At 47.9% G+C, this 277044-nt stretch overlaps 2 protein-coding genes across 4 annotated transcripts; both read right to left on the reverse strand.

Moving 5' to 3' along the window:
- Nucleotides 1–9081: 9081 nt before the first annotated feature.
- On the reverse strand, nucleotides 9082–11075 carry FEZF2 (FEZ family zinc finger 2; the record flags this gene model as incomplete). Its single annotated transcript, XM_084292968.1, has 4 exons — nucleotides 9082–9344; nucleotides 9791–9923; nucleotides 10030–10164; nucleotides 10290–11075. 4 exons carry the CDS (start codon nucleotides 11073–11075, stop codon nucleotides 9082–9084), a joined length of 1317 nt encoding a protein of 438 aa, XP_084149094.1.
- Nucleotides 11076–22595: 11520 nt separating this feature from the next.
- CADPS (calcium dependent secretion activator) lies at nucleotides 22596–216903 on the reverse strand (the record flags this gene model as incomplete). 3 transcript variants are annotated; one of them, XM_084292520.1, is made up of 29 exons in its annotated part: nucleotides 22596–22775; nucleotides 24417–24521; nucleotides 41040–41147; nucleotides 43939–43971; nucleotides 48107–48190; nucleotides 49233–49307; nucleotides 54361–54508; nucleotides 57409–57564; nucleotides 60687–60833; nucleotides 67195–67336; nucleotides 68375–68531; nucleotides 74052–74158; nucleotides 82032–82049; nucleotides 85382–85505; nucleotides 86149–86212; nucleotides 87103–87204; nucleotides 97424–97611; nucleotides 102877–103013; nucleotides 113489–113701; nucleotides 114545–114653; nucleotides 122829–122895; nucleotides 125140–125279; nucleotides 129695–129806; nucleotides 145505–145626; nucleotides 147492–147728; nucleotides 151645–151725; nucleotides 179674–180006; nucleotides 183188–183301; nucleotides 216445–216903. In XM_084292520.1, the coding sequence occupies 29 exons, from the start codon at nucleotides 216901–216903 to the stop codon at nucleotides 22596–22598; spliced, it is 4062 nt and encodes a 1353-aa protein (XP_084148646.1). The 3 variants fall into 3 exon arrangements, with proteins under 3 accessions (XP_084148646.1, XP_084148647.1, XP_084148648.1); XM_084292521.1 differs by lacking the exons at nucleotides 60687–60833; nucleotides 82032–82049 and adding an exon at nucleotides 82908–82976; XM_084292522.1 differs by lacking the exons at nucleotides 60687–60833; nucleotides 82032–82049 and having other exon boundaries at nucleotides 102928–103013.
- Between the last annotated feature and the right edge of the window lie 60141 nt (nucleotides 216904–277044).

The following is a 277044-nucleotide window of genomic DNA, read 5'->3' on the forward strand; positions in this document are numbered from 1 at the left end:
ACGCACTGAAGTGATTACTTCTCAGTGTAAGAAAAGTCTTAGGTTATTTGTAACCCTCTGTTTTTCCGCATAAGTGTGAGAAGTAAAGACAAATTCATACATTATCTTTCCTCACTCTAGTCATCTGTGCTGTGTGCCTCTTTGTGGATCAAGGAGAAGGGAGGAATTCACTGTTAACAGGGGAGGCAGGCTCTTTGCGTCAGAATAGTCCCAGTTTAGCACTAGAAATCTGTGTAAAAACCTTCATGGCAGCAGATGTAGAAAGAACACCTTGAATTTGTGCTTTTTGCTTTCCCTGATTTTTTTTGCAATTGCTACTTTCGTTGCTTCTACAGCTTGCTCCAGTAACCGTTTCTGCTTTTCCCAGCCTCTTGCTGCCTACTTTATATTTCCTGTCTAATGGGTTGTTAAAGACAAGAAAAAGTAAACAAATATCTAGGCTATTTTTTGCTACTCCTAGGCTGCTCTTAGTGCTATTTTCTTTATGTTGACAATCTATAAGTGAGATCTCTTACTTAGGCATGAAAAGTTTGAAAGAAGCAAGCAGAAAGGTAGTCTGCAGCAAGTGTCAAAAAACCCAAGCGTATAGAAGTCTCGGAGATAACACTTTCTTTCTCAGCCACTGAACCGCTCCTCAGCATCCTCCTACAGAGGTGCAGTATTGGTGAGTTCTGACTGTACAGTCAGCTAACTCTATGCAGCTTTCACTATTCATGCATGTGTGCTTTTTAAAGTACCAGTTCAGTGGAAGATTCTTCTGGGTGTGTGACTTGGCCTGAAGGAACTGCACCCTTCTGAAGCAAAGGATGTCTAGGGAAAAAAAAAAATCTTTTGCATTAAGAACCTCAGCTGGAGTCTGTTAAATTTTAATCTTACACACAACATTCTCCTACCTCCTGACCTGGAAAAGGAAGGAGGGGGAAAAAAAGACCTTTGTCAGTGTCTGAGGGTATCAATGTATAGTAATTACTAATTTTACTAGGCTCAGAGATGCAGATTATTTTTATACTAGGGATGTTTGAAGGACTTCTTGAAACTGAGGTAGTTTTTAGCAACATTAATAAGTGTCCAGATTGCTTCAGATCTATGCACTAAAAACTGTGTTCACTTAATTACACATAATTGAATTATTCACTGATTAGCAGGTGGTGGGGAGTTCATGGTCCAGTCAGAGCTGGAGAACAGACTTCCAGCCGGAAACTATAGGAAGTCTGGGTAGCCTCGAAGGACCAACATCTGCAGCCAGTGGTCTTCCTGAAAGTAGGCACTCAGTTTTGTCTGAATTTAAATTAGCTGAAGTATCACTCACACGAAAATAAATAAATAAAAACTTCATCTCTGATATAAAAATGATTTTACATTTTCAACGGGAATATTAAGAGTTCATTTAAAACTTTTCTATTGAAGTGTCCATTAAACTGATAAGTTTTTACAGAAACTGCCATCTTAGAAATATCCTGTTGAGTGGGTGTTGGTGTTTGTAACAATAACGTTGTTTTCATAATATGTGATGGCAGATTAGCACGCTTCTCTGCAGTGTTGTTAACAGTTGTAATTAAGGAATAAACAGTAAAGGGTGTCAGTCCGATGACAATTTCATCTATAGTGTCACAATACAAAATGTCACAAAATATTAGAACTGTTATATAACTACAAAAATATCAAATTAGGCTTTCATCTTACAAGCAGAGAGCTTAAAAAAACCTGGCAGAGAGACCATTGCAATTTTATACCTACTCAGTGTTCTGTCACAAAGACAACTTGGTAATATTTTCTTCTGTAAGATCACAATGTGGTACTCGGTCTGATTTAGCGGGAATGTGTATGTATCTCAGACTTACAGAGCTCAAATTTAAAAAGGAAATAATTGGAGCCAGTTGAGCAGACAAGAAGGATAAAACACACGCAGTGCCCCCCTCCCAGAAAAGGGATGGGTGAGCAGTTACTTGCTGACAAAGACTGGGACTCATCCTGGTCTTCGCATCCAAAGGGAAATCACTTAAACTAAAATCTGGGCCCCTAAGTACTTTCTACGTGTGAATAATCTGGGTCTTTATCTCTTTGGGCTCCGCCTAAACACTGGGACACAATGCAGATGCTTGCATCTCCTTGCTGCTTTTGATTTTCCCATGGAAGGAAAGCAAAGTGTGGGCTGTGAGGGCATGGCAGCTGGGTGCAGGAGGATTTTATGGTGTGCAGTGGAAGGCACCTGCAGGCAGAGTTGGTCTGGCTGCTGTGCCTCTGTTTAACTGCTGTGAAAGTGAAGACAAACACTTTCCTTAGTCACAAGTGTGCTTTGAAGGTAATTGTATCAAACGTTATTAGATAATCAATACTGTATTTCTGATATTTTTTGTTGTATTGGGCTGAGAGGTGAAGATGAAAATCAAATTGTCTTCTGTTCAAAGAAGGAAATTATTTTTTCCTCTGTGCTATAGTTGTAGAAGCAATAGGACAGGTAGTGCAATGAAAATTATATAGGAACATGCCCAGAAAAGCGAAATGCTGCTGAGTGAAATAAATGCAATTGCATATGACTAAAGCAGCAACGTAGTAGGGCATGGAGGCATACAGCAGAGCCGCTAAGGTAGAAGCTTGTGTCCTGATTAGTCACAGACCTTGGGGCAAGCAGCAGCAGGGTGCATAATTATGTGGTGTCTCCCATTACATCTGTCAAGTGCACAACTTCTACTACAACTTCTACTGTGACTGAGCTAGCTTGCCACCTGCCTTTTGTATAGATACAAAAATTGAGAAAGCACCTTAATGTTAGCTTAAGCGTGTTTAAACCCAAAGCAACAGAACAAAAAACTGATTGATACCAATATGGTTTAATACTGGCATTAAACGAGATCTTGAATGGGTATCCTTCACTGAGTCAAAGCTGTTACTTCAAAAATACAAATTCAGTGCAGTTATCCCCCACCTCGTCCCAGTTTGTTTGTTTTTAATCATATGTAGTTTCCTACCCATTCCTGGGTGAATGTTTTTTCCTTTATAACATAACCCGTTACTCCGTATTCTTGACTTGCTGCTTGCCCTTTTGTGCTAAAGTGTGTATGTGTGCATAAGCTGCAGTGGTCCTGCCTCTTGCTTGTCGTGCTCTCCTGGTGGGTGGGGGAAAGCAATTGAGAGAGGAGCAGTGGGGGAAATAAATGGCTTTGCCTTTATGTAAGTTAATGCTCGAGTATCTTAGAAGAAGAGCTAATTAATCACCCTTTTTTAGGTTTATGCGCAGATGAGTAACCACCGTACTAGCCTAGGAGCACAGCCTGTTCACCCATCTTGTCACCTCTACCATCACATTCCCCAGCTTTTGCTTTCTCAGTTATTCTGGCTGTGGGGGCAGTAGCAGAAGGCATGTTAGTTTTCCCTAGGATAAGAAATTTCTTACTCCACAGAATCTTTCTGAAGCCTATTAATTTCATTTGAGAGTATATGTGAAATAGAAGGGCTTAGAGACACGATATTTGACACTTACTGGAGTATCCTCTTGAATGCATTTATTCGAGGTCATGTTTTCACAGGAGTTGGGAGCTAGATTAAAGATGAGTTTATGGTTCCTCCTTCCTTTTTCATTCACATTGTGTAGTCAGGGATGTAGGTGCTCAATTTGAGCTTGTTGATACTGAAAAATAAGACAAAATATTAAATGGGATGTAGTTTGAGAGGTTATGTCTGAAAGAAAACATTATTTACTCCATAATGGTAAGTTTCATAATATTTTAATAGTTGTGTTCAGATACAACTTGACCTTAAATACCACCCCAAATGCAAGCTGTTTTAACATATTTGTAATGCTAAGATCTTCATTACTGTAATACTCTGTTTGCTCAAGGATTATTATCCATTGCTATAATGTGTTACGGCTGAAATAAAGCTTTGATCTTGTATTCACCGACTCCTGGATTTTGGTGTTAGATTGCACGGACAAGTTGTGTGTGAATTGGTGCTCGCTGGAGCCAAGTGTGTGAACAGCGAGTCCGCCGGTGGTAGCTGCATTGCTTAGGTGTGCTGTTTATTTTCCGTCATTTTCCCGTGACACTGATCTGAAATATTAATCTGCTGAGTGAAGATTAGAATCCCAGAAGTTTATCGCTTAAAATTGAAACGTAATAAATCCTCGGTGGATTATTTGCGCTCTTCCTATTGTTTCACAATAACCGTGTGCTAAATTGCTCCAAATACGTGATTACTAGCAAGATATGGATAGAGAGAAATTTTAAGCCCTTGCAAAGGAAATATAGGTAGGGAGAAAGGGGGGAAGAAAGGTTATTTGGGGAATTCTCCTGCTGGGTGAGCTCTTTGTCTTTGCAGTAAATAGGGTGATTTAATTTGGGAATTTGCTACTTCTTTGAAACATGGTTGAAATAGCTCTTTAAAATGCCCTAAACTGCATCTGCGGTGTATGTTTCCTCCCAACTGCATCTTTTTCGTTTGAGTTACTTTGCATACGTTTGTCATTACTGCATACAAATAGGACGTATGATCGTTTCTTCCCATAAGTTTTATCACTAGTGATGATGATCTTAAAAATAAATGTGTGGTGTTCTTTCTCCTCTCAGTCGTATCACCTACCAGAAAGCCCTAATAGGCTACAGAACAGTGTGAGACGGTATTTACATCACACTTTTGAAACAGATTCAAGCAGAGCCAGCTGCCGTAAGATTATTTTACAAATATATTGCAAATTAATAAAAAGAAAATTTCACCGTCCTGTAAGTAAATTACAGTCTCCTTGACTAATACCTAGCTTGAAGCCCCGGTAAATTAGCACCTGCCTCACGGCGGTGCTGGGAAACGTAATTTCGGTTTCCAGCTTAGCATTTCTTTACCCATTTATGTTGCAGGTGTCCCCCGTGCTCCGAGCGGTGCCCGGCGGGAGCTGCCGGAGGCCGGGATGCTGCGGGGACAGATCTGCTGCAGGTCGGGCTCTCGGCGTGAGGACAGCCCCAGGCTGTGTGGCAGGGAGGAAGGAGGGGGAAGAGCAACCCTCTGTCGTTTTCTGGTTTTGGGATGGGGTCGCTCTGGAGGCACAGAGCCTCATGCGGCAATAGGGGGACGCGGGGGTCGTTTTGGGGCGCTCGGGCTGGCGGCGTGAGCTGCAAACCCCACGGACTCGCAAGCGAAGTTGGGTTCCTGGGAAACATTCCTTGTAGTAACCGGGAAGGTGGAAAACCTACCCGTAAATCCGCAGGGGAAAGGGGCGGTGTGTGAACGAGACGGTCGCGTCCCCCCCCATCAGTTGGGAACAGGGCTTGGGGTGAGCTGAACCGGCTTGAGGTGCTTTGCCCTATTTCTCGGACGTTTCTTTTTGTTAAGTTTCTGGGTACGGTTGGCGTTTTCCTCTGTAATCAGCTTGCTTTTGCTGGATTCATTCAGTTACGCGATAATCCAATGTTGGTAATATCTCAATTCATTACCATAATGAATCAGAAGGAAGAGGCTGATTATAAACCAGAAAGCTTCTATTTCTGTGAAATAGCTTGGCAACTGGCGCCGGGGAGGGAGGCGGCAGGAGGGTGCCGGGCACCTCGCGGGACTTGGGGATGGGGCTCGGCTGCTCGGTGCGCATCCCCAAACCGAAACCTGGAGGGACAAACGGGCGAGATTTGGGGCCGTAGCCCTGCTCTCTGCCCTTCGCCTCAGCCTGACAAAACTTGGCAAGAGAGAAGTCAAGTTTTGTGGCGGCTCGGGTTTGTCGTCCCCATGCTGGTCTCTGGGACCTGCCCTCCCTTTCTCCGCGCTTTGACGGCGTTTTGGTCCCGGCCCTGCCGAGGGGGAGAGCTGGAGGTGCGGGAGGGAGCAGAGAGGTGCCAGGGGCTGGGGGTGCAATGTAAAGGGCCGGGGGGCGACACGGGGGCGTGACAGGCCCCAGGGGACCCCGGTGGGCGACCCACGGGGCTGACAAGCCCGGGGAGCGCGGCTGGAAGCAGGAGAAGGAGGGCACCTGGGCTGGGGCAGGCATGTGTCAATTCAGCCGGCGTGTTGACTTAAGCGAAAGTGCTAAGCCATTCCTAAGGCTAAGTCAATACAGACTTAAGCCAAAATTGTTATTAACGAGCTCTAAGCTGATTTAAGAGCCCCCGGGCCAGCCGTGTCTACACGGGAGGGTCGGGGGCGCGGTGCCCCGGCAGGAGCCGGCCCCGCTGCGCTTCCTCCACGGGAAAACTCCCCCAAAACCCGGCCCGGCTCGGCCGCCTCGGTGTCCCCAAGCCGGGCCGGGGCCGGGACAGCCCCGGACTGTGCAAACAGCCCCGGGGGGCCGCGGGGCCGGGCAGCCCCGCTCGGCGTCAGGGGAACACGGGCACACCGCAGCGCCTGTCCCGGCCCGGCGGGGCAGTTGAGCCCCTGCGCTCCGCTCCCTCTCTCCCCTCCACCCCCCCGGCGGGGGCCTTTCTTTTCTTCCCCACCAGCTTTGAGCAGCCCTGTTTCAGATTGGCCTTTTTATGTTTGATATAAAGAATAGTTGTTGGCCAATTCCATCTTTTCAGCGCTGCTCTCCAGGCCCGGGTCCAAGCGGCTTGTCAGATGCTCATTAACTCCCCCTTTGGCTCTTTCCAGTGTGTCTCCTAAGCTCATTGTGCCAAGAACTAGCGCTTCTTTCTCTTTACACGGCTCCCTTTCTCTGCTCCATCAGGGAGACAAATTACTTTCCAAAAGGGATCGCCAGGGATGGTTTAATGAGAATTTCTCTAGGGCTGGCCGTGGAAATCAATGTAGTTAACATTCGGTGCACTTAATTGGACTTTTCTCTTCTGCCTCCTTCAAAAAAACTCTGAAGCTATCCTGTTAATCTCTCATTTGTAATCAATTGTGTTGACTAAACAAAAGTCTAGGTCGTCCTTTCTTCCTGTCCCAGACAATCCTTTGTTGCCTCTAAATGCCTCATTCTTGAGTGCTCCTGGTCGTGTAGATGGGTTCGATTGTTGACAGTTCATTATTGCGCTTTTGTCCATTTAATCTCCCTCGCTGTGTTTTGCATGTGCATGCCTTAATGAGCTCCGTTGGCAATTAACATGTTTCTAGCAGCAAACTGGTTGCTCAGACGTTTGGAGAGCGGAGTGCAGGGAAAAGGGCAACGCAGCTGCCTTTGGCTTGGTCGCTTCCCAGTGCCCGGCGCCGTGCCTGGCCCCGCCGGGACGCACCTGGGCGAGCCGGGCCGAGCCGTGCCGGGCTGAGCCGAGCCGTGCCGAGCCCCCCGTCCCCCCCGAGCCCCCCCCGAGGCACCGGCACGGCTCAATCTGTCGTGTGCGCGGCTGCGGCGCCGGGAGAGGGGCTGCGTGCGGGTTTTGTGCTCGCAGTGAGGCTTGCTGGCAAGAGTGCTGAAGTGTGAGCAGTCGTGGACAGCAGAAACATCTTGTGAGGGAGAGGATAATTGGAGTCTCTGGCGTGTGTGTGTGTGTGTGTCTGACAGAGCCACCCTCCCCCGCCATCCGCCGCCTGGGTGTGTGCGGGGAGCCGGGGGGCGGGCAGGGCTCCCCCCTCCCCTCCCGGCCGGCCCGGGGAGCTCTGCCCGCCGCCCCCGGGAGGGCCGAGGGGACAAAAAACCCCCTCCAGGACCGGCCGGGGCTGCCCTTTGGAGCGCGCCGAGCTGCGCAGAGGCTCCCGCCGCCCCTCCGACAGCTCCGCAAACACCAGCGAAAACCCCGAAAAAAAAAAAAAACCGCATTCTTCCTCGGCTTTCGGCCCCGTCCCGCAGCCCCGGGGGTGGGGGACACCCCGCTGTCCCCGGGACCCTCCCGCACCCCCCGGGGGTCCCTGGCGCTGCTGCCGCCCCCCGCACGCCCCGCTCCGTCCCGGCGGCCGCTTTTTGCTTGGGGTCGAGCTGCAGCCCCTTTCCTCGGGGACGGATCAGCCCCCTCCCAGGTCCCCAACCGCGGTGACTTACGGCGACGGGGCTTGCTTATTTTTTTTAATTCCTTTTTAACCCGAAACTCTCTCCAAATCTCTTTTTTTTTTTTTTTTTTTCCCCCCAACAAACGGTACCACGGTGCCGGGCTCGCTGCGCATCGCTTCCCGCGCCTCACCCGGCCCCCGAAGCGTCAAAACTCTAACTTTTGGCACCGCCAAAATCCCAAAGCCGAGCAAGGACGAAAGCCCCGCGGTGGTCTGTGGGGCCAGCCAAGCCCTCTGGGCTCCAGCGTCGCCGCCCGGTAACGAATCCCAAAAGGCGGTGCGAGGGGTCGGCTCCCGTCCGTGCGCTCGGCGGCGAGCTGCGCTTGTCCTCGCCTCCTGCCGCGGAACGAAGCGGGGAGAGGTGAGCTCCCGGCACGGCGTCCCCGGGCACTTGGGGCTCGCTCCTTCCCCTCTTCATTGGCAAGCCCGGCCCCAGCAGCACGCACGCTCCCGGCCACCCCGGTCTCGTTTCTCCGCTAGGATAATATTGTTCCTAACGACGTGGCCGGAATAGACACTTGCATATTAAAGGTAGGGGAAGGGGGGAGCCGAGAAGGGGATATTTAGTGTAATCCAAGTGCTTGATTATCCATATTCTGATCAAAAAGAGTTTCTGAGGCCTGCTGGGAGTGATTAGATTAATGTAATGCGCTTTGAAGGGTCTGTGTTTTCTCTCTTAATTTGGGTCATTACTCGGAAAGCAAGCGTGAGATCGTTTCATCTGCATGCAGGGAAGGACGGGCACTCGGGAGCGGCCGAAACACGCCGGAGCGAGCCGGGCCCTTCGGGGGGGCTCCGGGCCCTTCGGGGGGCGCCCCGGCCCTCCCCGCCGCTCCTGGGGGGCCCGGGCAGCGCCGTGCCGCCCGCTCCCGGCTCGGAGCCGGGGCCGAGGAGGGAAATGAGACACCTACGAAGGGCCGGTTTATTGTCCCGGGCTAGGTTAGATATATAGATATATTCCTCACTTATTCGAGCGTACATTTAAAGTGGAGATTTACAGACACGTATAAAGAGCGCTGTCCTGGCGCCGGCCCCTCCTGCAGCTCGGGGGGCTCCTCGTATGTACAGCTGCGGCCCGGGGCCGATGGCTGCCGGCGGCTGAGCTCGCTGGGGAAGAGACAGAAGCAAAAGGCTGGCTCGGATAAATAGTGCTGGCCCGGGGAGCGGGGCCGAGAGGGGCCCTTAGCTCTGCCCGCTGCGCGCAGGGTCCCGGGGCGGCGGCGGCGGCGCGCTGGAGACGCTGTCGTGCAACTTTCGGACGTGCTTCTTTAAATCAAAGTTTCTGCAAAATCCTTTCCCGCAAGTGACGCACGTGAAGGGCTTCTTGTCGTTGTGGGTGTGCATGTGGAAAGTCAAGTTATAGATCTGGTGGAAGGCTTTGTTGCAAATCGTGCACTTGTACTGCTTCTCGCCGCTGTGGGTCAGCTTGTGGTTCTTGTAGTTGCCTGCGGGAGAGGAGAGAGGGGGACGAGGGGGTTACCCGAGGGTGCCCGGGCGCACAGGTGAGGGGGGGGCGGCAGGAAGCGGCCCCCAGCCCCCCCCCGGCCCCCTGTCAAAGCCGCTCCGCATCACCGCGGGGCAGCGCGCAACCGGCACGGCACAAATGAGGGGCAGGGGCGGCGCGGTGACCCGCGGCAAATGGAGGGCCCGGGATTAGGACCGGGGCCCGGCACCTCTCATTTAAAAAGCATTTATAGGGCCGAGCCGCCGGCGGGCCCTGGCGATGCGGCCCGGGGCTCGGGGAGAAAGTAATTGGGAACGGCGGCGGCGGCGGCTCGGCCCGCGCCCCTCGCATCCCCCGGCCGGGCAGGGCTCGCCCCGCTTCGTCCCCATAAGGATGGGCGAGGGGACCCGACCCCGGCCCGGCCCGGCCCGGCTCGGCCCGGCTCACCTTTCTGGTGGAAGCCCTTGCCGCAGAACTCGCAGACGAAGGGCTTGTAGCCGGCGTGGATGCGGATGTGGGTGTTGAGCGTGGAGCTCCTGTTGAACGCCTTCCCGCACTGGTTGCACTTGTGGGGTTTCTCCTGCACCGGGGGGCGAGAAGCCCGTTAGGGGGCTGCGGGGAGGGGTGCAGGGGGTTGGGAGGGAGGGGTAACCGCCCCCCCCGAGGCCCGGCTGCCCCCCACCTACCTGCGTGTGGATGATTTTGTGCCGGCACAGGGTGCTGGCCTGGCGGAAGCCCTTCCCGCACACCTTGCAGACGAACGGCCTGGCCCCCGTGTGCACCGGCATGTGGCGGGTGAGGTTGTAGTGCGCGTTGAACACCTGCGGGAAGCGCCGGCACGGCCAGGTTAGGACCTGAAGGGGGGGACACACCTTTCCCACCTCCCCGTATCCCTCTCCTCAGAGCCTCGTCTCCCCCCGGGAACCCTTTTCAACCCCCTTTTTACCTTGCCGCAGACCTCGCAGGTGAAGTTCTTGGGCTTGCCCTCCGCCGCCCCGCCGCCTCCCAGCTTGGCGTGGCCTTTGGGGGGGCCCCCGCGCTCCGCCGCCTCCTTCATCACCTGGTCCAGGTGGCCGGGCAGCCTCTCCTTGTGCGCCAGGGGGGGAGGCGGCGGCGGCAGCTTCTCGGCCGCCAGCCCCGCCAGCTTGGCGTTTTCCAGCAGGAAAAGCTTCTGGTGAGCGGAGAGCCCCCCCGGCGGCGGGGCGCCCAGCAGGCCGGCGGGGAAGAGCTGTCCGTGCAGCAGGTCGGCCGGGTGGTACGCGGCGTCCAGGTAATTGAAGTAGTAAAGGGAGCGGGGGGCGGCCGGCACGGCCCCCGCCTGGTGGATGACCTGCGGCTTGATGAGCCGGCCGCTGGGCTGGCCCAGGGCGAGCTCTGCCTTGCAGCACACGCCGCAGTTGGCTTTGCAGAGCCCCCCGCCGCCCCGCAGGCTGCTCTTCCACAGCTCCGAGTAGTTGAGGAGAGTCTTGGAGGGCACCTCGTAGCCCAGCGGCGGGATGGGGATCACGCAGGGCAGGGGCGAGCACAGGCTCAGCGGCTTCTTGCCCGGCTCCGGCTCCGGCCCCGGGCCGCCTTGCCTCTGCTCGAAGGCCGGCTTGGGTTCCGACGTCTTGGCCATGATCCGCTCGATGGAGAAGGCCAGGCTCTTGGAGGGGTTAGCGGCGGCGGCCCTGCCGTCGTGCCGGGGGCAGGAGGAAGGCATGACCGTCTCCAGCGACCCCGAGCTCGCCATGGCGCTGCGCCGCCCGGGGACTCGGGGTGAGCAGCCGCTCGCTCCTGCGCTCGGCTCTGCATTCCAGAAAAGCCAGGAGACAAATCAATTTAATAAGCACCTTGTTCTTCCCCCCCCTTCCTCTCCCGCCCCCCCCCCCCCCACCGGCACCCCCTCCCTATTTACATTCAAATGAACATATCCCAGAACAATGGCACGTAGGGTACCAGATTACTGCTCATTAAGCGGAACGCGCTAAAGTAACATGCGAGCTAGACCTTGTTAGTATTTAAAAGAAAAAAAAAAAAAGGGGGGGGGGGGGGAAGGAAAGGAAAAGGGAAAGAAAAAAAAAAAAAAGAAAAGAAAACCCTCCCCCAGGCATTGCCACCCTGCCCAGCCCCGCCGATGGCTGCGGGAGACGCCGGGGCGGGGGGCACGGCGAGGGGCAAGGGGTCGCCGCGGGACCGGTGGCCACTCACCTACCTAGCCGTGGCTAGCGCCGGCGAGACGCATCCGAGCAGCGCGCTGCAGCCACAGTCACATTTTGACGGCAAACATCTTCCCGAGCGCCAGCTCCCCGTCTCGTACATTTAAGGCTGACATCACATGAAGTCACTCGGAGCAGAATGACACGGGGATGCCACCATGGAGCTTCCCCGAGCCCCGGCGCCGGGCTGGAGCGCGGTGGGCTGGGGCAGGGAGAGGAAGAGGAGCCCCCCCCCGCCCCCTCCACGCACAATTTCCTTCCAGTTTAAGACGCACAAATCGCTCGTGTGCGAGCTGTTTTTTTTTCTTTCTTTTTTTTTTTTTCCCCTCTCTCTCTCCCTTCTTAAAAAGCAACTTGCAAAGCAGAGGAATCGTTTTGCATGTGGCAAATTAGAAGGCAAGTGCGATTCACAAGTTGGGTGGAAAAGAGTGCTCCAGTTCTTGCTGGGGTTAGAAGAGCCACTCGGAGTGAGCGTGAGGATTTTTTATTTTTTTTTTTTAAGAAGGGGGAGAATGATTTTTTTTTTTCCTAAAGCAACTACCACGCAACCATGCTCGAGTTATTTTGGCAACCCATCTGCAATCAGCTCCGTTGCAACCGAGCTGGAAGATAATTAATAAATTGTCACTTATCTGCGAGCCTCCCCAGCATGTATAAATTAATAGCCAACCCATTAATTAGGACAGTGTATTAATGTTAATTAAACTAAGTTTAATTCCACCCCCCTCCCCTCGCAGGGTAGCTGGTGATTAGCCTTAAATAAACGCGGAGGGAGTCGAGTCCGGGGCTGGGTTTTCTTGGAAAAAAAAAAAAAAAAAAAAAAAGAGGAAAGAAAATGGGGAGGAAAAAAAAAAAAAAAGGCAGCCGAGCGCTGCGATCGGGAGTTTTGCGGCTTGTCACCCCGCGAGCTGCCCGCTCCTCCGGCCGTGCGGGCGGGCGGCTCTCCCCATCTCCCGTCCCCTTTTCATCCTTTTCGTGCCCCCCTCCGGCTCCCCCCCCCCCTTCTCCAAACAGGAGGCTCCGCATTATCGCGCCCGGGTGCCGGGGTTTCTCCCCTGCCTGCCTCTAATTAAAACGACTTGGTGCGGGAGGGGAGGCTTCGCAGGCAGCTCAGCTGCGGGGACGCGGTAATTGGGGGAGCCCCGTGCCCACCTGGGTTTTGGGGGGGCCCGGCCGCCGCCCCTCTCCTGGCCCCATTCACCCCGAGCAATTTTCCCCGGCGATTCAGGGCGCTCGCTCCTTTCACTCGGAGCCACTATAGCGCTGCGTGAACCTGGTTTTGTGCGTCCCTAAAATAAAGGGGAGGATTAGCCGGGGGAGGCGGGGGAGCGGAGGGTTTAAGATTGAGCCTGGCCAGAGGTAAAGCAAGCAATGAAAAGGCCCCGATATATTATTATTTTATTTTTTTTTTTCCGCCTCCCTAGCACGCCTAAGAAAAGTTTGGAGGAATTCGGCGGTTTTGTGCGGCGCTGACAAAGCCGCGCCTCCTCTCCCCGCCGGGGCAGCTCGCCGGCGGCTGTTTGCAGGCAGGCTTTGTCACCTGCGAACCACAACACGCTGCCGAAACTAATTTGGGAATTTGGGGGAGCCACGGAGGAGGAGGAGGGAGCAGCCTCCCCCCCCCTTTCTGCGCCGCGCTCCCACCGCAGGTGGGCTCCGGGGAGGGGGACCCCCGGCCCTCGCCATCCTCCCGGCGGGGCAGCGAGGGAACCCCCCCCGCTTTTGGGGAGCTGGAGGGGAGGCGATGCCGAGCGCACCGGCACGAAGCACACCCGGGGTTTGGCTGCCGGAGAGCCCGGCCGAGCCGTGCCGAGCCGAGCCGTGCCGAGCCGGGCAGCGGGCAGGCGGCGGCTGGGCTCCCCGCTCGCTCCCGGGGCTCGCCGGCTTTAGCAAAGTATTTAATTAGCCTCCACAAACTTCTTTTTCCTCGCCTGCAGATTATACTGAGTGGAGGGTTGGGAACTATTTTACACCTTGCCACTCACATGTTAATTAATCTCTATCTAACCCTAATTGCAGTTTATTCAAGCACCGCTCAACAGCTCACCCACACAATAAACACTGGGGCTGCTTTTATCCATATTACTCCCCGCTCACACGTTGAGTAATTAACTCCAGTACCAACTAATAGTGCAAACAAATATTTTCTGTAAACGAGATGATTTCGGGCGGGATAAAAGAGGGCTGCGGAGCCGGGGCCGGGAGCTCGCTGCCAGCATCCCCGCGCCGCCCTCGCCCTGCCCGGGCTGCCGATGCTTGGCCCGGCTGCTTTCTGGCCCGGACCAGGGGGGTCTTGCAGACCCCCGGGAGGGGCGAGGATCCTCGGGGGGGACCCCCCAGCAGCAGCCCCAGGGCCTCCTCCTTCCCACGGCCCCGCAGGGAGCCCCCCCGTGCCCGGGTGCATCCGTGCTTTGGGCTGGCGGCTCCGAGCCGCCCGGCGGAGCTCAGGTTTTAATTGAAATCGCAGGTTTGGGCACAGCTGGGGGCTGTCTCTAGCGATCCCGCTTGTGCTGTGCCGGCAAGCGTGGTGGAAATGACTGGGTTTGGGACGGCTGCCCCAGCCGCAGCACTGCTCTGGGAGCTTCGGGATGGGGCTCTGGGAGGTTTTGGGGGGATTGGGCTGGAAGCCTTCACCCCCCAGCTTCGCCCCCCGGCACTTGCGGCAGGGAGAGGCTCCCAGGGCCGCTTTTCCCTGGCAGCACCGTGCCGCAGAGCCGCTCGCAGCGCACCCGTAATCACTTCTGCAGGTTTTTCTTCATTTTTTTCCCCCCAAAAAACGAGTCCGGGTGCCTGTCCCGACAGGACTCCCCGATACCTTGTGCCCCCCGCGTTTCCTCCCCCCATTTTTTTACCCCAGCGCCCACCTCCACCTTGGGCACAAGGCGCACCCGGCGACCCCAGCCCCAAATCCTCCCGGGGTGCTGATATCGAAAACCGGCCGGGATTCCCCTTCCGGGCCCCGACAACCGGACCCCCGAGCCGGAGGGCTCCCGAGGGCCGTGCCGCAGCCCGGGGTGGGGGTTTGGGGCTGTGGGGAGGGCGTCCAGACCCTCTGCCACCAGCCCCGACGGGGCGGCCGGGAGCTGGGCATCCCCCCGGTGCTCAACGAAATCCCCGTCCCGCACGGGTCCCCCCATCCCCGGGTCCCCCCGGCCCGTGTAGGGGGCTCTGGGCGGCTGTGGGCCGCCGGGAGATAACTTTGGGCTCCTCCTGGTTATTTAACGTGGCAGCTGCTTAAACTCCCCAGTGGAAGCTGCCGAAAGTTGTTAGCGTTACGCTGCGGTCTCCCTCCCTCCGAAATGGTGGCTTTGATTTCTGTGCTGCTTTCTTTTGCATATCCATGTGTGTATATAAAATGCATTTTTTTTTTTTTTTTAATAGCAGAAGTTGAGGGGCAAGCGGGCGAGCCCAGGCAGTCAGGATGGGGCTGCCTCTACAAGCCAGGGGCGGCTTCAGGAGTGGGGTCGTGGTGCTTCCTGATCTCTGGCCCCATGACCAAGGGCTCAGGGCTGGCTTGGAGCAAGGCAGCGACTGGGGCAGCCCGAGATGTGTCTCTGCAGCTCAGTTTGCAGCCCTCAGAAACGCTCTTTTTGGACAAAACGGTGAGCAACGAAAAGGGAAACTGTGAGAGGAAGATCTGGGGTAAGGCAGGCTGTCACCTCTTTGCCTGCTTCCTCTTGGAAGCCGCGGTACCTTGTGTAGCAGGGGCAGCACACAGCCTTCCCGGGCTGTCCTCCCATCCCATAGGGCCCTGAGGTCGGTGGGGTGACCCCGTAGGATCCTTGGGTCACTGGGGTGGCCCTGCTGCCACCACCGTGCCCCTGCAGGCTGAGGCCACCTGGGCTGGAGCAGAGGCGCCGAGTCCCTGCAGACTGTTGTTTCAGCCCGTTCACTGACTCATGCACACATCACTGCGTATACGTAGGCAGATAATTTTTTTTAATTATTTTTTTAAGAAAAATAAAAATTGGCGTATTGAAGCACTGTTCTGTGGAGCTAGGTTTTGGAGCACTGAATGGGGCCCGGAGCAAACACAGCGGGATTTTGGGCACGCAGTGGCCCAGTGTCCCTGCACGGCTCTGCTGTGTGACTCTGTCAGTGATGGCGGGGGCAGCACTGACATTTTTAACCCGTGTCTCATTTTAAGAGCCTGAAATGTTTGAAATGTAGCCGCACTGCAGAGCAACTGGTAAGGCTCCGTGGCATGAGCTGCCCGAGGAGTGCCTCGATGGCAAGCAGGCTGGTTTATGTAAGTCTAAAAACGGCACCTCCTTGCTTGCCACGTCCCTTTCTGTGCACGCAGAGTCCTGCAGAGCTGCCAAACAGAAGCAATTGAATGAACTCTTTTCTCTGCTCATTCTTCCTTCCGCAGCTCGGAGAAAGTGAGCCAGAGCCTATTCTGGTTTGCCTGTCAACAGGAATGGCAGCGGATGGCTCCGTCCCCACCGGGCTTTGTGCCCCCAAGGCGCTGCCTGCCTGCGAGGCATGGCAACCTCACCAGAGAGACCAGGTCCTGCTGCTGGACCGCTCTGGTTTGGGAGTATTCAAGAGTCAGCAGGGTCCTCATCTTACCCAAAGCCCCTCGGCCACCAAGGCAAGTGAGAAAATGCTGAAGGGGCGGCTGCTGTTCTCCCGCCTCGCTGTTGGAAGCAGCCGGTCTTCGCGTCGCAGCGATGGAGCGATGCGGTGTTTCGTTGCTGAAAACCAAACCCGAGAGATGTCCCTTCTTCCTGGTTTGAGGTGGTGTACTTCTTCGTTTTGAAAGAGTGGGAGCTCTCAAGTTTTTCTGGTTTTGTTGTGTGTTTTTTCTTTTTTTTTTTTTCTTTTCCCCCTTATTTTCTATTTAGGAGAAAAGGTGGGAGGAAGTAGAGAAGGAGAATATAATGGGGGGATGGCCTTGTTCTCACTTTCCTACTGAAAACATTTCAGAAAAAGGAGCAAAAAGCAGTGAAAATGGGTAGAAGCCCACTTCAGTTTTGCGTTCCCATTCCTTCCCTTTTTTGCTTGAAAGAAGGATGGCCAAAAAAAAAAAGTGGGACAAACCCCACGTGTTTTGAATTATTCTCTTCTTAATGAGTTAGAAAAACATCTCATTTTCAAAAGTATGTGCTTTTTCCGTGAAAAAAATCAAATGGAGGAAGAACCTTTCCAAAGCCAATAACATTTGCCATTCCCAGTCATTTTACAACTCCCCACTCAGTGTTTTGCCATTTTTCTGGCTATGCCATGGCTCATATTGTTCGATGTTTGCATTTATCTTTGCTTGAAGGACATCATTTTTGTAGACATCCTTGTTCTCTGCAGAGCAGGACTCCGCGGCGGTCTGCAAGGTACCGGGGGAGCAGTGGACGGCAGCACGTCACCTCCTTCCGTCAGGACAAACCAGAGCCCCTCAATGCAAGAATCCCTTTTTAATTTTTTCATTTTATTTTGTATTTTTATCATTTCAGCCCCAGAAGATGCGATCTGAAAGAACCACTAAAAAATCCTCCCAACGATCAGAGCCCAAACTAAAAAGCCAGACCTAGTTCTTGCAGGAAAAAAACTTCCATGCGCGACCCAAGTATTCCCTGAATGTTCAAGAACACCCACAAATTCTATAAAAATAGCTGATAATTTATTTATTTGATTTAATTATGAGCCTAGCTTGTGATTTTGGGGTGGGGACGGGGGTGGGGCTGGAGTTAGTGATGCTGAAAAAACACTTTAGAGAGAAACCCAGGCGAGTCGTCAGCTCTGCGGTGCCGGGGAGCTGCCCGGGCTCCTCCCGAAGGCACGCAGAGCTTTGTGGTGCCCACCGAGGGCCCTCAGACCCCTTGGGTGAGGAGGTGGCCACTTCTGGGTAAAGCTACATGTCTTTGGCCCCACTATCTGTGGCAGCATGCTTTTGAGGGACTGCCTCATCTGTTCCTGCTGGTTTTAGTGAGGGTGGATGCATGGCCGCGAGCATTAGCGCACTGGGCTGTGTGTCTGGATGAGCCCTGGCACTGGAAGGGGGCTGTGGGACATGTTCCTGACCCTTATGGGAGGGTCTAGAGAGGGTTGGGGTGCCGTGTGCTCTGCCCCCAGCGTGTCATGGGACCAACCCCTCAGTCCTCGCTGGTTCAGCAGGATAGGAAGAAATACCAGGCTCAATATCTCATCGGCGTTCCCAGCCCTGTTCACTTCAAGCCTCCGAGCTCCTTCTCTCCTCCTTCCTTCCCCCAGGCTCTCCTGTCCAGCTGAAAGCCGGCGACAGGCCCCGACATCAGCTGCTTTCGGAGCCCCCTCTCTGCCGAAAGCGCTCCTAAACGGTGCGGCCTTTGTTCCCCCCAGCTGTCGCATCCTCCGGGATCGGCAACGTCCTCGCTTTGCAGACCCCGTCTTGTCAGTCCCCAGGCTGATCTGACCACCTGGTTTGTTTTTGAAGCGAGCGCTCGAGTCATAACATTTCTGTTTATTTCAACAACTGTATTCCTTGCATAGGAAATGAGCCAAGATGGTCTAAGGCGGGGAGAGCGACGCATGTCGTGGTTGTAATTGCTTTTGCTCTCCCAATATCAAATTTTACGGTATAATCAAAATCTTATTTTTGTACTACTGGACTCTGTTATTGACTTAATCTTCTTAAGTGCTCCTATTATTCCAGTGATTTCATCGTTGCATGTTGATTTTAATCTTTTGATCTCCATATTAGCTACTGCCTGCAACTAATTTGTTGCTCAGTGTTTTTCTTTGTTTTGACCTGTGAGGCATTTTCCTCATGGCACACAACTCTGCTGGCAGATTGCATATAATCTCTGCACTTTTTTTCTCCCATATTTTGCATAGTTACAACAAATGCAGATTTACAACTTGAAACGGAATATGTATCTTCTGGGGAGGCTGAGCAAAATGCCACGTAGCGCCTTCAGCTCGGGAGCCCGAATGCGCTCGACTGGAGGAAATGCCGCCGGACGCAGCTCACCGGAGAGAGGTGTCGCTCAGGCTTCCGAGCCAAACAAGTTCAGAGCTGTTGGCACCTGCAGTATTTGTAGCTTAAATCACACGCAGTCAGGTACCAAACAGTTTCTGGAGGCATTGCAGGGCGAAGAGGAGGAAGGCTGGTTTTTGTGAATGGTTTAGCTGGCCTCAACTTGGCATGGTGGAGGCTCTGTTGCATCCTGACACCACGGAGCATTTTTTACAATAAAAACTGGTGGCGGTGGTGCTGGTGCAGAGTCCTGAACTTCACAGAGTGCAGGGGGTGAGATACGGCTCAGCTGTGTTTCGGTTGGCCGCTATACCGGCCCTTTTCCCTTGGTAGCTGCTGGTTTAACCTGTGCTGGTTTACTGGGGGCTTTGTTTGCTTTAGCTTCTTCTTTTAAAGCTTCGAGGAGTAATTTTTGCCTTAGGTTTGCCGTGACTTTTTTTTTTTTTTTTTTAAAAAGAACACAGACTGAACACTGACAAAATCATCTTTGCTTTGCTGCATGCCTATTTATGCTTCTGAAACCAAATTGTCTCCTAATATTTTTGACGTTTTGGTCACCAGAGAGGCAGAAAAGCAATTTCTAAGATGCCTATGGGCCAGGAGACATGCTTTACAGCAGAGGGGAAAGAATCTGTTAGTTGCTGAGATATAAAACAAATTGGATGAACAGCTGCTGACACTTGTCAGTCAAATAGTTGATAGCATTTTCAGTCTCCATGCCACATGCTTTAAGTAAGTCTGTCAAAAAAAGGATATTTTCGCTGGACTTCCCTGTAAATATGAGAGAAGTTTTGGCCTGATCTATCATTTAAAATTTTGCTGGCAGAGGAATGAAATTTTCCTCTTTTCCCCAAACTGATTGACATAACTGTACTGGCAGATCCTTCATCTAGGTGCAGTTGTACTGGCAGGAAGTCCTTTGACTGTTGGAGCTCGTTCCACTGCAGCAGCGGGTTGAAGTGAAACCGGCAGCAGCTTCAGCGGAGGAGACCTTTGCGTCGCCTCGGCAGGGTTTGCCAGAGTGCTCCCAGCCACCAGCAAACCCTTGCAGAAGCTGCCCGAGGTGTAGCTTTGCCCTATGCGAGCCCGAGCCCCATCCAAAGGATATTACGTGGCTGAGGGGGCTTTAAACCCGGATTTGTGTTGTTCAGGCAGCACCAGACCATTTGGGGTGATTCCTGCAGGATTTAACCAAGAGGGCACTCGGTGCTCCCGGTACAGCACCGGCAGGGGACGGGGTCGGGCTGCCAGCACCACGTAACCATCTGCAGGGGGGCTGGGGGTGCACCAGGCTCCTTCTCTTGCCTTCATGCTGCAGGGCTGGGAGGTTCAATCCTGCCTTGCAGCTTCGCTCGTGCACGAGTTCTTCACACCAAAGTTTGTAACTCGACGCTCATTTGGGTCCAAACTCCCTAAAAGAAACGATCTGCCTCATGCTGCCTCTCTTAGGACACGTGGTCAGGCCTGGCAGAGCCTCAGGGCTGTTACGGAGTCCCTGAGCTGCTTCGCTGGGGTCTGAGGCCACGCGAAAAGCTGTCACGGGCTGCAGGGTCGCTGCTGCTGACGGGGAAACTCCGAGGAGCGCGGCCGTCCCCGCCGCTGCAGGGCGGCACCTCGGCGTGCTGGTGGTGCGCCGCCAGGGCTCAGCTCCCGAAGGCTGCGCCCACACAGCTTCATTCAAAAAACTGAGCAGGGCTCACTATTTTGAAAGGTGGCAGGTGGAAGTGGGCTGTGTTTTCACCCAATAAATATTTCATGTTAAAAAAAAAAAAAAAAAAAAAAAAAAAGGGGAGCCTGTTCCAGAGCGGAGTCAAGCTGTTTCTCTAGCTCTGCTCTGCCTGACGGGGAGCGGAGCTACAAATTTGGGTTTTCCTCGGTGCTTTTTTGCTCCCAGCCTGGTGCCCACCCCAGCTGAGGCTTTCCCGGTGCCCTCCTCTTGGAGGTGTTGCAGGTCGTATCAGTGTCTGGGGCAGGAGAGGAAGACGAGGACGTGAGCGTGCATATGCATAGCTCAGGAGCCTGGCTTCTGGTTGTGGCTGCAGGCTCCAAGCACAGAGATGTCGGGATATAGGAATTCTTTATATATGTCCCACCGACAGGCCTGCAGAGGCACCTCCCCTGATCTCAGAGGACATAAGTCTGCCTAAACCATTCAATTGCTGCCTCCATTCCTCTGGGGCCTTAGGACCGAGCACTTGCACAGCTGTAGGGTGGGGAAGAGCTGTGTCGGTGGCCACATTTCTGCCGAGGTCCCCAGAGGCTCCTCTCCCTGTCAGTGCTTCTGCCTACCAGCACCGTGGGCTGAGACAGGAACCAAGATGTGATCTGCAAGGTTACAGTAAGGGTTCGTAGCTTGCCTGTGCCCGTGCATCAAGTGGCTTACACGATATAAAGGGTGCTAAATGTGCCCACCACCCACGCCTAGAGCACAGCCCACTGATGCCCCCGTCCCCAGAGTGGGCTCGGCTCACCACGGGTACACGGTGGGGCTGCAGGGCACCTCCAGAGCCGGGGGATGAACTATCAGGGAGAGAAGGGTCCCCAAATCCGGCACTGCAGGTGACTGAGCTCCCAGCTCCGCAGCCATCCCGGGACCCAGCACCCCACCCGGGCTGTTCCCAGAGCCCCCCTTCCTTCCATTCCTCCCTTGGCTTCTTTGGGAGAAGAGAAAATAAAACTGAAGCCTTTTTTTTGCAGAAGTCAAGTGTCGGGTAGGGCTAATTGCCGTGTAATAACGGGGCTGTACCGGAGCAGGCCATCAATTAGATGCCCAAGGCCAGCTGACAGGGTGCAGTCCCAGATAGCGGTGGAAACAAGCGGGGCGGTGACAGCCCACGTGCCCTTGTACCTGGGGAATGTAGGGTCCAGGCCCAGCCTGACCTCTGGGAACAAGTCTGGAAACCATCTTCTAAATTAATAAACTGTAAAAACACCCATGAGAAAAGAAAATGCCTTTATTCTGAGAGGTGGGGGCTCTTACATCTCAGCTTGTAATTTCTTTTTTTTTTTTTTTCTAAGGCAGACATAAAAAGACTCCATAATTTATTCTTAGGACATCTGAATAGTTATTTATTGAGAAGCCACAGTTCTCACACTTTTACAACTGTCGGCTTGTATAAGGCAAAAAAAGCAAGATGGATCACTATTTTACACAGAAAGTAAAAGCTCTGGAAGGGGGACTGATGGACATGCAGTTACCGGTCAAAATGCAATGTACATGACATATATAAAAACCATTGTGAAACAGAGGAATTGTAAATTATGGTTACAATCTACCGAAATAAATATTCAATATATTATTATAAACACATTTGTATAGTCTAAGATTGTAATTAAAGTTGTCTTTGTACATACACGGTTATTGGAAATTTGAACAAAAATGTAACATTTAGAGGAGCAAACGTCAACATAAAACAACTGCTTTGGACTTGTAATGTGGCATGATATATCCATAATGATAGGATTAATCTGGTGTGGCAATTAGAATGACTAATCCTCTGGGATGTAGCCTCTATGGAGTTAACTGCATATTGAAGGGAAGAGCCTGATATATTAACAGGGATGCAGAATGATTCAAACGGCTGTCTGGGTTTGTTTGTTTTCTGTTTTTTAAATGAACAGAGAGAACAAAAAAATCATTTGTAATTGCCTCGTTTTTCTTTTAAAAACAAAGCTGTTTTTTTAATTAATTTTAAGCAGTTGGCATCCACAGAAGAGAAACAAAGAAATGAAAGGACTCGATTCACTCATCTTCACAACAATTTACCATCAATGTATATACAGTACATTAATGAAGCATTGTTTAAACTTTAATTATAACAGGGACACACCTAGTATGTTTTCTATGTAGTTCTCCAGTAACAGTATTAAACAACGGTGCTCCATATTGCTTATGAACATATAGATATGAAACCAGGAAACCAATGAATCAAAGAGAGGTGCTAACCTTATTACCACACAGCTAACATGGCATTTGTATTGGTAAACTTCTCATGGGCGTTTAGAGCTGACAGAAAAATTCCTAATGTGGCTAACTGAGTTACAGACGAGGTACATGCACGGACACCAGGCGAGCCCCGGGCGGTCCTGCAGGCCAGCTCCCCTAGTCGTCCTCTTCATCCTCCTCATCGCTGTCCTTCATGGTGATGCCCTGGAGCCCTCCGCCCTCGCTGACCGACGCCGTGGCCTCCTCTACCGTCAGCCGGTTCCGAATGGTCTCGTAGGTTTTGCTGTTCAGGGTGGAGTCCAGCACGCCTTGCAATCGGAAATCCCGGTACGTTTTCTAAAGCAGGGGGAAGGAGGAGACAGCAGAGAGGTCAAGGCTGGTTTGGGAGCCACTCACGGAAGAGGCTGGGGTGCCAAGGAAATCCCAGCCCCACTGGGCACAGCGCAGAGCCTCCGTGCAGTAGCAGGGGTTCCTCTAGGGCGACCATGAGCCCCCTCAGAGCAACAAATTGTGTCTGTCTGACAGCCCTGCCTTTGTGGGACCTGCAGGTGGGCTGGCTGCAGGGCTGCACAGGGGCTTCAGAGCAGTGAGGACCAGAGAGAGCTTTAAAAAACGTATGCTGGGGTCCAAAAGCACATCCAAGCAGCAGGGTGAGGCTCTATTGGACTCACTTTCCTGGCTTTAGATGCATTCATCTGCCTGCAAGCGAAGTTATTTTTCTTCACGCAGCAGAATGCCTATCGCCTGTAGCTGCGGACGTGATTACACGTTCCTGGAACGCTCTGTGTTAAATAATCCTACCTACAGGATTGGGATTAAATACGCTAAGTCCGGGATACGGGAGAAAATTGTTCATGTATAAAGATAAGCACATGGCATGTATTTCTTAAATCTCTTTTTCTTCACCTGATTCTGAAACTGGAGTTGCATTCCCACAGCTAGCTGTACTTCCCTTGTTATCACGGTTAATTTCCTTGCATGTGAATTTATGTTTAAAAACTTCTCGATTCTGTGTGATAAAACTCTGGTCCCGTAGTTCATGTAATTGTGCTGTGCTCTGCATGGGAACTATTTACTGTTCTACTGTTTCAGAGAGTCATTGGATTTGTTGTAGCTGCTTCTGAAAGTAATATTGGTTTAAATAAAGCACAAGGAAGAAAGCTTTCCTCAGCTAGCTGACAAGTAGAAATAATTTGCCTGTGCCTGTTGTTTTCAGTTATGAAAAGCACATTTAATACATTTCAGTTTTAATTTATTCATGCCTTCAATGTGTTCACTGCGCACAAGACCATAAACATTATAAAATACTAGACAAAAAAGCATTAGATAGAACCTAAAATGATCAAAAATATATTTACCCCCTTCTGTGATCTTATTATTTCATGTAAACCACTGTGATTTCACACTGAAATAATTATCATTAGTCCAAGGCACGCACACACACACATATACACATACACGTGCACTCGTGGAAAAAAATGTTACTTTCAGGGTATGTTATCTCACCTTTGGGATCTCTTAGAGTTGATTATACACACCCATTGTAAAGGAAACAACTTCAATTAACTACGAGAACAATCCTCATTTGCATTCTGATGATAATCACAAGCCAGAGCTGGGCTTAAATATTTCTAGTAAAACAGTGCTAAAAAACTTCTGGTTTGATTTAACCCATTTTAACACGAGTTCATGGGTGTGATCGACCATAAAAAGGCTAATTTTGGCGTGTTTATTGTACAGGTAGGGCTGAATAAACAATATTTCCCCTTTTTTTCAGGCAGGTAGTTACTTTCTTATTTACACATGTACTTTGCACCTCTGTGCATTTTAAGTTCCTGTTTACCCATCTGATAAAAATCTTCATTTCGAAGCATCTCGGTGAAGGGCTGAATTTATTTGCCTAGGAGGACACGCCGCACACATGCACTCGCCCCTCTCAGCAGCAAGGCGTTCGCGAAAAACCCGGCGGGCGATTACCTTGACTATCCTAATGAGGGTTTTCAGCTGGTAGATGTGAAGCTGCAGGTCCATGCGGTCCGTCAGCCAGGTGCAGACGACATTCATCGAGCTGGTGTACCATTGCTGCAAGAGAGACAGGACTTCTCCAGCAACCACGTTACGTGCGTGCACCGTGCCCTGCACACGCCGGCATGCGGCGGGACCAAGCTGCCCCCCGGTAATGGGACGTGGCAGGCTTCGGGGGGGAGGCCAGCACCCTCTTTTACGCAGAATTTCCATGCACGAGCCTCTAACTTTTCACAACGACAGCAATCTTACTCGGAGGGGTCCCGGCCACCGGCGGCGCCGCCAGGTTTTTGTAATCCTGTTTTGCCATTGACTTGACTTGGCAGCCGTGGCGGGAGTTTTGGCCCAGTCCAGCTTTTAACCCGTTCCCCGCCCCAGCGAGAGCACAGCCCTGCCTTTAGCACCACACTCCAGCTACTTACCGGCTTGAAATCAAACGCGACCGGCCACGGGGAGAGTCTGCTTCGGGGCAAGGGTTGGCTGCGGGTGAGGATGCGCAGGCGTGAGCACCCATGGGTGCTGCGCTGCGCGGGAAACGCTTTGGTTTCAACCTCGCAGTTAGGAAAAGATGGAAAAGCAGCAAGCGAATGAGCTCGTTGCAAGCTGCCGAATTCGCAGGGCCCCTCCAGGGGCTAGAAATTTTGCTGCTTGCCTGTGAAAAAGGCTTGCAGCTGTGTGGCAGCAGACTGCCAGCCCTGCAGCGCAGGAAGGCTCCGGCGGGCTGCGGATCAGCGCCCTGCTCACGCAGGGCTGGCACTGCACGTCTGACGCCACGGAGCGAGGAGCGAGCCCTCGAGAGAGGCAGAAGCAGGGGCTGCGTGCGGCGGGGGATCACAAAACCTCCCCGCTGCACTCAGCACCACGGCCGAATCCCGAGCGGGTCCAGAACCCCATCGCGGGCTCAGGCTCTGTGCAGAGGCACAGCATCTCCCTTGGTCGCTCTGGTTTACTCTTACACATGCACAGAGCAAAACCCGTGCTGCACAGCTGCGGAAATTTATCTAGAACCAGTTAAAGGGAAAAAACAGCCCACAGATCAATTTATAAAAACGCTGATCGAGCCCCATCCAGGTTAGTTTGCAACACAGCTTCCTCCCAGCAAGACTAAAACATTGCATCTGTCAAACTCAGGTATTTTTCCTCTCTCCACCACTCCTTTTTTTCCTGGGCACCAGCATTTGCCATCCAAGCACACGAGCTGACACGAGGCTGAGCGAGGCAAACCCGCGTGTCCGAGCTAATGGCACACAGCGTAACACCAACGGGGGCTCAGCACAGATTACCCGACCATAAGGCAACACAGCCAGGGGCTGCTGCCCTCCAGCAGGACCCCGCACGCTGTCTGGGGAAGGGTTTAACCCCACTGTGGTACTTCATGGTGTAACAGCAGCATGCCTTATCAGCCTATGGCATTACCAAGGGTATTGCAGTGGTATAGGACCTGGTCATTGTGAATGGTCACGATGATAAATCAGTATTAATCTCTTATTGCTGCAAATGCTGTTCTAACTGTGCCCGGGCATGGCAGGCCAAGTGAAACCTAAATAAAACACGGGACCTGGAGACCCAGAGGAAGCAGCCGCTGCTGTTTGCTGCTTGGTGCTGTCAGGGGGCTGCGTCCCCGGGCACAGCGGGACAGAGCGAGGCCACACATGCCTGGAGGGAGAGCTGCAGGGCTGAGCTTGGCACCGGCAGGGAAGCAATACCGAGGGCTCCAGCGTCCCACAGCCCCTTTCCAGAAGTCCATGGACTTCACTGTGTGGCTGGGGAGGGTGAGGAGGGCAGCTCCTCTTGTCTCCTGGCTGCTGGGAGGATGACAGCAGAAGAGAGGCCAGATTACTGGCCTCTGCCAGTAATCACTGCAGCCAGTTCTAGGCCAAGGGACGATTCAGTGAAGATGCCCCTCTACTGCCAGCTCTAGAGTAAGTTCCAGATCTTAATAAAATGGAGGAAATAAAGGGATGGAAGAGTCACCAAGTAAATGGCAAGTGGTGATCTTGTGCTTGAGGCTTACACCTTGTGCAACTTGTGGCAGAGACTGGCCCCTCACCTCCAGGACGGAGGTCTGGCAAGAGCTAAGAGCGCAAACAAAACTAATTTGGACAGGAAAGGAGCTCTGCCAGTGACAGAAATCAAGCTCGGCTATGGTTAGCTGTCCCCTGGCCAAAAGAGCAGCCAGGAAGGCCCAGTGGGACCCTGTGCTGGGCCGACTGCTCCAGGTGGCCAGCCAGGAGGGTCACAAAGGGACTGCCTGGGGTCTTTAAATCAAAATCCACAGAGGAACAAAGCAAAGGTATGTTGCAGGCCCTCTCCCTTCCACTGCTGCCTCTCATCTTCCATTAAATGACCTGCTTCTGGGTGCCTCTGCCTCCCCCGGCTGAGTGAGATGAGGGCCGGGCCTGCCAGCCCTGTGCCGTGCACACCTGCACTGCTGTACTACAGATACAAAATAGAAATAACACTTTCTGCCCAGAGGTTATCAGCAAGGTGACATTGCAATGGTCACACTGTGGCCTGTGCCCACTTCAGCAGGGCCAAGGGAAGGCACCTGAGGGAGCTGCTCGCACACAGCAGCGCCACAGCAGCACGTCCCGTAACTCCCATCAGCCCTAATAACGTCCAGCTGCCTTTTAATGAGCACACACAATTCTGCCGCTGTGAGACCTTCAGCTTCAGCTAAATTAAACGTTTGGTTGTGTTTCTGGTAGCTGAACTGTGGGGAGATGGGCTCAGCCGCTTCGGGACCGTGGAAGGAGCGCTGCTCCTCCCCAGGGCTAAGTTACTCCAAAGACTTTCTGCTTCATGAAAAAAAGAAAAAAAAAAAAAGACAAAGTGTAATTCATTGATCTTGATACACAAAACCGTCACGTCACTTCATAGAGCACACACCAACTGCTGAATTTCAGCCCTGCATATTCATAAAAATAAGTTAGCCCATAAATTAAATGTTCCCTTTAGCTAGCACTAGTGTTGATGTGCTATAAGACGCACGAGCCCTCTGATTCATGACTAACCCACCAAAGAGGATAACATTTGCATATGATTATATTATTAAAAAAAAACAACAACAAAGCCAAATGCTCCCGAATGGGAACGTGATTGCTTCAGACAAAAGAGCGCGGCGCGGTCCTGGCGTGACACCGGGCGGCTCTGCCCTTCCCAAAAGGGCCAAGGGGTTCCTCGGGGCTTGTCCCCATGCACGAGGTGCAGCAGGCAGGGCCCAAACGTGCCCACAGGCTGTGCCACGGGGCCACAACACATCTCAGGCACATTTCTGGAGTCTGAGCGCCAGCTGAGCTGTGGCACGGGCACACTAAACTAGCTAATAGAGAGGCAAATGTATTTTCTCAAAACTCATCACACCTGGTTATAAAGAACCTCAGCACTGCTCCCAGCTCCACGGACCCCAGCTTCACATATTGCTCCCCGCCACGCACACATTACTGAGGGCACCTCACATCCCTCCCGGCCACCCATGGATAATCTGAACTCACTCAAAGGGCACAGGGCAAGGGATAGCACAGCATGACCTGGGTAACAGCTGGGGAAATGCACACAAAGCTCTTAGGATGGCATCAGAGCCCAGGAACAGTAAGCAGGCACCCTATTTGCACAGCTAGGGATGAAATTTCTCTTTGCTGCTGCTCACCTGGGTGGACGAGGTGGCCATGGGCAGCTGGGATGCTCCTGGACAGGCCTTAGAGGAGCAGAAGCACACCATGGGGCTGGGTTGAGGGCTGCCCATGCCATGCCCCAACCAGAGCCATAGGCTGGCTCATTCTTTTTTTCTTTTCTTTCTTTTTTTTTTTTTTTCCTTTCCCCTTTCTTGAATGCAAATGCATGATCAATAAGTTGCTGAAATAGCAAGTTTATCTCTGAATATATAAATTGCAAAAATTGATATGAATAAATCTGCAAGTAACACACTGAGTGTGGCACATTTCAAAGAAAAAAAAAAAAAACACAAAACACCCAAAACCAAACCCACCAACAAAAAAAAAACCCCGTGCTGGGTTCCTGCGCTTTCCGGGAGGTGGTGTCATTACACATACCCAGGAACATCTGCAAACCCCCGTCTTCTTTGGTGCGAGCTGAATGGAAGCCTGACCTCCTGTTCCTTGCCATGAACCTGGAGTTCACACTCATATTTTCCATGTTACAGGAAGCCGCAGCTCACCCCAGGGGTGCTGCAAACAGAATCTCGTAAGCCAGATGCAACACTGCTTCTTAAGGCACCTGAAGGAGCTGTGCTCTGCATTCAAAAGCTTACATACTAGTAGCTTAAGGTCACTTCAGCTTTTGTAAAGAGCGGGACAAAACCAGGAATGCTTATAGGGCTGGGTTGTCAGCAGGGTAGCAGAGGGATTACAAGGAACCTGTGACTCTGCCTCTTTCTGCCTTTACTGGTAGTTTTTTTGTGTGTGAACAAGTGCCATACAACAGATTGAGGCTGGTATAAAGGCCTGGGACTGTGCAAGAGCACCCCGCTGAGCCTCAGCTGTGCTTGCAATTAGCAATAGGCATGAAATGATTATTGTTGTGGTGGCTGATGGCAATCTGAAGTGACAAGTTTTATGGGGGAAGTTGTAGTAGGGATGTTCAGCAAGTTTCTGCAAACCATTAATCGAAGGCTGCTGCACGGTTTAGTCAAAGCTATTTTATGTCACTGCAAAGGTCTCCCAAGGATGCTGAAAGAATATTTTGCTGTTCTCAGTGCCTCGGAATGGAGTTTTTCTAGGTCAGGGATTCTTTACTGCCCTATTTAGTGTCAAAAATACCCATTTGCCTCAAATTAGCAGAAAGCTTGTAGTTAAGGGCTGGAGATTAGGCATACAAAATTACTCAGCAGGTGACTGCTGGGTGGATTTGGGGGTTGAGAAGTCTTTAAAACTGACTACAAGACATTATATACTTCTGACAAAAGAACATAGTAATCCTACCTGCTTGCTTTAACCACTGTTGTTTGTCTATTATGATGTGCTTTAATGCCCATAAGAGCAAAACTACTGGTGATACTACTCAATTACCATAGTAACTCTCCCCTGTGACCTCTCATTTCAGCCCTCGCTTTCCAACCAGAACCAATCCAAGCAGGGCAAATCTATTTAAAACTGTGACACACACGGCACAAGGGAACTCCGAACGCCGGCTGGCTCCCTCTCTTTGTCTGGGACACTGGCTTGTTTTGAAACGCTGAAAGGGAGCTTTGAAATGAAGCCTCGAATCCAAGGTGTTTCGAGGTACGCGGCTTGGTGCTGGGAGGCCGCCTCTGCCGCAGCCCCAGTCCGGCCAGCATGGGGCAGGGGGAGGAGAGAGCGACCTGTGTGCTCCTACGGGCCTCAATTCCCCAAGGAAAGCTCAGTCTGCTCTCAGGCAAGAGCCCTTTCTCAAAGCGACTTGATGGGAAAGGAAAAAAAATATATTACAAGCCACCAACCCTTGTGCCCCCAGCCCACGGGCCAGCAGCACGGCTGGGACGCATGGTGAGGCTGCACCTACAGCTGCTGGCACACGACAGCTCACCGAGCCGTGTCTGTCCCGAGTCCAGGAGGATCTGGGATCAAATTTGGGATTTGGTGTTGTCCAGGGATCAGCTTAGCTTGCACACACGGTCACCAGCTTTGCAGTGTCCTGTGTGCCTCACAGCGGAGCTGCTCTGGCAAGGTCTGCCCCTGTAGCGTGTCCCCCGCTCACACTCAGCCTCACTGGCACACACGGAGCTGCCCACAGGCCTGACATCCAGAGCTCAGGCTGCTTGACAGCAGCACTGAAGGACCTCTCCTGTCCCTCTGGACTTGTGTGACCACCAGGGCTTTCCTCTCCACCTTCCCTCAATGGCTTTGAGGTAGTTGCAGTCATTGCAATCCTAAAAACCTGGGAATGACAGCAAGGAAGAAGTGCAGAGCCTCCCGGCAAATAGTTTCCTCCTCCTTTCTTTAAAAAAGGAGAGGCCAAATCTCACTATACACTGCAGTGCACACAATCCTGACTTGAGAGCCTCCCAAAAACTTGCTGAGATGCCACAAGAGGATGACAGCAGTGGCCAGCCCCGTGCTAACAAGGTCCGTGATGGCCCCGCAGGCACAGCCCCGCGGCTTGGAGATGGGCACAGCCCTTCTGCCACGCGAGGAAGGAGGGAGAGGCACACTTCTCCCTGGCAAACATATGTTTTCTGGATAGAAAGCTGAGACCTGCCCACACAGCGGTCCCTGCCACACTTGTTCATGAACTTCTCTTTCCACAGCTCAAGGAAAACCACGCTCTGCTCTGGGCATCGCTACACACCGTCTGCGAGGGGACCCCTAAGCCTGCTCCTCCACGAGGCAGGCCAAAATTTTGGCTACAAAACCTGCTCTGGCACAGGGGACTGAACGAGCCCCACAGGCTCAGTGCATCCATCTGAGTCACATCCTGCCCATGTTGGTAACAAACCAGGGACTGTCCTGAGATGGAGGTGCTGAGGATTTGGCCCACTCTGCCACGTCTTGTAGGGCCAAGGCTCAGGGACGCCACCGGGTGCACCCGGCCTTCCCCGAGCGAGGGCATCAGCACGGCCCCGCCGTGCTACGGGCACGAAGTTTGGCGGCACACAGCTAAACAGAAAATACGCCATGAGTTAATATCACGGGCATTGATCAGCTAGTCTTACAATTAATGCTTCCAATAAAAAAAAAAAAAAAGCTCCCCCTTTTTATTCAACAGAATAAGAAATTAAACACTTGTGGGCTCATTCTAAAGAATGAATGAAATTGAATAAGCTACCTAGCACTTGAGATTCCCAGCGAGTGCTTGAATAGAGCAAACCTCCTGAGTTGAATGGATTGCCTTTTGGGACCAATTTGTCTCTTTTCACTCTTTATTCCTCCTTTTTTGCTGACAGATGTACAAAGGCGGAACTGCGCTGTGCAGCTTAGCTACATGCACCCACAGCAGCTGTCACTTTTGTCGAGCAAGTTAATCAAGCAAATGCCACCATATCCCACTTTCTATAAGGAACAACATGTTATAGACAGTAGTCTTGGGAGACGGGGAGGGAGGGAGAGAGACTTTATTTTAACTTTGAGTAGCTGTTTTTTTTTTTTTTTCCCCCTCTGTGTGTAAAAAAAAAAAAAAAAAAAAAAAAAAAAGGCAGCCAAACCTGGTAGCACAAGCTGACACTTTTGTTTTCCCGGAGAACAAATATTTAATATGATTTTAACTCTAATTTGTACTACGGGGAGAGCTGTCCGGTTTTAATTAAATTTAAGGGACTTAGGGAACGCGGTTGAAAAAGAAATGGAAGCTTTTTGTTTGTGTTAACGCTTGTTGATAATAATATATTGATTGTCAATCGCTAAGCCCAAAAGATTAGTGGAGCAAATACTATTATCTGAATGCCACAAGTGAAGTGCGAGCTTCCCTTCCCTGCTTGTCCCTTTGTGCGGCAGTTTGAATCGCGGCTTGTTATTTATACATTTTCTTTGATAAAACCAACTTGTGTGGCTGATTTTTTTTTTTGAAACCCTGCCTCATTAAGTGCATAATGGCATTTACGTGTGGGGCTTTCTGCTTTTTAGCCCGTCAGGCTTAAGCTGATATTCCTCTCTCACGAGCGTGTTTCAAAACTTGGGATGCTCGCAAACAATCGGGGACGCAGCAATATTGCAGCTCTCAGCTGCTCTCCTGCCACTGCCACGGGCTCCAAAAGAGCAGAACATTATCTGCAGGGCGTAAATAAACAAGCAGGTACCTTCCTGCTATGCCTGACCATAATGGGGCTGCTCGCTGGGTAGTTCTTCTGTCGCAGGCAAGGCTTTAAGTGGGCACACTTTGGGAAGTGTGCCTTCCCGTGCCGCTCTGCCGAAGGCACAAAGCGCAGCCCTGAGAGGTCTGCTGGCAGCCCGCTCTGCTCCCTCGAATCCCCAGACTTCAGAAAGCATCTTTTCTTTCAGAAAATAAATCTAAGTTTTGGTAACAGACTGCGTCGTGCTGATTTAACGTCCCCGGAGGGTCTTTGGTGGGGTTTGTTTGGGCGCAGTACGCATAGGGCAGAAGGGTTTGGGGTACGTGAGCTCCCCAACACACTCTGGACCCGAGACCCCCAGGAGCAGATCCTCTCATCAGCACTGCTCTGGCATGGCTCAGTGTACGGGGGGTAAATGGGCCTCACGGGGGCAACATGCCTCCTATTTTCTGCATCAAAGCTCCCTACATTAAACTCCACATTAAATTCTAGAGGTCTAGAAAAGTGCTAAAAATTTAATTAAAATCCCTTGAAACCCCAGGATCTTAAAAAAAACCATATATATATATACACACACATACATTACTTTATTCTATTAAAACCTCATGGATGTGTCTGGAGTGCCCCAGGTCAGGAGCACACTGAGCTGTTACCGAAATAAACGGCTGTACATTTTTTCCACCGTGACAGACTTCCACTCTGGCCCCGGATTTGTCGTGTCCCTGTACTGGTATCAGTACGGGCGCACGCAGCGTACTGAGCATCCGCCCAGCCCTGTGATTTCTGGATGCCTTTTACTCTATACTATATTTGTTAACCGTGAAATTTCATTCACATTGACAACGTAGCTATACGAGGGAGTTACAAAGTCAAAGGGGCTCAATATTAAAATAATCTGTAGTATTATTTAATAGTGTCACAGTCCCAGCGTTGCATAATAGGGTTAAGCTGCTAGCCAGAGCGCCTCATCATCTGTCTAGGATGCAAATGGCATCACCGAATTACATTATCTTTTTTTTTTTTTTTTTTTTTTTTCCCCTTTCTCTTCCCAAAAATAAACCACAAAAAAACTTTGAATCGCGTAAGAGCTCTGCCTTCAAACAGAGAAGAGAATTCAGAATGAAAGCAGACCCGGGCGCGCCGAAGTGCCGCACGCTTTTTGCAGTACATATGGTACCTGCGCTCACCCACTGCTCGGGGATGGCAGCCCCAGGCTGGCGCTTCACCCTCAGCTGGTGCCACGGCGGGTGCGAAGGGGCTCGGGCACGGCCGTGCCACGGGGGCCGGGGTGCGGGTCAGCCCCTCGTGGGTATGGCTTCAGACTGCACACAACTCATCCTGCGCGCTGCTCGCCGCAAATTTCTCCCCGCTCCTAACCCCGAAGCATTTTATTCCTTTCTGGGGAGGAAGAAGGAGGATGGGGCATCTGTGTTGCCAGCGGGACCAGGGTCTCCATCAGAGAAACAAGCCCAGGGACGGCACCTCTCGAGCTCCCTGCACTCAGTGCCGCGCAGCACCAGGTAACCCCAGACGTGCTCTGCCCAGCCACAACCCCACGCACCCGGCTGGCTGAGGGGCTGCTTGCTCTGAACACCAGCACTTCACACAAGGTTCGCCCATGGCAGCTCTGCAGCCAGCCTGAGCTACCAAGGGACCAGCAGACAGCTGCAGCCGGGGATATATTGCCTTGTGCCTGCAGCGCCCAGCCCTTGGGCACCGCATCACCCCCCTGCAGCAAGTGCCGCCTTTTGGGTGCTGCGTGACGCCCGTCCTGGCTACAGATATGAGATGGAGCAGCCTGCCTTCGGGGGTGTGCTCTTCCAGAGCAGCCCCGTGCCTGCATGCATAGGATCGGCTCTAAGGGGACCCACCTCCACCGGCTCCAGGTGTGGGGCTGGCACTGGGGTCCTTGGTTCCCCCTCTGCAGCAGTGTGCCCCGCACTCGCCGCAGAGCTGTCAGCCAAAACCCCAAACCTGCTGCTGTGCAGGACACTGCAGACCTCAGTTTTCCTAAATAAAAGAGCTTCTGCTGAAAAGTGTCAAAAGCAATGCAAAGCCACTTCTGTACGGATGCCTGTGCTCAAATACTTTTTTTAACCTGTAAAATATTCTCTGCTTATTTCCATTTTTCAAAAAAGAAATGAAGTTGACATGCTAAAATCCAGGTTTCTATATAAAGAAGCGCGGTATAACACCGTATCCACACAGTGTGCTGCTTTTTTTCTGTCCTGATTGCAGGGCCTTGGGAGTGCAATGCTATCCCTGTGCCGCTGCGTGCAGGGCTGATCAACAAGGTGCACTCCGGTCCTAAAATGGAGTATTTTAATTACACCTGTTATTAGGTCGAATCAGAAGCCGTCCCAAAGTGGGATGTGGGAAACTTCAGCTTTCTCCTTCACAGCCTGCAAACTCCCCAGAGCAGCAAGTGGCTGCCCGGGTATCTCAGCCCTGGAGGTTTTGTGGGCGCAGGAGGGAGCAGCTCTGCTCCCGATGGAGGGGACCTGCTCCCTCCCTGAGCCTTTTGCTGACAGCATAAGCCCTGGCTGAGGGTGAAACAGCACAGGAAAAGGGAAAAGCTGCAGATCAAGAGCAGCAAAGCGACCTGCAACAGCAACTAATCCCCCAGGCACTGCTGCCTGGTGCAGCAACAGCTGGGGCTGCGTGGGGCCGGGCTGCAGAGCGAGGAAACGGGAGCACGGGGCTGTTCGCGCTCCCCTGTATGCACAGCCGGTCCCTTTAGGCAAACGGATGGAGTATGCCTTCTCCCTGCAACACACCTCTTGCCCTAAATCTGCCTGGGGTACTCACTGCTAGGGGGGAGTAAATGCCCTTGTGCTCCGTGCCTGCCCCAACGCAAACAAGCCGAGCTCTCCGGCGCTCTGAAGTGCCGTGCGGATCATGCCAGCGAGCCTGTGCTGACCTCAGAGCAACGGAGCAATCAGTCTGCCTTCTTAGAATGATTAATGGAAAATCTCCTCTGGAAAAGAAATCAAATTAACTGTCTTCAACCAAATGTCTACTGGAACAGGAAAAGCTGTTCTGATAAAGACATTTAGGAGGAAAAAACCCTTACGAGCATTTAAAATCCAGTGACAGATCTAGGACTTATTTTATTAAGACTCTCCCCACAATAAATTACACAGAGCCTACTTAAAGGAGCACTTCATAAAGGAAATGCAGTGATGGGGATGTAGGAGAGGCCACTCGCAGCATGTGCCTGCTGCCAGGACGCTCTCGGATGGGACCGCACGGGACGAGGGCAATGCAGGCGATGGCCACACTCAGCTCTGCTCCAACAGGGACGGCGGAAGAAAAAGAGGCAGCCAGAGCAAAAGGTGCACGCTGTGCCTCCTCAAGGCAAAGGGAGTTTGTCCCCCTCCCTGAAAATACATGGAAAATCGCCATCACAATTTCAGAGCCTTTTTTCTTCCAGCAGCACAGGTACAGGTCCCTGCCGAGACCCGGGGAGACAAAACGCTGCGCTTCCTCGAGATCCCTCTGCTAATTGTCTTCGTTTCACAACTCACTCGGGGGAAAGAAAAAAAAAAAAGGCAAAAAACAGCGAAGAAGAAGAAATAGCTCAGTGGAGGCCATATCAGGATGGGAGTGGGAGAGAGTTAGTGCCCTAATGAGCAGTCGAGCTGCGTAGGAGGGAAGCGGGTTGTTGTCTGTCTCAGAAAGCGCCGAGCGCGGCTGCAGGCAGCTCTCAGATGAGAGCCGAGCCCAGCGCGCAGCCTGATATCCGTTCTTCCCCTGATCCTGCAACCCGTCCTCCTATGAGTAATCCTAACTCACAGTGAGTAGCTCCGCTGACTCACGGCCAGGCTGTTGGGCTCGAGGACGGGAAGGCGAAGGTGGGGCGAGAAGGGCGCTCTTCTGGCATGTGGCTGTGCAGCGCGAGGCTGATGCGCCGAATAAACGCCACGATCCTGCAAGCACTCCCTGAAGGAGCTGCCAAAATTCGAGCGGGTAACCCCGCTGAAGTCAAAGCTTCGATTTTAAGACCAGGCTAATGCCTGGCTGCCTGCACAGGGCTCGCTGGATTAACTGATGTAGCTGTCAGCCTGTGTTGGGTAATTTTCCTGGATGCTCAGGTGTGATAGCAGCCTCCAAACAGCGGGTACTGAAATGTGCTGAGCTGCTGTGAATCCTCCAGTGAAGCAGCGAGAGGTGCCCAGCCAGCTCCCCGGACATCTGTTTAAGGATGCTGTTGAAGACTGAGACTCACGGGGCTCCCTGCATGCTCACGGCCTCTGACATTCCCAAGTCAGCTACCAGCAGACAGCCTCGAGCAGTGACTGCAGGACCAGTGCTCCTGCTGGGCTCTTGGCTGGGGAAAAGCAACTGAAAAGCACTGGATGTCACCCTGGGAAGTCACCGCTGCCACCTGAACAACCCTGCTGAGCACAGCACCTGCCCGAGCCTCCACCTGAGCCCTAGGGGTGGGACCTGGCCAGCGCCCCGGCTGGATCCCACCGATGCCACCCCGACGCCGAGCTACAAAACCGCCTTCGTCTTGCAGACACAGAGGGACCTGCTTGCTTGTTTCATGCGAACTGCTCCGTCTGCTATCCCGGCTGTGACACAGACCTTCGAGGAAGCAGAACATACACAGTGACAGTGAAGTGGTAAAACCGCCTTCTGCAGAAAGCAGCGCGCTCGGCGCTGCAACTCCTGCCGCCTCCCCGGGCGGTAGCAGTGCTATCAGTGCGTGATTAAGTTCTTACCAGACTTTTTGGTAAAGGCAACCTCCCTGATCTGATAACTGCCAAGGACAAGCCAAATACGCAGGGTCAATCTATGCACGTTTAATCCCCAGCAGGCAGATTAAGTGTATAATTGACCCATATAATCCATGTATCATCTCCAGTGAAATGTTTTCTATGTCCGGTTTAGGCAGACGTGAGGCCCATAAGAAAGCTATCAGAGGCACAGAATTACCATGGCAGTGGATTTCATCAAAGTTGGAGATGGCTTTTTAATCACTGATCTCAGAGACTGCTAGATTTAAGCAGATGAACTGGCACTAAGCACATCTGTTTTAATCCTTATCTTCTACTCAGGCTGGTGTCTTCAAGAAGTACAAGGAGGAAAGAAATAAATTAATTTTTTTTTTTAGGTCCTCGCAATCTTAGGAGCTTCTCTGGGTGTTTTGATCTCTCATATCAAAAGCGTGTTTTTGTTTTTTTTCGGTAAGATATTGAATTAATCATCAGAGAGAAAAATGCCATCTGCGCTATTTCGGGACTGCCTCGGGATGCTGGAATTCACAGGATCTCGGGCAGCTCGCGCAGCGCTCGGTAGCCTTTTGCGTACACGATACTTGCCTGCGACCGGGTAGGAGCTATTCTGCTCTGGTTTACAGTAGTGTTTACCAATTTATCAGGAAGGAAGGTTGGCATTCACACGAGCTACTAGTCAGTCATTCACTCCCTGGATCACATATGTTCTGGCGGGCTGAAATCTATCCTGCGTGCACCTCAGGGCATGTGTAAAGAGACACACACGTACGCACGTATAAATAACTTCTACTAAAGAGAGCCTTTACAAGTGAAACTCCTGCTGCTTTCAGCAAAAATTATGGATGCACAAACTCTGATCCTACCAAACATGAGTGCCCACAGGGAGCTGGATTTTGCAGGATTGGTCTGAAGACTCAAAATCCCTCTGCAGGCATTTTTCCAGGTTTAAAATACACCTGCCTGCCTCTGTCCAATCATCCCTCCGAGCAGCCACATCCCGCATGTCAGCCCCCATCCTTCTGGGGAAAAAGGGATAAAATTGTGCTCTCCATCAGGCACTAAGGAGAGCTTGAGATCCGTCTGTGCCGCATGCAAAGCCTCGCAGTGGTTCAGATCACAAAGCACACAGACATGCACAGAACCACGGGGAAGGGACGCATGCCACGATGCTATTCTTAAACTCTTCTGTTACCAGTGCTCCGTACCAACGGGTCTTATTACAGTGTTTTAGCTTTAAATGTTATCAAATTAGTGAGCCAGGCCAAGTAAATAAGTCATGTTACTCTGCAGTAAACAGCACTGCCAAAAAGCTAGTTAGGTTTTGATTACCAGCAGAACTCCACGATCAATCTGTTCGTTCAATGATCCCAAGAATACAGATTTTTTAAAATTAAGATGATGACTCTATTTTGGGGGGATAAAAAAAAAACAACAAAAACCAACAACCCTGACTAATTTGCAGAATTAAGAGGATTAACACACAGACCACACAAAAATACTACAATAATCTTCCCCAAACACTGTTATCCTCCAAAGGGCACAGTCCTGTATGGCAGGTGCAAAAAGGGGAAAGGGTGTGGGGAACGAGACAGAGCTTCTGAGCTAAGAAATGCTATCAAATGCCAAAAGATATGCATTAACCCAGCTTCTGTTGGGAAATGGCCTGACGAGCACCCTGCAGCCTCTGCTGCGGGGAGGAAACAAAGAGGGGAAATGAATGGAAATGCTGAGCAGGGCTGCGGAGGGACGTGGGGGATCGGGAATAACCCGGGACTGCAAACTCCATTGAGCACACAAGAGGCAACCTCACCCTGCACAACGCTGCCCTTCCACTACTCTAAGCTAAAAAAAAATCCGAAGTCTTTCCTAGAGGGCACAGAAAGGCGATTTAGCCCTATGCTGTGACCAGAGGAGCTGCCTGGAGCTGTTTACCTGCCGCTGGAGCACACCTTGCCAGAGGACATCCCGACAGGACTGACCTCCCAGCTGGGGTAAGCAGCACTGCTGCGCTAAACCAGCTGGGGAGGTGCCCTCTGAAGTGCCAATAATCTCATCGCCTGGAGAAACTCCTCAGCTAAGAGGATTGCTCTGCAGCTACACAGGAAGGAGCGAGAACAACCCCGACACAAGTCTAATTCAGCATCCTAAATAGCATTTTTGGCCATTGCTCTGCTCTTTCTTATTCAAAAGATAGCTGGTGCCTAAAACCCCGTAGGGAAAGGAGACCAACAGAGCTTGAGGGCTCCTTGGCTGCATCCCCCTCCCTCCTACAAGCCAAGGGCCCCCAGCCTGCCCCGCTTGAGGGAGCACACTTTGTGGGCAAAACACCTGCAAAGAGGGAGGCTGGCAGCACCGGGTCCCACCTTGCCTTGTCTCACTCCAGGGAAATTTGTGGGCAGCAGGGAGGGAAGGAAAGATTTTGCACTTTTCGCTTTCCACCAAGGTAGCTGCTCTTTTTTTTTGTTGTTGTCAACCGTTAATTTGCTTAAAACGCGCCTTGGTAAAACTAAGGACTGATCAAACTGAAACCAATATTTGCGCTAATTACAGCTTTTGGAAAATCGGCAATAATGGCCCAAAGGGTATAAACACACCAACTGTGAATCACAGGAAACCGATGAGGGAAAAGGCAGTGTGGGCATTGAAAAGAACAGTCCAGATGAGCTCTGGAAATCGAACTGCTCGCGGAATAAATTTCCCCACAAACGAGCAGTGCACTCGCAGGCCCGCTGCAGATGGAAGCGACAGTCTTTTGTTTTGTGTTTTGTTTTGATTTTTTTTTTTTTTTTTTGGTTTTTGTTCCTCCCCGTGCCTGCTCGATGGGTGATGTGCGGCTGGTGCTCAGCGCTGCGAACTCTCCCGAGAGGGGCCCGGGGAGGCAGCGGCGTGCTCCGTGCATGAATGAGGCGTTCTCAGTGGATATGGGTCATGCTAGTAGATGTACACAGTAAGATTATTTGACTCTAATTCATGCCACTTGATATAATGTGATAAAACATTTGACATGAGAGATAAGTTCCATTTTAATCCGATAGGGTGCGGGGGAAAGAAAGAGTGGGAATTAAGAAGGAGGAAGAGGTTTCCGAGGGAAAGGGGATGCGCAGAAAGAGAGGTTTTGAGTAAAAGAGGAGGTTGATTGGAAGGAAAGCAGCTTTCCCTACACACTGAGGAAGCAAACGAGCGAGTAGAGAAAGCGAGTCAGATTGTTACAGTGCCAGAGCCGGGAGCTGGAGATGGCACTGCCGAGAGATGAAAGGAAGGAGAGTGGGAACAGAAGCTGCTTCGAACAGAAATCGCTGTATGGACAGATACCCTAAGAGAGACTGAGACACTAATGCTACAGGCTGGCCATTAGCAGAAAACCTTGGCTATAGAACAGCTACAAGGACAGAAAGGCTGTAACACAACAAGAGCAGCAGAAACAGATATATTGGTTAACATGCATCCAAATCCAAAACAAACGGGCAACACAGGTCACTGTTCTCCTAGAGTCCAATTCATTTATTTCATGCCAACAAAAATAACTTTGGACCTTTAGGTCAGCCTCCTGCCACGCCATTTTTGCCAAGGAGACCATGTTTGAACTTGACCTTTGGTGTCAGGCACCATCGCATGGACCTCTGGAAATGTGAAAGTCCATTCCTAACCAGCTCTGTTTTGGTTAGTTTTTTAAATTTACTATGCTTTAATTTGCTGTCAGCTTTGGAGTGCTTGTCAGTGACAAACATTGCAAAATGTGCAGAGGAGATGGTCCTCAGCAAATGCATCCGCCAGAAAACTGGCTGAGATTTTAACAACGAGAACAATGACCAAGATGTGTTGTTAACGAGAGATTTTCCACAAGCTTAAACATAGTGAGGGCTCTTTTAGAAGATGCTGTTCCCTTGAAATCCACGCACAGACAGACCAAGACACAGTACACTGGAGTAGAGATTTAAAGCAGGCAGAGAGCAGATACGAGCCTTAGTCAGAAAGAAAGGAAAGATTTATTTATTTTTTAAAGCTAAAACCAATAAATTTTCTCAAAATGTGACTTATCCTCCTGTCTTATTTTGTCACATTTTGGGTCTCTCCTGCTTGGTGTCCAAGGAGGAGAAGGCATTTACTTACATCAAATAACCTTTCTATATACATCTCCTCATTGACCTTATCACGCAGGACATCCTGAGAGTGGCGGACAAATGTCACATAGGCATCAGCAACATCCATCCCCGGCTTCTGCATGGGGGAGAGAAGAAGAAGAGAGAGAGAGAAACGTGAATACGCTGCAGGGGCAGCTCCTCCGTGTACCCTCAGCGCTGCTTCTCCTTTTCCTCTGTCTCTCTCCTGCCGCCCTCGTGCAATTCACCCCTTCCTTACCTGCCGTGGTGAGAACAGACACGGTGTGCCCTGCACAGTCCTGTGCCCAGCACAGGACCACGCAGAGACACTGTCTCCATCTCTTCTTTTGCCTAGAGTGCAGCAGTCAGAGCACAGCTCTCCCTCACCACGCCGATGCCAAGAAGCTCTCCTGCTACGCTCGGTGCCGCTGACCTAATCAGCCAAACAGCCGGGCTGCGGATCTGCTGCTTGCTCGTGGCACCTGCCACATGCGAGCCCTCTGGGTTCTGAAGGCAAAAAGCCCAGAGCTGCCCTCGTGTTTTTTCTGCCGAGGTGTGGGGATGTGAGCAGCAAGCAGCTGGCGCTGCAGGAGGCATGCCAAAATCCCAGCGCTTCGCCTGCTCGGACCCTGCCTTCAGCTCACACTGCTGCTCTTAGGGAGAAATTGGGTAAATGTCAGGGATTTACGTCTACAGGAATGGTCAGGGCACTGCTAAATGCCAGGAATTCAGCTCTGCAAGATCCAGGGGATAGCAGCATTTCTGCACGGAAAGTGGGAACTGAGGCAGGCTGCGGGGAAAACACTTAAAAACAATTCCTGTTCGAGTTCGTATCGCCTGTTACATTGAAATCCAACTTACCTCAAAGGAAACCCATTAAAATACTGTAACAGGAGTCATTACAAGAGCTGCCACAAAATCTTAAATTTCCATGGCACGTTGTAAGTTTGTTAATAACTAGTGTCATTAGTTTCCATTACTGTGATTTACCTCAGATCACAGAGTTATCGTTTCTCTGCAAGATACGATTGTCAGCCGCTGCAAATTGAAGTTAGTTAACACATCTGTGTAATTTCCAGGGTGAAAATGAGGACAGTTTGGAAAGCAGTAGGAAGGGAGTTTTTTAATACAAAGCAAACAATTATCAAGCAAAGGGCCAGTGCTTGGCCCTTGGGAAGCTAGTAACATTTCTTAACACCTACTGAAACAATGACAAGGTATTAATTTGAAAAACAATGAGGACAACACAAATGTGGCAGTAGTCAAGTGTTACACTTTCAAGCAATTTTCAGCACGCTGATCGTGCCCATTGCGAGGTGGCAGTGAAGGGATTGCTTTGTGTCAGGCAATCGCAGGAGTGCCTGGGGAATTAGATTTAGCCGGTGGGCATCTGCTCAGCCACACCGTTTCCCCTCTTTCCTCTAAAACAGGAACCTAAAGCAGTGTGACACAGCTTGCCGGCCGTGGGGTGGCCTCTAGCAAAAGCCTGGGAGTTGTGTGGGGCCAGCTGCTGATTTTGTTAAAAACAGCGTAAAAATTCAGGAGAGCGAGTGGCAGAAAGGCGCTGTCAGTGCGAGAGGGGCCACGTGGATTTGGCATCGTCTCCTGCGATAGCTGCATCAGAGGAGGCCACGTTTGGCACAAAAGTTCCTTAAAATAGCTGTTCTGTGCTCAGGCTTCTGCTGACGAAATATTGAAAAGTCACTCACACAACCAGGAATTTCACCTAAAGGCTCTCCATATTTTTCTAGGGTGAAAAATGGACTCTGAGCCTCCCTCTCTAACGCTCTCAGTAACTTGTTTGTGCTGCTCAGAGATATCTTTGCACTGGGACATTTCAAAGCAAACAACACCCCTCACTTTTCAAGAGTTTGCCTTCCCCAAGCTGGACTAAAGGTATTTTGTGGGAAAAGTCTGTCTTGGGATAAAGGGATGGAAACACTGAGCGCAGATGACGCAGTCCATGATGCCCAATACATTTGCCAGGCTGTCATGTGGGAACATGCCGACCAATTGCATCCACATTAAACGCCTATACATTACACGTACAGGTCACCAGACACAACTCAGCTACTCTTGATTTAAATTGCCCAGACTATCTGAATGCAGGATTCGGTGTGGGATATTAAGGACTACTCTTTTTTATTTGTAATTTATTTGTAATTGCCTCTCTGCCTGTAACTGTAACAGTAACTCCCTATTCCATCCAACACTCACATATTACATTTCAACTCCATTTAACTGTAAATTTCTGGCAAGTTAAGTGCTCTGTCTAAGGACATTAAGGGCTCTTTTCTCTGTGAATCAAGGTCTAATTAGAGGAGACGACGTACAATTTTCCTATACCAATTAGAGAAAAAAAAGGGGAAAAATTTCATTAACAATTTCCCAAACACATGTTGCTAACTCATCGCCATTTCCCGAAAGTAATGAAAAAGTCATTTTTCTGAGAGAGTAAAATAAACCAACAATTAGAAGAACAAAAATAAAATAGATTAGCTAATGTGTTAGATGTGTGTTGGCTCAGTTCTAACATGTCTGGACCTTTTTGTTTGGAAATTATTCTGTATTTGTACAAGTCCAAATGAAGAATTAACAGAATGAACTGCTCCTGTTTTTTTTTTTTTTTTTTTTTTTTTTTTTTGATGTGATTCAAGCCAATTGCATAAATGTGGTACTTTTTTTGACACCATCTGCAAATTATTGCCTTAAGAGCCTCGTAGGTCTCTGCAAGAGGGTAAGTGCTGATTATTAGCGTCATGGAGACATTCTTTCCAGTTCAAATGTTAGAAGTGCGAGGGCCCACGGTTCAATCTTGGCTGTTAATGCATAATGTGGGTTGCTACACATGCCATAAAACAAACCACGAAGCAAATTACTATGACAGAAGTTGTTTAAATTGCGCTTACGGGTACATCCACGTATTTGGAAGCAGCCTTCACCTGTAAAAGGAACAAGAACAGAGTTTCCACCGTCAGTACACTTTCAGGCTTTTCCTTTAAACATCAGCAGTAGCTTCTGCACCCGGACTCAGGGCAACATGGTGCTGAGTGGGGCAGAAAGGGCGACAAAAAGTACGTTTCCCATCTAAAAGAACAAGCAAGGGTGGTATTTTTGTTGTTGTTTTGGAGAGGTAACTTTGCTGCCGCTCAGGCTCTAATAGCAACAGATGATAGTGTGGGAGTTGCGCTTCTCCCTCTTCTCCTTAAGCGAGCGGGGGAAGACGGGGCTCGTCAGGAGACATCGCTGCTTGCTTCGGAGGCCTCCTTCCCCACCTAACGCCACGTGTCGCCCCGGCAGCCCATGTCTGTCCCCTGGGGAGCCACAGGCCAAGGACCGCGGGGACGGCCCTACCAGGCACCCTAAGGACCACGCTTCCCTTTGAGGGCTGGCACCGGTGATGGGCTCAGGGCACCTGTGCTCATCTTGGCTTAAAGATGCTATTTTCGGGAGGGTACCAGGGGGTGGACGCAGCACACCGTGTGTCCTCACAAGCTCGTAATCCCCAAATTTACATGGTCTCTGCTTTGCCCCGGGGCAGGGCCCGCTGCCTGGCACGGAGGCAGGCGGCCCTGCCGCCAGGTCCAACTTTTCCAACTGAGCAGCTCCCAGCTGGCCAGAGAGACCCTTTTACCACTGCAGCATAAGGCACCGTGTCTAGAAAGTGTACGGCTGGGATTTTCCACAACGCTTCTGCTTTTAATTAGGGTAAGCGTTGCCGGCCATCTTTGTTTGGGTGTAAAAGCTCACCTGCTTTTAAATATTTCTAAAGCTACCATTAAAACAGCCTAAATATAACACGCACACAGTTGCATCTTGGGATGAATAAATTATGTGTCCCGAATGAGAGAATGAATGTATGTGTGAGACAGAATGTGAGAGTGGGTGGAAGTACTCATATGGTGTGTGTGGGGGGTGCATAATTAAGCACAATGAGGCGATACAAAAGACCAGACTGGTGGTAATTGCCGAGGTGAACGCTGCGAGCGTTCGCAGCGCCCGGGCTGGAGGAGCAGAGGGGAGGGCAGGAGGGCGGCGTGGTGCTGCCTGTGGGCACAAGGGGCCACAGGGGGACGGGGCAGGTCCCCAGACACACGTTCAAGAAGCAAACGACAAAATCGACGCCGAGCCTCAGCTCCCCGTGAAGAAGCGGTGCTCGTCTCGCCTCCAGGTACCCCTGTGCCCAGCTGGCTGGATGCCTCACCCTGGTGCTGCATTTATCCTCAAAACTCCTCGCCAGGCATTGAAGTGCTGTCCTTGCTCCTGCAAAGTGGGGGCAGAGCAGCCCTGTCCTCCCTGCATGAAGGAGCCCAGCCAGCGGTGCCAGCTCTGCACCCGCTGCCCCCGAAGGAAGGAGCTCCTTCCCTCCTGGAGAGCACTGAGAGCACTGAAGCTCTGCAGCCTCAGCACCTCAAGTCCAGGACCATGATCGGGGCAAGCCACACAGCCCACAGCAGGCGTCCTCAAGCATCAGTGTGCAAACACCACGGCTGGACCCTCACTTGCCCAGTTCCTGCAGGGGAAACCAGGAACCCGAGCGCTTTGGGTCCAGCTCGGTGCCACTGCCTCTTCTTCCCCCAAGCCACCAGGCAACAAGAATAACTCAGGCAACTTCCTGCCATCTCCCCCCACTCCACCCACAAAAAAACTGAGCTTCTTCTCCTGCCCACTCCCCTTTAATCAGAATAATTACTTGTTTTTCTTTAAACTCAGATTTGGCTACATTCAGTGAAATTTCCAAACTGCCGGATGTTGTGTGATTTTTGCTAGGCTGCCGTTTTTCACAAATTATGTGACTTTGCCATGAAACGTCTCAGTTTACCATACAAATTTCGTGCAGAACAAAAATAAGATCTTTTACTTCTGTCTCCCTCGGGTAATATGCAGTCTTTAGTTTTAATTACCGTAGGTGTAATTCTCCGCCTACAGAGGCCATCCAGATTAAAGGGAATTTTAGCAGCTGTCATTCCTGTGACTCAGTGGAGCTTCACATGCAGACACCCATCCAGGGCCTGGGCTGCTGCTGCTGAGATGCACTTAAATGTAGCAACAAACAGAAAAAAAAAAAAAAAAGTCTGGCCAAATTTAGAAGGGTATTTTCCTCCCAAAGTGCTCTGCAAGGAGAAGTGGCTAGTGAGAATTTATTAGGACAACAGATGCATTAATTTTATCTCGAATTTCGAGGCAGGAATTGGAAATGAGGATAGCCTACTAGGTGATAAAACTGTCTGTCACAAGACCCCCGATTACATGTCACTTGCCGAGAGCCTGGAAAACATGCGATGAAAGAAGTCGGTAGAAGGGGGTGGGAGACTAATGCTTTCTAGATCTCGGAGGCTTGGACCATAACACTTTGTTGTATTTGTTCAGACAGGGAAAACGTGGGAGGTGGTGCAAGCATGCTGTAACAAGAGAGAATTTCTCTATTTATCGCTGCAAAGACTAAACACAGCGAGTCGCATTACTCCTGCAGGGAACGGTGCTGCTCAGCAGAGGCTTTCTAAGCCCGGCACTGAATGTTTTTTGGGGCTGTTCCTCAGCCTCCTCCTGCCCAGTGCATCCCAGCTGCCCTCCCAGCAAACACTGGGACCAAGCAAGAGATGTCCCTTGCCTGGCAAGCAGCAGCCCTGCTCCTCTGCAGTGCGCCATGGCCTCTTGCAGGGGTGAGGGCTCAGCACTGTGCAGAGAGGGCAGGGCATCCTACAGCTCACCCAAGCAGGAAAATGTGGTAAATACCGTGCCCAAGAGGGAGGATGAGTGACCCCCATGCACCCACGCCCTGCCTCCTCAGGGGTGCTCAGAGCCTGACACGAGTTTTGCAACTGAAGGGAGCAGCACGGGGCCATGTACACAGCAGGACACAGTGGGAGCAGTGCAGCAGCAGCTGAGGAACAGCTTGGCTTCACCAAGAAGGAAAGGCTGCACATCACTGCCTGCCCGGGCTGATGCTGGTATTTCCGATGCCTGAAAAGCTGCCACCTCCACATCCCCTGCTGCTGGCACTCGGGCACCTCCTAACTCCCCATGGCAGCCACCCCAAGGCCTGCCCCAAACGCCCAGGCGGCAATGCTGGGGTTATCCTGCAGAGGGGCTGTGCTGTGGGTTTGTGTGGGATCCCTCCCCTGCCTCTTGCTCTGGGAACAAAGTGCCTCCAGCACAGCCGAGCATCTGGGGTGCTTAGCTGGAACCCAGCACCCGTGGCAGGGCAGGTACGCAGCCAGAGCCTGTGCGCAAAGTTTCTTGCCTCTGCTGGAAAGTCTTCTGACGTCTATCTTCACCACCCCTGCTTCCAAAAGGATGCTACAGAACTGCCTCACACCCATCAGAAAGCAGCCAAGAGCAGCCCAAGAACAACAGAAAACTACAAGGAGGTATGAGAACTCCTGAGGGTGATTTTGGAAATCCCTTGGAGCTTGCAGAGCAGCGCCTTCTGCCCCCTGCCTGGTCTCTGAATGAGTGAGCACACGACAAGGCTGCACGTGTGAGGCCAGGCCAGTCAACGAGGGTTTTAATGCAGCTTTCCAAGCAACCCCAGACCCATGCATTTGGGTGCTCACCTCTTTGTGAGCCCAGATGAAAGAATTCGGGCCTGCAAACAGGTGCTCTGGTAAATTCTGGGGCATTCATTTTCAGAAGGCCTCTGGAAATCAGCTGCTGCGTGTTTGTCCTAAGAAACTGTCAGAAATACTTTCTGGAATACAGCTCAGATTGCTAAACTAGGGGAATTGGATTTGGAGTTGGAATTGGATGGGAGTGTAGTATTTTTTCTTCACCTTCATATGCTTCCTCAATAGGATAAACTCCACCAGCCTGAGTGATGACTGACCACAGCTTTACACCGTGCTACAATACAATAGCCTATTCTTCTTTGGTGTCTGAGTACTGTGTATCTGTAAGCAGGGTGTTTGCTTGTTTGTGTGGAGGTTACAGTGTCCAAATATCATAGAATAGCAGAATTATTATTATTATATAGCTTCTCTAGTCCTGGGAGAGCAGGAGATTATAACTCAGAAAAAAAAAAAAAAAGAAGAAAAAAAAAAAAAACAACAAAGAAAGGAAGATATGGTCTGTACTTACAGTAAATGACAGGAAAGAAGAAAACAAAGTTCCTTCATCGTATCTAGACAGTTTGGCCAGGACTCCTTCCAAAATGGTGACAAACTATGAACACAAAAAACACTGCAATTATTTTTAGTAATTGAACAAGGGTATAAAAACCAGCCTTGGCTTCAGGGAAGTGGAGCTCTCGGCATTGCCAGAGGAAGGGACAACGTGCACCCAGCAGGCTGGGGAGTGGGGAGAAAGGAGCACTGCCTTTTGGGTGCTATGGGGTGCAGTGCCCTTGGAGTCTGGGGTGATGCTGGGGTAGGGAGGTGGGTGCAGGGGGTGTGGGAGCCAGCACGGCCCCTCCAGTGAGGGAAGCCGGTGGTCCTTGCTCCAGCACGCAGTGTCAAGCACGCAGCTCGCTGGGTATTCTCGCAGAAGAATTGAACTGGCATATGTTGGCAGAGTATGTTTAAAGGTCTCCACTGTATAATAGGGATGACTTGTTCTCAGAAAGTTTGAAACTATAGGAAAAAACACCCCACCATCCTTCTCCCTACCTCCCAGCTCCCCGTGTGTTAGCACAACACACCAGACCTACACAACACCCCTTGGGAAATGCTGGCAGCTGAACGAGAGGAGCTGAGTCTGATAAAAAAAAAAAAACACACACAACAATTTCCAAACAATTAAACCTGACATTTGGGAATGTACTTCCCACTACTGTCGCCTCTAAATTAATTTCTTAAGACGAGCATATGGTGATCTTGAGCAAGACAAGCTATTTTGTCCACGCAACCTTCAGCGTAGGAGGGGTGACCACCTCTGAGCGCCACCCCAACGTCTACACAGCCGCGCTTTGTAGTGCCACCCCACTGCAGCGGGGTGATGCTGGCCACGGGGTTGTACCCCACAAGCATAAACCCCGTTCCTCAGAACCACTTCTGGCCCAGTTTGTCAATCCTGCTAACAGCGTACTGCATCGCATGCAGTTCCTAATCATCAAAGAGTCACCATGAAAGAACGGGGGGATGTATGATCTTTCCTGTGAGAAACAAGAAGCCAATTCACCATCTTAATGTGTCACATTTTAATGGAAACGCACGTATTAAAAAAGCAATGTTAACAGTGAATCACTTCACCTGAAGTTGAAGGTTACCTTTGCCACTAGGAGTGTTATCATTTCTTTGACGGTTTCCTCAATTAGTTCGTCTATTTTTGAATGGTACTGGTGCTAAAGAAAAATAAAAGGAGAGGCGGAGGAAAATATTAGCATTGATCACAGGCGAGAGCTCTACGGTTGTCAGCCTCTTCTCTTGGCAAACTACGCTGTGCAATAGTATTAATCTGAAGAATTACGCAGCTCGTTACTGTGTGCTCCACCACAGTGGCTGGCGATTACTTACACTCACAGGAGAGCCCTCGAATTTGGGAGAATCCTCCATCAGTTGGTGGAGCGTGGGCAAACCCTGCCCTTCTTCTGCGTGCTTGCGGCTCCAGGAGCCACAGCCACACACCGGAGGGGAGGCTTTTGCCATGCCTGAGAGCAAGCCCCAGGATGCTACAGATCCTCAAGTCCACACAGCCTTTTGGAAAGGGAGCAGAGAGCATTTTCTGCACTGGGGGAGTTTGCAGTGGGCTGAACCCCTGGGGAAGGCGCTCTGCACTTCCAGTCTGCTTCAGCAGAGCACCCAGAGGTGCGTTATGCATCGGGTTCGGTGGGCACACGGTTAAAATTAAGCACGTGTTCAAATGCTTTGCTCAGTGGCTATAAAAAAGATCTTAAAGAAACCCAGCAGACTCGGATCGGTCTTTTTCCTTGTGCAGAAGATGGCAGCCAGCACAGCCCCGAGCCCTGCGCGTTAGCAGGCACCACGGCACGCGCTCAGCACCACCAAGCACCGCCGCTGCCTGCAGCAGCAGCATCGCTTCTGTCTGCAACCCAGTCTCTGCACATGACAAACCCTCCTTAGCTTGGGAGCTCTGATGCAATCAGCTGCAATATGGCTAGAATAGGTACTAAAATACAGTCTTCTACTAATTTAGAAAAGACCTGTTTCCAATACAAGATTTAATTAGTGAAAACATACAGTATATTCTTATTTTCAATGGACTGAGAAAATACTGATTATGACTGCTTTCCAACACAAAACATTTGATTTTTCAGTCAAACATTTCAAGCACTGGTGCTAGTCACTATATTCATTACCACTTGGCATTAATATTGTTTTAAAATGTTAACATCAAATCACATTGAAAGAGACAAATCTGCTTTAAATACTAATCAGACTTTGGGAACGAAGACTGTGAGGGCTTTACAAATGCTAGACGTTGGTCTCGGTGTCTGATCAGCAGTCTGAGCTGCTCTCTGGTTTCTTTTTTTTTTTCCTACAACAACAGCACATTAACACAGGAATTAGGAACAAAGAAAAAAAAGTCGGACACACTTACCCACTCTTTAGCAAACTTTTCAGATGATTGGGGACAGAAATAAAGAGGAAAGTGCGAAAGACAGGAAAAAGAAAATATGAAGATAAACAATAAATAAAACAAAATCTTAAAGAAAAGGGGGGACCTTTTAAATGTGGCTATGATAACAACAGCATCACGCACAGAAACAATAAGCAGGGGGAAATGAAACGTGATCAAAACCTCCTCTCACTGTAACGTCAGAGCTGGCTGCCTGTAGTATGTGCAGCAAGGAACATGGGGAAGGGGCAGGATGTTAGCTACCTGCTGGCAGACCCCTGAGGCTTTCTCTCACTCTGAAGGGGAAGGAGCCAGGTGGGTCCTACAGCAGGGCAGGGGCATGTGGTGCTGCCCCCACGTCCCCATGGGGCAGGACAGGAGTCCCTCTGGCCAGGCATGCAAACCAACAATGTTTGCTTTTGGAGATCCCCTTTCCATGTCCTGCTCTGCAGGTCCAGACACATACGAGCGCCTTGCCCAACCCCAGTTGTCTGTGGCTGAGCTCTTTAATGTAGGGTCAGGCCTCATCAGCTTCCAAATTGACCTGGCACAGCGGGAGATGTGGCCCTGAAGTGAAAGGGACGGGTAACTGCTGGATATGGGGGGAGCCACCAACGTCCTCAGCACACAGGGCCAGCACCTCCTAAGGAAGATGATGAAGGAGCTGCATGCATTGGGGTTGTCATCCCCATGGGGTTTTCCTTCTGCAGCTGCATTGCTGTGCATGTGGGAGACCTTGGACTTGGCTAATTCCCTTCCCTGGGAAGCAGGCAGCGGGCAGGCAGATTGGGAAGACAAGGAGGAGAGGAAGAAAAAAGCAGGGCAGCTGAGGGGCTGCTGGGGCTCCGGGATGGAGGAGAGAAATGCAGGAGGGATGGGAGAGGGCTGCGAGGTGGCTGCACAGCCAGGACGGCCTGGCAGCGCATGCACTTTTGGAGATGGTTGCCCATTGTAAAGGACAATTTATAGAATCCAGAGCAAAATTCCCCTGACTCAATATCAAGTTTCATATTTTCCTCCAAAAGAATGCTTAATTCATTAGAGGGCATTGCCAACTGGGGTTTTTACATTGGATAAACCATGAGTTTTAACACAAAAATAGCTAGGTACATGCAAAACAGAGCATGAAACGCCTTCACCAATGCGTTTTCACTTAAAAGCTTGTTTAAAAAGCAAGTAAGGGCACTGATGGAATAAGCAGGCATCTCTGAGAGCAGGAGAGGCCCTGTGCAAGCACCACGGTGGTGTCTGCAGGGCTCTGACCGCACCTTCCCACCAGGGTGCAAAACCCCTGGGGCAGCCCCGGGGCTGGGGACCCTGCAGGGTATGGCCCGGGCGGACCCAGCTCCACGCCCTGGGGAAAAGCAGTCCCTGCCAGGATGGGGTTGGGAGGACAGCGGGATAAAAAATGGTGCCTGGGGAGGCGTTCAGAGCTGGTTGGCTCCGAAACTAGCGGTTTTAGCAGCTCCCTCTGCGTCCCCTCGGAAAACGCCCGGGGTTAAAGATCGCGGAGCCGGGTTGCTTCGCTCGGCGCAGCAACCGCTGCTGGTGGAGTTCATCGCAGCTTTCTATTAGCTCGATTATTACAATCCCTAATCAGTGCACTACAATGATTCAACTTGACTTTATGTGATGAGTATCTTGCCTTGTCATGTAACAGATTGTGTGTACGTTGTATTTCTCTAAGGACCATCTGACCTTAGATATTAAATAGAAACATACTAGACCAACTGAGAAACATTTAATACATACATTTATCCCCTTAGATGTATTAAAAATTCAGAGGAAAAATAAATATTTAAGATGGTAAAGTATGTTTACCAAATGTTTTAACAGCTGCCTTTAGAGACAACGAAATGGAAATGAAATGATGGGTGTTTGTTTCACAGGGTACTGCTCTCAAAATGCATTCAAGTGTCTGCTGAAGTGCATGGAGCCGAAGGTAGGCTTCGGAGAAAGGCCGCGGGGTGGGAGGGAGTCCCCGGGAGCGAGGTCAGATGATGAGCCAAGTTTGTCTTTGCCCACGTACAGCACTGACAGGGAGAAATATCAGGTGCTCGTTTCCCATCCAAATGTCATCCTCGGCACGGTCTGGGCAAACTGTGATGTGGGAACGGCGCCGCGGACAATTTTAGCCCTTTTTGCTGCTTTTGAACTCCCTGCAAAGGGACCTCGCCCTGGGGGAGCGTGGCTGCGGATGGTGCTGGGTGAAGGGGTGCAAGGTGCGCAGCAGCCCTGGGGACACGGGCTGCTGGCTGCGGCTCTGATGGGGCTCCTGATGGTAAGGAGCATCCCTGCCTTACATCCCTGGCTCACAACCCTGTCTCTCATCTGTCTGCTGTTGATCTGTGCCATCGTTTCCACCGGGACTGGAAGAGTTGGGGTGGCATTTTGTCCTTCTGGCTGTAGTGAGAGCTCTGCTCCTGTACCACGACCCCCCAGCCCCCAGCCTGAGCATCTCATGGCATGAGCAAACGGAGGGGGAGGTAGAAACACTCATTAAAACGAAGAAAAGAAAAAGGGAGGGTGTATAAAATGCTGCAGCCCTAAACGGTAACTTATGCACCGATAATTTACATCTGCTTTGCAACTCTGTTAGTTCAGTTATCTGTTAAAAGCCTCGTGCCCCAGCAAGTGCTGCTTGCCACTGGAGCTGCGCTCGCTCAGGGCTGCTGTACCAAACACCTCCTGGAAGCAGCCCAGGCAGATTTGCAAAGACGAGCGCTCAGCCCTGGCACAACTGAGGTGTGCCCGTGCTGCTGCCCGCTCTCCTTGTGCTCGCCACCCAACTGTGTGCAGAGTGACCGATGCTCAAAATTTGGAGGAAGCTATGGGAACCACCGAGCACCACACGTTAGCAAGGGAAGATGCAGCGAGTGCCTGGACACACGATTTATAGAGCTAACATCAGCCTCCTGCCATCCTAATACTTAACCTGGTGATTTTCTGAATGCAACAAGCTTGCTCTGTCACAATACTGCAGTTGGTTTGATCTCCAAAACGCCACCGTAAATAAAGCAAACCAGTAACTTGCAAGGGCTGACTGTAAAACCTGACCACTCAAAGTTGTACGAGAGGGCTTACCTAGGAAATGCTGATAAGCAGCAGGATAGGAGAGCCAGACAGTATTTGTGAATTTATTCTAGGCTGGTTTATGAATATTTAATTTGGCTTTGAGCCACTATAACAAAATGATCATTATGATGCATTTAATCAAATCCAATTTAGCGTGTCTTTCTAATTCACAGAAACTTCAACCTGCAGCTATGGCTTCAGAAGAAAAACTACAGCAGTGGTTAATTAAACCAGGTTTGTTGTGGGGAAACTTGAGTCATTAAGAACCCAGAAAGCCAGGATCAACAGGCTTGCTGATTTTAGCCCATATTCGAGGAAGTCGAATTTCAATCTACTTTTGTAAGTCTTTTCTTTTCCTTACAAGAATCTCAGCAACAACTTGGCACTTCTGTTTTCCGTGTTTGTCTCCAGAAAACAGTCATACACAAGAAGTCTGTTGCCTACACCTGGCTCCAAAATGTGGTTAATGACTTATATGTGGTCAGTACCCATCAAACAAGCTCTAGAGGTACCTTATGCACACCACAGCCCTTGCAAAAAATCTCTCCTTAGTGGCTGGGATTCTGAATGTTCATATTCGTTGGGTTTATTTGAGAGCAACACCCTGCATATTCATCTGCACGCTCTATATGGAAGGCTAAATCCACAAGTGCTAACATGCCTCTTAACTTAGCACAGAGCAAGATAGGAAATTTCATTACATTGCCTTTAAAAGCTGTGAAAGGAAGAACCTGCATTTTTACCTCTTGGCCCATTTCCATGCTGCAAAGCTTTGTTGACTGAGCTTTGGCATCTACCATGACATTAAACATGGTGCATATTGATTGAGGGACTCGGAAATCTGTTGATCGGCTGGTTTTTTGCAGTTTTACTTCAAACGCAATCCTGGTTCTGTTAAGGGAAGTAGAAAAAGATGCTTCAGTTACTTTTTAAAATACTGAAGCTAATAATAATGTGAAACACACGGCTCCGAAGAGTTCAACAAAACAGAAAGCTGAGTGCTACTGGGAGCGTTCCAGTACAATTGTTACAAACGTGCTCTTACTAAAAATGATTCCCCAGTTTAAAAAGAAACGCGCTCCCCAGAGTACACACTATTTATAAAGTGTGCAACGGTTTCAGAGAAACTATGACTTTCTCGTGCTTGATAAACAGTGTGATGATGTTGCAAACAGCAGTGTCAATGTACACCTATAATTTGGTTGCATTAGCTGATCTGTAACCACAGGCAAACAGCAAGGCTGGTGCGTTCAAGGGAGCTCCTATTACTCCCTAATACCCACTACAAAAGCCAGGAACTCCTTCGTTGCTCCACTGAAAGGACACCAGATCATTGTGGGTTTAGGTCTGCACAACTTTCTTTGCTTGCCAAAACTTTCTGATTGTCTCGTAAGCTCTCAGGAGTGGTTTGTCCAAGGCACACACACTCCCCACAGTACATCTGCACCACGTGCACACATGCAATCGTGCATGGGTGAACACACACACTGCACGAGCCCACACAGAGCTTTTTTGGAGCAAAGGCTACAGAATGTGATCCTGTGTAGTATTTATAATACTGAGATGTTTGTAACTCCAGCATTGGGAAGCCTTGCAGATCAGTGGGCACTGCCTTGCCTTTCTCTTGAGCCCCTCTGCAGATTCCTGAGGTACTTCTCTAACCTAACCTAGCACAGAACAATTATCACATCCGACAGAACCCGCCAACAAATTAACATAGGAGCTTCAATTTAGAAATAACAAATAATATCAGCTGCAGCTCAGGAATAACTCTGATCTTGAAAGATCCCCCAAGGGTTATGCAAATGGAAACTAATTTACAAATGTGAAACTCCCGTTCTTGGGCTCAGATCTGGGCTGGTGCAGAGGTCCTCCTGCCTGGATGTATTAGCAGAACAGGCCTGCCTTGCAAGGGCTGCTTTCCTGACAGCCCCGAAATACAACCAAGTGTGGAAGGCGGGGTGGCTCCTCCATGGCATTCAACGGTTCAGAGACAGACGCGAAGAAAAATGTTGTGTCAAACTGAAATTGCTAAAGAAACCTTAGCCAGGCCCTGTTTGCAGGTGATATAAATAGGGAAAGCAGCATATTGGTTTACATCAGCAGTGGCATTTGAACTGATTTAATTACCAGTGCCAGATTTAGCCTGGACTCGGGGACTAGAATCTTGATAATTACTGAAAGGACCAAAAGTGACTGGGATTTTCCATCTCCTCGCAGAGATGAGCATGTTCCTACTTACTTATGCTCAGAACCATTATATATAGTCACACCATCGCAAGCTAGGCCAGGTTTTTGTAGAGGGGCAATATATTTGTAGAAAGGTTGGAGCAGTTGGGAAAAAAAGCCAGCTTTCAGGCACAAAAACCCTTCTTCAGATGTACCTGGAAAATGGCTTATTTTTCCCTGTTATCTCAGCCAACCTAACCCAGTCTCATTTCTGCAGATCATCGCAGCTACAACTGCACCACAGGTGCAGTAACAGTGTCCAGTTTCAAGTGTTTAAAAAAACAGAGAAAAATCAGTATTTTGCTAGTGGTGCTGGGGAAACAGTGGAGAGCAGAGCTCCACTGAACACGCTGCTGGCCTTCAGTGAGGCTGGTGGAGGCAAAGCACTGAGGAACAGAGCCCAAGGACGCCGCCGATCACTTCAGATTGCAAACCAGCACCTATGTTGCTGCAGGAGGATCCCTGCACTGCCTCACCTGGAGCATTTGCAGCTTACAGCACTGAATTTGTTTTTAAAGAATGGCCTGGCAGCTGGAGCTCAGCTGCCGTGCCAGCCAAGGACATCACGGCCATCTCACTGCACTTCCAGTGCTCAGGGTTTTACCTCAGAAGGCTGCAAGAGCAAGCCTCGAGCTGCCCGCTGCCAGCAGGCCAGCCTACTGCCTCCATCTCGGGGACCAAACGTGCCTCCTCGTGCAGTGACGTTGAATATCCAGCCTGCGAGGACGTGTGAATAACAAATCCCAGCTCGTGCTTGCAGAGCGGCCAGGCAACTGCGGTACAGAACAGCCACATCGCACATTGCGGCTATTATTAGCATGTACCAGCTGTATTTGGCACTCATTTTTCCTTTGGTCTGTCTCTTTGTCTATTAATTTTTGCACGATGGAATGCAAAGTTCATTTCTTCCTCCTGCCTGAACAGCTCTGACACCAAATGAACATGGATTGCTGCGGGAAGTTTGACAATTTAACCGTAACATTTTGTTTTCAAAGTGACGGCTGTCTGTATGTTTGCGAGTTTTTAAAGAAACCTCTCTCTTTTGTGATATCTGCAGGTGAGTATCCTGTGATGATACGGTGCCTTTTCTCTTTCAACAGCAGATGTGAAGCCTGTGTGCCAAGCTACACTATCGACCTTTTTGGAATCGCTTTTCTTGCTTGTTTATTTTTTTCCTGGATCTGTGTTTTCTGGTTGCTTGCTGGGATATGCCTTGGGGCTGTGCCTTCAGCACTCGGCCTCGCTAACAAGAAACTGATTTTACAAAGATTCAACCTCAGGTGCAGCACCAACAATAAGCTAACAGTCCATAAAGCTCGAAATAGTGGGTGATTTCCTGCCTCATTGCGAATAGGCACTCCCCAGAGTCTCAACAGACAAACCCTTGGGTGGGGAGCCCACAGTTCACAGCAAGGAGGTGGCTTTCCACCCAGTGTGTGCTGAGCTGGGGCCACGAATAAATGACGCTGGGAGTGATGCTGAAAGGCAAAGCACAGCACTGATACCGAGACAGAGACAAATGCTGCCCCCGCTGAGCTCCTGCCTTGCTCGCGCACACGTACCTCTTCACGCAGGACTCGATCATGTCACTTGCCATCAGCTTCAAGCGCTGCTCCAAGTGTTTCCCAAACTCCTCCTCAGGCCAGTGCAAATCCCGAATGAAAGTCTGTAGGGCGTCCAGCTTCCAGAACAGATCTTCCGAGGTGCCTGATCCATTGCTGGCAGGGCAGAACGAGAACACAAGTCATAAGCGGCATCAGACTCTTTGCCACCTGATGTGGAGACCATTCCTGCAACAAGTGTGGAGCAGACAGTAGTTTCATACACAGGACAACGCTGGCCATCTCCACCATCAGGATTTTGAGTTTTACCATACAGTTGCCTAATCTACCTTGCTGTCATAACCCACGAAACTCTCCAGACCAGATGAGTAAGACAACATTATGAGTTACACATATTAACAGGAAGAACGTGTGTATGGTAAAAATCAGCCTTAGTTAATAACCACATCAACGCATGTGGTTATTAAAAATTAAGGCCAGGAATCGTGGTAGAAAATCCTCGACCAGTAATAACTACCATACTGGAATGTATGCAGTTATTAAGATTTGGTTTCATGCAATCGTCCCCCCTCCGAATTGTATCTTTAGGTGGCCTTGTCCCTCCCGCCGAGGCCCCGGTTCCAGGGAAGGGACAGTGCTAACAAGTGGTGAGCGAGGACACGCGTTAGCTCTTGAACAGCTGGAAAAAAATGGGGGTAAGTCAATTGAGCTAAGGGCACTGGGCATCTCACATCCAGACCTTCTGGCTGGATTGACTGCTGCACCTTTCCGCAGAGCTGCCTCTTGCAAAGGCATCTAGAGGATGACAGATTTCCATTTTCCAAAAAAAAAATTATTTTGCAACTTCTTTGGTCTGTCACAAAACTCTGAATTTCTTTCCAAAGCTTGCGTTCTCGAACCCACACCCTTGCCCAGATGGAAGTCTTTGGTCCTGCAGTGTGTAGCTACACCGGCTCTTTTCACAGTATAATTATATCCCAAACCTCCACTGATGGAATAAAAATACAGAACTCGATTGTGCTCCGCTTGTGCAGAGAAATTTATGCATCCATAACCCTTTTCTCTCCCTCTCTCCTTCTCCCTTTTTTCTTTTTTTTTTTCAGAACAATTACCAAGGGAGCTTCAAGAGTTCCAACCCCCTCCTCGCGTACCACTAATGCTAACACGGTAATTTAGAAGATATTTAACACACCATGCATTACCACTTGTGCCGACATCATCTATAGAAACAGGTGAGGGAGGGTGTTTCTATTGTGACAGATGCCAGCTGCATTGAGTTAATGCTAGAGGAGACCGGAGCTAAATGCATACACGTGGGCTACTGCGAGGTGAAAACCGTGTCCCCAACATGCCAGGGGCCCTGCGGGTCCTGTGCCAACGGGGAGAACGATATCAAGGATGGGTCATCTCCATTGTAAGAGAAACGAGTCTGACACTAAGCGACAGGTAACACGTCCTCGATGGAGTGGGAAGGGTGAGGAAAAGGAAACCAGGGAAGTGAAAAGATAAAGAATCAGGCATTTCCTCTGACCATGGGACAAGTTGGCAGAAGTCTCCAGTGCTGCTCCAGCCACCAGTTTGTAGCTTCTCCTGGTTCAAACCTGTGCTTGGGTATAAGTAAGCTTTAACAGTCTAGACCCAGTTTCAGAAATGCAAGAATTTATGTCTGAAATAATTAAATACGTGCAAATGCAGTAATTGGTATTTACTACAGCAACATTATGACACCCATTTGCTTTCAAAATTTCAGAATTATTATTTTTGGTCTTTTTCTCACTTTTGATTAGGGCTTCAGGCGAGTAAACAATGTATTAGATTTATTTCCAAGTTGCACTGTTAATATTTTGCTTGTGAGCACTGCACTTAACTCTAATCGCCAGGCAGCTTGCAATACACCATTTATGTTCAAGTTTTCAGAGGGATTATCCAATTTTCTGTCATGACATGATTCTTATCTTTTCAAGGGTAATACCACAAAGCATGCACAGAGAAAAAGATTAAAACTTTCAAGTACTCTTTACAGGCAACTGCCTAATCTAGCCTTTAATACAGCTATCTTAGCATGAATATGAGTTGTATACTTTGAAACATAAATGACCGTGATAATAGTTAAAATGTTTTAAAACTCTATTAAAAAATTAAATATTGGTGTTTTCTTTATTTCTGGTTCATTACCATTGCTCTGCAATAAAGTCTGTGCATGGCAGAGGCATTTTGGTGGACCCCAGGTGTAGATGTAATCGAGGGTGTTTCAGTAACAGTGATGGGGAGAAAAAAAATGTGGGAGGCTTCTTCGGTTTTATCTTTTAGGAGAGAGGAGGTGGTAAGGAAAAAGCAACACAAATGTGCAGAACTGGCTGAGACCATCCCAGGATGGTCTTAAATGGCCCAGGGGAACTGGGAAGATCTCAGGTCCTGTGCTAGGACATCTTGTGAGACCTGCTGCCTCCAACGCAGATTGGGATTTAGCCACCTGTACCTCTCTCCGCATTGCTTGGTGGCTGGGACTTGTAGGGGGAATCTGCTCAAAGAGCTGACGGTGCCTGATGTGTGCTCAGCTGGGGATGTGCAGTTCCGCCCTCCTGAGCACACACCTTGGTCTCGCACGGGGAGCCTGAGATAAGAGCCCGAGGCTCCTATGGAGTGACTGTGCTGACACAGTGTCTGATTTCTCCAGCCACAATCAAAAGCTCATGCTGAAAAGATCTTTCTTTAGTTGGTCATGGGATTACCCAGCCTGTAAAGATGGATGTGGAGTTTCAAATGGGCCTCCCACAACCTGAATAAAGATCATTGCAGGGTGTTTCTCTGTGCTAAACTGTTTCATCAAAATCAAGACAAAATTATTATCTGGGGAATGAGGAGCTCACATTAAAGAAAATTTACTTTTAGATCTACATCTGGTCCACAGAAATTGGTTGACTGGTATTGAAATTGGTTCATCTTCTCTTTTGGACAGAACTCTTTGCTGAGACACAACAGCTCACATTAAACGCTCTGCGGTTCGTATGTTGGCCAGGCCGTGTCCCGCTGGTGACGGCTATTTTGTAAAGCAATATACTTGCTCAAATTCTCAGTGGGAGAAAGAAAATTTTTCAAGATTTATACAAGACACCCTCAAAATGCACATGCCAGAAATTCACTAGTGTCTCATTCAGAAAATGTCTAATTAACTGTACCACTCTTTAAAGTTTTATATAATGCAGAAACAAACAATACATATCCATGCCAAGATGACTTTAAATTTAAATGAGATCTAATTTGAACTGAATACACACTCAGAATCATAAATAGCAGCCATCCATGACGGTGCAGAAAAGCTAGGCATTTGTGGGATGCCTAGCGGGATGTTAACTGGTAGATTTGGTACTTTAGGGAGATTCACATTTGGTAGATTCACATTGGGCAGATTACTTGTTAAACTCCTGTGGAAGAAACAGACAGAAAGAAAAAATACCATAACAGTGACAATGCAGATGTAGCAGAAGCACATGACACTCATAAACAAATCTGCAGAGTTCACAGCACGACGACAGTTAAAAAACTAAAGCAAAACATTTCAGAAAGAAGCATGGGTATGGAAGCTTAAGTGTACTGTTTTGCAGTCTGCAATAAAAAGCAAGTTACTTAAAGAAACAGAATGAAAGAAGAATCACAAAGTAGCAAATTAGCAGAGTACTCAAACACCCACACAAAATAAATTAACCTTCAAGTCCTGATACCATTTCAAAGTGCAGAGAGCAGCCTTTGCTTGTAAAGATCTACCTCGTAAGGAAGCGAGTCTCGGTTCAGCATTCTCAGGTTGGAGGGATCCATGAAATCGCTAAGCTAAGCCAGCTACTGGAAAAGTCAGGGAGCTTTTTTTGGAATCAGGACTCAAAATAATACACATGGGTTGAAATTCTAGCTCTGCTCAAGCCCTTAACAGTATTTGCCACCAAATTCAATGGAGTCAGGATTTTACTCCAAAAACTCCGTTTATCTTGTGCTGAACAAATAATAAAAGTGTGCTAACCGGGATCAACTGATGGGTTCTTCCTAAATGAGGACTTGTGTCCTGAGCCTACCCTTGTGTTTCTGTATGGAGACAAAATGTGTCCCTGGTCTACGTATGTGCAGTGAGAGTTGCATTTAGTAAATCCAGGACTGGTGTATGAATGTTGCTTAGCTGGAAATGGGCTGTGGAGTGATTAAGATATTCAAAGATTAATTTATGAAGCAAGTGTACTTGGGCATTGTGACTTTAATAAACATTTTCAGATATGCAACTGTTATGCAGAAAGAGATCTCTTAAAAATGGGCTAGTGTATTAATTTAATGCAAAATCTTGTTTCTCCTGAAACAACGTGTGGTATAGCAACACCGCATGCCTAAAGTTTTCAAAACACCATCTTTACCGGACCATTGTTTGGGCTCAGTAAAACTAGAATCGGGACTTCAGGATTTCAGCTTCATCCTGTACTGCTGAAGTTCCTGGAAGCTTCTCTGCTGATGCGCAAGGACTCAGCTTCAGTGTTCAAACTTCCCTGGTCCTGATGACCGTACCAGAAGATGCCACCTTGAAAGGTCTCCCCCATTCCCCTGGATGAAATTAGAAGGTGCTGTACAGGCAGCTTTACCAGGAGTCTTGGAAGAGTATCAAATTGCACATTTTGTGTTTCAAAATTTTAGCAACTTTTTTGAGTCATATTTTGAGGTGTATTTCTTACTTTAAATTTTATGTATAAAAAATCCAAAGTAATGGAATTGAGCTGGCTATACTGAATAAATGTTTCCTAATGCAATAGAAGATGTGAACTCCATCTCCACAAGAGCTGTTCGTCTTTGGTGGCAACTCTTAGGGAATAGACTGGGACTTAGAACCTCATTCTCCCTTTGTGAATACAATCCCTTGTCTGGGGAAAAAAAAAATCTATATACTTTTACTAGTGAAAAAAATGTATGTTTTTGTTTGCTTTTGTTTCTATGCCTCTTAGTAGATTTGACTTCACTTTATCTGCTTGTTGTCTTTGTTAGGCAGCAAGGAGATAGGAGAATTTACTAATGCAACAAAGCCATCCATTGTTTCCATTCATACGGTGTCTGCCTATTAAGATGGTATGATTGCTGAATGAGACACAGACTCCACAGTGATTGAGAGAGTGTTAAATCTTCAGAAATGGCAGTGCATGTGGTTAAATACTGATATGGAATAAATAAAGAAATAGCAAGAGGTGGACAACATATAAATGTATAAGGGAAAGCAACTTAAATAACTTAGCCAGATGGTAAATACATAAATCAGAGGACCTTTGGTTTTAATATTAAAATTCAAGAAGTGACAGTGTTATATTAATAAAAACACTGTATTAATAAAATATGACTTCTAGAGTAAACAGTATACTATATTCACACGGAAACATATTTCTTTTATACAACACATTATTTTGCTGATGCAAGGATATGTTGCAAGAATAAGTTAGTACTCTTAAAAGAAAACAAAACAGCAAAATAATGGAGTATAATATGTTAACATACAGTAACTAATTTTAAAAATATTCTCCTGAATTGACATGCACAGTTTTGCAGGTTCAACCGATCTAATTATCTGACTAACAGTTGCAGTGAGACCTGTAAAAAATGATTAATATTACCAACAAATGTTCCAGCCTGCAGTTGCTCAGACCATAAAAACTACAGGTCCAAGATGAGAAACTGTTTCTAAAAGCCAGCCGTGCCTATTTAATATAGACAGCTAAATATAACCTCAGCCATCAGGCAGGGAATGTGGGCATTTGGATCAACAAGATGAGGGCTGTCTGATTTAAGAAGCTTTGGGACTGGCTCCTGATACGTTTGATAAAAGACGTACGCCCTGGAGCTGTACTGCTTGGTTTCTTGGTTTCTTCTCATTCACCCCCATTTGTGTCTGATGGCGATGTAAATGGCTCTCACCTGCACTGCCTGCTAGGAAATTCTTGGTGCAAGCAGACTGGCAACATCCCCACGCTCATGCTGTACCATGGTACTGGTCAGAGTTGCCCCAGTACGGGAAGGAGGGCAGAAAAATCACCATGTTTTTACTGGGGAGTCTCCGGTTTCAGGACAGAGTTAACCAAGAGCCTGGTCTGTACTGAAGTGCTTGGTTCCTACGTGATCCCTGAGATGATTTACTGATGGGAGAGGCAGACGCCTGTCTCTTCCATCACTAGAAATGCTCGCTACCTTACTGCCTAGGCTGAACAAATGCTCGAGAGCAAATCTTTTCACAAAAGCCTTGATGGGAAGCAGAGAGCTTGATAGTGAAGTAGGCAGTCAAATCTGTGTTCTTCCTCTGACTGACACCCAGAATAGTAACAAAAATACTCATGTTCACTACACCAGTGCTTCTTGTAAGGGGAAATGTTTTTCACTAGCATCTTATAGCAGTGCAACCTCTTCAAATGGTTAATATAATCACACTGTTCAATTTCTTACATCTTAAATGAATGATACGTTTATAAACAGTTTGCAAAGGGTTAGTGAGCAATCAGTCGATGTTAAAGCCAGGACTACAGTGTGGTAGAGACAGCCATAGGTCAGTGAGTAACTTCCTAGTCAAGCAATTGAGACTGGTTGTCGCTGCACCGGCTTTAGCATTTGCTCAGAAAGATCTTTCAACACAGACACACACAGAGAGACGCACACACACACGTACGTGTCTGCTGGCTGCGAGATAAATCAGCGTTCTCTGAGAAGCTAGCACGAAAAAAAAAAAAAAAAACCACACCACCCATTGCACAACCCTACTTTTCCAAGACCTCTCAACTCACCAGAGAACAGACCTGCTCTGTAGCCTCCGTACTTGGATGACTGTGCGAGGGACAAGTGTTCCACGCTTCTCGGCGTGGATTCATGCGAGCACACCAGCTGCTCTAGCGATAGGGCAAGGACCCCCTGCAAATTCAGCAGCTCTGCAGAGGCAGCTTACAGAGCCCTCATGAGCACATTACCTCGGTGCTTTTTCCCCCATGTTTTCAATACTTAACAGCATCTCCCTCGCTGTTTGTGATTTCTATACCTAACTCCTCGTAGCATAAGGTGCAGAGTATTCAGCAATGAAAATAGAAGAAATACATGCTTGCAAACTGCCATCTGGTCAGGTTATGGAGGGCTACGTATTTCAGCCTTGATTGCAAGCATGAGTGCAGAGAAACCCTTTCAAAAGACTCTGCGCTGTGGAATAATTTCCTGCCTTAGAGGAGATAATGAGACTTCTTCCTTCTTGCAGTTGACTGTAATGATCCACAGTGGGACAGCAGCAGGCTGAGTGGAACAGCCATCCACGACGATCTGCCTTTTCGGGCCAACCCGAAGGCCTTTCTTCAAAGCAGAGGAAAGCCGTGGAGCCACATGCTGCGGTGTGCCCAGTTCCAGAAAAGCTCGGCTGGAGAGCCTGCAGAAGGCCGTGACTTGGATAGGAATTGGCTGGTCCAAGATATTTGAGGGTCAATGGCCTAAAAACTCAACTGTGCTGCAGTCGGACACGTAGGGGAAGAAGGAAGCAGACACAGGAGGGCAGATAAAACCGAATACGCCTCTGACCTGAGTTCTTCTGCAAGTTCACTGTAGATCAGCCAAGGAATAGCAGGTGGTCTGCCCAGGAGGCAAAAGACGAAGACGCCTTAACATTTAGTTCTGAACAGTGCATCAACACCGTCATATGAGCGACTCCCCTCTTCTCCTTCACACAGCATGTGCCACCCTCTGTGCATTCGCCCGTACCTCCCTGTGCTGGGTCTGATCAAGTGAAGCCAGCATTTGCAGCTCGCACTTCTGTGTGCGAGACACAAGAACAAAATACCGACTAGTGAAAAAAAAAACCCAGAGTGCATCTTTTCACCAGATGGACACAAGCTTCTTGTGAAAAGCACCCACTTTCCTGCTGGAACAAATTTTGTAAATTCTCGGGTCTGTACGACATCTAATCATCTAACCGTAACCCACCCCGGGCTTTCGCTTGAATCTGTGATGCTCAAAGTGCTCTGCAACTGAAGCTCCCCAAAGGGCAAAGACACTAGAAGATAACTAAGAAAAGACGTAAAAAGTATCAAAGATAACTTGAAAATGATAGATTTTGGCATACCCTGAAACAAGGCATTTTTACAGGCAAGTACCACAGCCAAGTACTCATGCACGTCTATAGTTATGCCACTGAAGTCAATGAATGCCAAAATAATATCAGCTTCTGAAAAAAGAAAAATCAGAATGAATTGATTATTGACTGCCCGACTAAGGTAGGCAGTTGCACTGAGTTCACTGCCTCTGTTTCATAACAACAAGGAAATACAAACAGATTCATTGCTAAAGCAGAGCTCTGAAACTCGAGTTAATGCTAACTTCGAAGTGCAATTCTGCTTGAAGGAGTGGCTGTAAAAATGGCATTCTCCTACTCGAAAGATCTATTTCTTCTATGTTTTCTGGGTCACATCTGCTTATTTGAAACAAGATTTTTTAGGATTTTTAATCCTGTTAGCCTGCAGACCAAAGACAGCAAATGGAAAGTGAGAGAGACTCCTGAACGCCAGCCACTTAACCCCACTCAGAACAGAGGGGATGATCAGGTGTCAAGAAAAGGCCCGCGATTTGGCAGGCACAATCCTTATGGATGCTGAGGATGCACAAGAAAGAAAGGAGAAAACCTGGGTAATCAGATTCCAGGTTGCATATGGGAGGCTGGCTGCTGAACAAATTCTCCTTTCCTTGTAAATTGAACATATTTGGTGTGAAAAGCCCTGAAAGACCACACGTTCTTTTACACAGCAACCTCAGAGCGCAGTGCCACTTAACTTTGCTTAGAGAATGAGGGAAAAGCAGGGAAAATAACCTCTATAGAAGTCATCTGGTCAAAATCCCTGGTCTGAGACACTGTCAGACTCACTGTGCTTGCACAGAGTCAACCCTTCTAAGTCCTTTATTAGAAGGAAAAGTCAGTTCTTTTCCTTCACAGGAACCGACTTGGGCTTTTACAGCAAGCACAGCAGGGTTCAGCAGTGCTTCAAAACCTGTCAAATAACAACAGCAATCTAAAGCAAATGTCATGTTTTCACCATCCACTCGCTCTTGGGTTTAGTACGGGCTTCTCTCAGGCTCCTTATTTCTCGCTGGCCAACCCCTAGTCCTCCACATCTATACCTGATTCTGCTTCAGTCACCTCCCCTAGGTCTCACTCGGGTTTCTGCATGCTGGTGGCCTGTTGGGTCACCACGTCCTCGCTGGGCTGCTCCCTTCTGCATCTCCTTGAGCTGGTCGGGGCTGGGACCCCTTCGGGCTGCCCGGGGACACAGCCCACAGCCACCAGCCGTGGGGATGATGTGCCATCCTTCCACGGGGTGGGTGGAAAAAAATGAGTACGGGGAAGAATAAATACAGCAATGACTCACTCAGGTTACAGGGCTGGACTGAACGCAGGAAAGCAAGGGTTTTGTTCTGAAAAGGAGCTGTTTGAGTTCAAAAGCAGCATTGGGGAAGGCCTTTTAGGATGGGATCCAAAAAGCCATGCCAGCTAAGAAGGTTTTCACATTTTCATGCTTCCATGTCCAAAGGCACACGGTTTGAACTGAGGCAGCAATGCATTTCAAAAAGCAAATACCATTTCCTTCATTAACTTGAAAACCCTGAAGAGATCAGGCCTTCTATTTTTAGCATTCAACTAGAAAATACAAAGCACTTTCTGCACGTCCAATCTAATGGTTGCTAATTCATCTCTGCATGAATCTCCATCCATTTGCACCCAAATTCCGATTGTATCAAAGGAGGTTTCCTTACTTTACTGGCTCCCATGACTCCCGCTCAAAGCCCCTGTGAATTGACTGTGCAATTGAGGACTCCATCAGATCGACATATCTAACAACAAGTGGAGCAAACAGGTCTTGGAGGTGTTTGTGGAATTTTCCATTGCACAAATTATCTAGAATAGATAAATAAAAGTATAGTAAGAAACTACTGTTACTAAAAGCTCTGTAACAAGCCACAGCGTGGCACTTCATCACACAATGAATTTGTCAGCGCACAGAAAGAAACTCCGAGAACAAAACAGGAGCTGGCATCAGGCACTGATGCTCACGACAAAGACAGGAATGGCTTCTTATTCAAAACAAGTAAACAAACAATGAATCTTCTTTTCCATTAATGTCAAACTTACAGGTTACAAATACATTATTACTTCCTGTGAATAAAATGGGTGTAAGAAATACAGCATGGCAAACATTAGGACTTTGGCAGGTAGGAGGATCATTTCTTATTCAGTTACTCACTACCATGACACTGGAAATTGCTTTTGGAGGATGAGTCCCTGGCTTTTTTATGTGGTGTCAGAAAGCTGGTGGGGCCCTGGCCGAGGATGTAAATCAAGGAAAGAGCCAGCTCAGCCACCAGCTCCCCGGCAGCAGTCACACCACCCTGGGGAGTGCCAAGTCCCCAAGGGTTTTGAAGGTGTGAGCCCATGTGTGCTTTGGAGAAGAGCCTTATTTCACAAAGCACTCAGCTTCTGAATTACTTTATGCTCTCATTGACTTTAATTTAAATCTTTTCCTCCCTTCAATAAAGTCTTTTAAAAGCAGGGACTGGTTTACTCCATGCTAAATAAATGCAGTACACACATATAAAACAACACACACATTTAATGACAGTGAGATAGGGTACAAAATTCCCTGCTTGTCAGGCAGCCATTACCAAGAGACTTGAGAAGATGAAGCCAAATAAAAGTTCAACTTCTCACCTTCAGCTGGGGCATTTGATTTAAGGGGTGTCTGTGTGTGCATCAGAGAATTGCTTTTTTTTTTTTTTATTTTCTAGTGGAAATGGAACAAAATCAAGCCGATGCTACAAGAGGCTGTCCTGTGCATCTCTACCCATCTCAGTTCTCTGTGCAGTGCGGAGAGGCTGAAAGTGTTAGCAGTAACCTGAGCCGCCCACTGAAAAGAAACGAGCAAAATACAATACATACAGTCACTACGGAGGAAATCGTTTAGAAGCTGAAAGAGCGGGAAGCTGTCCCATGTGTCTGGGGGTTGCACCTCTAACGCAGCATCCATATCCACTGCAAACAGTGACAGGAAGGTCTCCGCGTGCTCGACCATTAAGTCTGACCACCAAGCAAAGGCCTTCAGGGTTGGTAGAAAAAGATAACAGAACAGTATGTTAGTTCTAATAAAGCACAGTCAAAGATGCTAGGCCACATACCTTAAACAAATGTGCATCCCCTGGAAACTACCTTTATTGTAAAGAGAACAGTGCTTTGAAGTGCTGGCTGCACGTACAGCGCTAATCACGGGAATTAGGCACTGCTGTTTTCATACAAAGGGTTCTTGCAGAGGATCCATTCAGAGCTCCACCGTGAAGGCAGGCAGTGGTAACATGGCCGAGAAGGTTTTGTCTGTTCAATTTACAATAAATGACTTAACTCGTCTTTAGTTATGCTAATTATCAGAAAGATCAACTAATCATTATTCTGAAGTATAGAAATTGGGGACTTTCTTCACTATTTGTGGGTTTTCTGCTGTGTTTTTCAACAGTTTAATTTTTATTTGGATTCTCTACTTCTATTTGTCTTGAAAAACTAGAAGCCTAAGACATTAGGATCTGTCCTAAATCTTTCACACTCTTATTTGCAAATATTTCAAGCATCACCTGTGCGAGTTATTAGAGCACTGTTCATTTTACATGGCCAGCTACACACACCCATCTAAACACACTACCACCTTCGTTAACTCTACTTATCAGGAAACAAAGCTCTATCATCAACATGCCAAGATAAAAAAAAAATCTACGACAAGCCTGTATTTTCACAGAGGCAGGAAAAAAATATATCTAATCTTGAAAGCCAAAAAATATCAGTGAAGTAACTCATTCTCATGCACACGGGTCCTTAAAATTCACTGGCCGGGCCCTGTGACGTGACATTCACATCGTACACGGCTCAGATGTGAATGTTCCCGACGCATGCATGCGTGTTTAGTAATCACTTCTGGCTGGGCACATGCAGTGTGAGAAGTGCTGCCGTTAGGGCCATGTGCTGTAATTTGTAAGGGAGAGGAAATTACTCAGTGACTTAAAGGATCTGAGAAATGTCTTTCCAGCACTCTGCAAGAGAAGGAAACCTCTAGCATAGGGGCGGGACTAGAGATGGAATAGAAAAGACCGAGAATAAAGAAATCGGTTCAAAGAGGAATTGCTGGTCAGGAGGGGTATTTTTTGCCTCCTGGAAGGAAGCTTTTGGCAGACATGAATAAGCAAAATGGACTTTAGTTTTCTTAGGGTTCAGTTTTGATTCACTGATGTTTTCCTGCTGATGCTGATGACAGCAGCAGGATGCCTTTGATGAATCCTCTTATAGATGGCTGCAGAGAACAACGCCAGCTCTTGGTTCTCCTGGCCATGGAGAGGGATGCTGGCAGGAGGACTCTGGGACTAGTTCCACTCCTTTGCTCCCCCAAAATGCAAAGCAGACTGACATTACCCTGCTACTATTCCATGAGTTGATATAAACTGGTGTTGAGACATGCAGAGGTAGGATGCGACACAGGGCGTTATGCATCCAGAGCACATCCAAGATGTAAAATAACCAAAATTCCCAAATAACCCCTAAAGAGGCACAGCATTGGAGTGCCCAGCCATGGAGGTGCAGGGGTGCCAGGGCAGGCTGGGCCATGCTCTGCCCGGAGAGGCAATGCCACCAGGTTACAGCATCCCTGTGGTCATAGCATGGGGGTGAGGTGGGTAAGTTGGGCTCCTTCATCTGCAAACCATCCCCAGCCCCACACACATGGAGGAAACTGTCAGGCATCACTGCAGCAATGCCTCCCCTGGGATGCTTGGACAGCCCAGGGGCAGCTATGATGGAGAGTTTGTTATTCAGAAAAAGCCAAAATCGAAGCAAGGGAGTCTGACAGGGCTGCGGGCATGGCAATGCTCTTCAGTGCTTCCTTCTGCATCCAGCCCAGCCCATGGACATCTGTGAGTGCTGCGAGAAGAGGTGTGGTGTCCCTGCGAAATCACGCAGGAACCAAAAACATCAAGAATCAGGTCTGCTTCGGATGCCTGCCCAAACCTCCTCCCAAAAAAATGTTGGGAAACGAATGGACGTTGAGAAATGTGGCTGTTGAGGGTCCTCTGAAAATTAGCAGCTCTTGTCCATGCTTTTGAAGGAGGGTGACGAGGCTGTCCTTGTACAGATGTGGTTCTCTGGCTGCTCCTCTGCCTGCCAAGAGCCTGCCACGCTGCCTCCCCACGTCTGTGCCCAAAAAACGATCGCTACAAAGGGGCAGCAGCAGCCAGTATTTGGGGAGATGGGAAAGGGGAGGCCAAAGAGTATCTTCTGCAACAAATCCCATATAATCACTGCAGAGTCCTGCAATAAAAACCTGCTTCCATGAAAAAGGAAAAAAAAAATGCTATTTTAAAAGAATGAGGAAGAAAAGCATACGATCATTTGTGGAAAAAAAAATGCCCAAACCAGTCATAGTTTCCCTTTTGCTGGAAAAGTAAAATTTTAGCTCCACAAGTCTGTAACTTAATGCCAGACTCCTCAACCTCCTCCTCCCTACTCTCAGTGAACAGGACCTTCCTGCAGTGGGAGCATAACACCACGCTTTGAGGAACTCCTTCATGATGGTAACATTTCCTTTATTTACCATCTACTTACCTGCTTCACTCAGAACACGATGTGAAGGCAAAACAAAGTGTTCTTTCTAGCCAAACACACCTATTAGTGTATGTTTTACACATGGATACACATGTATATATGTATGACCTCAAGGAGTTAAAATACATATATACATATACACATACGTATACATAGAGAGAGAACACGGGTTCCAAAAGACTCGAAGGCCACGGTCTCTGGCGTGTGCCATCAGTCATCCAGGGGAAGGAGAGCAGAGCTGGAGACATCTGAGGAGCGAAGTGACGCACGGCAGAGACCTCCTGCTCTACACAGCACCTACCAAGCACCACTGATTCTCCTGCATTTTTGTCTCTGCTGCTTTGCCTCTTTCTGATGGGTGAGGCAAACCCAGCTGACAAGGCACGATGCTCCTGCTCTAATGGTTTTTGACTCCATGCTCTGAGTTTTGGTTTCTGGGTCCCCATTTGTGTGCCTGCCTGGATGGCCATGTTGGGAAAAAAGGGGTGTGTTTTCATCGCAAAAACTGTTGGTTTTCAGAAAATAAGGCATTCCTTCAGGAACCGATGCCATTTAATTCTGCTGAACATCCAAAGCAGACCGGAGAGTCACACCTTGCAGGCTGAACTTTCTCACCCCCAGGTGAATGGACAAGAAGACAAAAAATCTCACCTGGAATAATATATATATAAAAAAAAGTGCAGTACCTCAGCGATTCTCATTGCACAGGAGCAGAATAATGTGGCCATGACGCATAATAAAAACGATGTGATAAATCCGCCAGCCTCTTGCCTCTCTGCTCCTTTGGGTGCAATTCCAAGTGTGCAGAGAGCTGGCCAACTGCCTGAGCACTGCTGAAGTGCCACAGAAACCCTCGGGACAGGAATTCAGTAACGTTCTGACATTATCCGGGGCTTCTGGACAGAGATGAATTTCACCCTTCCAGATCACCCTTCGGAACAAGGGACCAGGAAGCCTCCTATCCCTGTTGGCATTAACCTTCTGTCTCTAATCACAGCCTTGTGACACTGAAGATGCTGAAGAACAGCTTTAACATTCGTCCTTGTGAGGAGCAGCACAGCTGGCTGAACACCACGGTCCTGTAACTGCCTGCTTCAGAAGTCTACTGTTTTCAAAATTACTTGTACTTTAAAATCAGCTCTTTCCAGGCTGGTTGCACAAACAGCCTGTGCTGGTGATGAGTGGAATAAAATACTCGTTAGCCTTGGGCAAGTTATAGCGGTGCACTCAGGCACCTCCTCATTTTTGCAAAACAAAATGAAGTTTATTTCACTCTTCACCACGTTTATTCTCTCTCTACATATAAATACTGTATATCCAGTACAAGGCACATACAGACAAAACCAGAGGAAGAACACTACCATTCTAGTCACTTGTGTAGAACTCAGTCCATCTCCACCACAGTGTACTATAGGTCGGGTGAATGCAAAACAACAGAGGTAACAACAGGCTGAGGAGAGATTCCAGGCAGGTAGGGTTGTGTTGGGATGTAACTGCAGCGCTCGTAAAAGATACCCATTGCTACATGCATGGACTGGACTGCTACGCCACATTGACCCTCCTGTGTAAGGCTACCAGCTCCACAAGCAGCCGACTGGGAGTTGCTGTTACATTCCTCGGTTAAAGTTACGGAAGCGAGGGCAACCCAGGTAAAATCCCGGGAGGAAACATGGCACTGAGAGGGCATGCACGAAATATGACAGGAGTGACTCGTGTCATTCAGTTTAGTCACATACCTCTTTCCCCTGCCAGGATCATCCAAGATTGAATGAACAGTAGAAAAACAGGGAGGAAATTTAAATATGCAAGCAGGCATTAGTTGGGTGTCGTGGATTGTTGTGTATTATCAATAAGTTAAGTTATACTGCAAGTTTAATATACACTGGAATGATTTTTAGGTGATTGTGAAATTAGTTATCAAATGCTTTTAATGCAAAATATAGTGAGTATATATAAAAATGGGAAGGAAAAGAGAAAAGAGTGCATGAGTGTTACAATACCTACAGGCATAAACAATAACTGTTCACTCTGAATTTTAGAAATGATTCATTTTCCAACACTTAGCCAAGAGCACCAGAGTTACAGAGAACACCGGGCTCAATCCTGCAAACACTTACACGGGTGGGCAAGTCCCCATGGGCAGCCCCGTCCAGGCGTGCTGACGGCGGGGCTATACCCAGCACTGCCAGCGGCCTCAGGATCAGTGTTTCCAGGATCAAGCCTCAGGATTTTCTGAAATATACCTGACTCTGACATAGTTTCAGTGTTTTTAAAGCACGATTCTTTCCATTAAAGTGCTTTGAAGAGTTAAGAGTAGTTTATTAGGCATTAGGTACCTCAAATAATTAGTAACAGAGAATAATTCATTCTGATCTCCACGCTAGTAATTGAAGTATTCCCAATAAACCAAGACAGAAGCGGCCAACAGAAAACCAAGCGAGCTAAAACAGCAGTTTATCATGTACCACAGGGGCAAAGGGAAACCCCTGGAAACAACCTGAATGCTCAGGAAGGGACCAAAAATCCTTGTTTTGCTTTGTGATGGTTTTACTTGCCACAGCTCTCAACAGCAGGAGCGGTTTGCTGCTGACAGTGACCGCTGCTAATGCTGTCTGGAGGTACAAACTCAGGACATTTGGGGCAATACAACCTTTCTCAAAAGTGGACGGGCTTGGTCTTGCACGTAGCTGGTGGTGAATATATTGGGCTCTTGCTGGCGCTGCATGAAAGGCTGCAGACTGATGTAGACGACAGCAGGATTTAACTCATTCCTCCTTTAGCCCCCCCTCCCCTCTGAAGAGCAATCTTCCTGACCTGTCCCCGTGCCTTCAGCAACCCTTTTACCACCATTATTGGCTTCTAAAAAAGATAACCCAGCACCTGTTCGGAAGACATCCCATAAGTACACAGAGCCACCAGCAACCGACCAGACCCTGCTCGAGCCCTGCGGGGCACAAGCTCGCAGGGCGCCGCTGCTCACCTCTGCATGGTGTTCTTCGTTTTGTTGGAGGACTTCAATTACCAATTCTGCCAGACGTATTGTGTCTTCTAACTTTTTAGCTGGTGTGACTAACCGGCCTACATTTTCTGTAGTACAAGAACTCGAGTTAAAAGGCAGGCAGAGTGAAAAAGCTAGATGCACAGTAAGTAATTTTAGAGGTTTAAGAAATCCCATAATATTCTACAGCTTTAAAGATCTTTTCATGCATATGTTAAATGCTTATATAATTAGTACTGAGCAAACCAGAAAGCCACATTCGTTATAATACTATGAAAATACAGTGCTCCAGCTCCAAATCTCACAATACTGTCAGAGTTGTTTTGCGTTATGGTGAGGTGGTGGCACTTTATTAGCTCAAATAGGAACATTACATTCCCTAAAGACAGCATCTGGCCACTAATGTATGAACAATATGTGTCCTTCAACGTAGATGATGCATTACAAATCACGTCTGTACGATTTTAACGTTCTTTTAAGATCAATTTAAACAAATCTCTCTGCACTTTTAATAAATCGTCAAACTCGAGCAATTTAAATGTCACCTGCTACTGAAAGCAAAGACTGCAGGTCTGACCTGCTCCAGGATTTAACTTCACAAAGGTCAAGGAGTTACGCATGCTGGAGGGAGTGGAAAGTGGTAAATCCCACTAGGTGTTCATACGTAAGATTTATATGGGAAAAGAGATGCAACTTTACAGCAAAAACCCCGCAAACAAACCAAGGAGTTTAAATCCTGGAGCTTGCTGTTACTTTGCAGCATTTTCTAAAGATTTTTCAAAACAACCAAATCATATTCTTCCAGGTAACATATTTCTATTAGCATATTAAACATCTGAGGTGCAAACAATCTGGACCATTTAGAGTATTTCAATAGAAATAATAGAGAAAAAAAACCAAAATAGACACATTTTCATCGAACGGGAGCTTCCGCAGAGCTGGCTAGGTGCAACCAAGGAGGCTCCTGTGACCTGACCCCGTGGCTCACCTGCACTGGTCACCCTGGGGAGAAGCAGAGCAGCAGCCCTGCTCCCTGGGGACCCACCTGCACTGCAGTGTCCCCACCTGCAACTACAGATGTGTCCCTCTGGCTAACGACTGGGTACCAAACCTGGCTCTAGCGTAGCTAGGGGGAAGGACAGGATCACACTTCGGTGCTACATCGTCTGGTTCATCCCTCTCCACCTATTTACATTTTGGTCTGTCCGTGATATTAAAGCTGGAGACTTTGCAAATAGGTGAAGTACCAAAAAAAAAAAAAACCACAAAAGCCAAATCAGTCTGCTGCAATTATATAGTATACAACAGACTGTTTGAGCTCAACAAAGCAAAATGGGAGACGTGCATGAATTAAAGCTCCTTTACTAGCAAGGTGTTCACCTTGGGATGCCCAAAGCTAAGCCCAACAGCTTGGGTTGTGCTGCAATGCGAGGCAGCTGCGCATCTTGCTCCAGGCTCCTGCATGCATTAGCATTTTGTTAGTGCTTAGATTTTCTTTTCTGGCAGAGCAGAAACTTGGGGTTGCACACAGATGCCACCACTCTGCTCTGCTGGGTCCCACGCTGAGTACCGGGGCAGAAATCCCTGCCTTGCTGAAGGCTCGTGAACTTTGGGGACTCGGCTCTCCACCTCAACACCACGCCTGCTCCCACTTTTCCCTGAATGTACTTCTACAAGCAGTAATTTCCCATGAAAAGGCAAGGCATGTTTTTCAGAACTGCCACACTCGGGTGGCTGTGTGAGGGCACACGGTGCTGTTTTCGGAGGAGCTGAGCAGCCAGGCCAGCTGAAAGCTGGCACTGCAGGTGCTTTTGGCTCAGCGGAGAGATGCAGCATGGCACATTCACTCTACATTTTTCCAGATTGATACCATGGACAGGGGCTGTGAGCTCTCTTCTCTGCTTTCCATCTCTTGTATCACTGGAAACAAAAAGAAATCCAGGTTCCCCTTATCCTACTCTATTGGGCAAATACTGATACTGGTTAACTCGTCCTTCCTTCTGTTGAAACCAGCACCTCGCTGGCTACAACAAAAAGAAACTTGTTCCTTTTACACAAAGAGAGTCCCAAGGAGTGTCCCTCAGTAAGCTCTGGTTGCTTCTGCACCTCCAAAGCCAGGGGGAAGCTTTTCCATTGATCAGAGCAGCATCAGACCCATTCTCATTTGCAACACTGATCTGCTCTCAAATACAACTAAAAGACAAAAGTGTTAATAAGAACAACTGCTCAGAGATGCTGTCTTTAAAGAAAATATTGATGCTTATACAACTTTGGCAGCCAGCAGATGTCAATCTTAATTTTTTTTCTTCTTATTTTAAATATTTCCCTGGTTAAGTTACTATACATCAGAATATTCTGCTAAGATAGCTGGAGCACTGACAGTTACATCAAACGTATACGATATACTTATCAAACATTTCATCCAACATCATGTAAAGCTCATACATATTTATAGTTTTCATGCAAAATGTTATGCAACAACAATGTTATTTTGTGCTGACGTTGATATTTGAAAATGTTGCATATGTCAGACATTGCTAGACAAAAAAATGTGGACATTTTGAAATAAACGCTACCTCTAAATCTCTAAAAACCTACCACGTCGCGCTAGGTGTTTCGTAAAGCTGCACATGAGAACTAGCTCCCTAATGCTAAACAAGCAACTGCTTAATACTAAACAAGCAACTGCTAGACTAGGAAAGCACTGAATAAAAGGAAGGAAGACTATTACAGTACTTGGCGTCTGTTTGGCCATGCCTTTGAGCATATGATTTATCATGTTAGTCTGCGTTTGAGGAGATGACGGTGGCCCAGCCGGTGGCTTAGGCTTGGATGGACGGGCTGCTTGTGCGTGACGGAGAGACGCCAAAAGTAAAGAGACAAGGGACGTCATAAACAGTGACAAAAAGATGAAAACTTTTGACAGGAACATAAGCAGGAATGGTCAAATACACATGGAATAAGCTGCTGGGTTTTTGCTCATTGGTACTCAAGGTATTACACGGGAATGACACCGTTTAACAACAAATATCCTAGAAGTCAGAAGGTTCTTACATCCTACAGCAGTGTGCAATCAGAAAGCTAAAAATTCAACACAAGTGTGGAACTGCCTTTCATGCAGCCACGTGACAAACCTGACTTTGGGCAATCCAGCTAAAGCTCCAGAATTCAGAGCAGGTGACTAAAAACCATCACTTTAAGTCAGCGCTCCAGTGCTTAGGTACATTTAGCAATAGAATAATGAGCCACATGAATTAATTGCTTTACAAATATCAATTACACATTTTAGAATTAAACGTCACTGTTGGTTAAAGGGAGCTATAAAATATTCTTGTGCAATTTAAACATGTAAAAAAATCTGTCACTTAAAAATGTGTGGTTCCTGATCGTTTCCAGCTCATTTAATTATTTTCAACTTGGAATTCTAGTGGCTTTTATATTCTGGGTTGAATCATATATAAAAACTTGCCAGCTCTATCAAATATGTTACTTGCTATTCCAAATGTTAGAATACTGCAATCAGGACTTGACCCATCTGTCATATAGTTTACAATATCAGCATAGGAAAAATTCAAAGAAAATAGCCTTTCCTTTTACATACACTCAGAGAATAAATTACATACTGTGCATATATTAACACAATAGTTTCTATTACATTTAATATCAGTTTTTAGCAGCATTGTGACTATTTTTAATAATGCCATTTGCAAGGATTCTGGCATATTTATCTGGACATTCTATTGCCAAAAGTCCTTGCCATTTTGATTGCATTTTCCAGTGGAAAAAAAAAAATCGGTTGGCTTGTGCAAAGTAGATTTCTGATTGCTTTTAATTCTCAAGAATTACAACACTTATCAGAGTGTAATAAAGAATATTCGAGTAAACCCTATGTTAAAGAGGATGAGTTAGGTTTGTTGCCTCTCTCCATACACAGAGGTACACACGTACACGAACACACACACAATGCACAACTGTGCACACACACGCACACACACACACACATTTTTAGTCTTTTAAGCTGTAATGATTTAATTCAGACTCTTAGATTCAAGCCACTGGCTTCCGGCTTTCTTTTTTCGTTTGTTTTGTTTTGTTTTCTGCTAACAAGAAAAACAAATCTATTTGCTTATCTCTGGAGTCGCCCTGATCCTTGTTCAATGTTTACCCAGGGTGGCTTTGTCCCCAGAAATTGTACCTCTCAGCCTCAAGTGACAAAAACACCAGCTTTTTGGGCATTGGCCTAATGGCTTTCAGTCTCATTTAAAACATAAGCAAGAATTCAATTTGGCTACTCGCTGACGGCTCCTGAGCCCAGCACGTAATGGTTAGGAAGGATTTTTTACTGCTCACCACTAGGACGAGCAGTTTGTGCCACTGTCCCAGCGCGGGCAGGGGTTGTGGCACATCTCCTCCCACCTGCGTTTGGCAGCCAAGTGAGAGGAATGCCTCCCAAAAGGAATGCCAGTCCTGCTGGCTCTGATGTTGGGGAGTCTGAGAGGGAGAGCTTCTCCTAGCAGTGCCAGAGCCAAGGAGATCTGCACCCCATCATGGCTCTGTGTGCTGCGGCCCTAAATCGCCCCTAAATGCGAGCCCAGCCTCCGCATCGCCAACCACTCATGCTAAGGAGGGGGGTGCCCATGCAAACCCCGGCAGAAAGCAGATTTCAGACCTTGCTGACCCCCAGCTCCTGCAGCAGCCTGACCTGTGCAAGTGATTTCTGTCCTGGGTAAAGCCATGAGAGGTGAAGGATGAGGAGGAAGCAGCAAGAGATGCAGCACCTCCTTAACTTCAAAATTCAAACGGGGACAGGGCACCAGGGCAGAGGCGCTCCCCTGAGAGTGATGCTGAGAGCTGTGGGCAGCACACCCTGTCCTGCCCAGCTGCTGTTCCTGATTGAGATTTATGTGTGTCTGGAAGGGATTTCAGTGAGGATAACACTTTTTTCTCCCAAACCAAGATGCATTATCTTCAAACTAAGACAAATTCACGGATTTTTATTTTTTTTTTCAACTCAGGAGACTCGACTCCAGCTCTCAAAAATTCAATATTCTGCAAAGAAATCTGATCTCCTGACTTTTTATTATTTAGCCTCGTGATTATTTAGCCTCGTGAAGAATTTTTGCACATCTGAATTACATCTCACGCCTCAGGCAGCAAGTGGCTTTGCAGTTGGTAAGAGCTCTGTGGAAGGGTAAGGGCACAGTGCAGAGCATCGTGTAACAACCTCAACACTGCTCCAAACACCGGCTTCTAAAGGACAACAGGAAATTTAGGGAGCTGCGTAATGACTCTGCCAAACGCAGCTGAATGCCACTTCAAGGAACGAAGCAAATAAAGCAGCAGTTCAGCAAGCAAACAAACACAGGTTGCATTTACGTCTGAGTTACAGTCATAGTAAAGTAAATGATTTATTAATGACTTCAGTCTCCGTTCCTGCCTCAAAGACTGATGGTTTCATATATTTTGCACCCCTATTTATTTTGGGAATGTCATTTGATTTTCTTGATGAGCTCTGCGCTTTATGGCAGATGCTGGGGGTGATTGCGTAGTGGTGGCTGGGCTAATAAACCCCACGGGACCTCTCCTTGTCTCAGGTTGGGTTAATAAACAAGCAGCTGAGCCCCTACGGCTTCAGTGCGCTCTGTAAAGATGCCGGGTACGCGCACTGAGCTTCCCAGGCTGAGATCCAGAAATAGGCAACGCGAGTGACGTAAAGTGAGCGCGGGGACTGTGACAAGGGGCAGTACGAGCGCCTTGACAAATACCACTGCTTGTCAGCAACCTGCTGCATCGCTCCGCTCAGACACCGACCTCTCCTGCACCCTCTCCCCCAGCCCAGCACGCTTTCTGTGCCTGCCGGGGCGAGCGCTTTGCTCAAGATGCTCGGTGCCAGGGCTGAGAAAAAATCACATTTTTGGTCCCAAAATGGCCCAAGACAAACTGATTTCCCCTAGGGACAGAGCAATGGGATGTCACTGGGTCTATCTCAAGTTGCTTTCTGCCTGCAGAGCTGCCCTGCTGGTGGTCCTTGCCCCATGCACCAAGGCACCAGCTGTCCCCAGCCCTACATCTCCTCCACTTCTCATCTTCATGCAGCAGCTCAGGGGGACCACGGGAAGCCTCTTTTTTACAGAGGACAAAACCAGGTCACTACATGAGATATAATCTAAACCCTAAAGACCAAAAGTCTTACACTAAGCACAATGAATGGCCAAACTGACAGCTATCACTGTGGCTGGCACCAGCTCTGAAGCTGCCTGTACTCAGCTCCAGCAGAGCAAAGCGGCATTTGTGTTCATGGGAATGGGATCCCTTAATGCCACCACCCTCAAACACAGTGCAGTGCATTTCTCAATTCCTGGGCATAAGGGACAGAGAAATTCTTTTCTAAAGGAAGGATGGACTCTCAGCTTACATAAATATGCCTTCAAACCCTTATTAAAAGGTTGCACTTATTAATGTGAGTGTTAGTAGTTTTGTGTGATTAATAATTAAAACAAGCCATTAATCTTTAATTATTGTAATGTTCTGTTTAGCGTTCTATTTTAAGTCCATATTTTTATGAGACTACAAGCTTCTTAGGGGAAAGGAGAACGAGGGGTGACATTTGGGTGTTTAAGAAGTTGTTTTCAATATCTTATTTTTATTCTTGCTTTTGGCAAAATAAATAAAAGGTCAGGCCAAAACCCAGTCACTTTTGACTCCACTTAAGCTGAGGAACTGATTTCAAGTTGAGTCCTGCTGACCTTGCCTGAAAATTTTTCATTTAAGACACTGGTAGGGTTGTGGGCACAAAGCAGGGCAGTCACAGCTTGCTGTGTCCTCTTGCTCGCTCCCAGCATCCAGAAGCAGTTTTATTTTTAAACGAGCTGGGCCAAAGAAACCTTCTGAGTTCCCCAACTTTCAGCACGTGACAAGCCTTTGCCAGCAAGAGCAATGCCCAGCGCTTGTGTTGTGCTTAACATACAATGGCATCATCGGAAATAGCTGCACGTGCCATGGTTATGTCTGCAGTTTGTGTACCTGCACCTCTTGCTGCTATAGGGAAGAATTAATCTCCGTTACCTAAATATTGCTTGTCAAAATTGGTTTTAGTGCCATGCTCTAGATCCTGGCCCAAATTTGAGCTGCGGGAGCCTGGGGAAGCCTGGGCAGAACAAACACGGTCTGCTTTTAAAAAGCCATTTCCCTTTGCAAACAGATTAAATCAACTGAATCCTGTTATTATTATTATTTTTTTTTTCTTCCACAAAACATAACAATCTACTCACAAAAAGAGATGAACAGTTCAGGTTTCAAGGACTTTCAAACCAGGACTCTGGTGTACAACAGAAACGAGAACAGGGGGCTGCAGACCTCCGAAACCCCTTCTGAAGAGACAGGCACTTCGGGCATTTTGGTCTGCGCTGAACCTTTGCCTCATCACATGTCACCACAGGTTATAAACGAGAGACAAACACGACTTCTGTCTGACCGGATTGTTTGTCACACATTAACGAAAAAATTGAAAATAATAATAAAAAAAAATTAAAAAACCAGTCCTCCCAATAGGGCATAAAACAGAAGATATGAAAAACAAAAATGAACAGTAGTTTCGTCATTAATGTGCCTGTTGGGTGTGTTAAATTAATGGCCAGATCACCAACATTTCTGCGCCAAAAACGAGCCGCAGTTCTTTTGGAAAACAAGAAACTTTCTCTTTCCAAAGGCCAGGTTCTCCATTAAAACTGTCTCTTAAGAAGACACTCGATTTCTATGAGGTATTTCTAATCTATACTCTATTCTAAGGAAGGAGGCAAAAGAGGTTATGTAGACAGCACAAATTAACTCCTTAAGTATCAATGCATCTCCATTTTCAGCCTGAAGGAGTACATATCTTAAGGAGCTATGAAAAAAAAAATTAAACAAAATAAATATAACTCAACAGTCCTAGTAATTTATAATGCATATACAATAGTTCACCTGCATCCTTTTGATTCTCTATATGAAAGAGAGAAAGCGACAAGGAGAGAAAAGAGAGAAACAAGAACAGATAGGCAGGATTAATGAGCAAGTGGACCGCACAGCCCCCCAGTTATGCGTGATATATGACATTTGAAAAGAAGAAAAGTTGCCCCGTCTCGCCCCCCCGCCCAGCAGCATGGTGTTACCAAAAGAAGCTCCTTTCAAAGAGGTGAAAGAAAGTGCTGCACAAATAGAAAGTCGGAGAGCGCGAGCTCTGCAAACGTGCAGGGGCTCCCCAAGCGGCACCTGGGCTCGTGTGTCCCCTCCGGAGCTCGGTGGAGAGGAGCAAACCAAAAAATCCAGGAGGAGAGCAAGTACAGCGCTTCCGCTCGAGAGAACGGACAGGAGACATGTAAGATCTGATGTACAGAGGAAGGACAGCCTCACAGGGTCTTATACACAGGATTGGTTACAGATCGTGTACGCAGGAGAAGGGACGGCTTTTCCCCGCGTCCTTTATCTGACCGCTAGCTCGTTTCTCCCCGGTGTAGCTGCTGCCCTTTGATTGTGTACCAGTGACAAGCACTTTACAAATTGGGGTTACACGGAAGCAAAGTAAAAATGCATTCAGGTCACAGACATAAAGAGTAACTGAAAAAACTTACAGACAGTCTGAGTTTATCACAAACAAATGGCTAAATTGTCTAACCTGGTTTAGGCTGATAAAAAGTGACTGGACTTCTCACACTGGGTTTCACAGACAGAAGCAACAGACAAGCCAATGCTAAAAGACTTGAAGCAAGGAGAGTGAGTTGGTTTGGATCTGGACTTTCTTGAGGTAATGAGAACAGAAAGAGTGAGGACAGCATGGAGAGGAGGGTGGTAGGTACTCACGAATGGTTAAATCCATCACTTGAGAGGCCAAGCAGAAGACAGGATGCTCATACATTTCTCTCTTTTTCCCTATAAAAGAGGATTTGGGCATGCAAGAGGCTTAGGTCAGAGGTAAAGAGGTTATAGGTTATAGGTCAGAGGAAAACTTTATATTAGGTTAAAAGGAAAATAGCCGTAGAGTATTTTTGGGATACACACAGGATAAAAGGAAAAAAAAAGGGGGGGAGAGGGAAAGGAGGGTTCAAATCGGAGGTCTACTGGATTAACCATTCAGCATGCCCATGAGTCACAAGAGAGGTTGTGACCATGACTCTAGAGGTTTGTTCGGAACTGTTTGCAAGAATATGGTCAAAACGTCATGAATAGAGGAAAATAGATTTTCATTAGTTTAAGGCTCCGAGATACTAAGGATTTCAGCCTTCAGTATCTAAGGCTCTCGCAGGTATTTCTTCATAAACATAGCCGCAAGCACTGCCGCCACTGATTTTGTTTTGCATCTCTGAGAAAACTCTTTTAAACGTGGCTGTTCAGGTATCAGCATTTGAGAGCAGGATTTCAAAACCATGCACGGCACATAGAGATGCACCTCACCAAGGCAAATTTGTCCTTTGCTCTTCTAAGGAGCTATTTGAACGCGTAGTGGACTATGCTCATGAGAGAAAACCTGATGCATGCAGCTGGCGGATGTTGGGTTGTTTGAACTAACAAGCCCAGCATGCTTCGAAATTGGTGTTACAACCACTTTTACAGAGATAGGATAAAAAAGTGGCTGTGGCCAATCACGGATAAAAGAGGAGAAAAGCAGAAGAGAGCAGGTAGTGTGGAATGAACTATTTCTCTGAAAAGGTAGCTGGAAAAAAAGTTTGTTGCTTCAAAGTATTCCCAGACCTACAAGTCACAGTGCAAAAAGAGGGCAGATAATTAACACAACCAAGAAGAATTGAGGCACAAAAGGAAAAGTACACACTAACTGTTCTACTTTGGAAATGAATGCATTTTTACTTACAGATCATAAAGTTTGTTTTTGCATAGATTTATCTGAAAGAAGAGAGCAAATCTTACCAACGAGTTAGTGATATTTACACAGAGAACCTAAGGGAGCCAGCACTGGGTAGAAGCATCCATCACAGAAAAGCTGCTTTTGATTCTCAGTCCTTCTCCAGCCTTGTCAAGTATATTTAAACATTGCATTTTACAGAATACACCAATTAAAATATCCTGTGAAGTTGAGTACTTCGATAAATTGCCTGATAATACAGTGCTTATGAAACCTTCGTTCCTACTCTATTTTTGTCACTCATTACCAAGTCAAGAGTTGATAAACATCCTTTTAGTGCCCAATTCTTAAGTGTTTCTCACTGGATGCATAACAATGAATTCATTACCACTGGTACACAATTTGCATCGTTAGACAGAAAAAAATGGAAAAAGAGAGGACATGTCATGTACAGAACCTGGACAATTTGTCATATAACAACCCAATTTTTCATGTAAACAAGAACTATGAAAAGATCAGAGGGAGCTGTTTTTTTTTTTCTCCTCTCAATATTGTCCTAGAGGCATATAATGATAATCTCAGCTGTAGGAAAGCTTCACATCACACATGACAGAAACCCAAACTCTGGAGCAGAACATACCATTCATCTGGAACATACGGGTTTAAGCAATTGCAAACTTGGATACAGTTGGGTAGGAGTTTCAAGTTGGGGACAGCAGCCCACAAGGTAGCAACGTAAACTGATCAACATGTAAAGAGCTACTGGATCAGAGAGCTTCAGCTAACACGTATCCTCCAGCAAGCTTTAAAATGTCTTTTTGATGGCTACATGTGTCTCTGGTCACTGGTTATTATTCTCCCATAACTTAAAAGGTCAATAATATCAGCTGTGCCGGATTTAGAGTGACAAGAAAGAAATCTGATGCAAGTATGGGACCGACTGATCGATGCCTGCTATGCAAAGTGCAAAGACAATGAAACACTCCCAGAAAAAGACATTTTAAATTGGCTACAAACGATTAAGCATAGATTAAACAGTTTTTCAGCTTCTTATTTTTCATTTGTTTCCTGAACTCCACTGTCACAAGCAATTAGCTGCGCTATACCTTCAGCTGCAAAGATGACATCCCAAGTATTTTTCAATTTGTTTTTTAAAACCACGACATGAATCTGAATACTACACCACTGGCCAAATGCACTAACGATCAAAGGAAAAAAAAAGAGAGAGAAAAAAAAAAAAAAGAAAAGCTACAGTTCCTTTTAACTGTTTCCTCTCTCCTTTCTAGAAGAAGAAACGTTTTACATAGCTTCCACTCTTTACTGCTTCAAAAGCCAACACTACAAAAATGATTCATAATCACATCAATTTTATTGACAAGTGAATAAATCGTAAATGAATTTCTCTCAAATAGCTCCCAGCCACAGTTGTCACCTAGAAATATAACAAAATTGTAATTTCACAAAGAAAGAGCCTTACCTTCAATTTTGGCATACTCTGATAGTCGAGTATAATTGACTAGAGCTGCTTGCTCCAAGCATTTACGGATGACTGTTTTTACCTCCTCTTGAGGGACTGGAGTAACTATGTCTTTCATCAGGACCTTGACACAAGAAAATCTGATTTGTTGTGGCATCAGGCGCACATAACTGTTTTTTTTTTCTCCAAGCCCAACAAACACAGCCATTCCTACTCTAGCGCTGCATGGCTCTCGGGGTAAGCGTGCAATAGGCAGGATTTGCTACAGGGTCACCTTGGCCAGCCTGAGACGTGGGGACCTACCCCTTCCCTAGTGCTCTCTGTCTGTATCCACAACCTATATGGCATGCCCCAAAATGTGTGCTTCCCATTCCTTAGGGCAAGACACTAAGACCTATTGCAACTTCCCCAGGGCTGGGCAAAGTTATGCCATTCCCAGGCTCTGCTGATGACTTGGGTTTGTGTCCGGGCTGGGCTGTGCTGCAGGTTAGCAGCAAGGTATCACTTTAGGAAGGGTCTGCAGTGCCAATGCTTGTCAGCGAGGTAGCTGGCCCATAACTATCGACAAAGAGATGGGCTGTGCTGCTGTTTGTGCCAGGCTGCACCTGGCCTCCAGGCTGAAGCAGGAGAAATCAACAGCCCCACTTAATATTCCAGTATTAACTACCACTGATTACACGTAAAACAGTAGTTCTGTAAGCTCTTCTGGATGGAAAGACACATGAATGCAGGTAATTTCAACAACTCTTTGTTATTCTTATGCTTACCCTTTCCAGCAGTGAGAGAGTAGCTTTTAGAGCACCTTCTGGACGGCCAAATGGAAAGCAGTACCTAGAAAAAACACATCCTGTTAACATCAGGTGCTTGTCAATATGACTTTCCAGCGCTATAAAGATCCTTTCCTGAACAGGACCAAGCAATTCTCTGTTCCCTCTGCCTGGTATTAGCGTTCTTTCCATGGGGCAATTTTCAGAAAGGCTCTGATGGTGTGGATGCTAAGGCAGCAGAACAGAGTAAAGGGCAGTTGGGAAGGTCAGCCAGTTTTAGCTTACTAAACCTGGGTGTCATCTGGGGAGTTTTTAGGTCTGCTGGGAGAGAATTAACCATCATCTCTTCACAAAAATGAAACAAAGCCCCCTGGAGAGGACAGCACCAGTTACCTCCAGCCAGGGACCTGGCGATGCACAGGGCTGAAGCAGCCACTGTCCCAGGAGGGTACAGGTCTGAGAGCCACAGACCCTCCATACAAACCCATGTCACCCACTCGTGTGCACATGTGCGTGATTCACATAGGGCCAGGCTGGTGTGCTGTGAGCAGCTCATCCCTTTTTACAGGGGCAACATCCAGCATTTTTGTAGTTATGTCACCCCCCCAGAAAATGCTGCCTATCTGTATGCTAGGAAGCATTAAACATAAATGGGTAATAATTGAGCAAAGAAATAATAAGGGATTTTTTTTTTTTTGGGGGGTGGGGGGAGTTACATTTCAGAAAAAATTCACAGCATTAGCGTGCGTATGGAAGCAGGAGTTCTGAAATACCCTTTAAAGGTTGTTTCTTTCAAATCCCTTTTCAGCTACAAACACTGCCCTGCTTAGGTCTGTGCCACTCATGCAGGATTCCCGCATGCATTCAAAACCTGCCTTTTGGCTTTGCTGGTTATAGGAGGGAGTTTGGAGGAAATCAGTCCTCTCCCCTTCAGCCTGGGGTCTCTGCCTTTACCTAAAATGCGTGATCTGATTCTCCAGAAGCAAACGCAGCCGCTCCTTGATCTCTTCGAATCGCTCTTTCTCATCTACGGTTACCGTTCCTATCCCGTCTGGCCTGAAGGAGAAATGCCGTGAATGACTCAGGCTCCACTTCACGACCCTGGGAAATCATCTGCACAGCAAAGCACATGCTGCAGGTTGGGACGCAGATGTCACCAGCCATTAGACCCAGGACAGGGCATGTGCCAAGCCGAGACACGGCGGTCACAGCAGCATGACCGCAAAGGTATCAGAAAGCAAGACAGCAAGAAATAACCCCCCTCTCAGAATGATAATCTGTACGTGGACTCCCCCCCACACCCTCCTCTTTCTTTTATTTTTATTTTTTTTTTTCTGTGACAGGAAAACCTTAAAAAACAGAATCCCCTCTTAAATGTAGGTATATAACAAGGAGCACAATGCCAGCTTCCACCGCAGGATTGGGCCCACTGCTGGCAAAATATGGACTTCATTTCTGCAGAAAAATTCAGCTGCTAATTTAACACAATTCACAGTGTAAAGAATATCGACAACAGCCTTATATACGAACAGACTGTAAAATCCTGCACTCCTTCAGAACCACTGAATCACCTTATTACAATAATTTCCCGAAGCGAACCACCTTCAATACACTCTGCTGAAATGCACCTAGAGAGCGCTGAGTATTTGATACCTGAAAACGCAATGCCTTCTCATTCATTTCAGTGCGAGGGATAAAAATCAACACGCGATACCACCGAATTTCAGGGAGTACGAGTTACTACTCTCTGGCATTTGGTGCGTGCACAGGAGTGCATTGTAAGACCCCAGGCTCCGCTGCCTCGGATGCTCCTCGTCTGTCACCGAGCACAGTGTGCAGAGGGCGCTGCCGGGGCCGTGACGGGTGTCCCCGTGCTCCCGCGCCCATCCCTCCGCCGATGCAGCCCCAGCCGTGAGCTGAAAGCAGCCGTGCCCTCCTTCCCCCCGCAGCCCCACGGCAAAGCTCGCTGCAGAGGAAGGCAGGGAGAGGAGCGCGCCTAATCCAGCCGCCAAAGGGACCGGCGAGCCAGACAATCGGCAGCGCCGCTCCCCATTCCCGACGAGCAAAGTCTACGGATTTGTGTACTCCTGGGCAACTCTGCTGGCACAGGCTCTCCGTAGGTAATGTAAGGCGTCTTAAAATTGAACAAATGTTCTTACTTAAAGGCCTCCTCCAGTGTTCAGCCTAAGCTGCATAAATCCTCAGCACTAGACTGGTTTGGTTATACAAAAGACTTGGCAAGGGATTACAAAGCTTCTAATGAACCTCCTGTCAGGGGTTAATTGGTTGGCTTTATTTTCCTCTTAAAGAATCAAAGGCCCTAAACTTAGGAGGAAAAAAAAAAAACGATAAAAATGAAAAGCAATAAAATCTGTACAATCATTTCTCCTTGACCCTGTATTTAGTAAGCTCTCAATATCATAAATACAAACTCTGGTATTCCAGTACAGGTGAATAAATGATTAAAACATTTCAGGAGAGTAACTAGCAAACGTTACACGATATTCATGGCATATTCTTAAATCTAAATATACATTAAATAAAACTTACAATATGGACATAAAAAATACTTGAATATCAGGGGATGTATTTAAATTTAAATAGCATTTCATCAGAAATTGTTATTTGACTGTTTGCCAAATTCAGTTGTGCATTAAGAAAAAAAAAAAGGAAAAAGATTTAGGCTAAAACTTAGATAAAATGTCTTATCTAGGGAATACATTTCATAAACATTTTTGGAAGTATGGATCTGGTCTCATTAGTACCTAATTAGGACCGGTTATTTTGAAGAAATGAGCAAGCCACAAGAAAAAAAGAAAAGAAAAAAAAAGAAAAAAAAAGAAAAAAAAAGAAAAAAATTAGATATTGAGCAAAATTTAATGTCTGAAGATGCTTAATATATTTTTTTTCCAAAATTCCATAAGATATTTAACACTCAGACAGATACGTCCCTGCCTTTTGTTATGCTGTGCACCTCGTAGTGCCGGGTTTGCTGCCAAGCAGAGGAGCAGGTAATTCGGGACAGACAGCGATAAACGCTGTGCACCAAGGGGCAAGGTTGAAACCCTCATTTGACTTTTGGCACCCAGTTCTCGCCCCGTACCCGTAACAACTCGCGGTGTCACTGGGTTAATTGTGTCAGCGCTGACAAACGAGGCAGTGAAAGCCGCCTGCCCTGGCAGTGATTTGCTGGTGGACTGGAAATGGTCTGAAAGTTGTATTACCCTTTGCAGGGTCAGCAACCTCCGACGGCGAGATTTACTGACAGGCTGGAGGGAGCTGCGGTTACCTACGTGGGTCTGGATGAAGTCTTCTCCCAGAGAGGACAGTAAGCATCCAGGCTGCTTTTAAAATCATCGTCAGCTTTAAAAATATATATTCAAGGGATTTAATTGAAAGCAGCGTGCAGTGGTGTGTGAAAAAAAAAAAAACACAAAACACAAACAGCTCTGTATGCAAAGATCTGGGCGACTCACTGCTGACGCTGATAAAGGCAGGATCAAGCCCGTATCTGACAGCTCAGGTTGGGTCGCAGCCTGTCCACCCAAATCATAGCTTCTCACTGTATTTAAGGGCTTCAGTTTTGTCAGAACTGGCTATTAGCACGTAACGAGTGGTGTGGGGCCCCTGACGCCTGCTGACATACCACCATGGGCTGTGTTGGGGTTGAGCGGTGTGGCTCTGGAAGCCCTGCTTTTAAAGCACTGACCCACACAAAGAAGAAGGAAGGGTTTGGGGAATGAAGTCCTGGCCAAAACAGCTCTGTCACCACGTCCCTCCACCTTCATAGAGATGCAAACCCAGCCCAGGCAGGCGAGAGGCCTGCTCCCCCCATGCTCAGCCCACGGCCGCTGGCTCGCCGTGAGGCAGTGAGATGTCCAGTCCGGTGGCCTTGGCCACCTCTCTGTCACACAGGGCCTGCCGTGCAGTGTAAGTGGCACGCCGCCCTCCCGTATCATGCTCCTGCAAAGTTGAGACAATCTACAGGTCAGCTGTAGCCATTTTTGGAGCAGCGCGGATGTCTGGAAGGGCCTGCCAACCGAGAGCCATCACCACTGCAAGGACTCCCTTTCTCACCCAGCTGTGGACTATATTGCATCTGACATGATGAGCATCTCTTGAATCTACCTTTCAAATTTTTGGCAAACCATTTTCTCACTGTCCTTCACAAAGTTGACATTTTCGGCAGCATGATAGGAAAGATGTCATGTCGGCTGCTTTTCAAGTTGTTGTCACAGTGGTTAGCACCAGTTCTGTCATCTTTGCTTTCCTCACAATCCCCCATCTTGAGCCATGTCACAAATAATAATACTTCCCATGTTTTTGTCAAATTTCAAATACTATAACCCAGCTGCACATCTTCGGATTTACTAGTTATGTTAATCTTTGTTGCTCATCTTCCCAGAAGCTGAAGCATTAGGGACTCATTAATTAGTGACAAATGCAGGATATACATAGAACTGGAAAAACACCACCAAAAGCCTTGCACTTAATTTATTAGCTGGATAATTTTGAAACCTAATTAAATATGCAAGTCAAATATACTTTGAAAATGCAATCTTTTTGAGGGAACATATTTATTTTCCCTTCGCAAGAACACAAAGGGTATATAGCTTAGCATTGCGATAATTTAAGATTCACTTCTGTGCTCTAGACAATTCGAGTACATGGCTGATGGGGCTGAAAAAAATCTGCAAGAGAAGTTTAGGTCTCACCAGCTCGTCCTGATGCTTACTGGTGATTTTCTTTTCAACAAAGATCTCCAGCTCAACTTTTCTATTTGATACTTGATCTGGTGGGCAGCCTCACCAACTCCTCCAGCAGGCAGCATTTCTGCGGCAGGCTGGCTCGAACGCAGCCACGGGAAACAAACGTGCTCACACACAGTGCACAGCCACGTCCTCCTAGCAGTGGGCTAAACAGTGATGGGCAATGAGGTAAGAGCAAAATGGTGAAAAATAGCTCTGCTCTCGTACGTGGTATGTGCAGAGGCACAAATGGGTCTGGGTTTATGAGCTCAGGTCCACATACAGCACAAACGTCCCCATCTGAGTGGAGACACCATTTCGTCTGGTTATCTACAGCTCCTGTTCACGGACACTTGAGGTGCACGGCATAAGTTGTGGGCAGAGAGGAAAGCAGAAGGGCAAAAAAGGCAAGAAAAATAAATAAGGAAAATTTTAATTATAAGTAAACAAGTTTCAGATCACTCCTTCTGCTGCGGATTCATTATGTTGGCTCAAACCTAGTCAACTCAGAACGTAAATATTTCATATGAAAACTTTTAAATGCTGTTTTCCTAATCCCTCCTTGTTTTTAAGTTTTAAGCCACAAAAACAACAACATCAACAAAGCAGGTGGTGAAATTAGAAAAGGGGTTGCAATTTAAACAGCGAAAACGATAGTCCTTGTTTAGCTTGGATGGTTTGTGCAAATTCCAGGGTTAATTATAAATTATAATTAGGACCTGTGATCCTAAGGCCACTGCTTTATTCTACAAGCCCCGCCTCCCCCCATGCCCTTTTCTAATTATACCCAGTGCCCCCAGGGCTAGTTATGCTGCTAAAACAAATATATCAAAATGATTTTTAACAAAGACTAATCTATGAAGCAATAGCACGCATTTGTATGCAATTATAAATATACAGTATAGCTCCAGTGGGTTAATCTCTTTGACATAAGCCTGCATGAAATACCATGGCGGCTTACGACTGAAAAGACAGATCATCTTTTACACCTTTTATGTTTAACTTGTCTACACTTTTTCTACTGGGGAAAATATTGCTTACACGTAGCAAACAGATCTTTGCATGCACTGTGAGCCCTGGCGTTCAGAGCCAACGAAAAAAAAACAATGTCAAAAACTGATGCAAATAATTTGATTTTTTAAGTAACAACTCAAATATAAAACACGTGCTGCCTTCAGCTCCCTTGCCGCTTGCCAGGTGCAGCACATATGAGCTATACAGTAAACATGGATGATTAGTGCCTTGGACGGCGTGTGTCAGGAATGGCTTTCGGAGGCTGCCTCGCGGGAGGACTCGCCCGCGCCAGCCTCACCGGCCGCACGGGGACCAGTCCAGCCGCAGCACTGGGATGCGGGCGGGAGCACCCTGCCTGTCCTGCCCTCCTTCATCACCCCGTGCAAAGCTGATCTGAACAAATCCACCTGGTTAGACCCCTTGAAAACGCTTATTCAGCGAACACCAGTTGTGCCTGACGTCCCTTTCTTCCGGGAATTCACGCCACGCGCCCAACGCCGGTTGAAAGCCCTTTGTTAGGCTCAGCCCTCCGCCTGCTCTCCTCGGGGCTTCCCTCGATGCTGCCCAAGGTGTGAGCCGCTTCGCCCTGCCATCCTTGCCTTCGTCCCGCTCCTGCTCCCCTCCACGCCAGCGCCGAGTCACGGCTCATCGCTCCTCACGTGCCATCCACAGCCCTGACGCCGCGCGGCTGAACCGAATGGCTTCTGAGCACTGCCATCCTACACCTATTGCAACGAATCACGTCAGCCCGAGCCGGTTGTCTGCCGGTCGCGGGCGATGCCGGATTGTATCCGACAGACGGCCGCAACGCATGCCGTGTCATCACGGGTCTGGCTGCGATACGGAGCCGGCACCTAACGAGGGGTTACGGCGCTACGCCCCGCGAGGTCTGCAGTCAGGGCTGCTCATCTGAGCGCAGGGACGTGTTGATGGATTTATCACTTCTTTTATAGGACCAAAAATACCCCCCCTCCTTTTTTTTTTTTGTCTATTTTTTTTAACTAGCTGTATGGAAATCTTGCCGTAATGTGGAATAGCCAGATAGGCAATTAGAATATAAAAGGAAATGTTATAAATACGTTATGCAGACTTTTCAATTCCTCGAGGTCTATGACAATGATATTATTTCTGGTGGCTTACGGCTGATGAAAACTAAGGGGAGCTCATGCTAATGCTCACTAATGAGAGAGCTATTTCTTGAAAAAAAGTTTTATGCTGCAAAGCATAACACAGCTCAGAGGGCAAAGGGCAGGTCACTGACATACCAAGAGACTTAACAGAGAGATGCAGTTGTTCGCACTTTGGGCAAAAGTCACCAAACAACTCACAAAGAATAATGCTATCAGACTTCAGGGGATCCAGGCTGGCATCCTGATTTTGATAAGCTCCATGTCTGCTAATACTGCACATTCCGCACATTCAATATTTTCGAATTATTTTTAAAAGGTTGAAATTAGCAAAGATGGAAAGAGTCTCTTTTGGTGCCAACTTGAACGTTTAAAGAGAAAGCAAAATGGCTAAATCCAAACAAGCCACATGTGGAACCAAGGTCACCCCCAGGTGACATTGCTTCCAAAGGGACAGAAACGGAGGTTGGAGGGCTCAGCACCGACTTGGGCCTGGGAAAGCTGAGCTTGGTTCTCTGCTCTGTAATGCCTCTCGTGCACAGACAGGGAGGAACAAGGCTCCTCCACCACACCAGCTCCCTGCGTGTCAGACGGTGCAGGAGCACTGCCGTCCCCCTTGAAAGCCAGGGAGGAGACGAACATGGAAACAGAAGGCAGAAGACCTGGAGGTCATGTAAACCCTTTCATTATTTTAGCTAAAGCTATGTCTTCTTAAAACCCTGCCTGTTTTTGCCTCCGCTACTTTTTTGAGGACTGTTGATAAAGGCAAGCGACAGCCTCAATACTGTCGTAATGGTACCAGAAGCACACAGACATCAATAAACACACAGCCGGTGCTGTTGGGTGTCTGAATGCTACGTGTTTCTTGCCTTTCGTGTAGGTACAGACATCAGAAATCCTAACAGCATAACAGCAGAACTTTCAAAAAGGCAGCCAGTGATACCTAGTTGAGAAAACCCTTCTATGAAATCGCCGGTGGCCACAATAGCAAAAAACCTCCAGTTCTTCAGCTTTGGTAAATAGCAAGGAACTGGGACCAGCAAATTGTTCAGGTATTTAGCAGTCTTGGCTTGCTCACTGCTTTCCCCTGCCCCTCCAACAGCCTGTGCATAGCACATGCAGGTACCTGCAGGAGGTAAGGCTCAGGAGAAGCAATTTCCATTTAACCACGTGTTTTACTCCAAAAAGGATGAAATTAACAGAAAAAATAAGGGGACTGTGATGCAAATGGCAGTGATTTACAGCCCCCCTTTTTTTTTTGGAGAGATTATGTCAGGCTTTCAGGGCTCTGAATAAGCTACAGGAGCCCAAAGGGAGGGAAAGAAAAATCCTTATATCTAAAGCACCAGGGCTCCACACCAGCCCCAAAATCTTGCTTTGACCGCGTCACCTGCCTCGGCGGCGGGGTCAGCCCGAAGCTGGAGGTGCATTTCCAGCAGCAGCCACCCTGCTGCCGTCCCGGGTGCCGCGGTGCCGGACAGGCGAGGCAGCGTCCCCGTGCTGACGCCTGTCATCCTGTCAGCCCCGACCTCCGGGCTGTCCCCGGTGTCCGAGCGCAGCCTCCCCGCACCTCCCCGCTGACTGCGAGCGACTGGTGTCTGGCCGCCTGACCTTACACAAACGTGATGCAAACAGACAGCCCACCTCAGCTCCATCACTGTCTGCCGCTAATACCGGAGATTGATAGCCACATGGAGTGCTCTCCCTGCTCGACCTTCGTTACTGGGTGGCATATTCTGACTGACAGCCAACCTCCTTCTGGAGAAAGCTGAACTAACCAACATTTGTGTTTTTTGTTTTGTTTTGTTTTTTTTTTTTTTACTGTCGAAAAGTGGAATAACTTCCTCTTACAGAGACAGTCAAATCAACACTTTCTTGGGTTGGACAGAAAAAAAAAAAGAAGCCTTTGTTAAACAGAAAGACATCTCCTGACTTGAATCTGCTGGGAGATGCTGTCGGATGCGGTGCTGGGTGCTGTCCCAAGCACGGGCACGTTCCTGCCTCTACAGAACACATGGGAACTTTTCTGCTCTGCAGTGAGCTACAGGTCTGCGGGGCAGAGGATGGCCCCCAGCTAGCCCTAAAGTGATGAGCAATGCGTGGACGTGGGAGGTGGGAGGGAGGGACGCAGTGAAAGTGAACCCAGCTTTACACACACCCCACAACTGCCCATGAGCACCGCACAGATAAATACTGGCTTCCCTGCGTGCTCTGCCAGCCAGCTCTCCAGTGCATGATGCAAGTGGCCTAAGCAGCTTTCCGAAAAGAAATCACAACATTTCCACTTCGCCATTCAGATTTCTGTTAGTAGAAACGGAAGACACGGAGTCACATTTTCTCCCGCAGACCCCCTGTGGTTCTTTATGACTTCCTGGTGGCAGAGGCCAGGAAATGCAGCACCCCGCTGTCTCCACACCAAACCCTTGCCATGTGCACCCGTGGTCCCGGGGAGAAGCACGATGCTGCAGCCCCGCAGTGCTCAGGTCCTGACTGAGAGGGAGCACGTCCCGTCAGCTTTCTGGCCTGGAGTCAGCCATCGGCTAAAGACAGCTAAGTCAGGGTGAAGCACATCTTTCTTTTTTTGGAATATTTTAACCAAATTTAACAGCCCAGCTGTCCATTTGGAAGCACCTGGCTGTGTCCCAGCACAGGCACAGCACTGGGCTCTGCGCATCCCATGAGGCTGGAAGCAGGATGGATTTGCCAAGCTCTCAGCTCTCCAGCCCCAGTGGGAAGGCATCCCCACGGCACCACCAGATACCTCCTGCCACTGACCCGATGAAGAGGAGGCTGTGGTTGTGCTGGACCCTGTGAAGAGGCACACGGGGTAGCTGTGACCAGCAGCCACCCTCCTCTCCATTACACACTCCCAGAAAGTGGGCTTCGAACCAGGTGGCGTCCCCAACGCAGCTTCCCTCCTGACTATGGATGGGAGCTTTATGGGCGGCCAGGTCTGCACACAGTCCCCTGAACACGCCGGGAACACACTGATCCCTGATGCCTGGGGGACAAGGGCACCCAAAGGTGTCCCAGCAGAGGCCGACCCCGGCTGCTGCAGCCCCGCAGCCTGCCCAGTGTGCTCGGTGACCGAGGAGCCCGGCGCCAGCTACAACACACTGCTGTGCACTGCGCGCTTCGCTTACCTTTTCGGCTCTGGATTCGGCTGGGATTTGGAATCTTTCCTTTTTTTGGACTCCTTTTTGGAATCCTTTTTTGTCTCCACTTCAGCGGCAGAGGCATGAGACACTTTGCCCCCCTCGCCGTCTGCGTTTGGCTGTGACCCGCCAAGCAACTCTGCCATGTGGTGGCTTTGGGGAGTGATTGGGACAGGCGGGGGGAGGCCAGCAGCAAACGTGGAAGAAACAGAAAAAAGCATGAAATAAAAAGCACAAAACAAGACAAAAGGAAACTAAACCAAAGGCAAACAACTGAAATCAAAGAACAATTGGCAAAGAAGGAACAAATGAGCAAAAGAAAGTCATAACTAAAAAAGAAACTAAGGAAGCAAGGACTCGGTTTCCATGACAAGATGTATGAAACTAACTGCAAAGCAAGCGGCAGCCTTGCAACGTGAAACCTGGGCAATGCGTGTCATAAATCAGGGTGCTATTTATCACAGGGCTTATGAAAACACATAATTATTTTATAACACTCCTTTCTTCAGCAGCATTTGCAGGATAGAGAGCAATATCTCCAAGTGTACAGTGCAACTTAGCAGAAAAGACAACAAAACCAAACCAGAAAAAGAAGCTGCAATACATACCACAGCTGTCAACGAAATAAATAGGAAAGGGAAAAGCATAGCTCCGCTCCCTACCACCAAAGATTTGCCACATTTGAGAGAAAGGAATGGGCTGCTTCTGGAACTGGAATTCCTTTGCAACAGCAGCAAGACAAAATTTCCAATTATGCCTAAGCAATTCCAAGGCTGACGTCAGGCCGCCTGCCGAAGAGACAGAGGTGCCCGAGGGCTTCGAGCACTTCTGTGCACTGAAGTTTGATACTGCTGAAAATTTCACTGCTGCAACTTGTCAGCTCCTCTCACGCAGCAATTAAATCAGCGCAGTATATTGTTTACTTCCATTATATTCAACCCATGACAGTCACATGTACGTCAACTCTAGTTTGCCCAGAACTGCATCTAGCAGGTGCCTGGGTAAGAAAGTTAAAAACCCCGATTTCTGGATCCCCTACGTGCATTTTTCTTGCTTACATTAAACAAGTCACGAAACAAACAAACAAACCGACTATGCCACTAGAAGCGCTGCTGCCAAACATCCAATGTGAAAACAAATTGGGGACTGTTGTGCATTATCCAAGGAAACCTATATCTGACAAAGTCATCCCTTGCTGGCAGGGAGCTGCTAGCCAAAAATAATTCCTTACCTGTTGCCATGAACATGTGATGCACAAAAGGCAAAGCTGTAGTGAAGTAAGGTGGGGTCAATCATAGCTCCATTTTCTGCGCGCTCTAGCAAATCTCTGAGGTAGCAGAGATGTCTGTGACAGCCTCTCACTCCATTACGTGCACAATACTCATCTAGCACAAAGACCTGGCCAGGACTAAACCAGCCCTGTTTAGAAATAAAGAGACTTGATTTTAAATATAGGTTATTAAATACAAACGCTATCAGATGTGGAGGTGTAGTGGTCAACTGTTCTAATAAAGAAATACAAACCTAAGGCTACATTAAGGAAAAAGGAGAGAGGTCACTCTTAAACAATACAGTCTGCATATCATCACCTAATCACAGCATATACTCAGTGCAACTGTTAACAGAAATACATTATGCTACCATTAACAGAAAATGTCATTTAAAATGCTGAAAAGTGAGGCCAGTTCATGTCAGTGTCTAGCAAAAAAAAAAAAAAGGAAAAAAGAAAAAAAAAAAAGATTCACACCTTTAAAGAGATGACAAAGATTTGATTATTTAAGCAACATGAAACAGTGATCTCATTCTGGGGAAGGGACTGCACATTTGGCCAGGACGGAGAAGAGTGATCTGGGGGAGAACAGGGAAGATTACACTGAACAACGGCTTCTCTTGCATCTGGCACGTAGGGACATCCTGAAGACGGAGGAAGGCAGCTCCACGGCATCACACGGGGACGTGTCACATCGTCCTTGTTGTGTACCCTCGGCGCTGCGCTCTGAGATCGCCCACCAGCCGGCAGGTCAGCGCTCCTTGGCGTCGCAGCAAACATGAGCTCGGCTCACGGGCACGGTTTCTTTACACATCCTGAAACCTCCAACGACTGCTGTCTGTGAGTCCTAAAGGCCTAGTGACACATGGTGCAACGTCCATGCTCCCGAGGAGGACATGGTGCCCTGCGAGGGGACGGCACGGCGCTCCGGCGAGCGTCCCAGGACAGCCGGGGCCGAGCGCGCCTCTGCCTTCAGCGAAGGCGCTAGTGAGAACGAGAATATTCTTGTAGACCGTAGATTTTCAAAATGCTGCAAAACCGTCAATATTTACATGGAAATTTGGGTGCTAAACAATTGCTAAGACGCAGCTCTGGAATGCATCAAGCTGCAAAATCTTTCATCGTTTAATTGAAAAGTTCCTGCAGCGGGCGGGAGAGTAGTTGAGGCAGAGCACTGCCCCTATAGGCAACTTCTTTGCCACCCCATCTGTTACCCCAAATGCTACATCTTAGAAACAACACTGCTGTGAAAGATTAAAATATATTTTCTACCACTCAGATGACACCAAATCTTTTCTAGATGCCAAAATAGCTGCTTTGAAAAGAGTTGAAGAAATATCAATTAAGAGCTCAAAGACATAGAGAAGGATTTGCTCATCCTTATTGGGCCAACTCCAAAACAGATTGAGAAAAGAATTAAAATAATGAGGGGAAAATGATAGATATAGGGAGTAGCTACAGTTCTGGGATCACTGGAAGTGCACATTTCAAAATGAAGACACAGAACAATGCAGATGGGACAGCACTCTGGAAGGCTATTTTTTGGGAGGGGTATATTTGCTTTCACTGCTTTTAGTGATATTTTTATTTGCTTTTTGGTTAGTGGTATTGTGCTTGATTCTGGACTTCTTTATGTTGCCTGTTTGCTACATCCTTGGACCTCCTCTTCACCTTGTGTCTTTTCACACAAGTCTTTGGTGATTTGGTATGATAAAAATATAGAAATGCTGCAACTGCTCTGAAATAAAAAGATGTGTGCATTTGGTTACTGGGGTAGAAATGAGGTTTAAATTCTTCTATTCACATAATATATACACAAAGGACTTTGTCCTTCCTACAGGGTGAAATCTTGGCACCACTGACATCAGTGGGAAGGCTGGCACTAACTCCCCTGGAGTCAGGCCTGGAGTTTGGGGTGAAGGAAGCAGGAGGCTACACCTGGTGAGCAGGAGTGCATCTCATCGCTCCCCTGCACCAGGGTCTGAGAAGTGCTGCTCCTTGGTCAGACAGAAGGGACTGGGGCAAACACTTAAGATCGCTCCCATGGCTCAGCAAAGGGAAGCCTGAGCAGAAGCTCAGAGGTTCACTAATAAACCTCATACCTTGACACCTCATGAGAGCACACCCAAGGAAACTACAGGTAGATCTGGAGCCCAGGAAGACCAGAAGGTTTCCTTTTGCATGGCAGAGGTATGAAATAAAAATCCTGAACAGAGCTACAAAGGGGCCATAAAAACTGCTCCCCACGGCCCCAGAAAAGAATTTAAGGTTTGAATAAAAGGCTGTATTCAGACAAATCCCCCACATCTTTAGGCAGATCCTGGCTCTTGATTAAGGTTTGCCTGGCACAACCAACTGACAACCAGCCAGTCTGGCAAACGCAACTGATAGTGACGCACGGGGTGTTTCAACCCAACACAGCTAGGTGTAGCTCAGTTTGGGCTCCCAGATGGTCTTCAGTGGCATGGAGAAATGTAGAGGGGACATTGGAAGAAGGCTGTAGAGTGCTAGGAGCTCAGCTGACTGTTTGAGAAGCTGATCATCTCAATGATGCCATGTGCTCCTGGCCCCAGTGGGGAGTGCAGTGGGAGCTTTTCAGCTAGGTAAGGCAAGACTTGGTCAATCACTGGAGATTTTTCCAATGCAAAATGCAGTTTCTGTGAAAACCAGGATTTCTGAGAAAAAAATTTCACTTCTCAATAGCTGTATTTTCTCATTTCCCAGGGGAAGAAACAGACAGTATAATTTTGGTAACCTGCTTTCTGGGCCTTTTCATGTGACCCCTTCACACATCATCTCTGCTAGACCGGGCTCTCCAGAAGACCACCTCTTGGTAAATGCGGTGCGGTGTGATATGAATCCCACAAATACTGACACATCATGGGAAATACTGCTCCAGTAGGCATCTCGTTGCACAAGCCAAATGCTGGCAGTAGGTTGGGATGTCTTGGGAAGAGTTGAAGGGCAGTCTCAGAAATAACACGAATGTCCAAGCAGAAATCCATGCATTTGTGGGGTTGGTATTAAGCTGGAAGAGCTGCACGCTCTTTTCCTATCAGAAAGTCCAGGAAGAGCTGTGAAAGCAATTGTGCATTCAGCTTGAGGATGATGGGCAAGAGCCTCGGAAAGCAATGCCGACGACGCTCTTCCCCTTTCCCAGCACGGTGCTCTCTGCCAGCAAACATCACTTCTGCACTAGCTGAGATTAGTCAGACAGCCTGTTTGTTTTCATAGGGATGCCTGGCTCAGCCAGCGAGTGGGCTCACAATAACATTGTTTAACCTGGTTCCACGGAAAGGAGGCAAAGCTGAGCTATTCTCTGTGTCAGGGTAAGCCACCGTGTCTGGCTAAGTCTTCCCTGGCACTTCCATGTCCGCAGCAGAAAACAAGACGTGTGACAAGACAAAACTCTTCAGGACCTTGCACGTGAACATCCTGTAGGAAGAATAACAATCGCCCAGCAGCACACAGAGGGGACAGGGCAGGCTTACCACAGGCTCCCAGCTCCTACAGGCAAGCCAGCACAAGGGTATCACCAGCTTCCCACAAACACCTCAAGAGCAAAGGGGTTGCACTCAACTTGCAGTTGCACTCAAATTTTGTGATCAGTCTGATTTAGCTTCAAAATTAGGACAAAACCATACTAAAATAGAGTAAAGAAGCAGGTGAGATCCAAGAGGCAGTGAGCACAGCCCATTATTCTCTTCTTCACAACACTCTGCAATGGGTGATTTGAAAGAAGACGGTTAATTGGTGATGCTCTGCTCTGAGGAGGCACAAATCTTGGTACTGAGGGGAGCTCCATCACTCCAGTAGTTTCTAGCAAGGGTCTAAACATCTTGATCACAAGCAGAAGTATGGCTGGTGGGTGTCTTGAAGAGAAACATTATTAATAATTTCCAGTGGCGGCCTCGTGACTCTCCTTCAGCCATGACTTTAATTCAAAGGCCTCAGCTCTCCCACCAGGTCCGAGGCTGCACAGAGACACACCAGCTGCAAGCCAACCTGTCAGGCATGCATGGATGGGGATGGTCTTCCTCGTGCCAGCCATGCGTGCGGAGCAGAAGCTGCATGCCAAACCCACTGCCTGCTGGAGCAAAGACCTCAATGGAACCGGTGAGAAACTCGTGGCAGGTCAGCCGACGCTCGCACCGAGCCTACTTATAGCACCTGGGGATCTGCAGGTCAGGTGCACACTGCAGCCTTCCCCCAGCCCATCCTTACCTCAGGGGACATCCACAACCGCTCCTCCTAGCCCTGCCTCTCACTAGGAAGGTGGTAACTCACTGCTGCTGCTGGCATTTACGGGATCTTTCTGAGATCAACCCTTGTGTGCGGTGCAAGGAGCTGAGCAGATGGGAGGAGCACCCTGATGGAGGGGCACTTGGAGGACAAGGTTGGAGCCTGACAGGCTTACTGGCTCAGCTGCGTTCTCATTTTGCTGCTTTTAATGGAAAGCCACTCAACAGGGCCAGCTCCAGGAACTGCACAGATGGCAAAAGGTGGAGACTACTGGCATGGGGTGGTCCTTCTGCTGAAGAAGCCAGTGATGACACCCCATTATGGGGATTTCTGTGCAGCATGAGGAGGGCAGCAGGTCGGGATCTGTCCCATGCCTTTCAGGCCTCATCCAACCCCTCTATAGAAGTTTCATCCTGTTATTTTCTCAAAGACTAAGAGTTTCTTCATTCTTCTCACCAAAACCACTGGAAATTCAGTGTTCAAGTTGTAGTGGTGAAGGTTATTTGTCATGTAAATCCTCACACTGCCTTGCAGCCCCCAAGCACTGCACCCCAGCCAAAACTACAAGCTGTCCTGGAGCACCTCGGTGCCACCAACATATAGAGCACGTTGTACGGCAGTGGCCTGAGAGCTGCGACCTGTGCTCATGGAATAATCAGGATGGGCATGCGACTGTGTGAGCAAGGACTGACCACTGGATCCCTGCAGTTATCCACCTAGTCCCACCTGTTACCTGCTCGGGATCCCTGCCCATACTCAGACACAAAGCTGGGCCATGGCTATTCCTGTAGTGACTCCACTAACATGGGAGGTGGTACCAGACCTTCATCTTTCCCCTGCAATTTCATCCATAAGACTCTGGAAGGCAGCATGGGAAGCTGCAAAACACTGCTTCTGCTCTCTACTGCACGTCCCCACAGAGGAATTTGTCTTTGCAGAAGGAAACATTTTAAACATTGCAAACAGAAACGATAAAGACAGTGCTACTGGAGAAGAACAGCAGTCAGATCACTGGAGGTAGCCTCTCAAAAAGAAAATACCTCTGGCCCAAATTCAAACCTGGTGTAAACAGAAGTCAATCTTCCAGCAACAGGGGGATTAGCCCCCACTCGCACTAGCTTTGACTTTGCTGCTTGGTGTTTATATCACTAGAGACCAAAGAATATACTTGCCAGACAAGAATAGGAATCATTAAGTCTGTGGTCCAAAGTGAGGCGCTGAACCATCTCAAAGAGTGAAGCGTGGTCAAAGTTACAGGGATTGGAAGAGATAAATTCATCCATGCCATGCTTTTGAGCTCTATCTGCATCTGTTCATTTATACATATAGAGAAAGACACCATTTAGAGAGATATAACATATTTCAGTTGACAAATACAACAGAAAAATATACAGTATGAAGCATGAAAGCTAAATATCTCTTCTTCCCTACATTGCCATTAACATTTCTCTTTGCAGGCTACATAAACGATCTTCACCTCCCATTGTCAACTTGCATCAGTTATGGACGATCTTATTGCATTTAGGCAAAAGATTTTAGAATTAACATCGTGTCAACGGCTCGTTATAGTGCATTTATTCTGTACTTAAAACCAGAACACAAACCAAATAACTTACTCTGTATCTTACAATGCGCTATCAATTAACAGAGTTTTGGCTCACAGAAGTAAATTAGTTCCTATTTAGTTAGTTGTGGTTAATTATAATAGATTCTGCCATTCTAGTGAAGTTATAGCTGTAGCATTTTTTCTCTAAATTTACTAGGTTTTCTAGGTATCAAACCATTTACATTGTTCTTTTTCCAAATGCCAATGTTTGCCTCCCAGGGCAATTTTTTCTAACGGCGACTTTAAATGCTACCTCCAAGAAATAAAAAGACGCTCTTTTAAGCATTGCTAATAAGTTAAATTGATGTGTAGTTTGTTATCACTGAGGAGGTAACCTGATAGCACGCTGGAGCTGCCAGTCATCCTGACAGGGACACGATTTCCTCTGCTTGGATTACGAGCTGCCATTTTTTTTGTGAATTAACAGCCTCACCGTATTCACACATCTCTGCTTTGGGTGACGTTTACAGGCACTAACTCCTAGGGGCTAATTAATTAATCTCAACATGGTTAACTAAAAATACACCAAATTCACCGGTTGAAATGAAGCCGCCGATGCAGCCTGGGTGCGGCCAGCCGGGACCCCGCTGGGAGCAGGCTTTGTTCCACCAGCGACCGGGGAATTAAAAGACACCTTTCACTCGGTTTTGTCCGTGCTCAGCTTCCTACTATATGGGTTCTTGCCAAATCCTCGACAAATAGAATGGGATTTAAATCCTTCCCCTGTTTATAGCCTCCTAGGGGAACTGGGTGGCCTTGAAACAATGTGGCTGAAAGGACACAAAAATGCAGTTTTCTGCAGTAGTACTAAAAGGTAACTGTATTTGTTTTAAAACAAAATCGCTCTTTACCAGAAGAAACAGAAATCCTTAATTAAAAAGAAAAGAATAAAAGGAGCTTTAAATGATAATGAGATAGCATTCTTTTATGTATGTTTTATTTAACTATTTATATTAATCTGTGAAGGATGGCATGGCTTCCTAATACCTCGTTCATGTCTGTGCTCTCACATATTGCTGATCATTGAAAGCAATCTTTGCATTTTCTGTATAGTCTGTCGTTAGCTATATACAAACTATATAAATAACATCACCCACTGGAAGGAAATCAGACAAATTAAAACATGTAACATTTCAATTAGCTGCTAGCAATACTTAATTCAGCAGTGGCTGGCAATTTTCCTCATTAAAACCCTGCTGAATAAACGCTGTGTATTTTATTTTTTTTTTTAAATGGGTTCTACACTTTTTGAGGGTCCTTTCCTCTCTGTCGCTTCATGTAATGGCTCCTGCCTGCCTCCCCTCTGCCTCTCTCCCTCCGGTCCCAAATCCCCCCCTCTGCCTCCGCCGGCGGCTCCGTGCATTCAGCGCAGGGACAGGAAAGCAGCCGGCGGTGCCGAGCGAGATGGCAGCAGCAGGGCTGGCTCTGGGGACGGGGACAAGCTCCCTGGCCACAGCATCACCTCTACGGCACAGACAGTCTCTGGCACCCTTGGGTGGAAGGCATGAAGCCCACCCAGCCCCGGGTCTTGCAGCAGCAGGCCGCAGCCTGCCTGTTTCGACAGCTTTCTGCCTGTTATCTCTGTCCCTTTGGGCCAGGATCGATCTGATGGAGCTCCCAAAGAGTTCGTCTCTGCTGCTCCTGAGTCCATCCCTAGCGCCCATAAAATGCTTTAACAGATATTAAAAATAGCCTGATAATGGATTGTTGCTCTCCCGGGTTCCTCTGAGTTGACTGCAAGCTGACAAATTGGCTGGAGGCCTTAATTTGCCAGCTTCACTCAGAGATTTTATTACTTTTCAATTAGGAGCCCTGATACACTGTCAATCCTCTTGCTCTGCAAGCAAGGCTCTGCGATTTGAGTAAATCAGCTGGAAACGTGAAGAGTCCCCTAGCCCTTTAGCTGGTGAACTTCTCTGAGCAGATGTGTGAGGAAGCATGTTGGAAATGATTTTTTTTTACTCCAAACTAATCAACTTTCCCCACTTTGTGCTCTCAGAAGAAGGCGGACACGGAGCACACCTCTGGGTGTGTGAGTAGGCCGAAGCTCTGTGGTGCTGGTGGAGCAGAGGCTCTGGCCTGTGCTTGTTAAAATCTCTCTGCTCAGGGCAGGAGCATGGAAAATTTCTGGCAATTGCTAAGAACTGGCAGAGCACTTGACTGGCCTTCACAACTGCCCATGCTCAGGGGAAATTTTACTTGTGGGCATCACCGTGTTGGGTGCCTGCTGGAAAACCCATTTCCCCAAACCTCCCCATCTCAGAACAACCACAGAAGAGGGAGGAAGCGGGCATGGCACCGCATGAGCCTGCAAGACCAAAATGCTTTTCAAGGAAATATGAGCAAGAACTCTGCTCAGTTGGTGATTTAAAGTGTGGTTTTCTGACATGAAAAGGAAGACAAACAGCTGCAGTTCCCCCCACACTGACCCAGTGCCACAGATCCCATGTCTCCAAATCAATTGGGATAAAGCAGGCGTGGCTGGAACTAGAGCTGTCTCCGCAGGACAATGACACACACATGTATTTCTCTTAAATGTCACACCTGCACTGGTCTAGAGGCTTAAAATTCTTAAGAATAGCTAGGAGAAGGTTAAAAAAGGACAGCCCTACACTAAACTTAGTTTCCCTTAATTATTAGAAGATAAACACATAATTTGTAATTTATTTTTGCATTTTGATTTTTCTAAGGGACTCACTTTTTAAAATGAAATTTAAATATCAAATAGGTACCAAATTAGGTACCAAAAATAGGTATCAATTTAGGTACCAAAAACATTAAACTTCCTAGAAAACACAAAAAGACAAGGATAGATCTAAATATATTGTTCTTCCACTCCAGACAGCTGATCTATGATTTAAAATAATCCTGACATCTACATATAAAATTTTATATATAATTGTCCTCTTTCAAAGTGGCTTGCCCAGTCTGATGAGATTTTAAATAAAGTACAAAGTGTGAGTGGCTAATATTCATACCCAAACTGTACAGCTAATTTGTAAGTACTTTAAATTAATTGTTTCAGTCAAATACAGCTGCTTTTTTGACCCTGTTCTGTTATTCCAGTCAAAAAGAAAGGAGAGACCAAAGAAAGAAAGTTATATGATGCTCCAGTAACTTACAATCCCTTTCCAAGGTGCCGTGCCAAGCTAGCTGGTGCTTCTTTGTTCAGGCCCCAGACAAAATGCTGCTGCAGGCCTCCAGAAGTTATCTTACATATTTAGACAAGCTGCACACAAGTGCAGCTGAAAGGTGTTCGATGGTGGTCTCAGAAGGGAGGCTGCGAGGAGAGGTAAATTGGCAGCACAGACTCCACAAACCTTTCTTCTTGAAAACTACAGACTCCGGCCTTTTGTGCAACACTCGGGGGCTTACATTATTGTCTGCTCTTAACTACTGCCTTTTTCATTTTGTTCATCTTTATCCAGTTTGCGTTTTCCACTGACTCCATTAACTAGCCCTCCGCCAAACACGCACCCTGTGCAAGTGTTTGAAATCAGACCCTTCAAGGTTTGCCAGTGTCGGGAACACAAAGACTGCAACAACAACAACAACAACAATGAACAACAAAGGACTGTCCCACCATTTTGTCCTATGTTCTCTCTTCCTCTTTATCTAACTGTTGTTTAAAAAGGAAGAGACAAAACAGTCAAATATCTCATTCTTGGTTTTTTGTCTGTTTGTTTGCTAGTTTGTTTTTTAAATGTATTTCACTGCTCTCTGCATTTCTTTGGCTAGAGTAGTAATTTTGGCAGATTTTGCTCTGTGAGTGATGAAGTTAATGTTGGGGGACAAGCTCCATAAAAGAATTCTTGTTATAAAAGGCTGTAGGTAGCCATTTTATTGTAAGAATTTTTTACTCCAGATTTCTTTCTTTTCGTTAATGAATGACTTTTAGTACCAAAGGCAACTTAAAAATCCAGTAAATTTTACGACATGTTTGTTTATTAAAACAAAAAACAAAACCAAAAAAAACTAAAACCAAAACCAAACAAGTGTAAATTAAAAGGTGACTTTGTGTCTTACTCATCTGGAAAATGTGTGCTTGTCATATCTGCTTGACATTACAAGAATGAAGATGTGGTTTGGACAGTAACAAACAATGACACTAGTCAACCTCATCAGGAGACATGAAATAAAGGAATGACAATGATTGATGGCAGCTATTCATTTACAGATATGTCTAGAAAAGTCTTCACTGGCATGGTCGAGCAAGTGGGAGAAGTTCTCCCATCCCAGGGGCGAGGGGCGGCGGCATGCCCACCCTCGACTGGGCGCTCTAAGGGGCGGTGAGGTCCCCTCTTGCTCTGGCTGCCTGCGCAGGGCTAGCTACACGCTCGGGCTGCAACTTGTGAACGACATTCGGAGGGGAAGAGGCTGGAACCTCATTTTGTTTGGCTGTGTGGAGTGAGAGGCTTTACGAGCAGATAGCAGTGTTCTGGGGGAAAGATAATGTGCCGGGCTTCAAAATGCCAAGAGCGTTGCTTACGAGCGAGCTGCTGGCAATGACTGGTGACTTACCCGTCCCCTCCTCGGGTGCACCGTGGCACTGCCACGGCCGAAAGGGGACCGTGTGTGTCCCGGGCTGCGCCCCCTGCACACAGCACGGCGAGCGGCATCGCGGCGAGCAGCATCACGGGGAGCTGCATCGCGGGGAGCTGCATCCCAGCGCCGCCCTGCCAGCAGCCCCGGCTCTCAGCCGGCTCAGCTCGCCCCTCAGCTGGGTGCCTACGGCCTCCTCTTTCATTTTGTTCCGTCTTAGAAGGTAGCTTGAGATTTAATCGGCTGCTTGTTCCTTTGTTTTATTGCTTTTCCCCTGCTGCAAACCAATTCCTTCCTGCTCCAGTTGCACTTTTAAGAAACGGTTAAGAATTTCCCTGTACATCACCAGACACACTGTGCACTGAACTGAAACCTACGTTACCTGACGTTTGGTAGTTAAATGAATAAGAATTTGTACTACGCACTTATATAATTCCTCGTGTAGTAAGTTAAAAGCACATTTTTAGAACAGCTATTTATAATAGAGAGCATTGTTTTGCAGCTTTTTTTATAACTATTTAAAAATATTTTGAATTGGATGACTGTGGAACCCTGCGAATTTATATTTCATAAGTTAGAGCCCCATGCTTCTTACAGCATGTTGATGTGATTTACAGGCTATATTTCAAATTCATGCAAGTTGTGTGAGAACTGAAGTAACATTTTAATTCTGCATTCCTGCATTGAAGCCTCTGCAAGTTGACAATACAGAAGACACAGCAGCGTTCTCATGATATCTCTATCTATCTAACAAAAATAAAGCAATTAAAGCACAAAAACAATAAAAAAATCTAACAGGATAGCAATGCATTGTAGTGCAAATACATGTAATGTTGCCAGACCCAAGTTCATTCATTCGTTCACTCTTTCTTTCTTTCTTTCAAAGTGGCAAAAATCTGTATTTCCATCAAATTAAACTTTTTGCGGTAAAGTCTGGTAAGAATCCTCTTTGGAAATCCAAACATTTAGGAAAAGAAAAAAGAAAGAAAAAAGGAAGTGTCTGCTGAGAAGGAATTCTGCCTGCTACCCAGGGGTATAGTTACACACACGCACATACTCACACACAGAAAAAAAAAAAAAGAAGAAAAAGAAACAAAAGGCGAAAGGAGAAAAAAAGGAGTCTCGATTGATGGCCAGGAGGGATGACACCACCTGTTCCTTCTCATAATTGCATTCAGATACTCTGGATACATATTTGCCAGCTCTCATGACCCACTGATGCTATTCCCTCCTAAGGAAAGCAGGCACTCACCAGGTATTAGAGAAGCAAGCTTTTGGCACCAATAGAGGATTTGTGTATTTAAGTACGTGTTTACGCCTGAACAAAGACTAAAGGGAAGCTCTTTTACAGCACGAGTTTGTGCTTTTAGCTTTTTGAAAGCAGGTGTCCCAGTAGGTAAAGGTAACGATACAGGACAAAATAATATTTCCTCTGCCTTATCCTTTAGCAAACGTTGCTTTGATTGGTGGCTGAGACCCCCACTAAAAGATGTTTTTACAATTATCTGGGGGAGCAGCAGCAGCCCCTCCGTGCCTGACGTATTTCGCTGCCAAAATCATCCCCTGCTGTGTTGACGTGAGAGGAAACTACCAAACCTGGGTGACTCAGGCTTGCTCTCACAAGGCATGCGTGCAGGCGGAGGGGCATTTTTTGGCTTCTGCGGAGTCCTGCACCTTGTCTAGACCTCGTTGGGCCTCCTGCCCTACCTTGCTAGGCTTTGAGGAGTCCGTGGTTAGCCCCGCACGCTGGTGCGCTGCACCAAGCTTGGCATCGGAACGGAAGGAAAGGAAATTGTGAGAGTGCAAAATGATCTGTTTTCAGGCAGTAAGCAGTCAACTAGATGTAAATTCCATGAAACAAAAGAAGGTATTATTTACAGTTTTATTGTGATGTTAATTGATATTTACATCTCGGAATGAAAAATAGAAATGTTAATGATTGGCTTTACTAAGAGGATCACTTGATGCCAATGTGAAAGCCAGGGAGAGAAGGCAATTATGCAAACATCACATGCATCCTAATTTCAGTATGGAAACTTACATTTCAAACCTAAATTCAGGAAAATAACATGGAAAGTTTGTACTACAAAATCTAAACATGAGAAAGATTTAAGAGAAGAAAAAGCACATTGCATATGTCAGATAATCTAGTCTGATTATCTGAGCTGTGCTAGCTACAGGGAAGCACTTACCCTTGAGTCCAGCTAGAAGTTAGCAGGGTAAGAAGGAACAAACCAGAATAACATAAAGACTAGCAACAAGGCTCAGGAAAGCAGACAGGAGCCCTAACCTAGCAGCTAAATATTTGGGTTCAAGCAAAGAATGAAAAAGAAACTTAAAGAAAACCAAACCAACCAAAAATAAAACACAGCTGAAAAATTTCTTATGAAGCTCAATAAACCTAGCTACTTATTATGGGGGAACAAATCATTACAAATTTGCAAAACAACCAACTCTTTGTATATGGTGTATATGGTCATTAAATATAAACAGACATTAAAAATGAAATATAACCACAAGTGATACGTAAGACAATTACTGACCAATCTTCAATGTTAAAAAGAAAACGGTTTCAAAAAAAAAATGAATGTTGAGCATGTTTGGGAATTTTGTTCAATGCATCACTAACACAGAACGAACAAAGATTGGTGCTTTCAGACAAGTGACCACTTTTATGAAGCTTAAATATTGCCAAAAGGTGTAGTATGTATTGGCAGCATTATTGACCATAATACTGTGCATGATTTCAACAGTAAACAAGAACAGTTTGTTTTTTTTTTTCTTTTATAATGCAAATATTGGAGAAAAGCACAACTTTGCGGTAATGGATTTTTTCTTTCAAATTGTAGCAAAATAAAAAAGCAAAACTTCACTCTAACAGGGATTGTTCACCCACATAAAAAGGACTGTAGTCATACAAAAATTAATGAATAGCAGGATCTATTTTTTCAGTACTTCAAATGCAAATAAAATATATTCCACCCTTGTTCGGAGCTGTCTGCTTACTTCCAAGACAAGCGTTGCTATCGGATCCCTGATGAGAATTTCAGCAGTGCTCTGAGTTTGTATTTACTAATTCAAATGAGGCGGGAACCTCATGAATTCACTATTGCTCCCAGGTTTCTCAAACAGCAAAATATGTTCTTCTCAAGTTTGTTTAACAGACAGCTCCATTACAGGAGTGGAAGGCTGGATTTTCTCTGCATGTGCATGCATGCGCATGTGCCATCTCGGACTGCTACAACATGAATGCTAGGACGACGGTTACTCATCAAACTGCTTAACATTTACTTCTTTGCAAATCCTTCATTTACCACAGCCTCTAATAAGCACGAATATATGACACGTATAAAGATAAACGAAATGTCTTGCAAAAGTCCTTACCTTTCTGCAGGTCGAAAAATAAAAATAATTTAAAGAAAACGAAAACAAAAAACAAAAACAACAAAAAACAGTAACAAACCAAGACCCTTTAAAAATGCAATACTTGATAAGATTGAATTTCAAGACTGAAGGAGCTGAGATGTGTATTTGTGTATTTAAGACTCGTGATAAGCCATCATGTGTGGCATGCATGATTCACTTCTGCTGCTTCTTATTAAACTGCTGTGCCCAATGACTTTTTTCAATGAGTATCGCTGCATACATACATTAAAATATGAAAAACGAGCAGGCCTTGCTGTTGAGACGACGGGATACTGCGGCATGCATCCCTCCTTCTCCTGTAGGATGAAGACTTGGTGCACCAAGAGGTTCCACAGGGATCCTGATCCCAGGCAGGAGGAGGAAGGAATACTGAGGAACAAACACACTATTTGCACGGCCTGGGGGATGCTGAAGAAGCAAGTCATGACCAGGGTGAGGAGCTGAGTGGTTTCCACGCTTTGGCACAACACAGCTGGAAGGGCTTCCCAGCAAAAAGGGGAGCCTGAAGCCACCCAGCTTGTGAGGAAGACACATTGCTGATGGAAAGAGGCAATGAAGAGGCTGAATGATCTGGATTTGGAGCTGCTATTGAGTGGGGGAAACAGGTCAGATCCTGACCCCCAGATGTCCTGCAGGTCCAGGGGTGAAATATCCCAGGGAACCTAAGTCTGGGTTTGGCTCTCCTTACTCACACAGCACTTGGCTGTGCAGGGGGACAACACCTCATGGCCCTGAGCACCTCCTTTCCTCCCCCAAAATCCTGGCAGGCTTTTTGCTGTGGGTGCTGCCAGGCAATTACCATGTGTCTGGGAAAGAGGCCTCCCCTCTTTGCCCAGGAGACCCCACGTATGGGTCTGGCAAAATGAAAACTCCATAAACTCCAGCACAAAGTGCCTGCTATTTCCTACAACTTTTTGACTCAACATTTTGGGTAGAGGTAAAGAAAACCCACTTGTAGGAAGCCAATGCCTACCTCCCATCTTGGCTTTCTGAGAGGCGTTCTTCCCCCCAGATCCCAATCCTTTACACCTTTTGCCCCCCCCCCAAACCAGTTACTTAAATGGGATGAACAGGATGAGGGGCACTGAAATGGAAATACTGCCTATGTGTCTACCAAGCTGCATCATGCTACATCCTCATTCACAGCAGCAGCAACGCGGGGCAGACAGGAGTCCAAAATAAGCAGGCATGTGGAGGACACACACACAAAAAGGGCAAACAGCTGTTTTCTGCTGTAAAATTGATTGTACAGATATATGTCTTGCATTGTTATTATAAAAAATATTGACATGAAGAAGTTAAACCCATAAAAAGATGCTTTAATATTTGTAAGTCAGGGGTAGATTTTCTGGGTTCCTTATAACAAGGGATTAAGAATTGTAACAGCCTCATAGCGACTATTTTAACTGTTAAAATCTGATCTAATTAGAATTTACTAATATTTGCACTTTTCCTTATTTTAGTTTTATTTTATCATACTAATTCCTCACTTTTGCTGAAATGAACGAGAACTGCTGTATGTCACACCACAAAGGGATTTGAGATGTGCTATCAAGGTACCATCAAACAAAAAATGAACAAAGAGAACACTACATTTTCAAGACAAAAGAAATTGGTCTAAATTTGAAATTAACAGAACTGGGTATAACTGCACAGGACATGCTGCATAACTACAACTTAAAAGATGATTGCTTTAAATTCACATCTAACTGGCCTGCAAAGCAACCTGTTAAAAATACCATATGTTTTCCTACAGTTGAATATTCAACAGTAGACCTCTTTTTTTTGTGCGCATTTCATACTTGCGAGATTTGCACCTGTAGTTCTGAGCATGTGATACATTTGATAGACAACTAATGGCACTAATGAATTGCTCTGATCTCGGTCTGCAGTTTATTGTGTGGGGTAAAACGGGTGTCTGCAGAAAGCAAGTGGGGTCTTGGGCTCTCAGATCCAAGTCTCTTATTTATCAAGTATTGCACTTTCAAATAATCATTGATAATTTCCCAAGGAATTTTGTTTTATTGGGCTTGGTTTTGTTAAACACACACATTAACTGGTTCTGGATCCACTGATGTAAAAAGCAGCTTAATGATAATGAAAAAGAACTGTTTTGGAATCAAAAACACGTGCGTGAATATTGATTTATATCAATGCAGAAAATCTTTCCATCAAAGACTTCTGCCCTCTAAGAGAACTTAGTTACTTACAAAATTGAGAGATTGGGGCGTCTAGCTGGGGAACATTTCCTCCTTTAGCATTTAGCTTTTGCACTTGGGTAGGCGGCACAGGTTTGTGAGACTGCCCAGTGGCTCGGTACATGGCTTGGACCCACAGGATGCGGTCCTGCTCATCGTCACTTGCAAAAATCACCGTGTCTCCTTCCTTCACAGCGTTGAAGAATGCTCTGCCGCCTTCCAAACCTGTCAGGAGAGGAAGGCAGGTTTTTAAAGTGGCACCAAATTTCCACAGACTTTAGGCTGGCAATGGGCATTCACCAGCCACCCACAGCCCCATCACTCTGGGTGTCCCCCAGCGAACCCAGGGCTTGCCCTGCACAAGAGCTCCTTGGCTGGGTGCTCGTTTCCATTTCAGCCCCAATTAAGCACCCTTCTTCCCATCTCCCCACCATCAGAATAAAGCTGGAATCAAGGTCTTGACTGCAAACCTACTACGTCTATCGTCGTCTCCTCTGGGGGACACCATTATCCAGGACATGGGGAGGATCAACACACTCAGTGTTGCCCCACTGAAATAACAGAAACGTGGTGCTCCTCCACTTGAAGGAGTGTCTCAGCACCACGTACACAAGCAGGCACCTCCAGGTACCAGGGGCCTTCCTGCCCCTTCCCCTCACATGCATCTACCAGAGAGAAAACGGGACAGCCAAAAATGCTGGGTCGGTCCCATAAATATTTTCTACCGTAAGTACAGGCATAGCTGCTAATCTTTTATTTAGGGAATATAATCTGGAGGCAGAGGTTGGGATTATCACTCAATCTGTGCATTCAGTTCCCAGCCAAACTGCACTGGGATGTACGCATCTAATTCACTTGGGCTCCCCAGAAAAGACGAGTCTTCCCCTCCTCTTGTGCAACTCCTTCCATCTATTTATAGGAAAGTCATGCATAGCTAATGATCAGTCTAAACACAAACATATTTACAATAAATGCTGATTGCAGTTCAGCAGCAAGCAGGGAGGGAGGATCCCAGCTGGGGAGCTGCGTTCAGCGCCGCGAGTGGCAGCAAGCGGCCGGCCGCCCTACCTGGCTGCGGGTCGGTGTAGTCCACAGTGTATCCGTCGAGCTGCAGCAGCTCTTGAGGTTCGGCTTTTTTCTCCCGGTAGCTGCACATAGCAAACGTATATTGACTAACCTGAAGGAAATCACAAAGCTAAGATGGCACCGGGTGACCACGGCAAGGCAATCCGAGCTGCTCACGAACGTGGTTTACAGGGACTGGGGGGTGTGGGGTCATTTCAGTGGTCATTGCTGATGAGACACACTAAACTTTTACCGCGCTTTCTCGAAGCACTCTCTTACCATCCCCTGCCGAGGCAGGCACCTAATTCCCCGCATCGGTGCATACAGGGGTTTAATTTCCTCCCGACGAGGGAGCGCCACGCTTTAAAAAACTCTATCACTCATCCCCAGACAAGTGCAAGAGTGACACCCTGTCACAAACAATGCGAGCTAAATTGCTAGGTGCCAGTCATATTAAAGCAATCTTAAGATCCCACTGATCTCGGCAGTTGTTGTCATCAGTGCTGTAAATGGCAGCTCTCACTCCTCTGAGGTACCATCTGCATGACACGACGCATTCAATGTCAAGCTCTTGACGGAAGCCGACTGGGCTGCGGGGTTTCTGCCAGGCCCTCCCATCGCCGTCGGGAGGCCATCAGCCCGCATCAAGGCCCCGCTCGCGCTCCCCGCGATCTGGATGGGCGGCGAGGAGCCCGGCCGGAGAGGAGAGAAGAGGAGAGAGAGGGGAGGAGAGGATTCTCCATGCTCCGGGCTAGGAACTCACGGGGGGAATTTACTGTCAAATGATTTCAAGTGACTTCGGGAAGGTTGTGTCACATCTCGGACGCCTTACGTAATTTTATTAGGATGGACATCTTCTTGACCTCTGGAGGAAACTTTGGCTTCCGAGGGGGGTCTTTAAAACTCTGGTGGGTGGCAGAGGATCGTACTCGTCATTTTTTGGGAGTCGGGAAAGATCCTGAAAGATGGGCTTCACGTGAGCAGCTGCTCCCTCTGCACCAAGCAAGCAGCTGGGGGATTTTGCCTCCAAACTCCAGAGGAACCGTTCTGTTATAAATACACATCCAGCATACATTTTGGTGGCATCTATCGCTAATAAAATGTCATTTATTTAAATCGGGGGAGCCGTCTATTGGCTCAGCATCCCCAGCCGGCGCTCGGTATCTTGCTGCCCTCTACGGGCCTCTGCTAGCTGCCAGCCTGCTCTCGGCAGCCCCTGCCTGCGCCGTGCCTTCCTCCAGGAACAGCTCCAGAAACCACCTAAGAATAAACCCTATCATTAACACGTCTGTGGGAGTAGGACTGAAAGTGATGCTTTCAGCATCTTGCATCTTCCTCAGAGCCACCAGCTCGGCTGAAGGACTGACATGTAACGGACCAACAGCAGGAGCACACCGCTGCACATCGCGTGCTCTGAACCCTGCGTGCGTACCTTCGTGCTCTCAACACGAAAATTAAAAAGATTAACGGGAAGAAATCTAAAAATAACCTAGTGCCCCTCAGCACAACGTTCAGGCGACTCCTGCTCATTCAGTCAGACTTGCAGTGTATTGCTGCCATCTCCTGGACAAACTCCTGAATGAGTTTTATTTACGACAAGATCCTGCTGCTTTCCTCTGAATGGCAGGGGTTTGGTTTCTCTGCGTTAGACAGCCTGAACTACAGGGACTGCAAGATAACTTCAATTCCTGAAATCATTCGCTGCTAATCTAAGATGACATTGATGGAAAACATTGATACAAGTAATGCTTTTTTAATCCTGTAAACTTTTAGCAACAGGTAAAGTCCTTTCAATAGGTCAGTTTCTTCTGCTCTGGCTCTGAAGATGAGGTCTGTATTTCCAGCTCCTCCTCACGTACAAATCTCATCTTCAGACCCAGCAAATACTATTCATCTCTGTCAATAAGGCAGCCAGACCAGCACAACCATAATGGACAGAAACACACACAGGCTTTTCAAAGCTTACACCTCCCATGTTAAAAGTTACAGAAGAGAGATGTTGATGGAAGACTTTGGTGGAGCCATGCTGGGATAGGTGTAAAGCAAGCTGCCCTCTCCTGCTAGCATTCACCTGGTTTCCTTAGAAGAAGCTGGTCTACATCATTACTCCAAGAAATCTCCAACAGAAACCTACAGGCTAATCTACAACATGTGTGGAGTCAGGGCTCCTCTGGGATCACATCCAACTGCTGCTCCACTAACGCAGCTCGAGCCCAAAGCCCAAGCCCCAGGTTGCCCAAGGGGCCACTCATGAGCCTGGCAGTAGGCTTGGATCAGGCTGGAGGGAGGAGACAGCTGTTTGCTGCTGCTGTCCTCTGGAAAAGGAGCCAGTTCTGCCACGCAGAGTGCCCACAACGAAACAACTCGAGCTAGCAGCTTCAAGGGCTGCCATGCCACATCTTGCAACCTAGAGCTTTACTGCTTGGGGTCAGAAACAAACTGATGCCCTGGCTACCAGTGAGATGTGGCTCCGTCCATTTCTGAGTGATGTTAAAGAAAAATCCTACAAAATGAGATCCTAGGAAGTACGTCCCAATCTTGCTTTGCTGCTGAGCAGTGCTGCAGGGTCAAGTGGAGATTTCAGCTTGCCTCTCATCAGTCCCCTAAAATACCGCGCGTTACAGAGCCTGCCTTCGGCAGCAGCTTAGAAGTGGCCAGACAAGTGAAACAGTTAATAGCAGAAATTAATCTTACAGCCTGCTGAGTTCACACTGAACCATAGCTGAGTATGAGAGCGAGCAGATGGGATGGGCGAGATGAATGGTTTGAGTAATTGAAAAAAACACGGGTAGAGAGGAAACCGAAGGAAGACAGAGGAGAAATCTCTGCCCAGGGAGGGACAAACTCTCAAAGCAACTGGGATTTCGTCCAGGGACTAGATGAGGGCCAGGAAAGGAGCATCTAGGGAAGCTGAACTGAGCGAAACTAAGAGAAGGGAAATAATCCAAGGCTGCCCTGGCTGGTTCCTTACAAAAAAAGGGAAAATGCTTTGAAGAATAATTTGAGACAGAAGAACAGAAGGAACAAAGTGGGGGAAAAAAAAAGAAAAAAAAAAAGAGAAAAAGACAAATTGAGAAAAGGGGAAACAGACAGCTGGAGACAAATGTCAAAGTTCACTATTCCCAGACTGCTAAATTAGATCTGACTTCCTTGGCACTTGACCATATTCTGTCACCAGCTATATAACCCGACTGATTAATGCATACAGTAGATATGTATTAACCACTACTGACTTCATCCCCGTTTTTCCACCAACTACTCCTGCCCTAGCCAGCACCACGTGCCCAAGAATCCTGCTCAGACCTGTTAATTGTCATCCCTCGCACTGCGAGCACCACACAGCTCAGTCATTTGCTTCCCCCTTTCCCCGTGTTGACATAACACCGCCCCGCTTGGGTTAAATTCTTAAATGGACCTTTCCTAGATTAACAGCATGCATTTTGTCCCAAGGGAGAGAAACTGTGCTAAGATACTGCCAGTTGTAATACAGCTTTCCTCTTTGATGGGAGGCTCTTGTCCTCTGGTTGCAGCTGTATGTTGCCTCCCGAGCCCTTTACTGACACAAATGAGCAGAGGAAATGATCTGGCTTAAAGAAACAAATGTGAAAACAACAGTTTTCACATCTCAGCACATCCGTTCATCCCTAAACAATTGCACATAGCAGTTGTCCTAGCCTCCAAGCGGGAGGGGTGCGTGTTTTCTCCTCGGGCAGGTCTGTGGGATGGGAAGCCGTGCCCGCTACAGCAGCTCGCCCCGTGCAGACGGGACAGCAGGATCTGCTTCAGCCAGGTGTAACCAGCCGTGTGGCTGTTTAACCAGCAGTTCCCAAATGTTTTGTATCATCAACACCCAAGGGTTTCTCAGGAATCACCACCTACATCCAGTTCTCAGCAAGGGTCTAACTGAAAACATGATTTAATAAGATTATGGGGACCACTATGGGTCATTCACCTTCACCTGAGGACCACCATCTAGGACTGCTGGTGTAGCATACTGCAATTCTGCTGAATTATTTTCCAGTTCTGCTGGTTATTTGGAGTTACTGAGTACTTCATTTCATTTTCTCCCAAGTCAGCTGAGTTTTGCTAAAAGCAGGAGCTGTCACCATTAGTCTAAATTATAATGAGTGCAGGGAGTCTGTCACCAGAACAATAGATCCGGGCGAAGACACTGCAACTGGTTCTAATCTGCAGAGAGCTGATCTGCTTCCAACAGCATTCTGCAAACACCATCAGACACAATCAGCTGAAAACTGCTTCAAGCTACTCAGCAGACATGTCATCCAGGTACCATGGAGTGTTACTTCCCATATGCTGCCAGAGCACAGAAACGGGGTTATGACAAGAGTAAAACAGATTCAGTCTGAAATCTCAATGTAATTAATTCATTTGCCCTTAAGAATCATTAAAGATTTCCTATTGCAAAGCTGGCAAGCCCACCAAAAGCAGCAGTAGTGTTGTTGCCAGCAGAGGACATTAGACCTTGCAAAGAATTAATACAGGCTCTGTCAGCTCCCAGAAATCCCAGCTTTCGTGTGATCAAGGGTCCAATTGACAAACTGGCTGAAAATTGTATCTCGTGCTCAGGCAGCAACTCAGGAAACAATCGTAACATCTGTGCTGGATGCACATTTTCTTTCCTAACCAGTCACAGAGAACGCTGCCCTAAATTGTCCCACTGCTTTCGCTTACCACCGCCACTGGCATGACTGCTGCCTTTACGAAGCATTTTCCTCACTTGCGATGCTGCGGACCATTTCCATCCAAGCTCAGGGCCATATTCTGCCATCGCTTTCACGCTGCATATCTCAGGATTTAAAATTAGGCAAGTAACGAGTCTCTGCCATGTAATTTACATCTAATCAGTATTCTGCTCTTCTGCTGCTCATCTCAAAGGGTGTCTACGAGAAGGGTGGGCAGCGTGCAGAGAGGACTGCGATTCATTCGAAAGAGGAAACTATCCCCTCCGTCGCATGGGTGCAGGCTGGAGGAGCGCATGCACCGGCTCTGCAAGCTGCTCCGTGCTGCCCACCCTCACCGGGGGGCGAATGAAGCCCACCCAGCAAGGCATGTGCTGAAGAGGTAGGGCCCAGCTCCAGCAGTGGCACAAAGGAACTGCTCTCACCCACTACACCCAAACAAACCATCTCCTGTGCTGCCTTCGCAGCTACACAGACACAGAAGGTGCGAGGGATTATTCCACCCAAATTACAAGTGAGTTATTGCTCCTTTCCCCTTCTCTCCAGGGCTTACAGAAGCCAAGTCGCAGCGGGAACGCTCCCCATAGAGCTCCTTTTTCCATGTACGTGTGCAAAGCCCCCGTTCATCCCGGCGAGGCATCGCTGACAGAAAAGAGCCAAACTGCCATCAACACCTTCCTCCACGGTGCCGCCTATGCAGCTTGGCACCTTTGAGCCTTGTTTAGATGGCTAGGAAGAGTCTGAGCATTTATTACTGTGAATCTCTTAACCTCTGGCACAAGACACCACTGCACAGCACTGAAGGAACCGAGGCTGGACCAGCTGCCTCCATCTGAAATGGGGAAAGCGGGGCAGGAGAGGACACGGGACCTGCAGGATGAGGTTACTCCACGAGGGAGCGGAGAGGAGGTGGAGCTGCAGCAGAAGATGCTACAGGTAAGGGACAGAGATAAGGGATGAGAAAGGAAACATTTATTCACCCAGACTTAGGTCCCTGTCCTCTTGGCCGTGTCATGCACAGACCACAACATCCCACGGGGACTCTATGGGATCTAACTCTTGGCTCCGGTGCCAGCAGGAGCCTGGTGTTGATGCCTGAGCTCCTGAAACGCAGGCTGCTCCTCATCCATTCTTTCTGTAAGTAAGCCAGCTCACCTTCCTGCCAGGGTTATTCCCTGTCTGTGCTTCGGCAGAGTTCAGAGCATTCTGGACATCAACACCTTTGCTGCCAATCCCTGTTCATATCAGCACCCATCCTTTGCATTGCATGAAAAGCAAATGACAAACATACGGACAGCAAAGTATTTTTATTCCATCTTTATTGCCTGCTGACATGTTCAATATGCTCAAACTACATCTGAGGGACTGCATAGAGAGTGTTTCTTGTTTATATTTGATGTACGGCAGAACACTTTACATTGCACCAAATGTTGAGCAAACGGTAACATAACAGAGAAGCTGCAGCGGCAGCTGGAATTTCTGAGGTGGGCTACAGAGACTCTCTGGGGGCAAAAGTCTGCTCATCTTATTCAAATGAACTGCTTTCCTGGCCAAATTCTGCTCGTATATGCCAACTGACGAATACAGACCTAGTAACAGGAGAAAACATGGAATAACTGAGCAGTTAAATTTCACTGCAAGCTGAGAACTATATGGCAGCTAAAAATGAGAGCTGTAACTGCAGCCCCACAGAAAGGCTGGACAAAAGGCTCCTGAGTGAGACGTGGGGATTAATGCCCAAACCTGCAAACCCTCGCACACGAGAGTACTGATATATTTATTTATGGGAGAAGCTATTTGAGGAAAGAGGAATTGTCCTGTCACACACAGGCCCTCTCTGAAGAAGGGCCCTGCCCTGGAGAATCCCGCTCACAGAGAAAAGGTCCTGAGAGCCTGGTTTAAAGGAGATGAGTTATCTCCCAGGTACAAGCCATACCAGCTGCTTTACAGGTGATCACACGCTGTCACAGCACTTTTAACTTCAGCACAGACCTTAATAAAGACAAGCAATCCCTCAGCTCCTGCACAAGAACAGGGTCATTGTACAACACTCCCCAAAGGCTCCTCCTAAATTATGGCTTCTGCTGGCTCTTTGGGATCCCCTTCCAGCAGCCTAGCCCTGAGAGATGTTGCGTTCCCCTACGAGGTGCCAAGCACCCACCCAGGACCTAGCTGGTCCCTGCAGGGGGACCATTTAAAAACCAGGTGTCACTGGGAATGGATTACAACAACCCCACACCCACCATTTTTACCTCAATGCAAATATACTTCCTGGACAGATAAAGGCATCTCCTGTGGCTCTTTATCCTAACTCCCTCACTTTTGAGGCCATCCCTAACCCACCTGGAGTACAAAACAAGCACTTCAACTGGCCCTGCTGATTGAACTTGGTTGTTGCACTAGGTACACAGCTGGTCAGTCCAAGCAGGCTTCTGTTTGTGTGGGTCATGCAGTCATAAATCCCTTTTGCCACCCCAGGATGGATTTCCTTATCTGCCACATGGATTAGGGCTACGGAAGCCAGCAGTGATGGAGAAACTGCAATTGAACTTCCTACTGAGACAACTGAACTTGGAGTTAAGACTAACTCCAGCCAAACTCACCAGTTTGCACCAGGTGGTTCAGGACCATCTGGTCCTGCATCTGCTTTGCACCTTCCCTGATCTTATGCATGGATCCTACATTATTCCATCTCAGTGGTACTTGCACCCAGGACCCCGCACAAAGTTTTCATTTCATGTACTTGGAGACAACACACCCTGGGGAACTCAGAGAGAAGGGAGGGAGAAAAGGACCCCAGAGTACCCCGTGGGTTGTTTATCAGGCTGCTGTGAAGATAAAGCCACCCAAACCAGGACCCCACACTTCTGTCATTTATGCAGTGCTTTCAGCTGCCCTTTGGAAGGTGAAGGAAGATCCAACATGCCAAGTACTGACCAGATCCTTTTAGCTTGTATAAGACATCTTCTGCTTGTTTACCTGAAGTTATTAACCAGGGTCAAATATACAGGTATACTAGAACTGGGAGGGAAGAAAGTAAAAAACCAACCAAACAAAAAAAACAAAATCCAAAAAAAATGAGAAGAGAGGAAAAAGGGAGAAAGACATTGCAAAATGATCAATGATAGCCGCAGACAATGAGAGGCAGCAATGAATGTATGAGTATGAGGACAAGATAACCATCAAGAATGAAATAGTGACTTCTGTTGTAGACAATGATGAAACTTCTGTAGACTTCAAGGGACTTGAAATTTTACCTGGAGGCTCAAAAGAGAGCATTCACACCCAAGTACCTCCAGTCAAGACATAGTTTCCTCCTCATGTCACTAAATTTCTCACTAAAATTGATTCTCCATTTCACTGAGTGTTGCGTTACATCAGGAAACTAGCTAGAGACTGCAACTGAGCTATCCTTGAGATGTACATATTTAAAAGAAAAAAGATCTACGAATTAACAAAGAACCTGCGCTGAAACACAGTTCTGCATCAGTTACTCAGCAGTGAAAATGGTCAGGATAAACAAATAACAAATAAGAATTAACTATCTCTTGTTGTAATTTAAGATCACTTCTAGTTAAAGCTGTTACCTGGACCAGGACAAAGAAGCGTTTCTTCCATCTCTTCCAAACGTTTTTACCAATGGCCCATAAATACCTAGGAGAAAAGAATCGGTGAATTCAGTACACAAGTGACAAGATGTTGTTTACGGTATCTTTTCTTTATAGCTCGAAACTGAAGTTAATGCAGAAGCAGGAGTAATTACAAGACTCTCAAGCTTGGCAGCATTACTGAGTGTGTTTACTTCTAGCCTGAACGAATAACCTGTAAAGAAAGAGACATAAAAAACTCCCAGAGTCTTGATGTTACACAGTATTATTTTTCTGTTCTTTTTTGTCTCTTACAGCTTGCTCAGAATTCAGAAGCCCTTTAATGCCAGTGAATAGCCACTATGTGGTCAGATGGGCGCAGAATACATTTGCAACGGAAGAATTGAGTGAAGGAAGCCCAAGTGTTGCTTTAAGCCTTCACAAAACCATTTGGCTGAGGGGAGGTGTCAAACAGAGGGCACCTTACTGCAGCAAAACCAGCGCCAAGGACCCCAGCACACAGCAGACTGACTAAAGCAGGTCACTTCGCTGAACAGCTGAAGATGAATTCCTTGAAATCGCTTGGCTACGAGCAAACTGAATAATTTCTAAGGAGGAGGGAATTTACTGTGTTTTACAAAGGAAGAATTAACTTTTAAAATTAATGTCAAAATTAGCATTTAATCTCTGTGATGAAGCAGCTGCTGTGACACTGTAATACAAACACTGGCAAAAACAGCAGCAGCACCAGAGTAATAGTAATTACAAAGACATTGTTCAACACTAATACGTTTTATGTATCATTATAATTACTTTGGTTCTGGCTCAATAAATAGAAAAACAATTCCTTTTTGGTTATGCTAGTGTTTTTTATGCAGGAAGAGATCCAACATATGTACATAGTCTTAGTGAATGTTCAAGCCACAAAACTCCAAGTATTGTGCTAATGTGGGCACTGAGTCCTTGGCTTAGAGTTCAAGAACAGGGAAATAATTGTCTGTCTTACTATTGCCACTAAACCCAGCAGAAAAATAACTTCAGTTACAAAAGCAAGCTAATAGTACAACCCATGTAGTTTTCAGCACCATCTTGTTAATTAAATGTTAGTTGAAAACAGTATCAGAAAAGTCAGGAGTGCTCAGCCCTATTGCTATTAGATGTGGTCAAAGAAATAGGTATAACAGGTGAACTGTTCTTTTTTGCTTTTGGTGTCTGTGTTCACGGTGGAAAAATTAAACTGGCCAAATCTGGCTCCTGACTCTGGTCTCATTAGCAGAAAAGACAGGAAGATGAGGAAAAGGAACTAAAAGAAAGATGAGTGTTTTAATCCATCTAATAATGGATCGAACCTAACAAAACATTCTGAAAGCAAAAATGAAGTAGTTACTTTTATAGCACCAAAAACACACTGGAGAAAGAGCTAATCAAAGCAGTGACTTTCCTAGATAGTTTCTATTTTTTATCACATCCTCAGCTCTGAAGAGTAAACAGAGAAAAGCCTTGCCAATGGCATTAGCTAGATCTTCCCAAGGATGATCTAATTTGTAATTGCATTACCAGTGAAAAGCGTATATCAGCATTTGCTTTTGGGCACCAGGAAAAGATAGGAATGATTCCCTTTTGGCCAACTCAGGACAAGTTAAAGTGCACAGGAATTACATAATCCTGAATTTAAAAATTTCCTTTCTGTTCTGCAATGTAACAACGTCTTCTGCCCCTGCGTGGAATGAAGGGGGAGGCCAGGGGAGGCAGTTCGGGATCCCCTGGCCCCAAATCCTCTGATATTGACATATGGAGGGGAGAGGTTTCCCTTTTAACATCCCACTTCATTAGTCCTGCTTACACTCTCTTGACCTGCTGCAGGCAACTGCTGTTCAGTTGTACTGTGCATCTCTGTATAAATAATGATGATCACTTTGGAGTTTATTTCAAGTGGAAGGTGCACTGACTTTTTAGTTCTGAGAAGTCAATGCAGGGAAACGCAGAATAATTTAGGAAATTATACCAACCTATCAATAAGGGAGGCAGGCAGTTTGCTTCTTATTTCCTTACAGGAAGAAAACAACCCAGCAATTTCCTGGGGAATGCTGTTTAAAATTTAAATTGTTTGACTGACATGCATTAAAAAGACTAGCTAAGAATACGGAAAATGCATTATAAATGACTGAACTAATGCTGATTCTATATTTAAATTTCTTTCGACCTCCTGCGATCTTGAGAAAAAAATAGAATTCCTCTGGCAGAATCTTAAAAAAAGAGAAATTTTCTAATGCACATGCAAAACAAATTGAGTTCAGATCAAGACACTTACCCAGAGTGCTTCATGTTTTGAGGTTTATCCATTCGTACGGCAAGCTTGATCTTCAGATCCTGATCCGGGCAGTTTTTGGAAACTGTCATTTTGTGCCACTCTGATTGCTTTGGGCTGTTGGGAGTAGGGTGGAGAACAACCTGCAAGCGTCAAAATCAACAACATTAAAAATTGTTCATAAAGTGGGTTTTACTGGGTAACAAAAGCACAGCAGATGAGCTACCTTCCTCCTAGAAGTCAGTGTGGAAATGACTACACACATCACTGAGATTAGCTTTTCTTTATTGTTTTAAAGTTCAGCTTATTATTTTGAGATGAGTTCATATATTCTCTGGCTCCTCTATCTGCTGTGCTGCTGTTCATGGGCTTGTGCAGAACAGAACTGCATTATCAGTTCCCATCTTGCAGTCATTTAAGGAAAGAGAACAATAAACGAGCTTGCAGCTGTGCAGGTAAACCAGCTTAGAAGTGATCTGATGAGCAAACCAGCAACAAGTTTTTGCTGAGGTTACCCCCTACAATACTCCACTGTCAGAGCCATACCATCAGCTGCTAGGCTTCCTGACATTTCCATCTGAAGTGTGTTGTTTCAAGGCTTCACAAAGTTTTACCTAAAATGGTTCATCAATTGCTACCTTCAGGCTGTAGATCAGATGATTGGATTTTTTTTGCTTACTGGTAAGACTGTCTGCAGTAGGCAGCACTGTAGATGGGTCGGTTTGTCTGCACTGCAACAACAGATCAAACGTGCATCACATATCACGACAGTGGTCGTTGCAGGACTTTCTGCTTCCATTTTGTGCCGAGAGGAAATGATGGGGCAGTCTCCAGCTGGGATAAATCAACGTGACAGCAGTGACTTCAGTGGAGCTGTGCAGATGAATACCAATGGAAGTGCCTGGCAAATCAAAGAAACTAAAAGGCTCCAAGAGGCAAGTAATCCCTTCCGATCATGGCTGTGCTTTTCCTCTCACTCATTACCCCCCAAAGCAGGGCATCCCCCTCAGCCAGCGAGCCACAGAATATTCTTCGAGAACTACACGGCATTCCCAGTTTTCTCCTCGTGCTTTCTCATGTGTCCTCTGATGTGGCTTACCCCTGGGACTGTGGGACGTGTGTCCGTGTGTGAAGGAAAGCACAGCAGAGCTTTAACTGCCTTCACACCAGAATGATGCCCTCTTACTCTTATGCCCATTCCTCTTCCAACACCTTCGCTCTCAGAGGTGACTTTGCCTGGAGCAAATTTATTAGTCTCCACTGTTCTGCAGTGAGATGAATCTCCTTTAAATCCATTAACCTTTACGCAAGCACGCTCTTTTACAAATGGCAGCATTCATCCTTGTTATTTGCTGTGCTTCCATTGCTTCGTGCTCCTGCCAAACGCCAGCCAGACTATAATGTCATATCCAGATACCCAACTTCACTGCAGAGTCAACAAAGTAGTTAGTTGTTTTTTTTTCCTACCACCAAAATATTCTTGACACTATTACCCTCTGATTTTAAAAATTATTTCATTGTCTTCTCCAAGGCCTGAGGTTAACATCAGTAGATTTTGGAGTTTGTCCTTACTCCTCAACATTATTTAACACATCTTATTGGAATACATTCATGCTTTCTCTGGCAGGAGCCTGTTACTAGTTACCTAGATTAACTGGGCAATGCTGGCCTCTAACTCCTGGAGAAAAAAACTGTATTTAAGTAAAACCTGAAGAAAAGAAGCAAGTCCTGTACACGGGGTGTTGTTAGAGAAGTGGCAGCTGAAGTTGGATGCCCAGGCTCTGGGCATCATACAGGCATCCCCACTGCAAGGCAGGCCGGGCAAGCACACAGACCATGGCCTTGCATTAAACCTCATCTCTCTGCGAGGCAGCAGCCACTCAGGGTGTTTGGGATACTCTTTACTTTGATTTCTAACTCTTTTTCATCAAAAGGCGCATAAACTTTGTGCGGTGCTGTTGTAATTCATGGCTCTTCCCCTCCTTGCTCTCGGTGGATGAAGCCTTGGCTTGGCTCAAGTCCACGGGCACTTTGCCACTGGCCTCAATAGGGCCAGGATGGATTCCCATGGCTTCAGCTGCCCGTCCAGCAGTTCGGGGCTTGGGAGCGATTTCCAGCTCTGCCTTCGACACAAGTGGTGCAATGAGGAGCGCCGGCCGGCTGCCAGCTCAACACTTGCAATAGAAAGTGAGCATTGTGCGCGCCTGGCAGCGCACAAAGCTGCTTCTCAAAAGGGCGGCTAAGCATGGCTGTTTTTGTGTAGAAACTCTCCTCGGAGCCTTGCTTCTCTCCTCTCTCCACAGACAGGTTTGCATCCATTTGAACAGCTAAATCAGGGGTTTAACACACTCCTGATTTCTTTATCTCGTTAAAAAGGAATCCCGATGCAGCCCGATTGGACACGCGGCATCTCGGCCGCTCCGGGCACCCCGAGCGTCCCTTTGAAGTTCGGCCGCCTCAAAGTGCCGCTGGCAGCCGTCCAGAGGAAATGGTTGCCCCGTGCCCGCTGCTGCTGGCCCGCATTCCTTGGGGTTTCAGGAGCTTACCCTGGGTGATGGCTCCCTGCGGCACCGGGAATCCGAGCGCGTTGGCACGGCCGGCTCTTCGGCATCTCAGGGCCAGGGGGGTTGTGTTGGGGCCTGACATCTTCCTCAGAACAAGGCACGAGGCTAATTGCTTCCCCGGAGCAGCAAAGTCAGCGCTGCTCACGGCTGCCAGCGGGAACAAGGCCTACAAAGCAAGTGGGTCCTCCAGCCAGCGTAAGCACTCGGGGGAAAAAGGCCTGAATGGCATTGAGGACGGCTGGGTGAAAAGCCCCGCTCAGCGTGCTGCGGTGGATAAAGGGAGGTACTGGGCTGTTTGAAGAATGTGGGTTTGAAAATAATCCTGAAAATATTATGATGCTGTGCCGCAAAGCAAAGGGAGGCCTGCGGCTGGAGTGCTGCAGCCTGGTGGGGTCACCCTCCTTTGGAAAAAGAAACGGGACGGGGAGAAAGGCAGGATCGTGCTGTGCATGAGGGAAGTCTGGAGGGGCTGTGACTCTCTTTGAAGAGAAAACTGAGATGAGGAAAGGAGGGGTAGCTCTGCTTTTCTCTCTCTCGAGTGCAAGAACAAAGGATTTACGTGAATGTGAAAAGACAAACAGTCAAAACTAATGCAAATTATATGAGACAAAAACACCTGTGGTGTTCTCCACCATAAAGATATAAATTAGATCAACAACTCAGTAGGACCTAAAAGAATGTTTGGCATTTGCATGAACAACATGAGTTAAAAAATCATGTTAATTAGGACAAACTTTGTTTTACAGAGACAGACCCTTCTGTGTCAAGGCCCAAAAAGCCATGGACTGCAGGGTCAACATGAAACATCCCAACAAGAGGATAGTCCGTAACTGGAAATGTCACGCTTGCACTTCTTGGGGTCTTCACCATGCAGTTCAGAAGGACAGATCTGCTATCTACTCCCTTGCTGATTAAACATCTTTCGCTCTTCATTTTCTTGGTTCCTGGTCTCTTCGATAATGTTATGAAGCCACAAGGTCGCTGTGAAGCCTCCCTCGTGATGCCAGCCCTGGGAAACCCAGATCAGGCTTGGTGTGGTTTCTGCCAGCCATGGGTTCCTTCAGAGCTCCCAGCTTTGCATACCCAGTTTGCGGGATGTCTCTGGACTGGGGCTTTTCTTCCTTGGCGGGATTAAAAGGCTGCACTCTGCATGGGTTGTACAGGCTCCCGGATGCTACTGGGGACACCAGCCCAGGCCACTGAGGGGACCTCCCTTGTTGAGAGAGCTGAGGAAGGCCTGGCAGAGAGCTTGGGGCTAAGACAGCTGCAGGATGCAGAAGTCCACGGAGATGAGCTGAAGTGTCCTAGTGCCCCATAAAACTGCTGCCCACAGATTTGTGGAGCTATGGGCTTCAGTCCTGGAGGGTCACCAGCTCCAGGGCCTGGGATGGGGCAGGAAGGTTGGCTCTGATGCTGGTCCCAGGGCAATCTGAGCTCTTTGCTATTAACACCACTGCTAGGGGCAGTGGAACCCCCCATTTTACTCCCTAGCCCAGCCCCAATGAAGCCATGGCTCAGCCACAGTTCCTGGGGAAGCCAGGATTTCAAGCTTTTTGCCATGAGAACTGCTGTCAGCGCTTTCAAATGCTCAAGCCGTGCACTGGCTGTTCAGCAGATATGAGAGCAGCTTAACACACTCCTGCCAAACTTAAATCCTCTCTTTTTGCTTCAGCATAATCCCCTTTTCTGCCTCAGGAATGTCCATTTCCGTAAGCAACTTCTAAAGCTTTCCGGACTGCCAATATCGCACACAAGATCCTCTGCCTTTGCTCAGTGCAGGCACAGCCAGCTGAAATCCTGCCATTAAAAACTAACAACAAAGACAGCATGCGAGGTGCATTACTTTCCAGCAGTGCAGAGCTTGCTTTCTTTCCCTCCTGAAGCTTGGCAAAAAAGCAGAGCACGTTGTGCTCCAAAGATATTTCCGTACAGGAGAGATTTCTCTAGAAAAGCAGGGCCAGAAGGAAAAATTACTGCACTCCAAATCTCCTTACCCTCCCAAGCTCTTTGTCCTCCAGCGCCAGCACGCCCGTGCTCTCCGTGAACAGCTTCACCTTCACTGCAGGAAGCGCGTGTGTTGTCGTGAAGTCTCCTTGGGTGCCCCAGCTGCAAAGACAGAGACATGCTCAGCTCCAGCAGCAGCCCAGCAGCGCTACTGCTCGGGTGAGCAATGGTTAACAGAAAATGTCGTGCCTGGCACAGGCTGGGCTGAGTGACAAGGGCATTAATTATCTTCTTAGGGAAATGCAGGACAGATGTTTGGAAAAACCATGATGTCTCTTTGGGGAGAAAAGAGGATATTTGGGAGCAGCATGAAACCAAATTTAAGGGAACTTATTTAGAAGGAAAGAACAATACATCTCTGGCAGTGACAGCCTGTGTAGTTACAGCAGAATCCGAGGATCGAGAACACCTGCACCTAGGACATCTGTGATCACTCATGCCTCTGCTCTTCTCCTGTCTGGTTAACCTTTCCTTTACAGGTTTATAGTGAGGCTTGCTTTCTCTAAAGAAACCCCACATTTAACCTGAGTCCTCTTCTGAGTCCCAGTCTGGTGCTCCAGCCCGGGTTGAGGTTCAAGCCATGATGTCTAGAGTAAGCCTGGTTAGGTGGGTCTGCAGAGCAGGACACCAGCTCCTTGGGGGTGGGATGGCAGTGGCCAGGAAATGTCCACCTCTGCAGCCCCGCAATGAACTGGAAATGCCATCCACTATTTGCACTCCACGAGTTACGCCCCTGGCTGGTACTGTGGCTTGGAAAGCAGTGCTATGGAAGCTGAATGACCCACAGGGTAAGGCAAACTAGAGCAACCTAGGACCATTCCTGAAAAGTCTGGTACACTTCAGGCTATTTGCCTCAAGCAGCAGTACGAGAGGAAGATGTTAGCAGCCGGCAGTGCCTTGGGGAGTACAACCCCATGAGCTCCAGCGAGGCTGCAGGCACGGGGTCCAACCCGCAGCCTGCTGACATGGATGGACCAATTTGCCATTTTGAGCCTTACACAGGGAGACTCCCTGCAGCTGACCTTCCTCAAATCCTCAGCAAAGAAGCCTGCACATGCTGTGGGACTGAGGGGTCACTTGTGCTGGGCACACGGAGGGTGCTGGAGGTGCCCTGCTGGAACCACAGCCCTGCACCCAACGGTGCTGCTGCGCTGGGCAAGTGGGAGAGTGGCCGGGGCTCTCCGTGCCGCCCCGTAAGCGCAGCGTGTGGCAGGGAAAGGTCGCCCCTTTCCACCCTGCCTGGATTAGCAGCTTTCCTGCTATGATTTCTAAACAGATCCCTCTAGTTCACTTACTCCCTTTCTTCAGCTAATCAGCAGTGACAACCTGCCGGTCTCTAGGGAGCCTTGCCAGACTCTGGACCCACTGCTAATCCTCCTCGCGACTTCTGGGGTTTCCGTGTGCCCAGCACTCCCCCGGACCTGAAGAACACGAACAGTGAGTGAACTTCAGAGGCCTCATCCCCTCCTCTCACGAAGCAATATATTAATTTAGTCTCGGGTTGCTTCTATTCCTTACCACCCCCAGTTCTGCTCTATTTCAGTTACAAGAGGACTTTTCTTTTAAAGGTACCCAGAACAGCCAGCTTTGATTTAGAAAGATCATAGGCAAAGGAAACCTGTGAAATGCCAAGTCTCTTCAACATCCTAAAGGCCTCAGCTTTTCCAACAGGCTTACTAGTGGTACCACTCACACCAACAAGTCAAATTATTCACCTGTGCTAAGGTTTTTGAGATACAGTAAATCTCCCCTCTGGCAAACAAGAACAGACTGAAGAGGGTCATGGAACAAAAATTAAGTGGAACTTGAACTAATGTCTATTTGCAAGCTTTAGACAAGTTTGAAAGGAGTGGAGAAAAGAAAAAAAATACTTTATAGACTAAGAGGTAAAAAAGCACACGGTGCTTTTATATTTTAGAGTTTGCAGCTATGTTTCAAGATTTGTTTCTACTTCTTAGAGAGTTAGAAACTTATTAAAATAAAGTGAGACACACACTTCCAAGAAAAAGGTGAGCAAAGCACTCCTAAAGTGGCACTTGCTCTCGTTAGCAGACAGCAGCTCAGCTGAACACCAAGGGCATATGGAGGACTGAGGAAGAATGCACGGCTGCAAGGAGGACACTGCTGAACATCTGACCGTGCAGAAGCCTGCTGTGAAGCTAGTAGATAAGATCTGCTTGGTTTTGTTGTTGTGTTTTTTTTTTTTTTTTTAAATTCATTGTGAACTGGATTTCCATGTTGTTTCCAAAGACCCTGAATATTCATCACACTTCAAAGCTCATGCAAAGCGTACAAGCCAGCTTGAAGGATAATCACAGAGAAGGTGCTTTCTACAGACTAAAAGGAACAAACAGCATGCCACGAGCAACACGTCAGGGCGACATGGCAGAATGCACAATACAACCCAAAATATTGCAAGTCAGATGAGACATTATGCTGTATCTTCCTAACCACTGTATTCCTCCTCACCCTATAAATGACTTTCTCTTTCACATTGACCTTGGACTAGATCCTCTCCTGAAGAAGGGCAGTTCTCTTGAATTGACTGGGAAAAGGCTCAGACTACACATGTCCAGAACATACATTTTCCTCAAATATAAATACCAAAGAGCAGCTTTTGTGTTTTGAAGTTTATTGGGAAAAACCCTTTACCCCTTTTTTGCACGAGGATCATGGTTTATGTTTTGCTCTCTGAGCAAATCTAGTCCAACTGAGCTTAGCAGATGAGCACGTTCAGCACGGAGCTGATTAACAAACTGGGTTTCCTCATCAGCTTTGCTCCGATATCCTCTCTTCCCGTGTCCCTATTCCACGTTTCATCTTTTATGGCGATGCATCCAACTGCCACCAGCGCAGGGAGCAGGGGTTTGGCATGAATTACCTACAGCCCTGCAGTTCAGTCAGATGCCCCAACATTACGTCTTTTTTGTGTCTTATCCCTCAGCTTCCTAATAAATGTTTTAAACATGAGAACCAAGAAAGAGCCTTATTTTCTAATTACAGATTCAGGTCACAGATTATGTTTTCTCTCTTAAAAAAACCTGCATTGTCACCAACAGGGAAAATTAGAGAGATAATCTTGCTTTGGATAAGAGGAGAAAGTAAGAAAATATCGAACCTTACGCTGTGTATTTTGACAGCATCTGCTTTATAGAACTCATATCTCTGTTTACTATTAAAAAGCTCTTATTTGCTGAAGCATTCCCAGACCATATGTTATCAACAAATGTTACTAACCAAATACAAACAGTAATTTTCATTAGGTTTCCTTCATGAGAACAACATTAGCCACAAAGGGAATAAATGTTTCAAATGACAGTAAACATACATAGCAAACCCTTGACAACACCGTGGTGCTTGCTTATTTATCCCCCCAAAAGCCACAAAAAGATCCATGCCAACGAGCAGAGACCCTCCGAAGTTGGGTTTTGTGCAGGTTGGAGCCTGCGGTGATGTCATTAGTTGCCATAGAGATGCTCAGCATAAGGCCATAATTCATGGCACCGAAACATCATTGGTATTCAATCTAAGTAGGCAGTTTATCTGTGCCGCGTATTAAATTATCGGCCATAAAATTAGCTCTGGACAGTCGTCAGGTATTCGGATCTTTTGAGGGAATAGCAAGGTAGCGGTTTCATTTCCGCGTTTAATAATTAAGCATGTTATCCCTGCAGGAGCTGCTTTGTTGGGAAAGTGCCCTGGGATCCATCCTGGGCAAATCCTCTCATGAACTACCTACACCGTCTTGTCCCCATGTCACACAGCCCATGCTTACACTTCAAAGCAATAATTCACTTGCAAACCAGGAGAAATAATATCATTATACCCCAAAGGATATATATATATACGTGTATGTATACATAGGTATACACACACCACAGAAAAGAAGTATTACAGGGAGAAAAATCCTGGCAGTACTTTCTCAGTTAGGACCATATTCATTATCCGAATCCCACCTGAAACCCTCAGCCCAGCATTTCTTACTGCTTAATGCATCCCAAAGCCTGAAGCTAGCCAGGAAATCATGCCATGCCTCGGGACTCTGCTAGAATTACAGCCCGATTTATGCCATCTCTGCTGCTCCGGTAATATAATTTGGATCTCCTTGTGTCTCCAGGGTTTCTCGTTAGGCATCAAACTCAGGATCAAACTCTTCTGGCTGCAAAGAGCCAGAGGATGATGCATGCCCCAGGTGCTATCCTGAGAACTTGTTTTACCTTCTATGAGCTTAACTTAACTTGTTTTGCTTTTTACAGGCAAAGTAAGTAGATCAGCACTGTTGGCTGCGTGCAAGTTTTAGGAAACAAAATTTACTGAAAGGCACCATCATGATAGTTAACTGAACAGCCTAGAGCACTGAGAGATATTTATGTGAATGAAACATAAGATTACATATCCAGAAGTGACTGGACTACAAGGGAGGGAGGTTCTCCCTGGTCCCCAAGCCTCTGTGGGCTCATGTAACACGGAGCACTCTCAGGACAGGCTTACCTCAAGGTAAGGAGCAGCCAGAAGCTCTCATGGGTGCTGTCCTGCCTGGCACCCGAAGGGAAAGCGTTGCCATTGCTGACGCAGAAGCCAAGCTGCTCAGACCAAGCTGCTGGGAGGTGTTTCAAGCTACACACTGGCAATCTTCTAGCAAACCCTCAGGGTGATGTTTCCCAGCCCTTCCCAACTTACAGACAGAACAAGTAAGACCACCCGGTCTCCTCACCATGCCCTGCACCATGCTCTTACCCATTCCTGCCATAAACTCCGCAAAAACAACTCTCCCCAACAGACCACTTTACATGGCCTGATCTAGAAATTTCTCAGCTGTTTTTGAGAGACATTGACTTTATCCTTGTACCAAAGGCCTTACAAGTGCTGAACATACATACGAATACCTACGGGTATTCAATTCTTCAGCTGAGAGATATCTAGATTAGGCTGTATAAGTGGTTTGTTGGGAGAGTTGTTTCCCATTCACTTCTTTCATTTGTGTCCTGTTGTATCCAGCAAGCCCACTTAGCCCCTGCCTAATTTAAAACAGAGAGCCTCCCTCCATCCTCGGCCTTGTAACTAGATCTAACAGAACATCGATGCCTGTGATTTCTCTAAACAATGAACAAGTGCAACTGAATTATATCGCCGGGCCATGAATCAGCCCTGCTAAGCAGCTCGGCCTGTCGGCAGGCTAACATGGGAGCAGCTGGAGAGTGATGTGCTTTAGACAGGGCTGACATTTAAATATGATCTATGATCAGTTTTCATGGGCTTCAAAACTGCCGGAGGACACCTTTTCTCTCTCTCCAGATATATTTGCTGAAAGAAGTTTGCCTGGCAGCTTGCATGGAGCAAACATGAAACATATAAAAGAAAATATGTGTCTGAAAGGAGAGCTAAGCTCTCCCCACAGTGTGATTGCTCCAGAGGTGTGTTATGGGCAGAGGGCTCTCTGAAAGGCCTTCCACAGACGTTGTCATGTCTGGGACAAAATTTGCAAGGCCAGCTGTGTGGTGGGGTGATTTTAAGTGGTTTCTCTGCTTACCGCTGTGCCTGGCCAGGAAGCTTGCTGGAGCCCATCTCAATCCGAGGACGGAGGGGTCTGATCACGCATCACTGAAATGCTACAGGCAGTCTTGATTTACTTCTTCCAAAAACCCTGCCTAACAAACAATCCCAATTTCTTGGGAAAACATCAAGAAAGTAAACAGTTTTTATAAGGTTTTAATGGTGTTTAGCTGTTACCTGTATGTGAAGAAGCCTACAGTAAAGCTTTTTGTTATGTTCTCTAACACATTACACATACTGGTGGGTTGAAACCAGCAAGTAGAGGCCAGTGACCAAGGTTATGGCTGTTGGTGATCTCCCTGAGCTCCCCTCCCACATCTCTCCGAAGCAGCAGCTCATTATAGCACAGATTTACTCAGCTCAGCAGGGAAACCTGGCACAGGGACGGCATTAATTCCACCAGGCTGAAAATGCTAATTTCATTTTCAGAAACGAGTCTTTGTGAATTTCTAGGAACGAGGGAGATCAGCCAGCAGTGCCCAGCAATGCCGGGGGAGCAGAGAGCTCGCTCCTCTTCGGGAGAGGTGTCAGTGGGGCAGGGCAGGGGATGTGGCAGCGTGTACGTGTCTGCAACACCTGGCAGAGGCTGGCGCCCACACCTTCAGCAGCTGGCTCACAAAGAGGTGATAAAAAGAAGCAGAGCATTCTGATAGAGCAGCCCTCCAGCCCCCTTGCCATGGAATAAGCTACAAACTCCTGGGTTTTCCTGATGAGGTGAAACCTTCTGCTTCTGCAAGCCAAAAAATGAGCACCCCGGTACGCCCAGAGGCTGGGGCCGTGCCTGCCCTGAGCTGTGCTGTCAGGCCAAGCAGGGCCAGTTCTCTGCCTGGATCACTGTTTGTGTCCCACACTGTTTTATGTCCCACAGACCATGCTCCTGTGCCAGCACCGCATCAGACGGCTGCCGGGGCACCGCAGCCAAGAGGAGCTGACGAGGCTGATGGCATGACTTCAGCAACCCAGGAAAGGATGGTCTTCATCATACAGAAAATAAGGTGCTTGGTTTCAGCACAAAGTGCTTCCTGAGTGCAGCTGATAGGCACAGTTATGGGGAAGCTGTAAGAAGGGATGGGAGCTGGATTGAATCACATAATAGCTATTTACGGCCACGAGATGGCATTCCTGCCCCAGCGATGTCCCTCTGACATGCCTATGCACAGCACAGCATCACCAGGACCTTGCCGTCCTGCAGCCGGCTTCACCCCAGGCCCTGCTTTACTGCAGGAACGCTGTGGCTGGTTGGGAGGAGGATTTACAGCAAGGCTATTCACCACAATCTTCGGGGTATTTACAGGAAAAGTAAGCAGCGTGATTACTTAGCGTGATTTAAATGATGACTGCTTTTAAAATGCCCCGTGCTTTCGCTTAATACTATGATTTTACAATTAGAGGCAAACTGCTCAGCAGGAGGACATGGAAATGTAAGCCCAGCAACCTTTCACTGGGAGGTCTGAACTGAAAGAGTAATTGCTTTACAAGGGCTGCCTAGCGTATGTACTTTACAATACTTCATCAGTGTGTCAGCTACGGATACAGCAGGAATGAAAGCTTCATTCATGAAATCAGCCTGCGTGCATTTACTGCCTGTGGTTACCAGCACTGCCTGTGGAAGTCCATCACAGCGCCGCTCATGGTCTGGCTGCAGCGCCACACACCTGCCAACCAAAGAGTCCTCGTGCCAAACCAGAGCAAAGATGCCCCACTGAATCAGCCACAAAACCACCACCCTTCTCACACAATTATTTAATTGAGATGTGGTTCATCACTTCTAATGAACTCTCACCACCCCAAAGAAAACCAAACTGCAGAGGGGTGAAAAAAGGGGTGAAAAAACAACCTTCAGGCCTGGTGAGGATTTACACTGCCAGCTCTGCAGAAACACCCCCCGTGATGGGGTGAGCTGCCCTTGAAGGTGAGCCCTTTCTCTGCATTGATTACTGAGGAACTTAACTGAGCAACCAGCTTGTCCTTAAGCAGCTCTTTTCCAAGGGATGCTCTGGAGGTGTCTCATTAGGCAGCTGTTAGGTGAGCATTTTCTTTGCTGTGAAACACAAGTGTTGCCCTAGTTTTATGGACAGCAAACTCGAGGTAAGGATACGCAGCCACTGGGAATAGCTGGAGCAAGCATGCTAACACCACATCCTTCATTTCCCTGTGAGATCTGTCCCAAGACAGGCGTTTTGCTTGTCTGGTCAGACAGACAGGAGGGCTCAGCAACCCCTGGCTGCAGGAGTTTGTCCTCCCGCACCTACCACAAGGAGCTGTTGAGCCCTCTTCCCACCTCTGGAGAGGTCCCACAGCTGCTGAGATCCTCTTCTCTTAGCCAGGGAGAGAAAGTTGCTCCAGGTGCTCTCAGCTGTGTTTGTCTACAAGATCTTTTGGTAAAGGTGAGAAATACAGCAAGCCAGGCAAGATGCTCCTGTGTGCTGTGTCCTGCCCTTCAGGGACTTCTTCAATCTGAAACACCTTGGAGTTGCTGTGGAAAGGGTATCAAGAAAATGTTGCTGCATCCTTCTGGCCTCCTTTGCAAGCTCCTCTTTCCATGAGCAGGTCTTGCAGTCTTTGCCCACGTAGCAACAATAGTGCACAGCTCCCCTTGAGTGCTTGCTGTTCATCGGGAAACCTCAGCATGTTCACACAGAGAACAGGACCCTACCTTCATTTCACAGAGAACACAACTAAAATGTTGAGAAATGAAAGCCAAGGTTAGCAGGCCCGTGAAACCATTCCCGCATCGAGAGCTCTGTCCAAGCAAGAGCAGGCCCAGCAGCAAAAATGCTCTGTACCTCCCTACAGTGCTCTGCAACAGCAGTAGCAGTCCCCCTCGTTAAACGATAATGTGCTCTACTTGTACACAGCACCTAATAAATAAACCAACAACCGGGCGCTTCCACATGTCTCATCCCTGCCTTTCGCCTGGTGGGTGACGTGCAGAACTCGGGCGAAGGCATGGCTTGAGTTTTTTATTTTTTTTCCAGAACATCAACCACGGATATTAAGTAAGAAGACTGCATGTACTCCAGGACTTTTGTTATGCAGCCCTCTTCTTAATTTAGCAATTATTTCACCTCACTGGATCGCAGTCTCATTTCAATGTCCTTTTGGTCTTTGCTGGCCCATCTTAAGGTTGGTTGCACACATGGGAGTGATGCAGCAGACGGGTGTAGATGAAAATTGCCTTGGGCATCATCACACCTTCTGGACTACTTAAATTTGAACGTATGTGCTATCACAGGAATACGTAATTCCCCAATGCATAGAACAGTTGAGAATTCAGACAGTTGGCTAGAAAAGGGAGACATTCTGCTGTGAAAGAAAAGGTGAAGGAGCTCAACCCTTCGTAGAGACCCAAGCATCCATGTGAAATCCATGCTATGCAAATCCCAAAGGTCAGGGAAAACAGCCAGAGACTGCATTGACTTGCTACCACAGGTAAGTGAATAGAAATAACTACAAGAGGTAAGTCTGTAGGAACAAGCCTTCATTATTCTTCAACACAGATTCTAGTGTAGCAGCTGCTGCTAGCACACGGGTGGGACCATGAGTGCACTTTGCAGAAAACAGCCATTATGAGCAGTGCCTGCTGTGTGAATGACTTCCCCTTCTTGCCCCAGAATGAACAAAAAAAATAACCAAACCCAAACTGCAACCAGGACTAAATCTTGGAGGCCACCTGCACGCCTGCCACACAGCCAGCTGGTGCTGTGAGGGAGGATGGAGACAGGGCAGGACTAAGCCTTTGAGCTCTTCCCACATAGTGAACACCCCCACGCTCCTCTCAAAAAACCTCTTCAGAGGGAGGAAGCACACGAGAAGGAGCAGTGGTTAACAACATGGGGGCACCAGGAAGGAAAAAAGAGGGAAGGAAAGCTGCCCAGGCCTTACACCTCACCACTGCGTCCATCTGAGCGATGCTCAGTGTAGGGGAATTGCGATGAAGCCTCGTGTTTATTCTGGGGAAAAACTAAAGTGCTTAAACTAAACCAGTTTCTTCCATCCTCCTGTGAGCCATATAAATACCACTGGCTCCTCAAATGCTGCAAACCTAGGAGAGAAAAGGGAATTTCCCCACCCAGAGCTTGTAGGAAGAAGCAGCGCTTCCTGTAGGAGGCTCAGGCAGATGGAAACAATTCCCCAAAACGACAGCTTGGTAAATTTACCTGGCTAATAACCTCTTAGAGCATTTTTTTTTGCTGTGCTTAATGGCTTGTCCACAGCCTCCATTTTCAAAACTGGGAATAGCGTAACAAATCTCAGGAGCACTATGGAAACAGGATCACGCACACGGGTGTTTGAAACGCAGCTCATACAGAACTAACAGCAGGATCCTACAGGAGCAAAGCCACATGTGGTCTCATCGGAAAATAAAAAAAATGGGCTCCTAGGCTTCCTAAATAATTGTATATGAAGAAACCATGTGCAGGGACTTGGATGCCACTCTGTACACTTCAGTCCTAGACGGAGGTGGCTTAAAAACAAACCACCTGATGGCGTTTGTGTCCCTGCCACTGTCACCTCTTAGCCCAGCAGCAGCAGCACAGGCTCGGAGCAGCTGCACTGAGCAAAGCTGAAGATGTCTCCTGGAAGACATTTCCCCCTGGGGCAGACTGACTCTGCTCAGCGCCTCACCCACGGGGCCAGGTGTGCGGCTCAGAAGCGGTGGTGTCTGACGTTAGCAGTACCCAGGGCTCCATCACCTACTTTTACACAGTCGTAAGGCTCCTGGAGGCTTCCTGAGGGAAAAAGAGCTGTAAACATCTGCACAGCTATGAAACAAAACCATGCAAGTGGAAAGGGAAGCCAATCAGTCTGGGTAATTACGGCAGCTTATATTTAATGCTGAAGCAAACTCAGAGAGGGAGGGGAGAAGAAAAATAGCAACGCAGCCTCCTTCTAAATTTTCCTATTGCTTTTTTTTTTTTTTTTTTTCTTTTAACCCAGCATCATGAATTTTGCTTACACAGGGCTTAGCTAGGGATGAAAACCTAAATGTGGATGACTGCTTAAACCCACGTAGCCACACAGGTCCTCCTGAGCACTGGCAATACCTCTGCAACACCGCGATAGATGTGGATGTAGCACGGGCTGGGAGCACACGGGTTATGCAGCCGAGTTTTTCAGCAGCTGCTCCTCCTGCCTGGCTCTGCCATCCCAGCAGCGAGGCAGCAAAGCCATGAGCTGCACAGCCCCTGGGCTGCAGGATTGCACCCGTCTGAGAGCCACCCACTGCATGGGGGATGCACAATGGGAATTAGGGGCTCTGCTCCTGCCCACATTCGTACAAACCCCTTTAGTTTAGCGGAGTTAAATTTGTTCTACAGCACACAGAATGTTTATTTGTCATTTATACATGAGAGCTCATCTCAAAAGGACCGTTCTGATTTCACCACGGGGAAGTGCTCACGGCATCTCCCAGCCAGCTGCGGCGACCAAACACTGACTGCAGCACAATGCTCTTATCACGCTCCTACTCCACGCGAAACCACTGAGCCTCCCTTCAAACTGTGGGGCCTGAGGCAGGGGATTCCTGCAAGAAAAGCCCTGATTTTCCCCTGCTGCAGAGAGAGAGGGCATCCCTGCTCTGCAGTCTCTCTTCCTGCACGACTTCTCATTTGGCTGCCCTGCGCCCATCTCCCAGAAGGGGACCGGCTCCGAATGGCACCGTGGAGACGAGCTGTGGTCCTGCCCCTGCTCACCATCAGACAGCAAACTGCTGGATGCTGCACACCGAGATGAGGCTAAGACACCGATCAAGTGATCGGCTTGGTGTAGGGACCCAAACCAGGGCAGCCTGCTGCAGCAGAGAGAAGCAGCCAAGCCACCGGGGCACCCTGAAAGCAAATCGGGGAGCAGCATCGGGAGCAAGGACAAAGGTAAAGCAGGGCTCCTGTCTCCTGGCACAATAGCCAAGGGAAGGGAAGGGGGCAGAGATGGGGAGGTTTAAAAGTTTACCAAAAACATTGCTTTATTCTGACATGGAGTCAGAAGAGCTGTGTCCTCTCTCCAGCACTGCCCCACAGCACATACATAAGAAAAATGCATGAAATAAAAACAAGGCACTAAAGAGTGACCTTTTTTCCTCCCAAAATACTAAGCTCCACACAAAATAATAAGCTTCTCATGCTCTGAGCACAACACTTGCACTAGTCCTGAAGAGGCCACTCAGCAAGGAGGAAGATTTAAGCTCAGAATGAGACCATGGCCAGAGCCAGGGGAGCAGCGCTGAGTTCCAAGCAGGTGCACCTGATTTTCACCACTGTACACATGGGGAAAACAAGACTTATCTCCATGCTGAAGTATGCCCAGGTGACCACGCAGTGTTTGTTTACAAGGCACGTAGGACCTCCTTGTTGTTTTGGTCTTTGTTTTCTTTTGCTCACGTCAGAGAACTGCGGTACTGTAAGTAGATGAATCACCGGTACAGCCCGTGAGCACTGCTACGGGCACAGGTCAGTGATTAAATATATCCAGCAGCCTTGCTGGATGCTGTAGGACAGGGGTGCTGTCACCAGACCTTGTGTGCAGTTCCCAGCCCCTCGGCCACCTTGCTCTTTGGCTGCAGAAGCAGCAGCATCAAAGTCGCAGCAGCTGGCAGGGCGCTGCTGGAGATGTGCAGGAGCCGCTTCACCCTCTGGGCTTTGCAGAGGGCAGCCATCAAGACAACAGGCAGGGAAGTAAAACCCTCCAATATCTGCAAGAATAAAGATCCAGCACAAAAAGCAATAAAATCCTGCTTGGCCTGGGATTTCGGATATTATGTAGAGGCATTTGCGGGTTAGGGCATAATACAAAGGCTTTTTCTTACACAACTTATTAAAAGCACTACTAATAATACACGGCAAGCCTGATCTGAAATAACCCTTGCTATTTCAGGTCTGGCTCTCTCTAGAACTGTGCCATCCTCAGTACCCGTGCTGAGGCAGATAATCCTTACATGAAGGGATTGTGCTTAAAATGTCAGGAATCCAACGTGGAGTCTGAGAAGGAAAAAGGGACAAGCAGTTAATGCCAGCCCGAGAGCCAAACCCCTCACACACGGCCAATTTGACTGCTTGGTACACTTCACTGCCCACCCTGCCTCTTTCAAGATCTACAAACACCATTCAAGCTCCAAAAGCACTATGATGTTTTTGAACATCTGATTCTCAAAAACTGCTGGTTTTGCAGTAGCAAAGCAAATCTCTCACAGAACTGGGTGGCAGATGAGCTGGACCGGTGCTTTTGGAAATCCTTCCCTGGTTGGGAGATTGTCCTTCTCCACGAGGCGTGCGGGTGCCAGCCCGAGGCATGGAGCCCAGCAGCGAGGTGTGGAGCTGCCCCTGCCTCCCGTGTCTGCAGCCCAAGCGTCTCGGCTGAGGGCTGGCACTTCGAGCACACAGGTGAATACAGGGAACAACTCCAGGAGTCACTCTTAAGCAAAAAGGAGATGTCTGACATGGTTCCCTGGCCCTGCGAGGCTCTCCTTTCCTGCTCCCCAGACACGGGGTTGTCACAAAGAATGGACGTTTTCCAGTGAATCTGGCTATTCAAATGTAATGTGTTTTTTTTCCTTTTTTTTCCCTTGAGAGTAAGTCTGAGAAATTTAGTCTTCTGTACCTCAGGCAGCCTCCAGAATGATGGCAAACCAGAATTTAGAGCAGTTTGAAGAGCTACAATTTAACCTAAGACAATCCTGCCTGTTTTCAGAACTGCTTTCAGCTCTTTCTCACTGACCGCAGACACTCAGAGCTGCAGCTCTATTTTTAGAGCCTCTGAGATACAGAAGTGTTAGGATACACAGGGGTAAACCTCCCTGCTACAACGCTCACACTTTTATAGTGCTGAGGCTCAGCACACCCCAGTTGCTCAGCAGCACCCAGTGCAAAAGCACCCAAAAACTTCAGGTCTGGGGGACACTTCAGGGGGTAATCTTAGCATGCGTTGGCTGACCTAGTTCCTTTACCCATGGCTGTTTCTCTTGCAATAAAAAGAACCTGAGTGGATGTGGTGTGAATGACCTCAGTGAGAGCGACGTTGGCATCTGAGAGACACTTCACAAGCCTGCAACACAGCGCAGCTCTAAAATGCACCACGGACCTTTCTGAGCTGCTTCTATCACTGCCTCACCACCGCAACACCTGAGGGCCTCCAAGTCATGTATTAAGCAACATGACAAACACGTCACATCTCGTTCATTTTCTCTTTTCCTTCTTGTCAGAAGAGGAGAAGGTAAGTGCAGTAAATTGCTTTCACGAGGCCTTGGTGCTCCCCATCTGGGCTGTTGTCTGGCAGAGGAAGCAAGGTGAACAACGTGCTTCTGACTTTTTTCTTGTCTGCATCAAGGTTTTCTGTGATGGTCTCTGGTTTCTGTGGAAGGCTTTTCCAGAGTTTTGGCTTGGGTGGCCTTTAATTTTGGAAGGAAAACGTCCCAAGACCTTTGGGGAATGGAACCGTCAGGCCCTTTCAAGGCTTTTTCTTACATATTGGCCCAAGGGTGGAGCAACCTAGAAGACTTCAAACCCGACTTGCACCTCTGTGGGAAGCCAGCGCAGGGAGGATGAGTGTGATGGACTTACGTAACTCGGACCATGCTGTAGTATGTTGGCTGCATGTTCCTCAGGGCTGATGGCTTTCTGCCCAGGCACTGTACATTTCATTATGGTAAAAAGAGCCATTCAATTAAAGAGCTCACTCCTGCATCCCTTATTTTCCAAGCAACACTTGTACACACATTTATCGCTTACAGCAAGAAGGCTTGAGTATGTAAGGACAGATCCTTTGAGCAGAAGTAGAATGAGCGGGCTAAACAAGTACATGTAACCCAGCAGAAGTACACTATTCAGTATGGGTAGCAGTAATTTCCCCTAAATAGAGCCCAACTTTCCCTGTGAAGCAACAAAAATACCTAAAATAGTGACAACCGCAGGTTCTTATGGAAATTTTCTTCCATGTACAGTTCTCCTACTTCCTTCTCCGAAGCAGATTTTAGAGCAATTTGAAAAGTAAGGCAGGCTGCAGCACTTCCCCTGATTGGGAATATTGTTTTTAAATTGCTTACAGCAGATTCCTATTCTGCCGGTGCCGTGCAGGGTGCAAGGCATCAGCATTTTCTTTGCCTCTGCGGGAGGACAGCAGCTGATGGAAGACGTTAGCTGACACCTCCTCGAGAGCACTGGTCTCGAGCCATTCGCATGCAGCGCTCATGCATTTGCACATGATGCAACTGTGCAGGTTCAGCTGGTTCGCAGCTTCCCTCCCATAAGCTTGGGAAGCTCCTGGGGAAACACCCCTGGGGGCCTGTCCCTCAGAGGAGATGGGACATGGGACCAGAGAGGGAACGTCCCAACAGCAGCCCCTCTACACCACTCAGCATCTCTGGAAGAGGCTTTATTTCACCCCAGGAGTTGTATGCTGTGAGGACGTGCACTGAGAATTTCATTAGGGTGTGAAATCTTTGCAGTGGACCAGAGGAAAATGGTCTCACATCCATGTGAAGAGTGCTGCAAGTCACTAATCTACCAAATCAGAAAGGAAATAAACTGTTCAGGATCTTCTCCTTCCAAACTAACAAAGATTAATGACCACTAGCAGTCTAATGCAACAACAGGAGAAGACAGGAAAAGCAAAGTATTGGGCTGCAGAAAGGCATTTGGGGTCCAGGTCAGAGAGGACAGAACAACACTCTGCCCTTGAACTGAACCCAGACAACATGGCCTCAGATAAAGCTTTGACCAAGCAACTTGGACAAAGTTGCTTGGTCAAAGCAACTCTCTTCTGTCCCCCTCTTCTGTCCCACCTCTGGCTGTGGCTGCCAGAGCATGTCTCCACCAGCCATTCCCCTTCCTTGAAGGACTGCTAAAACCCTGCCAGGGAGGAGGAGATTATGTACCCACACCTGACAGCACCAGTTCAGATGGACACTCAGACGAGTATTTATCTAAGCAGCTGCTTAACTCCATCCCTATTTAGCAAAGCACTTACGTATAGGCACAAATTTATGTCTCTATGGCTACAAGGAGACATAAGCCTGTCATTAACACTTTTTTTCCTTCTCAATCAGGGCTTATGTGCCATTCTTAGTCGTGGGGTGATGCTCTGTGTATGAGGAAGGCGTTTCTCCCCTGCAGAAGGAAGCCCTCGCCACAAGTTCTCACAGACCTCTCTGGCCTCACCAGGCAGGAGCCAGAGTCATCTGTAGCTCCTCAGAGCAGCAGCAACTTGGTTGAGAAGAGCATGGTGGAGAGAGCAAAAGGCAAACTGAGACTTACGTCGGCTTCGAGGCTTCAGCCTGGTCAGTCTGCAGCTTCTCCCCACCTTCCACCTCCATGGTGCAGTACACGATACGGTTGGGGGCCAGCGACTTCAGCCCCTGCACCTCCATGATGACAACCTGTGGGGCAAAGAAAGGTGGTGGGAGAGGAGCAGCCTCCTTCAGACCCTGCTCTGCTGATCCCGAGGGGACACACATCCAGCCACCCACTCTGTGCCAAAAGCCTGCTTTCAAGATTAAGAAATTGCCATCAAAGTTGTTGCAGGAAATTTCTCCTTTACTTTAAAGTTGGCTAACCCTGTTAACCACGTACCTTGAACATTTCTTCAGGAAACACTGTGGGAGTTGCTGCTCATGTTTTATTACATCTACCTATGAAATACATACACAGGATATAAAACTCCTCTCCTCGAGTCTTCTGATGTGCCCTGGCACCGAGGAGCCCTTCTCTCAAACACAGAACTCCGCCAACCCTCTGATGAGCAAAAACTCTCTTGCAGCAAGAGTTTCACGCACAGAGCAGTGAAGAGACCTGCCAGCTCCTGAAGTCAGTGCTTCACTCAGCTCCTGCTTCCCACCAGATGGGGTTCAGCTGGAGCAAAGTGTTTCAGACATCCCATTGCAAGGACAAGTCCCTTTTTGTATGGCTATACGCACTGCACAGGCTTTTTGTACAGAGAGGTCTAGGGCTTTGTGATCGTTCCCTCCGTATGGAGACACTCAGAAGTCAGGCTTTGTTTGATGCTGCCACTGAAGGCACTGTCTCTGGGTCCACAGCTCTATTTTTAGTGAGACTGAGCTGAGTATTAGAGAGATGGTTTCAGACATCTGTTGAGTTAAACTGAATCTGGACAACCAGCATTATAAGTTTGCATTGGCACAAGATACATGCATATAACAAGAGACTTCTTAGGGAGAGAAATAAACAGGAAACCACACAAAAATAGAAGTTTCTGATTTTTCTGCATCCTACATTTTTGACCCCATCCTAATAGCCATTTTTACAACGTAACAAACCCACTCTTTGACAGTCAACAACTCTGTATGGGTGTGTCTGAAACGCTGATGACTCCGTGGAGTAAATGGCTTTCCTAGACTACCAAGATGTTTGCAGAGAACAATTAACCCAGCTGAAGACAGCCACGGCAGCAGCAGTGCTTCCAGAACTGACAGCCTGTTTGGATGTAACGTGGGTCCCTGCAGCACCCTGCTTTCCCCTGGGTGCACGGACAAACCCCTGAATGCAGGAACTCTGTGCTCGACACAAAGCAGACAGCGAGCCAGCAAAGCCCAGCACTTCCCCACAATCTGTTGGGTGCATTCAAAGCCCAGCAATTTTTAACAATTCTCCAAAGAGAAAGCACGGCGTGCAGAGAAATAAAGTGACACCTCTAAGTGGCAATAATTAAACACTGACATTTACAGTGCGTTTCAGTACATCGGGAACTAGGCATGCCAACGAGGAACCTCTGTAATGTTATGCAGGCAAACTTGCCAGCCTGAAGTTCTGGTTTTGTTCCCTTCGTGCTGCAGAAAACTGTGAAGTAGCCAGGCAAGTGTGAGCACATAAAAATTAGAGTCTGGATCAAACCCTGCATTATTGTGATGGTTTCAGAGGCAATACAGGGAGATGGGTTTTGCCCAGGGTTATAGGGTACACTCAGAATCAAGCCTTAAGAAGAGGCTGGTGAAATACACAGATTACCAAGCCATCCAATATACATCAATAGGAAATTCCAGATGGTTTGTCTTACACTGTTTTTTTCCAACAAGATGGTAAGAAAACAGAAAGGATATAGTGCTTGACCTCAGGCAAAGCTCCTGGTAACTCAGAGAGGAGCTGTTCCTCATGGAGATCAGAAAATGACTTCTACTGACCTCTCTCCCTCTAACTGTTACGCTTGAACCCAGCAGAAGCTGCTGCTGAGATTTTTAATCCCAGCTCTGCAGGCTGTCTGCTGGAGCAGAGACAGCAGGAAACTTACCTCCAGGGAGAACGACAACACCACGTCCGACTTGGAAAGCTGGTTCTCGTTTTCTTCTCCCATGTCAATTATTGAGGTGTTGTGGCTACGTTTCAGCTTCTGCAGCTTGAACTCGGAGCCTCCTTTAGACACGGGCATGCTCTCTAAGTTTGCCATCAGGAGATTGACGGACGACTTCAGCTCCTCGATGTACATGTTCTCCATTTCTTTGGACACAAACTTCGGAAACTTGCGCTCCTTGGATTCAAAAACAAAAGCAACAGGATGAGTTGTGGCGAGGAGCAGCAGTCACTTGCTGCACTGGGAGAAATCCCCCAGGAGCATCTGCAGAGAGGTCGGCAGGCAGGGAACAGCCACAAACCAGCCGACAAATTGCAGCTTCCCCCTGTGCAATGCAGAACCATTACTGTCAGCTTCCCAAAGAATTACTGCTTGCTACTCCTCCAACTTTACTGTTTCCTACATGCACCTGCATATTGTTCCTTTTCTGTCTGCACGTGGCCTCCTTCATATAAGTTTATTCACAATTACAAAACCCCAGGCCTGATCTCAGCTGAGCTTTGTGACCGACAGCAATTTACTAACGACTCAAAGGTGTGCTGGCCTTCTGGGACTTGTTTCCCGGTCTCTCAGATGTGCCAGCTCTATGTGAAAACATTGCTGAGCAGTTGTGCCATTGGTTTTCTAGAGGTGAGAGGAGCCTAAGAAGGCAAAACTGACAACGTGTGGGCTGGAAGGCATAGTCCCAACTGCAAGGAGGGGTAAAACACCCTCTGAACTTCACTAATTGGACCACACTGGATGGTTAAAGATTAGAACCAAGCTGACACTTAAAGCAAAATGTGATGTTCCCCCCAAAACATCAGCGTTGAATCGCTTCCCACACTGGTCTAAGCCCTATGTCTGACAGCTCTGCTCATCCCTGAGCCTCCCCAGGCTCTGAACACCTCACAGCGGGTGATGAGGCTGCACCAGGTGCACAACAGCAAAGCAGCATCTGCAGCCTGAGAACTTGATGCTGACATGCGAAGTATCTTCTCAGTGGCAATTCATAAAAAAGCAGTTCGTAAAGTGTATGCTAGAGAAGAAAACAAGGTCATGTTTCTTCCACAAGGCTGTCAAAAGGCTGCTGAAAAAAATACTCCACAGCACTAGTCCTTGCATCAATCCTCAGCAGCTTACCCGTTACAAGCCCCACTCATGGCTGCACTCACACCAAGCAGTTAAAATACAGTCTCATGCTTCCAGCCTCCATCTCAGGAAGCAATTCTCTCATGTAAATTAGACCTTGTGTAAGAAGCTACCTGATGGGTCTGTGTTACTGCATGTGCATTACAAAAGGTGCAAGCCACTTCTAGGAAAAGGAAAAAAAACAAACAACAACAAAACAAAACACAACTGGTTTAGGTTTTGAGGACTACTGCTGAAGCAATGATGTTCAAACATCACTGCTTGCTCACCCTGCTGCTACCGGTCTCTCCAGGGACTCGGTTTTGGCACGGCCCCCACAAACCTCTTCACCAATGCAGCAAGGACTGATGTTTCTCCGCGTGCTACCAGCAGCTTCTCCTACTGAGGCTAAAACCAGGTAGCTTGCAGTGCTGCCTAACAGTTCACCGGGGATTGGGTCTGATGAGGGAAATGAAGAGATGGTACCAAGTTACCCAGCTAATTGGGGGTAGAGCTGAGGGAAGTCTGGAAGAATATAGGATCAAGGAGTGGAGACAACAGCAAAAAAGAACGCCAGTCACCTCCATGCATACTTGGAGAAGGGAGAGGCCTAGAAATGGGGACAAATGTGGGTGAAAGTGTTAGGAGAGTGTAAGGAATAACCAGTCCAGCAGGCTGCAGCGGAGTGGGTCCAGCCCAGAAGAAGGACTTATTGCTCTGGTGCTGTCACAAGGTCCCTTTTAGTTGCCCCAAGATGTGCTCCTTCTTGCCCTCAAGGCCAGGTGTTTGGGTGGGAAAGGCACCACAGGACAGTGGCACACATGTGGCTGCAGAGAAAAACAAACCTCGTCCTTGGCACCACCGAGCTCTCCGCTGCAAGTCTGCTTCTGTTTACCTTCTGGAAAAGTACAAGCAGAGTGAAAAGCCTGTCTGGAGTCAGCTTTACAACATTTGCTTAGCTTTGGGCATGATCCTCAAGGTCTCAGGCTGAAGGCTGTTTGTGTGTGTGTACGAGGGCCACCTCAGTGTCGGTTCCCTGAGCCCTGCAAGTCTCCCTGTGCAGCAAACCTGCAGTAAAAGCTGCGAAGTGGAGATGAAATTGCAAATGCCGTCCTTTCGCAGAGCCGAACTGAGAGCATACCCTTTGCTAGAGAGAAAGCAGCCCAGCCCAGGGAGGAGGATATGGAGAAGGACTCAAAGGTCATTTGGATGCCTCTGAAAGGCAGCGTCCGTGGGTCTGAAAGAAGAAGGATTCTCATAGGCAGGCGCTGGTGGGATCTGACATTCGGGAGAGAGGGCCCGCAGCAGCAATGTGAATGAGAATAAATACCAATACCTGCCAAATGGATGAGAGGTAGGCTGTGTTTACCTCAAGCCTCCCCCCCAGCGGCACTGCTGTATTTCGAAGGTTGAGTTCTGCACTGGGAAATGTCAGGTTGTGTTCAGGACTTTCTCGTGACTGCCTCTCGCAAGGCCAGCAGTGGCACAGTTTGTTCTCAGCATCCTTGGGGGGAGAGTGGAAATGGCAAATCCTTGTTTGCAAAAATAATTCACGAAGCTGCAGCCTTTGCTGGCTGCTGCTGAACCATACGTGCTGTTGTCCCACGTGCCATAAAGAGAAAATCAAACAACAAAATCAGGAGATCTCATTTTGGCACCCGGTGCCTGGCTGCCCACCTCAGAATCAGAGCAGTAGTGCACCACGCGGGGGCTTTACATTTCACTGCAAATAAAAAATCCCATAGATTGTCTTGAAAATAAAATGGCAGGGGGCCAAGTGCCGAACAAAGGAAAGGAGCTGCAGTTATTTGCTTCTTTGCCGTGCCATCGTTTGGCTGCCTGGCTGCATTTATCAGTGAGGTGGGGGAAACCAGAACCTGCCTCCCCAGCAGCTCCCTAAGTGTCAGTGGGGAGTGAGCAAGCAGGTGCCATGGGCATCCTTGCAAACACCTGGCCATAAATGAATGCGCTGTGCTTTTTACACTCGGTGATTTCAGTGAGGTGGCAAACAGCTCTGATATGACTTTGCCCATAAAAGCCTCAGCACTTGGGCTCAGCTCCTCACAGACTGCACAGGGAGGCTGCCTGCTGAAGAGCAGCTCCCCAGCCTTGGGGGACCTTGGGGACCTTTTTTGTTTTCCTTCTGGGAATAGTTTCCTGATTATCAAGAAGCCAGATAGATCATTCCTAATGTCTTCAGCCCCATTAGGGCTTTATTTGTGACTCAGGGCATCTGATTAGAGGCGAGGATAAAATCTTGGCCATGCTGATGTCAACAGGATCCAGGATTTCTCTCTGCATGTGGTCTATCAGAGGCCAGGTAAATCTGCACCATGTGAGGGTGCAATTTGCTACAGGGGAGATGTCTCCTTACAGAAGGGTCCTTGGGCAGTTTGCTGAGTGCTTGGTTACAAAAACTCTTTGGAGCTCCCCCGTCTGCTGCTCTAGGTGGCGGTGATGCCCATAGGGGGGCAATGCTGGCCTCAATGTTCTCATGCAAAACATGAACACGTCTGGGACAGCAAATCTAAAGTACCTTTAGTGAGACAGTGTCTACCTGCAGGCAGGGAACTGTGGCTCCCAGCAGCCCACTGAACAGCACAAACCCCTGCAGTGCAATTCCTGGCTTCCCGTTGCATGCCATCACCCGCCCTGTTACTCAGCATATAAATTTGACAAACAGGGCTCAGCTGTGCACTTGCACATCTAGCTGCCGCAGTTAAGGACATTTTCTTCCCCACTGCTGAGGACTCATCAGGCACCTAAACATTTTGTAGGCACCTGAACTTTCCCAGCTCATCAGGGACGTTCCAGCAAAGTCACAGAACAGCAGCATCTGCAATTGTTCTTTCTTTGCAGTTAAAGAAATGCTCACATTGAACTGGTGATTATTGGGAAAAGAAACATGTGAAGGAACGACAGGACCTGGGAACAGCAACAAACGATTTGTACTCTTCTTAATACAGAAGATTTTTTATTTTACCTTGGCAATTTGCTCTGCCATTTGGAGACGCCCATCTAACTCACGTCTGATCTGTGCCGCCTGCTCGTCTGGGTTGTCCAGCTGTACAAAAACAACAACAAAAAAACAAATCAAGGTTAACAAGTCAACCCCTGCAGCACCTTCAGAAGCTGCACAGTGTCTCCTGTTACTTGTGGTGCTGTGAATGCCTCGAGGTGCCCCTGTGAGCTGGCTCACCAGAGCTGAGACTTACGCAGTGGGGACCGAGGGGTGGAAGCCCTCGACCACGAGACCAGCCCTGCAGCCAGGAGGCCCCCAGCCTACCTGGGTGAGGACCTGCCTTCTTTTCTTCTTCAAGGTTAATTCCCCTCATTTCTTCCCTTTCTTACCAAGGATTAGACGAAGCAGTTGTAATAACGTACCCTGGCTAGGAATTTGGACTGTGGAGCTGTCTTGCAGCGACTCAGCAGCAATGCCCTGGTGCTGGGGCAGTTGTGGACAGGACACACCACAACAAGCAGACACCCTCCTGCCCCTGCCTGGCATCCAGAGAAAGACAGAAGCAGCCAGAAGACTCAGCAGAAATGAACAGCATTTGCTTATTTTTCTTTCCCTTTCCTCCCCATTGCTACAGCCACGTGCCAGCACCCAATTCATGCACCCAGCCTTCAGCAAAGACCTCTGCAACGCCGCCCACAGCCCCGTGGTTTGGTGTGTGGCATCTGCCTGGCCCTGAAACGTCCTCTGAGGGCAAGAAGTAGTTTCTGCCTGCTAAGCTAGCAATGGCAGCACATGGGTAAGGCACAGGTGACTGTGGCAAGCAGCTTGCCACTGGTAGGACTTGGAGATAGATATGTTATTTTTAGGGGGAATGCACAGACGTAAATTACAGAACAACAAAAAAGCACAAAATCAAAACCAGACCCCAAAGAAGCCGAGAGCTGCTGTAATGAAGCAGCAATTTTATAGCAGCTTTCCACTCCAAGCAGTCTCTAGACCCCTTCAGGGTCATTTTGGCCACAGCACAGGGCTAGGAAAGTGCAGCAGCAGCTGGCAGCAGGGCGGTCGTGGCACTGTTCCACCTGGGAGCTGCGAAACCACGCTCAGCCTGGTGCAAAACCTCACCAATTTGGTTCACCTTGTCTTGCAAACACAACTCCACGAGGGAGGGCTGGCTCCCAAACCAAGCACTGCTTCCTGGCTCCTTCTGGAGGAGACAGGCTGCTCACAGACCCAAGCTCAGCGCTCACCAATCACTTTCTGAAAGCTCCAAGTTCATCTTTGCCCCTTTCTAAAATCCTGCCTGCAGACAGCAGCCTCCTGACCTGCGCCTGGAGCAGCCGTGGGCTCTGAGGGGATCCCCCGTGGCTTCACAGGACTGACCCCTTCTGGCTACAGCACACAGAACAGCCACGGGCTGCTGTGTGTCAGCTCTCCAGCAACAGCCACACATCCACGAGGTTTTTACACCAGCCTGGGGTCGCTCTCACCACCTCTCTGCGATTTATCCTCCTCCAGAGACAAACTGCTTGGCAGAACAGACACCAGGCTGCTGCAGTGCAGTCTGCAAAGTTCCAGCCACGGCAATGACAGAAGTTTCTGTTCTCGACCTGGCGAGTCACGAGCTCTTCTGTCCGAGGTTCCCAAGCACGTGCCAAAATACATCGATTCCCCCCAGACCCACAGCTGTCCATGGCACTTCTCGGCTGTCTGTGGAGGACATTCACATATTGCTTCACCACAGCTGATTTTCCAGAGAGCTGACATTCGTTATGGCTGAGAGTGAGGGAAAATATATTTTTGGTTAGTTGTTGAAAGCCTCTGTTACAGGTTTAATTCAAGCTGGAAAGCTGCACAGTTTTAGATCCTGATCCAAATTCCACTGAAGCTTCAATGAGCTCTGGCTTGGCCACCCAGATCTCACTCACTCCAGCTGCACTTCCTAGCCTGCTGTCTTCATCTTTATATTCCTGATCCCAAGAGCAGCACGGAGCCAGGAACTACCAGCACCTTTTGGGATTAATCCCACCAGTAATTCCTCCACGAGCAAAAGCATCACACGACTGACTTCCCCCTGATGTGCGAGCACCTCAGAGCTGCTTAATTGAGGGTAGGAAATGCACGATCCCAGATTTCCATGGCTTTGCAGCTCTGTAAAAGGGGGCACTATTTGAATTCCATCCGAGCTGCAGTAATTGAGGCTAATCACACATTACCCAAAATAACTCCCAGGCTAAATTTAGAAACCGAGGATGCTGCAGGAGGAGAGATGTTGTTGCGGTATGATAACGAGCCAGCACGCTGTCTCACACTTCCCCGCACTATCTCGGTCTTGCAGATGTTTTCTAGCGATGCCACAGGTGTCAAAAACTGTGTCATGGAGAGATCTGACTGCGGAAGATTATTTTTCCTGGGAGGCAACAACCACCCCTGGCACCTGCTCAGCGGTGGTCCAGTGGCGAAGGCGCTCCTCTCCAGAGCTTCTCAGCGCAGTGGTGCGGCCGAGCCTGATAACCCAGTGCTTAAAAGAAACAAAGAGCATCACCAGGCTGTGTTTTCAATGACTCCTCATAACAGCTCCATGGCAAAAACTCGTCAGAGCATCTCCTCCTTGTTACACAACGAGCAGGACTAATGAGACAGCCCCTGCCTGCAGTCGGCGTGTGCGGTCCTGGTGTTTGCAGTCCTGGGCAGTTCGAGCAGAGCTCTCGTGACGAGGAGCAGCAGAGCCAGCAGCTCAGTCACTCGCTGCTCCTGCTGACATCAGAGCAAGCTGAGGAGGTTTTACACAGTCATAACGCTATATAGGGCCATTAAGAGAGCAAGGCTGGTGCCCATAAAACATGCTCTGCTTGCGAAATAAGGCAAGGGACAAATGTAATCCTTGCTATCTAAGCAATGCCAAATGTCCAAGGAGGGCAGCGTAGACCCTAACATCATTAAAACTCAATTTCTTAACTAGAGAATCAGCTATTTATTTTCTGCCGTATGCATGCCCACTTTATATTCAAATACTTGACAGCCAAATATATAAATGATTTACAAAGTCAAGGAGAAATTGAATTAGTTTCGTTCTGCATTATGACTATGTTATGGGTATGCTATGAATAAAGCAAAGATATAAATCATAAGGTTGCCCCAGTCAATTAAATGTGAAAAGTATTATAAATTCCAGTGTATATATGATTTGTCATATGCACCGGGCCTTTCTTCAGCAGCGTGTCACAAATATATGACGTATATAATTTGCAATTCTCAACTGATCATTACCCAACTGCCTGCTGGTAAATTAGATGTTTTCATACGTCTACCCGCACACAATATTATTTCTCTCTGCTTGCCCTGCAGAGATTATCTACGTTGGTGTAACAGTTGTTAAAGTAAAACAATAAAAATAAAATAAAATTATGCAGATTAGATTCTGAGCGGAGCCCAAAACCTCCCAGAATCACAGCGAGTCTGTCACTGAATGCATCGCAGGGCATATGCCTGCTTTTAACCACATGGTGACTGCTCAACTGCAAGGAAAGGATGTTGCACAAGATAATTTCTTACATATAAACTGCTAATTGGGAATAAATTTTAATGGGCACTAGTAACATAAAGGAAGTTGAAGATGCTCATGATGTGATTTTGAATGCATGGCAGTAAAACCAGGCACCCGTATGAGCCCCTTGGCTTCCTCCCCTCTGAAACAAAGACCTTTCCTTGTGGTATCCCAAAGGGGCAGCAGGTAATCCCTGTGCCTTTTAAAGGTGGAGGAGAAGGCAAACAAACCAGCCTAACGAAGCCGTAAGACCTGCAGTAAGATGCACCAGCCCTACCCCACCCCTGCCTAAACCCTGTGCTTCCCCTCACCTCCCTGGAGCACCCAGGCTGAGCCCTGGGAGTTTTAAAGCTGCAGCCCTGGCTCGCCCCAGAAAAGGCCACGGGCACTCCATGGGCATTAACAGTTTAATGGGGACTGATTTTTACACGTGATTTTTAGAAGCGTTAGGGGAGCAGACCAAAATACTGTGCTTTCAGCACCACGAAGCTTCTGAGCTTCAAGCCATCGCAGTGACAGAGCCAACACAAAGAAGTTTGTAAGCTACAAGGACTGATAAGGACGGGACGCAACGCGCAGCGATTAGCCTGGCAGTTACAGCGTGCTGCCCAAGTGACAGGCATTGTCGGCGTCACTGTCACCAGCCACGGGAGAGGATCCAGAAAGCACTGGGACCATGTGAGGGTCTAACCCCTCCCTGCCAGTCACTGCTAATGCCAACACCGCTTCCCGGCACTGGGAGCAAATGTCACCAAGTCCCGATTGCTGGGGCCTGCTGGAAAGCATCTCCCCTCCCGTAGAGGATGGTTATGCTGCCTCTGCAGAGCACAAACCAGTTGCTGATGGAAAACCACACTTTAAATCCACCGGCAACACATACACCATGTTACAGGAACCTCCTTTGTGCCTCATGGGGAACAGAAATAAGCCCACGTCGATTTTCTACGTGCCTGACCTGCCTGTGGCCTGGCCAAGCCCTGCTAGCACCCAGCACTGCCCTGGTGCCGGTGAGGAGCTGGGCTTTGCAGAACCCTGACCAGCTGAAATAAGTGAAGGTTACTGACACAGAGAGCTGAACCTGCAGCTTAAGTCCTCCTAAAATCATTAACTTAAACTGGCTCAGTGGTCGCACTGATTTTCCAATGTGCTGATTTAATAATCCCAAAAATGCTTCCCCTAAGATGCTGAGCTTCTGGGAAGCCTCTGGAGCATTGGTGTGGTCACCCACCTGCCCAAAACACAGCCCAAAAGCTGTGCTGTGCATGGCCACTGGTGCCAAAACCCCCCAGGAGAAAGCTTCAGGGCTCTCGCCCGTTGCCGCGCCGGGAGCCATGTAGCTCAGCAAACGGCAGATTAAATATTTCAAAGCAAACACGCCGGATGTGAAGGCTGAACAAGATCACAATATGGGTGACAATTTTGCAGCTTTGATGTAGGGCTTTAGGAGAGATCTTTGTCTGAGGAAAGATGGTTTCGCTTTGTAATGCACAATCAGGGAAAATACTGAAAAATTCATAAGACCCCTTCAATTAATAATTAATCTCTCAGTCAAGGCGTGCTAGGAACTGTGGTATCCGGCACCACCGAGTGCTCCAGCTGGAAAACACGTGGCCCCCACAGTGATTCACTGCATGGAGGCCCTCCACTTCTTATCAGAAATCCACTGCTCTAGGAGATAAAGCGATGAGCCGTCACGATGGACCCCTGGCATCCTTTTCCCACAAACGATGCTGATGCTTGAGGAAATATTCTGTACGAGCAAGGAAGGGACCTGGTCCTGAAAGCCCCCAGCTCTGGTGATGTCTCTGAACCAGAGCTGAAGGCTCTGTCCCTGCAGGAAGGCAGCACGCTGAGCTCCCTGTTCAATTGGGAACGTGAAGGACATTAAGCTGTCTGCGTAGCTTAAGTCACTAATACCCCAGGCATCATGCTAATCCTCTGTGCAGCAAATTACAACTCGAGGACCGCCAGCTGTCTTGGGATTTGAGATGAGAGAGGAAAAAGAAGCAAGGACAGAGTCCCAGGGGGTACCCACCTCTTGGGGCAGCAACATCGGGGCTGCTTGTAAGGGGCTGGGCAGCATCAGCACGGCCCCAGCGTGGATGGAAGCATGGAGCATGTTTTCCTTCCTGCAATTTTGTTAGTTTTACAGTGCTGTTGGTTTCCAGCTTGTGGTGAGGCAGGGGGGTCATTACAGGGCTGTCTCCTGTTTGGAAGGGCTCTGCAATGGCCGTGCCTCGCTCTGCCCAGCTCACCGCGCGCTCTTACTGCAGGAGGAGGCACTTGATGCGTACAGGCAATCCCTTCTTTCAGGGACTGCAGCCAAAAAACGGATTGCCAGAGAGCAGCTGAGCCTCACTTACCCTCTCCAGGCTGATGGATTAAAATGAAAAGAGAGGTTTTTGTGGTGGGGCCTCTCCGAAACCCTCTGGATGCACCAATCTAACAGCAAAGGAGATGCTGGCCTTCCTCGCAGCTTGCTCGGGCGGGATGCTCAGGGAGGATGCTCAGGGATCAGTGCTCGCTCTGACCTGTCCAAGCCTTTCCTGGCCCACTGGGACAGCTCCAAGGATATCAAATGATCGTCATCCAGAAGGGAAGAAATCATGGGGCAGAGCCAGAACAACCCTTCCCTGCAGCAAACCCCCTCACTGAAAGCAGAGGCCAGGTGCAACACGAACAAGGCTGGTTGGGGCTGGTTGCAAGGAATGCCTGATGAGGGTTTTCTCTTCAAATCAGTCCGTGTGACCCTGACTGTTAAAGGGACAGAAGGAGGAGCTGGACACGGCTGCTGCCAAGGGGGAGAGGCTTTTAACAAAGCAGCAGCCTTCTGCAAGCTGTTCTAAGAAGGATGTGATTAGGTATCAGCACACATCCCAGCAGCAGGGAGCTCCAAGTGCCGCCGTATGACAGAGATGCTCTGGGCTGCCTCTCCTCTGGCTAGGCAGACTTGCTAAAATCAGTCCTTCAGCCTAAGAGTCACGCTGAGTATTTCTAGTACAATGTAAAATTTCTATTAATTCAATGAATTACTCTCTGTACCTATTACTGTGCCAAAATTTTCCTCTTCTAAGACACACAGTATTTTTGATCAGCAGCAGTACCAGAAACAAGATTTCAGGCAGAAAAGCTCAAGTTTCCTGGGTGCTGTACCTTTGCTTTTTTTTTTTTTAAAACACAAAAAGTTTAACAGCTCTGTTAAGAACATACATATTGTCTTATCAGCTAGAAAGCAATTTTCAAAAACTTTGGGAAAGGTGAAAAAAATCCATCAACCCCGTGAAAAAATTCCAATAAACTCGTTGGATATTTGAGAGCAGGAGAGGCTTAACATTGATTTAATTCTTGGCCAGGCTGTGTGGCGATGTAACTGCCAAGTGCCCAACTGGCCTTATGCTGGGCAAAAGCCATTCAGTGTCGGTTTTTCTCTATTTGTAAATGTTATAAAATTCATCAAGTAATCCAGCGTGCAGGCTCCCGAAAGTGACAAACGCCCTTGTCTTTGCTGAAAAGGAGCTCTGCACCATTTTGCTCTTACGTATGCAAAACCCGATCTTCGGCAGGATGCCCATCGCGTCCAAATCTGTGGGCATTTGCTGAGCAGCTGCGGATCAGTGCCTGCTCCCCTCATCCCAGCAAGCTCCTGCTTTACCCAATGAGCCTCCGCTGCCGTAAGACAGCAGTCAGAGTGTCCTGGGGGGGAGTGATTTAAAACTGTACAAAGGACTTGGACAATTCGGTTAGGGCTGGCGCTTCTTTCTCTATGAGAAATCTTATTTCACAGTTCATAAGCTTTGGGGCTGTGCTAGATCTGCCGGCAAAAATATTCCCTGGGATGTACGAGTGGCCCCTCCCTGCCCGAGTGCTGTCTCTCCTAACAGAGCCGTAAATTGCTGTATTTTAACAGCTGCCTGGCTGCTCGGGCTCTCACACTTCACATAAGCACCCAACAGCCAGAGCCAAACGTGCTTTACCTACCGAGGTCAAGAGGTCTGCCCTCCAGCTAACTCCAGCCTAAATGCTTACCCCACGAGCTGAGCAGGTTTCCAACATATTTTGGGGAGCATGGCATCGCTGTGTGCCCAAATGTGAAGAGCTGCTGGCACCCGAGCAGAGATTTCTCATGCCCTTCATCGTGCTGGCGTCAGCACCCATGGGTGCCCACTGCTCTCCTGCAGAGCACTGCGGGATAAATCAGTCCTTGTGGCCATGTAAGGGGAGGTGGCAGCCAGGCTACCCACACAGTGGGCATTTGAAATGTGGAAATCCCCCCCAGCTGTCTCAGCTACTGATCCATGTAGCAGCACACCCTGCTCACAGCTTTGCAAGGATGCACTGAGCTGCAGGGCTGGGGAGAGCTGAGGCAAGCAAACCCATCGTGCAGCTTTCCAGCAGGTCGTGCAGAGATACCTACAGATTTACGACTGGTGATAAATCAACATAAATGAAAAACAGACGAAGCAGAACGGAGAGGGGAAGAAAAAGCGCCGTCTGCCTTTGCAAACGCTTTGCAGGCCATGAAAAGGATGGCAAAACACTTAATTCAAAAGGCACTTTCTTTCAATTTGTCTCCAGAGAACTCCTGAACCCCACAAATCCCTCTGCAAGATCATCCATGAGAGATGTGCGACACCAAAAGGGCTTAAAAACTAAGCTGCCCACAATCTCCTGATCTCTGAGCACGCCTTCACACCCGCTGCTTATGGCATTGCATAAGGATGCTTTGAGGTGTGTGTGCGGCATACACTGAGCTACGGCACCACAAAAAAAAACAGGGCTCTGACTGGTTCGTGCGGCCCCAGGCACAGCACTGCACTTAGCTTGCTCCTGTTTCTTTAGTTTATCACATCCCAATCTTCAATTGGGAAGTAAATCACCTGTATTTCCAACACGACACAGTACTATTGGCTTCCGAATAATTTGTACGGCTAGAATTAGCTGTATTAGCTCATCCCAAACTACATGGAAGAAAGATCTACATATCCTCAAATCCCAATCCCTTGATTAAAAGCTTAATGGTAAATACATTGGTCACATAACTTGAAATGGATTTCAGTCCATATCCAACTGGCATAAGGACCTGCTCCAGCAAAGCCTCAGTATGTTGTCACTCTGTGGGATTACAAGTGACAGAATAAGACACGGGAACATTTCCAGAGGCGTTCACATAACCTGCAAGGCCAGGCCATGGGCCCTGCATAGGAATCCAGGCCTCCTTCAAAAGTTTCTCCCTCCCTGCTGGAATGTGCTTGGGGCCTTGGTTTCAATTCCTATTGATTCAAGCAGAGACCTCCAAGTTTTTCTGCTCCTTCATCGTCGACTGAGAGATTTTAGACTCAGCTGTGGGGCTGAAGCACCTGCAAGCCTTCCACACACAGGAGGAGGCAGTTCCTGACAGGCTTTTTCCAGTCACAGCATATTTACATATTTCAAGGCAAAACCTCCACTTCCTGACGCTTGGCAGAGGTAGGGATGTGGGGACAGAAAGGAGTCCTGGCAGGAGCACTGCTCCTGTGGAAGAAGTCTTTCTGAAGCACAGGTCTCCTGACTGGGCCGTGCAGCCCTCCCCATGGAGATCTTTGCTCCTCTGCTTCCTCTGGCCAAAAAATCCTTCATGCCCAGCTCTGTCAGGCTTCTGGGCTCTGTTGTGATGGCTCAGTGATCAAGCCTGAGCTATGACTTCTAAATTCTCAAGCTGGCCTCCCTGTTGACACGAAATCAGCCATCCTGCAGGGGCTGGGACCAGGCCTCTCCCCGGAGAGTGCAACCAGCACAGAGCTTGCTAGGGGTGATGGTAGGACCAACCAACACATCGATAGCTACAAATCACATCAATGAGGATCATTTTTGGTCTCTGAAAATAATTAAGATAAAATGGAAAGAAAAAACATATTCAGAACAGACAGTTGCCTGCCACAGAGGTGCAGCTTGGAACTGGGCAGCCATTCTTCAAAATAATGCTCGCGGTCTGTGGGTACATGCCTTGGAATGTGAGTTATGACCCTGGCTCCCGAAGCAGCATGACAAGGACTGAGTGCATTTCTCTTCTGCAGAAGCTTGGAGCAAAGCACAGAATTTGTTCATTGAGACCAAGGTTTTGGTTCCCTTTCAGGGCCAAACAGCTGTGTATCAGCAGAAAAGGAAGGAAAGAAACATAAAGGGAAGGTTACATCTCCCACTTTTTCAAGGACTAAGATTAGCGAGAAATGCAGTGCTGCCTGTTACAGTTTGTTTTGGTATCCGTGAAGTTTAAATTATTACAGTCAGAGACTGTCCTGCTGAACAAGCTGCTGTCTTCCACATTGGTTTGCCAGAACAAACCGACTGCTTCACGGGCACTGATGGGGCAGACATCTCTCTGATAACAATTTGCTGGTTGCACCTGTGACTTGGACCACCAGAAACCTGTGTGTGTGTTGCCTTCAGACCCCTTCCTATAGGGATGGGGGATCCCCATGGTTCAGAAAGGAGGTGACTTCCATGGTACTCGCCTATTTTTAGTCCCTCAGGGTTGCATCTAACAGCCCACTAAATTGTGCCAATTCATCAAAGTCCAAAGCCGAAACACCGCATTAGTAAGACCCTTCAGTCAGTGTATAATAATAATGATAACAACAAGGCTAATAGTTATTAATGATTAATATAATAAGCATCACTATGCTAAATTATTATTACCAGGCTAATAAAAAGTTCAGTTTCCTTGCCCTGTCATGCTGTGCTCTGACTCATTCAAGGGTTCCAGGGAGATCTGCATCTGGGGGAATTTCCTCCTCTTAAACAGAAGCTACACTATTAGCCGTGCAATAATCTCTAAATTAGTATTGCATTCCAGAAAAGCCACCTCTTAGAAATAATTAGTACTCAACAACATGATGAAAAACGCCTGTGATACAGATGCTCCCCTTCCACCTCTCTGGAAACACCCTGGTGGGGGTGTTAAGACTGTATTTATGTAGCAAATGCGCTCATCCTTGGGAAGCCAGCACTGAAACAAAAGCAGCGGTTTGGACAAATCGCCTTCTGCTATGCAAACATTGATGTCGAAGCATGTAACATTTAAAAAATAAACACAGAAAAAAAAGAAGCCAATACTTCTTAATAAAGGCAGGGTATATTACTCTTTGTGGGAAAGAAGGATACTGATGAACCATAAAAAAAATAAAAACAGAGAAAACCCCATCTGATCCCAAACCAGGGCTGATCCAAGTCACAAGCCAGGGACAGCAACCAGCCCTCCCCCTGCCTGATCACCTGCAGCAGAGCCAGTTCCAGCCCCGAAGAACCGGTGGATGCACAAAACGGGTGACAGCACCTGTGAGAAGGGCCAAGCAGAGCCCTGAGGGCTGTGGGAGCACCCTAAGGACCAAGCCAAGCAGCTACAGAGCACTTGGCTGGTTAAAGAGCTTGCTGAGACGTTCAGCCTTTATCCTTCACTACATAAACCCTGCAGGAGCCCTGCCAAGACAAATATCCCTACGGCTGGGCACAGCCTGCCCCAGCCCTGCCTGGGCATCCCCCTGTGAGAACAGGAGATGGGTTTCAGGGTCCCGGGCTTCAACAGCCCAGCACAGAAGATTTCAGCATCTCTGAACACAGGCTCCAGCCCCATGCGGCGCTGCACACAGGCGTGGGGCCGACCTTGGTTCCTGACGCCGTCAAAGGCGCCCTGAGATAAGGGGGCGCCGGGGCCTGGGCTTTCTCTATGCCTTGCCTAATAGGAACTATTAACTCCCGTTACAAATGTTTATAAAAAGTGAGATGCCGTGAAGTGATTCGCAATTGAAAATTAACAACCTAAAAATTCAGCCATGTAGACGGCGTTAAATATAACTGCGGTTAATGCGCTCTAATTTAAATTGAGATGGTACAGCAGCACCAGCAAAAAGGCAATGGTTTTCCCCATCATTAGCATCCATCCCCACGGGGACCATCGCCACGTGAAGTCCCTGGGCTGCCCCTCACGGCCCCTGAGCTCACCTCACGGCCACAGGATGGCGGATGGAGTCAGCCTGCAGCACCCAAAGTATTGGGCAGCACTGCGAAATATTGCCTGCGAGCCCCACAGCCCCCTCCGAAGGTCTTTGAGGATGCTGTGTGATCCAACCAGGGAGTAACATGGACCCCGTTGTCCCCTTCTGCAGATGGGAGGACCACGGTGGAAAGGAGACCGGTGCCTCTCCGAGGGACCTGCAGTGCTTGTGATCGCACTGCTAACTCTGCCCTGGCTCCCCATCCAGCTTCCCCCACTGTCAGGAAATTATTTTCCCCTAACTTAGCCATGGACAGAGCCCTCAGGTAAAGCCTTTCCATCCCAGTAGGGTGGAGAGCTGCTTTTTGTACTGTTAAACAAATTATCCTTTTAATGAAAATTAAACCAAAAGGACCCCCTCCTCAACAAAGAGAGCTCCGTGGACAGCAGATTGATTTAAGGATGGGACATGAGCTGGGCGGTGGGTCACCCCTCACTGTAACTCCTCCAGATATCTCATCTGCCAGGAGCACTCATCTCCTGCTTTTTGAGGAAACAACGCTTATTTCAAACTACATTCAGCAAGGCGTGACCTCTTCCCTTTGAAAATGTCACCAGGGCAGGAGGCTTTTTGCTTACGGAGTTAGGGAAAATATATTGGACACCGAGAGTACGGCATGATAGCCCCTGCTGCTGCTGAGGTCTCCTGATGGCTTCTGAATAGCAGTGCAAGGCAAAAAGGAGGAGATAACCTGCTCTCCGATCCCACCTCATCTGTATTCCACCCTTGGTCTTCCCCTCTAAGCTTCCACCGAGGGCAGGGCACTGCACATGCAGTAAGGGCATGCAGGAGGGCAGAAGGTGCAGCTGGAGTCTGGAGGTAGGAGTGCACGGCGTTCGCACCTGCCTGTCTCCAGTGGCAGATGCAGCTCTTCTCAGAAAGGAGAAAAAAAAAAAATCACCAATGAAGAGATTAAAGAGAAATGCTTGGAGCACTCTCAGGGGATTCAGCACTTTTTGCATTCTGCTCCGTAACCGTGTCAAAATTGTGCTGCCAGAGCCAACCTGCTCCTCCAGCTCAAGGTGCCATCGGCTGCTACAGGCTCTGAAGCTATGGGAATGTGCACACACAGAGCCTGCAGCTCAAATCCCTTCCCTCCACGTCTCACTATTAATCAAGTTGTTTGCTACAGCAGATTTATGGAAACCAAGGGACTGCAACCAGTGCCCAGGGCGCTGGAAAAAAATATTGAGTGTGCGCAAGGACCCCGTGGGGTCAGCTTGCTCCCCTTGCCACATAGCCATGCAGAAAATCAGCTCCCTCAGTGTCCTTCTCTCCCTCCAGCTGGAGTTGTGGGGAAAAACAACTGGAAAAAGCAGCCTCAGAGGGGACTGACAGCCCAAATGCTGTGAGCTGCTAAGGGTTGAGGGCAGGGAGAGAACTCTAGCTGAGAGCTGGCACAGCTGGGAAAGGCTCCGGCACCTGCCCCTGCTGCCCCTTGGATGCAAGGGAACAAAGTGAGGCTCACCCCGTGACCCTGCATGAAAGCCAAGGGAAGGACTGAATCATTTGGCTTACAGGCTGAGCAAAATCCAAAACCGTTCCCACCCCCTCAAAACGCATTCGTTTTCAGACAGTTTTCCTTACTATATTTTATGCAATCTAAAAAAAAGCCTAATCTGGCCTGTTCCTAAAATGTTTAGATCAGTCCCTGGTTCACTTTTTTTTTTTTTTTTTTTTTTGTCTTCAGAGTGGCGGTGAAATATTCCTGAAAAAAATTCAACCAGTTCCTTGAGAATCTGCGAAGTGCTTAATTCATCCCAAGTCTGCATGAGCTGCTACAAAGAAACCGTGCCTCCAGGGACCATTCCTCCCAGCTCTGCCCTCTGCATTTTAATGTCTCTGGATGTAACTATTCCCCTATTCTCCTCCTGCTTTCCCTGCTATGCTGCTGAAAGGTCTACATGGGCTGTCCCTGCATGGGCAACCCTCCCTGGGGATGCAGGTGAGCGATGGAGAGCCCACAGGCTTGCGGTGCTGTGGAGATGTCCCTGGGCACCAGCAGTCCCCAGGGGCACAGAAACACCTCGGGGCTGGCAGGGAACAGAGGCTGCCTACCTTAGAAACCACTGCTGTGCCTGCTCTGCAGGAGGTGCTGCTGAAAGCAGAGAGATGCAAGACACTCCTCCAAAACCAGCACGGGGACACACATCACATCATGGATGTGCTTGTAAGCACCTCCTGTCCCCACCCCATGCATCCAGCAGCCCATGTGTGGTCAATACCTTACACTCACCAGACCCCAAAACATCCTCTTCATCCTCATCCCCTCCTTCAGCACACTTCCCCATCTCCAAAGACATTCTCTTCCAACAAGTTGTTCAGTCTTTTCATCCTTGGCTCTGCCTTCCTCCTGGACCCATGCAGAGTTCAAAGCCTGGTGCTTCTTGCCTGCAAAAGCCAAGGCTTCCCGCCTCCTGGGGGCTTGGCAGCAGGGCCTGAGACCCCAGCACACCCACCGTGGCTGTAATACGTGCTCCTTGCTTGCACCAATGCTCTGGGATCACTCGGCTGATGCCCCTCAAGCACCACCCACAAGCACCTTGAAAGCCCTTCACAACTCGGTCACCACCTCCCCTTGCGTCCTGTTGCCCTACTCAAGTCTGACTCTTGCTTTACCAGCATTCAGGACAGGCTGCACATCCCCTCACCCCACCTGCACGTTCTCTCCAGGTTCTGTGATACCTCTTTTGAAGCAGACAAAAAGGAAAAGAAAAGAAAAAAAGAAAAAAAAAGAGGAAAAAAAAGAGTATTTTTCTCTAAAGTTTGTTAGAAATTATCTCGGGGGTTACAGACTTGCATCTGGAGAAAAGCAGGGGTGCCACGGTTGTTTCAGACACAAAGGGGAGCAGGCAAACCGCTGTAGCAGCACAGAACTGGTCCCACCTCCAGCTCACCTGTGCCCACACGTGCCTTCCAGGAGAGGCAGATGGGGTTTGAGGTTTCTTCACATTAAGACATCCAAGAGCAGCTGGAAAAGTTCTCCCCACGAATCAGTGCTATCAGACTGGAGGGAATGGCTTTCGGTCAGTCTCAAGGCAGCAGCGCAGGAAGCATTACACTCTTGGCCAGCTTTCCAGCAGACAGCTCATGCCATTTTTGAAAAGCAATCTTCTCATTTCACGCTGAACCTTCTTTGCTTGGTGAACTTCTCTGAGCCCTGCCTTGCATTTGCTGCTGGCTGCTGCAGGAGCACTGCTGCTGCCTTCTGCAGGGGCCATGCTGGGCACAAGCCAATTCCCATCCAGCAGAGTTTACAATCGCAATCACAGAATGGCTCGGGTTGGAGGGGACCTCAAAGATCACCTAGCTTCAACCCCTTGCTATAGGGTTTGTCCCTGTGGATTCCCAGTTACATCTGATTTAATGCTATCCGCAAGCATTTACTCCTTTTCCAGCAGGACTTTATTCGACCCATTTTTTTCCTCTGCTCACCCTGCTAGCAGCCCTACATAACCCTTCTGAGCAGCCTCCTCGAGCCTGCCCAGGACGTGACCCACACCGACAGTTTTATCATTAACCATTCTTATGAAGTCTCCATCTCTGAACAGCAGCGATTTGCTCCTGATTCATGCCCAGCATCCAACAATTTCATGCAACAATGGAGAGATCCCCTTCTGCTGTGGCAGGCTGGTGCAACACGAAGTCTGTTTGAGACAGTCGTGCCTGCCCAGTTGCTCTTGCACCCTGTGCCACCCTGCCCTGAGCCAGCGGATGCCTCTGTCACCACCCCAGCTCCCCAAGGCCACTATCTGGAGGACTACAGCCTCATTGGGCCTGAACATTACAATTACAGTGTTTTTGCTGGTATATTTGGGAAAAAAATGGTTTTTGTTGTTGGTGCTCATTGATGCTGCTTACGGTTTTTGACATCCAAGGGATGAAACTGCGACTGGCATTACGATAGGGAAGTTTGATGATCCCAATTATCTCCTCGAATGTGTCTTTGGCTCTTTGCAGCCACAGAAATAAAATTTCTACCGGCTGCCAGGCACTCCCGGCTGTTTTGCAATCGCCATACATGGTGGCAGAACAGACCAGGCAGTGACCCTGCACAGCCGCCGATGTCAGGGGTAAGGAAGAGGACCGGGAGGTGCAGGGCTGGCAGCAGGGAAGCCGGGAAGGGGCAGGGCTGCGTGCTGGCAGGCAGCAGCAGGCTCCGGTGGTGCCTCCAGCAGCCAAGCTGCCTCCTCTCCCTTTCGAGGACCACGCTGCCAGCAGGACTTCCCGAGGGAAGCCGTGGTACCCACCTCGATGGAACTGCGCCGGCCTCCTCGTAACGCTGCAGATGTTAACGGGACCAGATGCTGCTGTGTATTTGCAAGCCATCACCATCATCTATTATGGATCTTTGATAGCGTATAACCCCATATTTATAGTGTTTTGCTCTTCTGCTAATCTAACCTGTATTGCCCTCTCCAGCTCCGTTGGCCCCAAGCAGGTCCAAACCATGCTGCTCTCTCTCCCCTGCCCTGACGGCTGCTCTCCTCCACCAAGTTATTCTGGAATCACTCAGGCAGTGGCAGGCACAGCTCCTTCAGCTGATTTACACTCGATTGCTGTTGAACCGTCTGAGCATGACTGTCCCCAGCCCAAATCTAGTGTTAGGAAGAAAAACACCAATGGAAGAGAAAATACACAAGCAGAAAGGTGAATAAAGAACTGAGTTACAAAGTGACAGAAAAGACTGCTTCATTTTTAGCGCTTTCAAGAATCTGGATATGCACAGAGAAGAAACACAGGGAATGAGACTCTGAGCCACAAGGAGACAGCAGGTATGGTGATGAAGAAGCATTGCTGATATGCTCCACGTATCAGAAATAAAGGAGACCAGGTTTTAAACTGAATTAAAAACACATTAAATGCTGTGATTGGCAAATAATATTCTCATCCAACAGCCCTCACCGATTTAATTAACGTGTCAATAATTTCTCTGTGAAACTGCATCCCTGTTTTGCAGCTATTGTTCATCAGTTCAGGTCTCGGCTCTGCATACAGGCACGCAGGACTCCTGGAAATGGAAGTCAAGCTCACTGCCTGCAGTTATTTCACCAATGTTACAAAGTGTGAGCCTGCCAGCAAACCAGCAGAAATGCCAGCAGGATAAATGACTGGTGTCAAGAGCAAAAAAGAGACCATTTCATTGCTCCACTGCTACAACTTTCTATGTTAAACCACGCACGAGACTTTCTCCCTGCCAGCTCTGAACTTAGCGAGGTCACTAACGAAGCTGGGTAGGTTTGAAAAAACTTCCCCAAAAGCCAAGGGCTCACGGTCCTTAGCCTGGGAACGAGGAACCTCTTCACTGATGCTCCCCTGCAGTGGAACAAGAGCCGAGGCGCGCACACAGCCTGCGGTTAATGCCTCCCTCCGGCATCCTGCCGGCAAGCCGCCTCCTGCCGAGATCCCCCAGCCTTGTTCGTGACCCTGTGTTTTGCTTTCTGTGCCCTGTGTTTTACCTTTGTCATGTTGATGCTCTGAGCAAAATACTGAAACCGTAGATCTTGCCTGGTTTCCTTTCCTAAGGACTAACAACGACTGGAGATCACCGGTCTGCAGAGCTGCTGCTGTTCCCAGCACAGCTGCAAGCAAGGTGGAAGTCGGTCAGGATGCAGATAAGAGCATGGGACACGCTCAGCACACGCCAGAACAAGCAGGCACATTTAACCAGACTCAGCAGGGCTTTGGACAAAGTCTGCGTGCTTCTCGATGGGTCACTGTCCTTCCGCTGTTATTGCTTCCTCCCCAGCACCTATCTTAATGGCCAGCCTCACTCAGCTGGCAGCGTGCAGAAAAGGACAGCAAAATTACACATCTGCACCGCGATTCTCTTTGGTGGGGGACTTGCCTCTAACTTGTGCTGGCCCTCTGCAGGTTAAGGTGGGAGCACACACGGGCGAGCACTGCAGCTCGGTGCCCAGGAGCTTGGAAAGCGCCCGAGCATAGCTGTGGTGGGAGCTCGGTCACCCAGAGACACCAGAGTGCCTGACACAAGCCAACTGTAGTGACTTTTGCACAAAGGCTTCCCAGCTGAATGACAAAGAAGATTCTGCCATCACAACAGCCCTCCCCAGTTCCTCATTGCCATCTATTTCTGAGATGGAAGAACTGGACCAAAGGCTACAGCACACGGAAAATCCGCGATCATTCTGGCTAGGAGGCATCACTGCCCTGCATTATGCACCAAAATCTGTGCCACAGAGGCCTGCAGAGTTTTATAGGGCATTATTAGGGCCGCCTTTTCAATGCACGAGAGGCTGCATTTTAATGTCTTGCATCCAATTCCCCACTGAGCTCACACTCTGTTTTCTCACAAAATGAGCAGAATCAGATGTTCCAGAAAAACATAGTATATTGAGTTTGAAAACTCAGCACTGAAAGAGAGGTAAAGAAAAGCTTACATAAGTTGTGTTCCCTGTGGGTAGGGATATTGACTGTGAGCCTTTGAAATGCATGAAATCTAGTTTGTTGATCATTTCCCAATTTGTAGTCAGCTCAGTGGGAACAAATATAAGCCTATTTAGATATCTTTTTGAAGAAATCCTTGGCATCTCATTTCTCTTAAGCAGTATACCTGTCCTCTATTTTTAACTCGCTCCTTTTGTTGGATGCAGAGGGGTAGGTTAACCTCACAGTGCTTTATATTCCTGCAGTTCTTTCTGTGGTTGGATCTGATTTCCAAAGTTTCCCTTGAATTAAAATGACATTGACCATCACATCCCAAGCTGCGTCGTCAAGTGTTTGTCAAGTAGCACGGACACGCTGGTAGTCTGAAGCCTGAAATGCAGAGAGGGGAGGACAGGACTGGTGACTAACTGGTATTTAATATTCCTCTCGTCTGTAATACTGAACACAATACGGATTGCAAAGTGGAAGAGGCAGCTATGGAGAAACTATTTCTCTCAGAAATGAGGATTAGAGAAAACTCAGTAAAATATTAATACAGAACTTTCAAAATATTCACTTAGGAGATGATGTATGTCACAAGAATGATCGCTCTATTTAAGACAATAAAAAGAGAATTAAGAGTAGCGTGCAGCACTAGGCTAGCACAGCTCAGAGAAAACCAGGCTTGAATCTCAGAAAAGCTATTCCTGGTGGAAACAAAGACCCTGCAGCTGTGGTGCCAGCCTCCTGTGCAGCCACGTAGAACCACTGCTACACGCCACTTCTGCTAGAGAGAAAGGCATTGAAAGTTCCCCGTGAAAGGAACAGGATTTTGGTGATAAAATACATGTGTGAGGGCTGAAAGAGCTGCAAAGCACTCAGGTTTTCATGGGGACTTCAAATTAAAGTCCTGCGAGCAAAATTAAATTCCAGCCGCTGCATTGTGCTTCAGTGAAAGGGAAGAGAAGGAGGCATTAACACGGTGCCGGGTCGTGCACCAGTTATGTCTTATTAAGTATTCCTGCCTTCCTCGAGATAAGCATCACATATGGGTTCCTTTGCAGTTAGCAGTTAGTTGCTTGAAGAGAGATAGGTCTGGATAACACCCCTTCTGTCTCCGAGGGCCTCCTGGGCTGATTGACAGCAACATGTACTGCAGGCAACAAATACTGCTAAAATAAAAACGAGATTACTTTCTCTGAAGGGGGCCACTGGGGTCACTTCTTTGTCACGTCTTCTGCTCGCCATCTCTGGTGGAGGGAAAGACAAAGAGGAGGGGTGATGCTTTCCTTTCCTAATAAAACACAGGACTTGCTGAGGCACTGGATTTTATTTCTGATGGCTTGCACTGAATTCAAAGTTAGGGCAACAAGAGATTGCTTGAAATAAATGTGGTATTTTGAGAGTTGAATCCCACCTCCGGGAACCACATGGAAGCCTAGCTCAGAATCTGCCCTACAGCTCCTCTCAGTTAGAGTTTAGGCTGCTTTTGGAGAGATCAGCAATAAAATGCCTACTTTTTATTAGCCACCTTTGGCTACCATACCCCAGCGATGAACAGCATTTGATTTGGCTTCACTGTGGGCAGACCCACCAGATGCTTTGAGGCTGTGCGGTGGCAACGTGTCCCATGAGATCATGGGGGTTTTCAGTGCAAAGAGCCTGCCCTGAATTCAGCAATTGCTCCATTTGCTTCCCCACTTCTCAGCAGTACTTTCCTCTCTGCTTATACAAAGGGAACACCTCTGCAATTTCTATTTTGTGCCATCCCAAATTTCCTCTCCAACGAAATGCTTTCAAGCTATATTTCCCTTACATTGCCACATTTAATGATGCTCAAGAATTTTTCTTATTTCATTAGCTCCTGCAAAACATTCCCCAGTGCTTCAGCATCACTGTCTGCCCGGCTGTGCCAGGGATGTTCTGTCCATCTCCCTGACTGCTGGCGGGCTCTGATCTGCTGCTGTAACAAAGCTGAGGGTGGAAGCAGCCAGGCACCAGCAGAGGCAGAAGACACCAGCATCAGCAGATCAGCACACCGGCAGCTACCGGGCGCTCTCGGTTCAGCCCTTTGGGCTTTTTCCCAGTTGGTCCTACCTGGTGCCAGGAATCTGCCGCTCAGCTTACTCCTGCCCAAGCACGAGGTGGTGGCAGGGACTCAGAATTGTATTAACAAATATCCATGTGAAATGAGGCTCCTGATCCGATGAAATAAATAAATCTGGCTGAGAAGCAGGAAAGTCATGCCAACAACTAGATTTTCCGTGAAAGAAGAGAATTAGCAGTGCCTAAACAGAGGGGTTAAGGTAGATTGAAAATGTCAAGTCATTGATATTTTATAAGGTAACCATGGTTATTTTTTACTCATTCCTTTGCAGCATGAATGCAGATGATGAAAAGTATTCATGGGCCAACTGAAAGAAAATACTGAAGAGAGATCTTGATGGTAATTTAAACCTTAAAATGCAGAAATTAATCAGTCCACAAAGACAATGAAGAGCACTCAGCTGACGCTGCACCACAAAACCCCCCTCACTGAACAGAAGAATAAGAACCATTTCACAAAGGACGAACATCTTGAAAATCATCCTGGCTTTAGCCCTAACGTACCTGCAGGGATCAATATTGCTGAGCAAGATAGATGTGGTCTGATGCGTGAAGTTGCCCGTGCAGGCCTCTGGATAAAGCACACCAGTTTCTAATTTAATTTGTAGAGGCTTCAGGAAAAGCAGAGCAGCACTGGTCGTGGCCTGCTGCAGCCCCTTGGTGGGGGGTACGGGAAATGGCAACGATGCCCAATTAACGAAGTGCTCTATTAAGCAAACCTAAAGAGAACTTGGGCTTGCATGAGTCCCCGTAGGTTTCTTCAGCAAATCAAGAATTAAATTCATCTCCAGAACCCCACGGCGGAGGGGTTCCCAGCAGCCAAAACGTTTTGCATGACAGCAGAGAGCAGAAACGAGAGGCTGTTCCTCCAGCCCAGAACTTGCCTGGATGCTGAAACCTTTCCCTTCCCTTAAGCCACATGCCCCAGCAAGCTGCCCCTGACTGCTGGTGGAACTGGTGACCCCTGGCTAGGCTGCGGAAAGGCATCCTCTCCCCTAAGCCAGAGGGAAGGCTGGCAGGAGGTAGCGTGGGAAGGACGGGGTGCAGGATGAGTCTGGTACACATCTCTGGTCAGTGTTGGAAGCGAGTGACTTACTCCTCGTCTGCGTGTCTTTCTCTGCTGTTGCATGACGTGATAATTTCTCTGCTGAACATCTGCTCTTTGGATGCACACCCTAGTCTGGCTTCTGTAAAGGGGCTGTAAAACCAGAAGTTGTCCGTAGTAGGGCCAGAACTTGAAGTTCCTAGTGCACGAAAACATACATTCCCAACTGGCAGCTAACAGGGTTAAAACACCCTCTGATTAAATGAAAGCATCTTTAATTAGTTTAATTGACCATGCCTCAGCCAAGACCATCTGCTCAGCAGCATTTGCCTGCTCTTTGCAGGAGCGATTGATCAGCCATAGCTACAGAATACAGCACTCGGCTGCATCAGATTTATTTTGTTTAATAGAAGAGCTAATTTGCTTTAAATTTAATTACAGGGGCCAAGATTGCTCTCTAAGTCCATACCAGCACAGCACATAAGCTGTCCTACAGCTAGCGAGCGCACACAAGTGTCCCTACACATCCCGCACAAACCCAACACCCGGTGCAGAAAACTCGGCGGCGCGGTTTCACCCGGACAAAGACCGATTCCTGCATTTTCCTCCCCAAAAGGCAGGGGCAATGTGGCAAACACCAGCGGGCTGGCAGCGTTGCCCCTGCTGGCACCACGTGCCTCCCCAGCCTGCATTACCCCTTCCTCCCAGCATCTTTTTTTTTTTCCCCTCCTGTGCAAACGTAGCTCAAAATAGCGCTGAGCCGATGAAGAAGGGCAATTCCCCTCTCCCTGAATCTCTGCGTGGACCTGCACGGCGTTATTGTGAAGGGGGGAAATAGCACTCACTTCCCAGCCCTTTTTCCCTTCCTCAATTTCCCACCCGGTGCTAAATCACGGCCGTCTTTAGGAGACACTCGAGCGCTGACAGGCATGCTGCGGCTGCCACGGGCTGCTACAAGAGTAATTACAACCCTGCAGAAGGCTCCGGGCTGCCATTTCCGTTTCCATGGAAATAAATACTGAATTACTGAAAACAGAGTATGATGCTTTATGGATTTGGAGGCTTTTGATCATCCTGAAACCACCTCAGCCCGTTTTTGTTGGCGGTGGCTTTGTTCCAGGGGAGGGGCGGGTAACGTTCTCAGCGTGGAAATTGGTGGAGAGCCCAAAAGGTGTTTTGGAGGAGAGAAAAGGGTGGAAATAAAAAAGCAAGGAGCTCCGGATGATGCTCTGGGGCTGGCACAGAGCATAGAGGTGCTGGACAAAGCCTCCCTTCACCCGCAGCAGCCAAGTCCCCAGCCCAGGGAGCCCTCAGGGGCTGGTGGCTGGCAGGGTCCACAGCTGCTGGTGGCCATTTCACTGGCTCGGAGCTTCAGGATTAAGCTAGAATCAAACAGAATCGCTTTTTGTTCATCAAAAATGATACACAGGGAGCAGAGGAGAATGATCTGATTCTAAAAATCCCCGGACTAAAGAAGCAGCAGCACGGGGACAGGTAACTCCATGCTGGGTGTGATGACCCTGGGCTCGGTTCTCATCGCAAGGCGCAGCTGGGAATTTTTCATCAGAGAATAAAAAAACACAGCCTTGGCTTTGGGAGGATCCACACAAACCAAACTTTGATTTTGAGGTCAGCTTAACCTTCATCCCGCTGTCCAAACTGTTACAGTGCCTCACGGGAGTTTCTGTCCTTCCTTGTTCCAGCCCTGGACCAAACCGGACCACGTCCCTCAGGTACCACCAGAGCATCTCTGCAAATAATTACAGCCTCCAGGTCTCAACACACCACAGGGAGTCGGGTTCAGGAAAGCCACCTGAACTGCAGAGATGAAAGAGGGGCAGCAGGTGAGATACCACCGTAGTGAATTACCTCTAATACTGAACTGAGCTACAATCCAGCATTTGATTCAGGACAAAAGTTGTAAATATCTTTTCTATTAGCAGCTCGGAAACCATTTTTATTTATTTATTTTTTTTGGCAAGGGAGCTTTCCCCTTTGTGAGAAATGTCAGCCTTTGGACACAGCATCCAAAGTCGGCTGCAAAAGTAAATGTCAGTACAGTGAATTCCAGTTTTAAACTGGCTCTGCTTGGCGAGATTTGGGTTGCAAAGTTTCCTAGCTAAACCCACAGGTCCTCCAAACTTGCATACATCTTGGATGTGTTACCTACAGCCCAGGTAACAGATGGAATAAATGCTGAATAGATGGAATAGATGCTGAAAAACGTGACCTTCAGCCACGTTACTGCGTCCTATCCAGCAGGTTTGACACGCTTAGATGTACAAACAAGTAGCTAAATCTAAAGGAATTAGATGAAATTGGGAGTCTAGCACAGACATTTTTCACACTTACCAGGAACGCCACAGGATGTGGGACACTTCAGGCCCAGGAAGAGAGAAGGCTGAATTTGCAGGGTGTGAACTGAAACAACCCTGCAGGGCCAGCCCAAGGGGGCTTCCTTCCCTTCACAGTACGCCTAAAAGTGACTTTCAAACACGGTATGAGATAGAAAAGTACATCACTGCCCTACAGATGGGGAATAGCGAGACCACGGGCTGACTTTTAGAGATGCTGCTGCAATTCAGCCATCGGTGGGAGACAGACGGCTGTGCCCAGGGACAGCTGACTGCAAGGACTCAAATCAGGAATTGCCCAGCACCTTATAAAAAATAAATAAATCTCTCCTGCATGACTCTTCCTCATTGCGGAGCAGAAAAGCTAAACCCAAGCCTTGTCAATAGGTTCTGGGACCAGAAACCCAAGACTCAACACCCTTCTCCCTCCAGCACAGCAGAGGGGCCAGCGGGCACAGGCAGGGATGCTCAGCTCCCTCGCTGCCTCCAGCGGAGCAGAAACACCCATCCGCACGGCATCTATTATGCACAAGTCAAAAACACAACAACGAGTGAAACCACGTTAACATCTCTGCATTATTTAAAATGCTCCAGTCATAGAACAGCACTGCAAACTCCCACACCATCCTAGTACAGCACCAGTCCCATCTTTGTTTCCTAAGGGGCTTTCCAGGCACATCAATCCCTTCTGCTATCTCAGATCCTGCTGCATCACCACTATAGCATTAACGATACGCTTATCTCATTCCACCTGAGGATATTGTATTAAAAAAAAAAACAAAATCCCTTTAGGAGTCATCATCCTCTTGCACAAGTAAAATATTATTTCAGAAGAGAATGAGAACGCAGCCCCGGTGATGCAATCGTTATGCAATTACTGGGTGTGATGTAACGGGAAGGAGAAAAGCTCCTTCCTCCAGGCTGCACGAGAAGTTCAAGCAAGTGTTCAGGGCTCCATTCCTGCTTGTGCTTTGCAAGAGCAGTAACTGGGCGAGGTTTTCTTACCCCTTGCCTTCTTGCCCAGCCCCTGGGGTGTCACTGCACACCACGCCAAGGGAGAGGCACCCAGCCAGACTTGTGCACGTGCTGCCGAGGGGGCTCCGGGTCCATCCAGGGCACCCTTTGTATGGGAAAGTCTGGGAAACACTTTTTCATATCCCTTTAAAAGCTGCTCCCCAGCAGCCAGCAATCTGGAGCCCACACCCAAAGGAGCTGCTGGATGCTGCGCGCTGGGGCTCACCCTGCCTGGGAGCAGGACTGCACGGCCCCAAAGCCAGCACCCATCAGCGGGATAACGGCACAGAGCAGGGGTTTGGCTAAGCCTCAAAGCCAACAGCGAGGGGCTCTGGCTGCGGCCCCTCTGCTCCCAGATGGCCAGAGCAACACGAGGATGATGTGCTTTGCTTTCCAGGCCTGGGATTGATAAACTGCACTCACAGTGCCACGCCAACGCCTGTGACAGGCAGCAGCGCTCAGACAGCCTGTCAGGGGAAACACGCCCTCTCCTAATTCTTCCCGTAGACAGCAGACAAGCAGAGGTCAAAAAGAAGCACAGCTTTCGCTGCACTGAACCACTGTGGGAAAGTTCATTATTGCTCCCAGATTCGTCTGCAAAGCTTCCTCAGCCTGGGTGCAAAGCCTGCGGCTGGCGGGAGCTACCAGAGCCCTGCTCAAGGGAGGAAAGCAAATGCATCCATCCCAAGGCGTGCGCAGTGTGCTGCATGGCTGGGGACGTTATAATGCCAGCACGTCCAGGGAAACACCAGCCAATGTCTTCCTTTTACTTACAGCTTATCCACAAACAGAATATACGGCATATTTTGTTCTTCGGGAACAGGTGACGGAAGCATCAGTCAAGTTATTGAGATAAGGATTCAAGTTTTACTTCTAATTAACTCTGATGAGACAAGAGTCAGACCACAGTAATTTCACTCATTAGCCCAACAGTCGTACCCAGCCCGTGTCAGCGTGTCTTCATGGGGTAGCAAACGAACACTGACGGGCTGAAGCAGAACATCACGCTGGAAATCGATGCCGTTTTCAGGTGTTGTGGGCAAAGTGTGGGCTCTGTGCTGCAAGCACCGCTGTACGCTCAGGCTGAGAGGTGTTTGCAAACCCACCTGGAAAGGGAGCTTGCTGCTGATTTGCAGGACAGGCTGACGGGCTGGCAGAGGTGCTTACAAAGGAGTGCTTGTCACACAGATAAGGCAAATGAAAATTTATGAAAATTCAAAGCCGGTGGGGAGACGGAGAGAAACTGGAAGGGAGCCATGCAGAAGCAATTCCCAGTCCTAACACAGCCACAGCACGCACGGTGCAAAACCTGGACCCATTCCTCTGCTCCTGACCAAAGCACAGAGCAGCTGCTGGTGCTCTCCTAAGGCTGTGGCTGCAGATCTCAGAGGTCCTTGTGCTCACAGCAAGGGATGAGCATCGTGGAGACCTGCTGCAGGTAACAGCAGGCTCCAGATTTTGCTGGATGCAAAGCCAGACACACAGATATCATCAGCTTTTTAGCACCAGCTTAGCTGAATAGCAGAGCACAGTGGCGTTGAATAGCAGAGCACAGTGGCCTTATCAGGAGGAAGGGGATCTTAAAACACGAGGATCTTCCCCGGATGGGTATAGTTGGCCCAGACGACATAGCCACAGGTAGCACTGAAATAAGGGTCCCCATGGCACAGTGTGCAGTTTCCCTGGGTGCTCACTGCTCTTGCATTCGCTTTTATTTCACCAAAGCCCCAGTCCTCCCCAGGCTCAACAGCTGTGCAAAGCAGCCTGGCCTCCAAAAAGGCTCTGCGTGAGGTTTTGAAGGACTTTTCTCCCTGGTGATGCACACAGAGAACACGATGAGGTCTGAGCCATGCGAGGGGAGCGAGGCCACGGGGCCCCCATCCCAAAAACTGCCTCCTCCCAAAAAACGCCTCCTCCATCCGCTGGCACTGCCTCCCCTGCAGCCTGATGGAGAGCGAGGGGGAGGTGTGCTGAGCCCTGCCTCGTGCAAAGAGCTTCCCCTTCTGCATAGCTAATCCTGCTAGCCAGGTATTGAAAACAGAGCGACTTCCATGCTAATACTCACTCCCAACAGAAATTATGTCACTCTCCAGAAGCTTAAATTACAGGTTTGCTGCCTCTGAGCATTAGAAAAGCCCCAGAATTAAATCCTTTGCTACCAGAATACAACTAGGACCTACGGCAGGGAACGTGTTGCTTGATGTAACAGGGCAACCTGTGGGGAGCAGCCAGTACAAATTGCCACTGGGTTCAGGGTGGCAGCCAGAAAGGCTTTCATAAGCAGAGATCACCTACAGAGCAGCGCAGCAATGATTAAACACTGGTTTCTGCATCCCTGGGAACCATAAAGCGAGAGGGTAGGATCACACGGGCTCACACAAAACCGCCCGAGTTCCTTAGCTGAGCATAGGTCAAGGGAAGATGAGAGAGCGAGGCCTCGGGTGGCTGTCAGGTAAAAGGAAACAACAACTGCAGAACTGACTCAGCCCTCGATCGACGCTTTGGGTTTTAAAGAAGTCCTCCATTATGGGATGGAGGCACGAAATCTGGTTTGTAAACAGGATTTATGAGGACTGATGCAGTTCTCGCTGCCGCCTTTGCCACGAAGATGCCTTAGTCAGGGATGTTTATTATCCTCTCCCCACTCTGCCATAAAGGACTGCCATGAAGAAGAACAAACACAAGATAATGAAGCTCTTTACAGGATAAAAAACAAATCCAAAATAATTCTGTATCTCTTGAAAAAAAAAATTGGAAATGTCTAGACAGAAGGAAGACAGAATTGGTCTCAAATGTATTAATTCCAAAAAGAAGCTGTACCCCTTAATTCAGGGGAAGAGACTGAAGTCTGCTCCTCCTCAGAAGACTTTCTCCAGCATTACCTCACGCTCCCCATGCCTCCGGCATCCTTTATCCTGCCTGTGATATTTATAACCAAGAGCAGGGGACTGAGATTTGGGTCATGGCCAGAGCTGTGGGCATTGCAAGGTACCCCAGCCCAGTGTCCCTGGGCAACTGGGCCTCACTGGGAGAAACGAAGAAAGGAATGGGAGAGGTTTTCATCAGTCTGGGAGCTCTGCAAACAGAGCAGACCTGAGGCGGTGGAGATTTGGGATGCTCTCTGCTTTGAGAAGTGACAACCATGGGGACAGAGGTGCCGGCCCTCAGGCCCTCTCTGCTTCCCCTCTCCCCTAAATAAGCAAGTTAGCGTAAGACTTTCACTCTCAGGGCATCTGGGCCTCAAACCCATCTCAACAACTCTATGGGATTTCAGGAAAGAAAACTTCCTAAAGACTGTCTGAAATAGCTACAGAGAACCTGAAGCAGCCAACCAAGAGAAAAACACAAGAGAAGGAAGCTCGCTTGGGTAGCCAGAACAGAATCAACAGTGCACAAAAATCCCTCTGTGAACCCAAACCCTCTTCTCCTTGATGGACCCTGGGGAAGTTTCCTCAAAAACCACCTGGTCAGGCCCAGGGTTCCCAGTCTGTAACAGCAGTATTTTCCAGCAGCAACTGCCCCAAGCAGCCCCCTTCCGTGCCCACCCAGCCTAGGGGAGGCCCTTACCTGACAAGCGTTGTAGAGCAGCTGATGCTCGAACTTCTTGATCCCCAGAATGTTCTGGAACATCTCGTAGAGCTGCTCCTTGCTGAGGATGAGCTCGGAGGCCGCGCTCGCCGTCATCCTGGCCTGCTGCTTGCGGGGATCCTCCTCGCCACGGTAAATGGCGTCGAACTTGGCCATCCAGGAGCTGAGCACCGTCTCCTTGCTGAGGCCATCGATTTCGGGCAGGCTGCGCACCCTCTTCTCGATGTGCTTCTTGAAGACCTCTCGGGAGTCGTTCGCCGAGCATCCGCCGCTCTGCACCATCCTCGCCACGCGGTCGCTTTTCAAGAAGACCTGCGGCAAAAGGGGTGACTTGAAATAGTGTCGCTTAAAAAAATAAATCCCACTCCTCACTCCAGAGGCAGCAAAAATTGGGTTTCGCTGCTGGGAAAAGCACTACCTCATCGCCAGGGCGCTTTCCCACTCAGCAACCAGATGTTGCCAGGCTGACAGAGGCTTCATCCGCACTTTGGGAAGCGTAATGAAATCAGGTGAAGCTTCTGCTTTGTGTCTGCTAAAATGGACACGCTGTGATGCAATTAAGACTTCGCACAACGTTACGGTCACACTTTGCCAGATACATAAATGCCCTTTGGGAAAGCAGGATTATATTTTGTTCTAGCAAATGTTTTAATAAGAAAGTTACCGTATAACAACATCCACCTGGCCAAATGCTGCCCTGTCACAGGGAGCCCCGCCAGCCTACTCAAGCTAACAGCATCGCATTGATCCACAGTGCCAGGCACTGGAGAGACCTCTGCCATAAGGACCAGACTTCTATTTAACAACTGAACTGGAGGAGATCTTTGCAGACTGCCCGGCTGTTACAAGATGAGAGGAATAAATTAATTAGTCTAGTGTCAATGTTACCTTCAGTTAAATAATGTGCCCAAAGCTTCTCTCATTCCCTGGTCCTTCCAATCCAGGCAATCAGCACTGGAAGAGCACCAACAAACCCACAGAGGGACAGGGATGAACTGCCCAGTCTCTGCACGCTGCAGGTGAACATCAAGACAACTCAGATCATCACAAGGCACACAGCATGTGGCACGGCCACAGGTGGAGGAGGCCAAATCCATCCCAGCGCTGCTGAAGCAGCACAGGATGGGTCAGGGCAGCTGCAGGCTCCCTGGGGAGGCTGTGCAGAGGGAACTGCCTGCCAGGCACAGGATGCTGACAGCAGGAGGGAGAAGGCATGCGGTGGAGGTGCTCTTTCTGCTGTGAGAGCAGCAGAAGGGTCGAGACATAAAAGGGCCCTGCAGAGCAGGTGATCCCACGGGAACAACGGAGAGCCAAAGGACGAGAGAGGGACAGGGGGATATTGTGTTGGCTCTCCTCTCCCAAGCCCTGAACAGAGAAGAGCAATCAATGCCTAGCAAGAAGCGCTGTTTTATTAATGATGCTGAGAACTGATGAATGCGGCTGGCTGGAAGAAGCCGTGCCAGCACAGGGGTGGATCTGTCGGCTCTTAATAATTAAAGAGTTCAAGGATGACCTAAGGACATGGTAGATTTTTACACCACTCAGCAACATGGCACTCCGTGTTATCAGATGCTTTCTGGGAACTTGTTTAAGACCAACAATCCTATGTTTACCCCTCGATAGGAGACTTAACTGTGGAACATAGCCATGCAAACATGTTCAGGGCAAGAGCTTCAAACACATCCCTGACCTAGCCGGTCATTTTTACCTCTTTCTTTCTCCAACAAAAAAATTAATTCCCTAGGCAATATTTGAAGAGAAGAGATCCTATTCTGCACTGATATCCTGAACAGAGATGTTCAGTTTTAGCTGAGGAAAAAAAAAAAAAAAAACAAAAAAAAAAACAAAACCAAGTTCTAGTATTTTCCAAGCCCGAGGCTCATCGTGCAGCTTTGTAAGTCTGTACCTAAATGCAGATTTCTAGATAGCGTCCATCCAAGGGACAGGTACTTGCACAGAGCTCTGGTGCTGAGGAAGACATACGCAGCCATGCTACAACTGCACGCAAGCTGGAAGTAAACTGTTGTAAATGAAAGAAAACCGAGAGTTAAAAAGAAGTAAAAGTTGCACTAGGGGACAGAGAGATGCATCATGCTTTCTGTGGCCTGCATTAAGTAGGACAATGCCAGTGAAGTGTCCTGTTGAGCTGAAAAGGGACAGGTTGCAGACATCTTGTTCTGATCAGCTGTTCTTTTTAAGTTTGATTACTTGATGTAATTACATAGCATAGGACTTCTGGAGCTGGTCAGGACATGCTTTTAGCCAGGGCCACCAGGGAAATGGAACGTATTTTGTCTGTTTTTAAGCAGTTTCATTTTCCTGCCCAATAACCTTATCTAAACAGATTATGCTGCTCTTATATCCTAAAGTGCAGCTCACGCCATCTTGAAAACTTTCTCTAAGAGCATCTGCTCAGCGAAGCCGTGATAAAATGATGATCCCTTGGCAATTTCTTTTCTGATAAGAGATGTAAATTACTCGCAGCTTCCTTCCTGTACAGAGAATGATGGAGCAGTAACTATTAGGCCAGTTTAATAGAGTTAATCCAGGGATAATTTGTGCTTTCCTAACACAGAAGCAGCTGTTACCATTTTTTGTTGTTGTTTTAGAGTTAAAATTCTCTTCAGTTTCAGTATCTGATTTTGGCTCTCTCTTAGATCCCACTTCCACGGAAATATTTTATGTAGACAATTCAAAATCTTCACCTTTTATGACAGAATAGCTCTAGGGAGAAAGAAAAATGTTTTGCAGAAAGGCTAGCAAAAAAAAAAAAAAATAAGCAGTGCTTCTCATACAAATTACAAGCACTGATTTCCTTCAAAAACAGAAGCTCTTTCCTTCTGAGAAAAGATCTGAAAGGCAGCATTAAGGGCTGCATACAAAGAGGTGAGAAAAGAAAGACAGACATAATTATTCTTTTCCACAATTATGAAGGATGTTTCACATTACTTAGTGCCATCTAGTTTTTGTAGATGTACATCCCTGTTTCTCCCCCTTTGCTTTAGAGCACTTGTACATGCATGCAAAGACTTAATGAAAAGAAAAGACTTTTGCTGAAGATCTCAAAATCTATTAGACACAACACAAAGACTTCAGCAAGAACTGAATATGCTGCCCATTTTTAATTGGTGTTTTTCATAGAGAGCACACGACATTTATTTCATATTGCGCTATCTTTCCTGTTTTTAAGTAGGCTGTTTAAAACATCAGGAAGGTATTTTTCAGCTTAAAAGGGCGATCTTCTCCATAGTCAAGCTATGACAAGCTACAACACAGAGAATGGGGTTGCCACTGTTGCCTTATGGATGACGCATCTCCAAATGCTCATCCTTACAAACCTTGTGATGTATCAGACATCAAACAGGAGAAGCCTTGCGCTTGCCTTTTGTTTGTGCTTTGTTGACAAAGAAACCATCAGTTCAACATTTGACCCAGTCTGTGGGTAGAGGCGAGACCAGTGATTCACATGCATAGTGAAATCATCTCTCCTTACCTCATAGTAGCTCTGGACAGCGTTTATAAAGGCTTCATCTGCCACAATCTGGGTTTCTCCGTTGAGAAAGGCCTGGAAACGATCTTTGATTGTCTGGAGCTGCTGCTTACTTATCTGCAAAACATGCCAAAAGGACAAAATTAGTCAAGAAAGGTTTATGTATGAGGAAAGAACAAATGAGTTCTTCACCAATATCTTATCAGCATGCTTATGGTGTGCATTTTTGCTCTCCTTTGAGGACAGCAGCAATAGTGAAGAGTCACCCATGTGTCCATAAACCTGTGTACTCTTCATCCTGTTCATTTAAGAATCATGAGCACCAAAATCATCCCCAACATCATTTCTAAACAACTCTGCCACCACAAAATGCATGCAAGTTACTACTTCAGTACTCTGAAGTCAAAAGCAGACCACTGTGTGTGTGCTTGGAAAAGCGTAAATATTTCACTGCAGTATTTTCCCCAGTTACCATCTCTCCCCCTTTCAGGAGATGAGGTTTAATCTCTGACCTGGAAGCCCTGTGATTTGGCTGCAAAAGACAGCACTCATCAGCACTCTGGGGTCTTGGCCTTTACTCTTGGTTTTTTTTTTTTTGTTTGCTCATTTCTACTGGCTTCTCACGTAGGAAACCCCACTCAAAACCAACGGTGAAAGAATTTAATGCCATTTAGTGCCAATTCAAGGGCAAACCTGCTCTCCTCATCCAAGTGAGGACTTTCTTTACTGTGTCTTTGCTGCTCAGAACAGTTTCTGTCCAGCACGCAGCTGGTACAACTCACAAGACAGTTCTAATTTTGGCACAACGACACCAACAGAAGGTTTACAGAGGTTTTTTTTTCAGCCTTATAAGATAACATGCTATTATTTTGCCAATTTATCTGCTGGTTTAAAAACAGATACAGTAAAAAAATAAAAAAGGAAAAAAAAAAAGCTTTTTCAGTTTGTTGCACACAAAGCCACAGCAGGTATGTAAGCCATGTACCAGCACTCCCAGCACAACCTCTTGAGATGCAGCTAACGCTCGTGCTGAAGGGCTGCAGGGATTTAGCTGTAGTTGCATCAGCTTTACTACATGGCTACTTCAGGCTTGACAATAAGAATCAACTTAGACAAAAGAGAAGGAACCAAACAAGATGTATATGTGACAACTTCAAACTGAAAGGAAAAAGAGCACAGCTAAAGTCAGAACAATTATTTACTAATGACCAAAAGGTGTAGAAAAGGGTAAAAGGAGTGTTTTTTTCCTCACTTGTATGCCAGCAGAAGAAACAAGCCCATTAAAATGAAAGAAAAAAAATAATAATGGCTTTAATTGTCCAAATGGCTTTGAATAAAGTATTAAAAACTACAGAGCTCTAAATGACTAGAGCATAATGAAGCCTGGTAAACACCACTAGTGATGAAAAGCAGGAGAGGGACCACTTGGCAAACGCACCGATAAATAGCACTAGATCGAGACGATGCGCCATGCGGGGCATTTAGGGACCGTGGCAACGAACACCACGCATGCTGATAATTAATTCTGCAACCCCACGCTGAGGAGGGTTAGTGAGCAATGGCAATTTGATGCGATAATCTGGGATTAGTTTATCCTGGCACTTATGGAGAGGTGTTCATCAAAGTGACATAAAGCAAGACTCAGTATGCTCTGCTGCAGAAAACATGGAACAGCCTTTGCTGCCCTGTAGGAGCTGGTACTAAGGGTCATTCCTACCCACAAAACAGCAGCCCAGGAAGCACCTGGACTAAATAGGGTTTGACACATGCAACGAGGCTCAGCAGCACTAGGGCTTGGGCAAGCATCCTCCCTCTAAGCCAACCCACCTCGGTCTTGGTCACGGTCTGCAACAAGCCCTGCAGAAAAGCACTGCCAAAAGCCTCCGGCTTTAAGGCTGGCAGGATTTAATTTTTGTATATAAGAGCATACCTGCCATGTCAGGCACCTAAAACCCTTTGTGGTATTGCCAGGAGCACGATAGACACCATGAGCTCTTGAGCAATGCACACGGCGTCAGATGTAAAACAGGCTCCAAATCCATCTGAGCTGATGGAATTGAAAAGAAAATCGGGCCAGCAATAAGACAAGCCATAAACAATGTAGTGATCAAGTGGGAGATACCTGTGGGAAGGAGTTAGGTCTGTTTTTATTAAGCATTTAATTATCTGGAAGAGGAGAAAATCAGAATGTTAATTAAATGTATTGACGATATTGCATTAGCAACCCTTGTGAATGTCAAGCAGGAACGATGAAAGAAAAGAGGCCGTAAGAAACTAAGAAAAATAGGAAAAGTGCAGGTAACATTGAAGTCGGTGCATTGAGGCACAAGGGAAGCTGTACTAAGACCAAAGATTTCCTGAGCTAAGGCTTTTCATAAGAGATTTTTTGACGATGTGCATGACATTTTTATTATTTTTTTCCAGGTTATTTCTCAGGACAACCTCCACAAGACCTTGCGTGTTCAGTTTCCATAATAATATGCAGCAGCAATACTTTCTGCTCCTTCCTCAGTATTGAATGGGTACCTTCAAAACAAATGATGCTTCTTGAAATTCCTAGAAGCTCCCAATACTCATCTCGCACATCAACTCCCGGGGGTGGGGAAATGAATCACCGGGTTTTTCTCTATCAGTGTCATTTGCCTCCTCCTCATCCCAAGCTCTAGGCAGATATTTTCCACATCCGTGGCAAAGAAAAGCCTCTCTGAGCACACCTTGCGTGCAGCATGGACTGGTCCATGGCTAACGGGACCCTCGGACGTCCATCCCCGCCAGACTCTGAAACAGCACTCGTGTATCGATCTGTGTCCCGTCACTGTTAGGGATGTTAGCGAGAAAGTCAATTCCAGCCAGAATTAAATTGCTTTCATGCTAAATTTAGTTTCTGCAGCACTTTCTGTTGCAGAAAGTCAGCACAGGAGTGGATGGGGGTAAGACCTGCAGGAAAACGAGCCCTGTCTGACGTGTTCCACATTCAACTTTCTGCCCATGCTCCCCCAATCCTTCTGCGTGGGCTGGCAGATTCCCTGTGCAAGAGGAAACCCTTGAACAGCCCTCCGGAGGTGCCACACGCCAGTGCCACCTTCTTGGACCATGCATCTGGTGCTGGGGGAGCTGCTCCGCGGCTGGAGGCTCCCCGGCACGGGCACAGCCCCAGCACCACACCTCAAAGCCCTCGAGCAGGGCCTTCAGGCACAAGCTGTGCCACCAACCCATCCGCAGACTTACAAGGGCACGTCCCTTGAACACTCACCTTGAGGCTGAAGTGCTTTTAATTCTTTATTATTTTAATTCTTACTACTAGAGGCCAACGACCAGTTAGAAATCCATATACCAGAAGCCAACAGCTTCCACAGATCCAGTAAGACCACGAAGGCGCCAGCACAAAGCCCTTCTCACCTGGCTACCTTCCATACCATGCCTGCAAATAGCAGAAAGCAGCAGAACGACATCTTCATTGAAGAACAGCAAGACAACATCACAGCCACCTGCACTACCTGAGCCAAGAGGTCAAATGCTGCTTGGTTGTAGCCTCAACGTGTGTGAGGCTGATGGGGGCAGAGCCTCCCTGCAGCTGAAACTAATACAAACCCAGGTGCCTTCACCCAGGAGAGACAGCCAGCAGTAAGCAGGAGCGCTGTAGTGGCCAGCAGAGATTTATTCTGATCACCCTCCCTCTCTTTTCCAGCCCTCACTGATTTCCCCACACATTTGCAGTCTGCGACAGCCATCAAAGAAGAAATATCAGTTGTTTCTGCACATGACAGCAACTGCAGGATGCCCTGCTTGCATAGATTGACTCGGACCCAAGCGAACTCCCCCAGGTTACTGCTGCAGCGTGGTTATGCAGTACAGGATCTCACAGCCTTTATCTGTCTGAAGCACACGAGTGCTTAGGTTGCCAGCCACACACGTGCATATTAAAAATGCAACGAGTTGAGCCAGTGATGATGAACTCCTGGCGCTGCTATCCGGCGGGGCACCCACGGAGCTCTGGCATCAGCAGGTAAATGCAGGGCTTTTATGAAAATGCTCAGCTGAGATGTTCCCTGTAACAGCATCCGTTCTTGGGAAGAGCTCATCAGAGACCGGATGATCGTGGCACCCAAATACTTCTGACTGTCTTGGTCTGACTTTAAAGAAAGAGACACCGTGTGCCCAGCACAACCTGCTGACCTCAGACATTGGGTGGAACTAATCTGGCACGTGCCATGTCCCTGCCGTGGTTTTAAGCAAATCACAGAGACAACTTCTTGAATTTGCTTGGTGCAGACCTCAGCAAATGGCACACCAGCCTCCTCAGGACAAGCGCCGAGCAGCAGCTTGCTTTCTCCGTGTTATTTTTGCACGTACTCCATCTGCCTCAGAGCTGAGCACAAACCTGAACGCGGGGAGCCAGGGCACCTTCTCCAGAGCTGTTCCAGCCAGCGAACAGCTGGCATTCAGCACCACGCGTTGTCTCCAGCCTCCTTCGCCTACACCGTGGGAGCACAAGCGTTGCAAAGAGGAGCTGTTTGCAACAGAAAAGTTCCCTGACAAGGAAGTTGCACATGGCAACATGCCCTGCGAATGCACACCCTCCCCAAAAGGCTTTGCTGTCTGAGCACACAGCGGTACAGCTCACCAAAGGTCTACAACACACCGTAACACATTACACCTGGATTTGGGGTTTGAACCTCACACTGTGTCAAGGATGGGTGTGAATCAGTCTGAGAGTTGCACGCCTTTGCGCTTTGAACAGCCTCTGCACTACAACAAGCTCTGCAGATTTTCAGTTTTTTAAAGTGGATTCTCAAATCTGCATGTGCACAGAAACAGTGACTTGCACTCACGGGACAGTTGTCTTGCCAGGCTCTGCATGATAAACAGTATAAAGCATCCAAGAACCGCAGGCAGCACGCCTTGAAAGCTGATGTAAAGGAGAGTTTGATAAGGCTTCATAAAAATCCAGCAGAACTGTACGCTGTGAGCTAGGCACCGACCTGATGAACTCGATGATGGCTTTGTACAAGTGCCTCTGAAACGAGTGTGCCACAGCCCCTGCTGCACAGCAAGGAACCACAGCTCACCACAACACACTGCTGGCTTCAACACTGGTTGGGGTAAGCATCAAACCACACAACACAGCTCCTCGCTAATGTCAGTGAGGTGAGATCTGGCCAGTCCAAATCACCCCGAGGACCTGAACCAGCCCCTGCGGACCCGGGTGTTCCTGCATTTACCCGCTGGGGTTTACAGCCTGGGAGCCCTGCAGGCATCACCCGCGCCTCGCGAGAAGCAGCTCAGCTGAAGCCTGCAGGTAATTCCCTCTGGAAGCATCTCTGCCTTTTGTCTCGGAGAGATCAGCTTGCAGCACACGACCACGAGCAGCAGAAAACTCTTTCTCCTTAGGCCGCCTGCTGTTTGGGTACCACTGCAAGGAGGCATAGTTAGCTGCTCAGCGTGCTGTTGTTCCGGGTTTGGTTTTGTAACATCCAATAAATATTTTATTACTCCTCAGCACCAGGTAATTTAGGAAAGAGCTAAAGCAAGCTTTTGAATGAGCATCCCTCAGCATCACTGTTTCTGCAGTCAGAAAACCGGCCATGGCATGAGCTCCAGGCAGGGCAGGAATGTGTTGGGGGGAAACCATCTGGGGGCAGCCCTGTCCTTCTCACAGCACCCCCTGAAGCTGTCAGACCAACCACTTAACCTGGCCGAGCAGCAGGAAGATGCTCAAGAACACATCTGCCACTGCTCTTTTATCACATTTACACATGCCACTAAGTCTCCAAGCGCCTCCCCCGACACGTTGCCTCCAGCCTCCCCACCTGCCCTGCACCGATGGTGCCAGCACATCCACACAGCCCAGGAGAGCAGCGTGTGAGCCTTGTTTCTGTGCCCTTTTCCTCCTCAGAGGGCCCTTTCCACATGCTGTATCATCACTTCAGTTCTGATCCCTTTATAATTGGTTCACTATCAGGAGCATCACATTCCCTAAATGATTTCTGCTCGCACAGTGACGAGGAGAAGCATCACTCTGAGCTGTAGGTGCTTTACAACATTGCCAAGCTCTGCACAGTCAACTCCGAATCCCACCAGCACCCCAAAAGGCACCCAGGGGCTCAGCAATGGGCACGACAAGGCAGGAACAACCCCAGCGGGCTGCTCTGCAGCAGGAAACCACAGCACGTTCTCCTGGCACTGCTGCTGCTCCCCCTCTGATGGGAGAGGGGACCCCAGGGGGGTGACTCACATCCCCAACATTTGTCTCCTTAATTGCAAACGCTCCTGGGCAGCCGTGGCTGCTCTGCACGCTGCTGAACGTCGCCGGCTTTCTGCTGGCTCCATAAGTGAGCAGCATTAACTGGCAGTCTCGGGGAACTTTTCCCAGCTGCCCAGCGATGTATTTTACTGTTGTTTCAGAGAAGTTTAATATTTGTTACCAGAGAGCTCGTTGTGCTTTGCCTCCTGACAGCCACAATCCGTCTTCCCAGGGATGCCAGGCTGGCACGTCCTCTTCCCTTGCAGGCTGTGTGGAGCGCCGTGCGCGTGCCTGGCTGGCTGTAAAATTCCCTGCTCACAGTTGCTTGATTTATCAGCTCCCCAACACCGTGGTGCAGAGGGGCTCTGCAGCACCGTCCCCAGGTGTCAGCCACTCACTTCTCTGGGCCCTTTCCTTTCTCTGAGATGAATGCCTGGAGATGGGGCTGAGGCGCTATGGGAGGGAACTGCATCAGTCTGCTCCCCTTGGCACCCACGCGATGCCACTCATTGCATCGAACAGCCCCAAACATTCCTCTGCAGGGGCGTTTTCAAGCGCCTGCTCTGATTGCCCTGATATGCCTCTAGGAGCATCCCAGGAGACCACTTTGGCCTCTCAGCAAGCCACAAGTGGGCAGTCTCCAGAGCAGAGAGGGCTCACCCAGCTGCTGTGTCCCTCCTCATCACAGCCTCAGAGGCAGAGGAGCAGGCAGGACCCCAGCAGGCTGCCGTGTGCTTGTGCCCCCTCCTGCCCCAGGAACCCCCCCTGGGTCCATCCATCCTGCCTGGCCCCTCTCCATCCCTCCAGATGGATACACCAGCCAGGGACTGGAGCAACCCCTTACTTAGGCAGCCCAGCAATATAAAAATTACCTCCCAGCCCAACCATAAACGTCCACTTCAGCAACATGAGAAAATCCAGCAGCTGCCCCACGGAGCGCCCACCCAGCCGCTGCCCTAGCGCAGCGCCTCCTTTCATCCTCGCCCTGAACCTCCCACCACCTCCTATGGTGGGCAAACTCCAGCAGCATTTCAGCACAGGCAAAAAGAGCTAACTGATTTCTGCCCCTGCTGGAACATTCTTTTTTGGAAGAGGTATTGCTGGGGAAGCAGGGGGCAGGCAGGAGACCCATTCCTTTCACTGGGACAGCTGCAGACGGAGCCCCCAGGGGCAGCAGCGCACGGCCCCTGTCCCCTTTCCATCACACTGCCCACAGCAGTGCCCCCCCTGCATGGGACAGCCAGGGCTTACAAAGGCTTATCAGAGGAGATAAAGCACGGGCTCTGAGCAGCTCTTTGAAACGTGTGAATGCTTTTTCCTTCTCTCAAAGCCATTTCTTTTCTGTGATTCACCGTGCCAGCTAGGCATGCTCCTCAGACCCGTATGAATGACATCAAAACATTGTTACGGCTGCTCCTGCTTCCTGAAGCACAGCGATGTGCCATGCTGTAAGGGGAAAGCAAAGCTGGGATTTGGGGCTTGCCCCGCTGACCTTCTCCCTGCTATTTCCAAGCTATGCCTTCCATCTGCAGCCTGCTGCCACAGGGAAGGCTGGATGCAGGCAGGCCAGAAGATGCCTGCAGCCCCTTGCCGCCGCCTGCTTCAGCTCCTACCTCTGTTTCCATCAGGTGTGCCCATCCGACACTCACAGCAAACCCTGAAACGACCCCCTAAGGGCTCCCTTTTCCATTAAGGCTCATTGGGAAAAGCAGCTCTGGCTGCTTCGGGAGCTCCTGCCTCCAAGTCTTCTCCTGCTGCCTCCCCCTCTGGCCTACTGTGCTGGTGCCTCCTCTGCCCCCGGTGTGCAAGCAACCCTGAGCTGGAGCCATCCAGAGCACGGAGAACCTGGATCCTCTCCCAGGCCTCAGCAGAAAGCCTGGCTTCATCCTGCTTGTGGTAAAAATGCAGCTGCCCTGTTAATAAATCAGGAAAAATAACAGAAATACAGTTGGCAAATAAAGCCAGGAGGCAAAGAGCACGGAGGCTATCTGAGATAGGCAGAGACGTGCAAAGGGTCCCCACGCTGGTCCCGCTGGGTGACCTAAAGGCAGAAGACAATCCTTTTATTCCCGTGAGGTCTCTTCCAGGTTGGACACTGCAGCCGGCTTCTCTCCTCCCCTCTCCTGCCCCAAGTCCTTCCTCACTCCCTCCCAAGCCCCATTCTCTCTGGTTAACCCCAAGTTTAAGGGATGTTTATGCAGCATCCTCTGGAAACTCCTACCAGCAAGGACCCTGGGCAGAGGTGCCGGGCAAGCCCTGCTTGCTTTGCCTGGTGCAGAAGCTCTCCACAAAGGCAGAGCTGACTCAGTCTGCCCTTGTACTCCTACAGCACAGTGTGGCAGGCACAGCCCACTGCTGCCCCGAGACCTCAGCAAAACAAAACACCTTAGACCAGGAAGGGAAGGAAGATCTTCGCTCTCCTCTGGAGCCTTCCAGGCAGCCTTGCCAAGTAATGTTTTCACTCCTGCTCTTTTTTCTCTGGATGTAGAGCAGCACTTTGTCTTCCACAGCTTATGAGTGCTGACACAACACAGCTCCTGGGACAGTGCATTGCATTTTGTGCCTACAGACCACGGTGTGCTGCACGGCGAACAGGGATGGTGTGGAGCTGGAGAACATCACTGTCACCTCCCCTCAGCCACCCGTGCTGCATCCCTTGGAAAAATCCAGGACAGGCCGAGCTACAGAGCTGCCAGAATTTATACTTCTTTCTGAATACTCTGAGGACAGCTTGCAGGATGTGGATGCTTTACAGCCTTATTGACAAAGAAAGGGAAAAAAGGCAGTTTGGATGGATGCTGCACTTCATTGCCCGGTGGTCGCACAATCCTAGCACTGATGCGCTGAGAAAGGCATTTCATCTTTCAATAGATAGATCCTGTATTTATTTTAAAGAGTTTTGTGCAAAATAACCTACGAGCTCTACAAAGGTACTCACGTATGATGCCCGGATGCCCAGTGAGAATTGTGTAAAAGTCAATGGTTTTACTCAGCAGATGAACACGGATGGAGTCCCTTTGCCCGGGGACACGCTGCCAGCCCCTCCTGATGGGTAACTGACACAGGGCCACCTCTTCCCCCATCTGGGCAGTGTTATATGGACAGCACAGTGTGCAGGAGATCAGTAACCCCTACCACCTGAGCACCTCACTTCTTGGACTGCCTCAGTGACTAGGCGAGGTTTGGTACAACCAATGTTTGGACTGAAGGCCACCACCAGATCCAGGACAACTCAAAACCCAGAAATTAGCAGCTTCCCAAAAACGGGGGGAAGGATGGAGTGGGAACACAGCCTGGTCTGTGCTGGCAGGTCCCTCAGAGCGAGCAGCATCCCAGGACTCAGGTGGATCCTTGCTCTCCAGCAGCTCAACTGCGCCTTTTGTGCCTCGTCTCCCGCTTGTGAAAGGGGCACACAGCAGCACTTCACTTTCCTCCAGAAGTGGCTACACGCAGGAGAAGACTGAAAGCCTCTCGCAGACTAGGTATGGCTATCCGAGAAGAAAAGGCAGCTACTTTTAGAGAGACGCTTTCAGATCACTATTGGAACTATTTTCACCTCAATGTTCCCACTCCAGGCAGACCTCACGCACCGCAGAAGCTGCTCATCCTTCCCGGTTCATGGATACAGCAGCTCATGCTGACTTGAAAACGTTAAACAACGTGAGCTAAAGATCTCCTCCCGGCACTTCAGATCTGCAAACAAAAAACACAGTCTTGCCCCTTAAAAAAAAATGTCCATCCACCATCAGTGGAGTTATTTTCGTACCATTTTCATCATTAGGCTCTGACTCCTCCATGTCACAAGCTATTTTAAACCCACTTCTCGCCGAGCAGAAGGGACGGACAAATGAATGGAAGCTGAAGGGCTCCTGGCGTGTTCCTGCCTCTGTGGAAGTGCCGTTTGCAGCCCGGCACAGCTAGCAGGGGAGGAGATACCTTTGATGCGACTGAACAATAAGGCAAGAAACGGCGAGAAGCTTCCAGGCACACAAGGCTGAAGTGCCAAGAGCTGCCTGCGCTCCCACGGAGAGGTGGGGAAACTGTCAAGCCCCAAATCAGAGCGCTGCCACCTACAGCAGCCCGGGACAGAAGGTGGAAGGGGAAGCCCAAGGCTTCTTTCCCAAAGGCAGCCAGTTTTCAAAGCACATCATCAAGAGACCTGACCTACTACACGCTGCGGCTCCTGCTAAGTACAACTTGTTGTGCTTGAAATTCTCCCTTATTCCGTGCGTGTGCTGTGATTTCCTGGAAGCAAACACAAAGAAAGAAAACATCCCCAGTTTTATGAAAATCTACGAGCCAAACAACATCTCCGATCCAGCAAAAGAAAACTTGTCTCCTTCAGACAACACTTGAAAAAGGTTCAGTCAATCACTCAAGCCAGAACAGAACTTGTTTCTAGATGAAAAAAGAGAAAAGGTGTGAAACTGGAGCGTACCTCCTCCTCCTCCTCACATTTCCTGCTAAAGTGAGTAATCTCAGGCTTTACAAGGGCATGTTGTTTGGAGCTGGAAGAAAAAAAAGTTTGGTAAAAGGTAGTTTGTTCTGAGGCAGCAAGCTGCTGCTCGAAAACAGAGCACTTCAACTTCACGTCCCCGTCGCTGCGCAGAGCCATGGGGCACGGGAACGCATGTTTGCACGGCTGCTGCTGTGTACCCAAACAGCTGAGCAAATGTCTGCGCCTCCAAAGACATCAGGATCCATTATTTGCAATAGAAATCACTTCCACCGGGAAGATTTATTATTATAATTATTTATTTTAAGGAAAGGCACTGTTAAAATTATCCATTTTTACCAAGCCCTAGTCTTTGGCACAGTTTAGAAGAGGAGGCTGGGAAGTGAAAGGAACAAGTTTTGTGACTCTTCCCAGAGACGGGGCAAGAGCCAAACAAGTTCCCAGGTTTCCAGGCTCAGAGATGCTCACCCAAGATGGGAGGCTGGAGGAAGCAGTGGCTGCTCCTCGGTTTTGTGCTGTAAATAAGAATGAAAAAAGGTGGCTATGGCAAATGGCACTGCGGCGCACACCAAGCGTGTGTGCAGCTCATCTGGGGTGCTTGCAAAGAGGGTAATTAGCTGCCTGCATGCAATCAGCCGTGGAGCTCAGTAATGGTCATTAAGATAAGAGAAGGGCCATTTGCTGCCCGACTGGCTTTGCAGTAAGGGTCTGAGCCCTGCTTGAACCACCCCTGGGGGAATCTGGCAAGGACAAGAGGGACGTCACAGCTCCCCAGGTGAGCATCCCTCTTCCTTTGGTGCTTCTAGCTGGCTTCCTTTTGCCTTTCACTTCCTGCCCAGCTCAATCAGAGCTAAGTAACACCCCTCAGCGCTGCTTTCTATGACCCAGAACCAGAAATCCAGCCTCATGTGGCAAGACCCAGCTGCAAAAATACCTCACGTTTGCCCCATGGCACAAAGACCTACATGAGTAAACGCATCCTAACCTGGTCCGGTGCAATCAGCCTCCCCCATCCATAGCTCAGCCTGGAAACAAACAATCCTGGTAAGCTGGAAGTCAAAAACCACAAAGAGAGCCTTTTGGGGTGACTTTGGTGGCGTGCAGTGCCTTTTCAGAGAAAAGTATCTCCCCTTTTCTGGCCACAGGTGAGATACTAGGTGGAAAACCCCAGCTTTTCCAACAAACCCAGCAAAATGCAAGTTTGGCATTATTATTATTCATTAAATACCTTAAGTATGGCAATTTTCAGCCTAGCAGTTGTTCATAAAGATCCTTTACAAAAACACAGCTAGGCACTAAAGACTTTCAGCCAACGCAACAAAAGCTGTTTTAAGGATTCCTCTACTGTGGAGTAAAAGGAGGGCCACCTGAAAACGAGACTCTTTTTTCTTCTTTGGGCTTGAGGTGAGGTATTTCTAAGGGCTTTGAGCTCTGGTTCCCTCTCCTGGGAGGTTACTGTCCCCTGCTAGCACCTCGTTGCGGGCTGCACGCGGAGCTGACGGAGCACAGCCCTACGGGGCTGGAGGAAGAAGTACCCGTCGTTACATCTGGTAGGGAGCGTGTCTGTATTGCCAGAGTACGAGCTGAAACCCCCACAAAAAGCAACAGAGCTGCTGCGGGTTTGAAGCATATAATTTCAGAGGAGTGATGGTAGGAGCAGAAAACACGTGGGCATGGAGAAGGAGGAAAAAAAAAAACAAAATCGGATTATTCTTCGCGAAAGGCAGCTGTGCTAGGATTTGCCTACAGCGTTCTCCATCCTCGAGCTGCCCTTCTGTTCCCAGGTTCCCTGCAAGAGGTGTTGGAAACCATAAGAGTGAAAATCATGACAAAGGGGGAAAACAGAGCCTAAAAAACGAACACAGCGCATCCAACTGCTGCTCTCTCACTTTCCTCCTCCCAGCGAGCACAAGGAAGGGCTGTGCCTTGGAAGCAGCCTGGGGCAGGCAGCAGGTCCCTGAGCACGGTGGCAGCTCCTGGATAGCACCGTGTGTGCTGTGACCCCACTGCCAGCAGAACAGATCCCACGTTGTGTGCGTGGTTCCCAGCAGAGCTCAGCTCACCTCACCTCACTCTGTGCTTGAGCACTCCTCATAGAAGCCTCAGCCCACGCCAAACAATTAGAGATAACTGTTACCTGTGGAAGCTGGGAGGGAAAACACTAATTTTAAACGCTGCTCAGATGACTGAGCTGAGAGCAGGGCCGTTCACCTGAGAGCACCCTTCCCGGACGAGCTGGGAGCCCGGCTGCGGGCGCTGAGCGCCGCGGTGCCAGCATCGCCTCCCCTGTGCCATATTGCAGGAGGGACCCACACAGGCGCTGCGGGAGGAGGCGGCGCTGATTGACGGCTGTCTCCAAGACAAATGCCTCCTCGGCCAGCTCGGGTGGCAGTGCCAGGCTCCCCTGGCAGCTGGGAGAGGACCCAGCGTGGCCACAGCCAAGCTGTTTGGGCACGGAGCAGCACGACGGCGCTGTGCCTCTTCCGCCGAGGGCAGCCCCGCTTTGCTGCTCAGCCCCAAAGCTCAGGGAACGGCACAAGATGGTGAGGTGAGTGGGCAAGCATCCTGCCCACGCTGACAGGGGAAGGACAAACTGGTGCAGAACTTTTGTTCCACCTCCGAGTTGTTCCCTACCAGCCCCCAGCGCCTGGCTTGACACGCGCAGGAGAGAGAAATCCGCCGGCTCCTAAACCTCGCCGTTTCACCTCTCTCCTCCATGCCATCTTCGGGGGCATGCCTAAGCTCCTCCGAAATTTAGGGGGCAGAGAGAATTTCTCATTTCCCCTCCTACACTGAGACCGTTTCTTTTCAAGCCATGCACTACTTCATTAAGCGTTGTGATTGATTTCTAAGAGCTTTCGCAGAAATGTGATTTTAATGAGCAAAACTGATCTCAACTCATCCAGATACACCTGGGAACCAAAGCAACTGAAGATGGCATCAGGAAAATAAAAGCAAACCAAACTATGTGCCATCAGCAAGACAGCCTGCAACGTGGCAAAGGCATCTGACAGCTAACAGATCCATGCAGAAAACACCCGAGAGAATAAAGACGTTTATCTTGAGCAACCCAGAGGAGTGAGTGAGAGGACTGAGAGGAGTGAGTGAGAGCAAGGCGCAACAACCCAACAGCAATAAGACTTTCCTTCCCTTATTCTTGGTGCCTGCAGAACAAGGATCGACCCCTACCTCGCTCTTCAATTTGATGGGCTCTTCCTGAGACTGGAAATAGCAGAACATGATGGCAGCACAGTGAGCACGACGTGACAGCGAGACCCCTGGCAGGAAAACCTCGGTGTGACACCCGAGGAATTCCCTCCGTGCCCACAGGTCCTACAGCCTCAGTTATTTTCTTCAAAAAAGTTCAGCAAGCAGGCATTGAGCCTGCAGGGGCTATTTATCAGACGTAGCACATGAGGCGAGTCACTGGCACGTCCTTGGCCCATGCAATTTGCAGCAAAATACCAGGTCCTGCAGCAGGTCCCTGCCCACGGCGAGCATCTCCTCACCACCCCCAGCACTCATTTCTCATCCGACAGCAGCAGATAGTTTCATCCTGCTACCTGTGCCTTCGAAATTCAGACTGGGGGAAAAATAGGTGTAACAGCAGCGCATCACTTCAGCAGCCGGCGAAGCTGACTGCATCCAGCTCTGCCTCCGCTGCCGGCGGCTCAGACAAAGCAGAAAGCTCTCATCAATCTCAGGAGCCCTGGGCCAGAAAAACTTTCTCTATCCTAATTCATTTGGTACTAGGAGACAGTGCTGAGACCACTTGCACAAGGCAAAACACCACCAAATGCTCCCTGCAGCTCCCTCCCTTTCCAACACCCCTGCCTCCTCCTAGGCCAGCTCTGGGGCTTGTTGCCTTGGAGCCGTTTGATTTTACTATCCTATTTTAGCTTCCCTGACCAAAAAGCAACCCCCTCCCCAACCACAACACCCCACCAGCACATGCCCCAGGGTGTTTGTAGCTCAGGTAATTTCCCGTGACAGGCTGTGGGAGCCCAGCATGATGCAGCCCCCATGCAAGCACCGTCCTCGCCCACCGCACGCTACCTTTTACTACACACTTAACCCGGCTGCCTTTTTTACTGCCTTTTTTTTTTTCTCCACTCTCCCTCTCCTCCTAGAAAGGAGCTAATTAGAGTGGAAAAGGCTCTGTGTGACTCTCACACGTACGACTTCTGCACTTCGGAGATTTTTATGTGTGTTATGCGGCTGCCACGCACACGCGGTGTGTGGAATTATAGAGCCCACACCCCAATCAGACCCCATTAACAGCACCAGGTCGTTAAATCACGCTGTGATAAGCGAGGAAAATGACTTCGTGTAGGCATGGTGAATTCTCCCTCGTACCTCAGCCAGAGTGGCATCCAGTAGCAATTATCGGGTTGGCGCAGACTCCCCGTTAGTGAGGGTAATGGTTTTAACTCCTCACTCGGAGCTGGGGGTGCATTAAGTCATTTGCACAGCGTTACGCAGCTGTCAGGAGGGGGGGACACAAGCTGAATGCAACCAAACAGCTGCACTGTGTTGTAAGGGGGGAAAAAAGGAAAAAGCAGAAGCATCAGATAGATGGACAGACAGGGGAGCAGGCAGAGGGGCCACTGCCCGCCCCAGGGCAGGGAAGGGACTCTGAGATGGGGAACAGCACGAGAAATGTGGGCACTGGGAAGGGCTGGGGAGCTGCTGAAGATGGGGGGGGCTGGGAACACCCACAGAAGTCCTCCAAGAACAGGGAGATCTGCTGTAAAGAAGAGAATAATGTATTCCTGGTGTCCACAACAAGAAATTAAAGATGTCCATGAGAGTGAAGAAGTCAGGAGTGACCTGGGTGCTCCCCGTCCCGTGCTGAGCAGGAGGCTGATGATCAGGCAGCTGTGGGTCCCTCCAGCCCTACTTTTGTAGGGCTCTACTCTGGATGTGTCCCCAGGCCAGCCACATCAGGGCAGCTCAGGCCACGCTCTCAGCTTCAAAACTGCTTCCTTCTCCACATGTCTGAGCAGAGTTCCTGCTCCAAGCGAGCTGATGCCTTCACTGGCTTGCAAGGGGCTGCCCTGCCAGCACGCTCCTTGGGCGGGCAAGAAGCCAGTGCCAGGGTGAGCTCCTGCTACAGATGCTCCTGCTTTCAAAAAGCCCAGCACATGGGAAAACACCACCCAGTACTAAACTATTTTGCATTCCCAGTCCTGTGACATGGGAATGCAAACCTCTAGCCCGGTTACAATGTCGTGACATTGCCTGGTATCACGAGGTCAGCCACAGCGTGCAGCCAGCACCACTCCTCCTTGCCCAGGCCAGGCTGCAGCCGGGCGCTGCGCTGCAGCAGTCCCCGCGAGAGGCACAGACTGCATTTATTCTGGTACATTTCAGTGGGAAGCTTTAATCTGCGTAATCGCCTCAGAGAAGATTTCATTCAGCGAGGGGAAAGCAATTACCATTTCATCTGCAACCCGTTGCCTTCCTGGGGTCTTCATCCGTCAGAGCTGGAGGGTCCGGGCAGCCCCCGTGCACCTGCCCGGACATTTCTGCGAGACGGGTTCGTGCCTCTGCCAAATGCATCTGCAGATGCTCGAGGTTTTTCAGCCGCTGTTCAAAGACATTTTTCTCCTCCCAGCTGCTTTTGCTTTTATCTGACAGCCTGCATCCCGCATGAAGAAAACAACTGGATATAATCCTAGATTAAAGGGATTGTAGCGCCGAATTAAATACAAGCCATACCCTTGATAGAGCCTGCTGGCGTCATTCACCGGGCGCAGAGCTCGGACGGCTGGGAGGTGTGCAGATGGTGGCATTTCGGATACTCCCTGCAGCTGCCCATTTTCCTAGACAGGCATTTATGTCTCCCCACATAGGTGAAAGGGAAAAAAAAATAATCAATCCTTCGTGCTTTTTCACGTGATGCTACGTTATAATCCCACGGGGATTTCATTCTGAAAACTGGAAATGAAAATCCTGGTAGCTCTGAACCTTCAGCTGGGCCCTACCTGTGCCAGCACCTCTGGAGCTCTGCACCTCGGTGCCAGGAGGGTCCCCAGAGCCAGACAGCACTGCAGGAAGGTGCCCGTGCCTTGTAACAACCAAGCAGAGAGTCCCGAGGACAAGACACATTGTCTGCTGCAGCAAGGACAACAGGAGCCGAGTGATGGCAAAAGCCCACCAGGAAATCTTTGTGACTTGATCTTACCTCAGGAAAGCCACGATATTCTTACAGGCACAGCTGCGCATCTTCAAAAAATAAAAAGCACTTTAATCTTCTGCTCTTTCCAGCCTGGCAGCCAAAGCAGCTTGACTTGATAAAGAAACTTGAGAGCTATGAAAACTACTTATTAAAAGGAGAAAATTTCCAACTGTCTCTCTCTCGTAAATTGTGGCAGCCAAAAAATCCAACCCTAAAATAAAGACGTGCCTGAAGGTAGCAATTTTACAATCAGCAACATAATGATTTATATCACTGCTGTCATCTTTGTTGGGGAAAAGTAAGCCAGGTATTGTGATCATTAGCTTTTTGATACAGATGATCATTTTAAATGAGGAAAAACACATGCATTTTAATAAGGAGCTGAAGGAAATAGCCCCAAAATACTGACAGCGGGATCCGCAGCTGGTGCCAAGATTGAGGAACACGGGGGATGGCTGTGATGCCAGCTCCTTGCTGCACGTCTCACCAGTGGCGCACGCACAGTGCAGGGGGAGCCCAGCCCCACGGCATGGATCTGCACTGCCCCACACGAGGGCTGAGGCTGCTCTTCCTCGTTTTTTTCCCCAAAAAAATTCCAGAGGTAAAACCCAGCCTTGCTGATGTCGGATCCGCCAGCTCCTGCCTGCTTCTTGGTGGAGACGCACGCGGGAGCACGAGATGGGAGGCTGCTGCCGCTGCTGTCAAAGGATTAAAAATCAGCGGAACTTGACCTTTAACGCTAAAATTTAAAGCGATGACCTGGCTCCTCGTGCTTCCATTCCCTAATGTAACCATAATCAGATTTGCGGCTGAGATCAGAAAACTGTTTCCAGCGACCAATTTACATGCAGCCTGCAACGAGGCCGGGTGACACGATGGAAAGGACACGAGCACAGGCTTCTCCGAGTCCCTGAGCGAGCAGGTTGGAAGCTGGGATGCATTTTAAGGTCAGGGAACAGGATTTTCTGCAGGTGACAGCAGCAGTACATCACCCCGCTGAACGCTCACAGAGAAAAATAGCACGGGAGTCAGCGAGGGCTCGGCTGGGACGGGAAGCCCTGGTACAACAACTCCAAGCAAACAGCACATCTTGGCTTGCTAAGCAGCCAAAACCATCCAGCCCTCAGAATGGGTAATGTAAGGAGGGTAGGGATCAAGTCTAAAAGGCTACAGCCCCCCTGTATTTTCATGGGATGAAGGGAGAGCTCAGACCACGCTGGAGTAAGTGGTTTGTAAATCCCACGAGATGCAAAGACCCCTCCTGCAGAGGAAAGCCGCGCTGCCTCCCAGCGCATGGCTGGCATCGAGGACGTGTGCCTGAGCTGCCGGGCAGGGAGGCACCGGGACATCCCTCATCCACCCTATGCCACCAGGATGTGGGTCTCGGCCAGCCCCCGCTCCCCAGTGCCTTGCCCCATCCCCACCAGGGGGCTTGGGCACCCCGTGCCCACCCGTGTCCCCTTTCTGAGGCTTCTGCGGGAAGCTGGGGGTGAGTGAAGCAGAGTCAGGGCTACAGCATCCCAGCTGCAGCACCTTCCCCAGCTGGGTACCGGCACCTTCCCTGCTTTAATGCTTCAACAACAGCGCCTCGCAGATCTCAGGTATTCACCCGGGAGCCCATCCTGCTCTGCGCACGGCTGCTAAGGGCCAGAGCTAGCGGCAAAACCCCCAGCGAGGCAACGAGAACCACAACACAGCCCAAAACATTGGTCACAGCAAACGCTCCGTATAACCTCAGCCTGAGCACGCTCGGGGCGTGTTTTAGTTTACCTTTAATTATAACAAATGTGGTTTTATCTGGCGTTTATTCCAGAACAAGAAATATGGGCAAAATTATTAATTCCCCCCACAACGGGACATCTCCAGCAGACACCCATCTTATGAGCAACCACTGTGGCGGGCTCAAGCAAGCAGAGAGACTTTTGGAGGTCAGGGGCTGACAATTTTCATGCATCAAAAGGGGACTTTCCTTACGTGATATCTTTACGTGCTGCTGTGTGAACTGCCGGGAGATGCCCACATACATCACCTTTGCTTACTTACTCTTTTGTGCAACGTATTTATTAAACCAGAGGTTGGAAAGAAGGAAAAGGAAAGAGCTGGACTGGAGGGGCGCAGAAGCAGAGCAGAGCACTCGCGGCTCTCCAGAAGATGACCCGAAGTGCCCGCTCTAACAGGAGATCACTTTTTCCTGCTCACACCAGCCAGAAGGGCAAATGCTATCATTAAAGCCCACATTACATCTCCAAAGTCCTCGGAGGGAAGGGAAAGTGGTACTTCATATTTCTATAAAACAATTAGTATTGACAGAACGGACTGCAAGCCCGCACTCAGCCCAGAAGAGTAATTAACTAGCGCTGCTGCTTGCTCACTGGATGCAGATAGGAGGCAGGCAGGAGGCAATTAGAGCACAACGAGGCAGGCCAGATGCATGGATCTGCTCTAACTGGATATTGACCCGCGAGCTCTCCAGGCAGGTGTCTGACGCAGCGTCAGCACCAAGCCCTGCGGAGAAAAGGAGGGAGAGGGGCAGCGGCTGCCTGCGGTCCCAGCATCACCTCCCCGGCACAGTGGGGACACATGGCCCTGTCCCCAACAAGGATGGCTGCAGTGCAGCATATCCCCTGTACGGGTTGTGCCCGGCCTCTGCTGCCTGCCTTGGTCCCTGGGCCTTAAACAAGAGGATGGCTGGAAGCCAAGCACAGCCACCAAGAGCATCGGCGGTGGAAAAATACCCTGCACAAGCCATGTGAAGTAGTGTCTGGGAAGCTGTCTGCACCATAGCGTGCATACCACCAAATACTTCCTCACTGAAGCTCAAAGCAACTGGTTTTGGCACCCTTTGAATTTGCACATCTCCAAATCACCCTGGAGAGTGAAGCTTCAGAGCTCGGTACCCAGGGCTCCCTGCACGCAGCCTCACAACGCTTGGCTTTAAATAGCCTTCGAGGGAAAAGATCTCCATCTCGGTTTGGGGTCCACAAAATAAGGACAGGAAGTGCCCAAACCTTCATCACTTCTTCACCCTATACATACAAGTACTGTCAATCCACCTCTAAAAGGCTTAGGGAAACCCACCTGGCAAATAGGCTTTTTAATACAAACTTGGTGATGGCCCTCTAAGCCCATTCCTCCAAGAAGGCATTAATAAGATCACTGGTGCTCTCTAAGAAGGGAGGGCAGACAATTACAGTGCTGTTTTCAGCGTGGACCAAAGAACACTTCCTTTCCCGGTTGGTTTCTCTCCGAGATAAAATCCAAAGCCCCAAACCCACAAGGACAACGTGGCACAAGGGCTCTCCGGAGAGGAGAGCCAGGCGCTGATGCTGAGCTCCTGGGCAGCCTTGGCAGAAGCTCAGGGCCCTTTCCCAAACCAAACACAGGCTTGCCCACCAGCATCGTGCCCTGACTGATGGGTTTACTGCCAGGCCAAGACCGCACTTTCCTCCCACCTCTCCGTGGCTCCCCCAGCCCCTTTCTCCTCATTTCTGCTCTACCTGCAGGCACCTCACCATTTCCAGCCCCTGTTGCCCCCACAGGGCAGCCCTCGGCTCAGGAAAACAAGCGCAAAGCTGCTGCGTTCAGACCCACGTGTGTGCTGCTGGCACACAGCTCACGGGCTGCTCTGGCAAACCCGACAGCGTACGAGAAACAAAGCTCTTTCCTGCTGTGAAGTTTCAAAACAATCCGGCAGGCTTTCTGCATGCCCTGGATGATGCGAGGAAAGAGCCGGCACTACGCGAGCTGCGAGGGATGAATGAGCACGGCTCCACGCAGCGCCCGTGGCAGAAAACCATATCCTGCAGGGAGGCCAGGGCTGTCTCCTTCGAGATATCCCCGTGGGGAGGTGAAAGGGAGAAACTCACCTAGCGAGGCGTTCACAAGGATGCTCACCTGGATGTGCCAGTGCACTGTGGTGACAAAGGATGGCAAAGGAAGACAGAAGACATCGGGTGTTGCTTGGCCAGAATGAGCACCAGAATGACTAAGTCCTTCTCTCTGGCCAGCCTGAACCCTTACAGCACCATGACTGGTTATTTGGGAAGCAGGCTGGGTGAGGTAAGGGGACAGAAGTTACTGGGAAGGGGAGCTGTGAGGTGAGGGAAGCAGGACAGATGCAGGTCTGCTGGGGGCCAGCAGCTTGGCCACAAGATCACCCAGAAATTGAGGCTTCACAGACTCTCTGGGGTCCTGTAAGACACAGAGCCACATGTTCACAGCATGGGCTTCACGACCATTTCTGCCTGGCTTCCCTCTCTCTGAGGACTTCTGACCTGGAGGCACCCAAAGACTCCACAACCATTTTCCTCCTTTCTGCTGCACGCACGCTGCTACCCAGGAGAGCATCAGCAGAGCTGGGGATGAAGGGCTGTGTGCATTGTTCCTTCACATGGACAGCCCACCCAAACAGCATAAATCTGACCAGGACTGCATGGGAATTTAACACCAACCAGCCTAGGAAGGTGAGGCAGCCTCCAAGGAGCAGCGAGACTGAACGTGGTTGTACCACACCTCTCAGCCCACAGGGAAGGAGCGCACAAGCCCCTAGGCAGGAGCAGCGCCGGCTTTCGCAGCACCATCAGCTGCAGCAGTGGGCAAGACACACAGCTCCTGCCAAAACAGAGGTGCTGGCTTCACCTCAGGACCTATTCCTTCACTGATATTGCTGGAAACTCCTCTACCAGCATCGATGCACAATGAGACAGACAAGGGTGATGGCAGGTGAGCCTGAGCTGCTGGCACCAAAGCAGTGCTAGGAGGCACCGCGGTCCTGCCGCAGCGGCTGCTCAGGTCACGCCTGGGTAGCACACCAGCTCTGAAGGGGAAGGCAAAGGAAGGCAGCAGGACATGGAATAAGGCCTGGAAGCTCTGATTCTGGTGCAGCAGGGGCAGGATTGCTGCCGGGTTGGGGGCATTCAGGTGCTCAGTTCCTCACCGCTTTACTCCCACACCCGGCTCCTCACCACGCTCCTGGCCCAGGTGATGCTCACAAACACAAAGACAGCCCTGGAATACTTCCCCCGTGCAGACAAGGAGCTACTCCCATCACAGAAAGCCTGATTTCAGTGTGTGTGTGTGTGTGTGCGCATGAATGCACAAGGTAAGGACTATAAATAGAAGTACCCTATTTTCATGCACCCAGTCAGCAGGTACAGAACCGGCGTAAACAGTGATTCAGCAGCAGCCCGCGTGATGCACAGGGCTGGCCCTCCCTCTGCCTCCCTGCTTGCAGCCCTTCCCTCCCCAGCTTGCTCCTGCGCTTCAGCAGCTGCGATGCCAGCCCCACGGTGACACCCCGACCTCAGGGCAGGACGATGTGGGGGTGCTGAGCCCCCTCCAGGGAACGCCGACATCTGCAGAGCATCTCCACGTACAGCGGTTATCGCATCCATACATGACCCTAATTAAGTGTTTTGCTATGAAAATAGCTGCGTAATTCCCATTTCTGCTATTTTTTCCTTTCAGCTTGTGAGCCTCGTATCTACAAATCTTAGTCATCCATGCTGGGAAAAAAAAAAAGAAGAGGCATGATGTATAATCACAGCGTATGCTTGCCATCCCTGGTGCAAAGCAGTGCTGCGACTCCACAAACACCATTGACAAATTGCACAGGACAACACCAAGGACATTTTCCAAGTCCTGTGAGATTTGCTACATAAACAGCTATGACCTTGTACACATGGTTTCAACAAAGAAGAGTTGTTATGTGTTTTTTTTTGTTTGTTTTTGTTTTTGTTTTTTTTTTTAACTGATTCACACCCCCAACTTTTTCATTAATGTTTCCTGAGCGGCAGACACATGACACGGAGAAAGACCAAAGAGCAGGAATACCAGCTTTCATTTACCTTACATTTTCTAAAACTGCAACTTAGCTTCACGAGCAGAGGGTGAGGAAACATTTCACAGCCTTCCCACCACTTGAGCTCTTTCATTCAACCTCCCAAAGTCAAAGGGAAGAGCAGCTTCCGAAGCACAAACCCACTCTGCATGAGCGATTCCTCCCTGCAGCTCTCCAAGTCTTGGGACCAATGCTCTCTTTTTGTTTTCAACAAGCTGTGCTCTGGCTCCAGGCTCTGCCTCCCCAGGGCACGAGGGGCAGTGGGAAAACCTTCAGCCCCACTATTTAGTGATGCTCAGCTGCCTGTGGCCGTGCCCTGCTCAGCACAGCATCACTGCCCCATCCCAGCCCCTGGCTTACCCTACCTGGGGCACCCACGGGATGGGAACACTACAAGTGCACGACCTCTTTAGATTAAAATCAGGGGGTTATCACTGCGGCTGCAAGTCTCTGAGTCTTTTTTCTGTTTGAGGGGTGAGAGCCCTGAGCACAAACAGGTTCTCCATGGGGACAAGTGCTGCAAGCCTTTGAACACACGATAAACCCATCGGAAGGCTTTCCTGCACAACTCCGACCGGCTACCACGCAATTTCTAGCGAGCTTAATTGACTGGGAAGAATTAAAGCACCCAAAGGATTTCAACTTAATCTCAGACTGGATTGAAGTCCCCTCTAGCCTCACCTTGCCGCGCTCTGAAGTCTGAGTGATTTGCATTTGGACATCTAATTGCAGCGCGCGTTGCTGGCTGACAGGCCCTGATCTCAACACCCCGGCCGTGCCTCCCTTCCCCAAGCAAGTATTTATTGCAAGGTTCACCTTGGAGATAGGTCATGGCATTGCAATGCGAGTGATCGGAGCGGTGAAAAAATAAGTAAAAGGAGATTCTGCCTAGGTAAAAAATAAAAAATAATCCAAAGGCACATCTGTCCTCCTGAGCCAGAGCAAGGAAAGATTACGACCATTATTATGACTATTAGCGTGAGGGTTACGCAGCAAATGAAACAATTGGTTAAAGGAGAAAAAAAAACCCTCAGTGTCATCTTTCATCATTAAATTTTCATGGAAAAAACACCGCGATTTGCTTAGTCTGAACGTACACAAAATGTAAGGAGACCGTCTGACATCACCGAGGCACAACAGCACAAGACAAATGGAGATGATTTGCCACACTACTGGAGCAGCTGTAACTCCCTCCCAGACCCGCAGTAATAAAACCAGAGGACACAGAAATAGCAAGCCATCTGCTTCTGGCTGGCCACTGAGTCTCAGTTGATGGGCTCTTGCTCTTCTCCTGCTCACACGGGTTCAAAGGGCCTTTTGGAGCAGGAGCCTCGCTCTGCAGCCTCTCAGCAGTGCAAAAGCAGGTGGGGTGCTCTGCAGGCTGGCTGGGAGCAGGGAGGGGTGCGTGGGACAGCTCAGGACCCTTGTTTGTCACCCCCAGGACACACACAGCACCCCCAAGTCAAGGGACCGGGGCACCAGGACCTGTCCTTCACACCTTGCTGCCACCTCCCCTCCCGCTGCCTTTCATCTCAGCCAGGGCTCGCGTAGCTGCAAGGTCCGTGCGAAGCCCCACGTGTGTAAATGAAACACCGGCTCCTTTTATCACCGAGGGTGTACAACTTGTCAGCATGAATTATGCAGGGCTATTAACTGCCTTCGCAATAAGCAGCGGCGGAGGCTGCTGGGAGGACAGACACAGGACAGACGGACACAGGAGGGGCAGCCCGTGGACGTTCGGTGCCTGAACCACGGCTCTGGGCCCAGCCCCAGTGCTCCTGGTGACCCCCACACCCTGCACTGACCAATTAACATGGCAGCTCATCAGCTCTCACCATCTCCCAGCCCTCGAAACCCTGCAGACACACCTAAGTGATGCAGAAGCTGTCGGGGCCCATGGTACAGCCAGCCCAGTGCGTTCCCAGTTGTGTCCTCACCCATACTGGTGTCCAACTGGTGCCAAAAACTGCCAGCCGGGCACCTCGGGGGTGCTGGGCAGGGGCTGCAGCGAGGGTCCACATCCCTGCCGAGCTGCAGGCTGGTGACCCAAGGCTGGCATCACTCTTAATAGATGTGCTGGACATGAAGTACCTACAGGCTGCGAGAGCTTGGGATACAATCCCGTATGAAATATTAATCTCTGCAGTCAATATGAATGCTATTAGGATGGAGTGGCTGGGCTGAACGCAGCTAGGAAGCGTTTAGGAGCAAAACAGGTGCCTAGCGGGGAGGCACAGACTGGTATTAAGGCCGGTTTCATTTCTTGTGTATATCAGGGACTTGGGAGAGCAAACATCAAACACCCTGATCACATTTACCGATGATTCAGAGCTGTGTGGGCTCCTCGATACACAAGAGGAGGGCAATAAAGTCCCGGACAACTGTGAGCAAGCAGGCACCTCGGGGGATAATTAAATTAATTCAAGCTATGGAAATGCCACACAACGAGGCTGAAACATAAAGCAAATAACATTGGGGAGGACTTTGCACTCGCAGACCACACCAGACAAAGCCAGGCACTGCCTGCTCCCCGTTACACAAAGCGTGCCCCGTGCTGCACAAGCACAAAGCCCCCCCTGCAGCGGCCTTCTGGGGGAGAAACATTAGGGACAACCCACAGCAGCCTGGGGAGGCTGGTGAGGGTTTGTGCCGTGCACGGGGCCCCTACCAGGAGACAGCCCCAACAGAGCATCTGGAGCAGCAGCATGAGAAAGGACACGGGGGAACAAGGGAGAAGTGGCAGAGCTGCACGAGGCCCCGGAGGCGAGGAGAAGATGCTCGATGTGATGAGGTTGAGGAAGGGAGCCAAAGGAGGAATAAATAGAGCTAATGAGAAAACGAGGCACGAGCACGCAGGAACCTTTCACACGCTGCTCCACAGCAATAAAAAGGCAATTAGAGTTCCGAGATGCGGGGAGGGTAATTGCACGCACTAAAAATAGGTGGTGGGAAAACTGTCCCACTCAGCGGGGCCTGACTCACATTTGGGGTGACTTCTGCACAGACAGGAATATTCTGGTGTGAGACACGCTGAGAGAGGAGAGTTTACAGGGAAATGTGATTACAGAAGGAATTTCTATCACACATCTCTGCGTGAAACAAGCACCGAGTGCGAGCTTTGCAACGGAGGCTCCGGAGGTCTGAGCCTGAGGAACTCCAAATAAAAGTTCAGCAGCAGAGATGCAAAACAACCTTAGGAAAGACCATCCATTTTACGCCAGCCAGCAACCTGCAAGCCTCCAGAGTCTGGGCAGCAGCTGCCACTCATGCATGGAGAGAGAAATGTCCTGAGCACGCTGCCCTCCAGCACCCAAGGAGAGCTGGGCTGGAGCAAAGGCACCGAAGTGCCCAGCCTGCCCCACGTGCAGTGTGGGGTGCTGGGGAAGAGGGAGCACCCCACGAGAGCCCCACTGAAGGCAGCAGCAGCCCCCTTGCAGCACTGTGACCAACACTTCTGAGAGCAGAAGGCAGCACTGAAGGCCAGGGAAGGTGCCAACGCACAGACACTGTGCCGGGAAGAAGCCTGGCCCATGTAAACCAGGAGTGCACGATCGATCTGGGTGTTTGTAGGACAGCAGCTCAGCCTGGGAGAGGTGTGTAATCCTCTCCTTTTCTCTCTGGAGACAGCTGGAGGCCAGAAGAGGACAACTGAGGAGCGCAAGGCACAGCTGTGACCCCAGGTGACTTCACAGCCCCTCCGACATCGGAGCTCCTCTCCATCCCAGGCCGCCTCCACCATTCCCAGACCTGAGCACCCAGGACTAAAGCCCACCCCGTGGCGGGGAGGGGGTAGGCAGGCTGCCACGTCCCAGCCCTCCCCAGCTCCCCTCTCCTTCCCGCGGAGCTCAGGCATCGATTCCCACCCGGGAGCCTCACGAACACCAAGTCTCCGCAGCCCGAACTCCAGCTAGGTCTTGGCTCAGCACCAAACCGAGCCCTTGCAGCTCTGCCAGCTGCACGTCCCCAGATAACAGCAGCAGATGGCCCCTGCCCGGGGGTCCTGCTGGCAGAGGGTGGGTGGGCTGCGGTGCTGGGGGCTCGGCGCTGCCTTTTGTGGCACGGAGCAGGCGCCGCCGGCGGGTCACGCAGCCCGGCCCGTGGCTGGAGCAGCGCTCGCTGTGTCCTTCCTTCATCCTTGCATCGTCACCGTGCAGGTAGCGAGGCAGCTGGCTCCTGCTGCGTCACCCCATTAGCTTCCTTCCGAGGCAGTGATGAGTCTGTAATCTCTGATTACAAGGGTGGGAGCAGTCAGCTAAGATGGAAGGTAAAGCTCGAGGTCTAGACGATAAATGCGAGCTCCACGCTCGCAATGCACAAACCATTTGTGCCCTCTTGGTACCAGAAAAGGACATTTAGCATCTTGGGGAAATTTCTCTTTTGCTCCATTTTCACCGCGTGATGCCCGCGTCACCTCCCAGCGCCTAAACCCTCTGGTACCCGGGTGCAAGAGCAGCAAACCTGCTGCCTGCTCACCTCTCCATAGTACAGAGGCAACCAAAACGCCTTTGGCCAGCTGCTGGGACCGTGCCTGGCCACTTGCACTATGGAAAATTCCCTGGGGAAGGGAGATTCCTACAGGAGCCAGCATGCCTTGTACACCTAGTTGATTGCAAACCAAATCAACATCCGCACTTACTACCAGCTTACAGATCTGTGGGCTCCCAGTGCCATCCTCTCCAGCCCAGTGCGCACTCAGGATCGAATTCTGAAGCTACAGCAGCCAAAACTAAGGCAGCAGTACAGACAGCCAGGGACTGGGTGCATTTCAATAAGCCATTTCTTAACTAATAGCTTTGCAGGCTGCTTCTTTACTGCCAAGAATTTAACCAAGTTCTGCCCCAAGATCCTCTCCCAGGCAGAAGGAAAACAGCCCGGGATGGGCTTGCAGGGATGGGGTCACTCTGCTCCATGCCTGTTCAGGACCAGATCCAAGTCAGACCCAGCAACAGGTGATGCCTGCCCTAAATCATCGAGTAAATCCCACATGGAAAGGGAGCAGAGGTGGAAACAGGAATCTAACTACTGCAGGCTGCAGTACCATAAGATAAACGCTGCAAAAAATAAAAAAGCAACACCCTTTGGACTCAGAAAATAACCCCCAAATGTGACTGAATCCAGGTTTTATTCAATTTCCTCACCAGACGCCAACATCTGGGTGTGCCAGCCCAATTACACAGCTCAGGTGCAGTCTGTAACGATGGGTCATGACTGCCTGAGCTGATGCCCTCTTGCAGGGGTCCCTGTATTCATCACACTCCTCAAGTCCAGGCTCTCACCCTTACTCTGAGCTGGGCAGGCTTTGAAGGATGATGCCTGAACGCTGCGCAGCTTACCCCAAGCTGAATAAACATTTACACGACATTTTGACTCAGGTGTTTAAATTCTAGAAAAGGTCTAACAGTTTATCAGCCTGAATCACAGGCAAATAATGCAAAAATATTGTCACTAAAAGCACCTTTTCAAACAACGAGTGCGCACACATCAAGCCCACAGACTGCGCTTGGACACGGCTTTAAGAATTATGTCCCCCCAATCCAGAAGAAAAGGCAGTCAGAGCAGCCTGAGCATCCCATCCCCACAAACAGCTGTATTGATTATCACACTGTATAGATCAGACTTGGCATATTAATCACGTTTACATAATTAAGTGGGATGTTTGCCTTGTACCCCCCCGGACTAACGCACCGGCAGGAGCTAGCAGGGCTTTGTGTGCATTGCATGTACCAGCGTGGCAATGGCTGGGTTCCTACTGCTACACCGCACTGCAAAACAAATTAAATACTTCTTCAGCTAACAAAAAATTACCCAGGGGAATGACTTGCTGACCGCTTCCCGCTTAGGTGAACTGCGAGCCAGTGACTCATAACTCATCAGGAGGAATTAGGAGTTGTGCACAAGGCAAAGTGCTTCGGGGAGAGCGTCTAGACTACGCAAAGCGGGGCCATAAATTATACTTTTTGCAAGCGACGGGCTTTAGCAGAGGTTGCATCTGCATGATCTGATGAGTCTTCCCCACTGCTAGTTCACAACATCTCTGGCCTGAGAGGTGCCACCCACAGTAACTGAATCATTGGTCCAGATCAGGAGCTGCAAAGTTTTACAACAAGGACCGAGCTTACAGCCTATTTAATTACCTGCTTCCCGATTCAATAAGCTGCAAGTATATAAATAGCCCAGCTATGACAAATATTTAATATCTGCTGGAATTAAATTAAGATAAGGCACTGGCAAAATAAACGATAAGTGTTTTAACTGAAAATAACCATTTTCTGGGGATTCCAGACAACTCACTGAACACGGCGGTCATGTTCTGTCCTCTGTGCTGTAGCTCGGATGAGCCGTACCTCCTTCCCCAGGGAAAAAGCTCCCTGGGCAGCAGCAAAAGGCTTGTTCTCACCGCAGGACCAGCACAGATCTGCCCTGGGACCGACCCTCCCCGAGCCCAGCCACTCACCCAGCTCTCACCGCTGGTGGCCGTGGCCACACTGAGCCAGCTGGGGACAGCCCCAGGGAGGTTTCTGTGGGCACAGAGCGGACTGTGACCTTGCTGCACCGTGGTGAGCCCTCCTGCAGCTACCGAGCTGCACGTGGGGTTCAGCTCGCGCTTGAGACCCACATCTCCTCCTTCAGCAGCACCAGAGAGCAGCCAAGGAACAGAATAAAAACAATCCCATCGCCTGCTTTCCTCTCCTGGCCTGAGGAGCTGAGAAACACACAGCCCCGAGGGCTTCTTGGGGCCAGGAGAGCAGAATTTGCCCATAATATCACGGGTCCTCCAACAAGTCCCAACGCCACCTGAGCCACAGTCAGTCCCAGAAGAACATGCCAGTGGTTTTAAGAGAGAACTTGTGGAAATATAGTTTGAAAGTAGCAGCTCAGCCCTGGGTAGTGAAGAAATACGGGATTAATTGGAAGGCTGTTAGCTTTACCACGTTCCGAACTGCTGTAGCACCTGCACCCATGCCAAAATGGCAGAAATGTTGTATTTCAGGATGCTTTGTAACTGATTTAACAGAGTTTCTGATCCCGCACACCTGCTCTGCATTAAGCGTGGTGCTTAAATCAATCACCATTCAGCAAAGCACAGGCTTAAGCCCTTCGCTGAATTTGACCAGAGAATTTTGCTAATGCACCCGACGTCACCCCGCAGGCTTACACAAGGGCCCAAATCCCAAGCTTCTCCCAGGGCTGGCTCCAGCAACCCGCAGCGAAGCTGGACTTTCCCCTCCTGGTCACCCTCCCTCCTTTCATGTGGCAGAAAGTGGTGCTGGAAAAGCAAGGGCAACCACAGCTAGCGTGCTCTCCAGGTTTCATCACCTACCCAGTCCTCCACACCACCCCTTCCCAAGACACGTGCTCACAGGGACGCTGACATCCTGGAGCTGATCTCTCAGGTGATGCCACCTGGAAGGCACAGACACCCACCCCTGGGGGGCACCTCACAGCCCTCCTGCCCCAGCAGCATCCAGCACAGCCTGTGCCTGCCTGCCAGCAGGGCTTTCCTGGCAAAAATAGGCTTTCCTGCCCGCTGCCAAACCCTCCATGCTGGGGTACTTCTTTGCCGATCTCCCTGCTTTCGCCCAGCCTCAGGGACTGGCATCTTGCAGACCACTGTCTGCCTGCCAAGCGTGCTCGGAATTCGTAAGTGGCTTAAAAAAGAAATCTAGGAGGGAAGTAAGACAGCAGAGGCAGGTATCTAACAAGCCTTCTTCCTCAGGAAGTGAGGTGAGTGAGCTGTAAATACCAAAACGTACAGGTAGACATCACAGATGTGCAGTTACTGAAGTGAAGCCTTTCCACCCAAACACCACGGTAAATCTGTAGCAGAGGTGTAAGCTTGAATGTGCTGATGTAAAGAACACTTTTTTACAGCATTTCTGAAATTTCTGGCGTGTCAGGATCAGGAAAAATACCAGCCCCGAGCGGCAAGAGCTTGAATTGTTCTTGGAATTTGAAACAGAGTTCGACACGACTGTGCAGTGCTGTTGCGCCCATGTGCAGCACCCCCAGCTAAGCTGCCCATTCACACATTCCCACTCTTCCCTTCGCTCTCGCATATGTTAAAACTTATCAGATGGCACGCAATTATCTCTCTGCTGTGCCCCTACCCCGAGTGCACACCTCGCTTCATCCCAAGGCGCTGATGAGCGCGGGGGAACAGCAGGCTGCCTGCTCCAGCCACCGCGCATCGCGCAGCACCTGCGGCACAACCCAGCGCCCTCATCCCCATCGCTGAGGCAATCACAGAGAATTAAACAAGGATGCAGAAACAGACTTGGCAGGGTGTGCTTCTCAGGCCTCAAATTCCTTCCGTCAGGTTTATCACCCCTCTGTCAGGGGGAAACTGAGGCAACAGCTCCCACCGGGGCACGGCCAAAGCTCTGCTGTCACACATGTTCTCTCCGAGAACCAAAACCTATTTGCTCCACCCTGATGAGTCTTGAAGCATCTGGTGTTTTCATCACCACGGAAAACACATCAATTCATGGAGTTCCTATAAAGATTATTAAATCCAGCAGAGCCTTGGTGACAATATCTCTGTGCCCATGAGGACGCAAAACCCAGAGGCACCGCACTTGGGTCTCCCGCACGCCAGGAAAGAAAGGGTGGGCTTTCCCACAGTGATCCGAGAGGAAAGAAGTGATCACGTGCAGTCCAACAACATGCTCTGGCAGGGCTTTAATTGACTTTAACAGGAGCTTAGGCTGAGGGAAACAGGCAAGGATTTACTCCCAGGAACCTCTGTGACAACTGAGCATGGGAATATACAGATGAAGAAAACCCAGAGTGAATTCACCTTTAAAAGGGTGAATTCAATTTGACACGTTGTCAGGTTACATTTAGCTTTCCCAATTCCATTTCACTGCTAACTTTGTGGGGAGACGCTAACCCCCGAGAGACACCTATTTTAGCTGTTTGTATAAACAAGCCAGGCATATTTCCCAACATTACTCATTTCACACAGAAGGGATTATTTTCTCCCCAGGTCCTGTGCAACTTCCCCATTCCCTCGAGTGCTGCTGCCAGTTTATCGTTGTTCTCTTTACTCCTCATTTCTTTGTTTCACCTGCAGTTTGCTGCCTCCTTTTCTTGTCCTCCCCCTGTCTCCAGTACCTGGATTTCATGGGCCATAAATCGCCCTTCTTCCCAGCCACCCATCTCCAGAACACGCAGATGCTGCCTGTGCCTTTGGAAAAACTCCCTTCTGTTCTGTTTGTTTGCTTGAATTCCTTCAAAACAAGGAATTATGTAAATTCCCTTAGCTTTTCCTAACACGAGTAAGTTTCAGAGGGAACAAAAGCCAAGATGACTTTGAAAATCCACAGTCTGATAAAAAGGTTTGTAGGTGAACAATGTATAAAAAGCAACTCTCCAAAGCCTCAGCCATGAACTTCACTCTCACAAAAGCAGACTGTTCATCCTTCCAGCTACAGCAGATTGTCCTACATTGCCTTTAAACCGCGCGCAGAATTGATGCACTTTCCTACCTCCGTATGTTGCAATGACTAATAATAGTCCCGTGGTGTAGCAGAACTGAATGAACGCCGTTTGCAGCAGTACATCCAGGAGCCTTCCTGGCTTATAAAGGTCATTTGTGAACAAAGAACGGTACCGAGGCTAAAATCGCCATCTGCGAAACTCAACTAAAACCAGGGGAAAACAGCAGCCGGCCATCCCAGAGAGCCACGTCCCACCACGGACCTACCCCGAGTGCCACAGGGAGCGAGTTGGCTGCGTTTGGCTGATGTGTGCCTACGTCCCTGTGCTGGAGGGACTGGATTTCTGCTCCGGGCCACCAGCTCGTGCCTTGGCAGAGGGCAGGCAGCCCGGTGCTGAACCCAGCATCACCGCAGCACCCTGGCAAGGTGCTGCTCCCCTGCCCGTGTCTGGAGCAGCTCGTGCCGTGCCCAGGTGATGCATCTGGGAGGAAGAGCGAGGAGCGTGTCAGCCCTTTCGTGGCAAAGCACCTCTGCCATGTTCTGCAGGGGAACTGGGGGAGCTCGCTGTGCGCTAACATTTGGGAGAAGTTGGAAGGAGGCTCGGCAACTCCCTAAGCCAGCGCTGGCACTCCCGGCGAAGCGAACTTTGCAGCGAGCGTGAAGTTGCAAACTCCCTGAGCAGGAGGACAGAGCGCACGCCTGCTGCTTCCCAGCAGCACAACCCAAACAGCCAAAATCCCAAACTTCCCCGATGCCGACCTTGCATAACCGGGCGCGACGATGCCCCACGCCAGCCCCGGCTCCTCCTGGGTGGCAGCACGGCGAGGAGCGAGGCCGTGCACAGGGCTGGGGCCGCTGCTGCAACCCCTGCGGTGCGGGGCCAAGGTGCCCTGAGCCCAGGTTGCCCTTGGGGTGCCCGGCGAGCGGCAACCGAGCAGGAGGAGAGGCTGGGGAGTGGGTGGGCGAGCGTGCGAGCGAGAGGGCAGCGCGGGGAGATGGCAGGGGAGCAGGAGGGCAGGTTGGCGGGGTGCTGGATGGGGATGGGGCAGTGGGGACAGACACAGGGACAGCAGGGGAAGGTGAGGGGGTGGCGGCGGTACCTTCTGTTGCCGGCGGGCCATGTCGGTGGGCTGCTTGGCGTTGAAGGGGTAGGCGATGCAGCGCATGACGAAGACGTAGAGCTGCAGCTTCCTCTTCCTCTCCTCCTCCTCGCGCTGCAGCCGCTCCAGCTCGTCCTTCTCCTTCTCGCTGGCCACCGAGGGGCTGGGGCTGGCGGGCCGAGCCGCGCCGCCAGCTCGCCCGCCCGGCTGCAGCCCACCGCTGCCGCTGCTTCCTCCACCTCCTCCTCCTCCACCACCACCTCCACCACCACCACCACCTCCTCCTCCACCTCCACCACCACCTCCTCCACCACCACCACCTCCTCCTCCGGGGCCAGGGCCCTCTCCGGGGCGGCTTGGGGAGAGCCGGGCGGCGGCGGCGGGCGCCAGCGCCTCCTTGCCGCTCTCCTCCTCCACCAGCTCCTCCGACTCCTCCTCGCTGGAAGACGGGTCCAGCATCGCGGCGGCCGGGCCGGGGCTGAGCCGCGCTGCCGGGGCTGCCGGGGCTGGGCTGGGCTCGGCTCCGCTCGGCTCTGCCCGGCTCCGCTCGCCGCCGCCGCCGCGCCCGCGCCCGCGCGCGCGCCCCCGCGCCGCGCGGCCCCGCCCTCGCCCCGCCCCGCGAGGCCCCGCCCAACGCGCGCGCCCCCGGCCGGGCGCTGGCCGCGGTGCTGCACGGCGGGAAAGCGGGCGCGCCCTCGGCCCCGCTGCGCATGCCCGCTGGGGGCCGCCGCCGCCGCCATGGCGGGCGCCTCAGGAGGGTTGGGAAGGGACATGGGGAGGGGGGGGGGGGTTGTGTCCACACAGCGCTGTCCCCGAGCACCCCCCCGGCGCCGCTGAAAACCTGAATGTTGCTAATAAATATTTCACCTCAGTCACTAAGGAGTGACTCTAATGTGTTCCGTGTGCTGATTTTGGGGTATTTCCAGGTCGGATTGGGGCTTCGTTCCTGTGTACGTGGTGTATTTGTGGTGGGTGGGTGGCTGTTTGCAAGGTTTCTTTCTGCTTCATTGGTAGAAGTGCTGTAAACGTCAAAATACCATCGCCTGTTTGGTGTGTTGACAAACCTTTTTATTTTCATTTTTTTCCATTTTTCAGAGGGGTTGAGTGCCGATTCCTGGCGGTGGGGCACAAGGCAAGGGTTGGGTGCTGCCAGAGGCCACCTTTTGGGATTTTCACATCATCTGGGCTCTCATGGCACCCTGATGACAAGCCTGGCATCACAAAAGAGTCCAGAAAAACTTCCACAGTTCTTTTAGGGCCCCGTGCTCCCAAAAGAGGCTAACGCAATGATGGCAGCCACAGCGATGATGGGAACCTCTCAAGGATCTCCTCAGCAAAGTTCCCTCTCCCCCTCTCTTTTTAAAATTATGCTGTTTTTACATTATTCATCGAAAAACCTCATTGCCCTGAGTCCACTTGTGCCAGCTGTGAAGGCAGAAAAAATAGAATAAATTACACCAGCGTCTATAATGGTATTATCTATACATAATCCCCCAAGAAGCCTTTGGGATTTTCTGGAAATAAATGCTGTTTATCGTATTGGAGAATGGAGAAATTTCTTTCTTTCTCTCTCCCATAGATGTTTGAAAGCTACATCTCTCTGTCCTCCCCGTCCCAGACGTGACAGCAATAAAACTCTCTGCGATGATCAGAAGAAAATTGAGCCATTTTTTTATGAAAGGTTTTCTTTCAGCAGTGATTGCTCCGAACTGGTTCAGTGGTTGGAAGTGCTACAGATAAGCCTGCAGAGGTGGATTCGCTGGGAAAGAAAATAAATAATTAAAAAAAAGCAGCTGGGGATGACAGAAGCAACTTTTGCTGGTAGGAACATCACAGACATTGCGTGTCTATCTATAGAGACAGATTGACTTCTCTGACAGATTGTCAGAAAAGATTTCTTAAATTAATTGATGCAAAATAGATACACACAATCACCCAAAAAAAAAAAAAAAAGTGTTCTTCTTTAGGAGCTTTCAGAAATATATTTATCCTTCAGTGGGTGAGATTCTGGAGAATTTTGAGCTTGGATGTGCTTGACAGGGCCTGACTAGACGTTCAGGCAAGGATTAAGTGAGTTCATCAGGAAGCGCTGCTGGTCCGGAGGAGCAGGGACACCTCCTCCTCAGAGCGAGATGCCTTCTCTCTCCTGATATCACACAGCCACCTTTTCCTGGTTGTTATGTCTGAACATACAGCTACAACATCCATGATTTTTCTTGAATAAAGAAAAGAACAGTCAGAAACTCTCAGGCCTGTTGCTTTCTGTTTCCAGATGCACACTTTAAGAAACATTAAAAACACAAGCGTCATGCAAATCCTGAATTTTTCATCAAGAAACAAGGCACAAAAGATGGCTGGGTGAGCCAGCCCAGCAGCCTCACAGCAGCACGAGTGCCCTGCATGACGTGGGAAGGGAGGCAGCACGGGTGGAGCCGTGCAAATTGTGTGTGTGCACCTTCCAGCGGTAATATTTCATCGTGGGTAATTGTGCAATCACCTATAATGAGTGGGTAAATGTAGACAAATGGAAGCATTAGCTAAGTCATTTTTGATATCATATCGGTGTGCATTTCTGTTTGCCCAGGATACTGTTTGGGTTAAAAGGATGCAGAATGCTGGGCGGTTCCTTTTCAAGGTGCAACAGAGCTGCAAAACCCACGGCCCTTTCTGGCTTAGCACTTTGGAGCAGCCTCCAGGAGGCTTCAAGATGTGCCCCCACCTATTTGTTCCTAGCATCATGAATTAATTGCTTCTTCTAAAACACTTTCCAGAATAATTACCTAATGAGTTCCAAAGTATCTGCATTTCCAACTCACTTGTTCCAGTAAGAGGAAAGGTACGCTGTGTGGGATTACTTGACCTCTGTGCCAGCTTGTATGGCAAAAAAGGAGCAGCACATGCCCATGTGCTTGGGAGCACTTGCACCATCCCTCTCACCTCTTCCTGGCTGGACACCGAGAGACAGAGATCTCAGGTGGCCTCTGATGTTGGAAGCAGCACAGGTTGAAGAATATTCAAAGTATTTCCTGAAATGTTTCAAATTTATTTCCATTTCGTACAGTGTCAAATGGAAGAGCCTGCTGCTATTAGAAGAAATCGCTGCCGTAATATTCGTATCCCTCTCCATTATTGCCATTAGACAGGGGAAATCAGTGTAAGTAATGATTTGTGGAAATGACTCTAAAGAAAAGCAGAGCTGAAGCTGAGGCCACAGCTTTGGAAACAAAGTGCCCGTGCACGAGGCACCGGAGCAGCGCTGCCTCTGCAAGCAGGCTGGCAGGACCGAATGGTGTGGAAGAAACCCTCAGAAAGAGTAAACTCCATTTATAGCAGCCGTTTGGGAGAGCTTAACTGAATAGCTCCCACAGGGAGGCTCACATTTGCATGAAAAACAAACAAACCCGCGCTCCTTTTATTAATCCTGGTTAAAGGCCTCAACTGGAATATTTACGGCAGCTGGGAGCAGTTAGTGCCTTTGTAAAACCTGCACGTGGCAGTGGCAGCGAGTCACAGATATGGCCTGGAAGGGAAAAGAGAGGAAGGCGAATGTGCTGTTTAGCCTCACCTGAGCTCCCCCTTGGCCACGTGAAGCCCCTCGCACTGCACATTGCTGTGGGATTGGGAAAGTCCTGGGGGTGCTCGCCACTTCTCCCAGCCCAGCCACCTAATGCACCCCCCACCCCTGCCCTTAGCCTGGCTCTGGTTTTGGTTAAACCCAGAGGAAGCTTTGCCCTATGCCAGCAGTTTGCTGGCAGCTGATCTGAAAATGCTGGAGCGTGCACAGTGTCCTCAGCTGGGATTCACCCTTGTCTGGAGACGAGCTGGGGGAGCTGCCCTGCAGGCTGTGCAGCTCCTGATTTCGGGTGGTGGAGACACAGGCATGGTGCTGCCCAGTGCCAGCCGCCGAGCAATCAGCCGTTGCCTGCTGGCTGCTCCTCCCCGCACGTCGAGAAGTCAAACATCTGCGAGCATTTGTTCCTCTGGCTGCTACCACAACCCCGGACCTTTGGCACCGTGCCGCCGAAATGTGAAATAAATGTTTGCTCAGCTGTACCTCTCATCTTGGAACTGCAACTTTGCAAAACAAGTCTGGATTTTGTACAGTAGCAGGCAACATGGGAAGGCAAACAAAGAGCCAAAACAGGTGGCAAAGAATCCGCTTAAATCCAGAAAGATCTTCCAGTTTGTACAAAGGAGAAATTTCAGCAGTGACTGAAAGAGGGGCTGCTGAGGGCCAGCCACGCTTTCGCTGTGCAACAAGTAGTAAATGATGCCTCCTCCCTGGGAGTCACTGTCATCTCCCTGGACACACGTGGTGAGGGACCGGACGGTTTGCACCCTGCAGGCTGTCCTGGTTTCAGATAGATTAAAGAGCAGGTGTCACGGTGCTGAATAACAGGCAGGTTCGAGCAGCGCGCCCGTGCTTTTAGGCATAAGCAGAGCCTGCTCTGTGACTGCAGAGTGCCACTGTGAAACGGTGCTGCTCAGCAATAACCCCAATTTACCGAAGGGAAATAGAGATCCTGGTGTGTCCGAGGCTCCATGCAACGTTTCACGGTCTCCTAAAATAGAGCAGCAAACAATCCCCGTTTCTTGGTAACACCGGGATATAGATCGCTGCGTCTTCCGAGCAGAAGGGCTTAAAGCCCTCCCCGCCCATCCACGCGCGCTCAGCTAATATTTGCACTGGGCTGCTGGCTGCCTCAGCAGCACGCGAGGAGCGGGGAGGGCTGCTGGCCTTGCTCAACCCCTCAGCAACGTGGTGGGGGACGTGGGACGGGGAAGGTGGCGGAGGAGACCCAGAGACCCAGCAGCAGCAGTGGCACCCCCGGCTTTTGCACCGGCCACAGCTGCGGCTCAGCGTTTCTCCCGCTGCTGCGTTTGCTCAGCTGCCTCCCTGCACAGATAGTTACAGCCAAGGGCTCGCTGATTTACAGCTCAGGCAATAAATGTTGCTTCCTTCAGCAAGCTGCTGTCTCAAAGGTCGGGCTCCGTCTCCTTCCCGGTGTGCCCAGGTGGCCAGCAGGGGAGCAGGGCAGTGACACCTCCTTCACCGCAGCCAGCCCGCCGGCCCCCTGCGCTGGAGGGGGACCTCGGGGACAGAGCTCGTGGCTCTAGGTGGCCAGGGAACAGCCACTACAAGCCACCTGCCCCCGATTTCTGGTCTAGCTGATGCCAAACGCCTGCAACATGCCTGCAGCCCGAAAGCACTTGAGTGACATCATAAATCTCCCTTGCAAAGCCTCTGGCTGCGAGGCCGGGCAGCAGCACGGCTTGGCGATGCTATTTCCTACGATAAGGAGGCAGAGGAGGTTATCTGCAGCCTGCTCCGCCAGGGAGGGGAGGTGGCGTGCCCCGCGCCGCACACTGCCAGAAATCTGGGGCTTGCAATGAGGTCACCTCCTAATCTATTTCTGGGTAGCGTGTTGGAAGATGCTTTGGGAAAGCATGTCAGTCTCTCCAAAATGCCTGCTGAGCTGCTGTTTTCCCTTGCCTCTCCCCACTGAGACCTCCCCCTTGGTGGGTGCTGCGTGCTGCTCTCTAGCCCCGAGGAGCATCTGCAAGGACATGAGAGCTCCCACAGCAGGCAGAGGCAGAAGCAGCTGCATGTGCTGAGGTAGGAGTGCTTGTTCCACTGTGGGACTGCGTTTGGAGGCGCCGTGGCTGCTGCTGTGCGAGTGCTGGTGGCTGCTCCCCAGAGGCAGCGATGCTGCTGCCCCGTCCTGTGCCTTCCGCTGGCCTGCAGGAAGGGGCAGCCAGGGCAGCAAGCACACCCTCACATGAGGAATAAAAAAGACGATGGCTTTCATTCCTCCTGTGCCTGAAGGCTCGCAAGGATCCGCCTGCTGGGTTTCTCCCAGGCACCGGGTTTTGCTCTGAGGTGCTGGGAGAGCAAACAGTGCAGGGAGGGAGGGGATGGAGCGTGAGGAGAGGCACGTCAGGGCTGAGGAGAAGAGGTTCTCTGATAGCACGAGGCACGAGGTAGGGAAGTTTGGCCGCCGCACGGTGGGAAATGTGCTGCATGCCCTGGCCCCCTGCCCCAGTGCTGCCCCGCCGGGATGCAGTGGATCCAAGGTGCTTAGCCCTGGCACTGGCTCGGGTCTTTGCAGCCTCTTCATAGGGTTTGTTACAGCAGGTGTTACAATAAATAACACCAAATTAGCCTCAGCCAGCAGGCTCTGAGCGAGGGCAGACCAGCTGTCTGCGGCCACTCGGCAAAATCCACAAGCGAGCCGTTCATCTCCGCTCCCTGGCCAGACTGGCAGCATCACGTCCGTGGTGGGTTCGGCACCGAAATCCTTTCCAAACACCAGCGAGAGGATCGTAGCAATATTTTGCTGCCCAATCAGCGCTGGCTCCCAGCTTTCCAGTCGGCTATAATTAAAAACGACCGAGTCTTATTGCAGGAGGAGGAACAAGGAGCTCTATTAAATGCACCCTACTCTGCTAGCCCAGAGCCTGGAAATAATTGCAGCTGAGCTATTCCAGCACGCACAGGGCTCCTACAAAACCCGGCGTGGATCGCTGCTGCCATGCAGTGCCTGACTGCGATCCCCAGGGTCGCTGCAAGGTGTGTTTTTTAACTATTTTTTAACTTTCTCAGGGTAGTTTTTCCACCGCTCCTCGCATTTCAGGAAAGCACCTGGAGAAGGTGGTAATCGATCTGGAGCAGTTATGCTCCAGCTGAGTGATTGCTTCTCTGAACATCCATCCTCCCACTGCTGGGGAAATAACTTGTAATTTCTGCTAGGCTTTGAAGTGCCTTTATTCTGGAAAGGCTGATTTTACTGGTCTGCAACGGATCACTAAAAACTTCCTGCTAGTGCGTTCCCCCCCTCTTCCCCCCAGTAATTACGAACATTTGAATTTCCCTTTGCACAAGCCACTTCCTCGGGTTTACAGACCTGACGAGATGGGGTTCCTCTGGGGACACGGATCTCGCCTCTTATTAAACAGCACACTCGTAATGAATGCCTCAGAGCCGCCACTTTTAAATAAACGCATTACCGCTTCGGCAAAATCTACGTGAATTAATATGTAATATCAGTAAGTAGGGCGCTCGGGCGGTATTTTAGGCCCACAATAAATATTTAATGATTTTCTGCTCCAAACTTAGTGTGAAAGTGATGTAAACGTGCGGCATGCTCCCTGCTTACACATCAACAACTGGATACAAGCGCCAGCCGGCTGCTCGCACGCGGCACGGAGACACCGCTGGTGCATGGCCATGGCTCACAGCACTCGGAAATTTCTCTGCTATTCCTTCAGCAAGGGCTCAGGCGGGCAAGCAGACTCGGTGCGGTTCACAAGGACTTTGCTGTTGCCATCAGGCAGGGCGCGAGTAACATCCAGCGCCTTCGTGCCCCATCCAGGAGCTCGGCTGGGGCTGGCTGGAGCCAAGGAGATTGTAGAGGGGAGTTCTTCCAGCTGTGAGTTCACACACCTCGAGAGGGGCTGTTTCGCCTCTCCTCTGCTTATTTTGGGAGTGCTGGTCCCACAAATACACACTGAGAGGAGAGCACGTGGGTCGCCTCTGGAGCCGCTTAGCAATTGCTCACTTTGGCTGAGTTTCCCTGCAGGACTTCCCCGGTGACATCTCCAGGGGATCATTTTTTGGTTATTCACATGTGGACAACTCACCAGGGGGGAGCCCTCCCTCTGTCCTGCAGGCCCCGCAGCCCCTGCTCAGTCCTCCAGCCTGCACATTTCCGCGACAAGTCCCAGCCACGGGCAGGTTTTTAGGGATGAGCTCAGAAAGGCAGCGCTGGGGAATGTCAGTCTGAGAAAGCCCTCGGCAGTGGTGGCACTGGTAGGGGCTGCTGCGTGCGGGGGCCCTGTGGCAACGTTGGAAATTCAGTGTCGAGCCATGTTGGACTTTTTCCTCTCCATTTGCTGCAGGCAGACAGCTGTGATGGGGGCTGCCACCTCCAGAGCAGCATCTCCTAAAGCCCAGCTCTCTCTTGACACCTCACCCACCCCACTGAGGGCTCTGGCTTCCCAGACAGGGAAAATGAAAAAGCTCTGTCCGATTAAATATCCCTTTGGAGCCCCCTGCCCTGAGCTGGGGATGTGCTCACTGGGATGGGAAGCCGCTGATCCAGGCTCGTGGGGAGACACAGCCCAAGGCAGAGCCCTGGTGACACTGCAGACTGATAGCTGCTGAAGTTGGCACGGAGAAAGTGGATCCTGTGAGCAACGAGGTGCAGGGCTTCACAGCCTGCGTGCTGGCTGTGCTTGCTCTGCACATTTTACAGGCTGCTAAAACACATGCTGGATGATTTTGTCTCTTAAGAGCACATTAATAGGGGGAAATATTTCACTTTATGCCATGAAAATCTTCTTTAAGAGTTTGATTCCACTTTGATTCTCTAATTTGCTGACAGAAAGGGTGCTGAGCTGCACGGATTTCAGCCTTCTGAGTAATTTGACATCCCCGTACATGATATCACACAGCAGCAGCAACAGGACTGCGAGTTCTGATCTAAGTTTTTTAAGCATTGACTTGGATCTCTTCCAAGTGTTTGTGCAGTGTTGGCACTTCCCATTACTTCCCAGATATTCTTGTTGTGAGCAGTACCTTCCAGGTTAGATGCAAAATTCTCTCCTTTGGTAAGAAATGTGATGCTAAGCTGATGCCAAGCACTGTGTATACACGTACACATGCACATAAACGAGTATTTCTACATGTAAGTGGTGGTTAAGAGGGTAAAAATAGCAAGCGATCCTAGGAGACTACTAATTTTAAATAACTTACATCCTACTTCTAAATAATGCGAGCGGTCAGATTGCTTAACCAAAGCCGTTCTCCTGGGCATTGGTTTCTGGGTTCACGGGAGCATCTTGCTGCTGTGCCCTTGGGTGGTGCTCTGAACTGCATGCTGCTTGCAGAGGTATTACACAGAAACAGAAAAGACCACATTTATCAGCAAATAAAGCTCCAACAGGCAGTCAAAACCATAGAGCATTTATTTTTTTCATATTGCAGACATTCTGAGTTGCTTCTACCACTATCTGTGGCCAGGGCATGGCATGTCCTACACAAAAATCCCATTTCAGCAGGTGGTACGCAGCAGCTGGTCTGTGATACTAGCAAAAAAAAAAAAAAAAAAAAAAAAAAAAAAAAAAAAAAAGCCTTAGCATCAAACAGATGCAGCAGCTCTGCTCTCCCAGGGATAACACACTTCTCCCCACCTGGTATTGCCCCAGGGACCACACATTTTGGGTGTGGGGTCACCCAGATGCCCACCAGCTCCCCACCAGTCTCAGTGGGAGTTTCCCCACCTGGACCCTCTCTGCCCTCTGCGTATCAATCACTCAGTCACAGCTTTAGGACACGTCCCGAATTTCAGCAGCAGTTTCGCAGAGCCGGGCTTCATTTCTCCATCAGGATCATGCCTACCGAGACAGAGTTTATTTCCTCTAAGCAGCAGGTTTCGGAGAGGGGGGCTGCGAGGCTGTTTGAACACTCCCTGCTTTATTGGCCTCTCCGGCATAATCCCTGGCAAGCTGATTTACTGCAACCATTTTATCGCGTGTAGAGCAGAGGGACTGGGCCTGTATGCCTCCCCTGGCAGCTCTTCAGGCTGCACAGGTAGCAGAGAATGGCTCCAGTAGCTCTGCGTTATCCCAGTGCAGCTGGGGGAGGGAAGGAGGAACTGGGAACATGGTTCTGGGGTGGGCTGGGAGTGAGTTGGAGACACGCCAGCACCCTGAGCAGCCTGGCTCCATCAGCACTGGGTCTGCTGGGGAGTTCTGCTCCCTCAGAGCCTCTCTGGTGCCTCCTCACCAGGCTCTCAAAGGGGCTGGTGGTGACTGGGGACCTTGGGGACTGTGCTGTGCATGCTCCGTGCGTGGTCTGCTCGGCGCTGGCTGCACACTGTGGGGTACGGGTAGCAGGTTGGATGTGCACGGTGCTGTCTGCAGCCTGCCATTCATGCACTTTATTTTACATGCACGGGGCTGTATGTGCACCGTGCTGCACGCACACACACCATGCTGTACAGGTTCAATGCTGTGCCCATGCTGAGCAGCTCACACCGTGCGCAGTTACACGCACAGCAGCACGTGCTGGGTGCTCAGGCAGCACACCGCAGGCCAGCGAGCCTCTGGGAGCATTCGTGGAAGCAGGGCTGGATAAACACAACGTGAAAAACACAAGCAGCTCCTCATCCTAATGAGGACCAGCCACAGGAGGGTTAGCACCACTGGGGAGGGCAGGGCAGTGTTTTGCCAGCAGTACACGGAGATGGAAATAGCTGTGAAGAACGATGACTTTAGTGGCATTTGCAAGGAGAGTAAAAGAGTGAATTTGCTCCCTGGATTCATCCAGATTTCCAAACACATCTTCAGATGCAAAAGCAGCCAAAACATTCCCCCCAAGGAGGCCAGCAATGGCAGGGGAAAGCAGCATCGCTTGCTGGATTTCAAATGGCTGAGGGGAAAAAAAGGCTAATATCAGCTAAAGCCCTGGGGCTCCAAGTGCAGTGGGAATCGAGGAGCTCTTCCCTGGAAAAAAAAAACAACATAACTGCCGAAATTTGCCAGTGGATTCCCCGGTCCCCACAGGAGCCAGAACTCGTATCACCAGGGTAAGCTGTCCCCGAGCAGGCTTTGCTCTGTGCCTTTTCCCTGCAGGATCCCGGTGATGCTTGGCAGCGTTCTGCAGGAGCGTGGCGGTCACTGCACAGAAGGGACGAGCCACAGAAGGCTTCGTGGTTCTGCGGGATGTGCCAGGCCGGTACACACTCCTGTGTGGTCAGACAAGCAGGGCAGGTAGGCAGGGACAGGCCCTGCAGAGGAAGAGAAAGATGCCTGACCTCTCCTGCCCTGTGCCAACACTGCCCAAGCTGAAAACAAAGGATGTAATCAGGTATTTTTTGGCCACATGTGATGGGAAGGGGTTTTTGAGGCTGACTGCAGCTTATTGCTGAATCCTGCCCAATAATTCCTGACTGAACATGCTCGTGCTTCAGGATCCCCAGTCCTGATGCAAAGCTCTCCAGAGGGGGAAGCTGGTGTCTGTACATAGCTTATTAAATATTGTCTCTGTTTAACATTTTGTGCTGTCTTTTCACCCTCCTGTCTGTGCTCAGCTCCCGTTTCACTGCACCTTTTCCTGCTGGGTGACAGCACGGTGTACTCCCCCTGCACAGACTCAGGTAGGCTTTGGTTGAGCTGCCTCTTAAGAAGCAATAAATTATACCAAGGTACCAAAGGAGCTAAGCTCAGGACTGTTCATTGAATGCTTGCAGAGCTTCCTTGCACTGTTTTATGTGAAGCTCTACAGCAGCGCCAGTGCACCTTTCTTTTATATAATTCTTCCTATATCCGAGATAGCATGTTTCTCCGTCTAAAAATATATAAGCCAATAAAGGTGTCATGTTTATTTCTAGCCTTCCTACTGTCCCTCGTCTCTTAAAATTCCTGCAGTTGTGGAGGAGTGAGAGAAAGAAAGCTCTCACAGGACCACTTCGCTTAATATTTGCTGCCCTTTTTCCCCCTGAAATAGGAAGTGGGTGACTAGGTAAATACTGCAGCAGTTTAGCAAGTCCTCCAAGAGCATATGTCACAGCATCCATAAGCCGCCTGCCTCTTGCTGTCCAACATCTCCTGATAACTCATGTCGGAGGAGCTGCTGCCCCTGCTCCTGGCGGCAGAGCACCATCCCCGCAGCCCCTCACAATGTCACAGCCACAAGAAGGGTTTGTTTGGGGGAAGACTCCAATATGTCACCATCCCCAGCATTTACTGGGATTTACTGCCTTCTGTTCATGCATATATTGCCCATAACACAGATATTTACAACCTTTTTTCTTCTCAGACCATGTATCTCCTTGTACTTTGAGAGCACCTCCAGTTTCTGAGCGCTTTCCTGCTTTGCTCCAGTCAAAGAACCTCACAGGGCCATTTTTCTTGCCATTTCTCTAGCTTAGCTCATGGATTTTTATTTCTTCTCCTTTTGCCTGCCAGTCACACAGAGTGCAGCTTGCTGTGCCTCGCCGTGCTGAGACAGCTGCCTCTGCCGCGTGGGACTGGACGCAGGGCTTGGAAATGGTGACTTGGCACTTGACAAGTCACGGAAACAGCTGAGACCACAAACATTTCCGAGGCCCATGGGGGAAAAAGCAATTGCTTCTGACTGTGATTTACAGGTAAAAAGGAGCACGTTCGCCCTGTCTGTAGGAGTAGCGCCGTGACACAGTAATCACGGAATGAGCCAGGCTCTGAAAACATGAGCACAACAGATACTCTGCAAAGACATGGCACTACTCTCTGCTTGTTTTTCTTTAAACATAAATCCCAGCACTTCTGTACATTAACAAAAAATGGTTTGATTGCAGCCCATTAGAGGTTTCATTAGTGTTCCTGGTACAGAAAAGCTCTAGCTAATTGACTTATGAAAAACTGGTACTAAAAAGGTATGAGATACAAGTTTAATAACGCTACAAATGTAATAAATCTCCCCCTAGTGATGTACTGAACTTGTTCAATATTTTTAAAGCATTTTCAAGCATAATTTAACCTGATAGGGATGAATATAAGTAAAGAAAACAAGAAATGTTGGGAGCAGTTGCCAGTCACACAAACACGTCAGTAGCTTCATGCCTCAGCTGTGTCACTGCTCTCAGCAGGCACTTGAGCTGTCTGGGGGCTGCACAGACTCGCTTCACGCTGCCTGGGTGATGCTGAGGCATGAGAGGGTAGGACCACTGAAGCACTCACTTTTTCCTTTTAATTTCCATCTTGTTCCATAACATCGTGATATTTGAAGCTGTGCATTTGAGTGTGTGGATTATCCTTAGTACACTGCACCGCAAGCATAGTGCACAAGCAAAATCTCAGGAGTTTCTTCAGGTTTTGGGGTATGGAAGTCAAACCCATTGGCTGGTTTGGGGCACTGAAGCAGAGCAAAAGAAATCCCTGAGCTTTTATGCTTCCACGTCTCCAGCCCATGTGCCCCTGATGGAAAACCACAGAGACAGTGATCCTGGCACAGGGGACACTTTGGGGCAGGGAAGTGATGGAAGAAGTGGGGGACTGACCTGCAGACACGAGTCTGCAAAGGGAGAAAGAGAGGAAGGGCTCACAGGCCGTGGGCATGCCTTTAATGCTGCAGCAAGCAGCCTCTGAGCCATCGATCACCAAAACAGCTGAGTCCTTACGAACAAGGACCATCTTTTGCAGAGATCACAGCCTGTCAGGCACTTTCAGGTTACGATCCATTCCCATTTTATGTTAGGTGTCTTAAATGTGTCTGCCATCTTGTGCCCTGGCAGTATTGAGCGGTCTCCTGAGCTACAGAAAGGAACCCGTGCCCCCATTGGAGATGGAAATGTTTATAATAATGTCTCTAATGTCAGCAGAGATGGATTGCATCCCAACAGCCACTGCATTTCACTCCCTTCTGTGTTGTGCTCAGGCACTCTATCTGACAAAACATTTCTGCTAATCACCGAGCACATCCTGTATTGCATCCGTAGCTTGAGGTGCCTTGGGAGGAATATCAATGGCAAGAGCTTCGTAAAACCACAAGATATGATCCATTTATGTTTGACTTCTCCAGTGACTCTAGATTTTTGGACTACAGCCATGCTGACATTTATTTCTGCAAGAAATCTCCAGTAAAATAGAGTATCTGATATTAATGTGATTGACCTGCTGGCCTTGCTGAAGCTGCAGGGAAGTAGGTGTACATTTAATCAATTTTGCTGTCTATTGTAGAGGTCATTGCTGTGAGTGGGCTCCTAGAGATGCTATTCAGTTACTTCTTCTCCATAGAAAAGCAGATTTTAGATCCCAAGATCATCCAAAGAATGTAAAACATCCAGGAAACTTGATGCTGCAGTGCCCTGTGCTTTGGAAATGCAGCTGCTTCCCTGCCCCTGGGTACCACAAGCATCCCTTCATCTGGCAGTTGGTCACTGGAGAGAGCACACTCGATGCTACTGGCTGCAGAGCAAGCTGTAGCTGGCCATAGCAATAGTTTGGTCCAAATAAAGAAGAGCAGAATTCCCAAGAAGCTCAAAGGTTGGGAAATGCATGGACTGGTGAAAAAGAAGAGGAAGATGCTAGCAAGATTCTACTTCAATAGAACACTTCTGTATTTTGCAATAAAATAAAATTAACAGCGCTTTTTTGCCCCTTAATTAAATGTGACACTGTAGCAATTTTAATGTGAGAAGAGCTGATATGAAGTAATTTTATTTAATATCAGTCTGATCTGACAGCTAGCTATGAATAGATAAGGCCCACCATCGTCCTATGGTCGTTCACATGACACTGCTTTCTGTGTCATTCGAGCTGAAAGTTCCTAGCACAGGGGCTATTTTTATGTTCTGTATTTATACAGAGCCTCACACAAGAGAATTACTAGAAACTAATTACAACCTAGTGATGTAAATTAGCAGAGAACTACTTATTTGGTGGCTGTGCAGAACATGAAGTCATTAAAGCGGGTAGCCAGATCCTGGAGGACTGAAGCTTCTCAGGAAAATAGAACAATTTATTCTCCATTTATTCATACCTCAGTGTGCTAGGTTTTAAGATTCAGACCGCACGGTGTGAAGGAAATTGATACAATTTGTTTTAAACAATCTGATCAAAATGCAAAGAAAGGTATCTCCCTCACAGAGATGCTGCCTTCACAGCTTGCTGGCCTTCATCTTCCCAAGAAATCATCCACAGGGTGTGCGATCAACCTGTGTGCATTCCAGGTGTGCTGGATTTTGCTTTGGGAGCTCATTATTTGAGGAATGCACAGCAACTTGACATACCTACATTTAGGGAGGTGGTTAAAAGGGAGATCCATTAAGGTGGGCATCTCATTGAACACATGTCCCTGGAGTGGGACTGAGATGGGTGACACCCACTGACGCTCTAGAGCTTATTTCAGTCCACCTCATGCAAAAACAAGCAGCATCCAACAGGGTAGCCCTTGATTTCAGACCTCATCCTAAAAGGCAGAGAGGAATCATTTCCAGGACAGAGCAGGAGTCGTTCCTCTGGGAGCACAAGATCAAGTGTTGGTGATAACTCATGGAAATCCAGAGAAAATCTCAGTTAGCCGTATGTCCATCGGGTTTCACAATGTGAAACAATTATGTAGCAGGGCAAAATGTGAAACAGAACTCAGAAATTCCGGAAAAGCCTTCGTAGGGTATTACACTAACGCCTCTGAAAGCCCCAGTCTCTCAGCTGGTGAAGGCTCGCTAAAATGGTTACAGAAGTCAGATGTGTCTCAGAGGAGCAATGAACGAAGCAGCATTTGCATCCAAAGAGAAAACAAACAGAAAAGGGTAAAGTTGCAATTAATGTAATTTGGCAATCAGAAATTGGATAAATTAGATAAAGGAAGCAAAAAATAAATACAAGAGACAGACTACAGCTACAGAGAAAAGAGCAATAAGAAAAGGTCTTTAAAACATATTAGGAATGAAGAGAAGCCAAACAATGTCTCTGGACTATTACCAAATTGAAATTATAGAAATGGCAATAATTATGCAGAAAGGCAAATGTTTCTTAATGAACAAATATTCCTGTTCCGAACCTGTGGAGAAAAACAACCACAAATGATGCATTCCCATCAGATGATGATGATAAAACAATTTGCATAACAGCAGAAGTTCAGGAGGGCAGTAAGCAATAGTTATAACAGCTTAAGCATCTTCAAATTAGCAGGCTAAATAATTTGCATACAAGGGTTTTTAAGGGAACTTGCTGGATGGCTAATGCTGTTTTTACAAGGATCGTGGTGCACAGGCAAAATTACAGCAGGAGAAGAAAAGCTGCTATTTAGGGGAAAGTTGAATGATTTGGATATCAATAGGCCTGCTGAGCTTTGATCCTGGGGAGATAATGGATCCTTGGCAATGAGAAACAACTGCAGAAATTAAAAAATAGTAAGCAATAATATCATTAGTCCCATCAACAGGGGCTGATGAGGAATAGATCTTCTAAAACTAACTGGATTTTTTTGTAATGAGATTACAATTTTGCTTAATAAAGGAAATAATGTTGATTTAAGCTTCTGTAAAATATTTGACTTGGTATCCCACAATGTAATGTTCAAGCAGCAAGATCAGTGCAAAATCAACGTAGCACACAAAATGAATTAAACATGAGCTAAAAGGATTGGATGCCAAAGATTTGGAGGTGTGGGTATGCTGCAGGTTTGACCTCCACAAAAATCGCTCCTAGGATTGCCAGGTGATGTTTTGCTGGTCTCCTAGAGAAAAAAAAAAATGAAATCCCAATTGATCTGGCCTGCTTCTGACCCACATGGGGGCCTGATGCAGAGCAAGCATCCTGGTAAGCTGTTTCATTGTGTTCAGCTCAGATTTTCAGTTATAGGCAAGGTCATGCACTGAAAAGAGATTGTGGCATTGGGCTTGCAAGAGCAGAGACGTGGTGGAGCTGTGACCTGGGGATCAGCCTCCAAGAGATTTGGATCTGATGATGGGTAATTAGGTATAAAATGGCTAAAGGGAGAATGAAGGGGGTCCAGGTGCAAGACTGTGAGGTGGGGGGGCACTGGTCACAGCAGTGCACTTGTAAGTGCTGAGGTGGATCCCCTCATAGCAGGAAAGAGGAAATCAGGCTTTGCAGTGAAAAATGGTAACTTTTAATAGAGTGATGACACAGCTGGAAACTGCAGTCGCTGCTGTCAGGACTCTACCTATTGTACCAAGATCTCTATTTCTCAAAAGATCAAGTTCAATGATTTTCAACCTTTCCTGATTCACCTGAGTACATTTTCTTGTTGGGGTGCAGATTAAGGCAGAGTGCACAGATAACTACCGATCAGAGGCTGGCTTTTCCTTGCCACTGCCTGGGGACTCACAAGAAGAGTCCTGAGGACAGACAGACCCTCTCAGCTTGATGTGACAGTCTAAGGGCCGTGCATACCCTCTTGTTTCTGCAGTCACAAGCATTCAGAGGCTCAAGCAGATGCTGAGTTGGTGGTCCCTGATACCCCAGCCTGCTCAGCAGATGCTGCAGGTTGCCAGACCACATGAAGCTGCTTTGGCTTTGCGTTAGATTTCGCTGTCATCCTTAGTCATGGGGATTTGTGGAGATCCGAAGATTAGCAGCTCCTTCAGTGCAACAGGACTGGTTTCTCATCCCTTGGAGAGGGCTCAGTTTGGCTCCTCGGTGTGGGCAGATTCTTCCATCTTCCCCCTTTCCCTCTGTTTTTCAGAGAGAGGCTTCATCTCTCGCATGAGGGATTTTTGACTCTTTTTCTTTTTAGTAGCTGATGATGGCTGAAGTGCTTTAGGGTGTATTTGCCTTCGAGCAGCTCATTTTGGTTCACTAACCACAGTTTTTGGTGCAGACGAGATGAACAGCCTGCTCTCCACACCCACTGGGCACTTCACTCCTTTGGGAGCATGAAATATTTGTACCTCCTGGATCTGTTGCTCCATATATAAATATATTTAAGTCTTTTCTCTTAAGCTAAAAAGAGCTGTGAAGAGCTGGCAAAAAAATGTTCTGAGCTCAGATCTCATGAAGGTCTGGGTGTCAGAGACCTATCCTGAAGCTAAAGGATCATCTGCCATACAACTGAGGTGGTGCTAGCTACCTGTTTTCTCGACTGAACAAGTTAGCTGTAGGTTGAAAGCATTCTCCAGCCTTTTTCTCCCATTCTTTTGCAACTTGTTCACCAAAGCCACACCACTACACCAAGGTGATCTGTGTTCATATCAGGCAGCAGCTTTATGTACCTGTTTTCACCCTTATTTGCCAGGGTGGCCAGAGCAAGCATTTGTGCTCTGGCAGACTGCACCACCCCATGAAGCCTGCTGGGCCTCCAGATTTCAAACCAGCAAGGGAAGCGGCAGCCTCGCTCTTTCCCTTTGAGAGAAGCAGTGCTGGAGCTGTCTCGACCAAGCTGGCAAGGCACTCTGCACGCTTGGCTTCTTCATTCAAGAACCCAAATGTCCAAGTACAGGTGCCTATCACATTTCTCACGCATACAGCCAACCTTAATACCAGCACTAAGCTTTTGGGGGTGAGGGCCTGTTTACTAAAATTAACAAATGAGTGAACCTGCACCGCCACTGACAAATAAGCCACCTCAGAACTCAGCACTGACCCAGAGCTCTGAATTACACCGGGGTGCTCCTCTCCTTTGGTGAGGGGATGAGCCAACGCTCCTGTGTTAGATCCACACAGCTGCCTCTGCCAGCAGGAGGGTGGAGGAGTAGAAAGGCTATTAGACCCATTATTAATTACTCATGGACTGACTGATTACATGACATTAATAAGGAGGGAGTAGCAGTGGGAAATGTGCTGCTATCATCGCCCCACCATGCTCCCTGTGCTGCAGGGCCAGTGGGGCTCAGGTACATGGGACAGCAGCCCTGGCACAGCCCGAATGCACAGACCTCTGCATGTCTGGGAATTGGGGCTGTAGCAAGGGAAGCAAGGATGCCACCGAGCTCCCAAAGTAAAAAATCTCCTTGGAGAGATGAAAAACGGCTTTCTCAAATGTTTATTCCCAGCTGAAGGTAGCAGAGAGATCAGAGCCTAGAAGAGGAGAGCGCTCTTAAACAGCAGATCTCCCGATGACAGGGAGGGCTGCACGAGTGTTTGATAGTTGTTGTGAGTGAAGATTAAAGCTTCCCATTGCTGAACCACACGGGAGGCCACGATCCTGTGATGGAAACAGTTACTTTAGGAAGGAGGAAAACCTAAATATTTGATATTGTTGCTTGGAAGTAATGATCAGAGACTTTATTTATATTTTTAAAGATCCTGAATTATTTATTTTGCAATAAATATTGCTTAAAAAACCTGGCAAAACAAATGACTTCAAAATCCCCAAAAGCTTTCCTGAGCAGCCATTATTTTATATCCTCTTTATGAGGAAAAAACTATTTAAAGTTTCTATTTATGACAGCATTCAGGCAGTTTTATCTGAGCACGTGAAACATTTCTTAGCATCGTCTGTCAGTGGCTGCCACCAAAATCAAAGGCTTTACCGGGGGGCCCAACCTGTTGTGCTGCTGCACTCTGCCTTAGTCATCCCCAGCTCCCTCCAGCAGCTGGAGATCACAGCATGACTTGTCCCCAGCGCTGTACTGCTCCTCCCACGCCTTGCCAAAGGGGGATTTCCTTTCAATTAGGTATTAGCTGAAGGCAGCTTGTCTGTGGGCTCCTCCTCAACTGGAGTGTGCACAGCACAGGGTCTGCAAGAGCATCCCAGACCTCACAGGGTGGTGTCTGATGCATAATAATGTATATAGCCCCCAGCTAGCCTGGTGCTCTGTCCAGAATCTTGAGGTGTTCATTTTAAAACTCATTTCTGCTTCTGATCTTGCTCTTCTTTCTCATAGGAAGCTTTCTGCTGCGGAGTTTTTGTACAGGGCCATGTCCCCACGGCAGGCAGCACTGTCACCTCAAGCTGGAAGCACACAGGATGCCACCTCAACCCTGGAGCTTCACTCCTCCAGTATATCACATAATGCAAAACCATTTTATTAGCCCACACAACTACAAGGATCACAGGAGACCACCTTCCACTCCTTGCCCACAGAGAAGGACCAAAGCCACCACACCCCTGAGCTGGTGGAGGAGTTTCTGCTCTCCTCTACCCCAGCACAAGCATCCTGACCATGGAGGCGGGGAACATGCTTTGTGGTAGAAACTCTGCACAAATACCTGGTACCTAGAGATGTGATGGGATCAGACCAAACCTCAGCCTCTGCAGGAGACTCTGCCACTGGCATTCAAGGAATGAGCAGCATTAAAACAGTCTCACTACCTCTGTACTCACACTCTTTGAACACAGCCTGAAGATAACCTCAGGTCCTTATCAACCCTTTCTTTTCATGTCCGGTTTATTAAAATATTTATCACAATCGGTGCCATTTGCAGGGATGAGGCTTACTGCCAACCCAAGCGGAAATCAGAAATGTTTGTGCTCACAGGCAGTGCCCAGCAGCCCCAGAGGAGCCTGGCTCTCGGATACTTCACTGACAGGGCAGCAACTCTGACCTCCTTGAGAAGTTTATGGTCATCAGTAACAAGGAAACAGCACTGCAGATGCCCACCTGCATCTAAAATTTGTCATAAACTGGAGTACACAAAGATATTTTCTGGCTGTCTTTGTATATTAAGCTTTTTTGAAGGTGCTCCTTCTTTAGCTTAACAATTTGGGTTGTTCCAAGACTTGTTCTCAGAGTGCGTATTTCATTTTCTAGTGTGCTAAAAATGCCCCCACTCTGTTTGTTGCACTGCAAGGGAAAATATGAAAGCAAAAAAAAAAAGAAAAAAAAAAAAGGATTCTGAACCCACATTTTTGGAGCTATTCAAAGTAATTGTAACACTTCAAATTTTCAAGAGCGCTTTGGGTTTCTCAGCTTGTCCAGTTCAGAGCAATTTAAAATTAATGGAGTACTTAAAGTTTTTAAGAGCTCTTCAATTTGTGAGTGATCAGAGTTCAGGGATGCAGAGAATAAAGCAATTTAAAATAACTGGAAGTGCTTTTCAGAATGTTTATCGTAAGTCTGCTGTAAGTGGCACCATGTTCCCAGGCTGCCAGCAGCTCCATTGTCCTGCCTGCCACTGAGTTTTATGACAACCAGCTCATCAGGAAAAAGTCACCTGGCTGATCAGGATCTCAAGAAAAGCATCAGTTTTTACACAGTCAGTGAGTACCACTTGGGTATAAATCCTATATTGAAGGCTTCTTTCCACTTGGTAGAAAGAACAGCTATATAAAATTAGGGAAAGCCTGAAGGTTCAAACTGAAATCTGCACTACAACAGAAATACAGCAGGAAATGCAATTCCTCCTTTTAATAAGTGTCTCTATGGTAAATCTATAGTTAAGCCTAAAGGGATGCAGATACAGACTTAAAAACAAACCTTTCTAAACACAGTAATTTAACCTAAAAAAAAAAAAAGCGAAGCAAATTCTACAGTACTGAAACAAAACAAGATCCTTTGAGCTTTCCTGGAAAAACATGTTTGCGCAGGCACCATTTCATGCTATGAAGAAGGCAGACAGACTATTGAGAGCACTTCCACAAATTATGTGTAATGTAGCTCCTCAATGGACTATCACAGCATTTCCTCATGTACCTATTGAAACTTGTGACTAAGAAATTACTTCTCAGTTGTTCCATTCATCTGCAATAAATCTCATGACTGTAAAGGGAAAGATGCCATCCTGAAATTACAGCTTTCCTGTCAATGTGCTTGAACAGGTTACCCAGGAATTGTCATTTTTCATTTGAAAGCAGAGTTCCTTTTTCAAAGCATTATTTGTAGTAAATTATGTGAAGAAGAGAGCTGACAGCAGAAAAGAAAATAACATTTGCACATCTTGCACAGCACTCAGACACCGCGGGTGCCAGAGGAGGAGCTGAGCTGCAGGGCGGCTTTGCCAAGCTGCAAAAGGGGAGTTTCCTGGGCTTGAACCCCAACTTGACATCTCTCTAAAGGTTCAAAGCTCTTGCTGTTTTCTTTCTTTAAGCAGGCACTTAACAAATCTTGTCAAGAAGAGCCAATAAGCTCATTAGTCTCAGAAATAACTCAGACCACAGAAAGCACCCACAAAGCTCAGCACAGCTGGTCCTTCTGCCCATAGCTGTGGTTTCAGCACCGCAAGAAGAGAAGAGAATTTCCCTACTAAAAAAGTACTGGGGTGGCAGAACGGATCAGCTAGTAAAAGCTAAATATTGAGTAGATTTGCCTGATCTGGGAAATGGGGAAGGGAAAAGATAAAGGGAGTGAAAAATTTCAGTGAGAAACTTTACAGAGTTCCTCATCACCAAACCATACACGGACCAACTCTTAAGAGAATGAAAAAGCATGGCAGATAATACAGAGAGGACCTCTAGGACTGAGATATATTATTACAGGTCTTCCACTCCTCCATATGAACATTGTAGTTCTGCCACTACATTAGAGCCTGATTTCTAGGAAAGCTACTACCTCAGTTATTCTGTATCATCTGGTTTAGCAAGGCAGGCATGAGTGAAAGCTTGCTTCCTCAAGAGGTATTGAAGAATCCACCAAAGGCATGCAAACAACTGGATTAAAGCCAATGATTTCCCTCTTGAGCAGCTCATACAACCCTCCTAGAAGTTAATTCCCATATGGAGAAAGCATACAGGTTGGAGCAGAACCCCCTACCAGCTTGCACCAGGAGCCCTGTGGTCTTACATGGACCCATGCCCTTGTGGAGCACATACCTGAGAGGTGCTGGCCTTCCAGAGCAAGCAAAAAACATATCTAATGAGCAGAGAAGATGAATGTCTTGGTATTCAGCTTGGTAAAGGAGCCTTCACCTATGCAAGCCACAGCTTATGACTGTTGCAGCTCAACAGGAGGGGATGAAAAAACCACCAAACAGAGTCAGAAGGGACCATTCCTCCATGACTGCTATTTCCTTGCTCTGCCTTATCCACTCTCCAAGCGCACAGCTTGGTCAGCCACACAAGAAGACCATTCTTCAGGGCATCCACCTCTGAGAAAAAGACTAGAACAGGTGATCATCTGACCTTTTAATGATTCCTACATCCCAGTTCCACCCCTTCCTAATTTGCACCTGATTATCAAGCTGTTCAAAGTTAATCACTCATTGCAAAATGTTGTGTAGTATCAGGTAGCTACTGTGTCTTCTGTTAATTAGTGTTCTTTAAACATGGATGATATGTGTATACGTGTAGGAAACTGCTGTCTGCTGGAAGAAAGCTTATAATCAGGCCTGTTTATTTCCCCTGAGCTTAGGAAATAGTTTAAATTCAGTGGTGCTCCTTCTAGAGAGCCATGGGTAGCTGCAATCTAATTTACCTCGTCCATGGTCTGAGTTATGAAAACATTAGAACCTAGATACTGGGCCTAACAGTGTGAGATACAAAGGGTGTTAGCTATGGCATAAAATACATAAATCCACATATCCACTTTTAAGATATTTGTAGTTAGAGGAAAAAAAAAAAAAGCCAGAGATGCAAATAGACAATTTGTGGGATTTTGCAAATTGCTTCTGTATCTAGAAGTTTTGAGCAAGAAAGGATAATGCAAATGACTGCTTTGTACTTGGGCTGTTGTTACAATTAACAAGTACCTTCAGCTTTAAATAACTCAATGGAAAGCCTCTATAGGATAAACAATGCAATTATGTGTGGAAAAAAGCAATCATATCTGCAGAATGATTTACAAGGATATTAACTCAATAGGCAAATCATAATTAAGAAGCTTAATGTGTTGACTTTTTAATGTCTAATTATACCTCTATTTATATCACTTACAGGTAAGAGGGGAAGAGGAGGCAGAATGCTTTTTGAAGAGTTTTCCTTGTTAAAACACATGCACACAAAACAAACAATAACAAAACAAAACAAAAAAACAACAAAAGTGTTTCTCAGAGGAATGTGAGATGAAAGCTTGAATTATGAAAGGGAAAAAAGAAGTGAGTTGGTGGTGAAGCAAGAGCCTCATAAATCAAAATTTAAGCATATTATGTAATAAAATGCATTTATCATTCCATTTTTTGAGCGTAAAGTTAACTTCCCTATTGAAATAAAGGATGTAGCTCTCTGCCTTTCCAAACACAAACATCAAGTGATTTTGTTTTACATTTAAAGTAGTTTTTGTGTGATAGACTTGGGCTTTCTGCTACTCAGGATGGTGAGGTGTCCTCTTCTCCATCCCTTCCCTCTTCTCACATGCTCCATCTGAGCAGGAGACCTCTGCCCAGAACGTGTCCTCCCAGGGAGCAAACCCACTCCACATCCTGTTACGAGGGATGAGCAGCAGACCTGGATGGATCTGGTCTCAGTGACAGCCTGGTGTACTGGGCATTAGCTCAGGCTTAGATTTTGGTGAGCACAGAGCTTTGATCCCATGCTACAGACTTTCTAATGGCCACCACCAAGACAGAAGTATGCATCGCACACATTCAGTGGGCTTTGCTAGGTTTCATCTCTGCTCTTCAAATGCTAAACAATATTTTTTTTTTGTTTGTTTGTTTGTTTGTTTTTCCACTGGATGCAATTTCCTAATCGCAATAGATTTTTACATCAGTTTTATTCTGTGGCCCACAGATTCATAAAGCTCTTTGCCATTATAAACCAGTACAAAGCACAGAATATGAAACTATGTTCAGGGTAAAAAAAATGTTACAAATTGCAAGACAAGATATTTTATTTATTTATTTATTTATTTCAAAAGGCAGGGTTTTATATCTATTTGATGAAGTACAGCACAGAACAGGAAAAAGGAAGGAAGGGAGGGAGAGAAGAGTGAAAATATGAAGAAGGAAATTAAAAAAAAATAACAGACAAAACACGACTTGCAGAAGAGAATATCTGAGTTACTTCCTAGCCTGCTTGCTTTCCCCATCAGGGGCTGGTGTCCCATCTCCAGTCTTAATTTTGGGCTAACTTGCTAGACTTCTCATGGCAAGAAGAGAGGGAGGCACAGATGCACTCACCACATCCCAGCTCTCTTGTGATTTTCCTCCAGGGTTTAAATCAGTAACCTGCTCTGGTTCACAACCCCTGCTGGATTTAGCTCTGGCTGCCAGCTTGAAGCTCTCTGCCTTGCCATGTCCCTCCACGTCCCCCCCCACCACCTCTTTACCACCACAGGCAGAAGAGTTAGGCTGGCTTCAGGATACACAGCCCTGTCTGCTGAAATATATCACCACCGGTTTCAATATGCATAATTTCTCTGGATATTATTAATTCTCCGCTTTCCCAAGGACAGGACTGCTCTGGAGTCTGTGCTATAAATCGGAGGTCTTCTTCATAAATTCTTTTTGTCATCTGTGGGAAGCACTGATTGAAGTTCACTTTTGCAGACCTGATGTGATGTCTCTCGTAGCTCAAGTTCTGCATGTACTCAGCATCGGTAGAAATGACAGCAATACAAATGCTTCCCAGAAAACCATAAAACAGAGCGCCCTCGACAAATTCAGCTGAAGAAGCTTTTGCCTGCAGGAGTCTTGCCGGCTTCCCCCTTTCCCCTGCTTGTGGAGGAGGTGATTCATAGCGACACAAATAATGCTAAGTGCAAAATGGAGGAATGTGAATAGTTTTATCATCACTCCCACCAAGATATTTTTCAGAGAGTGAGTAAGTCTTCATCTATTAAACTACGTGTGTTTTATTAGTTCTAGTAAGAATGTATTAGACTGACAAGGATCTCAGAGGTATTTGTCTTTTTTTAATACCCAGGCTGCTATTGTAATGAGAGCTTCAGAGCCAGGCAGGCCAGAAACCATTGTGCTTCATCTGGTTAGGAAATTAAGTGATCGACGCAGGGCGCATTCAAATGAGGAGTGCCGCAGTAGGCCTGGAGACCTGAGGGGAAGATTAGCTATAGCTTACTCTCATCTTAGAGCTTTATCTGTCCAGTCAAACATGGAAAAGAATTGCATAAAAGAAGGCTTCCCTTAAAATTGTTGCTGGACTGTGACAGTGGTAAGAGCAAAATTAGCATGTTACCAGCAACATCCCCTTGGATCCTGAGGCTTATTTACTGGGAACAGCTTTTTGTGATAATGTCGTGCTCTGAAGTTGGCACCACAGGGCTGCAGGAGGTGGCAACAGCTCCACAGATGTGGGGTGACACAGGGGATAATCTCCAGGAGAAGAAAAAGCCAAGCAGACTGGAGGGGTGAAAAAATTCAGGATGTTCCAGGCAAGGCAGGTTTTCTCTCTGAAGAAAGTGATGGTATAATAGTAAACTTGGTTGTTTCCAGTAAAGTCACCTAAGCCAGTGACTTGAGTTAGTCAAAACGAAGGTCTGGGAAGGATTTTGTTCACTGCTTTAAAAGTTTTCTCTTAATTGATGACTCCTGAAAGGTATCTGCAAGCCAGTCACAAATGGTGTTTTCACGACTGGCGATGTGGCCAAAGCACTCAGCAGCTTGTTTTCCTTGCTGCCGAGAGGTATCCTTCATACATATGAATTCCTTGTGTTTGAAGAAAGCTGGTTAGAATAAATGGACTTAATTATCAAGCAGAATGAACCAGAACAAAGGTGATTAATTAAGTGAACCCAGAAACCTTGATGAAGGGAGAAAAACTATAAAAAGTGTGGAGGTGGCCAGGTTTGTCAGTAGTGGCGCATGGGTTTGGAAGTCCCTAACAATGGTGCTCTTACAAAGAGGGGAGGACGACAACATTTTTGCTCAGCCAAGCCTGCAAGGAACAAAAGTTACTGAATGGAAAGCCAGCCTGTGCTGCTCCTACACGGCCATCCATTTCCAAGGAAAACTTTCAGCAACCTCTGCCAATAGGTTGTGATGAGCCACCTGTTAATGAAGAACTCCAGTTAACGAAGACCTCCAGTTAAAGACGATCCTAATGTCAGATGAAAGCTGGCTCCCTGGGCACGTAACTCACCCATAGCTGGAAGCTAAATCCTGTTGCTGAAAGGACAGACGGGCTGTGGGTGTGTAATTGATTAGTGCCCATTGATAGGATGCAATATCATGAACTAGTAAATAGGATTTTAGAAAAAGTTTGGGAGCTGTTAAACTGTGTCAGTTTGCAAAATCAGTTGATTAACCATTTATAAAGTAGCAGCTGGTTCTTTATACTCTATAGTCCCCCTGCACTCATCTCTCATGAGGAAAATATTTCTGAGTAGCACCTTTCAAATCCTGCCATGCTGAGAAGCATCGTGTCTGTTGCTCCAACCTACAGCCAGGAGCTGCTTACGTTGCTGCCACAAACACTATTTCTCCCCATTGACTGAAGATGCATCACGGAATTTAGGTTATTTTCCAAAAGCAATCCCACTAATTATTCATGTAGAGTGAAAACCAGAGACCTCTTACATTTTTTACTGCCTCTCTGTAGCTGGCAAATTGGTTACTGGTTCAGCTCCATTGAAAGCACCAGCCAAGGACAGCCAAATTACTTTTACAGCATGAAAAGCAGAAAACAAAAAGTCCCTGTTAATTTAATTGGGTCCTTTCAAGTGCTTCAGAGATTTTGTTAGCAGAGGTGCTAACATTATCATCTTGTGCTACTTAAAACCCAACACATTTCTCACTATGTTTTCAAACATAACACTCGATTTTATTTTTAAATATTGATGTGGCCTGCGAAAATTTCTTAGAAATCTTTTATGGAAAGGGCAATTCTGTGCAATTTTGGGTTTAACTTTAAGGGACCTTTCAAGCACTGTGTCTGTTTTCCTCTTCTTGGGAGAATGATAGGCAAACACTTTTCTTAATTAGCAAATGCTTATATAACTTGCCTAAATATAAAATTAGACTTTATTTTCAAGCTGCTGACCTACTAGATTTCTTTGTGTCATGTGGAGCTCTGGCACAATAGTAGCTGTGAAAATACTGCTAAAATTGGAGCTGCAAAAATTGACTGCTTTATTTTTTGCTTTCTTATGTACACAGCGGAGACGGAGGGTCTAGCGACGCCGACAGCACAGGGGAAAGTGAAGTGGGATGCATTGAGCAGGGAGCAGGAGGGTTTTGGCCCTCTCTGAACAGACTGAATTGTCTCCATTACAGTGAGGAGCTGTTTTGCAACACGCTGTTGGGGCGGGGGATAAAGTCTCTTTAATTTTCATCAGGGCTGAGCATCTGCTGCTTTTAACTCCAGTTTTCATTACTCCTGCAAGTTCTGAGGGACTGCTAGCATACAAGGCACTATCTGGGAGATTTTATTCAGCCAAACCCAGTGTCTGCACCCTTGCATGTGGCAGGCTGACCCCTTGTTGTACGCCCTCTGGGAATATCCCAATCCCAGTTTTCTAGCAGATCCCTGTCCTACACGAGCTCTGAAGCCCTGAGCACTGAACTTTGGCGACATCTGGTCCAGAAGATCCCAAGCTGCAGCTCTCCAGAGCCTGAGCCACAGTCCATGTAAATGACAGTTTAACCAGGGCTTGTGGGAGGCTAAATTAACTGCAATTCAAGCTTTCCTTTGAATAATTCACTGCCCTGTGAAGTATGTGACTAGCCTATCCAATTTAATATCTCAGTCAAAGAAATCAAATGAAGGAACCCCATATATCCATCCCAACCTCATTCGGAACGTGCTGTTATTTTAATTTGCCTTCTGACCTTAAGCACTGAGTGAAAATAATGCACCTTCACTATTCCAGCAGCCTTAAGGAAGGAAAGGAGCTGGGACAAAATGTTTTCCACTCCGAAATTAAATGAAAGATCTATTTATTCTTCCATGTATTGATCTGAGAAAAGATACAATTATGGTACAAGTGGCACAAACGTCGTCTGAGCATACAGTGTAGATAAACAACCTCACCAGTACGTGCCTAGTGGGTGATAGACCATGGTCATCCCAATGATGGGCCAAACATCCCCAAAGAGCCAGCAAAGAGCCCCAGACCAAACCCTGCCCATCTGATAAGGAAGAGGGGAAAAGTATAATAAATGTCACAGCTCAATTCTGTCAGTCTCCTCATAAGGAAATTTAATTTGCTGGTCTAATATGTTTTGCTTGACCTAGCTTTCAATAAGTTTGAGTGACACTGTCAAGATCATTTATTGCAGTGAAGACCGGAAAATCATTATAGTTGAAAGCTATCAAACACTCTATTTTTTATTTATTATTATTTATTTTTTTTTTTGTAACTTCAGACCAGGGAGTGCTTTCCTCCTTTCCTCTTGTGAGCAGAACTTTCCCTGGCTTTGGTGAGTTGTAATAAGGACTTAGCATTTACCAGAACATCTCCCTGTCAAATTTTCCTGTAGGCCAACTCTGAATACAGATAATTCTAAATTTTTGTAAGACACAGATATATGAGGTAATAAGGAATTGTCTTTACGGTGTTGCCTTGATAGTTTACAACAGGATAAATCAATATAATTTTAACTAACTCCAGTTACTGAAGTAGCTACATGGAATTGAGGGACCTTGTTGCCTACCTAAGCCACAAATGAACATGGTCATCACTTTCACCCATTTCCCAAACCCATTCTTCATCCCCCTTGCCCTTCCCAGCACCCTGTCCTCCCTCTCAGTTTGTTGTAGGCTCTGAACCTGCTCGAGGGTCACTGGCAGCCTGGGATACTCAGAAATTAGGCTGAGAAGAGCTGATAGCAGCTCCTCCTGCTGATCTGCAGCCAGGCTTCTTCAGCAGCATCTAGAAACACCTTTGTGATTACTTTTCAAATGAACGTACACCAGGAAAGTGGTATCACGACAAGCATGCAGAGACTTCCCAGCAAATATAAGCAGCAGGTGTTTAAAACAAAATGATTTAAAATTAAATTTTCTGTTAAGAATGATTACAAAGTAAGGCTCCATTCGGCTGGGTCTGTCAGAGCTGCCACGCGTCACGGCGTCAGCTCAGCATCACGGGCTCTGCAGCAGGCTGGGCTGAAGCAGCAGCAGATGAAGAGCCAAGAATCAATTACGGAGCACTAATTGATCAGCAGCCCGGGTGTGACAAGTTACTGTTCAGTTGTCTGTGGGCAGGTGGGCACTGGAGCTGCTCTGAATAATGCAGCCATGGACGGGCAGCTCCGTGCTGCTTTTCTGGCTGAATGCTGGTGAGCTTTGAAAGGAGCCTGATCCCAGGGGCATGCTGAGGGCACCCTCTGCCCACCCCAGGGCTCAACATTTGTGCAAACAGGGGTTCTTTGCCCTCCGGACAGGCAGCACTTAGAAAAACTGCTGCTCACAGTCATTTTGTGCTAGACCTTGCCAGGTCCTACCACAGATGCTAATGTACTGAAGTTCATGATACACAAAACAAACAGGACAATATACATAACCATTAGAATGATAATAAACACAGCAATAACAGTAAATATTAATCCAGAGCAGTACCTAATAAGTGACAGCATTGCAAAGATATCGGGTAACCTAATGCACAACTAATGGCTTCTCGTGGTAACACAATTACAAATAAATTACAACTGATTAGAGCCCTATCTGTGCTTTCCTATCTTGATAGAGCTGGGAGCTTTGGGAGCTGCTCTCAGGGCAGCATGGGGCCACCACAGTCCCTGCCTCAGCCATCCCAGGCCCTGCACACCCTGAAGGGATCACCGAATTCATGTACCCATACCCTGCTTGCTCAGCTTCTGCTCCCTGTAGCCAAATTCCCAAATTTTGCTACATCAGATGCTTGCAGAAACTCATGGCTGTAGGTTGTGGCCCATTTTTTTGTTTCTGGTGTGTGTGTGTGTTTAGCACAAAATTTATTAAACTGAATAACTGCGTTATAAACCAGTCAGAGAGAAATGTGCACCCAGACTCACAGAGCTGAGATGCTCCCATCGCAGCAGGTTGGGGAATTTTGTCGCAGCTCTCTGGAGAGAAGGCTGGGATTAGGCAGATTAAAATGGGCAGGCTGGCAGAACAAAGGCCTCAGCTCCGCTTCCCACCTAGAACAAAACACCACTTGAAGCAATCGGATGTTAACGAAGGAGCAGCAACAACAGCCTGATTCATATGCTTCCAGTTTGTAAATGTTTACAATGCAATTAAATAGCTGAAATATGCTGCTTAGCCCAGACATAAGCGATGCCTCAAAAAGTTAAAGCAAACACGAATTATGCATTACAATACTTAAATTTCCCATTTTCATCAGCAATTTTCATTTTCTAATTTCAGCGTGTGGAGAGTACTTAGGAGTCTTGCTGCAAAAATGTTACACTGGTTGCTCAAGATTGCCTTCTTGATCCAATATTGAAAGGGAAACAAAATCCCTCCCCCATTAGGGCTACTCAGGCAGGGATGAATTGGGGTGTACTTTGAGAGATTTTTCTTTAAGGCCACAAATAAATGAACAGTTTTAAACCTACATAATGAACTCTGTGTTGTTTAAGAGTTTTACATTATTTAAGGTATTTCAGCTGGCTTAGGTCTGCAATTTCTTTCAAAGCATTTTCTTTTGGATACAGTGATATCTGAAGATGGATGTAAAGGTTAAAATGCAAAATATTAATCTGCTGAGCAGGAGGAAATTGCATGGACTGCAGGTGCCAAAACTAAAATAATTCCTCCCTGGATTTATCATTCACTCTGCTTTTTCCATGGAAGTAATTTCAAGCCCATTGCAGCGGTGTCAAGCCAACGCATTAGCATGGCAGCACGAATAAAGTAGCTACTGAACTTCCCATGTGGCTGCAGATCCATCACGGACCCAGTGTACAGCAGAGCAGGCGTGGGGCCAGAGGAGCCTTTCTCTTTTTCATAAGTGATGGAGACGTGCAAAACTTTCCCATAGCCATTAGCTCTCAGGGCACTTCAGTCCCACCAGCTGCCTGGTGAACACAAGGTTACCTAACGGAAGCTCCTCAGAGAAAATGGGAAGGAAGAATGTGAATGACCCCATAAAATCCATATGGACTTGAAAGGCTTCCCATGGGGTTGAAGTTGCAGGAATGGAGATTAAGTATCTCAATGTATTGCTTAAGCTTTTTACTAATTTATTTTTTTTCATGGATAAAAGTTTTTATTTAACTCTATTCTTATTTTTTTTATATTAAAAAAAAAAAAAGAAAGGAAGAAAAAGGTAGGTTCAATGAGCCTGCAATAAGCCATGGATTTTCTCATTTTAAAAGTCAAACAGTGCTATCATCTCCTTTCACTCACGTAGCACTGGTCATAAGACTGGAATTAGAGCTGATATTTAGTCCCATCCCTTACTCAGCTGCCCTAATCACGTGTTTTGTTGGACGGACTGTGCAGTCATTCACAGGGTAAGTTGTAAAGCTGTAAGTAATGGTAATAATTTCAGTAATTGAATGCAAGATTATTCTCTTGCTAACGAGGGATACTCAAATGGTTATCTTTTGATGAAAAACAAGGAAAAAAGATTTATTGCTATGTTTCCACCCCAAGCCTGGAGCAATGATTGATTAAGCTGCAAGGAAGTCTAATTAATACACCAGCTTTCCTTGAACTCCCCTGTGACATGATGAAACACAATATTCCAGCTTTTCAAGGAGTAAAAAAAAGAGTCCTTCAGACCTGACTGTGCAGAGTGAAAGGGACATAACTGAATTATTGCCAGGGAGTGTCAGATAATGTTTCACGAACATGTCTGGCTGATTTTCTGATTCCTGGAGTTTCTGGACGGAGTCCTAGACTTGGTGCAGAGGCTGGAGAGCCCCTTGCAGCGCCTGTGCTGGCTGGCATTCTGCCACCCCGATGAGTTATCGCCCTGGTCCAAGGTCTTGCTGGGACCAACACCACTGGCCACCCTCTGCCAGTGGCACCCACGTCCTGCTCCGTTGCCCTCCCCTCTTCTCCAGCCATGGAGCATGAGCCCTGTGCAAGGATGTTGACGTCTTTTGGTGGCTGTCAGCTTGCATTTCTGCAAAGAGACATCTCATTTCCAAAGTCGCAGGCAAATACATGATCCAGCTGTTTTGGCTTCATGTGGTAGGGCTGGTCGGCTGGGTCCCTGTAATTTTTCACACAGACAAAACATCAGAATAAAGGCATAATCTGTGCATCACCTGGCGGCTTCAGAGCTTTTCCTCCCCATCAGCTCGTGTCCCCATGCTTTGATCCCTAGGAAACAGAGTGAGCAAGAAGACTATGATTTTTATTTATTTATTTATTTATTTTTTGCATGGGAATAAATTGGAGGCCGTGTCTAAAGATCTGCTGCTTACAGGCAGATTGAGGAGCTCAAGGAATTTTTTTTCAATTCAAGAAACTGAATGAATCGAAAGTGCTTCTATGCATACAAATTCAGTGACACCAGTTATTATGATATCAGAAAACAAGAAGATGAAAGAATATATTTCCTGGTAATCCAATTAGGCAAAAAGCATAATTGCCAGTCATTCTTATCTGCAGTGCTAATGCCACTAGCTAAGAGACCTGAGTATGACCTGAGCAGCAGTACAATATATGGTCATTTCAACCAGAAGTTTTTGTCGTGCATGTAGAGATTTCCTTTCCACATAGCAGAGCCAGACCTTATGTATTTATCTATGTCTAAGAAGATCTGTCCTAAGGGTATGGACTGTCTGTTATACTCTTAAGATAACAGGATCAGAAGTCATTACTTAGGATGAGAAATAACTTACAATGAGACAAGGAACTGGAGCTGGTGATAACGTAATTTCCTTAAAAATAATTTGTACCTTTAGCTATGCCAGAGACTTTACAAACAGCAAAAATACTTGTTTGCATTATGCAGTGGCATGGGGAAGTTAATCATGGCAAGATATTTTCAGTCTGGATTTATATTTCTTCTAATATTCTCATTAGAAGACTCATTCTGATACCCATCAGACTTGCCACAGAGGTTCATTTATGGCTTGTTTCAAAGCCTATCCAGTGAATCAGTAAGAAGACTCATTGATTACAAGTAAGTTCTGGACTGACTTGCAATTTTATTGGCTATGTGGCAGCTCATTCTAACATTTCTTCTGCTTTTGCATTACACTTCAAAGATTATTTTTTCCCGGATCATTCATTGCACTGTACATCTAACGCCTGAACTGCCAAATGCCTTGGGATATGTATGTCAGAACTGATGATATTTTCTTACTGTTATTTCTAGTTTGCTTTGGATTGGTTTCCATACTTGGTGGCAAAAGCAGAATCCTCCCTCATATGTAAAAAGAAGGAGCGAGCCCTGTGAGTGCTTCAATGTGGACTTTGTGGGGAGAGCCCGACTGTCACCATTTTAAATCAATGACTGAGGAATTTTCCTCATCGAGTCCCAGTGACTGTCTCTGCGGGGTAATGCCTTCAGTCACTGAAGTGCTGCAGTTCTCAACTTTCTTCTTAATTACACAAATATCATTTGTGAAGCAGCACGACGCAGCAACAGGAATTCTTTCCCCTCGCCAGCTCGGAGCTCTGTGCAGGGATTGCTCTGAGCTCTCCTCTTAGCACGGAGCCGGCGAGGCTTTTTAAGAAGTAAGCAAAAGCATTTCCGACTGTCATCAGCACAACTTCTCCTTTCATGTGACACATCTGGGTTACGGTGAGCCTTCCCGAGGCAGACGGCTGCTGGTGGTTGTGTAACATTGCATTTCAACAGCCTGGTGCCAGGCACAAAGGAGCAAAGGAAGAAAAAAAAAAAAAAATATATATATATATATATATATATAAAAGAAATCGTTTAGCAATTAAAAAATAATGACGCCAGGGATAGGGAGGATAAAGGATGGTGTTCATCCTGCAGTGGGTCTCATTACCAGAGGAAATTTCCCTTGTTGATGCTTTTCTGAGCTGAGGCATTATTTTTGGCAGGGCTGGGGCTGCCAAGCTGCTATGGAGGAGTTGCGGGGTGCTGCCAGGGGGTTGCTCGGAGCCACAGCACCCAGCCTGCTGCCCCAGGGCTCTCCTGGCTGGCAGGGAGGAAGCAGACAGCAGAGGCTGAAATCTCCTGCCCGAGGTTTTTCAGGCTCAGGGCAGCAACATGGGAAGGGAAATAATTGCTGCTGCCTCCCCTTTGCAGCTCATGCCCTTGGAAAAAAAATCTGCTCTTTTTGGGTGTTGATATTCACTTCACACTGGGCAATTCCCCGTTACCCAGACCTCTGCTCTCGGTCCAGGGTAAGCAGTACATCACCCTACAAAAACATTGCAGGAAACACTGCTTTTCATATTTTTAAATTAACATAAAATAAAGCCATGGAGCAACAGCTGTACCAGGAGCTGGGTGTTCGGGCAGGCATACCTGCCTCTGCATTTCCACCTTCCCTGCAGGGCTCTGCTCATGCCTGGCACCAGGGCCCCTGCAGGCTTGGAGGAGGCCAGGCAAGTGCCCCGTTCCCCGTATGGACCAGACACCAAAGAGCAGTGTGTGTTTGCCAAGTGGCCCTTGTGGCCATGAAATGTTGGGCTACGGCTGTCCCGAGCTGGCAGCTGCAGCCTTCCTGCGACAGCAGCAAACCACAGACGCAATGATTGTTATTCACTGCTCAGAAATGTCATCCCCTAATAACGCGCTCGCTTTCTGTGCTTGGGTTCCTTTAATGCTTTTATCTTAGCAAAGAAAGAACATGAGTTACTTTTCAGCTCAAATAGCCTCCTCTGGTAACTCTATTAAAATGCAAACTGAGGAACGATGGAGTGGACAAATGCTAAATACGACTGGAAATGCCAGTTAGCTTGGAAGCAGTCATAGCTTTCGAGAAAGGCAAAATTAAATAGAAAAATCATTCTGGCTATGCTTATGATTTTACAGAAAACAACATGCAGAAAATACACGGTCATTTCTGACATTGAGGCTCCCCTGGCCCATAACTTCATTAACTCAAACATCGAATCTTTCACTGCAATGGTATTTATACAGTCTTGAAAAGGGAACAACATTTCAGTTGCCGAAGCCTGAGGAATGAAACTGCAGACATGGATTAGCAATTCTCTGCAAGATCCCTTACAGCCTCCCATCCTAGCCTGGTAGTGCCGTTGCTATTTTTAACCGATTCTTGAAGAATTGCCACCAAACGTCCTCGTCTGTAACCATTAGGAATATCAATAAAAGTGCTATCATTAGATAACCTTGTGGAAGGACAGGTGACAAACGGCGTCACGGGGATGTGGGACACGATGGCTGACTGCAAAGCAACCTCTACAGTCCTTTTGGAGGATACGAAACTCTGCCTGGGCCCTGCTGCAGAGGATTTGTCACCCTCAGAGTCTTGAGGCTCTCCAGCAACCCCCGACAGTTTCCCCTCCAGCTTCTGTGTCCCCCAGCACAGGGGTTGTTCTCATCACTCGCTGCGTCTGCTTCCCAGCATATCAGTAATAAATATGCAGCACTCTGAAAGAAACAGCCATACATGGCTGGGATCACTAGAGTGAACACAAAAATATTTACACTTCAGAGCCAGAAAAGCAATTTCAGTGCTATAGGACATCATCTGTATGAATTTATTCATATTATGACTTTCCAGAGAGAGAAAATGCCTCTGAGGCTTCCCCACTACTAAAAAATACTGTAGATAGCTTGCCATCAACTTTCCATGTGCTTCTAGACTATTTCCCTTTATTTTCACTGATTTCTACAAAGCAAGCAAGTTATTTGATGTGCTGTGGTGAAGTTTTTGGGTGCATTCTACCTAAAACCTTGATTTGTACTTTGGAAAGGGAGGTAAAGAGAAAGAGGAGAAATTGGAGATATTGGAGATATTCTCTGTCTGGCTGGAGGAAAGAGCCAGTCATGGTTTTGTAACCTGACAGTAAAAAAGTAAAAACACAAGAAAAATGCTAGTGGGACAGGCAGGGACAGGGAGAACCTCCCCAAACACAGTTCCTCCCTGTGCTCATCGCTGCAGCGAATTTTGCATGCAGCTCTGAGGCTGCAGGTGCTGTGTTTCGGATGACTTATTTTAATGCAAATTGATCATTCAAATGCTTTTTGCAGTATAAAAATTACAGCCAAGATTAAAGTGCCTTTTAATGATGACTGCTCTGGTTTACAACCCTGAGACAGCCAGGAGCCGGGGCTTTGGAGAGCGTGTCTGGGATCTGCAGAAAGTCTGCTGGTGTGCTGGTAGGGATACGGGACCGAAAGATGCTTCAGGGATAAGGCTCTTTGCTGCCTATGACCCCAATTGTTTCTGTGGCATCTGAGAGCACAAGGGAAAATCAATTTTCTTGCGCTTTTCTTTCATCTCACCAATATCATGTCACTACGAGAAATCAGAAGAGAATGGGATCTGGAATTTGTGCCCTTTCTTACTCCCAACAGGAGGCGCTTGACTTATTCTGCTGCACAGAGGAGGTTTAGATGTCAAGCTTTTTGCCCTTACAAGGTGTGTGTTTGCTGATGAAAACCAAGGAAAAGGATTAAACGGGAATTCTGCCTGGCTGGGCATGGCCCGTGCAGATGAGATCCCTGCAGGCCATTTGTCTCCTTCTCTGGAGCATTAACCCCGTGGTCCTACAGCCCTCTGTCATTTCTTTCACCTTTGATCGTTCCCATCAGCATCAGCTGGTGCTGACAGCAGGCCAGTGTGTGAGCACAGCTCTGCCTACCTTTCCTTCTAATCCTTTGCGTTTTCTTCTGGCTCTCCTTAGCCAGAGCTAATTCTGATCCTCCCTTCCTACTACTGGGAAATGACATAGCTATTTATTGGTTATCTCCTTTCATATTTTAATGAAAGCTAATGGCTGAATTTGTGCAGCGGCAGAAGAAAGGGTTGGTAGATGATGCTATTGTCTGCAGACACGCTGGGTCTCTATAAATACAGAAAGTCTGTAATTATCATCAGAAGGTTTGTTAAAATTGAAAAGTAGAGGAATGCCAGTTATCCATTAATGAAAATATCTCCCTTCCCCTGTTACCCTCAGAGGAAGCTGGCAAGCTGCTCCCTATTCTGAACATTGTTCCCCTACCGCCATCCTTTTTCCTCCCTTCCTCTCATTTCCATTCCTGTCAAAGCCTGCAATGCCTTCAGCATGACAAACACGCTGCTCCAGCTCCTCAGCTCCTATCTCACAGAAAAAGACGAGGCCCATTAAGTGTTAGCACTTTTATTTAACACAGACGTGCTGTTTCGGTGCCGTTTGATTTCCTGTGCTTACCCCCAGTGACCGGGCAATGGGAGGTAAATGTCTGAGGACTGGGCTTGACCTTGTCCCCACTGCTGCACGCCTGCTGGTTGCATCCAGGTGTGCATCCCTGTGTTTCTCCAGCAGACTGCATCTGCTCACAGGGCACTTTTCTATAAGTATATACCCATAAACAGCTCCACACGTATACAAAGTTTATTTGCAAACCTTGGGGCTAAATGTCAAAACCTGAACACAATTATGGGTGAAGCTGAGCAAATTATTTTGGTCAGTAATTTAGATTATTGAAAGCACCTCTTGTCAGTATCAACTATTTTAACATTTTTTATTTCTAAAAGCAGCTTCGCAGCTGACATTAATATTGCTCAGAAGATGAAGAGCGGGATTTTGTACTATGTGATAAACATCAGTGCCAAAACATTCAGGCAGTTTCAGAGACTTTTCCCTCTATTTTTGAGCTAAGGAATGCAGCAAAATGAGTCCACTCCCATGAAGAGTTTCATTTGTGAAGACCTGCTATTTCCAGTGAATATACATTTAATCAAAACCCATAATTCATGCTCAGCTCTAGCTTTAATCTGAAATTTGAAACATCAGACATAAAAAATCAAACCAGTTTTCCCCCACACTTGTCAGTAGGACATCTGCAAAGCAAAAACTTCTCCCGTTGTGTTTCTCAAGCCCCTTCCTGACCCAGGAGTGAAGAAGTGAGCAAGTATATGCAGACCCATCCCTGCCCCATGGAGGAGCATTGCTGGGCCATGATTGCAGTGCTGGGAGCAGAATTCCTGTGCTGCTGCCACCTCTGCCTCGTCAGTGGGATGGTACAGGTCACGGGGTGGTAATTTCCCTAAGGTTTAGCCATTATTCAATAACGCTGTTTATCCAATTCTGAATAAGTGCCTGCTCTGTTTTGGGGCACTTAGCTGAAGCATGACAAGACTTTCAAAAACGTGCAATTTAAAATGCAATTTTGGTGAGTCAGTGTTAGACCTCTTCCACGGAGGCTACAATAATGCCTCTTATCTCACATTTTCTTTGTGCTGTGAACACACTAGCAATTACCGTGGCTCAGAAGCCAGGGGATAACACATGGTGTGGCAAGGTCCCAAGCACAGAGGGAATAACACAACACAATACAACATACACACAAACTCCCCATTTAATTTATACTGTATGTATATTAAAAGCACCTTCTCTTTAACGACCTTGACTTATGCATTGTGGATGACACACAAATGCCCCAGATCTGTCTGACATTTAGACTGGAGCCACAGACCACAGACAATCACGTAGCCACATGCAAAAATATCTGCAACGTTGAATATACAGCATTTACGCTCACTGATCTTTGGGGCTGCGATCAGTCAGCTGGGGACAATCTGCTCTGCTTGCTGCTATTTGCATCCCTTGCTGTTATTTAGTGTCCAGACCAAGAGCTGCAGAGGTACACAAGGCTCGTGTGGCTTCTGGTGGCTGCAGGTGTCACCTCCACCAGTGCCTGGGGGGCCCAGCTGTGCCTCCACTGCCTGAGGGACACTGCACCAAGGGTGGCAGAAGCAGAGGCAAAAGATGCTGAGATCTAGTAGGGCAGCTCTGGGAATGAATGCATACTGCACTTGTATTCATTCCCATCCAAACTCTTAGTCCAATGCCTACATTTCCGTTAAGGAGCTAAGATGTAGACATCATTTTTTAAAATTATCCTTCTAACTCCTTGCACGAAAAGGTCACCGGGCTGCTTGGTGTGTCACCAGCTCTGAGGATGCCACAGCTGCTGGACGAGGCAGCAGCCTCACTTGCAGACTTGGACAGAGAGCATTTGCACTGCTGGGCTTAATTTCTCATTGTCCTTGTATTTATGGACAGTGTATTTTTTCCTTTCATCTGAACTGGGACGTTTATCTTCAGGGTTTTCCAGGAAGTGCAATGTATTCATGAGCTGCTGTGTCTCAGAAATAAAGTAGAAAGGATGAAATTCAGAGAAATATTGGTAATGCAATAATTCATACATATATATATAAGTAGTTTTTTTTTTTTTTTTTTTTTTTTTCTCTTAACACTTGCTGTTGGTATCTATAATAAAGCTGTTGGTTATTTCTTTCTTCCTTTCAATACACCATACATTTGAGATAATGTGATTTTACAGAATTAAAATAAATATAATTCCAGCTCTGAAGCGTATTTAGCATTGCAGAGGTGAATCTCATTTGGGTATTGTTATGCATTTCATTTCATCCGAAGCTTTGCTGCCCAAGGCCAGAAATGTTTAAATAGGTCAGGGATAACTGCCCTTATCACACTGCATTTAGACACTCCTTTTATAAGAGAGCACTTGTTTCACTTTGATCACCAACTTGTCCTGATGTGCATTTCAATATTTGATTTATCCCCTACAATTAACCCATAATCCCCCCCTTATAAAAAATACTGCATGTGAGGGGTGAGGAGATCCAGAGGCAACAGAATGACTTGGCAATCCTTGCTGGTCCCAAACTTGATTTCTCTGTCCTGACTTTTTTGTAACGAGGAGGTTTTTTTTTGGAAGGGGAGTAAGGGATTGCTTTCAGTGCCAAGCTGCAGGCAAGCATAGATTCTTACTACCTCAGGATGCAAAGCTCCAAAGGTGTTGCTTAAAACTGAATATGTTTACTGAAAATATAGTAATAGTAATAGCAATAGCAATAGCAATAGTAATAATAATGAGCTCCCCATCACCAAATCCTGCCCAGCACCTCTCCAGCCTGACAGAGCCCTTCACCTCCCAGAACACAACAGGAACCCCTTCCACGTTCCCCGTTTTGCTGGGGCAGGTTTGTCCTTGTCCTTGCTTGTGCAGTACTCGTATCACTGCATTTGGGTGTGCGTGACAGCAATTAGATCCTCTGGTGCCCATCCAGCGCTGGTTCAAGTCAACCAAAAGACTTTCCCCGACAGCACTGGGAGCTGACTTGGCCCAGAATGGCTCTAATGTGCTTCCAACATGCAGGTATAGGACTTAATTTTTGGAGATATATGCCTGTAGTTACTTACACAGATGCTCATTTCTGTAAGCATTACAAACTTTTCTTACTACTTTCCAAGACAAGGCACCTTTAGATTTATGTTATTAAACAGAGGTAGAAGAAACTCAAGATCATTCTGGGTTAGACTGGAAATGCAAAGAATTCCCCAAAGATCTGGAGGAGCTGTGGGTCCCTGGGGCAGCACCTGGGAGGTCAGGTGCTGCCTGTAAATGTTAACCTGCCCATTGTCCAAAATAACCACTTCCAGACAAAAACAGGAGGGTGAGATTTCTGGGAAAATGGATGGGGAGTTACCAGAGGAACATCGCAGAAATCTACATTGAAATGAAATGTTTCTAGGAAAAAGTTTGAAATTCAATACTGGAGAAACGGAATCAAGTCAAAATTGACCACTGGAGCAGCCCCATCTCTGCTTCTCTCCTGCCCTGCTCTGTGGCTGGCAAAGCACGGCTGCTTGTAATAGTAAGGCTCCTGCAGGCTGGTGATGCCAGCAGCAGGACTTGGTCCAGCAGCACACACTGAAGAAGGATGTTTGCCTCCCTTCAGTTGTGATGAATTGGCTAACAAAAGATAGCACCAGAAGCGAGATCAAAACATTGTGGATATATTCAAAATTAACACTAGGAGTTACCTCCTATTTATCTCATTTAGCCGTTCAGTCTGTGGATTTTCAGCTCCCTGGGAGCCTGTTACCCACGTTTTTGCAAGCACGGAGAGGTTTATGATCAGGCACCCCACAAGCTCTCTCTGACAGCCATGGGCCCTTGCCAGCAACATGCAGGCATGTCCGATCTGCATTGTTTGTCTCATCCAGCATCTGTGGACACATGAATTTTTAACCTATTTTAAATTGAGTTACAAGACCACGGCAGTTTTACAGCAAATAACCCCGAAGTGAGTGGCTGCTGTGTATGATGTGTGATACACTCCACTAGCTCCTGCAACTGTGCTGGGGAAAGCTGGTGCGCAGCTGACCTTTTCTGCAATAATTTGGGGAATGACTCAGCTGACATAATATTCCCAGGGACAAAATGCCCAGTGCAGCTTCAGCAGGAAGAGATGGAAACACTGTGAGGTTGGAGGTCTGATGGCCATCACACATTGACTGCTTCATTGCTGGGTGATGCAGTCACTGATGGGGCAGTGGCTGGGGCCATAGAAGCAAAGGATGAAATCTTTCCTCCTTTCCTAAGATATAGGCAAGGCCTGAACTCTTTTCTGCTTCTCCATGTGAATGCAGCCCTTCCTAAAATTTTCATTTCATTATCCGACTTGGCAAAAACCGTCTGCGTGCCTTTCTTCTAAGTGATCGTTTCAGTTCTGGTAGTTTACCACAAATTTGCACGATCCATTCAGTTTAATGGTGCTCTTGATACTCACCTTTGCTTCATGGTGGAGGCAGCCAAAACCGTTATGCACAGTAAGTATTCCCTTTTGCAGCTGGATTTAAAGGAACTTGCAGCACAAGATGCAAACATTACTTTTACAAGTAAATCTGAGCTTTTACAGCGTCCTTGTAAATATGTATGGAATTGTCCAGAAATTGTCTGTAAGGTTTTTTCTCTAGGTGACAGCAAATTGTCCCAAGACCCCAGAGCATATGATAAGCAAGAGCTTGTACCAGCTGCACACAGCCTCTGAGAGTTACCTGCTCCTCCCTTTCTGATTAATTATAAATTAAAAATAATTTGCTTACTCTCTACCTTTCCTTGTCTGTCATACTGTCATGCACTTGCAAAGTTAGAATGAAATAGTACTTTTTATGAAAGCTACAAAATTTATTGGCTATCTAGGTAATAATCCTCTAAAATCTTGGGCTTCTCTGAAGCCAGTTGACAAGTTTGAGTAGTGCAATGTACATCTCAGCAGTTTGATTTCCCCACAAAGGTTTACCTTGCTCATGGGATCCTACTGGCCTCTTGTTCTGAGGCTTAAAACAGAGCTGTCAATACCAGTTTTCTTGGAAGAATGTGGTGCTGCAAAGCTGTTATTCAGTATAAAAAGAGTAGAGACTCCAAAGAAAACTTTTTGTTTAATACAGAAAAAATAACACAAAAACTAGTGAATCAACAACTGTACATCTCTCCTTCTTGGTCTGGTCTCCTGCTATGAGATATCTTGAGGGAATCAAAGGTTTTCCAAAGTCAAAAAAAAAAAAAAAGGAAGTAAATGTTATTCTTCTTGCTCATTTCCCCCCTCCTTAACCTCACCAGGCAAAGATGATTTTACATGAAATTTGTTTGGTGGGTAAGACAAACACCCTACTCAAACATCCCTGAAATCAGTGTTGTTAAAGCATATGAATACCTTTAGGTATTTTGCCATCAAACAAGACTGAGGTTTGGGCTAGGCTAATAGATTATTTCTGAGGCTTCTGAAGATGTAAGTAGACAAAATGGACTTGAAAAAAGCAGTCCTTTCTCCTTTCCCCTGCTCTCCCATGTCCTCTTTTGGGTGAACTGCCTACCCTCATTGAGTGTTAGGGGTGCATTTCATTCCCCTATGGAAATCTTATATAAGCGATTTGGAAAAGTGAAATATAATCCTTTAGAGGACTTATTTAATAACAATACTCACGGGGAACAGACATGTATGACTTTTACGATGTCACTAGGAATTTGTCAGGAGATATGTGATTAGCATAAGTGATTAGCAAATGATTAGTCATGTCCATATTACATTTTTCATTGCCTTCCAAACACAAAGGAAGTAGGACCTACCATTAAGGTGCTTATGATTTACGCCACAAGATAAAGGGGAATTAAAGGCTTTTATAAATATTGCTCTTAACACATTTAATATCACTAAGACCTTAAAGACCACCCCATTTCTCTGTCAAAAAAAGAACCAATTTTTTGGCTATGTCCTTTGAGATTTTAAGCATGACCTTGAAGGGTTTGTCATGAGCAACAGAAAAAGAGCTAAAACCCACCATTTCTTCCCAGTTGCCAGAATCCAAACAGGGCTTTTAGGACATCTTCCATTTGTCTGCCCCCTGGTGCCAGAGGTAATAGTGTTAAATATTGATCATTTCCCCAGCAAAGATGAGGAGGCCAAAAGAGCAAGTTGATATGATTGAATTCAAGGAGGAAAGGAAGAAAATGACACTTTTCTCTGGCCAAATAACCCCTCCCCTCAGCCTCCAGCACTTTCCCCTCTTATATCTCATTAGTAGTAAGTCTGATTTTGCCAGATAAGAGGCATTTTAAGCTGATATTCATGTCTCTACCTTTCCACTCCTCGAGGCATATTGCTTAATTGACATGAGCAGTCGCACAGCCAGCAAACCCAACCGTGTCTGTTCTCCTGTATGTCTGTGCCTCCCTGAAGCTCTCCCACGTGCTGTCCTTGCTCTGCCACAGCTTGGTGGTCAGGAAAAGCCTTTCCTGAGTGCAGGCATAATTCCTCCAATTGCCTCCAGGAATTACCAGGGGATTGAAAGAGATGATCTAGAGGAAGATGAGCATGCACAGAGTGCACGTGCCTCCAGCACTGTGCTCACACCCACATCACCACTCATGAAAATCTAAGTTAAGGAGGTTTTGAATAACCCTTCTGTACAAATAGTATTATTGACTGAAATAGGTTCAAAAGGCTTTTTTGCTGCCTTGGAAAGCCCAGCCACATGGGTGTTTTAGACAGATAATTACAAATCAGATTTCTTGGGCCAAGATATTAAATTCAGCCACAGCTGCCCCACTGGCATCTCATGACTTTGTTTAAATTTTTATGAGCTGTTCAATGGTTATTAAACTCGGCGTACTTGCTATTCAGTGCAAAATTGTCCTAATATGCCACAAGGAGAGAGTACATAAGAAGAATAGACTTCTGCAATGTGGGGGAGGAAGGAGGCACCCAGGTCTCTGCAGCACCCGTTGTGCCAGGGAACTGGTGCCATCCTGAGGGTCACCACCTGCAAGGGGACAGCCATGGCAATGCTGTGGTGGCACAGCTGAATCAGGGCAGCAGAAACCAAGTCAGTTTTCTGCAAAAACACATTTTATTTTGATCCAGAAACGCCATGGCTAAGTCACACACTTGGTTCAATGTCTTACCTCTCCTTGGCAAGGTTTCTGAGATTTCTGCTGAACAAATAGAAACATCAAGGTGACCCATAGACTCACAAACACATTCAAACCACCCTAACCCCAAGCCCAATCCTGGCAATCTGGGATTCTTCAACTTAATTGACTTTAAGTGCATTAATTCCTCATGTAACAAGCTTTCTGTTGTGCATTGCAGTTCTGTCCAATATGTTGTCAGTCACTTTACATCATCTTCTTTTGTTAGAATCCATTTCTTCTCATCTTTCCTTTCCATTGAAGTTGAGACATTTCTGCAACTGATGTTTCTATCTGGGCATGGGACTGGGTTGCCTTTACTCACTTTTAAGGTAATATTTTCAGGCCAGTTTGGAAATAGACTTTCACATTTCACAACCCTAGTTTATTTTAATTGTTTGTGAGTTCCTGTATAGATTTCTTCTGTAACAAGTCAGCTCTACCATTAATTTTGTGCCTGAATGTTGGCTTTATTCCAGTGTCTTGCTTAGCTTAGCTCTTCTGCTCCAACAGTATCTTCAAAGTCTTCCTCACCACAAAGCCTTCCTCAGTTGTTATGTGGCCATTAGAAAATCACCAGCTTGGATTTTTCTTAGAGGATTTGTGTTTGATTTTCAGAAGATTGGGAGGAGGTGACAGGAATTGGGTTGTCACCAAAATGTCTCTTCAGGCCTTTGATCCATAGGTGGGACAATTATCATTTTGCATGCTACAAACTGCTGACTTTAAGTAAAAAGATGTTTTGTAAGCTTTAACAAATTTATGGAAGCAAAGGTTCTCTGACAAGGAGGAGGTAAATAACTTTCTACATAAGCAATTAAATGTCCCATTTTAAAATCTTACACCCAAATGTCTTCAGAAAGAGCCTGCTTGAGCCAACAAGTGGTTTTGAAATCCCAGTCTCAATACTGCTCTGGACATAGGTAATGAACCTATTTCCTAATATTGCTTTTTCTGTGTTGAGACAGACACCAGAGAAAAGGAAATCAATCCAACATGGACAGAAGAGAAGATGAAACCTTCCCACTGCAACTAGTCAAAGGTTGGAGATGAGTTTGGTCTTGCTGGTGGGTCCCACGAAGTACTGTGCTTTGTTTATAGCAGAGAAACTTCTCATGAACCCAAATATATTGGTAGCAATAGACACAGCATGGGGAGCCTATTCATATATTCTCTTCCATGTATCCTTTGCTGACATCCATCATCATTTAGCAGAGAGAAGATTAAAATTCCCATTAGACCTCTTTGTTTAATTGCTCTTATTGCTTCTGTCACTCGACGCGAGCTTGAGCGGTGTGTGCGCTGATCCGAGCCGTGCGGGATCCATCTGGCTGTGCTCCTCCTCTCCCACCCCAGCCCCTGGCACAGCCTGCCCATGCCCTAGGACAGCTCGCTGAGGGCTTAGGGTGGCTATGGGATGATGGATAGTTGTGGTGCAGTCTGCTGGTAAAGGGAACAAAACCCTAGGTACGAGGAGGGGCTGTTGGTGGTCCTGGTTGGCATGGCACAGAGGAGCAAAAATGGGAATATTTATGGGGACGGAGTACGAAACACAGAGCTATTCCTTGGTGATCAGCCAGTTTAATGCAGAGGATCAACCAGCATTTATTTATAGGGTCAAGAGCCTGTTTGTGAGACTACTGATGCAGAAACAAAGCTCACCATTTGTTTGCCATTAAAATTCAATTTGTAATCTGTCATTAAAGTACTCTTCCACTCCTGAAACAACTGTTCCCAGGAGCTATGTGAAGGTACCCATTCCTACATTAATTTGTGTGCCATGGTGGATGTCTGCAAGGCCTGTGGGCACAGCTGTGTGTCAGGGGCAGCAAAGAAGCAGCAATGTCTGAGCCACAGGGGCACGACTGCCTTCCTGAGGGTGGGCAGGGCGCAGAGCATCCATCCCTGTGCCACCAGAGGGATGCTGCTCTGGCGCTGGTCCCCACAGGAGCCAATCTCAGCCACTTCTCATTTTCTGCACTTTCTGGATTGTGACTTCCAGGCAAAACACACATGAAAAATAACAGGTAGCTTGGAGGCCGGGCAGTCCCACGTATACCTGATCTATATCTGATGCTCTTTTAGGTGTGCTGTGCTGCATGCTAAGAGCTTCTTTTGGAAGTCACCGTAGGCACCGTGAATGCTGGCAGAGTAACTTTCCCAGGAGGGTGGAGGGCCACGTTATGTATTTATTTGCTTCAAATAAAAATAATACTGGACTTGACAGGCAGTCGGTGCGGTTTGTGCAACCATATGTCTCTTCTGCTTTGTTTGCTGGAGGCAAAGATCAGATGGGTGATGACCCGAACCCCCTTTTGTCAGCAGGAATACCCAGGAGCTCTTTCTGGTGGAGCCACCAAAAGCCACCCTGAAGGACACATCTCTGAGTGAAGATGTCTCCACCTTGCCCTCCTGCCACAGCTGGGAGGGAAGGCACTGCCTTGCCCCCTCTGGAGGAATAGGGGCGATCCTTTCTTCTGCTAAGCACCAGCTGAGGTCTCCAAGGAAGCTACGATGAACATGTGGCTTTGATTTTCTTTGACCTTGTTCTACCTAATCAGCTAACTCAACCTGCTGAAGAAATGAAGGTGTGCCTGGCAGGTAGGAGAAGGGGCACTGGCTTTTATTTTTTAATACAATTTGGGATTTGGATCCATATTATGATCTCCGTGAGTGGATAATCTCCTTCCCCTAGGAGGAAAAAAGAACAGAAAAACACTTTGAGGCTGAATTTCTACCCAGATTTCCAGAACAGCTTAGGTAAGCATTTCTGGGGAGTGACAATGACCTAAGTGACAGGGGTAGCTGTGTGTGGGACAGATTCTGACAAGGGACAGTTGTCACACGAGGACACAGACGGCACTGCTACTGTCTGCAGTGTCTTCTACGTGCAAATACATCATCACTCACAGCGTAACCTACCCAGCCGTATGAGGAGACAACATATGCCAGCCTACTTCTTGCAGGGCTTTTGAGGCTTTCCAGCCCCGCTGTTTGTCAGATTAGAGCTGCTCCCTCTTAACCCCTTCCCTGCTGGTCTCCTACAAGCTCAGCATCAGGATCTCCTGGCAGGCTGAGGTCCAGACTAGAGCACTGGGGGGACTCATCCAACCAAAGATGTGCCTTCTCGGACCGAATTGCTGGCATTTCCTAGGTGCTACACACTTTCTGGGGAACACATTCCCTCTAGTACTCATGAGATGTTCAGGTACTGTTCTTCTAGGTGAAAAAGACAGATTGGGAGACAGAAATGGTAATTTGTCTATGCTGGAAATAAGAAAAAAAAAACAGTGTTTGACACCTGAGTGTTTGTCCTTGTTTCTTTTTTAAAAAATCCTGTCCCTCTGTGTACATCTCCCTGTTTGATTTCTCACTGTCTGAGAAATGGAGCCCCATGCAAAGATACATAACAGACACCAGAAACAGAGCGGGTTTGCAGCAGAATTGATGTCTTCCAAGCCTGGAGCAGATATCACCAGGACCTGCTGAGTGACTGCTGCATTCATGTGGGAAGGCTTGTGCCTGACAAATGTGTTTGAATTCTCTGAGTACATCAGGGCATTGCTAGATAAGTATGTAATAGAGGACATCATCTATCATGATTTCAGGGAAGCGTTTGACAGTATGCCACAAAGGGAATATGATTTACAAAGTAAGACAAAAATGGTATAAGGAAACTATTGATATCACTTACAAATCAGATTGGCAGTTCGAGGGAGAGGACAGGGATGGGACATGGCGTAGCAGCAGAAGGCTGGGCAAAACCTGGATTTCTCTGAATAGTCCTCAAAGTAACCCTAATCTAATCACCCTGAGAACTTGGGACAGGGAGAAAAGAGAAAGCAAATGCACAGAAGCCAAGCATGCTGGCCTGAAATGAAATTGTGCTCCAATGTTCAACAAGCAAGGCAAGGGAACAGGAGGCAAAAACAGCTGGGAACCATACCCCACACACCACCACTAAAAACTAATTTGAGGGTGACTCAGCACAGAGGCTGCCCCAGGACTCTTCAGTCACTCCTTATCTGAGGCAGGATGCTCTGACCCAGCTGTGGGCAGGGAGGGTACATCCTGATGGCAAAATGCTCTGCCGCTGCATTACTCAGAGGTGCACACAAAAACCTTGTTACAAATGGGCTTTGTCAAAGTATCTGACTATCAGCATCGCGTCAATGCTGGTCCATTTTTTTTTTTTTTTTTTTTTTTAAATCAGGATCACTGGGAAGAAGTGAGCAGAGAACTGTCCATTTCCTAGGACACCGTCTATCAGGGCAGGATGCTCTTTGGGGTGGGACCAGCTTCTTCTGGGGAGCATGCTGCAGTTTTGCAAGTGGTCCTCATGGCCCTCGTGGCTACTGAGCTGCTACCAAGTAATGCCTTCCCTGATGGGCTTGGGAAGGTCCCTGCTGGCTGGCTGCAGCTCTGGTTGGGAGCGATGCTCCTCACCTTGCACAGGCTGCTTGGGCAGACAGCAAATGTCACCCATACCAGCAGCATGCAGCCCAAAATGGCAGAGGGAAAGAAGCAAAAAAAAAAGTATCTCATTTTCACTCCTGCAAGGCTGGGGGTGTAAAGCCTACAATTTGTGCTTGTTTTCTGTTTTTTTCCACTGCCTGATTATTGCCAAGTATTTCATATAGACACAGCAATTTAGTTAGATTGATGGCCCTTGTCTCCCTAGTGACAAATGCAATGCCTGCCAGACGCTTGGCTCAAAACTGTCTTTACAATCATTCTGCTTTTTTAAAAGTTTAAATGCCCACTAGAGAAAAAACTTAGTTTGTCATTTAGATTGGCCTTGGCTAAATTAGTTCATTCCTGATCAACCATGAGACTCAAAACAAGTACAGTACTCCTAGAACCAAGGGGGCTCCTCATAAAAAGCAGCGACAGGGTGGATTTAAATTTCCATCGGGGAGAGCCATTAGAGAAGAATATGGGGCAGGAAGATAATACTGAGATGCAGATATATACCCCACAGGCATATCACAGAAGCACAGGCTGCATCCCAAGGACAGCAGAGACAGAGGCTGGTGTTGGTGCACCAGGGAAGGATGAAACCTTGGTCTTGCTGCAGTCACTGGGAGCAGTGTCACAGTGTCACAGTGTCACGGTGTCACGGTGTCTCAACGAGGTGCTGCATTAGCATCACACTCTTGCGGAGCTGCACAGTTTGCAGAAGAGCCATCTCCTTGGTTTAGGGTATGGCTCATCTGCAGTGATGAGATGGTTTTGGTCAAGCCCTTGGGGAGTGAGAGCAATGTCTCTGCCTTAAATAAAAACAATACTAGAAAGCTCCCTGGGGGGCCTGAAAATATTTATTACTTGAAATAGCATCCCAGCCCATCAACTTTCAATTCCTTTTACTTTCGTGCAACTTTTTAAAAAAAAAAAAAAAAAACAACAAAAAACAACAGCCATGCACATTCAGAAATACACTGCAGGAATTAATTTCTTCTCAGTTGACGCTTTAAATGTCAGCCCTGAGCCCGGAGTAAATTTTCACAGGCAAGTTATAAAACTCTGAAAACAGGATTTAATAATGGTAATGCTGACAAAGCCTCAACCACAGCAAACCTAGTAGGTGCCTCTGTGTGTACCTTCCAGCCAGATGGGCTGAAAAACAGGCAGGGTGGGAGCTAATTTATTATTATCTTGGTGCACTTCTGAAAGTGCTATAATTTGGAGATCTTCCTTTTCAGACTGGTAAAAGCCTGGATTTAGAGGCAGATTAATATTTCTAATTTCTCCACCTGCATTATTTTATTTGACTGTATGGTGAACTAGCGTTGTCATTGTTGATGGGTCCTGTAGGCCTATTTCTTTATGCAAGGCATGCAGAACGTGTTCCATTGTGTCCATCAAAATAACTTCGTTAGAGATACAGAGGCTGAGCCTGCTGTGCCTGTTAGTGGAGCTGAAATGAAAAATATCTGGCAGGAATGGAGTCTGGAGCAAACAAGAATTTACTTAGACTGAGGAAGAAAGTACGTTCTGATTTAGCGCTCAGCTCGGGTGCATGTTTTATGCATGTGCATATAGAAAGGGAAAATTCATTGATTTGCTTCAGAGGTAGTTTATGTCTTGATGGAACAAAGCGTGTAAGTGCCTGCTTAAGTCTGTTCCTGTTCAATAAAGTGTTTAAGCAGCTGCCTATGTCCCACTGATATTAATGTAAGATTTAAGCGTCTGCTTAGAGTGAAATGTTCTCAGATACTTTGCTGTACTGGGGCTGATGCATGCTGCTGTATTCTGGACACGGGCTGAGGATGCAGAGATGAAGGACAGAGTGGTAGGTACTGCGTCACCGCTGATGGCTTCTTCAGATGTTCTCCAGATGCAGCTCTGGAGGCATATTTTAGTCTTATCAGCACACATACAGAAGGATTTATTTTTAAATGTGTCGCAAGTCCTCCCTCATGCGAGTAGTTCATACTCATGTGGGCAACAGAAAAGTACAGGATCAGGACTGGTACAGGATCTCGTCCCATCACAGAGATGTGCATGAGAAAGCTGACACCAAACCCCCAGATCCAAGGAATTTGTGTGAAATGATCACACACACCATGTCCCCTTGAAAAAAAAAACAAAAAAAACACCAACAAAACAACAACAACAAAACACAAACCAAACAAAAAACAACCAAAAGTAAATTGGAGTGCTAATTTGAGGATGAAAGAATTGCAAAATTACAAGAAATGTAATAATTTTCCTTGTAATTTCTATTAATGAAATTTCATCAATGATGTTTTCAATGTTGAGTTCACTTTTGCAGCTTAGAAAGGGCATTTGGGGTTCAGTCCTGCCTGGGGCACCTCACATCCAGTCCCCCTGTTTCTTAGTGACTCCAGGAAATACCCCCAGGAACCAGCAGCTCAGCAGGAGCCGCAGCTCTCAGGATTGAATCCCCACACTGATCTATGCAATACAAAACCTGGAATCGATGACCAAACCTAGCTGTTTTTCCAGGCTTTGTAACAGCTTTGGGAAGGTTCTTATTTTTGCTTTCTCCCATGCAATCAGCTCAGAGATTAAAATTCACTGTTGCTGCTATTTCCGGAGAGGAGCTGGGAGCTGAGCTGAGGTTTCCTTTCTTCAAGAGGTTTTTAGTGTTGATAGTGCAGAAGAGTCATCTGTGACAATTACTTTATTCTGTCAGTGTAGCTTCCTACATGGGATTTATTTTTACAGACAGGATCCTTCAGATTTTATTTTTTTTTTTTAATTCCATTTTCATTTAGCAAAGTAGCTTCTGTGGGTTGTCCTTACACAGACATTTTTATACACCCTAGATAGGTTAGTTGCTTTGCTGATTCTGGATATGAATTGCCACCTTCTGTACATTTCAATGGGATTATTTTAAATCTATATTAGTGTTGTGGATTTCAATAGGAATTTTGCCTTGGACATTGCCAATGTCAGTTTGTACAGAGGATTGAGCCTCACTCAACAATGAGATTTTTTTCTGAGGCACGAGATCTATGGATTAACTGACCACAAAATTCCTTTATCAGATAAAACATCATTGGTGCTTCTCTTCTTTCCGGTCTTTCTTCTTCTTCACTTTTTTTTTTTTTTCTTGTTCATTTTCAATATCTCATCTATGTTAAAAATGTAGATAAATTGAAGCAAAGATCATGTTTTATTAGCAATATTACAAGTCAAATTGATTAGAATTTATGTAAAAATGTAAATCACTACATTTTAGGGAAAGGGATATCCGTGTAACAGCAACTTTAAACATTCAGCTGTCCACAGATAGGCTCATTAGTCTTTCCCTGTGCTTCCCTAGAGTCAAATTAAATGCCGATCACTGCTCAGCCCTTACATCACACAACAAAGCTTTCCACAGGGCATGGGATTACACAGTGCCATTTATAATACCAACCCTCTGGTGTGGATATTGCCATGTCTGCCATTATATTTCAGATACCAAGCAAACAAAAACATGTATTTCCATAGAAACTGTAATGTGCTGCAGAGAACTGCCCTTCAGCATGCAAATATCTCTTGTAGTAGACTCAAGTGAGGCTGTTACTATATTCTAAAGAAGACTTGGGTGCCATATGCTGATAAGTATGCCAGTCAGTCACATATATCCCAGTGTCTCTATTGCAGCTCTCACTTCTACCTTTGCATGGAGCTTGACGACTTCGGCACTACGAGGAGGACTTGATGAGCACAGGTCTAACACGGCTCCAGTCCCATGAGAAACATGAGGAACCCGGGCTGCTTAAAAGTGAAGATGTAAAAAGGGATGTCAGTGTGGAACCGCTAAAAGCCACAGAATTAAACGCCTCATGTAAGAAAAGCAGAGTGCCTAGCAATGTCTGCTGTAGTTTCTTGTCTCTGTCATTCCCGGGCAGATCTCTAATTTCAAATGATTGCCACGTCTTTTTATTTTCCCTCATAGAGCAAGTCCAACTGCCATGTGCTGTGCCTGAAGCCCTACAGGTTGAACCAGGACACTCTGTGTGTACTTCATCCCAAGGGCAAAGACACTCAGGTTTAACCAAAATTGCTTGTGTACAACTGACACTTTTTGTTTGGCTTAGAATTAAAAGATCTGATTCACTGTAAACAATTTAATGAATTTCTTTTGTCAATCAAATCAGACTTTAAAAGAAAACAGCTATTCTTTCAAATGAAGCGTCCAATAGCAGTTTGAAAGCTTTGAGACAAAATGCTTCACATTTCCAAAAACTTTGTATTTTAAAAGCTAGACAAAATGTCATATTTTCCCCCATTTTATTCCCTTCCAGTTCTCTTCAGCTGCAAGTTTCACACTTGGGAATAATTTTGTCCTTCTGAGATGCCTGTTGTGCAGAGATGTTCATAGTTATTTCAATGAGTAAGATCATTTAAAAAAAATATATATATATATATATTTGCAACATGCAAAATGTTAAAACGCTAACAAAACCCAAAAGGAAGAATGGCCATGGTTTCCACACTTCACTGCCAGGCAACAAATTCTCCATAGGCAGGGACCCCAATCTGCTGGTCCTTGATGCTGCAATGCTGCAGGTGGATGCTTTTCCTTACTGATTAGAATGGCATTTCCAAATAGTTTACCCTCAAAACTCTTGGGAACACAACGAGGATAGAAATAAATTGCTTGTTGTATGTTTGAGAACTTGCCTTTAAAATTAAGACAAGAATTATGTTGTTTACTTGCTTCTTTCTAAAAAACTACATCTGTTTTGAAATGATGTTGGGCTTAAATAACTTGAATTTTTGAGTTTGCTTCAGTTTCAAAACCTCTGGTTTGAAGGCAGCATTTATAATTGATGACAATGAATAGGCACAGCATATGAAAATACTCACCAAAATTACACCTTCAGACACGGTGTTTTAAAGTACCCCTGTTCACACTGCTGCATCACTTCTGGGAGACCAAAGCCAGGGAATCACCTCTTATCCCTCTCCTGTTACTGGAATATTGAAAAGAAAATAATGAAACTCTTACAAGAAGGCTTAGAAAATGAATAGTCAGAGCCTGGACTGGGTGCCAGCTTTCTATGTGTCATTTTTCATGTCGTTCTGGCTTTTATTAACTGTTATAAAATTGGCCTTTGGTGGCGGTTGGATGCTTCAGCCCTGCAGGTCCAGTGGCAGAGAGAACTGGCCTTATTCTCAGATGCAAATAGTGTTGCAAGAGGCTCAGACTAAGAAGAGTTTCACCTCAGCATCGCTCTGCTGCACGTTAAAACTGAAAAAATCAATGTGTATTCTAATAGACAGGAACAAATTGGGTCTTAAAGTGTAAATAGGTCTGTGTGAAATACAATAAAGTAAATTTAACTAGTGAACTGTATTAACTGTGGTGATTATTCTGCATTCAGGGAGGATAATTTATGTAACGTTCATCAGCACTGCCGGAGTTTCCACCATAGATCTTGAAGGTCATCGCCTGAGCTGGGACCTGAACCTTTCCAAAGGTAAAGAAAGTGCTTTCAATTAGATTAAGCCTCATTATTATTTTCCGAGTCATCTCCCCTCAGTCACAGAGCTGACTTCTGGGAGCAGGGCAGAATGGTGCTGAGTTGTCTTGGAGCACGCGAGGCATTTGCTGGGTCCCTAAGCCAGTCCCGGTGCTGGAGCTGCAGCTTCTGCATCCACGGCTCCTGGGCTTCCTCAGCTCAGGGCTGCTTCCTCCAAGGCAGATGTAGGAGAAGAAACGGTCTGGGAAACTCAGCTCCCTTCCTCTAGGCTGTGCGTGCAAAAGAAGGCTATGATTTTGTGTGAATAAATAACAGTGAATGCATTTTCAAAAGAGTGGTGGTTTTCTTTGTTTTTATTTTGCCTTAGAAATGTTTTTGTAAAGGAGCCTGGTTTTGGATGAAGTTTTTGAAATCTGAAGTGAACTCGTAGAGGATAGAACAGAGAAACTCATTTCTCTATTATGTCAGAATACTTTTTTCATAATAGCTTGAAGCTGTTTCACCTGGACTATGATACAGTAGAATATTAGATGTAATAACAGGATAAGTACCAGACTATGGCTGTTCTCATGTTATTGAAACAAAAGTTAGTGTTGTATCAGAACTACGTGATCTAGCATGAGTGAAAAGAAACACTCCCATGTTCCCAAACCAAATAAAAAGAAAAAAACATGTTTACAGGAAAATTCTGATACATATCTTTTTTCATTTAGAATGAAAACAAACCTCAGGATTTTCTCCAGAGCTGAAAACCTGACCACCATCCCCAGTGATTGCCATAATCACAGGTTCAGCTGCTGAAGTCTTGCTAGATGAAGTCTTCAAATGCAGAGCACCTCGCCAAGCCCAGCACTAGCCTCCAGTCTGAAGGTGATTTGGGGGCCTTCACCCAGCACTGAATCTGATTAGTGATTTTCATGAATTTATGGCATTCTGTATCACATCTCTCTGACTGCATGATTGATGAAGTCAGAGAGATGTGATACAAACAGAAAGTAGGCTGGTAGAGAAAAAAATATTGCATTAAGGAATGTTTATTGTTTTGTTAGCAATATGGGTAGCATGGATAAATACTCAATTGGTTTGAAAATAATAAACATTGGGAGAGGCAGGGGGGAACTCTGCCTTATAAAATAAGCAAAGGAAATAAGACAAAGTCAGTGACCCCCAAGAGTAAATGGCAGGTCTGCTCTCCTTGTAAATACTGCTGGGAATGGTCCCTGGGGTTTCTAAAAAGACCCACTCACTGTTGCAAGCTCAATATGGCCTCTACATCTTGTTGATCTTAATAATAATAATAATAATAATTAATTAATTGATCAGATAGTATTTCTGAAACTATCTCAGTAACTTCCTTAGACCTGAAGCAATATCTGTACATAAGTAGTACACGCTGTATGAGTAATGTTTTGTTGTTGTTGTTTTGGAATGGTCCTCTAGCACTACTTCTTCACAAAATAAGGACTGCTAAAGGGATTTCCAATTGATAGATCTGACTGCATTTTAGGCATAACCATTAAACTAATTAAAATCCATCATGACCGGTATCTTTCAGTTGAGTTTGATCATAAATATATTCAACTGAACTGTTTCCATTGCCAGCTCTGTAATATCATCCTGGCAAATAGTCCAGCTGGGTTTCAGTAATTTCTCCTACATATTCTTCTGTACAGCCTTACTGTATTATGGTGTTATTTAGATGTATTCTCTTAGGATAACAGAAATTTACTCAGGGCCATATTCTTGTCTAGTGGCATCACCCATTTGAATCCACTGGAGTCAATAAAAAATTAAAAAAAAATATGAAATTGGGAGCTTACAGGTGAATAAGAAATTTTGGGGTGAAATTACCCAAGGATTAACTTCCCCTCTGGTAGCTTGAAAGAAGAGTTCAGTTTCTATTATCAGTGTGCTGCCTAGTTCCCCCAGACTCTAACATAGTGATTAGCTGTATCTTAAAGTAATAAAATTCAGGTAAAAAGACTTTTAATAGGTTTGTTTGTAATGGTTTTCTTACACAGGAAACTACATGGGAGCTTGGACTAGCCCACAAAGGTAAAGAATAACACCAGATTTATTTCCATCTGAAATGATGTGCATGTGTTGTACAAGTAACGTCCTTCTTTTAACTATTGTATTCCACCACCAGGATTGCCAGTCAAGGCAAAATCTGAGAATCATTAAGGCTAGAAAAACCTTATTTTCCAGATATCTGTTTTCTTGTTAAAATGTTAACTCAAATCTATTTTTTCAATCATCTTTTGCATTCCCTCAGTGCCTGAGTGCCTTTGCCAGCAGCACAAGATGTGCCATGCTTCAGTGTCTTTGGGCAGCAGGACCGAGGCCCTGGCTTGGTACAAATCTCATGTTATGGCATTTTTTGAGTGATTTGGAATGAAAGTAGAAGGACCCAGACAGATCCAAGGAGTGAAAGTCAGCTTTGTGGGGAGGCTTCAGCGGATAACTGGAGGATCTTGGCAAAAATGAGATGCTTTAATAACAGATGGCAGGGAGCAGGCTTAGCCCGTTCTCCTTCCATCCTTCTCCTGTGAGAAGATCCCTCCACATGACATCCTGCACTGTCTGCTTGGCTCAGTAATTACACAGCCTCCCAGCACCCTGGCCAGAGAAAGAGCATTGGGCCTGAAGTCCCTACAGCTGATAGTGTCCTGCATCCAGATGGAGCGCCTGGAATAGTAGCCATGCCCTGTTATGCCAGAGCTAAATCTGGGTCCTGGGGGTTGAAAAAATCCAAGGGTTTTGTCCTAGCAGCAACTGAAGGAGAATTTCTCCATGATTTTAATCCTCAAGTTTGAAACCTTGAAAGGAAACGTGCCAGCCTTGAGCTGGAAAGGACTTAATAATGCCCCGGCTGGTGAGAAATAGCCCATATATTGCTGTGAAAGGTAATGCAGCCCTTTGTGAACGTCTGCACGCAGGAAGGTGATTGAAGTGCTGCTCCACAACTGCTAGTTGCTGCAGGCAGTAAGCAGAGGCTGCACCGTGAGAGCTGTGAAATTCCACTTTCAGAGGAATCTGAGAAAAGCAGGTTTAAAAATAAGCGATCAAGCTGATTTCCTTTGTTAATGACTCAGTGATTCACCCAAGATAAAGCCTTTCAGCTTTGAAGGGTTCCACTCCTGGGAGTAGCTTTCTTTGGAACCAATTGTTTTGAATGAAAATGGGAGCGCAGCTGAAACCAGTACTGATGAGACCATACCCACTATGTCTAACTTCATTACTTGATCTTCTTTGCCCCTTTTTCTCCTCCTCCTCCTCAACCATAGACCTCCTCAATCACTATCAGCTCCCAGCCCGGCTAAATAGACCTTTTGCTCTTGGCTGACCATTTTAAATGCTGACAGCCACCATCACCACTATGCTGCCTGCTTCAGCTGGGAAATGCAGAGCTCCAGTGATCCCCCACCCTCCTGTCAAACAAATAAACTGGTGAAACAAACTGCAGCTGGGGGAATTTCATGGTGGCTTTTCTCCTGCAGCTAGCACAGGAGCAAGGCTGGAAGGGATGAATGTGTGATGTGCCAAATCGCTGCATATTTATTAAGCTGTGGTCAAGAGAAATTCGGTAAGGAGTGGTAGCGCCTGCCCTGGAGCAGCTGATACAGCTGGAGCTATCAGGTGTTCGCTCAGACACACAACCCATTCTGGGCTGAAGATTTAGCTGCAAAGTCCAGTACAGGAACAATGTGAGAATAAAGGTTCATTTAAGGTAGGTTTCACTTCTACTTTTCTGTATTCTCTTTGCAGTGCTCAACCCACACAGCCCTCTATCAGTAAGATTTTAGAGCTGAAAAAGAGCTCTCGTTGGCTCTTTATCCAGCTATTGGAGATGATGTAAAGCAAGATGTAACCTCTTCCTAAAGGTCTTGCCCCTTTCATGTCCTTAGAGAGTTAAAACACAGGAGACTGAGGTACTTCACCCTTTGTAATTGCAATAACCAGCTAAAGGAGCAAACGATGGGCTAAAACCCAGACGGTGCTGAAGTCCCTCAGGTGGATCTGCTGTACCAAAATCCAGGGAGCCAGCAGCCTCTAGGGCTGATCCCTTTGACAAGCACCATGGTCTCACTCTATTTCACGTTCACTTTTAAAACCGTCTCCCAAGTTTCCGCCCACAGGGATCTCACCCTGTGATAATGGAGGAAATGCAGAGTTTTGCAGAGGAACGGTGATGCACTAAATAACCCCTGCCAATAGCAGGCTACTTCACTGCCAGCTCCAGATGGGTTTTTTAATCAAGCAGAGCAATATTGATGGCCTCTGCTTGAGCTCTTTCACTAATTGCCTTCCAACATGAACTCAGCAAAAGGTATGATAAATCTGAATTCCCACCAAACATAAGGCTGGGATGAAGATGTATTTTGCCTGCACATAGGCAGAAGTCAGCAAACAGTGAATCTTTACACTTAAGTCTTTCTTTTGAAGATGTTTTCACTGACTTCTCTGGATCTTGAAATGCATAATTTAGCATCTTATGTTTTACCTCATTTGAAAGAAGCTGCCAAGTCCTCACCTCCTTACCCGCAGCTTTAAGGCAGTCTTTAACACTTACAAAGGAGCTGTATTAAGTATTCAATGTTCTCTGCTCATTTCCATTATGTTTACTAAGCAGTTAGTATTATTAGGTTGCTGCTATTTCTCATACTAGAATATGTGCTATGCAAGTTCTCAGATCTTCAGTGCTCATCTACAGAAATACCTAATGGGTTTTAGCTTCAGGAATTTGTGTTTAAATTGGTATTTAAGAGGGATTATTAGCATAAATGTGAACATAGCTCTAAACTGGTGAAATATGTTTAAACATTACAGAAGACTTGGAACCTGCCAGCAGACCTTTTCCAACTTACCTGCTGTTTCTAATAGGAAATATTCATTAAACATCGGCCTGTTGGTGAAAAGGAGGAGATGTTTTAGCTGATATTTTTACCAACTGAGTTAACTCTGCTCTTTTCTCTTACTGTACTGAAGATGACGCTGTTTTCAATTATGTTTTATCCTCTGTTCTTGAGGGTTATCACTAATCCACTGTGTCCTTGCAGAATTTCTCGCCTTGGACTCTGCTGCAAGTTTGGGAGAACAAAGCTAGCGATCTTTTATACCCATTTATTCCTATTCTTTGACATTTCCACCCAGAGACCTTTTCATGTCCTCTCTCCATTACCTTCAATATTTCAGCCAGGAAAGAGTAAGGCCCTTTCCTTTCAGCAGTTGTAATTCCTTGCATAATTTCAAACTAAAACTGCTGATGAGTTGAAGGGTCAAAGGAATGCTTGCTCTGCAGAAAAGGTCAGTATGGGGTTGGGGTTCAGTGCTGCCTTGTGCCAGCTCCTTTCCTTTTTGAGGAAAAACGAAAACTTCATTCTGCAGCCCCTCAAAGAAAAGCTCATTCTGCAGGCCCAGAAACAACCCCAAATGCATGGTTGTGTGTGCTTTTGTTCCAAGGGGGAAGATGCCATCTCTGCCCCATGACAGAAGGGACTAGACACATCAGGGCCTCCAGGGGCTGTGCAGGGATTGTCACCTCCTCACACCTGATCATCATCCTTCTCCCACCAGACTCCATCAGACAAATGAAAGGAGGCTGAGCTGCTGTTTTGGATGTGTCTGTCACTCTGAGCAGTCAATGATTCACTGGCCAACTGTGCCTGTTTGCGTTGCCTCTTGAGAAGTGCTTGAACTAGTCCTGAGCATCCCCTTTCCAAACCTCCCTGTGCTCAGGGCATCTACAGTGCTCTGCCCAGCCGCCCTGGGGCCAGGCTGCCTAACTGTGTTAGGGGACAGTAATTTCCTGTTGAGACAGCCAACAAGCTCCCTCATTTCAAATTTTATGCTTAATTTCATTTTGAGCTTAAATTAATGCAGTTTTCTCTGTGCTCCTCTCAGAGCACACTCCTCCCATAGAGGCTCTCTGGGATTTCTGCCTTGGGCAGGCTGAAGGCACCTCTGCAGCTTTTGGTGTGCTCAGACACCAGGTTCCTGGGTGACGCTGCTAGCAGGGGGATGTAAAGGTGATAGCACCTCCCTACCTTCCACTCCTCACCTGGTCTGGAGAGCCAAGGCACCAGGCCCTTGGCTTTCACCGTGCAAGAGGCTGA

The sequence above is a fragment of the Netta rufina genome (assembly GCF_964035555.1).
Source record: "Netta rufina genome assembly, chromosome: 10".
Lineage (NCBI taxonomy): Eukaryota > Metazoa > Chordata > Aves > Anseriformes > Anatidae > Netta > Netta rufina.